The following is a 240,854-nucleotide window of genomic DNA, read 5'->3' on the forward strand; positions in this document are numbered from 1 at the left end:
CCCTCTGTTTATTCTCTATAGTTATGACTCTGTTTTGTGGCTTGTCTCTTTTTAAATGTATTTGCTTATTTTTTTCTTAAATTTAACATATGACTGAAATTATATCGTATTTGTCTTTCTCTGACTTACTCCACTTAGCATTTTACCCTCTAGATCTATCCATATTGTCGCAAATGGCAGGATTTCATTCTTTTTTATGACTGAATAATATTCCATTGTATATATATATATATATATATATATATATATATATATATATATATATATATACATGACATCTTTATCCATTCATCTGTCGATGGACACTTGGGCTGCTTCCATAGTTTGCCTATTGTAAATAATGCAGTAAACATAGGGGTACCTCTATCTTTTCAATTTGGTGTATCCATATTCTTTGAGTAAATACCTAGTAGGGGAATCACTGGATCGTTTGGTAACTCTATTTTTTTCTTTCTTTTTTCTTTTTCGTTTTCTCTTTCTCTTTCTCTTTCTCCTTCTCTTTCTTTCTCTTTCGGAACCCTCTCCACACTGTCTTCCACAGTGGCTGGAGCATTTTACATTCCTACTAACACTAGACAGGGATTCCTTTTTCTCCACATCCTTACCAACACTTGTTTCTTATGTATTTTATTTAGCCATTCTGACAGGTGCGAGGTGATAACTCATTGTGGTTTTGATTTGCATTTCTCTGATAATGAGTACTGTTGAGTATCTTCTCATGTGTCTGTTGGCCATCTGGATGTTTTCTTTGGAAAAATGTCTATTCATGTCATCTGCCAATTTTTTAAGGTTTTATTTATTTGAGAGAGAGACAGAGAGAATGAGCAGGGAGAGGCAGAGGGAGAGGGAGAAGCAGGCTTCCTGCTAAGCATGGAGCTGGATGTGGGCCTGGATCCCAGGACCCTAGGATCATGACCTGAGCCACCCCAGTGCCCCTCTTTTGCCCATTTTTAGCTGGATTATTTTTTTAGTATTGAAATGTATCAGTTCTTTATATATTTTGAATGTTAACCCTTTGTTGGCTGTGTCATTGACAGATAACCTTTTGCCATTCAGTAGTTTGTCATTTTGCTTTATTCTTTCCTTTGCTGTGCAGAAGCTTTTTATTTTATTGTAGCACTAATAGTTTATTTTTGCTTTTATTTTTCTTGCCTCAAGAGCTATATCTAGAAAGAAGTTGCTATGGCCAATGTTGGAGAAATTACTGCCTATGCTATCTTCTAGGAATCTTATGGTTTCAGGTCTCACATTTAAATATTTAATACATTTTGAGTTTATTTCTGTGTATGATGTAAGAAAGTGATCTGGTTTCATTCTCTGCATGTAGCTATCCAGATTTCCCAACACCATTTACTGAAGGGACTATTTTTTTCCCATTGTGTATTCTTTTCTTTTTTAAAGAGAGAGAACACCCATGAGCAAGGAGGAGGGGCAGGAGAGAAGAGGGAGAGAGAATCTCAAGCAGACTCCCTGCTGAACGTGGAGCAGGACATGGGGCTCAATACCATGACCCTGAAATCATGACCTGAGTTCAAATCAAGAGCTGGATGCTTAACTCACTGAGTCACCCAGGCATCCTCCCCTCATTGTATATTCTTGCCTTTTTGTTGAAGATTTATTGACCATATAATTAAGGGCTGTCTATTCTGTTCTATTGATCCACAGGTCTGTTTTTGTGCCAGTACCATACTGTTTTGATTACTACAACTTTGTAGTCTATCTTGAAATCTAGGGTTGTGATAGCTCCAGTTTTGTTCTTCTTTTTCAAGATTGCTTTGGCCATTCAGAGTCTTTTGTGGTTCCATACAAATTTTAGAATTATTCTAGTTCTGTGAAAAATGCCATTGGTATTTTGATCAGGATTGCATTAAGCCTACAAATTGCTTTGGGCAGTATAGACATTTTAACAGTGTTCTTCCAATCCATGACCATGGAACATCTTTTCATTTGTTTGTGTCATGTTCAGTTTCTTTCATCAGTGTTTTATAGTTTTCACAGTACAGGTCTTTCACCTCCTTAGTTAAGTTTGTTCATAGCTATTTTGTTATTTTGGTGCAGTTGTGAACAGCATTTTTTCCCTCTCTATTACTTCATTATTAATGTGTAGAAATGCAACAGATTTCTGTATGTTGATTTTATATCCTGTGAACTTACTGAATTCATTTATCAAGTGCTGGTAGTTTTTTGGTGGAGCCTTCAGAGTTTTCTACATATAGTGTCACATCATCTAAAATAGTAAAAATTTTACTTTTTCCTTACAATTTGGATGACTTTTCTTTCTTTATGTTGTCTAATTGCTGTGGTTTGGACTTCCAGAACTATGTTGAATAAAAGTGGTGAGAAGCGGACATTCTAATCTTTTAGAGGAAAAGCTCTCAATTTTTCCCCATTGAATATGATATTAGCTGTGGGGTTTTCATATATGGCCTTTATTATGTTGAGGCATAGTCCCTCTTTTTTTTTTTTTTTAAAGATTTTATTTATTTATTCATGAGAGACAGAGAGGCAGAGACACAGGCAGAGGGAGAACCAGGCTCCATGCAGGGAGCCTGATGTGGGACCCGATCCCAGGACTCCAGGATCATGCCCTGAGCCAAAGGCAGATGTTCAACCCATGAGCCCCCAGGCGTCCCAAGGCATGTTCCCTCTAACCTACTTTGTTGAGGGTTTTTTCATGAATGGATGTTGTACTCTGTCAAGTGGTTCTTCTGCATCTATTGAAATGATCATATGGTTTTAATCCTTTCTCTTGGTGAAGTATCACATTGATTTGCAAATATTGAACCACCCTTGCATCCAGGAATAAATCCCATTTGATCATGGTGAATGATTTTTGTAATGTATTGTTGGATTTGGTTTGCTAATATTTGATTGAGGATTTTTGCATCCATGTTCATCAGAGATATTGGGGTGTAGTTCTCTTTCTGTAGTATTTATCTGGTTCTGGTATCAGAATAATGCTGGCCTCATAGAGTGAATTTGAGAAACGTTCCTTCCCCTTCTATTTTTTGAAATAGTTTGAGAAAAATAGATATCAACTTTTCTCTAAATGTTTGGTAAAATTCACCTTTGAAACCATCTGGTCCTGGACTTTTGTTTGTTTGGAGTTTTTTGAGTACTGATTCATTTTCATTGCTGGTAATTGGTCCATTTGAATTTTCTATTTCTTCCCGACTGTTAGGGATGTTGTTTCTAGGAATTTATCCATTTCTTCTAGGTTGTCTAATTTTTTGGCATTTAATTTTTCACAATACTCTCTTATAATCCTATCCTTTGTATTTCTGTGGTGTTGTAATTTCTCCTCTTTCATTTCTGATTTTGTTTATTTAGGTCCTTTTTCTTTGTTGAGTCTGGCTAGAGATTTATCAATTTTTTTTTTTATTTTTGTTTGTGCTCTAATCTTTATTTCTTTCTTCTACTGGTTTGGGGCTTTGTTTATTCTTTTTCTAGCTCTTTTATATGTAAAGTTAGGCTGTTTATTTCAGATTTTTCTTGCTTTCTGAGGTAGGCCTGAACTGTTAAAACTTCCCTCTTAGCACAGCTGCATTCCAAAGATTTTGAATCATTGTGTTTTCATTTTTGCTTGTCCTCATGTATTCTTTTATTTCCTCTTCAATTTCTTAGCCGACCCATTCATTGTTTAGTAACATGCTATCTAACCTCCATGTTTTTGTGTTATTCCAGATTTTTTTTCTTGTGGCTGATTTCTAGTTTCATGGCATTGTGGTCAGAGAAGATGCATGGTATGACTTCAGTCTTTTTTAATTTGTTGAAACTTGTTTTGTGATCTATTCTGGAGAATATGCCATGTGTGCTTGAAAAAGATTGTGTATTCTCTTTTAGGATGGAATATTCTGAACATATCTGTTAGATCCATCTGGTCCAATATGTCATTCAAAGCCACTATTTCCTTGTGGATTTTCTTTTTGGATGATCTATCCACTGGTGTCAGCGGAGTGTAAATGGGATGGTAATGTCCTCTATGATTATTTTATTTCTATCAATTACTTCTTTTATGTTTGTTATTAGATGCCTTACATATTTGGGTGCTCTCATGTTCATTGTATAAATATTTACAATTGTTATATCTTCTTGTTGGTTCTTTTGTGTTCTCTTGTTATAGTCTATTTTTTCTGATATAAATATTACTTCCCCAGCCTTCTTTTCACTTCCATTTGTATGATAAATGCTTTTCCATCCCTTCACTTTAATCTGCATGTGTTTTTAGGTCTGAATTGAGACCCTTGTAAGCAGCATATAGATGGGTCTTATTTTTATATCTAGTCTGTCACCTTATGTCTTTTGTTTGGAGCATTTGGTCCATTTACATTCATAGTAATTATTGATCAGTGTGTATTTACTGCCATTTTGTTACTTGTTTTATGGTTGTTTTTGTAGTTCTTCTCTGCTCCTTTCTTCCCTTGTTCTCATTTACAATTCATTGGTTTTCTTTAGTATTATACTTGGATTCCTTTCTATTATTTTTTTTTGTGTGTATCTATTAGCAGTTTTTTCATTAGTGGCTACCATTAGGCTCATATTTAACATTTTCTGCATATAGCAGTCTATATTAAGTTGATGGTCACTTAAGTTTGAACCTATTCTAAAAACACTAAATTTTTACTCCTCTACTCCTCTCCCCCAATTTAGGTATATGGTGTCATACTTTACATCCTTTTATTTTGTGAATACCTTAACTGATTTTTATAGATATACTTAAACTGCTTTTGTGCCTTCCTTACTCTTACTTATGGTCTTTCCTTTCCATTCCAAGGGCCTCCTTTAACATTTTGTGTAAGGATAATTTAGTGGTGATGAATCCCTTCAACCTTTGGGAAATTTTATCTCTCCTATTCTGAATGGTAGCCTGCCAGATAGAGTATTCTTGGTTGCAGGGTGTTTTTGTTTTTGTTTTTCTTTCCTTCAGCACTTTGACTATATCTTGCCACTCTCTTCTGACTTGCATAGTTTCTGCTGAAAAATCCACTATTACTCTTATGGGGTTTCCCTTGTACAGAACTGTTTCTCTTGCTGCTGAAAAATTCTCTCTCTATTACTACTTTTTGCTATGTGTTTTGGTATGGACCTCCTTGTTGGATATTATTGGGACCCCTCCATGCTTCATGGGTCTGGATTTCTGTTTCTTTCCCCAGGATTGGGTAGTTTTCAGCTATTATTTCTTCAAATGAATTCTCTGTTCCCATTCTCTCTCTTTTTCTTGCTGGATCCCTATAATGTGAATCCTATTATGCTTGATGGTGTCACTGAGTTCCCTAAGTCTATTTTCATTTTGTATTATTTTTTTCTCTCTCCCATTCAGTTTGCTTTCCATCACTCTGTCCTCCAGGTTGTTGGCCCATTTTTTTGCTTCCTCTAGTCTATTTATTCCATTGAGTGTGTTTTTAATTTCAGTGTTGTTGAATTCTTCATATGTGATTGGTTCTTTTTTATGTTTTCTATCTCTTTGTTTGGGTCTCACTCCACTCTTTTATCAACTCTAATGAGTATCTTTATGACCATTCCTTTAAATTCTCTATCAGCCATATTGCTTATGTCCATTTTGTTTAGCTCTCTTCCTGTGATTTTTGTCTCTTTCTTTCACTGGAACATCCTTGTCTGTCTCCTCATTTTGTCTAACTCTCTGTGTCTGTTTGTGTGTGTTAGGAAAGTCATGAATGTCTTCCACTCTGTGTTGTTAGTGAGCCTCTCTTGGGCCACCTTGGACGATTTGAGTCAGACCAGGCATTTGCCAGAGTTGGCGTGGTAGCACCAAGCTGCAGGCACTATCCCTGTGTTGTCTCCAGAGAAGCTTTCATTGGTGGGATTGGGTCTGCAGTCAGACCACATATCTGTCCCAAACCCACTGCTGGGGCTGCAATCAGACTGATGTGTGTAATTATCTTTCCCTTTTTGGGGTAGGAGTCACTTTGGGATGGTGCTGGCCCCTGATGGGGCTGTTTGCACAGTGGCAGGCTTGTGGCACTGCTTTGGATGGACTGGCAAGGTGTGTTAGAGTGAGTATGTCTGCAAGAAAATGCTGGGGTGGTGGGGTTTGCTAGTCCACTGTGGGAGTGGAACTGTAGCCACCCCAGAAAACACCTGCCCAGGCCAGTAAGGAGGAGGGGTGGGTCCATAGGAGAGCACAGGGGTGGTGCATACTATTAGCAGGCTAGGTGGAGAATGTTTACTCTGAGCTGGTTCTCACAGGTATCCATGTATCTAGGCTGGAGGATGGAGGAAGAAAATGGTGCTCTTTTGTTCTTGGAGAAGTCTCCCAAAGATCCCTGCCTCTCCAGCACGTACTCTGAGATTAGTAAATAAATCTCCTTCCCATATACCCCAGACATTTTTCAAACTGCTACTTCTATGCCGTATCTCAGCAGGGTTATTTGTTGTGCTATGTTTTAAGGGAAGGGACGCCATTTCCTATCACCCTCTCAGCTCCTCCAGAGCCAAGCTTGCTGATTTTTAAAGTTCTAGGTGTTAAGCCCCACTGATTGTAAGAACTTGTAAGTTAGGCCCCTCTGCTTTTGAAAGCCAAGTGTTACAGGATTTGTCTTCCTAGTGTGGGTCCCCTGTGCCTGGGGTAACTGATGGGGGTCTGTTCCTCTCCCCTTTCCATACCTGTGATTCTCTCCCTTCTATGGGCAGTTCCATGGGTCAGTTTGGCTCCAGACCATCTTCTTAGATGTGACCTCTTCTCTGCATTAGCTGTGAGATCTAGTCTTCCAGTCTGCATGTTGTTTTCTGGGTTATTTACACTGGTGTGGATGTTATCTAGGTGTATCTACAGGACAAGGTGAGCCTTGGATCTTCCTATTCTGCCATCTTTCCCGAAGTCCAGCACTTGCCACTGTTTTAAATAAACTATTATTGACATACAGCATATATGCAGATAAAAACATACAAATCATTACTGTACATCTTGAAGAATAATCACAAAATTAACGCACCCATGACCATCATCCGGATAAAAAAAAATAGAACATTACCAGCATCCCAGAAGTCTCATCATGCCCCTTTCTAGTCACTACCCTTCCTAATCAATGGGAATCACTGTCCTGATTCCTAATATCATAGATTTGTTTTGCCTGTTTTTGAAGCTTATATGATTAAAAAGATTCACCCATCTCTCTTTCTGAGCAAACTGAACAACTAGATGCACTGCGTATACTAGATGGTCTCAGTGAGATGTCATTCAGGGCCAACATAAAGGCAGCTATAATGCTACAGCCGTCCACTTTAGGCTAATGACGTTTTATGTATATAACCTGTAAACTATGCTTTTTCTTCCTCAACTAACTGGTGAGAGGGCAGTGTTGAAAGAGAGTTGACAATTCATCCAGAAGTAGGTGTCACTCCCAGCTGCCCAAGTTAAACATGGAAAACAGTATCTCTGTATTTTTACCCTTATCAACAAATTCCCACCTAGTTAATGCTCTTATAATTCATTCTCAGACTTCATTCATATGAATTGGCAAAATCTCACAATCTTTTTGGTATATAAGTTCTCTTCCTTTTTTTTTTTTTAAGATTTTGTTTATTTACTCATAGAGACAGACACAGAGAGAGAGAGAGAGAGAGAGAGAGAGAGGCAGAGACACAGACAGAGGGAGAAGCAGGCTCTATGCAGGGAGCCTGACATGGGACTTGATCCCAGGTCTCCAGGATCACACCCTTGGCTGCAGGCAGCACTAAACCACTGCACCACCAGGGCTGCCCATAAGTTCTCTTCTTAAATTTGTGCTTGTACCTATCCCTGTAGGACAGGGATTAGCAAATTCTGGTTTGTGAGCTACTTGTTTTTTAAATAAAGTTTTATCATAATACAGTCATGCCTTTTTTTTTTTCTTTTTTACAGATTGCTTATGTCTGCTTTTGCCCAACAATAGTAGTGTTGAATAGTGGTGACAAAAACTACGTGGCCTGTAAGCCTAAAATATTTACTTTGTGGCTTTTTAAGGAAAAAATGCCAGCCCCTGCCCTAGATTGTAATGGGCTATGACTCTAGTTATATGTCTAGATGCAATGAGAGATTGTGGAGGTACATCTGAGGAGAATCAGGATCTATTTTAAGTGAGAAAATTATATGATCTTGAATCCTGTGAGGCTAACCTCAGGTGGGAAGATGGGCTAATTTCACCGGAAAGGAAGAATACAGATTTTCACAGGTCTCAGTCCTGAAGTTTATATAAATGTCATTTCAGTATTCAAGGTTCCACTTTTTTTTCAATTAACACCTAAAGTTTTACTTAAGAGAATTGACAAGGCTGTAACCACTATCTAGACTGTGATTCTGCAATTTTTAATATCACAATTTAAATCTGGTTTTGTTTTTATTTTTAGGTCTCTCAAAACCCTTGAGATTACAAGGGATAGGAGACTTTTTCAAGGGATCCCTAGAAGTTCTCTTGCTCTCTAACAATGCTTTGACCCAATATTTTAAATAAATGACCTTGTTGTTTTACTTCTTTGGGATCTCCAGTATGCTCTGAAGCAGCTAGCCCAACCTGTGCAGTTATTGTAGTCCTCATTTCCACCTTAAGATTCTATTGCTTCAACTAGGGATAATGATTTTTAATATTGTTCTTTTTCACTGAATTCCATGGATTACTAGTGTTATTTTCTACTAAGAAGGTCATCTCTGATTACATATGTAACCAGGAAAGAAAATCAATTCTTAATGATGTTCAGTTCTTAAGGATCTCTTTCTTGGAACCCAATCTGACCTCAAACTCTTTATTAGTTAGGATTCAGATGGGAAATCAGGAAAACTGTATTTGACAAGAAGAGATTTAATATATGTATTTAGATCCCTCCAAGTTACAAGAAGACCGGGAAGGAGTGAAGTTTAGGGAGAATGGCTGTGAACTTACAGAAAAGTAAAGACTCTAGAATCAAAAGATGTTGTCATAGATGATATCAGGTACCTACCATACTAAAACAGGAAGTTCACAAAAGGGCTTCCTGGAAACTACTGCAAACCTTATGTCTACCCTCTGTCCACAAGCCTACCTGCAAATGCTGGTGAATAATGCTTCCTCATCTCTTCTATTCTTTACATGTCATACAAGTGCCTCACATTGGCCAATTCGAAACCCCACCCTAGAAAGAGATTCTTGGGAATGTAATGAATATGCCTCCAAATGTTGCAGGAAAAGTGATGATTCCTCCATCAATAAAACACAGCGAACTGCTAGGAATATTAGAGACAAGAATAAGAGGAAAGCTTCTAAAACATGCTCATAGGCCTTTCAGCTGACAGCATGAAAAGATGAAGAATATAGTCTTCAGTTGACAGTAGACAATCCAGCACATTGCATAAATAGTTCCCAAAATATTCCACGGGATGCTGATGCTATGATGTGATTTGTCAATAAAGAATTTTACAGCCAAATACATTTGAGAAAATTCTAAAACTCTAACTCATTCTTATAGGGTGACAGTATGTATAGTTATATTAGAGTCTGAGAAAACCTGCAATAAAGAAACCATTCTTCTTCCTAATCTAGTATTCCTCAACATTGTTAACTACTCCGATTTCCCCTCAGGTATCTGAAGAACATTCTGAAAAACACACTCAGGGAAAGGCCAACAATGAACCATTTTCTTTGGTTTTGTGGGCTTGTGTTAGATCACCATTGACTAAGAATGTTAGAAAGAGTGAAATGGGAAATTGCAAATATAGAAACCCCAAGCCACCATATTTGAAATAGACTAAAGCAATATTGAAAACATCTAGTGGAAAGACATTATTCATATTGAAACTATTTGTATGCATGAAGTAACCTAGTGGAGTATGCCTGTCTGCAAACAAAAGTTGAAGGAGCTCTACATTCTCTGAGGCATAAGAAACACTATTGCACATGGCATCAGCATTTTATACACAAAGCATGTTGTATAATGTATAAAACAATGGGAATATCTGAAAAGTGTCCCTCCTGGTTAAGAGATGGGTCCTAGTTCAAGTGTGTTTGATTACTTGCTACCAAAAAGAAATAGCTAATATAAAATCAATACTTGAGATGGGCCATATAATATAGAACTGAATCTGAAAGAACCCAGATGCAAGAGGTCACATATTGTAGATTTCATTTACATAAAATATAAAAATAAACCTTGTATAAAATTTAGAAAATAGGTAAGTCCACAGAGACAAACCAGATGAGCAATTGCCAGGGCTACAAGATGGAGAATATGGGGAGTTACCCTAGGTAGTATGAGGTCTTTTAGGGTAATGGGAATATTTTGGAACCAGATAAAAGTAATGGTTGCACAACATTGTGAATGTACTAAATGTCACTGAACTGGACATTTACAATGGCTAATCTTATTTGAATTTTATGATATTTTTTTAAGGAAAAGAGGAATGCCTAGGTGGCTCAATGGTTGAGCGTCTGAATTTGGCTCGGGGCATGATCGTGGGGTACTGGGATCAAGTCCCACATCGGGCTCCCTTGCGAGGAGCCTGCTTCTCCCTCTGCCTATGTCTCTGCCTCTCTCTCTCTCTCTATGTCTTTCATGAATAAATACATAAAATCTTTAAAAAAAAGAAAAAAAACTGATCAAGTCAAAGTGGGATGAGAGGAATGCAAGGAAGAACCCTCCATCCAAGGTGGGAAAGCTAGAAGAGCTTCTTAAATGCCAACAAGTTATTTAAAACATTGTTTTCTTTTCTTGGTGGTTCTAGACAGTGTGTCCCCCAAGTTGGAGCACTTGGTGGTATGATAGTAAAATAATATGGTGCTATAATGCTAGTTCTTTCTGTCAGACTATAGTAAAAACTTAAGAGAGAGACAGAGAAGAGAGACATTGAGAAAGTTGCATAAGCATAAAGTCAATAGCGATACAAGTATGATTTCAATAAGACATTTCTGCTCATAGTGATTGATCTGAAGTTGCTGGCTGAGAGTCAGGAAAACAAGTATCTTATTTAATTTCAGCAAATTGTGACATCCTAAAATTAGTATGCTGATTAAACCATGGGATATTAGTAAACTGGAAAATGGGCATTCATGTGTGTTAATGATCTGTTGCTGCTGTGTACCTACAGCCCCTGAACCACCCTGCCCACTGCACCCAGCCCCCACCCATCATTCGCTGAATTATTCATTGCTCTGCAGCTGTTACAGGACTTTCTGCATTCTTTTAAATGAATTGAGTGTTTTTTAGAACTTTACCTTCTCTAGCTTATGCCTGTTTGAGGTAATTTTTAGTGGTGTTTTAAAGATTGCAGTATACATCTGTAACTTATCACAGCTTATTTTTAAATAGTATTATACTATTTTGTAAGCAATATAAGAACCTTACAACAGTATGATTTTATTTATCGGCATTTTCACACATTGCATTCTGTTGTATATTTTACTTCTTACATGTGCCACAAATACCATAAAATGCTATTATTGTGCTTTATGTAGTCCATAGTCTTATTTTTTATTTCTGAATTTTAATTTCAGTATAGTTAATGTTATACTAGTTTCAGGTGTACAATATAGTGATTCAACAATTCCATGTATTACTCAATGTTCAATAAGATAAATGTACTCTTGGGGCACTGGGTGGCTCAGTTGGTTAAGTGTCCAACTCTTGGTTTCTGCCCAGGTCATGATCTCAGGCTTGTGAGGTAGAGCCCCATGTGGGCCTCAGCGAGGAGTCTGCTCCCCTTCACCTATTTCACCCATCCCCCTACCACCTACCTCCCCTCTGGTAGCCACGTTTATTCTCTATAGTTATGAGTCTGTTTGTTGGTTAGTCCTTTTTTTCACCTTTGTTCATTTGTTTTGTTTCTAAAATTCCACATATGAGATAAATCATATGGCATTTATCTTTCTCTGACGTATTTGCTTAGCATTATACTCCCTAACTCCATCCATGTTGTTCCAAAAGGCAAGATTTCATTCTTTTTATGGCTGAATAATATTCCATTGTACATATATATACACCACATCTTCTTTATCCATTCTTCAGTTGATGGACACTTGGGCTACTTTCATAGTTTGGCCATTGTAAATAATACTGCAATAAACATAAGGGTGCATGTATCCTTTTGAATTAATATTTTAGTTCTTTGGGTAAATACCCAGTAGTGGAATTACTAGATCATATGGTAATTCTATCTTTAATTATTTGAGGAACCTCCATACTGTTTTCCACAGCAGCTTCATCAGTTTACATTCCCACCAACAGTGCATGAGGGTTCTCTTTGCTCCACATCCTCGTCAATATTTGTTTCTTGTGTTTTTTATTTTAGCCATTTAGCAGCTGTGAGGTGATATCTCATTGTCCTTTTGGATTGTATTTCCCTGATGATGAGTGATGTTGAGCATCTTTTCATGTGTCTGTTGGCCATCTAGATGTCTTCTTTGGAGAAATGACTGTTCATGTCTTCTGCCCATCTTTTAATTGAATTATTTTTGGTGTTGAATTGTTCTTTATGTATTTGGATACTAACCCTTTATCTGATACGTCATTGGCCAACATCTTCTCCTGTTCAGTAGGCTCTCTTTTTGTTTGTTGTTGTTTCCTTTGCTGTACAGAAGCTTTTTTATTTTGATATAGTCTCAATAGTTTATTTTTGCTTTTGTTTTCCTTGCCTCAGCAAGCATATAGAGAAAAACGTTGCTATGACCAATGTCACAGAAATTACCTGTGCTCTCTTCTAGGATTTTTATGATTTCAGGACTCACATTTAGGTCTTCAATCTATTTTGAGTTTATTTTTGTGTGTGATGTAAGAAAGTGACCAGTTTAATTTTGTTGTGTGCTGCTGTCCAGTTTTCCCAACACCATTTGTGGAAAAGACTGTCTTTTTTCCACTGCACATTCTTGCCTCCTTGGTCAAAGATTAATTAACCATATAATCATGGGCTTATTTCTGGGCTTTCTATTCTGTTCTATTGATCTATGTGTCTGTTTTGTGCCAGTTCCATACTGTTTTGATTGTTACAGTTTTGTAGTATATCTTGAAATCTAGAGTTGTGATACCTCCAGCCTTTTTCTTTCTTTTTCATGATTGCTTTGGTTATTTGGGTTCTTTTGTGGTTCCATATACATTTTAGGATTATATATTCTGATTCTGTGAAAAATGCTGTTGGTATTTTGATAGGAATTGCATTAAGTCTGTAGATTGCTTTGGGTAGTATAGACATTTTAATAATATTTGTTCTCCCAATTTATGAGTGTGGAACATCTTCCCATTTGTTTTTGTTGTCTTCAGTTTCTTTCGTCAGTGTTTTATGGTTTTCAGGGTATAGGTTTTTCACCTTCTTGGTTAAGTTTATTCCAGGGTATTTTATTATTTTGTTGCAGTTGTAAATGGGATTGTTTTCTTAATTTCTCTTTCTGCTGGTTCATTATTACTGTATGGAAATGCAACAGTTGATGTATTTTGATTTTGTATCCTGTGATCTTATTGAATTCATTTATCAGTTCTAAGTAGTTTTTTTGGTGGAGTCTTACAGGGTTTTACAGTATCATGTGTTCCACAAATAATGAAAACTACTTCTTCCTTAACAATGTGGATGCTTGATTTCTTTCTCTTTTGGTCTGATTACTGTGGCTAGGGCTTTCAGTACTATTTTGAATGAAAGTGACAAGAGTGGACATCCTTTTCTTGTTCTTGACCTATTGCAATGGTCATATGGTTCTTATCCTTTTTCTTATTGATGTGATGTATCATGCTGATTGATTTGCAAATAGTAAATCACCTATACATCCTGGGAATAAATCACACTTGATCATGGCATATGATTTTTGTATTATATTGTTGGATTTGGTTTTCTAGTATTTTGTTGAGGATTTTTGCATCCATGTACATTAGAGATATTGGCTCATAGTTTTCTTTTTCTGTGGTGTCTTTATCTAGTTTTGCTATCAGGGTGATACCAGCCTCATAGAGAGGAAGAAGAATAGGTATTGACTTTAGAATTGAGAAGAATAGGTATTGACTTTTCTCTAAATGTTTGGTAGAACTTACCTATGAAGCCATCTGGTTCTGGAGTTTTGTTTGTTGGGAGTTTTTCAATTACTGATTCACTTTCATTCCTGGTAATTAGTCTGTTCAAATTTCCTATTTCTTTGTAATTCAATTTTGGGAGGTCATATATTTCTAGGAATTTATCCATCTCTTATAGGTTGTCCAACTTGTTGGCATATAATTTTTCATAATCTCTTAAAATCATTTGTATTCTGTGATATTGGTTGTTATTTTTCCTCTTTCACTTCTGATTTTGTTTATTTGAGCCCCCCCCCCTTTTTTTTGATGAGTCTAGCTAGAGGCTTATCAATTTTGTTGATCTTTTCAAAGATCCTGCTGGTTTCATTTATTCTACTGGTTTTTTAGTTTCTATTTTGTTAATGTCTGGTTTAACCTCTATTATTGCCTTCCTTCTACTGGTTTCAGGCTTTGTTCTTTTTCTAGCTCCTTTAGGTGTAAAGTTATATTGTTAGATTTTTCTTGCTTCTTGAGGTAAGCCTGTACTGCTAAAACTTCCCTCTTAGAACAGCTTTTGCTGCATCCCAAAACTTTGGACTATTATGTTTTCATTTTCGTTTGTCTCCATGTATTATTTGATTTGTGGTTACCATTTAGCATGTATATAAAAATCTTCTACATATAGCAGTCTACATTAAGTCAATTGTCACTTAAGTTTGAACTCATTCTTTACTTCTCCTCCTGCCAGTGTTTTAGGCATATGATGTCATACCTGACATCCTTTCATTTTTGAGTTCTCTGAGTTTTTAGATATGCTTATTTTTACTGCTTTTGTGCCTTCCTTACTCTTACTTATGGTCTTTCCACTTCAAGAGTCTCCTTTAACATTTTTTTGTAGGGCTAGCTTATTGGTCATGAATTCCTTTAACTTTCATTTGCCTGGGAAACTGCTTATTCCTCCTTCTATTCTGAGTGATAGATAGCCTTGCTGGATAGAATATTCTTGGTTGCAGATCTTTTCCTTTCAGCATTTTGAATATATTATGCCAATCCCTTCTGGCTTGAAAAGTTTCTGCTGGAAACTCAGATGAAAGCCGTAAGGAGTTTCCCTGGTATGTAACTGCTGTTGTTTTTTTTTTTTCTATTCCTAATTAAAAACTACCTTTATCATTACTTTTTGCCATTTTAAGTACTATATTTCTTACTGTGGACCTCCCTGGATTGATTTTGTTGGAGGCACTCTGTTCCTACTGGATCTGGATTTCTGTTTCCTTCCCCAGATTTGGGAAGTTTTCAGCTATTATTTCTTCAAATAAATTTTCTGCCCCATCTTCTTTCTCTTCTCCTTTTCAGATCCCTATAACACAAATGGTATTATGCTTGATGGTGTCACTGAGTTCTTTAAGGCTATTTTTGCTTTTGAAGACACCACAAAAAAAGAAAACTATGAGTCAATGTCATCTCTCTCTCTCTCTCTCTATATATATATATATATATATATATATACATATATATATACATATATATATATATATATATATGATTCTATTTCTTTGAGAGAGAGAATATGTGAGTGGGGGAAGGAGCAAAGAGAGAGGGACAAGCAGACTCTGCAGAGCCCAATGAGGGGCTCAATCTCATGACCCTGAGATCATGACCTGAGCCGAGATCAAGAGTCAGATGCCTAACCAACTGAGCCACCCAGGCACCCTTCCACTTCACGTATTTTTAATTTCAATTATTGAGCTCTTCATCTTTGATTGGTTCTTTTTTATATTTTCTATCTCTTTTTAAGGTCTCACTCTTTTCTCATATCTGGTGAGTATCTTCATGATCATTACTTTAAATTCTCTATCAAGCATATTCTGTATCTCCATTTGACTTCAGACTCTTGCTGTGATTTTGTCCTGGTCTTTCATTTGCGACATATTCCCGTCTCCTCATTTTGTCTCTCTCTCTTTCTGTGTCACAGAAAAGTCTGCTATGACTCCAGAACCTAGTTCTTTAGGGCTATCTCCTGTGTGTGTTGTGTGCACTCTGCTCTCGTGGGTTGGCCACTTTGTCCTTCAATCTACTCATCTGTAATGGCTCTCTTTTCCTGTTGTGTGCAGTGTTTGGTCTCTGTGGTATTAGTGGGCCAGTCTAGGGCTGCCTTAGGCTTAAGTTGAGTCAGACCAGGCATTTGCCAGAGATGTAGTAGTACCAAGGGATAACAGAAGGAAAGTACACTTGTGCTGTCCCTTGGGAAGCTTTCATTGGTGCATGGGGCCTGCAATCAGACTAGATATCTACCCCCAACCCATTGCTGAGGCCACAGTCTAACTTTTGTGTGTGGTTATTTTCTCCTCTTTCTAGGGAAGGAGTAACTTTGAAGTGGTGCCAGATCCTGTTGGGGCTGCTTGCACACTTCCAGGCCTATGGCACCACCCTGGATGGGCTCCAGGCAGACAGTATTGGAGGGCCTGCATTTGCCTTGTGAGCAGGGTAGTAATGTGGCAGTGCGGTGGTGTTAGCAAGGTTTGTGTGTTTTCTGTCCTCTGTGGGAAGGGCACTTGCAGGACTGGGCCTGAGGCAGGACTGGCTGGAGGGGCAGATCCACCAAAGGGCAGGGGCAGTACACGTGGTGTTAGCATATTAGACAGTGAGTATAGACACTGCACTGGTTCCCACAGGTGGCCATGTGTTTATGCGGGCAAAGTGGGTGGGGGGGAATGATGCCTTCTGGCTCCTTTGTTCCAGGAGGAATCTGTCTCTCTGGGGACATGCTCTGAAATTAGTAAATAATCTTCCTGTATGTCCCAGGTATTTTTGAAACTTCTCCATAGGGACGTTTGTTGTGTTGTCTCTTTAACAGTGGAGACTCAGTTTCCTATCCATTCTCACAGTTCTCCCAGAGCCAAACCCACTGATTTTTAAAATTCCATGGTTTAGGTGATGGGTAATAGGGAGAGCACTTGTTATAATGAACACTGGGTGTTGTATGTAAGTGATAAATCACTAATTCTATTCATGAAACCAATATTATACTTTATGTTAACTAATTAGAATTTAAATAAAAATTTGGAAAGAAAAAATTTCAGTATTTAAGTCCTGTTTATAAGAATGCATCCCCTCTTATTTTCAAAGCCAGATATTATAGGGATTCATTTTCCTTGTGTGGGCTTCCCTGTGCAAGGGTCTGTTTCTATCCTCTCTGCCTGCGGGTTCTCCCCTCCCACAGACAGTCCTGCTTAACTCTCCACTGTACCTGTGCCCTTCCTGCCTTCTTCCATGTGGTCTCTTCCCTATCTTTAGTTGTGAAGTTTGTCCTGCCAATCTTTGGATCATTTTCAGCGTTATTACACTGATGTAAGTGTTGATCTGTTTGTATCTGCAGGAGGAGGTAAGCTTTGGGTCCTCATACTCTGTCCTCTTCCCTAGAAGTCTACTCCATAGTCTTTTAAAGAAATGTAGCTATAAATGTAATAATTCTCTCTTTAAAAATATTAAGTGTGTCTTTTTTACTTACATAATTTTCTTGTGTTCTTCATTCCTTTCTTCAGCTCTGAGCTTCCATCTGGTATCATTTCCCTGTAGTCTGAATTACTCTTCTGGTATTTATTGCAATACAGCTCTTCTGGAGATAAAATCTCTTCACTTTTGTCTGTCTTAAAATGTATTTTTCATTTGTTTTTGGATGATATATTTTGCTATATATAGAATTCTAGGTTATCTTTTTTTTCCTTCAAGCATTTAAAAATTGTCTTTCCGTTGTCTCCTGGACCACCTGGTTTCCAGTGAGAAGTCAGCAGTAATTCTCACTGTTGTCTCCCTATATGTAATATACGTGGCTGCTTTTAAATTTTATCTTGGTTTTCAGCAGTCTGAGACTGATGTGCCTCCACTTATCTTGCTTGGAGTTTGCTAATTAACGTCTTTCAACAATTTTGGAAAACTCTCAGCCATTGTCTCTTCAACAATGTGTTCTGTCCCATTCTCTCTCCTTTTTCCTGGTACTCCAATTACATATATGTGTCTCATAGATCTCAGATACTTCATTGCATTTTCTGTCTAATTTTTGTGTTTTGGCTTATATAACTTTACTCTCTTTAAGTTATAGATCATTTTCTTCTTCTGTGTCCAGGCTGCTTCTGATCCTATTGAATGAATTCTTCACTTAGGATACTATATTTTCCATTTCTAGCACTTCCACTTGATCATTTTTATCATTTCAGTCTCTCTGCTGACATTCCCCATATGTTTGTGAATGTTGCTAGCTTTCCTATTAGATCCTTTCACATTTTCGTGGTTATTTTAAAATCCCTGTCTCATAATGCTAATGGCTGATCCATCTCTTGGTCTGCTTCTTTCCTCTCATGGTCGTGAGTTGCATCTTCTTCTTTGTACGTCTCATAGTTACAGTGTATAAAAGAATAGTTGAGTTTAAAGGAAATAGTATTTTCCCCAGAAAATTACTCAGCCCTTCTTCTATCAGAATGCCTAGAATCCCTAGCCCTGCAGAGGCACCAAATAAGTACCAGTAAGACCTCAGAAATTTCTTTATAGACTAGACGCCAGCTTTTTTTTTTTTTTAAGATTTTATTTATTCATGAGAGACAGAGAGAGAGAGAGGCAGACACAGGCAGAGGGAAAAGCAGGCTCCATTCAGGGAGCCCGATGTGGGGCTCGATCCCAGGACTCAGGGATCATGCCCTGGGCCAAAGGCAGGCGCTCAACCACTAAGCCACCCAGGCATCCCAGGACACCAGCGTTTTGAACCATGAGAAATTTTACTCTGCTTCACAACCTATATTCTAGCTTTTTGAGTCACTAGAAATTTTTTTGCTCTTCAGTTCCATCTCTATATACCCAAGGAGAGCTCTGTCTGTTTTACTATTTTGCTTTCATTCTTTGGCAGTTGCTGCTTTGCACCCAAAGTCCAGAGTGCCTGAGAGAGATTTTTCTCCTCTTTTTGCCTTGCTCTTACACTTCACTGAGCATTACTTGGGAAAGATCTGAGCACTTTATATGGGATCTCTCTAAGCTCTTCTGTTCTTCTCTTAGCCTTTAGTGTATTACCCGTGTGCCCTCTGTGAGGGTCTATGGTAAATAGCAGGCAGCTGCACATTGTGGTTGGGGCTCCTTGGGATTCTAGTTCATCATGCTAGGTCACATGCAGTCATTAAAAATTCATTAAAATGTGGCTGGTTTCTCATTATCACCTGGTATGATTCTCTCATCTTTTAACTTCTCTACTTCTATTTTGGGTGAAAACAGCTATAGGTCTCACTCTTAAAGGAAGGACCCTTTACTTTTTAGAGCTTAATTTAGTTAGATTTATTTTCTGTCCCCAGGTTTCTGTCAGGTTTAAAAACTATGGTTTCGTAGCTTATCCAGTTTGTAATAATCAGGGTGCACCAACAGTCTTGTGACTTGAAGTTGGAAGGGCTGGAGTTTGCATTTTAATGGCCTGTAATAGACAGGAGGCAAAGTCTGGATCCAAAGAAGGGTAGGAAGTAGAATCCAGGATTCTAGTATAAGCCAGAACTCTAAAAAAGGTTGATGTAGAAACTAACCATTCAACGGGAAACCATATCAAAGGGAAACATGTTTAGGCTGGCTCTAGAATGAGTAGGAAGAGAAAGAAAGAATCTATTGGGAATTTTGAGTCATGCTATTTTGGGGACAAAATTCATGCTACCTATGTGAATACTGAATACTAGCAAGCCAGATTTCATTTTAAAGTAGCCATAGGTTAGTATTGTCCCTCTATGCCTGGCAGGAGCAAAGCAAATCCTCCCTATATGATTGATGCATGGATTTCAGCTTTCTGCACCTAGAAGTCATGGCTTATGATCCTGAAGCATGTAGCAGCCCCAAAGCATTAGATAGTAAATATACTAAATGAATGTTTTTGTCTTTTGTGCGTTCACTGGGCCCTCCCATTATTTTACTAAAGAACAGACTCAGGTGTGTTCTGAGAAGAGAGAAAGTAGATCTGAATGCAGTAGTTCCTTAAGATTGATGGCAGGCTGCATACTGATAGAGGATACCCTACCAGTTTTATGAATGTCTTCAACACTGATGAGCATGGCGAGGATTTATCTAATCTATGACCCAGGGTACATTCCACTGTTGATTAAATCACACCTGAGGAGGCCAAGTATAAGTTCTGTGATGAGATAAAGATCTTTGTGGGCACTACCCAGGTTGACAATCCTCTAGATTGATTTGGAGCTTGACCAAATAAGTTAGGCAGTCCATCAAGTTCTGCTAGTCTGTGTATGTTGGCTGAATGTGCTAATGTGAAACACCAACAGAGAGGGGTGGGGGCAAGCTGTTCTTGATGTGGCATATGTAAAAGATGGCAATAGCTTTGCCACTGGGCTTTCTAAAATATTCATCTTTGGGGAAGATGACAAACCATGGATTTCCCTGCCCCAAAGAAAGAGTAATTGCCCCACCATTGCTGAAGACAGACAGAGATTATCATCCAGACAGAGCAATAGATGAAATGATTTCCAGATAAGAGAAATGGAGAGCTCCTTGCAGGTAATGAAGGATATATTAGCATGAAGGAGGGAACAAAACATTATTTTGAGAGAACTGCCACCTAGGAAACATGCGTTTACAATTTTTTCGTAATTACTAAAGCACATCAAGAAACAAGCCCAAGTAAATGAAAGTCAGTAGGAAAAGAAAAAAAAAAAAAAAACCTGAAGGGTCAGACTCCAAGATTGGTATTGTAATTATTAGTTACAGATTACATATCAACAATTTTTAATCTGTCTAAATTTTGTCTGTATAATGAAAATGAGAATCTTAAAAACCATAGTATTGAATGAAAAATATCAAGTATAAATCAGTAACACAGATAAATGAATTTTAGTCTATTCATAAGCACCATATCATAGAGCAGTTTGAAAAAATGCCCAAGAGCTATACATACGACATGGATGAGTTTCAGAAATAGAATGAAGAGTGAGAGAAGAGTGAGAGAGAAAATACATATAATAGTTCTTTGTTTAAAAAGATTTTATTTAGGGCAGCCCTGATGGCGCAGCGGTTTAGCACTGCCTGCAGCCTGGGGTGTGATCCTGGAGACCCGGGATCAAGTCCCACATCGGGCTCCCTGCATGGAGCCTGCTTCTCCCTCTGCCTGTGTCTCTGCCTCTCTCTCTCTCTCTTTCTGAATAAATAAATAAAAAATCTTTAAAAAAAAAACAAAAAGATTTTATTTATTCATGAAAGAGAGGCTGAGACATCGGTAGAGGGAGAAGAAGCAGGCTCCCTATGGGGAGCCCGATGTGGGACTTGATCCCAGGACTCCAGGATCACACCCTGAGCCGAAGGCAGACAGTCAACCACTGAGCCACCCAGGCTCAATAGCTCAATAGTTTTTTTATATTAATTTCAAAATTTAGAAAAATTAAACATTTTGTTTGGTGATACATCATATATTGTAAAACTAATTTTTTAAAAGTGTCTGCTAATTTATAATTCAGAATTTTGGCCTCATATGGATGGGAAGGAAAGTGAGAAGATCAGAGAGGGAGTACAGTTAGCTAAAAAGATGTATTGTGTTGTGTTTCATTTCTTAAGCCAGGAGATTTAACACACAGTGTTTGTTTCTATTAACGTTATTTAAGTAGATTTAAGTATGTGAGTATATTTTATTCATTATTTTGTATGAACAGTTTAGTTTTTAAAAACACTGGGTGTTTTTCTGTATGTTGGTAAATTGAACACCAATAAAAATTAATTAAAAAAAAATAAAAAAAAATAAAAATAAAAATTCAAATCTTATTTTAAGATCAGTGATCTAGGGATCTCTGGGTGGCGCAGCGGTTTGGCGCATGCCTTTGGCCCAGGGTGCGATCCTGGAGACCGGGGATTGAATCCCACATCGGGATCCCGGTGCATGGAGCCTGCTTCTCCCTCTGCCTGTATCTCTACCTCTCTCTCTCTCTCTCTCTCTATCTCTCTCTCTGACTATCATAAATAAATAAAAATTTAAAAAAAATATCAGTGATCTAAATCCTTATTAGGAAGCCCGCACTGAGTATAAAGCGGTTTTTTCTCTGAAGACAAAATATCAAACAGGTCCATCTAGTGGTGGATTACGGAATCTCAAACAGGGATACTCCAACTAAAGGAATACATTGAGGATGTGAGACTTTTGCTCAAATATAGTCCCTTCAACAAATAATCTGGTTAGAAAAATGGGCAGAAGACACAAATAGACATTTCTCCAAAGAGGATATCCGGATGACTAACAGACACAGGAAAGATGCTCAACATCACTCATCATCTGGGAAATACGAATCAAAACTACAATGAGATACCACCTCACACCTGTCAGGATGGCCAACATTAACAACACAGTAGACAGCAGGTGTTGGTGAGGATGCAGAGAACAGGGAACTCTCTTACACTGTTGGTGGGAATGCAGACTGGTACAGCCACTCTGGAAAACAGTATGGAGGTTCCTCAAAAAGTTAAAAATAGAGCTACCCTACAACCCAGCAATTGCACTACTAGGTATTTACCCAAAGGATACAAAAATACTGATTCAAAGGGGCAACTGCACACTAATGTTTATAGCAGCACTTTCAACAATAGGCAAATTATAGAAAGAGCCCAATGTGCATCAACTGATATATGGATAAAGAAGATATAGTGTATGTATACAATGGAATATTACTCATGCATAAAAAAGAATGAAATCTTGCCGTTTGCCGTGGATGGAGCTAGAGAGTACTATGCCAAGTGAGACAGGTGGGAGAAAAACATCATATGATTTCACTCATATGTGGAATTTAAGAAACAAAACAGATGAGCATGGGGGAGGGGTTAGTGTAGAGAGAGGCAAACCAGAAAACAGACTCTTAACTCTAGGCAACAACCTGAGGTTTACTGGAGGGGAGATGGGCATTAAGAAGGGCACTTGTGATGAGCACTGGGTGTTGTATGGAAGTGATGAATCATTAGACTCTACACCTGAACCTAATATTACACTGTATGTTAACTAACTGGAATTTAAATAAAAACTTGAAAAAATAGTCATAAATATAAATAGAAAAAAAGTCATTAATCAAGTGACAAACTGTGCTTTCAGAAGCATGAGAGACACTTTCAGTAGCTTCCTATCTGCATCACTTTTACCCCTCGTTGACAGATTCCCCCCCTTACTTCCAGCACTGTGGCACTTTCCTTAAGACCTTCTATCCTTTATTGCATCTTCCTGCCTGAGCATTGGAGAACTCCTTCCCACCCCATTGCTTGCTAAGCTCAAATTCTGTCCCCACCACTGCTATAAGGTCAGGAGATCTATTAAAACAGCTATGCAAAATTCAGATCACTCCAGACATGTGAATAAATTCTCAAAAATGCACAGAGGACAGAACTGTTTGCCACATATGTTCCCATTTGTTTTTTTTTTTTTTAAGATTTCTTTATTTGTTCATTAGAGAGAGAGAAAGCACATGTGCACAAGCAGGGAGAGGGGCAGAGGAAGAGGGAGAAGCAAACTCCTCACTGTCCAGGGAGCCCAATGTGGGGCTTGATCCCAGGATCATGACCTGAGCCAACGGCAGATGCTTAACCAGCTGAGCCATCGAGGCACCCCTCCCCAATTGTATTTTTTAAAAGGTTAGAGATGTATTTACATATATAGAAACTATCTGGGGAAGGACACATAAGAACCTGATAACCTAGGCCTTTGGGATAGTGGGAGGGGAGGTCTCTGGGGAAATTGAGAAAGAGACTTTATTTTTTTTTACTGTTTATTGATCCTGATTGAGTTTTTTCTGCAATATATTATTTCCTCAAACAAATTTTAAAGCAAGAAAATGCTATGTAGATGTAGATCCATATAGATGTTATCACTGATAAGCTTCCTACAGATAAAATACATTGATACTTCTAATGGATTTTATATCTTCTGCACTGGGTATTTTTTTAAAAGATTTTATTTATTCATGAGAGACACACAGAGAGGTAGAGATATAGGCAGAGGAAAAAGCAGGCTCCCTGTGGGGAGCTCAATGCAGGACCCGATCCCAGGACCCCTGAGGATCACGACCTGAGCCAAAGGCAGACGCTCAACTTCTGAGCCACTCAGGTGCCCCTGCACTGGGTATAAACATGTGTATGTTTATGCACTGCTAGCTGTAGTATAAGACAAGTTTGGATTGTGAGGTAAATGGTCTTGCTTGGATTGAAAGGCCCTCTCTTGTGTAACTTTGGACATATTCATTGCCCTTCATATTTAGCTGTGACTTTTAGCTTAAAATGATTTATGTTACAATTGACTTTTTTTTTTCAATTGGATCGAAAAAAATCAGTTTACATTTTTTATTTACATTTGAGTCTTGATGCTTTGTCAACTGTGAAATCTAACAGCAATCTCAGACTGGCACATAACCTTTCTAAGATCTATTTCAGACACTAACTGGAAGACATACCATAATTCCTTTTATCTTAGCAAACTCTAAAACGAATGTACAATCAAGTATCACTAGTAAAAACACAAGTGTTTCCTGAGCAAATATTTCTGTAGTGGATGGAGTGCTTTATTCTTCAGCATTCACTCCCCCCTTCCTGTTGTATGGCAGCAGTAAGCTTTGAGGAACTGCCTTGAGCTCCACTGATGGGCCCTGGCTAGGAAGCCAGTGACTGTTTCTCAAGGACCTAGCCCTACCATTGTTGGGGGAAATGGAAATTGGCCCCCAAAGACTGAAGATAAAGACTTCCTTTTGGTGGCTTAGGGAGAGGCAATGTCTCTCACCTGCTGAATATAAACAAAGGAATAAGCAGGCTTGATTGTAACTGGCAGCTGGCCTACAGCCTGGAGGGGACACCAGGCATGGATTGATAAAGATCCTGTGGATACAGAGCAAAGAGGGAAAGATGCTATATTCTTGATGACACGAGTCACTCAACCAACCAACCCTGGAGCCTACCCCATCTCTGGACTTCATAGGAAAGCCAGCTGGTCAGTTTTTTATTGTTGGAGTCAAATTGCCTTGATTGGCTTTCCTGTTACTTCCCACTGAAAGCAGGTTGATGCATATTTCAGTAGAACAGTAAGAAAAATCCTCAATAAGTAAATGACACAGTATCAAGGCTAGACCTTGAGTTCCCTCCTCTTGTTGAATTACTTAACTATTTTACCTATAAAAGTACACATGTATTTCAGAGCATGGATATTTACATGAAGGATTGGATTGTACATTGTCATACTAGCATGGTGGAGTGTCTGTTCAGACTGCTCTTGGACTTCAGAATACCAGAATACCATGGATTGGGTGGCTTCAACTGCAGGCATTTATTTCTCATGGTTCTGGAGACTGGAGGGTGGAGATCTGGGTGCCAGCAGGGTCAAGTTCTTGGTGAGGACCTCTTCCTGGTTTACAATGGCCACCTTTTTTGTTGCATCCTCACATGGCAGAGAGATGATTTCTTTCATGGCTCTTTTTAGAAGAGCACTAATCTCATTCATGATGAGGGCTCCACTCTCATGACCTTATGATTTCCCAAGGTCCTACCTCCCAATATCGGTACATTTGGGATTAGGGCTTCGACATATGAATTTTGGGTAGTCATAGACTTTCAGTGCATAGCATGGAGTATAACATGGATAGTATTAAACGTTAATCCTGGTATTCTATTGTGAGAGATAACTTCAGACTAACCATTTAAGCAAAATCAGCACATGCTTAGGTGTTATAACAAAACACCCATAATGTAATACCATATTATTACACTATAAAAAACCCATAAACCGGACGGCTTCTAAACAACAAATATTCATTTCTGACAGTTCTGGAAGTGACGAAGTCCAAGATCAAGGTGCTGGCAGATTTAGTGTCTGATGAGTGCCCTCTTCCTGGTTCTTAGTTGGCCATGGTTTTGTTTATTTTTCCTTAGGTTCTCCTATTGGAGAAAGAGGTAAGGGATCTGAGGCCTCTTTAATAAGGGCAAGAATTCCATTCATAGGAGCTCCACCCTCAAGACCTAATCACCTCCCAAAGGCCCCTCCTCTTCATATCATTACCATTAGGTTCAGCAAATAAATTTTGGGAGGATATATTCAGTCTGTAGCAGTAGGACACCAGAGAAAGAAGGACATCACAGAGCTTTTTCAAATTATAGTAAAATCAGTTATGGTCAGGTTTTAGGAATTCAGTGTGTGCTGAGGCTTAATCTAGAAATCAGCCCTGTGATTCAGAAACCTCATATAAGTTGGCTGTTTTTTTCACCCATATATCTGGCCACTCTAGTGATTGTAGATTGTAAATTCCTAATTCGGCCTCTTTCATGGTTTTAGATACATTGAAGTTTTGTTTTCCTTTGAGTTAGCTTTAACCAACACCATTTGTATTTGTAGGAAATTGTCCATTTGTCTACATTTTCTAATTTAATGGCAGAAAATTGTTCACAATGTTCTCTTATTTTTAAAATCCCAATAGCATGTGTTATGTCCCCTTTTCTATTCCAACAATTTTTAATTTTTTTTCTTTTTCTTTACCAGTCATGCAAGGGGTTTATTTTCTCCCATTTTATTAGTCTTTCTAAGCAACCATCTTAATGGTGTTAGATAATCTTTTTTTTTTAAAGTAAAAGGAATAAAGAAAAAGGAATATTTCTTCCACACATTAGAATGCATTTTTAAAAAAATATTTGAGAGAGAGCCAGTGAGAGAGAGAGTAAGAGTGGGGGAGGGGCAGTGGAAGAGAGAGAAGCAGACTCCCCACTGACCAGGGAGCCCCATGTGGGGATGTGGGACTTTCCTGGGACTTGATCCTGGGATGTTGGGTTCATGACCTGAGCCGAAGGCAGATACCTAACCGACTAACTCACCCAGACACCCCTAGAACACATTTTAAATCTAGGACTGATACAAAAATAGAAACTTCAAAGAGTAGGACAAAGTGGAAAATCTATTAATATATGAAATTACACATAAAATTTAATATGAGTGTTATCAGGGAGATTATACACATATTTTGTAAATCATCGATAAAGTACATGAGCAGTTCACGCAGAAAGAGTATCAACTCATTTTAAAATCTAATATTGTTAATCCTAACAACACAAATCCACGTGGTAATAAACCATATCTAATAAGAGAAAAAGTTATACTTAATTTACTTAAGAGAAAAGTAAATACTTAATTTAGATATGTCTTCAAGATAATTGGTTAACTCACCATTTGTAAGAATGATTCCTTAATTCATTTTGGATCCCTATTTGACAATATGCATTAGAACCTGTAGACATAATATCCACACCCATTGTTCTAATGAAGCACACAGTAAGGATTTATCTTAAAATAATTCAAAAGAGGAGACTATATTCATTATTATTTTTTTCATTATGATGTTTAATGCAGCATTAGTCATAAAATTGAAAATGGGGAGGAAACTTTCAATGTTCAACAATAGAGGGAGTGGTTAGGAAAAGCATCGTCTATAAACTGGATTACACATTACATGCTTCTTAAAACCTAAACATAGAGGTTTTTTTTAAAGGATTTTATTCGTGAGACACACACACACACACACACACACACACACACACACAGAGGCAGAAACACAGGAGAAGCAGGCTCCATGCAGGGAGCCCGATGTGGGACTTGATCCCGGAACTCCAGGATCACACCCTGGGCTGAAGGCAGGTGCTAAACCCCTGAGCCACCCAGGGATCCCAACATATAGAGCTTGATATGTGTGTATCACCGTTTATTGATCACTTGCTATGAAGCAGATAGTTGATATATATTGTCTCTAAGTCTCACAATCACTCTGCAAATTAAATATTTTTTATTCTCAGTGTAAAGGTTCTAGGTCTGGTGCCCTCTGAGATTAAGTTACTTGTTCAGTGGTGGAGCTGGGTCTTGATCCCATGCCAGTGCAGTGCCTGCCACATCCATGGCCCAGGGAAGGGGGAGAGGCCCTGCTCACAATCCCTACTCTGTGATTTCTGCACCTATACCCCAACCACCCTTCCTCCTGCCATCAGGGTGGGGTCTTGCCCAAGGGCCAATCCAAGGTCAGGCTAGTTTCTTGTGTTAGTCTGTCATGAAATGCTCTGCTAGAGACGAGAGCATGATCTCCATTCTTGCTCTTTGTTTACTTTTAGGAATAATGAGCAAATCAGGCAGTTGTTGGGAACTGAAACTGGGAGAATGTGAGACCAGCTTAGAGGGCATTTGATAAGTTAGCAGTGCTCTTGGGAGTACTGAGTGCAACAGAACTACTCTGCTAGATCACCCATGCCAGAAAGACTCGGTGGGTCCAAATCAGGCAGAAAAAAAATAATCAAAATATGAAGTAAAGGGAAATGGTTGTCAGCCACACCAAATTCTGCAAAGAGTACCTACATCTATAAAATCATGCTCATTACGTAGTCTAGTCCCTTCATGATCTTGTCACTTCTCCAGGGTCATCTCTTAACTCCAGCTAGGTCAGATGACTCGTGTGTCTATAAGCACAGGGTGCCAGTTATCAGGGTATCAGTTTATCAGGTTAATCTCAGCTCCAGATTCACCCTCAGCTTGAATTAATAACTCCACGGTGCAGTCCTCTCCCTAGAATGCATTTTTGTCTGCCTACCTTATTCCTTTGCATCTTCTGAGACTTGGTTCAAGAGAAACTTCCTCTAAAAAGCTTTCCAGGATCTTCTCCATCCCACTGAATCCACCTGAGCACAGCTCCGTGGAGACCCTCTTGGCTAGAACTGCTTTATATCAGGAGAAGCTTGTTTGAGTAATGATCAGATGTGAAATAAGCAGAAAACAGAAGAAAGGATTAAGTGGCAGCTGTTAGAAGGACTAACTCAGAAAGAACATAATACCAACTCCTTAAAGTGCTTCCTCAAGAGAGGGCAGCAGATACATGAGTTACAATAGCTCACAATCCTTATTTTACCTCCTGAGTTCAAGTAGATATTTAGTATATATCAATGTATGTGTGTATATACATATATAATATTAATTATTATACTTCAATATATATGTATATATAACTGAAAGCCTGAAATGGATGGACTTTTATCCATTTAGAACTGGGGCAAAACTGATCTGGCTCTAAATTAATGCGAATGACATACTATAATAGCAATTTGTGTAACAAACTGTTCTTGAGGCAACCATCTGTACTACACAAATAAATTTGCCTCTGAAACTGCAAGGCAACATTTTCCCAGAGTCCTACAGAGAATCCAGATGCAAATTTGCCTGGCTCGCTGCCTTTGCTATATCTCTTTGGCTTACCAGTTTGTGAGCAAATTTATATAGAAAATTTAAAAAGCTGGCTCAGGATTCTAGTGTGAGGCAGAAACATAATAACAGCAATTTGTATTTATGTAAGTGGAATATTTGTCCTAAACGATCAGATCATTCCAAAATATGCTCTCATTCATTTACACCACATTATCAAAAGCTGAGAAAGTTTAAATAAATATTTTAAAGTGATTTGAAGTAAGGATTAGTTTGAACCAGACATGGGTGTTGTAATTTGTATGTACCTTAGGGAATGTTCCTATGGAATAGTTCTTTCAATCCAGAAATTTTGTTTCTCACCAACTGATTGTTTGAAGTCCCATAAGGTTTTATTTCTTCATCTATTATGCCTAAGATCTACCAAACGGTGAGCTCAGAACTAGAAACAAATGAAATCATAAGACCCAAACTTTGGAACGCATAAAACTTAACAGCTTAATTATTCTTTTCTTCCCCCAGCTTTATTGAGATATAATTACATATAACATATTTAAGTTTAAAGTATACAGTTGTGATGATTTGGTATGCATATCTATTGCAAAATGTTTACCACAGAAAGGGTGGTTAACACATTCTTTACCTCACATAATCACCGTAGTTGTTAACTGAAGAACATTCCAAATCTATTCTTACGGCACCTTTGAATATACAGTATGGTATTGTTAACCATGGTCACTATGCTGTGCATTAGATTCCTGGAACTTATTCCCTTTATAACTTGGAGGTTGGCACTCCTTGACCAACATCTCCTCATTCCCCACCTCCAGTATTGGTCTGTTCAGATTTTCTATTTCTTCCTGACTCAGTCTGGTAGGTTGTATGTTCCTAGGAATTTATTTATTTCTTCTAAATTGTCCAGTTTGTTGGCATAATTGTTCATAATTGTCTCTTATGATCCTCTGCATTTCTGTGCATCAGTTGTAATGTCACCTCTTTCATTTATTGTATTATTTGAGTCCTCCTTTTTTCTTGGTAAGTCTAGCCAAAGGTTTGTCAATTTTACTATTTCATAACACCAATTCCTAATTTTGCTGACCTTTTCTATTTTTCTCTTCTTTATTTCTGCCCAGATCTTTGTTATTTCCTTCTTTCTGTTAATTTCGGATTCTGGGCTTAGCGTGTTCTTTTTCTGGTTCCTTGATGTGTAAGGTTAGGTTGTTTGAGATCTTTCTCTTTTCTTAATTTAGGCATTTATCACTATAAACTTTCCTCTTAGAACTGTTTTTTTGCTACATCTCATCAGTTTTGTTTCATTGTTTCCTTTTTTGTTTGGAGATTTTTTTTTTTATATTTCCCTTTTGATTTCTTCTTTGACCCCACTGGTTGTTCAGAAGTGTTGTTTAACTTCCACATGTTTGTGAATTTCCTAGGTTTCCTTTTTATTTTTTTGCTTTCTAGGTTCACACCATTGTGGTTAGAAAAATTACTTGGTATGATTGCAATATTTTTTAAATTGCTAAGACTTGTTTTGTGATCTAGCAAATGATCCATCCTGGAGAATGTTCCTTGTGCATTTGAGAAGAATGTGTATTCTGCCGCTGTTGGATGGGAAGTTTGGTACATTTCTTTTAGATCCGTATGGTCTAAAACAGTGTTCCATGATTAATTTTCCATCTGGATGCTCTTTCCATTGTTAAAAATGGGGGTATTGAAGTTCCCTACCATAACTGTATTGTTTTCTATTTCTCCCTTTATATCTATTAGCATATAACATAATACATTTATATATAAGTTTATGTAAATAGATTTATACATTTACTATATTCCTTTGGTGGTGGCATGTTTCCTTGATTCTTCACATCCCTCTAACCTTGTATAGATGTCTGCACATTTGAAGACACAAACACCTCTTCCAGACGTATGGACTGATTGTTAGCTATGGACTGATTCTCCCCTGTGGGTGGCGACATGCCAGAGCATGTTGGAACCCTGGATCTAGCGGTATAGAGCACTATCCAGCTCAGGCTGCTGGGGTCCATGACATAAACAGCTACATGGTTCCAGACAAGGACTACAGAAGGGTTGCAGTAGCTGCAAGGCCTATTGGAGTCCTCAGTGGCACCTTCAAGTCTAGTGCCTAGGGACCAGAATGAACAGAGCTGGGGGCGGGGGAGGGGGACCAGCTATAAATGCCTGGTGGCAAGTGTTTGGTGACCAGGGCCAGCAGCATGCTACCACAGCCAACTGTGGGTGCACCAGCAGCTTAGGGGGTCAACATTCACTCTGTAGCTGCAGACTCACCCTACAGGCACAGTATAGCAATATAAGCCAATGATGGGAGTTAGTTTGGGGGCATGCTCATGCATAGTTGGAGGGGCTAACTGCAGGTGAGCCCAGTGGTGCGGGTCAGTGCCAGGAGATGGGACTGGATCCAGGCCTATAAGCATCTGTAAGTCTCTTGACTTTTTGCCATTCACTGCTGTGGCTGCAGGATATCTCCATGGGTGTGCATGTGCTCATGGAGGCTAGCAACAGAAATCAGGCCAGGGGCATGTAGGTGCACAGCTGGAGGAGCTAGTTAGCCCCAAATGTGCACACAGTGCTAAGGTGTCAGTCACCAGCATCTAGTCTGGCAACTTGTACTCACAGCCCCAGAGGCCAGGACTGGCTGCCAGCAGAGATAACTAGTTCTGGTGGTGGGGGGTTGGGGGGTGGGGACGGGTGGGCAGGACTGGGGGCAGAGCAAGGAAGGCATCAGGTAGCTGTGATTTCTCAATCTGTGATTGAGAAAACCTTTGGGGGAAACCCTCAGTGATGAAATCCACTGTGTTGGTCATGGGTTTCCTCAGTGGCACAAGCTACCGCTGTCCTCTGCAGAGCAGTTCACTGGGAACCACAGGCACTCCTGCTGTGTGGCTGCTACTGGCGCCCTGCTCTTCTTCCTCATTCCTAACTACCTCTATATGTCACAGCCTTTCAGTCTCTGGATGGGATGACAGCAGGGTTGGTCTCTTGTGCAGTGCCCCAGAAGGTGCAGGGAGCTGGTCACTCTCCTCACTCTCCCTTTGCCAGTGCAGGGACTCTTGGTGCTTAGTATGCAGTATTGGCCGGTGGGGTGGGATGATGCAGGCAAAACAATACTGTTCTTCCTTCTTCTTTTATGTGGTGGTTCTCAGGTTTTTTTTGTTCCATTGCGTTGCTTGATGAAGCTTAAGTGGACCTTGAACTCTATCAGAGCTATTTTTGTTGGTGGATAGCTGATCTTATCGGTGGATGGAGGGTGGGGTCTCCTACTCTGTCACAGTGATGACACTCAGCTTAATTATTCTCACCAATAACTTGGTACCTCTTCTAAAAATAGGATGCTTTCTAGCATGCTTTTAAAAGAATCTTACTAGAGATTTAATAAGACTATAAAAAAATTTGAAAATATAAAAAAGCGAAAGGAAGAAATGAAGCCATCTGCAATTTTAACATTTAGGAATAGCTACTGTTAAACATTTGGCACATTTTTGGGACATCTGGGTGGCTCAGTCAGTTAAGCATCTGCCTTCAGCTTGGGTCATGATCTTGGAGTCCTGGGATGGAGCCCCAAGTCGGGCTGTTTAGTGGGAAATCTGCTTGTTTTCCGCTCCCTCTCCCCTCCCCCTGCTCTCACTCTTTCTCTTTGTCTCTAAAATAATTTTTAAAAATCAATACATTTTATAGTCTTTTTTAAAGTGCTCATATTAAAATATAAATTTAGGTAGTTAATACAGATCTTATTTTCCAAATGAGACATAATGTGAATTTTCAAAAGTGGCAAAATACCTTTCACAAACTTTATTTTAATGACTGCATGGTTATTTACACACCATTAAATATTTTTAAAGAGATTTTACTTATTTGAGAGGGAAAGTGAGAGAGAGAGAGAGAGCGAGAGAGAGAGAGAGAGAGAGAGAGAATGCAAGTACAGTGGGAGAGGGAGAAGCAGACTCCCCACTGAGCAGAGAGCCTGCTGCAGGGCTCAATCCCAGAACCCTGAGATCATAACCCTGAGTGGAAGGCAGATGCGTAACCTACTGAGACGCCCAGGTGCCCCTAAATATTTTTTTTTTACACATCTTATGATGTCAGTTCCTCATTGCTTGAAGGTTTAAGTACAAACTTGGCATGGCCTCCAAAACTATTCTTAAACTTTGCCTCATGTTTTCCTCCTTCACATTCTAGACCTCAGCTATACTCAGTTTCTGTATATCATATTCTCACTCATGCTTTCTATTTTCGTCATTCTTAGACATTTTTATTCTTTTTCCTCTACTTCTTTCACTCCTTTTTTCTAATAATACCTATCAATCTTTGATGGAGGGAGAGTGCATAGATGGAAAAATAGGAGGCCTAAGACTAAGTCCTTGATATCTCATTTATAAAAGCAGAGACCCCAGAGAAGGATCCAGAAAAGAAGAATGAGAACTGGCCAAAGAGGAAAACCAGAAGAATACAGCATCACAGAAAGCAAGGAAAAGAAATGTCAAAATTTATAGACCAAAAGAACAGAATAGAGTCAATAAGTAGACCCATGCATATATTGTCAATTGATTTTGTAAAAAAGAAATAAGGTAACTAAATGAGGGGGGGAAATAATTTTTTCAACAAAGGAGCTGGAGTGACCAGATATCTGTATAAGAAAAGAAGAACTGTAAGCTTTACCTCACACCATATAAAAAAACTAACTCAAATCATGGACCAAAATGTAAGCATTAAACTACAGAACTTCTAGATGAAAACATAAAATGTAATCTTTGAGATTTGGGAGTAGGCAAATATTCTTAGGACACAAAAGCATGAATCATAAGAGAAAAAATTTCATGGAATGAACTTCATCAAAATTAAAATATTTTTAAACACCATTTAGAAAATGAAAAGACAAGCCACGAAGTGGGGAAAAAAATGTATGATACGTATATCTGAGCCAGGATTTATTTAGAACATAGAGAATGCTTACATCTCAATAAGACAAACAGCCCATTAAAAAAATAACCAAAAGATATGAACACTTTATAAAAAAGATATGCAAATAGTTAATAAGCACACTAGATGTTCAGCGTCATTAATCATCAGGGAAATGTAGGTTATAAACATCTATTGTACTAAAATTTTAAAAACTGACGATGACAAGGTTGGTGAAGTGAGGAGCAACTAGAACTCTCCTCATTGCTACTGAGAATGTAAAATGGTACAACCACTTTGGAAACAGCTTGGTATTTCTTATACATTTAAACATATTTTATTACTCAAGAATTCCAGCCTAAGCATCCCAGTGAAATGAAAATATATGTCCACACAGAGACTGATACATGAATGTTCACCGCAGCTTTATTTGTAAAAGCCCCAGACCAGAAACATCCCAAATGTCTATCAACAGGTGGATGGATAAAGGAATTTTGGCTTGTCTATACAAGGAATAAAAAGGAATGAACCACGGATACATGCAGTAACAGAGGCATCTCAAAAACATACTGAGCAAAATAAGTAAAAAAAAAAAAAATACATCGTATATAATTCCATTAATATGAAACTAAGAAAAATCTAAAATACAGTAACAGCATTATCATTTGTTGTTTAGGTCAGGATGATCGTGGGCATGGGCTGGAAGGGGAATAAGGGTAACTTTGGGGGTGATGGAAACGTTCTATATCTTGTAGTGGTTGGTACAGAGCTGCATATATTTGTCAAAATCCATCAAATCGTCCAGTTAGTGTGTGTACCTTTTATTGGAAATTACACATCGATAAACTTGATTTTTAAAAATTATTTTTTTTTTAATTTTTATTTATTTATGATAGTCACAGAGAGAGAGAGAGAGAGAGAGAGAGAGAGAGGCAGGCAGAGACACAGGCAGAGGGAGAAGCAGGCTCCATGCACCGGAGCCTGACGTGGGATTCGATCCCGGGTCTCCAGGATCGCGCCCTGGGCCAAAGGCAGGCGCTAAACCACTGCGCCACCCAGGGATCCCTTAAAAATTATTTTGATTGCTATTGAGACTTTAGGTAAATCGAGGATGGAGAAGGGATTTTGGAAATGGCAGCATTAGAAGTCAGGAGTGGCTTCATTAAGAATACTTTCAATGGGGATCCCTGGGTGGCGCAGAGGTTTGGCGCCTGCCTTTGGCCCAGGGCGCGATCCTGGAGACCTGGGATCGAGTCCCACATCGGGCTCCCGGTGCATGGAGCCTGCTTCTTCCTCTGCCTGTGTCTCTGCCTCTCTCTCTCTCTCTCTGTGACTATCATAAATAAATAAAAATTTAAAAAAAAAAGAATACTTTCAATGAAGAGGAGTGAAGACCAAAACCTGATTGAAATGGGTTTGTTTTGTTTAATATTGTTGTTTAATTTCAGTATAGTTAACATACAGTGTCATAGTAGTTTCAGGTGTACAAGATATTCATTCAATTCCATATATTTCTCAGGGCTTATCATAAAAAATGTACTATTTAATCCCATACATATTTCACCTATCCTCCACCCACCTCCCATCTGGTGACCATGTTTATTCTCTAGTGTTAAAAGTCTGTTTTTTGATTTGTCACAGTTTTTCTCCTTCGCTAATTTGTTTCTTAAGTTCCATATATATATATATATATATATATATATATATATATATATAATTTCCATATATATATATAATTATATGGTATTTGTCTTTACTGGCTTAGCACTATTCTAATTCCATCCATGTTGTTGCAAATGGAAAGTATTTATTGTTTCATGACTGGATAATATTTTTCTTTTTTACGGCTGAATATTATTTTATTGTGTATAGATATATATACCACTTCTTTATTCATTCATCTTTTGATGTACATTTGGGCTTCTTCCATAATTTAGCTATTGTAAATAATACTGAAATATACATAGGGGTCCATGTATCCCTTTGAAGTCTTTGTAGTCTTTGGATAAATCCCAGTATTGTGATTACTGGATCATAAGCTAGTTCTATTTTTAACTGTTGGCGGAACGTCCAAACTGTTTTTCCAGAGTGGCTGCACCAGGTTGCATTTCCACCAACAGTGCAAGAGGATACCTTTTTCTCCACATCCTTGCCAACACCTGTTTCTTGTGTTGTTGACTTTAGCTATTCTGACAAGTGTGACGTGATAGTTCATTGTACTTTTGATCCATATTTCCCTGATGATGAGTGATGTTGAACATCTTTTCATGTGTCTGTTGGCCATCTGGATGTCATCTTTGGAAAAAGATCTGTTCATGTCTTCTGCCCATTTTTTAACTGGATTATTGGGGTTTTGAATTCTATCAGTTCTTTATATTTTTTGAATTACTAACCCTTTATTGGATATGTCATTTCCAAATATCTTCTGCCTTTCGGTTAGGTGGCCTTTTAGTTTTGTTGTTTCCTTCACTATGTAGAAACTTTTTATTTTGATGTAGTCCCAGTAGTTTATTTTTACTTTTATTTTTCTTGCCTTAGGAGACATCTAGAAAAATACTTTGACTGATGGCAGAGAAATTATTGCCTGTGCTCTCTTCCAGGATTTTTATAGTTGCAGATCTCACATTGAAGTCCTCAATTGATTTTGAGGGTTTTTGTGTGTATGGTGTGAGGAAATGATCCAGTTCCATTCCTTTCCATGTAGCTGTCCATTTATCCCAGCACCATTTGTTGAAGAGGCTTTTTCCCATTGCATATATTCTTGCCTTCTTTGTTGTAGATTAATCGATCATATAATTGTGGGTTTATTTTTGGGCTCTATTCTGTTCTATTGATTCAAGGGTCTATTTTTGTGCCAGTACCATACTATTTCCATTACTACTGCTTTGTAATATAACTTGAAATCTTAGATTGTGATACCTCCAGTTTTTTCAAGATTGTTTTGGCTATTCAGGGTCTTTTGTGGTTCCATACAAGTTTTTAGGATTGTTTGTTCTACTTCTGTGAAAAATGCCTTTGGTATTTTGATAGGAATTGCATTAAGTCTGTAGATTGCTTTGGGTAACATGGACAATTTAACAATATTTTTTCTCTCAGTCTATGAGCATGGAATATCTTTCCATATGTTGTCTTCAGTTTCTTTCATCAGTGTTTTGTAGTTTTCAGGCCACAGGTTTTTCACCTCTTTGGTTAAGTTTATTCCTATGTATCTTACTGTTTTGGGAGCAATTGCAAATGGGATTTTTTTTAAAGATTTTATTTATTCATGAGAGATACACACACACACACACACACAGAGAGAGAGAGAGAGAGAGAGAGGCAGAGACCCAGGCAGAGGGAGAAGCAGGCTCCATGCAGGGAGCCCGATATGGGACTCAATCCCGGGTCTCCAGGATCACACCCTGGGCTGTAGGCTGTGCCAAACTGCTGAGCCACCAGGGCTGCCCGGGATTGTTTTCTTAATTCCACTTTCTGCTGCTCCATTATTAGTGTACAGGAATGCAACAGATTTCTGTACATTGATTTTTGTATCCTGCAACTTTATTGAATTCACATATCAGTTCTAGTAGTTTTTTTTTTTTGGTGGAATCTTTAGGGTTTTCTATATATAGTATCATGTCCTCTACAAATAGTGAAAGTTTTGTTTCTTCCTTACCAATTTAGATGACTTTTCTTTTTGTTATCTGATTGCTGTGGCTAGGACTTCAGGTAATATGTTGAATAAAAGTATTGAGAGTGGACCTCCTGGGTCTTGTTCCTGTCCTTAGAGGAAAGGCTCTTAGTTTTTCTCCTTATTAGCTGTGAGTTTTCATATAAGGCCTTTAATCAGACCTGCTTTGTTGAGGCATTGTATCATGAATGGATGTTGTATTTTGTCAAATGCCTTTACTACATCTACTGAAAGGATCAGGTGCTGATTGACTTGTGAATATTGAATTATTCTTGCAGGCCAAGAATCCCATTTGATTGTGGTGAGTTTTTTTAATGTATTGTTGGATTTGATTTGCTAGTATTTTGTTGAGAATTTTTACATCTATGTTCATCAAAAATATTGGCCTATAGTTCCTTTTTTGTGGTGTCTCTATCTGGTTTTGGTATCAGGGTATTACTGGCCTAATAGAATTAATTTGGAAGTGTTCCTTCCTCTTCTATCTTTTGGAATAGTTTGAGAATGGATATTAAGTCTTCTTTAACCATTTGGTGGAATTGGCTTGTGAAGCCACCTGGTCCTGGACTTTTGTTTGTAGGGAGTTTTTTGCTTACTGATTCAATTTCACTGCTGGTTATCAGTCTGTTCAAATTTTCTTTTTCATCCTGTTTGAGTTTTAGTAGGTTATATGTATATTTCTTCTAGGTTGTCCAATTTATTGGCATATAGTTTTTCATGATATTCTCTTATAATCCTTTGTTATGGTGCTGGTTATTTTTCCTCTCTCATGGTTTTATTGGGTCTTTTTTCTTTTGATGGGTTTGGCTATAGGTTTGTCAGTTTTGTTGATCTTTTCAAAGAAAAACTCCTGGTTTCATTGATCTGTTATATTGGCTTTGTTTCTGTATCATTTATTTCTGCTCTAATCTTAATTATCTCCTTCCTTCTACTGGTTTTGGGCGTTGTTGGTTCTTTTTTTTTTTTTTTTTTTTTTTTTTTTTTACCTCCTTTAGGTTTAAGGTTGTTTGAGATTTTTCTTCTTGAGGTAAACCTCTATGATTATAAAATTCCTCTTAGAACAGCTGTTTTTGCATCCTAAAGATTTTGGAATATTGTATTTTCTTTTATTCCTCTTTGAGATCTTGGTTGACCCATTCATTGTTTAGTAGCATGTTATTTCATATTCATGTATTTGTTCTCTTCCCAGATTTTTTCTTGTGGTTGATTCCTACTTTTATACCATTGTCATCAGAAAAGATCCATAGTAGGACTTCGGCCTTTGGATTTGTTGAGACTTATTTTGTGGTCTAACCTGTGATCTCTTCTGGAAAATGTTTTATGTGCGCTTGAAAAGAATGTGTATTCCATTTTCAGATGGAATGTTCTGAATAGATCTGTTAGATCCATCTGGTCCAATGTGTCATTCAAAGCTATTGTTTCTTTCCTTGTTGATTTTGTTTGAATGATGTATCCACTGATATATGTGGAGTGTTACAGTCCTTTGCTTTATTCTATCAATTATTTTGGTATTAACTCTTTATGGATTTGGTTGGTCTTAGATTGCATGAATATTTACAATTGATAGATCTTGTTCTAGCACTCCCTTTGATTATGCAGGGTCCTTCCTTATCTTGTTAGTCTTTTTCTTAAGTCTTTTGTCTGATATATTTCCATGCTGGCTACTCAATTCTATTTGCTTGATAAATGCTTCTCCATCCCTTCACTTTTAATCTGCATGTATCTTTAGGTCTAAAATTATAGACAGGTCTTGCTTTTTAATCCATTCCATCCTATATTTTTTTATTGGAACATTCAGTCCATTTATAGAAAAAAAATGGGCATTTTAAATAACATAATAGCCATTCTGGAAAGCAGATTCTCCACACTCTTGGGATTTGTTGTTGCTACGTGTCTAGGGTTTTCTGAATTACATAGTCTAATCTTTGTGTGGCTGAATTCTCTGATTAGCTAAGTGGCGAGCCAATCGTTGGGCACATAATTCCTTAGAGGTCTAGGGCCATTGTTTTCTAGTCTTTGCTAAAGTGCTCTATGTGTGTATGTTTTCAACACTCAACTAGGTGGTTTACAATTCTGTTTTAGCCTTTACTTTCTGTTTGAGTGGAGCCTCAGGTTACCCAGAATTGAGGTCCAAGGATCTTCTCAGCTTTTTGCTGAACATATGCATGGTGCAGGCCTTGCTTCCCCTTCTAGAGCATTTTTCTTTTATCCCCGAGATTTTTGGTCATCCTATTGTATTTTAGACAAACAGCTCCTTTCTCCTATCTCCAGTAGTTGCCAGGCTGCTGGTTTTAGCTGTGATTGTAGGCTACTGGTTTTTAATGGCTACCACTGAGTTAGTTGGAAGAAGGGGGAAGAGGATGGGAATAAGGCAAGTTAAAATGCCACAAGCCTCCTTGTTCTTACCAAGATTTTTTCTTTTTTTTTTTTCTATCTTGAAGTTTTCCAATTGCTTAAATCTTTGATTGGTTTCTGGAGTACTAAAAATTTGACAGTTTTTGCCAGTGTTCTCCTTGCTATTATAGAGAATTTTTAGAGGTCCTTACTCATTTTTACTAATAGCATCTGTATTTTCTTAATTTAAGCTGAAAATATATTGTCAAATATATTTTAAATACTAGGAGGTCGGGGATCCCTGGGTGGCGCAGCGGTTTGGCGCCTGCCTTTGGCCCAGGGCGCGATCCTGGAGACCCGGGATCGAATCCCACGTCGGGCTCTCGGTGCATGGAGCCTGCTTCTCCCTCTGCCTGTGTCTCTGCCTCTCTCTCTCAATCTGTGACTATCATAAATAAATAAAAATTAAAAAAATAAATAAATACTAGGAGGTCTACTTATATTGTAAAAAACATTGATGTAGATCTTTGAATAGTCAAATGTTTTATTGTGGAAAGATGTTGGAAAAAAAGGATGGAAAATCCATCATTCCCTTGTTGCCTGATTCTGTAAGTGATCTGGCTAGGAGGTGCATGTACATATCAGGTTGGAGGGAGGGTTATGTATTAAATGAAGTAGAAATAACCATATTTCTCAAGATTCATTAATAAAATATTGGGAATGTTATTAGGAATAGAGGTAGTGACCTCTGGCTATATTAAACATGGAGGAATATTTTGCTCTGAAAAATTCAACCTCCCTAAGCACTTGAAAAAAAAAAATAGAGGGGAATCCCTTTTATTTTCCAACAAATCACAAGTTAGAACAAAACCTCATATGAAGTCTCTTTTTAAGACTCTAAGCATTCACACATTTAATCTTAAAAGGGTATACTGGGTCACACTATCATCTGGCTAGTAGACAAACAGTACTGCAATGTCTACCCTCTAATGCAACAATTAGGTCTGAGCCTTTTGCTGCCATCACATGTTTGATAAATGATTCTCTTATGTGAGAAACAGTCATATTTTGATAAACATCTCCCAAATTTGAAGTCATGCACTGTGATAATTTGTGATCTATTGCAGAAATTCACTTGGACTGTAGGGCAGGACAATTCTCAGCATTCTGGCTATAAGGACATTCTCTTGTGTCCCAGAAATCATAGATATGTATATAATTTCAGCACCCTGGGCTCCGAGGACCTCAAGAAGAGGACACCTACTCAACACAATCTTGCCTAGAAGACAATCAAATATTTGGTATGTTTTAGATTATCTTGAAATGAGAGTTAACCCCAAGCAACTACAGTCTTATCATTGAGTCCAAAATTCAGTTCTGCCTTTTTGTTTTTACTGTTCAAGAGCTAAGAATTTTCTGGTAAAGCATGACCCTTTGTATAAGCAGATATGGAAAGGGGAATTCTTGTTTCCCATGCTTGAGCAGCAAGAACAGTAATAGAAGTTCCTGTAAATGGTTTTCATTTCTGTTCCTTTTAAAGTGTAATTAGAATGACTGGTCTATCATGTAGGTTATAATATTTGCCGGTAAACAACGTATTCATATGTTTCTCCTGAAATGATAAGAGTGATTAAAATGCATGAGACTGTTTTCCGGAATGAGTCATTCAAACATCATTTCTGATAGTGGGAACTGAATTGGAAAAGGGAGAGCTTATACAACTTCTATACTTAAGGATCTTCATATGGTATTTTTCATGTAAGAGAATTTTCCCCCCACCTCAAACATTTGCTAACACCAATAATTTGTTTTATATAACATCCCTTTTGAAGAATTAGCTATTGAAAAATAAAAGCCATTTCTTGACCACTGTCTCATAGTACCCTTGGCTTTCTCCTACCTTTTCCTAATTTTTAATTTGGGTGGAAAAAAGAATGGAGGGTGAAGGATTTGGGAACTTTGCAGGAGGGAATTATAATAGCTTGTGTGTACTGAGAATATATGCTATAAAACTTAGCTCAAATTGTGTGAAAAGTGATAATTCCCTTTCTGCTTGGCAATGCAACAGAGCCCAGCTGACCTCCAAGTGTCTACCATAAAACATTTATTCTGCAGAGAGAAAAAAAAAAACACTTTTACAGAGCAAAGAAGATAGTCTAGTCATTCTTTGGTATAGATCAATGTTTTTAATACCAAGGCCTCATAATATGAAAATCTTCTCAGATTGCAGTGATTCTCAAGGGGAATACACCATTCCATCCTTTGCAAATTTCCATCAGACAAGATGTCAATCTTTTTTCTTTTATAATATAGCCTATACAGATTTGGAAAATTATTCTATAAACATTGCCCCTTCCTCAAAATGACATTATGTCCCCATTGGGAATGATGTCCTATTATTACCATCCATGGATGAGAATTACTGGCTACAGAGGAGAGGTCCCCAAACTCACTGAGGATAGAAATGTTAAACTTGTATTAATATTTTTAGCTAACAAGGGAAACAAATTAGGCTTTGTTAATGATGAAAGGTACTGATAATCTCAGGTGTTTGGTAAATGGACGCATGTGACAGATTGAACCTGAGTATCCTGAGGATAGAAAGGGAACTTGAGTATGGGAGGTATAACAATGGTATACTTCATTTGCCACTTTTTACCATATTGTGACTGAGGCAATTACTAATGTAAGTAGAATTTATAAGCTTTAGTACAACACAATAATTAGGTTAAAATAAGCATGTTTAATGTGAAAATACCTATACCATTGAGTTTCAGAGTCAATAAATATTGCAGCATATATTAAATGAGTAATGAAAAAAATTGTAGGATCAAGCTAAATCAGTTCTTAAAAATTATAGCCTTAAATGCTTAGGTTAAGAAAAAACTTATACAAAATCAGCTAAGCCTACACTGAGGAGTTTTAGGAAAAATAAAATTCACTCGAAGAATGTAAGAAGAGTGAGCCAAAGCTAATAAGACAGAACAATTAGAAAAGAATTGGAAACAATTGATAAATTTGCCAAGATAGATTTTTAAAAATAATAAATCTTAGGAATGAAAGAAGATTGCTTTACATGTTGCAGACACTTAAAAATAGAATCAACTTAATGCCAATATTTAAAATTTAAATACAATGAAAAAATCTCTAGGAAAAAGTAATTGCTAAAAGGCAGTTCTATTAGAAGTAAAAAGAATCAAAATGGTAAGAACTATTAAGGGGGTTGAAACAATGGTTAAAAATTCTTCCACAAAGAAAACTCTGGGGCTATATGGTCTATAAATCAAAGGAAAAATTCTAATCTTCTAAAAATAGAGAACTTTTTAAAACAGGAAATATTCTGAAACTCATGAAGATAACAATTTTGGTATAAAATACCAAGGAGGACAGTGTAGGAAAATAGAGGCCATTATTAACTCTTAGCAATACAACAGTGTTCAAGAAGGTTAATATTTCACAAGTTTTATGTATCCAAGGAATGCAAAATGGACGTAAAATTAGAAAATTCACATTAAAAAGAGAAAAACCATATAGAACCATGTAGATAAGAAAGCATTTGAGAAAACTCAGCATCCATCGGATGTAAAAAAAAAAGGGGGGGGGGTACCTTCCATAAATTGAAAAAGAACATTCATAGAGTTTGGAAGCAAATTTCATATTTAATGGAGACGTATTGAGAGTTTTCATTTGTATCAGGAACAAGACAAAAGCACCTGCCATCACTGCTCTTGAAGAGTGTTCTTAATATTGTATCCAACATAAGACAAAAATAAAAAGGATTGGGATGGAAAAGGCAATTGTATTTCAACATAGCACCAATTAGAAGATGTATTTAGAAACAAATACTACTTACATTGAAAAAAGAAAATTCCTAAGTAGTTTGTTGTTAAAGATATGAAACTTCAGAGGCACCTGGGTGGCTCAGTCAGTTAAGTCAGTCATCTACCTTTAGCTTGGGTCACAATCCCAGGTCCTGGGATTGAACTCCACATGGGGCTCTCTGCGCAATGGGGTGGGAGCCTGCTTCCCCATTTCCCTGTGCCTACTTGTGTTCTGTATGTCAAATAAATAAAATCTTAAAAATAAAATAAAACTTCAGGAGGGAAAAAACCCTGCATTATTTGGAAAGATTTAAAACCTAAATAGAAAATACTATGTTCATGGGTAGGAAATCTCATTATAAAGATGTCAGTTTTCAAACAGATCTTTGGATTCTATGCAATTCCAGTTGAGACCCCAACAGAAATTTCTCAAAACACCACAACAAACCTAAGCTTTGTTTGTTTGAATGCATATGGAAGAGCAAATTATATATGTCACAATTAATATGAAACAGCAAATGCCAAAGAATGGCCAAGACACTCTTGATAGAAACCAGCAGGGAACCAAAGGTCCTTTCCCCTTCAAGAGTCTAGTTGGAATAAGAATCAAAATTGACATGAAACAGATTAACAGGAGAAAATTTAATAGTGTACATGAGAAGCCCACCCAGACATGGAAAGTCCAGAGACTGAGGTATATAGGTCATTCTAACTAAGGAGTAAAGAGTAGGGGTCTGGGATTTCAGAGGAAAGGATTGTACTTCACAGGGTGATGAGAGAAGTTGTTTGGTAATTAGATGTTTACCCATACAGATGGCTCACTCTGATAAATTTTATCTCTGCTAGTAACTCTTGTTATTGGGAAGACTACCAACTTAGACTTATGTGGTTAAGGAAGGAACATAAATTTCTCTTGAGGCTGTAGGGTTTTGATTGCCTTTAGCTCAGAATAACTTTTATGCCAAAGTGGTTCATCTTGGGGCAGCCTGCCCTGGGCCCCCACAGTTACCTCCTTTGAAACTTCCCTGAAAGATAGAACATAAAAGTTGAGCTGATAGCAGATGCACCAAAGTAGCAGCCACATCAGTAGGACTCAAAATCATAGAGGCCACATTGAAAATGGTAAGAAGGGTGGAGATGCAGTCAGGTACCAAATTAATCTTTGAGACCCCCACCAATAGGAGAGACACAACAAGCATGGAGCAGGAAGAAGAACAGACCCCACAACCAGGCACCCCTGGTTGTGACAAAAATCAGAGGAGGAGACAAACCATAAGAGACTCAATCATGGGAAACCATAAGAGACTCAATCATGGGAAACAAACTGAGGGTCACTGGAGGGAAGGAGGGTGGGGGAGGAGACAATAACTGGGTGATAGACATTAAGGGGGTCATGTGATGTGATGAGCACGGTGTTATATTAGACTGATGAATCACTGAACTCTACCTCTGAAACCAATAATACATTATGTGTTAATAATTGAATTCAAATAAAATTTTTTAAAAAGACAGAGGGGCTTAACTTCATGAGTGTTTAACAATAATAGGGCTTAACATCAGTAAGTTTAAAAATTAGTGGGTAAAACTCAGAGCTGGAGAGCAATAGGGAATGGAGTCCCCACCCTTAAAGAGACAGGCTAACAAAACAATCCCACCCAGATACAGCATAGAAGCAGCAGTTTGAAAAGAGCCTGGAGCCTATGGGAAGGAGTTCTATTCACTAATCTTAGAACTGAAGGGGCAGGGATCTTTGAGGAGACTTCTCAAAAGACCAAAGAGCTGATGGGGTCTCTTCTCTCCCTTGGCCCCCAACCTAAATACACAGACACCTGAAAGAACCATTGTGCAACACTCACCACTTAGCTTTTGCTAACAGCATGCCTTGCCCCCGAGATCCAACCTGCATCACTCCAAAGGCCTCCCTCCAGACTGACTCCATGAGGGCCTCATTGCACAGGAAGCCTCAACAGAAGGTCAGCACCACTCCAAAGTGACTGTTGCACTGGGGAGAGGAGAAGGTAACTACACACATAGCAGTTCAGTGGCAGCCCCAGCAGGGGGCTTCAGGCAGACATCTGATCTGACTGCCTGCCCCATCCACCTACAGAAACCTTACAGGAGGTCACCACAAAGAGCCTAGTAGTTCAGGGTCACTGCTATCCAAACAGAAGATTGGGGGCAGACATTGGCTCTGACTCCTAACCTTGCCCACCAATGAAAGCTACAGGGAGAGCACCCTGTAATTCAGTGCAATTACAGTTCCAGCAAGTGGGCTGAAGACAATCATCTAACTCAAGCCCAGGGTGGCCCTACACTGGCATCTTAACAGCACAGGGACCAAACCCTGATGACAACAGGCAAAGAGGGCCATTCATTCCAACTGGACTAAAGGCAAATGTGGCTCAGCCACAATAGTAGAGCATATGCAACATACATAGGAGACACCCCTGAAACTCCAGGTTCTAGTGAAGAGGGGACATTGTATTGCAGGGCACTTCAGGATCTCTTCATAAGGCCACTCCTTTCAGGATCAGGAGTCATCGTTGACTTTAATACATTGAAGCAGAATTGGATAAAATGAGGACATAGGAATTATTTCCCAAAGGAAACAACAGTACAAAAAAAAAAAGAAAGAATTCATTGTAATGGTCATAAAGATACTCACTGGATTTAAGATTGAAAGATCTCCATGCAACCTTCAACAAAGACAGAAAAATATAAAAAAGAACGAATCAGAGTTGAAGAGTCCTGAAATTAAAAAATACATTAGAGTAAATAAGTAGTAGACTGGAAGAAGGAGAACACAGATAAGTGAGCTAGAAGACAATAATGGAGAACAACCAAGCTGAACAGGGGGAAAAAAAAATAGGAGAACTCAACATCACCAAATGTAATAATATTCACATTCTATGGATTCCAGAAGAAGAGAGAAAAGAGTACAAAAGTTTTAAGTATCTGATAACTTTCCTAACCTGGAGAAGGAAACAAATCTAGATCTAGGAGGCCCAGAGAGCCACAAAACAAAAAAAACCCAAGGATGTCCACAACAAGATGCATAATTAAAATGGCAAAAAGTAGTAAGAGAATTTTAAAAGCAGTCAGAGGAAAACACAATTACATATGTACAAGGGAGACTCCATAAAGCAGTCAGATTTTTCAGCAAAAACTTTGTAGGCCAGAAGGGAATGGGATGATATGTACAAGTGCTGAAAGAAAAAAAAAAGCCTACAGCCAAGAATACTCTATCCAGCAGGACTATCATTCAGAATAGAAGGAGAAATAAGAGCAAAGGGAGATCATAACCACTAAACCACCCAACAAGAAATGCTAAAGGGAGTTCTTTGAGTGGTAAAAGGCAGGCCATAATCAGGTATAAGAAAGTTAGGGAAGGAAAAACTTTCTTAGGCACATGTAAACATAATAAAAATAGATTAACTGCTTATAAAAGTAGTACAGAAGTTAAAGCACAAAAGCAGTAAATCAATTAGACCCATAAAAAAAGTCCAGGGATTCACAAAATTAGAAGTATGAAATCATTTACATAAACATGGGGGGGAGGAATAGAAGTGTTGTCCTTTTAGAATGAGTTCGAACTTCACTATCAACCTAAGTAGGATGTTATATATAAACCTAATAATAACAATAATTCAAAAACCTGTAATATATATGCTTGGAGATCACTAAATAAAGGCACCAAACCACCACCAGAAAGCAAGAGAAGAAAGGAACAGAAGTGCAAAACCATAAAAACAATAAAACAAGTAGCAAAATGGCAGAAGTGCATACCTATCAAGAATAACTTTGAATATAAATGGACTAAATACTCCAATCAAGGGGATAAGGTGATTGAATGGATAAAATAAAACCACCTATATGCTACTTATGAGAGATTCATTTCAGTGAAATGAAAGTGAAGGGATGGGAAGGAATTTATCATGCAAATGGATGTGAAATAAAGCTGGTGTAGGAATACTTAGACAAAATAGACTAAGACAAAGTCTGTTACAAGAGATGAAGAAGGACACTATATAATAAGGACCATCCAACAAGAAAATATAGCAATTATAAATATTTGTGCACCCAACATGAGAGCACACAAATACATGAAGCAACTATTAACAGACATAAAGGAAGAGATTAGTTGCAATAATATTACGAACTTTACCATCACACATCAATGGCTAGATCATCTAGGCAGAAAAAAAAAAAATCAAGGAAGAAGTAGTTTTTAAAGATTTGACAGAAAGAGAAAATGAACAAGCAGGGGGAGTGGGAGGGAGAAAGAGCAGGAGAAGCAGGCTCCCTGCTGAACAGAGGACTCGATGAGGGGCTTGATTCCAGGACTTGAGCCAAAGGCAGAGGCTTAACCAACTGAATTAACCTGGTGCTCCAAGGAATCAGTTTTTAATGACACATTGGATTAGATGGATCTAACAGATAAATTCAGACTATTCCATCCTAACACAGCAGAATACACATTCAAATGCACATGGAATATTATTCAGAATAGATCACGTTAGGGCACAAGCCTCCAAAATTAAAAAGATTAGAGTCATACCGTGTATCTTTTCCAACCACAATAGTATGAAACTAGAAAATCACAAGAGAAAACATGAGAAAAGACACAAATACATGGAAGTTAAATAACATGCTACTCAACATTAAAAAATGAGTGGGAAATATCAGAGACAGAACGTGAGAGACTCCTAACTCTGGGAAGCGAATAAGGGGTGGTAGAAAGGGAGGTGGGCGGGGGTGACGGGCACTGAGGGGGGACTTGATACGATGAACACTGGCTGTTATGCTATATGTTGGCAAATTGAACCTCAATTAAAAATAAATAAATTTAAAAAAAAACATGCTACTCAACATTGAATGGGTCAACCAATAAATCAAAGAGGAAATTTAAAAATGCATGGAGACAAATGAAAATGAAAACAACAGTCCAAAATCTTTGGGATGAAGCAGAAGTTGTTTTAAGAGGGAAGATTATAGCAATTCAGGCCTACCTCAAGTAAAAATAGCTCAAACAACCTAACCTTACACCTAAAGGATCTAGAAAAAGAAAGTCCAAAGCCAGGAGAAGGGAGGAAATAAAGATTAGAGCAAAAGTGAAGTAGATTTTAAAAATAGAGCAAATCAATGAAACCAGGAGCTTTTTCTTTGAAAAGATCATCAGAATTGGCAAATCTTTAGCCAGACTCATTAGACAACCACAAAAAAACCCTCAGGATCAGAAATGAAATAACCAACACTACAGAAATACAGAGGATTATAAGAGCATATTATGAAAATGTCTATGCCAAACTGTTCCCCTCCCCACCAAAAAAAAAAAAAAAAAAAAATTGAAGAGGAAGGATAACTTCCAAATTCATCTAGAAGGCCAGCATTATTCTGATACCAAAACTGGATAAAGACACCAAAGAAATAACTATAGGCCAATATCTCTGATGAGCATAAATACAAAAAAACCCCAACAAAATATTAGTAAACCAAATTCAGGAATGCATAAGTGTTTTTTTTTTTTTTTTTAACCATGGTCAAGTAGGATTTATTCCAGGGATGGAAGGTGGTTCGTTATTTACAAATCAATGTGACACATCACATCAACAAGGGAGGATAAAGACCATAAGACTATTTCAATAGGAGACTAATATAACATTCATGAAAAGACTCTAGAGGGTTTAAAGGGAATATACTTCAACGTAATAAAGACCATTTATGGAAAAACCCACAGCTAATATCCTATTCAATGGTGACAAAGCTTTCCTTCTAAGAAAGAGGGATGTCCACTATCACTGCTTTTATTCAACATAGTACGGGAAGTCCTAGGCACAGCAATCAGACAAGAAAATAAAAGGAATTCAAATTAGTATGGAAGAAGTAAAACTTTCACTATTTGCAGATAAGACAGTATATGTAGAAAATCCTGAAGAATTTACCAATGTAGGGGATCCCTGGGTGGCTCAGCAGTTTAGTGCCTGCCCTTGGCCCAGGGTGCGATCCTGGAGTCCTAGGATCGAGTCCCGCGTCGGGCTCCCAACATGAAGCCTGCTTCTCCCTCTGCCTGTGTCTCTGCCTGTCTCTCTATCATGAATAAATAAAATCTTTTTTAAAAATTTACCAATGTACTATTAGAACTATAAATGAATTCAATCAGGTTACAGGATTAAAAAAAAAACATACAGAAATCTGTTGCATTTCTATACTAATAATTAAGCAGAAGAGAAATTAAGAAAATGATCCTATTTACAATTACACCAAAAATAGAATACATAATAAACTCAACCAAAAAAGGTGAAAGACCTGTAGTCTGAAAACTACCAAACATTGATGAAAGAAATTGAACACAAACAAATGGAAAGGTAATTCCATGCTCATGAATTGGGAGAACAAATATTGTTTAAATGTCTATGTTACCCATAGCAATCTACAGATTTAATGCAATCCCTATCAAAATACCAACAGTATTTTTCACAGAACTAGACCAAACAATCCTAAAATTTGTATGGGACCACAAAGACCCTGAATAGCCAAAGCAATCTTGAAAAAGAAAAACAAAACTGAAAATATCACGATTCCAGATTTCAAGACATACTACAAAGCTGTAGTAATCAAAACAGTATGGTACAGACACAAAAATAGACCCATAGATCAATGGAACAGAATACAGAGCCCAAAAATAAACCCACAATTACATGGTAAATTAATCTACAACAAAGCAGGTAAGCATATACATTGGGACAATTCTCTTCAACAAATGTTGTTGGGAAAACTGGAGGCTATATACAAAAGAATGAAACTGGACCACTTATTTAATCCATATTGAGTTTTTGTGTGTGGTATAAGAATCTAAATGTGAGACCTGAAACAAAAATCCTAGAAAAGTGCATAGGCAGTAATTTCTCTGCCATCGACCATAACAACATCTTTTTAGATTTGTCTCCAGAGGCAAGAAAAATAAAACTTTGGAGCTACATCAAAAACAAAACAAAAAACCCACTTCTGCACAGCAAAAGAAACAAATCAACAAAACTAAAAGTCAAAGTCAACCTACCTAATGGGAAGACAGATTTGCATTTGCAAATGACGTGTCCAAAAAAGGATTAGTATTCAAAATATATAAAGAACTGATGCAACTCCACACCGAAACAACAACTAATCCAATTTAAAAATGGGTGGAGGGGCAGCCCTGGTGGCTCAGAGGTTTAGCGCAGCCTTCAGTACAGGGCCTGATCCTGGAGACCCAGGACTGAGTGCCAAGCCAGGCCCCCGTATGGAGCCTGCTTCTCCCTCTGCCTGGGTCTCTGTCTCACACACACTCTCTCTCAAATAAAAATCTTTAAATAAAAACGGGTAGAAACATTTCTCCAAAGACAACATATAGATGGTCAACAGACACATGAAGAGATGCTCAACATGCTCATCATCAGGGAAGTGAGATTAAAAGTATAATGAACCATCACCTCACACCTGTCAGAATGGCTAAAGTCAACGACACAAGAAACAAATAGAGAAAGGGCAATCCTCACACTGTTGGTGGGAATGCAAACTGGTACAGCCACTGTGGGAAATAGTATGGAGTTTCCTCAAGAAGTTAAAAATAGGGCAACCCTGGTGGTTCAGTGGTTTAGTGCCGCCTTCAGTCCAGGGCCTGATCCTGGAGACCTGGGATCAAGTCCCACATCGGGCTTCCTGCATGGAGCCTGCTTCTCCCTCTGCCTGTGTCTCTGCGCCTCTCTCCTTCTCTCTCATGAATAAATAAAATCTAAAAAAAAAAAAAAAAAAGTTAAAAATAGAACTACTATAAGTTCCAATAATTACACCACTGGGTATTTACCCACAGAAAATGAAAACACTAAAATAAAAAAGATACATGCATCCCTATGTTTATTGCAGCATTATTTACAGTAGCCAAGATATGGAAGCAGCTCAAGTGTCCATCCATAGATGAATGGATAAAGATGTGGTACATAGAATGGAATATTACTCTGCCATAAAAAGAATGAAACTTTGCTATTTGCAACACAGAATTATACCCTCTAGATCCATCTAAGTGAAATAAGTCAGAGAAAGACATATCCTTTGATTTTATTTCACTCATATATTGGATGTCAGAAACTCTTAACTAAAGAGAAACGTACTCTTAACTGTAGAGAACAAACTGATGGACACCAAAGGGGAAGTGGGTAAATATATGGGTGAGATAGGTGATGGGGATTAAGAGTACACGTACCATGGTGAACAGTGAGTAATGTATAGAATTTTTGAATCATTGTATTATATACTTGAAATATTTATTTGGATAAAAATAAAAAGTTAAGATAATTTTCTTTGAAAATCGAGCTGGGAGATAGTTTCAGCTCATTGAATTAGTCTCTTGGTCATCCTGACAATAAGTCAAGTTTTGTTGAACCCATATTAGGGGGCAGTAAATCAGGTGTATTCTGGTTCAGGCAATCCAGTATTAAATAGGAGGCATTTCTACTGCTATACATGAACTGTTATGATTTCTCTGAAGGTCGTTTATACTTAGTTTACAGGGCTTCAAGGAAAAGGGCAGTTTTAATTATCAGATGATTCAAGGTAAGAGAAAAATCAAAATGTTAGTTTGGAGAGTTGTAGCCAGACATTGCAGGATACTAGAACAAAAAGATATCTAGTCTAGTTTATAATGAAGAGTATTAAAATCTCATATCTACAAAGATGTAATCATCTGCATTCGTAAAATGAAGTAGACAAATTAACACTAGTTTGTTTGCAAAGTTAGTTTAAAAACAAACTTGGCATGAATATTTATGTAAGTGGAGCAAGAATACTAGTTGACCGTATAGACTTTTTAAACCCTGCTTTTCTGAACTTTTCACAAGGAATCTTTAGAGTGAACTTCTAACAGCATCTCATGGCTTGAAACCAAGCTGAATACTTGCCATTGGACTTAGCCTACAATACCTATGGATTTGGAGTTTCTCTCTTTGAGGTCCCCCAAATATCTTGAGGTTTCTGCACCTGCCAGGAATGGGCCTTCTTCACTCACATGGTAAGGCTGCTGGGAACTCTGTAATGAAATATACCAGGCTGAGATTTTCAGGGGGAATTCATTGGCTCCATAAAGTCAGTCTTTTTTTTTTTTTAAGCTGTCTGGTCATAACTGAATCTCTGCATGTCTCACAAATGTAACATTCCAGTCAAAGCCATATTTCCAATTGTGTCCTGTCATAAGGAAGACATACTCTTCTTGAACTTACACAAATATATTGCCACAGAAATCTAAGAATACTTTGCCGAGAGTCTGACTTCTCAAGGGTTCAGGTAGGGAGTAAGGATCACTGTTTCAATTTGTTCAAAGGTATATTTCATCAAATTGCTATAAGCCAGTTACCTTAAAAGAAAAAGTTTACTTCAATCTGGAGAGAAAGATTGCCACGAAAATGGCCGAGTGGGAGGACTCTAAGCTCACCTTGTGTCATGGACAAAACTATGTAACACTCACATTAGGAAAAATAACACAGAAAATGACAAGAGTGGGAGGATGAACTCCACAACTAAATAGAAGCCACATTAAAGAAGGCACACACACACACACACACACACACACACACACACACACACACAAAAGGTATGAAGGGTGGAGTCATGGTAGAGAGCTAAAGGGACCATGGGCCATCTATGGGATGAGGGGACCCGTAGGCACAGATAAGGGAGAGAAACAGTATCACACTGGGGGAACCCACATGGGGAAAATCAATCACCATAACATTTGGCTTTGTAAACCAGAGGGCTGAATCTTGTGAGTTCTTACTGCCAGCATGACTAAAGATAAATGAACAGGCTCAGTTCTGGGAGGATCTAGATGGTGGGAGGAAGCTGAGTCCCCACCCTTAAAGAGATAATACAATAAACATCCCTGGGAGATACAGCACAGAAGCAGCAGTTTTGAAAATGCCTGGGATATTTGGGAGGGAGTATACTCATTTTGGAGCATGTCCCAGAGGACCAGAGATGACTGAGAATTCTCCAGGAACAAAGGATTTGACAGGTGTCACCACTCTTCCCCAATCCCTGCCCCGCATAAACATGCTGACACCTGTGGGAACCACAGCAGGGTCAACATTTACTACCTAACTTGTTAACACTAAGCCCTGCCCCCCACCCCCTGTACTTTGGCAGATCTGCCCTCTTCAGTCATGTTTGCCTCATTCCCAGCACTGTGGGTCCCCATCCCCAGGACACTGGTGTAATTCCTACCAACACCCCATGCATTCTATGGGGCCTCAGTCTTGGCAGCTGGCCCAGCAGAAACTGGAGATACACCACACCCACACATGCTTTGCAGGATCTGCCCAGGCTGGCCCTGGCCCCAACTGTGGCAGGTCTTATTTTGCAAGCAGGACCAGCACACATCTTGTTAGAATTGCACAGCACACCCCAGCTCAGTACCAAACACAGCCTACAATAGTCAAAGAGTACGTATGTGGATGGGGAGACTGAAGGAAAAAATGGCCAGGACACAACAGTAGGGTACACGCAGTACAAATAGCAGACAATCCCTGAAGTGCCAGGCTCTGAGTAACAGGGTACACAGCATTGCTGGGCACCACAGGACCTCTTCTTCTTAAGGCATTGCTTTCAAGAACAGGAAACATAGCTGACTTTTCTAACACACAGACACAGGGAGTTAGACAAGAGGAAGAGACAGAAGACAAGATCCTAAATGAAAGATAAAGCCACAGCAAGAGACCTAAGCAAAGTGAGATAGAACTAATAGGCCTGAGATTTTAAGATTTTATTTATTTATTCATCAGAGAGACACAGAGACGACAGGCACAGAGACGACAGGCACAGAGACGACAGGCACAGAGACGACAGGCACAGAGACGACAGGCACAGAGACAGACGAGAAGCAGGCTTCCCACAGGGACCCTGATGTGGAACTCTGTCCCAGGACCCCAGGATCATGACCTGAGCCAGAGGCAGACATTCAGCCACTGAACCACCCAGGTACCCTGATGCCTGAAAATGTAAAGTCATGATCATAAAGATACACACTGGACATGAGAGTACAAGCCATCATGGAGACCCTTAAAAGAGATAAAAAAAAAAAAAAAAAAAAAAAGAACCAGTCAGGGATGAAGAATGCAGTAAATGAAATTAAAAACACACTAGATGGAAGGGTGCCTGGGTGGTTCAGTTGGTTAAGTGTCCAACTCAGTCTCTCCTCAGATCTTAATCTTGGGTCCTGAGTTCAAGCCCAGTGTTGGGCTCCATGCCAGGCAGGGAGCCTACTTAAAAAAACAAATAGCAACAACAACAACAACAACAAAAACCTCCACACTAGATAGAATAAATAGCAGGCTAGAGGAAGCAGAGGAACCAATTAGTGCCCTGGAAGAAAGAGTGCTGGAAAGTAATAATGCTGAGCAGGTATGAGAAAAAGAATTAAGAAAATGAGGATAGACTTAAGGAACTCAGCAATTCCATTAAGTATTACAATATTTGCATTATAGGTATCCCAGAAGGAGAAGGAAGAAAGGGGAGCAGAAAATTTGAATAGCTAAAAACTTCCTTAACCTGGGAAAGGAAACCTATCAGGCAGCACAAAGATTCCTCAACAAACAAAACAAAACAAAACAAAACAAAAATCAACCCAAGGAGGTCTATATCAAGATGCATAGTAATTTAAATGGCAAAAAGTAGTAATAAAGAGAATTTTAAAAGCGACAAGAGAAAAGATCCTTACATACAAGGAGAACCTCATCGCTTCAACTCCCACCCAAGGTTCTGAGATTTTTCAGCAGAAACTGCAGGCCAGAAGGGAATGTGATGATATATTCAAATTGTCGGGGGGAGGGGGGAACACCTCAAACTGCAGCCAAGAATGCTCTATCCAGCAATGCTAGCATTTAGAATGGAAGAGAGAGTTACTCAGACAAAGAGGTACAGGAGTTCATGACCACTAAACCAGCCCTACAAGAAATGTTAAAGGGGACTCTTGGAGTAGAAACATCGCAGGAAAGAGTAGGAAAAGTAGGAAACACAAAAGCAGTATAAATCTATGTCGATTAAAATCACTCAAGGGACTCACAAAAAAAAAAAAAAAAGGAAATACAGTATAGATAGTACCATATACTGAAAATGTGGTGTTTGGAGGTAGGGATTAAAGAATGGGTTCAAACTTAAAGAACCATCAACTTAATATAGACTGCTCTATGCTTAAGAGGTTTTATACAAATCTAATGGTGATCCGCAAATCAAGAACCAGGAATAGAGGTGCCAAAATAAAAAGGATTCTAAGTATATAGAGTAGATCACTCGATAGCCAGCAAGTCATGAAAGGAGAGCAAGAAAAGGGTCAGAAAAACTATAAAACCCATCACAAAACAAGAAACAAAATGCTGATACATATGTATCAATAATTACTTAAATGGGCCAAATGCTTCAATAAAAAGACATCCAGTGATGGCACAGATTAAAAAACAAGTCCCGTCTATATTCTGCCTTCAAGAGACTCCTTTCAGACCAAAAGACATGCAGATTGAAAGCGAGAAGATAGAGAAACATTGTGCAGATGGATGCCAAGAGAAAGCCAGGGTAGTAATACTTCTATTGAACAAAATACACTTTAAAATAAAGACTAAGAAGGCAAGGACACTGTGTAATAATAATAAAGGGGACAATCCAACAAGAAGATATTACCATTGTAAATATTTAAGCACTCAAACCTGGGAGCACCAAAATACATAAAATAGTTAACAACATAAAGGGACTAATCAATAGTAATGCAATAATAGTAGGGAACTTGAACACCCCATGTCCATCTATGGACAGGTCATCCAAACAAAATCAACAAGGAAACGGTGGTTTTGAAGGACACCTGGATCAGATGGATTTAACGATGTATTCAAAACATTCCATCCTAAAACAGTGGAATACACATTGGTCAAGAACACATGAAACAGTCTCCAGAATAGATCCCATATAAAAGGCCGCAAAACAAGTTTCAACAAATTAAGGAGGACTAAAGTCATACCATGCATCTTCTCTGACCACAGTACTATGAAACTAGAAATCAGCCACAGGAAAAAATCTGGAATAACACAAATACATGGAGGTTAAATAACATGCTACTAAACAATGAATGGGTCAACTATGAAATCAAAGAAGGAATCAAAAATTACATGGGAAATGAAAACCGTCTAAAATCTTTGGGATGCAGCAAAAGCATTTCTATGAAGGACATTTATAGCAATGCAGGCCTAATAAAGCAGCAAGAAAAAAAATCTCAAACCACCTAACTTTATATCTAAAGGAGCTAGAAAAAGAACTAAACCCAAGATCAGCAGAAGGAAGAAAATAAAGATTAGAGCAGAAGTGAATGAGAGGAAAAACAACAACAGATCAATGAAACCAGGACTACCACCACAGAAATACAATTATCAGAATATCATGATAAAGTATATGCCAAAAATTGGACAACCTAGAAAAAAAAAAAGGGATAAATTCCTAGAAACAAACTCCAAAACTGAATCAGTAAGAAATAGAAGATTTGAAGGCTGATTACCAGCAATGAAATTGAATGAGTAATCAAAAAGTTCCCAATAAACAGAAAGAAGTCCAGGACCAGATGGATTCATAGATGAATCCAGCCAAACATTTAAAGAGTTAATACCTATTCTTCTCAAACTATTAAAAAAAAAAATCACACCACAATCAAGTTGGATTTATTCCTAGCATGGGTATTTACCCAAAGAATACAAAAACACTAATTCAAAAGATTAGTGCATTACATGCACTCTTCTATTTATTGTAACTTTATAATAGCAAATTACGGAAGCAGCTCAAGATTCCACTGCTAGATAAATTGATAAAGAAGATGTGGAATATATATACAACTGTAATTCTACATTGAAATCTTAATCTCACTTTGGTTAAAAGGCAAATACAGAAAGTTATGTATTTGTGAGCAAAATTTAGCTATTTTATGCTGAACACTGTTTTCTTTAGTCAAAGATCTGAAATATAGTAAATTATAATGGGAACATAGAATCATTGTTTTTTAGGTAGATAACTTAGAGGCAAAGAAAAACTCATTTACAGTTTCTTGTGAAGAATAGACCAATAGTTCGAGAAAACTGAAGATTTGAGAGAGCACGCATACATGCACAAGAAAGCAGGGTGGGGGGGGCAGAGAAAGAGGGAGAAAATCCTCAAGTGGACTCCCCACTAAGCATGGAGCCCAATTTAGGGCTCTATCTCACCACCCTAAGGTCATGATCTGAGCTGAAGTCAAGAGTTGGACGCTTAACCAAGCCACCCCGGCACCCCAAGAAAACTTTGTTTTAACAAAGAGAAAACAAAAACTTTGCATCAGTGTCCTTCTGATATTAAAGCTCACTTAGATTTATCCTGATCTTAACCAGTACTGACCACACCAACATTTCTTTCCAAAGATTCTATATAAACCTTTTAATGACTTTTTTTTGACAAATTTTTTCTTAAATTTTTACCCTTTCAAAATTGGTCAGGGCAAAGTTTTCTCTTCCCAATATTTAGTTTTTTTTTTTCAAAATTTTATTTATTTATGATAGTCACACGCAGAGAGAGAGCGAGAGAGGCAGAGACACAGGCAGAGGGAGAAGCAGGCTCCATGCACTGGGAGCCCGACGTGGGATTCGATCCCGGGTCTCCAGGATCGCGCCCTGGGCCAAAGGCAGGCGCCAAACCGCTGCGCCACCCAGGGATCCCCCCAATATTTAGTTTTATTCCTCAGTTTTTCTCTCAAAAAACAAAAAGCCATGTCTTACTTTCCAGAGTTGTTTCCATTATTTCCAGTAATCTTACTTACATTTATTAGAATTCTCAATGCTTAGAAGCCTTAATTTCCAGTGAAAACTAAGTAAGCAACTGTGAACCGTTTACATAAGAACTCTTTACATTGGCAAATTTATGAATATATTTCAATTTTTAAATTCAGTTAGTCAACATATAGTACGTCATTTGTTTCAAATATAGTGTTCAATACTTTATCAGTTGGGTCTAATACCCAGCGCTCATCACATCACGTGCCCTCTTTAATGCACAATTTTTAGAAACATTTTTTCATAGTGTAGTCTTGATGTGGGAAGCAAAGGCAAAAATAATTAAATTTCCTACTGCCTACAGCCCACTGATAGGTCCTTGAAACAGAACTGAGTGACCTTCCTCTAGGAACTCAACTGCCTTGATGTTAATACTTTGCTAACAAAAGGCAATCTTCACCTGACCCCCAGGATCCTATGAGTGGGTCTACTTTACCATATAAATATTCCCTTGAAAACTTCCTTTGTCTCTAAGTCCCCCAAGATATAGGTTAACAGTCAGCCCCCAAGCATATGGCCCACTGATGTACGTACAAAAGGATCTTATGACTAGGGTTTTATCAGACAGTGATAAATGACCTTTTCCCAATAGCAGCTAGCCCCCTTAAGGTCCTGAACACCTTGCTTCCAAAATTCCTTAGAGACTTACACTCTCCCTAACTAACTCCCTTCCAACTTGAAAGTCTATAATGGGCCACTCTTCATGACCCCAGTGCAGCTCTTTCTGCCCCCTGGGCCCTGTCCTCGTGCTTTAATAAAACCACCTTTTTGCACCAAAAGACGTCTCAAGAATTCTTTCTTGGCCGTCGGCTCCAAACTCTCACATTTTTCTTGCGTTACTCTTTCAGTAAAGCATAGGTTTAGTAACAATCCCAAACCTACCTTTAGATTCTCTATAGCAAGACAAAAGTAGATAACATTAAGTACTGAACATGGTTTATCTTATTTAGAAATGACCTAGATGATCGATGAACTCTTTTACTTAGCACAACTTTAAAATCTTAGGTTACCAAAGGCTAAAAGTTTATATAAAAAGTCTATTTACAGCTAATTCACGTGTTCTTAACAATTATGCTCAGACTACCCACAAAGCTTCAGGATGCATTAGACAAAGTCAACCATTATTCTCACTTTTTCCGACAAATTTTGCAAGAGATACTATGAGCTTTGACTTTTAGTAAACAAGCAGAATACAAGCTTTATATTTAATGCTGATAACTCTCAAATTCATGTCTAATTAAACGAACCACCTTAAAGTAGCTTTAATACCAAATATTTTCCCAAATCACATTAAATTGAGAAACATTTGGGTTAGTTTCTATCCTTCTGAGTTTTGGAATGCCCCCATCCTTACATGTGCTTGCCTTCAAACCAACTAAATAAAGCTTTTTTATGAATTAACTTTAGGAGTACCAGTGGGAAGTAGAGAAAAATTTCCTATTTACAACATACATGGGCATACAAAAAAAATACAGACAAGATGCAAACAAAAGCTTAATTTTGTTTCTACTAATATTTATGGAGAGGCCATTACAGGTGCAATTTTTAAGTATTTCCCTCTTTTTCTTTAGTCTCAGGAGACTGCAGGCTCTGTTTACATTCCAAAGACCTAAGATTTATCATTTCAATGGACACAGAACATAAAAAAAAGAATTTTGGGGAGTTTCAGGGTTATTATCTAAAATTATCTACAGGACTATTTTATTCCAATATCTTGATCTTGTATAACATTTATAAGCATTTTGAGAGGTTGGTAGAGATAGATGGGCTTTTAACTGGTTTCTAGCATTCTGGTTTTGTCAGGATTCGTAAAATAAAGACAGCTGTTCCTAATTCCCCAACGACCTGGATTACAGCCTGAATATCAAAAGGATTGGCTCATCTTTTTAACTAAATTTGCCTGTCTATATCAGGAAGAATTTTAACTAAAATGGGAACCAGAAGATTTATGCCTCTATGAAGACTGTATAAAGCATTTTAACAAAAGCCTTTTCTTCTGGGTACATAATAATCTTGGCTTCTATTAGCCCCTGAATATTGGCCTTTTGCACATCTATAGGAGGGTTTAGGAGGAATTTCGGTCATTTGTTTCTTCTGCAAGGGGAAGGTTGTAAATACAGTCAATTTTTCTAGTTACTCTCTAAATTTGGTAGGATCCTTTGAAAGTAGCCGTAAAGGGCTTTATAATTTAAAAGCTCTGCTGCTGTCTAGGGAATGCGATTTTTTATTTTTTATTTATTTATTTATTTTGCACGCAGTGAGGAGGCAGTGGGCAGGAGACGCTAGGATGTATCCATAAGAGACATTGTGTAGGAATGCCTGAGACTCCACAGAGCCCCAATTACAGAACCCTAAAAGGTAGGAGCAAAGCGAGCCTCATTGCCAGTCTCAGGCACTTTGGTTAAATTCATTTTCTGGCTCTCCAGCATTTACATGTGTAACCTATTACTTTGAACCTAGAGATTTGTGTCAGAGTGATCTGTCAATCTTGTAGGGAAACAAGGTAAAACAGGCAGAGGAGGGCAGATTTTAAGAGGAGGACTTTACATTGAATGGGAACATTTCCTTCTGTCTTAGGTCTAATTTGTTCTTCTAGCTGGTCAAGGGAGTCCCCAAGGCTAGCTGTTATGCTAAAGATAATGGAGAACTTTTTATTTTCAATATAGCCAATTTAAAGGATTCATCATCTGGCCGTTGAGAGTAAGGTCTATTAATAGCAATTCACACCAATAAGCCTTTTAATGGCTTATGCAAAGGAGCAGGAGGCATCCAGAGAGGACATGGGGGATGCAGACCCATGATCCAGGAGTTTACTCCTGAAGTTAGTCTAAGAAACCAAAGATCCCTGTTACACAGGCTATAAGGATAATGTAGTGAAAATTGTGTCTCCGGTCTTCCATGACAATGTGAGCTACCCCTAGTCACAGATCCACTAATCTGTGACATGAGCGGATGCTTGACAAGGGTTCCTATGGGCTGAAACCTCTCATGACGAACGCCCTTAAGAGATGGCACAGCCAGGCAGAAGCAGACTCAGATCCCCGATCTATTCAACTGATCCCCATGGTACACCCCAGTTAATACACCCTCCAGATGGTGGAGACCAAAGAGGATATTCTTATTGGTCAAAAACCAAGCTCTCAGGGATCCCTGGGTGGCGCAGCGGTTTAGCGCCTGCCTTTGGCCCAGGGCGTGATCCTGGAGACCCGGGATCGAATCCCATGTCAGGCTCCTTGTGCATGGAGCCTGCTTCTCCCTCTGCCTGTGTCTCTGCCCCTCTCTCTCTCTCTGTGACTATCATAAATAAATAAAAATTAAAAAAAAAAAAAACCAAGCTCTCAGGACATAGAACAAGAACAAAGAAAATAAAATGTAACTGCTTTATCTAAACCTTGGATTTCTTGGAGCCACACTAATCCCTGGAAGGGATGTACGACAGGGCTGGGGACTGGGTGTTGTTTTACAACATACCCCATCACAAGCATGTTTTCTTGATGTTGGCGGATGACCTAGAGTCAATCCAACCCATCCTGAGACCAACTTACTCTGTCACTGGGAGGTCTTCTTGAGGTGGTGAGGACTCTTACAGCTTTTTTAGTGCTCAACCCATGCCCACCAATTTTGCAGCTTTGGTTTGCCAAGATGTCCTCTCAGCAACAGATGACAAACAACGTACAACAGATAAAGGAAATCAAGGACCATCTCTGGGAGGAAATGGATCAGTAATCAAAGATTCATGCTGTCAACTTTAACCAAAGAAAGAAACTAGTTTCACAAATATTTTCTCCTGCTAATCTAAATTTAGAAAGAATAAAAGGACTCTCATCCCTCTTGCTCCATCGGACTATGCAGACAGATATTCTAGAAGGCTAATGTGGTATAAAAGCTTACCTTCTAACTGTAGGTCAGATTTCCCAAGGACCTCTCAGCTGCAGCAGTGTTTGGGGCAAGTGGTATCCAGGGAGTTAAAGTGTTCTGACTATGCCAACTGTCAGGAAGTAAGGATGCCTGTGACCTCAAAGGTCCTTCTAGCTGGGCTAGGAAACGACAGGAGACAGATTAACGGGGAAGAAAAAAAACCCACCTAAATTTAATAGCATACATATGGGGAATCCACACAGACATGAAAATTTCAAAGACAGTCAAGCAAAATGAAGCATATAGGTCATCCTGAACTAAGGAGAAGTGGGTAGGGGTCTGGGACCCTGGAGGTAAGGAATCCAATTCACAGGGTGTGAAGAGCAGCAGTTGCCCTGCCATACAGAGGAGTCACTCAGATAAAATTTATCTCCACTACTAGTGCTTTTCAGGGAAAACCCACCAATTTAGATTTCCTATGTTGTTATGGGCAAAAGTTGCTCTTAAGCCTGTGAGGACTCAATTGCCTTCAGCCCAGAATCACTTTTCATGCCAAATGGTTCATCTTGGGGCAGCCTGCCTTCAGCCCTTACAAAGTAGAATGGGTGGGGGGTACTTCTAGGTATCAAGATTATAAAGCCATAGTAATTAAGACAATGTGGCTTTAGGGCAGGGATAAAGAAATAGGCCCATGGGTAAAATGGTGCTCAGAAATAACTCACGCATCCATTGCCAAACAATGGGTCAGGGAGGTATCCTCCAACTTGAGAATTCACCTTAAGACAAACAACAACAATAACAAAATCAAAAACACAAAGCGAGTTACTCCAGACCATTCACAGAGTTTTATTCAGGGTAACTTCCTGACAGGGAGCATTGGGCAGACAGACAATCCAGGTGGTACCCAGCCATTCTCTGCCCCATCCAGACCTTAATCCCCAGCTTTTATGGAGCAGGGGGTGTCTGTGCACCAGTCAGCTCTACCATTTACCAAAAGTGAAGCCTTCTGTGTGCCACCTTAGGAAGATCAGAACGAGCCTTCCCTCATTCTGATCAGGACACACGTTAACCCCCATGGGGCCCAGAACACATAACCCTGAGGGAAGTCATCTCATTGGCATAAACAAGATGGAAGGCTAAAGATGGAATCTGCGTTGTCAGCCCTCCTAGACTCCCCCCTTGACATCCTTATGGCCTGTATGATCTTTTACATACCATCTTCCATGATGACCCTAGAGCCAGGTAGCGGGAGGGGGACCTGCAGCCCTATGGAACAGCAGCAATAGAAACAGCAACAGGAGACTAACCGGTCCCACCCCATGGCTTTTCACCATTCCTCATTCTTGAAAGAGGAGCAATGATCACTCAAGCTACTTCCTGCTGAAAAGGGGCGTGGATCAGGATTTGAGGATTGAAACTGCCTTGCATCCTGTTGCAGATTTTCCCTAGTATGAAGCTGAGCTGCCATCCTTAGTTGGAACCATTATTTTGGTGCTCTCGTGTATAATCTTGGCATCTTCTTTCACATTTCATAACGAGGTCCATTGGGTCTCTTCATTTAAACAGCGGCCTCATTTCAGGAGGTGGCCCAGCTGGTGGGCTTTCAAACTCAGACCTGCCGTGTGTAATAAATCAGGTCAAAAATTACCAGCTTTGCAAGGAAACCAGAATTCAGGATCCAGCCTGGTTTTATAGGTAAGCAAATATACAAGGATAATTAATCAGAACTAGAATCTAACAACAACTATAAAGGTATGTTGACTGAAATAATTCTGCTCCCCCCTCAATTCACCCTCATTTCCAGTTGTTTGTAAAACAAGTCTGGTTTTGCCCAACTTGGCCTATTTACATAAGTGCAGCAAGAATAGCACCTGGCCATTTAGGTTCTTTTAAATCTCATAAGGAGTTTCAAATCTAGCCTCTAACAGCCTTTCAAAGCCAAGAGCCAAGCCAGACACCTACTGTCAGACTTGCCTTCAAGACCTATAGATTTGAGTTACTTCCTCTCTTCTTAAAGTCCCTGAAATATCCTGAGGTTCCTGAGCCTGCCAGGACGTGACCTTCCTACTCACATAATAATGCTCCTAGGAACTCTGTAAGCAAGGTACCAGAGTGATATTTTTCCCCAAGGGGCTTTGTTGGCTCCATTTAAAAAAAGAAAAACCACCTTAGTTACTTAAGACCACCTGGTCATCTCTGAACCTATGCATGTCTCTCTCAAATAGGACATTCCAGTCAAAGCCTGGGTAACATAACCAGTGTTTCCAATGGTGTCCTGTTGGAGAAACTCTTACTGAACTTATGCAAATAACCGCAATTTTTTCCCATTTAGTCGTTATCACAAGCCCCAGCCAAACCTTCCTGGATATGAACTCACATCCAATTCAGAACCCACATCCAATTCAGAACCCACATCCAATTCAGAACCCACATCCAATTCAGAACCCACATCCAATTCAGAACCCACATCTGGCATAACACCCCCAGGGCCTATGCTTGATTTACTACCATTTTCACCTTTAAGAGAGCCTCTGTTGGTTAGTACCCCAATCCCGTTGGCTTCCTTTCTTAATCAAGGTTTATAAAGGTCTCGCTATCTGCACTAGATAGTGTATAAAAGGTCTCCAGTAACCCAATACACCAACAAAGGCCTGTAATTCCTTTACCATTTTAGGGATTGGGAAGGCTTGTGTTTTATCAGTGACCACCCCCAGCATCATTTCTGTCTTACATGCCCAGATGATATCCAAGATCTTTACTGACTGACCTAACCCTTGGATCCTGTTGGTATTTACCTCCCAACCTCATAGTTAAGTACACCCATAATGACAGCTGCCGGAGACAGGAAGGATAAATCACAAGTTAACATCATCTATATGATGATAAAGCACCATCTCCACTGGCAACATTTTTCCAGATCTCTGGCCACCATCCTGTGACAACTTGTGGGACTCTAGAGATACCGTGGGGGGGCGGGGGGCAGTGCCTGGAAGGTCCATTGTCTCCCATTCCACAGAAAGGTGAATTGGTCTTGGGATTCAAGTCCTAATGGAATGCTGAGAAAGATAGTACACAGGCCTGGTACAACATGATAGGTCTTAATGAATGCCATGGGTTTTTTTCTAGCAATAAGGCTATATTAGGTGGCATGGACAGGTGGAGTAAATTTGTCAGTTTCCTGTAATCTGTTGTCATTCACCAGATCCCATTAGATTTCTTTATAAGCCAAACTGGACTACTGAATGGACTTTGAGCAGGTCTGATTACCCCCATCCTTTGTAATTCTCTCATGGTGGTAATCTCATTACCTGTGCCAATCTGTAGGTAGAGACTAGTTGGCCTGACCTTGATAGTTTGTCTCCCATAACCATCAATAGCATTTATTTCTCCCCGAAATTGAGGCCTCTCCATAGGTAAGTGTACATTCAGTTCCAGTGTCTGCTAGATTCTATTACACCTGTTAGTGTGAGACCAGTAAATGGTTCATTTCACATGGGGCCCCCTACTGCATTAGAGGGCAAAGTTGGCCTAACCCCTAGCCTTTAGGGGTAGTGGGTATCCAACTCTGAAATTCCTCTGTTAGCAGAGGGTCACTCAGGGACACCCCAGGCTTTTCTGAGCCTTCTTTCAAGGCAATGAACTGCCTTCCTTCAGGCAAACCTTTCCCACAGTCTTAGCAAAACTGAACTGGGTTATTTGCATTTTCTCTCGGAGTCCCAGAGGATATTAGATCTTACTACAACTGCTTAAAAGACACCTTGATGGGCCCCCTTTCTGCCATTTTATTGTTGGCAGAATGCTCCGTTTTTACATTTTTTTCAACCCTTCATCCCCTTATGGTGGTTTCCTTCAATTCTACTTAAATCAGCCACCATAGTGGCCACTGTAAGGGCAGGCCAATTAGCCACAGGGGCAAGGACAGATTCTCAAGTCCCAAGCCAGGCCCCCAGGGCTGAGTCTGAGATTCTGTCTTTCCTACCAGAGGATAACAATTCTTTGTCTGAGCTCCTAAAATGCTGGGCAAAAATGGCATGTTTCATCCCCAGTTCATACGCAATTTCACGTAGTTCTTCCATAGTGGCTCAGCGTAACAATGAAGGGAAGGTGCCTTCCCTTTTCTCGGGCCAACTTCTCTTAATGCAAGTGTTTATCCAATTAATCAAATTAGCTAAGTGCCCATGGTTCTCACCCATGTCTGCACATGTGATCTCCACTACAAGGCAGATAGAACAGTGAACAAGCCATCCTCAACATCCAGGCCCATCCGACACAATCCCACCTCCCCCAGTACCCCTCAGTCTCAACAACCAAGCTGCCACCCCTTCCTGGCTCCTCACCCCCACTATAAGCAGCCAGTTAGCTCTACCAACTCAGTAGCAGGACATTCCCTGTCTAAAGCCAACACCTCTCTCATCTGTGCCAGTGCTCTCCTTACAACTTCCTCCTCCGCAGGGACTCATGACGCACACATCAATGGCCAGGCTACACCCGCAAGAGTTTGTTCATTTCCCTTCTCCCCAACATTTAGGATAAAGTATTTAATAATCCTTTGATCTTCTCCGGGTGTCCTCTACTCACATGCTGGTCCCAAATGCTCCAGAGACCTGGCCATCTTCCCAGGTGGCAATGGCTGGCCAGCATGGGACTCCACTCAACAGTGGCCTCTACCCTGCTTGTTCCCTTTTCGCTCTCCTGCCTGGCCTTCCAACTATTAGAAAGTGGAGGAGGGCTAGTAAAGTATCTTCTAGCCTGAGAAGTCACCATAAGACTGAAAAATGAAGCCAGCCCTTCCATACCACTTCCACAGCATTATGCAGGGTAACTTACTGACCAGGACCCAGGAGAGTGAGGACCCCGTCCGTAGGCAGCCATTCTCTGCAACCCTTTTCCCTGTCTGGACCTTAATCCCCAGTTTTATGGAGCAGGGGCAGGTGGTGAGGTCATGCGGTACTTATCAAAATGGGCACCATCTGTGGGCCAGAGGGTCCATACTCATTACCTAAAATAGAGCCTTCTGTGTGCCACCATCTCTACTAGTTACCTAAAGTGGGACCTTCTGTGTACTACTTTAGAGAAGATTAGAACAAGCCTTCCACCTCCCCAGTGAGGGTATACATTAACCTCCAAGGGAGGTGATCTCAGGGGCATGAACACTATAGAAGACCAAAGATGGAATCAGTGTTGTCAGCACTTCTACTGATGGAGAAAGTACAATTCTATAAATGGTGCTTGGGCTATTTGTTACCAAATGGAAAGAAAAAGTCAACTTATCCTAATTTCACACAAAAATAAAACCTAGTATTTTTTTAATAATAAATTTATTTTTTATTGGTGTACAATTTGCCAACATACAGAATAACACCCAGTGCTCATCCCATCAAGTGCCCACCTCAATGTCCGCCACCCAGTCACCCCAACCCCCGCCCTCCTCCCCTTCCACCACCCTTAGTTCATTTCCCAGAGTTAGGAGTCTTCCATGTTCTGTCTCCTTTCTGATATTTCCCACTTATTTTTTCTCAAAGGCAAACTTCAAAACTTTTGGAAGAGTTTTATGAACTTGAGGTAAGGAAGGATTTCTTAAAATACACATAGATGCCACTAACCATTGATTGATAAATCAATATATTAAAATTAAGATTGTATATTCCTTGCAAAAAAAAAAACATAGAAGGAGCATTAAAAAAGTTCACAAATTGGGAGATTTTTTTCTTTTAAGTAGGTACCACACCCATGTGGAACCCAACATGGGGTTTGAACTTCCAGCCCTGAGATCAAGACTTGACCTGAGATCAAAAGTCAGATGTTTAACAATTAGGCCACCCAGGCGCCCCAGAAGATGTTTCCAACACACGTAATCATAAAAATTACAGTCCAGAATATAAAATAAGTCTATGAATCAATAAAAATGACCATTTATTAGAAAAATGAGCAAAAGACAGCAACAGATGGCACAGAAAAAGAAACAAAACTGAGTTATAAATTTATGTAAAGATACTTAACCTTAACAGTAATCAAGAAAATTTAAGTTAAAAACACAAGATACTGTTTCACACTTGACAGATTGGCAAAAAAAATTTTTTTTAAAGCTTTACAAAACCAGGTGTGGGTGAGGAGTCCAATCGATGGCAACTCTCACGCATTGTCCTTAAGGGAACAGTTGGATACAAGCACTTTGGAAAGTTGTTGGCAGCACGTTGTAGAGTTGAACGTCCCCTCTGAGCCAGCAAATCCACTCCTGGAGATATACCTGGAGAAACAAAAATGTGCATGGAGCACTGTTTGTAATAGTGATAATAATAGAAACCTGGATCCAATGAAAATGTCTTTTTTTAACAGAATGGTACATCAGCTGTGGGTCATTCCATCGATGAAATGTGGTACAGAAGTAAGAATGAATGAACTAGAACCACACACATTAGCCTGTGTGTTGAGTGACAGTGTTGAGTGAAAAAAGCAAGTCCGTAAACACATACAGTATGATCCATTTTGTATGTAGTTTGAACAAAGGATAAAGGAAGTATTACAATGTTTGGGGATGCATACGTAGTGGCAAAAATATAGGGAAGAAAGAGTGAATGATAAAAAGATAATGGGCATGTGTGGAGGAGGAGGGTTAGGTGCATAGGTTTGACTGGGAAGAGCCAGGCGAGGAGGTTTCAAGGTACTAGCAATATTCTATTTTGTGATTCGGATGGTTGGTACATGAGCCTTCGGTTTATTATAGTTCTTTATCGTTACTCATTCTTGTATACAGATGACATATTTCACAACAAAAAATTAATTAAATGTTTACAATTCTGCAAAGTGCATATTTGGACACTTTCTTTGATTATTTACCAACATGTATCTCAAAGCTTTTTAATAAATTAGAAGTCACATTCATAAGCAAAAATAACATTAACAGCAGAAAATCATTAATTTGCTGGTATTCGCCTGATGATTACCAAATTCCTGGCTAAGTAGCTAAAATTTTCAAAACTAATGAGGCCTATTTTATCACTTTGCTTCTACTCAGATATTACTATATAGTAATTATTTAAAACACCCTCCTTTAAAAATTTGCATATACTTTATAATATACATAATGGTACACTAGCACTGAGATCTAACTTGTTCACAGAAACACAAACACTAAATGGAGGAGGCCCACCCAAAAAATGTCTTACTACGTAGACAATGAAAACATTTGGAGACCCGTGCTCAAGGTAGCGTTTCTCCAACTGCAGGTGCTCACGTGTCTCCTGAGCACCTGTTTGAGTGTTTATTTTTATTCTTTTTAAGATTTTATTTATTTATTTAAGAGAGAGACAGAGAGTGTAAGGGAGAGCGAACCTAAGAGGGGGAAAGGGCAGAGGGAGAAGCAAGCTTCCAGCTGAGCAGAGAGCCTGAGGTGGGGCTCGATCCCAGGACCCTGGGATCATGACCTGAGCCAAAAGCAGACATTCAACTGACTGAGCCATCCAGGTGTCTCTCCTGAGCACCTGTTTAAAATGCTGTCTCTTAAAAACAATTTAAAAAAATAAATAAAAATAAAATGCTGTCTCCTGGACATAACCTCCAGGACTCTGATTACGTCAGTGTGGAGAGGGAGCCTGGATCATGTATTTTTAATACACACACCCTGGGCGATTCTGATGCTAGTGGCTCACCTGCACCAATTTTGCTGTAAGTTTAAACAACAGTTAAGCCGCATGTTTACAGAGCTACGTCCCCAGATTGTGCAGAATTGCTTTTACTGAATGGAACTTTGGCGTGATGCCCCGGACTTGCACTGAGAGGCTCTGTAAGAACGAAATGGCCCTTTTAAATTCATGCCAGCACCTAGAATGAAGATGTAATTGATGATATAATGTATGTAGAGGGCAGATCGCGGGGCCTAGTACAGAGTGTGTTTTCAATAAATGGTGGCTTCTCATTGTTATAATTCTGTTTTATGTATTAATTCTTCTTAGGAGAGCACTTAAGAGCAAGTTTTTCTCTTAATCCAGGGAAGAATTATGCTGTTCTTTATAACACAGCAATTTGACAGTCTGGTTCTTAGTTCAATTTATTTTGATACTTGGTTTAAATGGCTGTCATAGCTGACAAAATGTGCCTCCCACGGATATGTAGATCTTAACAGAAGAAGTGACTCATTGGTTGGACTTATTAAATGATTATACCTATGTTTTCTACCTCACCAGTTATTCTAAGCAGTTTGTGTGTGTGTGTGTGTGTGTGTGTGTGTGTGTGTGTGTTTACAATAGATAACTCTACTGAGTGACTTTTGCATCATTTTCTAGAGAGCTTGGAACCAAATTAGCAACTCTTAGCACCTAGGTAGAATTTTATGACACACCAAAAAAAATCTAATTTTTCATACTGTTTTATATTCTTAGTCTTCTCACCTACTTCTAAATAATGCTATTTTGGGGTTATTCCCATATTCCTCTTATTGCCCTAAAGAGATGTTGGAAAGAGAGCGTGGTGAGGAGGAACATGGCTGAGAACAGGCATGAGTAGCAGGCAGGACCAAAGTGTGTTGGTCAGCTAGGGTTCCTACTTTGCCCTGGTGCAATAATCAGAAATCGGGGTCAGTTATCCAACCCACATCACAGCCTTTTGTGGCTATTTCGCTTCCTTTCTCATGGATATGTGTCCACCAATTCTATATTCATCGGGTAGACACTACCAAATTAAGAAGCTCTTGTGTGAGAATTATGTGTGATTCTTGCTTAGAAAGTGATCTCCACTGCGTCCTGAAAGGTTTGAGATGCATCTTTTTAACTGATGGGGGAAAATGTCCAAGTGTTCAGTTTAGACAATGACAGAGGAGCGATCCTTCACCCATTTCTTTTGGATTCTTTTCGTGAACCTCAAGAATTTATGTTAACTAGTGTTTATGTTTCCTTCGATTGATTTTTCATAGGCTAAACTAATTTCTACCATTCCAACTAGTCTTCATAGAACTTTGTGAGGATCACAGTTTTGAAAAGAAGTTTCTATTTTTAAGTGCTAGTTTGGAGCAGATTTTCATCTTATATTTTTACCTGCTGGTAACATTTAGAAAAAAAAAACCCAAGTGCAATAATAATGGGTCTGAAATGGTGTGTTTACATAATTTTTAATAAATGAAAGCTACTCATTTTCTTTTCATCAACGCTTCACTGTTTTTAATGGCTTTTAATTTCTCATGCCTTTTTAGAAAGCCTGCATGCTTGATGATTTTCCTTTTTTAAATAGTACTCAGCATTCAGCAACACCAGCGAGCTTTGGAGAGAATATTCCCATAAGAGATATCTGTCTGAACACTTTTACTGTAAGCAGGCTAGGATTTTTAAGATGTTAATAACTTTGCTGATTGGTCCCTCCTCAGTTTGTAGTTAAAATTAATGGGGGGGAAAACCCCAAACACTCATCCACTTTACAGGACAACCAAATAGTCTTAAGGAATGGTGGACAAGTAAAACAGGTTTTGGAGTGATAATGATAGGCTCTCTCCCTGACAATGAAAAGTAAAGCTTTACAGGAAGAAATTTATTCTTATACCTTTTTTTTTTTTAATTTTTTTTTTAATTTTTTTTATTTATTTATGATAGTCACAGAGAGAGAGAGAGAGGCAGAGACACAGGCGGAGGGAGAAGCAGGCTCCATGCACCGGGAGCCCGATGTGGGATTCGATCCCGGGTCTCCAGGATCGCGCCCTGGGCCAAAGGCAGGCGCCAAACCGCTGCGCCACCCAGGGATCCCTATTCTTATACCTTTTAAATAAGTGATGATGTCACTAAGGAAAGAGGACTTGTAAAATGCCAGTTTTATTGGCGTTCTTATAAACACAATTCTCTGCTAGCTTCTCTTGGGCACATCTACTGTACAAGGATAATTGATGGCACTGAGATAACAAAGATTGGGAAAACCCTACTATACACTTATTCTAAACAAAGCCCCATGTTACGTGGCTTAGATTTGTCACTTCACTAAACACTCTGAACAACCACACAGGGGATGATGGTTCATAGAATTTCTGGGTTCTCAGAAAGATTAAAAAACTTGCCTAAGATCTATTTGTACTCAACGTAGTTGGCCACTCTGTTCTGCTTGAAATACCTTCTTTCTTGGATATAGTCACGCTTCCTCTTGGGCTTTCCTTGGCTTTTTCTGGCCATTCCTCAGTTACCCTTCGGTGATGTCTCCCTCTCTTCCTAACCTCTAAATGTTGATCCTGTAGATTCCCGGGCCCCTTGAGATCAAGGCTCCATCTATTCTCTTTGTCTCAATTCTGTCTTAAACGTAAAATGCCATCTAGATATATAGGATTCCTATATATGGTTCATCACCATCCCAGACTAGTCTGATGAGTTCCTGTCATATATCTTACTGCCTACTTGACACCTCTGCTTGGATCTCTTACAGACATCTCATGCTCAACATGTACAAAACTGAACACTTGATTTCTCCCTGGAACTATTTCTCACTAAGTCTCTCCATCTCGGTAAAATGACATCATCATCCACCCAATTATACAAATCCAAAGAATTTCTTATTTCTATCTTTCTCCTATGATACATGACCTAGTCCCATGGCTGGTTCCTCCAAAATAGAGCTCAAAGCCATCCATCTCTTCTCATATCCATTCTCCATATAGAACTTGGAATTATTTTTAAAATGTAAATGGGGGGGGAGGATAAATTGGCGGAGCACAGAAGGTTTTTAGGATTAGAGGATTTTCTATATGATATTCTAGTGGTGGGGACATGTCATTCTCATGCTTCAAATCTGCACCTTGTCAAAACTCATTAGATGTACAACACCAAGAGTGAACTCTAACATAAACTATGAGATCTGAGTGATGATATGTCACTGTGGGGTCAGTGACTATAAAAAAAAATATACCACTATGGTGGGGGAATATTGACAGTGGGCAGGCTATGCAGGTGTGTGGGCAGGGGTTGTTTGGGAAATCTGTTATTTTCTGCTCAGTATTGCTGTTGAACTTAAAACTGCTCTACAAATAGAAACTTTTTTTTTTTTAGGTTTTATTCATTTATTTTAGAGAGAGAGCACGTGAAAGCAGGAGGAGAGGCAGAGGGAGAAATAGAATCTCAAGCGTACTCCCTGCTGAGTGCAAAATTGGATGCAGAGCTTGATCTCACAACCCCAAGATATGACCTGAGCCAAAAATCAAGAATTGGAAGCTCACCTGACTAAGCCACTCAGGTACCCCCCAAATAAAGTATTTTTTTAACAAGTAAATCAGATGGTATCACTTTCCTGCTTACCATCTTCTAGTGGCTTACAATTTGCCTTTGAAATAAAACCCAAGTGCCTTTTCATGGCTGACAAAACTCCTGCCTATCTCTGCAGCCCCAACTATGCCAGTCGAGAACTTTCCACCCACACTGGCTCCTTCTCATCTCCGCAAACATGCCACTCAAGTCTCCCGGCCCATCCTTTGCTCCTACTTCTGTCTGAATTGCCTCCTTGGATGTCCCCTCCTTCATCCTTGTTTGTTTCCTTCTTTTTTGTCTCCAATCTCAGCTGAAGCAACACCTTCTCCAAGCGCCTGCCTGACTGTCATATCTAAAAGGCAGCTCCACCCCCATTTCTTCCCAAAACGTCCTATTTGTTTTCTTCACAGGACTTTTGGATGAACCATTGGAAATTATATCTTTACTAGTTTGCTTGTCTATTATTGCTTCATCCCACTAAACTCTAAATTCCCTTAAGGGCAAGGATGATATCCATTTTCATTTACCACTATAGACCTGACATCTGGTACAAAGCAGGCAATCAGTAAATATTTGATGAATGAATGAAGTGCATCTGGCTGGTAAATGGTGAAAGTAGGATTCAAACTCAAAATCTGTATGACTCTAGAATCTGTGTTCTGTACCATTAGGCTGTGAAGTAAAACTAATTCATCTTTGATGGCATTGTAGGGTGAAATTAATTCTATTATAAAAATCTAAAATTCTTTTGAAGTGTGACAATCCATATGATAACCCTTAAGTGACAATAGAGTGCTGGATTGGCCTCTATCCTCCAAACAGTGCTGCTGGAAAACGTACAGTAGCATGCCATCTTTGGCATTCTGTTTACTGAGATGCTCAGACAAGGCTCCCTGCAATGGTTCTTTCAACCCCATCAAACATTCTGTGAAATCAGATAAAATGACTCTGAGAAAGTTACTTACCTCTTCAGACCACTGGTTCTTCATCTATAAAATAGGGAAACAACTACTTCATGGGATCACTTAGGAGCATATAGGAAATCATAGATGAAACGTCCTCACCATGGAGTCAGTCTAAGGCAAGTAAATAATAACTGTGGTTCTTAAAAAAAAAAAAAAAAGTCTAATTCTTCAGTTGACTGAAAAACTCTAATCTTTAGGGCTAACTAACCAGGGTTCCTTTTAAAAACTATTTCTAAGTGCTGACATGGTTCATATGTGCTGGACTGACATGCCAAGTCATCAAAGACTAATGATACAGGGAGAAGATAGGCAGGGGCGCTCACCTGCAGGGGACCTTGGAAATCTGCAGGAAGGCTCTAAATCCAGATGAACCAGATTCTCAGTCTCCACCAAGTTCACCCTTTATTCCACAGGCAGCGACAGCTCCAGCTTGAAGTAGGTACCATTCCTGCAATTTGTGTTTGGCTCCTCCATTTACATTCCCCACCAAGGCGCAGCTTTGAGGAATGCCTCATAGGACACTGCTGTTCAGGATTTGCCAAATGCCCCACTTCCTGCATTTAATGGAAGTCTTGGGTCCCATTTCTCTAGAGATCAGTTGGAAAGGGATCATATTTCTTTCTTAGGAAAAGAATGTCAGAATTTCTTTTCTCTCTCTCCGGTTTAGGATGTTATCATGACAAAACCAAACAAGCTGGCGGAAGAAGCCACAGAGTTTTTAGAGAATCTGGAAATGTAAAAAATGTAACCAAATGGATTTAAAATTTTTAAATTTATAATTGAAGTATAGCTGACATATAATATTAAATTAGTTGCAGGTGTACAACATGTTAATCCAACAATTCTATCTATATCTTCTGAAATGCTTCACTACCATTAGTGTGTTAAGATATTATTGACTATACTCCCTTTGGGGCACTTTTCATCTCATGACTTATTTACTTTATAATTGGAAGTTTCTACCTCTTTTCCCCTTCACCCACTGTGCCCATCCCCCCACACCCTCCCCTTTGGCATCCGCCTGTTTGTTCTGTGAAGTTATGAGTCTGTTCCTCTCTTTGTTGTCATTGTTGCTGTTTATTCCTTTGTTTTGTTTTTTGGATTCCACATAGAAGGGAAATCAGATGATATTTGTCTTTTTCTATCTGGCTTAGCAGACACTTAGTATAGGTCCATCCACATCATTGCAAAGGGCTTTTCATGGCTGAGTAATATTCCTACTGTACATACACCACATCTCCTTTATCCATTCATCTATGAATGGACAGTTGGGATGCTTCCGTATTTTGGGTATTGTAAATAATGCTGCAATAAACACAGGGGTGCAATATATATCTTTCCAAATTGGTGTTTTCATTTTTTTCAGGTAAATATCTAGAAGTGAAATTACTGGCTCGCGTAGTTTTTTGAGGAGACTTTATACTGATTCCCATAGTGGCACAATAGATTGCTAGTGCCTTCCAACTCCAGAAAAATTAAGTAGACCTTTTTGCTAAATATTTACTTGTTTTGGAGAAGAAGAACTTAGAGGTAAGTACTACAAATTTTAAGATTTATCATAATGATATTAATTCCTTACAACTCACCCTAAGGCCTTATTACATTGCTGGACACACACAGAGAGAAACTGTAAAAAAAATGTTTTTAAAGATTTTTATTTATTTATTTGACAGAAAGAGAGAGAGAGAGAGCAAGCACAAGCAGAGGGAGGGGCAGAGGGAGAGGAAGAAGCAGACTCCCCACTGAGCAGGGAGCCCCACATGGGACTTGATCCCAGGACCCTGAGATCATGACCTGAGCAGAAAGCGGATGCTTGACCCACTGAGCCACCCAGGTGCCCCCAGAAGCTGTAGAATTAATGGAACCTTAGCAGCCCTTAATGACTGGAACTTGGGCCAAAGGGGATGGCCAAGGAAATACTTCAACAACATCCTAGGAGAAAATTATTGATGTTTCTGATGTCTCTTACGGATTAGCTTTAATATTTATTTACTTATTGTTCAAGGTAATCAGCTTAATATTTTCATTTATAGCACATCAGTGAGGTTTATTCCAAAGATAATTGTATCAAGACACTTTGTTCTTTCCTCCACATTAGGTTAGTGTCTGCAAGGAATATTTTATTAAATTCAAACTCTCTTCCTCAGGGTAATCCTGTCTTTACATTTAATTTCTCAGTTCTGGGCTCCATTCGATTTTTACTCACAGAATTAAATCTGAGGGAGTCATTGTTCGACTTCGTATAGTATTTCCAAATATCTCAGATAGACAATTAAGATCATTTTCTCCTACCTTTTAATAAAGTCTACTTAGGGGTTTTATAGTCAAAGTGAATTTTCCTTTTTTGGCATTTTTGGAAAGGAAAGATACTTTGGATGCCATCTGCTCAGTCTGGCTTCCTCCAGTTCCCATGGGAAGTCAGGACCAGCCCTGCCCCCCTGCGTGCTCACTACCATCCTCAGCTGTGCTTTGCTGTACACTGGAATGAAATGTTTCTTGGCCCCCCTTTACAAAACTGAAAAGTTATGCCAGTCTCATTTTTTCCAACCAATGTGCACTTACACCCTTCTGGTGAGAGGGAAAAATCCAGAATGGGATTGGAACAGAAATGTGGAAATTGTTGGAAATGCTTACGTTTACAATTGTTTACATCAGTAAAACCATAGCCATAGGAAGACTTTGCCAGTGATCATTGACTCGAGTTCGTGTTTTGGGGTGGCATATAGAGAGCCCACTTCGAAGAGTAGTCTCAAAGAGAAGGAATTTTGTTGTTTTTGTTGTCGTTTCTGTAACAGAGCACCTTGGAATGATGCTTCTTGGTAGAAGACATCTTAGGACATTTTGAGATTTAAAGATCACCACCCAGTTTTAAGTTCTATGGTTTCATCCTCCCATCACAGTATAGAATACTCTTTTTTTTTTTTTTTTTTTTTTTTTTAGTATAGAATACTCTTAAGCAGAGGAAATAGAAATAGTTCACACTGATGTAGCTGTGAGGCCCTGTGGTTTCTATGAGTCACGGGTGCCTCTTTGGTGGCCTACCAGGAAACTTGATTTGTGATGAATGTGTGTTTCTAGAGTATAACACCTAGAAATACCATGAGGTCCTCATGTGTTGTGACTGTTGGAAACCGCTTTTCCTAAAATAAAACATATTTGGATCTGTACGATGATGTGTTTCCCCATGATTTCAGCAGCCTGGGCTTTCAGGGCGATCTGCCTAAACAGCACACATTTAAACCAATTGCAGTCATTGAGTATATTATTCACTGTAGTCCAGGGGTAAGATTTCTTTCTCTCTGTTGACTCAGTTTTTGGATTCCACTTAAAGTTAAGTAATGAAAGTAGTTGTTTATGAAAAGGATCAGGATAAAAGTACAATTCAAGGATGCTAACACACAGGAAATGGGAATGAAGTCTACAGTGGCCGGAATAAAGTCTACATCTCTAGGCTCTGCTAATCTTGAATTAATATTCAGAATACTCTTCACAGCTCTTCTTCGCTTCATTTTATGCCTTGAATGTTCCAATACAACACCTAGACGTTTTCACATTATGTGTTCAATCATATTCCCCTTGTCGAATTAGTTTGCCAAATTGCTTTCTGATCAGGATTCTTGAGGAGAGTAGGCTCCCTCTTTTGTGTGGACATAGATATTCCTTACAGCATTCTGCAGCCATGGACACAGAGGCTCATGGAGAGCTTGATTGAATATACACGTGTATCTCTTTGATTTGAATGGTCTGCGTAGGGATGAAGAATACATTTAAGGACCAGAACAGCCTGGTTGCATGAAGAACGTTTATGGCAGGTCAGAGAAACACTGGGAACCATGTGTTTTCTGCCTTTGGTTAACATCTAATTAGTAACATATTTCTATGTGAATATAATCTTTAGAGCAAAAACTTCCATGAGTTCTGGATAGATCTAATGCAAAGATTTTCAGGACCTAAAGAAATGAAATATGTTCTCCCTTTTGATAGATTTGCGCCCAACTAGAAGACAGTATTGAAATCTGTGCATTTTTGTACCCTAAACCATCCCAGGAAGAAATTCAAGAGTAAGGGGGGAAATTTTCAAGACTTCTGTCTCTAGGTTTTTTGTTCCTAAAAAGCTTAAAAGACTTAAAAGGCTACTATCATCCTAATTGTCCCATTACCAGTTGGAAATTATGAGCTAAACCTACAGTCATGATCGCACCTATATATATGGGTGATTGGGGCTTTTTTCTTCACTTTTGTACTTTATGCCAATATATGTGCACTACAACTTTTAGTTAACACTCTTCTTCTAATTTCTCTGTCAAAATGCAGCATGACTTAGGATTGCACACTATTAAATATAGGTAGAAAAGCATTGAAAGTTATGAAAGATGCTACATGAGCATAAGGTACTGTGATTTCATCTAATGAGAGAATATCTTAGTTTCGAGACTATTTTGCAATCAGTGTTTTACACTAACAGATAAAACAGTAGCTAACCCAGAGGCTACATGCAAACAAACAACAAAATGTACAGTGAACGTTCTCCCTTCATTTGTTTCCTTAGCAAATAGAATTTGATTGCCGAGTTCTTCACGGAACGATGAGTCTTTTTGTGTTTTATTTCTATCTATAGACACAGAGATCTGTCCCTCTGCCATGGAGATGTTGTCTTATATGAGAATCGTATTTCAGCAAACATAATTAAACCATCACAAACAGAGCCTTCCATTAGTCAGACCAGAGTTATTGCTGTTGTGCTTTAGATGCATATGAAAGTATTTCACATTCTGCTGGGGGAAAAGAAAGACCGCTAAATATTTCATGGGCTTTTCTTGATCACATTGTTTATTTCTCAGCGTTTTAAAGAGATACTTAATTTTTCCCGACAGCTATTTTTGTCAACACGTTAGAGAAATAGATATTAAGGGCAAAATTTGCATGGGATGCCAAAAGCTGGTATTTTCCTGGAATGATGCGCACTGTGTGCATTAAAATAAATCTCACACTGTTCCCCAGAAAATGTCCTTGGCATTTGATGTGTTCTCTAAAGCTATATTCTGGTAACGTTCTGCATCTAAGGTTTCGAGAGGAGGGGGAGAAATCATATTTTGATTGAGGCGGTTCAATAGACATTTGGGTTTTATGCAAAAAAAAAAATACAAAGAGGACACTAGAGGGCGCTGTTTGATTTTTCTTTTTCCCTCTGTTGTGCTGCAGGAACCGTGCATGGGGCCCTGAAAAAATGCCATCCTGTTCTCCTAACCACGGCCAAATTGCAATGAAATACAAGGTATAGAAATCCCCTGAGTTCCAGGAGAGAGGCTGGAAGCTTCAGAATAGGGTAGATGCTAGATTAATTCAGAAATAGTCAACAAGTAATTCTTTATTACCTTAAACCTGCATGATTGTCATCTTTTGATAATTACTTAATTCCTTTGGTTGAAAGAAATTTTATTAGATCTCAAGCTCTCACTAAATGTCAAATGGTACTAAAAATAGCTAGACTATTAGACAATGTAAAACAATTAGTGCTCTCAAGTTTTGCCATCAGGATTTTGAGTAGCGGGCATAGCTACTACTGGTTAAGAAACTAATTATAGAAATCCCAATTGTCAGAAATGCCAGACCCCAAGATGTTGTTTCTTTTGATATCAGACAAATACCAAGTTAATAAGATTCCCAATTAACTTCCTTTATAACCTTTGCTAAGCAAGTGCCCTTTTTTCTCCCCTTCCTTGAGGCAAATCTTTTTGAGTGGCAGGAAAAGGCACTGTTCTGGAGTTAATCTAAATATGTACGGTGTATGATTTACATTTGTATAGTGTCATTTTTTTTAGCATAAGAATATTTAGAAAGACACTTAATATTCTCCTTTTACAGAAGGCAAGTTAAGGTATCATGCTGTGGAGTGATTTGTTCCAAGCAGAGAATTAGTAGTAGAAGGGTCAGGATCATCTTCTAGTTCTGCCTTCCTGATAGTCAGCTAAGGGGCCTGTTTGGTTTTCATTCTGTAAAAATCTTTCTCTTTAATACAGATGGGAATGATTGACTCAAAGATAACATGACAGCTGTCACCATGATTTCCAGTTCTTCTGCCCTCCAGGCTCGCCGGAAGCTCCTACTTCCCGACTCTCAGTCTCAGCCATGCAACTTGCTTTGGACAACGACGTGGGAATAGAAGTGATACAGCGTGCCTTCCAGGATGTGATTCTCCGCCTTCTCTCCCTTTTCCCTAGGTGAACCCCAAAGCGTCGTGTTGAACTAGCAGCATCACAAGATAATGAAGTCTCAAGAGATACTAAGTGTTGGGGGGGGGGAGGATGTGGAGTAAAAGGAACCCCAGGGCACCACTGGTGGGAATGTAGATTGGTGCCACCACTGTGGGAAGCAGTATGGAGGTTCCTCAAAAAATGAAACCTAGAACTAGCATTCAATCCAGCAGTTCCACTTCTGGGTATTTATGCAAAGGAAATGAAAACATGAACTTGGAAAGATATCTGCACGCCAGGTTCACTGCAGGGTTACGTGCAATAGCCAACCCACCGAAACAACTCGAGTCCAGCGATGGACAAATGGATAAAGGATTGGTGGTACATGCGTGCGTGCACACACACACACACACACACACACACACGTAATTATTCAGCCACAAAATAAAGTGCCATTTGTGACAACATGGATGGCTCTAGAGGACATTATGCTAAGTGAAATAAGTCAGAGAAAGAGAAATCCTGCATAATCCCACTTAGACACAGATTCTTAAAAAAAAAGAGAGAGAAAGGAGTAAGAGTTCACACTAAGGTTTCTTTCTTGCCTATGCCAGTAGGCTCTGGTCCTGGGAAATGATCATCACGGTAAGTCTAGTTAACATCTGTCACCTTTCATAGTTACAAATATTTTTTTCTTGCGATGAGAACTTTAAAGATCTCTTACTTTTTTTTTTTTAAAGATTTTATTTATTTATTCATGAGAGACACAGAGGGAGGCAGAGACATAGGAAAAGGGAGAAGCAGGCTCCATGCAGGGATCTCAATGTGGGACTCGATCCTGGGACTCCAGGATCACGCCCTGAGCCAAAGGCAGACGCTCAACCACTGAACCACCCAGGCGTCCCTCTTACTGACTTTCAAATAAGCAATACAGTATTATTAAGTATAGCCACCGTGCTGTCCATTATATCCTCGAGATTTATTTGATAACTGGAAATTTGTACATTTTGATCCCCTTCACTCATTTTGCCCACTGCACCCCTCCCCCTAACTCTGGCAAGTCTCCGTATCTATGAACTCATTTCCTGGGGTGTTCTGTTATGGCACAACAACCTCGCTTCTCCTAATGACAGACGCACTAAGGATGTCAACCAAGTGGCAAAACCAAGGGCCAAGAATAAAAGTGTGGCAAGAATAGGTTTAATTAAAAGAACTTAAAAAAAAAAAAAAAGGAAACCAAAACCAACAAACTATAATCTTTCATTTAGAGATTTCTAATGACTTTGATAAGAAAGTCAATAAAGGGAAGTTATTAAATATTAGAACACTTCCTCCTTATGTATTTTTAATTAAGATTCACCTCAGGAAATCAAGTAAAAGAAGAAATGAGACATCCTTGTGTTCAACTCAGAATCGGTCTGATCGTGAACACCTAAACCTTCAACTGTGTCAATGAGATGGTTTTTCATGTGAAAATAGGACACGCACGAACATTGGTTTCTCTCTGGGTGAGGAAGCAGCCTTGTGTCTCACTTGCCATCGGCATTGGGTTCCTTAACCCATCTCAATGCTCAGCATTTTCCTAGATCTCAAGATGTCCCAGTTGAAGGAGACACATCTTTTTCTCCAGCAATACCAGCTGTCCTCTTAGCCACACGGCATGTGTAACCGGCAAGACCATTTAGAATTTGTTGACCCTCGCAGAGGACCGGGAGGTCAAAGCACCTCAGCACAGATTGCTTCTCCATCCCAACTTCTTCAGTCCAGTGCCAGTGCGATGTGGTGCCCGTTACATGCAAGACACCAGCAATCATATCCACGCCCACGGTCAAGGACGTGAGGATTTATGCTCAGCTTTTCACAGAGTTCCCAGAAAAATGCAAAAATACCATGAGCTTAAATCCAAAACAACTTCAAAATAAGCTTGAAGTGGGTTTTAGTTTGTTTTTAACCTTAAAGAGAGAGGCAGTCCAGGGATTATATTTAGCAGGCCCCGCTTTGCAGTTAATTACAGCAAATGTGTGTTTATGTTCTGTATACAAAAGAGCACGCAGCCTGCTTCTCTTGTACGCCGCACGTTGACGGCCTGCTAATGCTCTGTAAGTACACACGAACAGCCGTACACCAAAATACCTTAAAGCTCTGGCCGCCGGGGTCGACCTCATCCAACCGTTGCTCCTTTTTTTTTTTTTTTTCAAACAGAGCATGCTCTTTAATGCAAAGCTTAATATCAGTCAGTAAGAATGATTCCAGTCACCAAGTCCTGAGAGTACTTGAACACAAAGTTTATTTAAGCATAAAACACATGAAAAATGATTTGGTTGATTTGTCAAAGAGAAGGGTCTGGGTCTGGGATGGGAGGTGGGGTTTCTCAGGTCTGCAGACAACATCCCGAGTGGCCAAGCTGCCATGGCAAGGTTGAGGGATGTGAGGAGAGGGAAGGAACGCATCATAAACAGAAGTGAGAACACATGCATATCAGAGATCAGACACTTCCAAACATCAGAAAGACTCCTTAGACAGAGTCGAACCTTCCAGGCATCGCTTCTCAATATTGTTCCGACAGGCCCTTTCTCTGGAAAAACTATGATCCAGAAACAGCACTGGTTTGACAGATTTCGCTGGTTAGACTTCTGGTCAGACCTCTCTAACCAGAATTTTTTTCTTTTCCTTTACTGGTTTTTCATGGGAACCAAAGTTTCTAGTGACAACTGTTTAGAGATTTTAGGCAAGATACCTGCTTTCCACAACTGGCTTTTGGAAGCCCCATTGGGTCCTCTGAAAGAGGAGCTGGGAGTTTCATGCATTACTGGGACTCTGACTGTTTGAGGCAGATGGTATCACTTTGAGATGCTGGACACTTTCAAATAAGCTTTGACTTAAGGGCACACACCTTTTATCCTACCGGGAGTTGAAGTAAGTAAATTACAGTACTTTATATAGCAACCTTGAGTTAATTATGAGGTCGTGCCTGATTTATAGACAAAATGCCATAGTGAAATCTGGGTCATGATGAGAAGCAGCGTCCAAACTTGAAGTTCAATGGAAGAATTAGAGGCTGCGAACAGAGAGGAACACAGTAAGTCCTATGATGAAAGATAGCTGTTTGGAATCAGAACTCTTTGTGGTACTCAGCGAAATGAATGAACCCACTTTCTTCATTGCCAAGAACTCACTTTATCCAAATGGTGCTGACTGAGGCAGGAAAGCAGCAGAATTAACTCAACCTTTAGCAGAGTCCTGCTAACCTCAGGGAAACCATGTGCTAAGGCTACTGCAAGAAATGTCCTTTGTTGGATCAAATATCCTAGTGCCAACCACACCCCAGGTAGACTCGGTGACCAGATTTAAGGCCAATATTTGATCCTTAAATAGGTGGGTAACTTACTTAAAAAAAAAAAAAGTCTCCTTCATCTTTTAGATAGAACAGGGCCCCAAAGGTTAAACATATATATAGCTCCAAGATGGTGCTAGAATGCCTCAGCACTTCCCTCATCTTCCCATCTTAATTTCTGGAATTTTCATAGGTCACTTGCTGACTGAGTGGGCCACGCATATGGGCTTCCCATATGCGTGTCTCCCTGCACCCCCAGCTGCCTGCCCGGAATGGGAGGTGCATCTACCTCTGCAGCTCTTGCCGTCTTCCTGCAGGGTCCCCGTCACACAGCTACACAGAGGCCCATCGACCCGGCTCGTGCAAATCTGCTCACACCCTCCATTGTCCTCACACCAGTCCAGCCCTGAAAGAGAGCAGCTGGTCAGATCAACCGCAGACAGGCCAAATCTTCAACGCGTATCTCCCGGCAAAGCTTCAAACAGAGGAGAGGAAGAAGAAAAGCCCAGGGCTGCTGTGGCTTTTTTGGGTCCATGAAAAGCTTTCATTATGGTGCCCTCCACTTCCTATTCACCAGATTCACATCGTAGTTGAAACACACCCAAAAGTTAGTCCAAGCCTTCAAATGCCATTGTTTTAATTAATACTTTATGATGTGTTTTGGGGGAACATACATACTTTTTCTCCTAATAGGTCCCACTGAAATGATCTGTTCTTTAGGTTCTTTGGTATAATCTGTGGCAATCCTGGAATTTTGTGGGCAAGTCTGAAAGACAGAACACCAGAGGGAAAACTCACACAATTAAGCTGATCACTTATTCTTCGCCACGTTTCCAACCTCCAAAAGAGGCAGTGGTTCCAGCCTCAAGCACTATCGCTGCTCAGATTAATTAGAACCAATGCATTCTTGATCATGGAGCCCCACTGGGACTCTGGGCTTTATGTTGAACAGAATTAAATATATTCTCCACATTAAGAATTGGATTCAAAGAGGCTCCCTTCCCTTCCCAGGAATGAGGACTGTTACACCGCGTCAGGCAACAGGGTGGGCAGTGGTGTCTGTAAGTGGTTCTGCCCATAATTCGCAGCTTGATTCTGCAAGTGTTGGGGAAGCATAAAGCTGGAGCATTAAAGACTAGGGGGCAGATACCAGGGCAGTAAAATCTTAGGGACACAGCCGTATGTGGTGAAGACGTAAGCCTGGCATGGAAGAGAGGACAGATTTGTCACCTCTTTCCAGCAGCCCCCCCACCCCACCGCCACCCCCAGAGCTTCAGGCCCTGGCGTGGATCTGGATGAGCTGTAGGAAAGTGAGGCTGTCTAAAGAACACCTGGATAAAGTATCCTGAAGCCAGGAGTTTGCTTCGGGAGTGTGGTGGACCTTGTCCCCACTGTTCCCTTCAGATTCAGGTGGCCAGGCTCCTTGAGATTCTGGTGCTGGGGCAGTGGTCCTCCCTCCCCCAGGGGATATTTGGCAATGCAGAGGGTAGAGGCATTTTTGGGTGTGGTAACTGGAGAGGAGGTACTCTGTGTCTAGTGGGTAGAGGCCAGGGATGCTGCTCAACATCCTACGATGCACCGAACAGTCCCTCTGACAAAGAACGATTTGGTCCAAAAGGCCAACGGTACCGAGGTTTGAGAAGCCCTGATCTAGTGCTCTGCCCATGACAGACTGACATTTCAGAGACAAAGAGGAGTAAATGGACATCATTCTACCGCATTCTCTCTGCTACTGTCTCACCAAAGATGACTTCCACCCTTATAAGCATCTGGGTTGGAATCACCCAACTTAGCCACTTCCTAGTGCCGCGTGACTGCCACAGAACTCTCAGGGGACACCCAGATCCTGGCCTCCGTTATCTCCATGTTGGGAAAACTGGGACAGTGAGAAACAGGGCCAGGCATCCCATTTTCACGCCCTCACTTACTATTTTACAGGAGTACTTCTCTGAATCACACAGTGATACTGCGCAGTGAAGGTGAACCTCGTCATAATCCCCAATGAACTTGAAGACGGTGACGTGAAAGCGACAGGTAAGGGAGACACCGTTCTCCTCGATGCCAATGGTGTTATCTTTAATGTTCTGACACCTATTCAGGAAAAAATGGGATCTTTGCTTCACACATTGGCTTTGTTTCACACAAAAAAAACAAAAACAAACAAACAAAAAACCATTACAATAGGGTCTGGATGTCTTTGCATTTGAGATGACCTCTGGGCTCTGTGGGCTTCTCATTTGCTACCAGTCCTATATATCTTCATAGTTTGTTTGAAAAGCATCAAATAACACCTCAAATTAGTATCCCAACTACAACCAAAAGTGAAACGACGGCCCCCAACTCCCCTGCAGCTTCACCTTCTCATGGTGCCCTCACCACCCTGAGCTTTATTGATACAACTCAACACACATGATGATCAGTCCCCACCTCAGCTGTACTTCCTCCGGCTAATTTTCAGGGTGGGGAGGGTCCCTTGCTTCAACCCCTATTGGGCCACTTTTGCACATGTTCAAAGAGGTGGGAGCTGGAGGATGAGGAGGAACTGTCTGGGATGAGCTGAGACTCCTTATGCTGTAGGTGGCCACCTCTTCTCCAGCTCCCCCACCGCACCCCCACCCCCTTGTGGTACTGAGCCAGTGGCCAGTGACGGCCACACACAGAGTTCCCCAAATGCATCACAGCCTCTTATGCCCCACTGCCTTTTCCATATGAAGTTTCCCCAATCTAGAATTCTTCCCATGCAGGCAATTCTCCTGCTGTTTCCCCAACACCAGTCTGTGGCACCCCCTTCTCTACAAATACCGCCTAGCACCACCCTGACCAGGCAGGAACAGGTGGCCTTCCCTGGATTCCCAGAGCGCAAGAATCAGGTTGTAATCCCCACTGCGTCTCGAACACACTGTAGGGCACGCAGGATGGATCTAACCATCTTTGTGGATGAATGAATGAGGGAACAAATGCATGGTGCCACCATGGCCAAGGTTGGCCAGTACAGGCCAAGAAGTTATCTAAAAATGATGAAGATAAAAAGAGTGACTTCTTCTTCTTTTTTTAATCTTTCCTTCCCTGAGCCCACAGAATTAAATAGCTTAGTGATAAGGAAAATTAAAACCTGAGGTTATCCCTCCAGCATCCCCACACCTATTAGGTTTTGTAATCAGTCTTCAAGGCAATTGTCTCTTCAATGTTTCAAAATTAAAACCTACTTGCCATACTTTTCACTGTCACTATTATTCATTTGAATGATCTAAATTGGTTCGAAGTTTCAAAAATGTTGGCAGCCCTCCAATCTTCACATGGGCCTTCCCTCTTAACTGGACCACCCCCTCCCAGAGAGGGGACTTGATCTTGGGGTACCAGAAACACATGGGGCAGAAGCATGGAGCCTGGGGAAGTGGGGACACACTAAGTGGATGTGTGCCTTGGTGTGAGCACACAAGCCAAGCACCCGAACCCTTTGTCCACCATCAGAGGAACAACTGTCCTTTCTTCTGTCCAGGTGTGTGAAGAGGAGGGAGAAGTGACGGCATGTTGGGACTTCTGAGTCACTGGGAGGTGCCACTGCTGCCCTCAACGGAGCTGGAGAGGAACAGCTGACCACCCTACCCCCACAAAATTCTGACGCAAACCTATTTTGCTGCTCACGCTTTCATCACTGTGCATTCGTTTTCCCACCAGACAAGTTCACCAGGTAAATAATGATCATGTCCCTCCAGAAAAAGGTCAGAGGGACTCATGAATTAAAATACCTCCATATGACGAAAGCAAACAAGAGTTTCACCTAAAGGTTTTTGTTTAGGTCCTGGGGGAGGCTGAGATTTATGAACACGCTCGCTCGCTCTCCTCTCTGGGTCAAGTCTATTAAACGCTGTTTAAAAACTGCTAAATGCCACTGTGTCCTCCAAAGGAGACAGAGGCCTGATAACTGGGCTCACATCTGCACAGGGGCTTAGATCTGAGATCTTTCACTTTAGGAAAGGACTTCGATGGGAAGGAGAGGCATCCAGGCTGTGAGTCACCAAGGTGTCACCAAGTCCTTCCCTTTGCCTCTGAAGAGCCTAAGAATCAGCTCAGGAAGTCAAAAGCCCCAGCACTCCGTGCCACAAGTCCTGGCCAGCCAGCTGGGAGGTGGTGTGCCTTAATACTTGAAAGGATCTCTCTTCTGCCCCTGGCCAGCTGAGTGGCCGCGGGTGAACTGTGTACCTAACTTCTCTGCAAAGATAGTTGGATATTTACTGTTTGCCCAGAACCACACCTTCTTTTGAGAAACTATTTCTTTTCAACCTTAAAGCGAATTATAGTATCCACAGTCCTCCCTGACCACCTCAGGGCAGGTGTGTTGACTCAAGCTAGTGATAGGGGTCAGGACCAGCTACCCCTTAAACCCCTAATCTGGCACCTTAGCATTCTGAGTATTTTTTTCCTAAGGATTTTATTTATTTATTCATGAGAGACACACAGAGAGAGGCAGAGACACAGGCAGAGGGAGAAGCAGGCTCCCTGCGGGGAGTCTGATGTGGGACTTGATGCCAGGACCCCAGGGTCTTCCTGAGACAAAGAGGCTTAACCACCGAGCCACCCAGGTGCCCTGGCATACTGAGCATCTTAAGGTGAAGGAGTTTGAGAAAACAGTAGAAGTAAAAAGGTCACCCTGAACTCCCCCTGACTCCTGTCCCCTGAGACAGGTCAGAAAGCCCTCATGTGTGAGGTGCCCTCCCTCCTGAAGGAAGGGAGCATCCTTCTCTCCAAAGACAGAGGACACCACGAAGAAGCCTAAGAGGCTTTTCCAGCTTTCTCCTGTTAGTCTGTCTTTAATTGTCACAGCTGGCCAGAATTACTGTCACTTGACATAACCAGCATGTTTTTATTTTTTTAATAAAAGAGATTGCTTTTATTTAAATAAAATAGAAAAGACACTACCTTCATAGAACCAGCATGCTTTTAAAAAATAAAAATAATTCTCATTTTTGTTGGGTGGTCTAGAGTCCTTTCTCCTGATTCATTCCTTCGGTAAATTATGTTACATAAGCTCTGTGCTTCCAGAAACAGTAGGTGCCAGGCATTTAGCGGTGAATAAGAAGAAGCTCCTGATTTTATAGGCGACTATAGTTTATTCTATTTATGCTCTTATTCTATTCTGTTATTCCAGTTCTTTTCAGATTTTGACAGGTGTCCTGTTCACCAACCATCAGTTATTCTCATGACATGCTTTCATTTGCAGGTGATCCACATTTCTCTCAAGCTGAAATGCCAAGTAGGCAGAGAAGAGTCCCCTCCTGGATCACACGGAAAATATTTTGTAGCTAATCCCACAGGGACTCAGGGACCTACTACTAAGTTGCTGTTGACTTTAAGCAACTTGCTTTGGTCTCACGAAGCCTCAGCCTGCTCATCTAAAGCAAGGCTTACAACGTCTACCTCACAGGCTGTGAAGAGAATTCTAGTTCATGGATGCAAAATACAAACACTAGCTGCCATTCGCTTCTCCAAAGACTGGTGTTGACCAAGATTCATACTAAAGGCTCTGAAACTGTCCTCTGATAAGAGGCCACTCACCCTCCTTCAATGATGAAGTATCGGAGTTTGTCATTGCTGTCACGGGAGGGGGTGGCATAGCATTTGTTCAGCGTCAGGATCAAATGTGTGGAGTCAGCTCCAACCACAAAGACCCCTACATACAGCACATCTCGCGTCGTCAACACCACTTCACCCTGGCGGTAAGGATGTTTGTAGGAGGCATTTTTGTAGAGAGCCATCTTGGTGGTGAAGCTGCCTTCTTGGGTTGGAACTGTGAGGTTAATGACACTAAAAGGGAAACAATCATGAGGTGAGGAACCCCAGACCCCAAGTTATATTTATTCAATCACTACTACTTTCAAGCTAAAAATGCAGAGGGAAGGCAAACAGAGGAGAGTAAAGTCTAAGTCCAAAATGGTACCCACAAGCCACATGTGGCAATTAGAATTAAATTTAATTAAAAAATCAATTCCTCAGCACCCCTAATCACATTTCAATTGCTCTGTTTCCATATACAGCTATTGTATTGGATAGCAATACAGTACGTTTCCATCATTGTACAAAGTTCTATTGAGCAGTGCTGGTCCAAGGCGTTTAGGTGCAGAAAATATGAACTATTTCTTCTCCAGTGTTTCAAAGACAAATGCTAGCAAGCAATTTTGATTATGCTAACCTTGACTGTCAAGGAAAAGACAAAGCAATGCACACAGCCCATGAGATTCTTTACCTTAGCATAGGCTTCACAACAGAATCTAAAGAGATCTTGATATCCAGCTCATACGCGCACGAAAATTCCACATTGATCGTCCGGTCCCTAGTGATGATGTTGCCGGTGTTGTTGGCACTTTCGATCCAGATTGTGTTTTTATACATAATATGAGTGCCATTGGACTGCAGAGCAAAGGAAGGTCAGAAATCATTAAATGTGGGAGTATGTGGCTTGCATTTCAAATCCTCAGCCCTGAAAATAGAGAAATGGCTTCATTCCACACATAACCCAGAGACTGGTGTAAGTCAGGATGGAGCCAGCTTCGGCATTTCCTAACAATAATAATGAAAGGACTGCAACAGATGTCAACAGCACCCTTCAGTCTGACAACCTTGAGTGTCCACGGAGGCTGGATTCACGTACCCTGAATTCTACCGACGACCAGCCCCAGTCACCTGTGGACACCCAAGCTGGAGACATCCCGAAGCATTGCCATCCTGGGGTAATATAAACCTTCCTTTTCACTTCCTAATCTAAAATCTCTCCCCCACCAATCTTCTACCAAGCCTTCCCACAGGTACCACGATGAACAAATGCAGGTTGCACTGCTCACTCCTCCACCCCTTGATAAAGCATTAATGCACACGTGGAGGAGGAGGTGGAGGAGGAGGAGGAGGAAGAGGTGGAGGAGGAGGAGGAGGAGGAAGCGAAGAAGAAGAAGAGGAGGAGGAGGAGGAGGAAGAGGACGACTGGAGGAGGAGAAGATGACAACGATGACAGCAGAAAGGAACAGGGGGATAAGAAGCAAGAAGCTTTGCCAATCTATAAATTGGATAATCTGACATAAAAAGTTGGGACCTTGATGTATTTCTGCAGCCAACTGTTAAATGGTGTCTGGGACACCCTTACCCCCCCAAAAAACAGCTGAACCCAGCCATCTGTACCTGGAAGAACAAGAGAAGCATGAACAAAGTAACAAAAATTTGTCAATACGCAGGGCAGAGGATGCCAGCAGACAGCGTAAACTGAGGACAGGAACCTGCCACTTACCATGAGCTCTCAGTTCAATTAACCACTCAGCACCAGACGTCTCTTCTCCTTGATGTCTTGCATTTTGTATATGCCTTGTGCTGTTTTCCACGGAGGATATTTCTAAGCAGACCACCCTGAAGTTGGCTTTAAAGACACTCAACGGGCAAACACCCGGCGCTGTCACTACCTCGGCCAGATGTTCTTTCCGGCCCCAGGTTCTCACCTGCACAATGTTGCCACAGTTCCCTTTGGTGTTGTTGATCTGAAAGGAGATGAAATCCTCCCCCTCGATGTGGGAGCACCGCCTGTCATTGATCCTCACGCCCTCCCTCTCAAAGCCAAGCTGGAAGAGTTTGCACTTAGATATGGAAACTTCCATCTGGGCCGCCTTGCAGGTCACCTCGGCATCAATAATGTCATGGGAGTCTGTGGGGAACAGTTATAACGGGAAGGCTAGTCAGAGGGAGCTGGTGGTGCTGCAGGGGTGGGGGTGAGGCATCCTGTTACCAGGGGCTAATGATCTTCATGCAGTGGCTGGCATTTCTTTCCTTCCTTCTTTCTTTCTTTCTTTCTTTCTTTCTTTCTTTCTTTCTTTCTTTCTTTTTTGGCTGGGCATTTCTAATTAAGCTTTGATCCAACCAAATGAGTATATGAATTCATTCAAGACAATAACTGGGACACCGTTAAGCTTTTTTTTTTTTAAGATGAAAATGCTAATAAAATGTTTTGTCTTTTCTTCACAGACCCAGGACCTCATCCTACTTTGATGGGAGTGACTTCCCCATAAGCTGCACGCCGCATCTGGCTTATCCCAGAGTGGCTGAAGGACGTGCCCTTGGGTGACAGCAGCATTGGGCAGGCCACTCCTAAGGCCCCCACGGACCCCCAGGCACGCTAGGAGCGCTTGCTTTTTGACATGATTGCGCCAATTGACATTTTCCAGGAGCACATAAACAGAGGGCTAATGAGCCCTGTAGAAACAGAGAGAAGCATTTCATCTGCTCAGGTGAAACCCTTGAACAGCACCCCTCCTAGGAAGCCTTTTGGTTCATTATGATGTTACAATTTAGCACTCCTCTTCTGAGTTATTTGGTTCAGGCAAGGGCGCCGAACTGGGGGGTCAATGCAGCCCCCCTTCAGGCCAACATCACTGGTGTGCCCCACAAGGCTATTCCTAGCTTAGGGGGGCTGCCCTTAGGGGTTAGGACTGGGACGTGGGGTCCGAGTTGTTTACTGTTTGCTTCAAACACTGCAGTTGTTTCTTCACCAATTAATGGCTTTCAGCGAGCCTGAAAGCACCTGGCACCCTGCTCCGAGGCCTCTGTGTTTGCTGCCCACTGCCTGACCTCCCTGTGAGCCTAAGAGATCAACTGGGATCTCTCAGATGTTAAATACGGCCCCAGATGGAACTGGCTGATTCTATCCGCACACATTTAGGTGTTATGATTTATTGAAGAAAAGGATGTCGCTATGAGGAGACGAGCATTAGCCTACTTTGAAGACATCAGGCTGCTTCCTGGTTCTGCCCCAAGGCTCCCAAGGGCTTCGCACCTCGGGTCTCTAACTAGCGGGGCCGCAGGGGCTCCACCCTTAGAGCCCTTCGGGCCACCAGGCGGGGAGGTGGCAGGTGTCACTCACTGTTGTTGTAAGGCGGCGGCTCCACGCAGCCACACAGCTCTCCTCCGTTTTCCAGCTCACAGGTCCGGTTGGGACAGTCCGCCCCCACACAGGGATCCTCAACCACTCCTGCTAAAAAGGAAAACAAACAGAAACACGCGCGATTTGATTTTCACACCCACGCTTGGCAGCCGGTGGCTGCACCATGGACTTGCCACTGTCGTGGAACTGGCGGCAGTGAGATGGCAGCTGCAAATGAACAGACCACTTTTCCAGAAAGTGATGACAGCACTAGTGATCGGGTCCCTGCTCCAGGCCCCGCACCCAGCTTCATGCTTGGGGCCGCGGTGTCTCCCCTAACCCTCACCATCATTCAGGGACCTCATTTCCTAGCCCAAGGTCCACACAGTGGAAGGTAGGGGGTGAGGATGGAACGCAGAGTCACCCTGAACCACCAACATCTACCACGATTACTGTTCTTAAGACACTGTTCTACGCATGACATGCATTTGTATCTTTATACTTGTACAGAGTAGGGGCCAACCCTTTATCTCCATACTCCCTGCACCCAGCCTCCTCAAAGCTGCTGCTCAATAAATATTTGTCAAGAATGAAAATTTCAGGGCCAGTTAAGTCCCAGAGAGGTCCTTCGAATAGGACTTGCTGGTCTGCTTTGATTCATAGCCTAGTTTTCCCCCATAAACTTCTATGTACTTAATTTTATAAAAATAGACAAACCAAAGTCTACACTCGGCTCGCCAGCACTGACTTAGATTAATTGTACTGTTTTGCCAACAAGGGTAAAACTGTAAGTAAAAAAGCAAATGTATGTGGCGTGCCACCATCTTCATATTATAAACAATTATTTCTGTAGCAGATGAGTCCACAGACCACCTGCAAGATGGTCAACTCCCCGGTTTAAGGAACACTAATTGAGAGCATTTTCTTTTAGAAACTTGTTTCCTTATTTAAAGAATCTCTCTCCCGATCAGATATAATAATCCTCCTATTCATCATGGCATGGGATGGTGAGTGCTAAAGAAACAACAACTGTTCCATCCCAGCATGAGCCAAGTTAGCTTTAAGAATTTAAAAACAAAGCAAAACCCCATGCTGCCTCAGATGGGTCTCCTGACTCAGCTGCCATGCCCCTCTGCTAAGTATCTCATTGTAATATGTGGGAGGTCAGGGGTGGCTTAGCCTCACCCTGTCTTAATTCCCAGAAATTCAACTAAAGGAGAGCCATCAGCAGAATGGAAATACATTTATTTTTAAAGGCTTCCTTTTTTAAAGATCCTTTCACTTGACCAGTGTGTCCAGTACCTACACGGTGCTAAATACCCAGCAGCCACTCAACGGAACATTACGGTTGATTAACACAGCATGAAAACAACCCAGAGATTAACAAAAGTGTGGAGGTTACAGTCCACAGAAGGAAAAAACACCTCACTTGGAAATATGTTGGTCCTTATGCCAGTTAGCAGATAAGACATGCCCTTCTATAGAGGGAAAATTTTAAGGTTTCAAAACAGTTAATTTTAAACTTACTTTAAGTACTGCTTATTAGCACAACAGGGTAAAATATTAAAGTTATCAACAAATTATATTGATTTCCAGCAGAGACTAGTAATTTGCTTATTAAGAGTTTCTGAAATCACTGGATACATATTTTAATCAACGACATTGTTTTTAGTTCTGAATTAAGTGCATCCCTACCCTTGATCAGGGTTAGTCTGCAAATTTATTGAAATGCACGCAGTCTTGCAAGGTGCCAGTTTTCATGGTGGTACCTGGTTGCACATCGGGTTGGTGGTGCATACACATTCTGTTGGCCACAATATCACACTGCGTTAATGAGACAGGTGACCATTTATGTATATGGACACATATATGTATATGACAGGTTAATATGCTTATATACATATTTGCTCCATCTATTTGATTAACTTAGTAAGAAAATGAACAAATAGTATAATGGATTTACACATCAAAATAATTTTCTTACTACAGAAGAAATATAAGAATCGATAGCTCTACTGGGTGATGGGCATTAAGGAGGGCATGTGATGTGATGAGCACTGGGTGTTATGTGCAACTGATGAATTACTGAACTCTACATCTGAAACTAATGATGTACTGTATGTTGGCTAATTGAATTTAAATTTAATAAGAACAATCTATAGATCTTTATTTTATCAGCTAATTGAATATATGTACAATCCCTTTACAAATCCAATCACAGCGTCCTTTCAAGCCAGGCAGATAGAGTCAGCTCGGCTCCAACTCAACTTGCCGCCTGCCACATGCCTTTTGTTTCTGAGCTGGGCTCTGACCCCTGGTAAAGGAGGCGGGAAAGAGCTGGATTTGAGATCTGATATCAATCAGGATGCCATCCTCTCTCCCTCTACCTCGTAAGTCTCTAAATTGGTGTTCCTCCAACCCAGAGACCCTCATCTGCCCAAGGTGGTATCCCAAATTCCATAGCTGGAGAGGAACCACAGGTGAGTGAGGCTCCCCTGAAAGGCCCCCCACGGAATCTCTGCTATAGCTCTCAACTCTTTGACCCCAGGGACAGATGTACAGCTAGAGGCCGGCCAGCCAGCCAGGCCTAGACCAAGTCGTGTTGCCAGCAAAGCTGCTCTTTTAACTTAGGAAAGAACCCATGGAAATAAAATAATTCTCTTACAGCAATTCTCCTTCTCAATCCACTCGGTGCTGAGGATCCCGAAGGAGCGACAGGACTCCCCGTAGGCAGCCAGGGAGCCGCACAGCTGGAACTTCTTGTTGTTGTAGCAGCCATCCAGGTAGCAGGACTCGTAGAAGGGGAGGGGGTCGAGAAGCCCGTAGCAGGGCTGGAAGAAGCCCTTCATGTCCGTGAGCTTGAGGCAGTAGCCGTCACCCTGCATCTTCTGGATGTGCACGTTATCGCACATGGCTGCGTACTGTGAGAACTGCAGCTCGTTGCAGCTGGGGGCGAGAAGTCTGGTCAGGCAAAGTGAGGCCAAGACAGCCCGAGACCCCCGGTGGGAGAGGAGACCCCATCTGCTACCTCTTCTGCTAGCCCAGGAGTCAGGGAAGTATGATGATCCCAACACTACCTGGCTATATAATCTTAGGTGAATCAGGTACTACTGGCCTCGATCTATCCACCTAAGAAAGTGATGCAGTAATTCCTATTGTGCTATCACTGGAGAAGTGAGGGTCAACTAAAATAATAGGTCGGTGTCCAAAGTGTCAGATGAAAGGCAGATATTGATATGATAACCGTGAACCTTTGATATAACTGATACAGTAACCATGAACAGGCATTGATATAATAACCAATAAGAACCATAATAATAATGAGTTATTATTATTAGTTAATAATAATGGTAGTTGGTAGAGTAGTGTCCAGGAGCCTTCTAAACCACTTCCCATATAGCTATCAGAGACCAAAAGCAAAAACCTTCACAAAAAAATTGATAGCCAGCTGAAATAGTTTATAAAGGAGGAAAAGGAAGGAAGGAAGGAAAGAAGGAAGGAAGTCAGGGAGAAACTCAAACAGAATCATACTTCCTCAGGAGGAGATTCTGGACTTTGCCACTTACAGGGCCCCTCAAGTAACTTATTCTGGTCTAGATTCCATTTCACCTAGAACAGAAAGAGCTCAGACTAGATAGTGCCTGAGGTTTTTTTCCAGCTCTGGGGCCCATAATTCAGAATAGTCTAATTTATAAGATAGTATTTGGTTTACATCTGCATCATTTCCCCATCTGGGTATTTAGCTGATGCTAAAGTACTAGGGATGGAGCCATTATACAAGCAAAGAAATACCATGAGAGAGAAGCACATCTATAGATCCAGAAATGTTTAAACAAAATTCAGTAGCTTAGAGGTAACCTGCATTAAGTACCTTTGGGATAACTTGTTTAACTCCTTCTACCTCAGGTGGTCCAAGAGGGGTCTCATAATAACTTCGATGATTTCCATTTTTCAAAGGCTTTTCTGATCTCCACCACCCTCAACCTGCACAACCACAACCACGCCTTCCAGTGAGAGTCACGGGTACACAATTAGACCCACCCCCGGGGAGCAAGGGATAGCCCTGCTCCCAAGCTGCAGGTGGGCAGCTGGCCAAGACCTCAGTGTTTAATCCTGGGCACCCTCTTCTGCTGGGCCAAGGGCTAGATGACATGAAAACTCAGAATCATCTCCTCTAAGCCCAATTCCTCCCTCCGCCACTCCAGAAATAGCTGAGACCCCCGTTATGCCTATTTGCCTCCTGAAAACTCCAAAGACCTGGGGCTCAGCTCTTTGCAGAGGCAGAGCGGTGATGCTACAGAGAGTGCATTCCTCATTAACACCTGTCATGGACATGGGGGGGGGATTTGGGACACTGAGTCTAGGAGCTAGGACTCTCACCTCTTCTGCATGCCATTGGTTTTCCAGCTCTGGGCCAGTACCACGCTGCTCACCACTGGCTTCCCCCGCAAGGTCACATAGTCATCGGTCATGTCCCCATTGAAGTTGCCACAGAGGCCACACACTTTGTTCTGCAGCCTCTCACTGATGCTTATCTTTATGACATTGAAACCATTGTAGTAGATCTGGATGTCGGGGCTGGTGTCAATCACCAGGAACCCCTCACTGCTGTAGATTTTGGTTGCCAGCCCGGTTATAAATGGAACATTCACCTGTGTGCCATTGACCTATTGTGGGGGAAAGAAAGTAAATTACCGCAAAGCAAAGGTTGACAAACTGTTACTGTAAAGGGGCCACTGTAGATGTTTTAGGCTTTGTGGGTTATACGATCTCTGTTGCCACTCAGCTCTGCCCTCGGGGCATGAAAACAGTCATAGACAATATGTAAGTAAGTTAGTGAGGCTGCATTCCAATAAAGCTTTAATTTTTTAAAAAAAGGGCAGCAAATGGATTTGGTCAAGTTCTATAGCTTGCTGACCCCCGCCCTACAGTTTAAGGGCATTTACTCATTATACTGTCCAGAGTTCCCTCAAAAGAAGCAAAACATGTAGGCAGAAAGATAAGAAAACATTACAAAAGTACAATCCACTACAAATGGCTGGGATTTTTGTATAAAACTTTCCCCAGCATAAGCCAATTACTGAAATGAAATCCCAGTCCTGTGCTAAGGAGTATCTAACACACGATTAAAATGAATCTGGGGATCACTGCCATGTTTATTGTTTTCTTGTATAAAATGTCCACACTGGAGGGCCCCCCATATACACCCCAAAGGTCCTATAGGCGCAGTATTTTCTGCATTCGTCATTCTCCTACTTTCTAACAGTTCTTTTCTTAGCCCTCAGCACAGAACATAACGTGCTTTTCCTGTACTTACCAAATAAATTGAGTTTTTTCCCCCCAGGTTATTAGTAACTTTTATTTCTTTTTTAAAAAAAAGCCGAAGCCCTTTTAGAAAATATGATTCTTTACCATTTTGGCCAGCTTGGAGTATTTTATTCAGTAATAATGTCAGTTTTGCTCTCTCGGGCGGTCATTTTGACTTTCTAGCTCCCGTATTTGGGAGCAATGCAGTTGTGTCTAGGTGGGCCAATTTGCAAGAGGAATTGGAGTGTCAAAAACAGTAGCAGCTTTCATTGAAGTTAAAAAAAAAAAAAACATTAAAAACCAGACTCTTCCTTTTAAGCTTGCAAAATACTGCCAGTCTTTTGCCTAACGCTGGACCCTAAGCTATCTGATGATTCTTCAAATAAGGATACGCTCCATGCATGATTATCTGAGCCAGTGGGAGAGAGAAGAATATACACAATGACCCTTAATTCTGGAAAATGTTAAGTGTGTGTCCTGGCTCTCTCCCTGACCCTCCCCAGCTGGAATTGCAGTATGGAGACTGGCTCCGTCTTTCAGGTCTGCCAGCTTGTGCGCAGTGTTGTTTAGCTGAGAGGCTGGAGGTCGCTTTCAGTAGATTATATCTTACATGGAAGGGGTGGGAGGAATTCAAGTTGGGAAGCCATATCAGTTATGGGGGTGGGTTGGAGAGTCACATTTATTTATATGCAAGCCCAATAACCAGAGACCAGCCAACCAGGCTAAGGAAGGGGGCCATCCTAGGAGAAATCCACCATATTCAGCTTCCTATTGTTTTTCACTTGCTATGTCATCACGGAGCCCTCTGATAGTGGGGGATGCTCTCATCAGGTTTTTAGCAAGGTAGCTATTTTTGTAGGCAAATGCTTGCCTTTTCCCCCCTTTTTAGAAAGGATGGCAGCGATGAAAGAGCTGGTCTCGGTACAGCTGAGCTGAGCCGAGAATACTTTTAAAGGTTCTGAAAAACAAACAACATGCTTTTTGGAAATTAATCCAGAGTCAAAGTTGGCCAACAAAGTGGCCACCCTACCTGTGCCACCCAGAGGATTATCTACCATTTTATCACCCGGGACTCTTATCAGCACCCACATTGTCACTGCTGGCCTGGGAATTCTGGTCAGCGAGGGACAGAACAGGGCCCGTCCTTCTGCCTGCAGGGTCTGTAGCTTTCCTTCCTTGCAATCTGGCCCTCTGTGTAGGGCGCACGTGGAGCAACAAGCTATTATCCCCACCCCCGGTCATCAGGGGGGGAAAAAACCCCACAAGGTCCCCCCTTAGCCCAGCGCTGGCTCCGGGCCACGCTTCTCAAGGATCAAGGGCAGGCTTGTCACCTTGACAGTATTTCGGTCGTTGATGAGAATCTGCTCTTCGTTAATGTAGAAGTAGACGGGCGAGATGATGGTGAGGTTGGGCGCCGACCACTTGTCGAAGTTGATGATGAGCTGGAAGGAGATGTCGGGCAGCTTCTGGCAGATGGTGGAGAGCACGAAGGCGCAGTTGGCGGGGAAGCGCAGGAAGGCGCCGTCGAAGGTGCGGAAGACGCCGCCGCCCGCCGCCAGGCAGTAGGAGGTCCGGGTGCTGAAGCAGCCGCGCACCCCGTTGCGCAGCGCGCACTCCTCGTCCGACTTGCACTGGCGCGGGTCGCACTGGATCAGGTTGCGGCGGAAGCAGCGGCAGCGCCGGGTGCAGTCGCTGTTCCAGAAGAGCTGCTTGGGCTGCAAGAGACGCGGCTGTGAGGCTGCGGACCCGCGCCCCGCCGCCCCCCGCCGCCCCGGGCGCCCGCCTCTGGATGGGGCTGGAGGGCGCCCCCCGGGCAGGACCGCGCTGACCTCAGGGCCGCGCCCCTGGACGCCAGACACTATGCAAGTCGGTCTTTATTGGTTTCCATCAAGAACTTGGGAATCGGGCATCCCGGGTGGCTCAGGGGTCTAGCGTGACCTTGGCATGACCCTGGAGGCCCGGGATCGAGTCCCGCATCGGGCTCCCTGCATGGAGCCTGCTTCTCCCTCTGCCTGTGTCTCTGCCTCTCTCTCTCTCTCTCTCTCTAATGAATAAATAAATCTTAAAAAAAGAAAGAAAAACTTGGGAATCTGTACAGCTGGATCGTGGAACGAAGCACAGCCAACCTGTGAATGGCTAGCCATTAGAGGAAGCAGGTGAAGACGGGGGGAAAAAATTTCTTGGGAGAAAATTATTCCGGCAAGGACTGTCTCCACTTTGACGATGCAATTCCAACTCGCTCCAGAATGATCAAACTGGCCCTTTTCGTATCTTAAATAGGTTAAAAGAAAGCTGTAGTCGATTCTGATTCCTATTTCAACAGTTCACCGTACTCCAGCACTCGACACTTTGTCCTTACACCTAGCTATTTGGAATTTAGTCCCGTAGCAAGGACTGCCATTCGTTTGTGTTCTGAAGTGAGGCATCTGGAGAACATGGAGGTTCTGGGTTTCAGGCCCAGGCCTGCCACCCTACCTGTGCCACCCCGAGGAGCACTAACAGCCCCCCAGAGCCTTGGTTTGCTCAGCTTTATTTTAAGATTTTATTTATTCATGAGAGACACAGGCAGAGGGAGAAGCGGGCTCCATTCAGGGAGCCCGATGCAGGACTCAATCCCGGGTCTCCAGGATCAGGCCCTGGGCTGAAGGCAGCACTAAACCGCTGAGCCACCAGGGCTGCCCTTGCTCAGCTTTAAATTAGAGGTGATAACACAGTCTTGCAGGGCAGCTGTGAAGATTAAATTAAATATAAGGCATGTTTCCTGGCATAGAGTAGGTACTCAATAAATCGTAGCTGCTGTTCTTACTGAAGAAAAGCTACTCACCCTTCTTGAAAAGGTGAGGGATTATACCATTATCTAAAATACCCATAGCAGAGTATATCCCCCATGGTGGCAGCCTATTTCCTATTCTTCCCCACACAAGCAACAATCTGTAGACACAGTCGTACTTGGTGGAGTTTGTGTTCTTGAACTTGCAATGGTTCTAGACGGAGAACTTCCGGGGAACTGTCAGAAATTGGTCATGATTGTCCGGGTGGGGTGTGGTCTCAACAAGTAGACGGTGTGGTACAGATGTAGGCACTAATTCAATTTACCAGAATGGTGCTATCCAGAGAAGAGGTTTTAACGAGGCACAAGAAGGCCTCTGCTTCAGTCTGGTCACCATTTTCTGCTTTGTCTATGGGTTTATCAAAATCCCAGCTATCTCATACAGATATGACCCAGATTCAAAGGTAAATAGATAGAGAACGAGATCTCCCAGGACAGGTTTCCTCAGGGCAGTGCACTTCAAGATGCCACTGTTGTTTCTTTCATCCTCAAAGTGAGCTAGTTCCTGGAACCAAGTCTTCCCTCCTTCCAGATCTGTAAAATAGTCTGGGTGCCAGCAGCCTCGCAAATTGACTTCATTTCTCTTATCAGATTTGCAGAATAATTGAGTGGATGGTCTGGCCTCTCTCTGATAAGAAGTCAGACATTACATGGGCAGAAAGAGAAAAATAACCTGGCATATGTGGATATGATAAAGAGTAAATAACTTATCCCACAGGAGAACTTGATCATGAAGGTAGCTTCACAGTGAAGTCACTGGGCCCAGCGCGGCTTTCTTTACCTTAATTAGACCTGGCAATGACAGCTGGGTGATTACCCTACATGCTAATGGCTAGATGTGTTCTCCCTTTATTTCCAAGGAAATTTGTTGTATAAACAAGCCCCCAAGCTTGTTTGAATGGTGGCAAGGAGATGTGCGTTATTTGTTCTGAGTTTGCTACTTCCTAGATAGAAGCCGTTGTCAAAACCCACTGACTGTCTGATGAAAATCAGATAATAATGTTTATAGTGCTAATAGTCGCTGAGAGCTGTACCTGCATTTCCTGAGAGTTCCAAGGGCTTTTATATGCATCATTTCATTAACACGCCTGGATTTTTTTATTGACAAAATGCTACGCAAGGGAATAAAAACAACAAACACAATAGCATCTACCAATTACTGAACTGCTAGGTGCCAGGCACTAGGCGAGGCACCTGGCGTAGATTATTTATACAACCACCGGATGGAATTGGTATTAGGAGCCACATTTCATAGACAGGGCACCGGAGGCTCAGGGAAATGACACAGTTCGCTCAGTGTCACATCACCAGTGGTGTGGTTCAGCTAGGATCAAATCCGGCTCCCATTTCATTATGCCACAGCCACTCAGCATCCCTGTTGAGGGGTGCGTGACACCCCTGATGGATGCAGACACTTCAGTAAGTCTCTGGACCCGGGAGCAGAGATTGCAAGAGTGCTTTTTCAGCTTTGAGCCTGGTTAACCTCTCCTCCAAGACTATGAGAAAGATGAACATATTGTTCTTTCTTTTCTCACATGACCTGCCTCTTCCTTTCAAATAAGCAGTATTTCTAAGAGCTAAACCCACCTCTTCCTGGAAGTCTGCCTTAATTAGTTCTAATCTTCTGCTCCACTTCCGTCTTCCCAAACTGAAGCAGATTTCCCACCGAACATGAAACTAAAGCAACTCCCCACATTCCCCGGCTTTTATGTACTCTCAGAACAAAGCTGAGTCGGTTGTTCTTGAACAAGGCAATGCATTTTTACAAAAAGGAGACATTCTTTATTTTTTTTTTTTGCCTAATTTATTTCCAATTCAGACATTTCAATTGGATTTTTTTTTTTTTTAGTGCTGCTATTCTTTTTCATTTAAAGTGGATTAGTTCTGTAGGGTATTATTTTTCACTTGTTAATATGTTATTTTGTAATTGTTCTCTTGTTCTTTAAAGTGCATGTTTTTCTCTCCTGAATAGGCTTATTTCAAGATCCTCAAGGCAGGGGACGTGCTTTATCATCCCCAGCAGCACGTCCAGCACAAGGATCTGCAGGTAACAGATACTCGATACTTGCAGTTATTACCTGTCTACTCGCCAATATAGGATGTGCATGTCATTTCAACAGAGCCTGGGCTTGAGGCAGAACCACAGACTAAATGCTTTCTCCAGGCAAGACTTTTTCTAGCTTCGTATTAAGGCCCATAAAGAAAGATTTCAAAGTACAAAAAGTAAATGATTCAGCGAGCTGTTACATAATGCCTTACTGAGTGACATCTACAAAGGGCACCTTCATCAGCTCCATGCCGAAGTGCCCATAGAGAGGGAAGCAGAGGGCAGAAAGTGGGGGGCACAGCATTAAGTAGTCGGTTGGAGGGCTCTGGGGACGGTGCCCGAGTGACAAATGGCACACGAGGAGATGGTGGCCTTCACACACTTTCATGGAGCTTCAATCGCCCGAAGAAGGAAGGCCATTCCTCTTGGCCTCGAGCACCATATTTTCCAGTTAAAAATGTCCTTAGCTAAGACAGCTACAAATGTCAGATTCACAGCCACCATATTTCCCAGCTATAGCCACATCAGAAGCTTTCAAACTAAGATTTACAGGTGAGGAAATCAGAAGGGCCTAGAGGGAGGCATGGCGGAGAGAGACACATGCTAGTGGAGCTCAAGTGCAGGAGGCCTTGCCAGAGCCAAGGACAGTGAGGAGGGCAGTGAGGCCCCAACTCCTTTCCTCATCGGTTCTCAGGGAGCAAGGGCCTCACCCAGCCTCTCCTTAACCTCTCTGCCCTGCCTCAGCTCCCTGCAGACCAGCACCATCTTTTCATAGGGAAGAGGGAAGAGCGGTCAACTGTGACCAAGCTCTTGGAGTTGAGGAGAAATCTGGCAGCCGGCGGGAGGGCCGGGCAAGGCTGGGCTGCCTACCTCGTAGTATTTGCCGTCGGCGTAGCAGCCACAGCTGTGGGGCAGGATGCAGCTCTTGCCGTTGAGGACGTAGCCAGCATCGCACTGGCAGCCCTCCACGCAGTAGTGGTTGCACTCACTCTTGAGGCGGATGGCGGCGCAGCGCGGTTGGCAGACACTCACGCAGCTCTCGTAGTGGCTGTTGGGAGGGCAGGTGACGGCTGGAACACAAGACACATGTCAGGCCTCGGGCGCTCACGAGGACTATACACGGTTCCCTCCTCAACTCGGGGAGACAGAGGCCTGGCGGGGAGTGAGCTGCGCCACCTCTTCTCACTACTTCTCCCTCTGCCTCTGGAAAGCCTCCATCTGACTCATTACTTCTTAAATGATGGACCACAGAGCTGATGAAGCTACTGGAGTTCCCTCACAGAATCTCTGTCCTCTGCTCTGCCTTGTGTTTTGAGGTCCATGCTAACCTGCTACCTTCACCCCACCTCCCGACATGCATCTCGACTTCAGCCGGGCACCCCTCATGGCCTTCGGGGGCCTTCACACTCATGCCTGCTTTTAGACCCTCACTCATATTGATCTCCCTTATTAATACCCTCCTCACCCTCTAGGCCTACCCAAATTCCTCACTCCTCTAGCCCTAGGGGGAGCCCCCTCTTATTGGCAAAGCTCACCCCCACTGCCTTACACCAATGGCAACTCGCCTTCTCCCGAGAACTTCCACAGAATCTTTTCTGAACCAGGAATGCATAAACAGTAGGCCCCTGAGCTCCCGGATTTCTGAGGAGGCAAGTGTGTGCCATGTGTGTGTGCGTGTATGTGTGTGTGTGTGTGTGTACTATTTTATAATGTTTTCAAATCCGTGCGGATGATCTCATGGAAGGCAATTAGGGTCCTGGTGCAGGACCTACAACTCCGGAGCCAGGTGCAGGAGCCCGGAGCCAGTCACTTAGCCTCTCTGGGCCCCAGCTCCATCTCTGTAAGATGCAGACACTCACAGCACCTACTTCATGGTGTGAGGGGAGGACTTCTGTGAGTCTGTGTGCCTAGAGCAGCGCTTAGCACATACATATTCAGGGTCACCCAATCATTAAAGACAGGTCTGCTTGAAAGTTCAATAGAGGCTATTATTTTAATCAGCTTACATGAAAAGCATGAGTACTATTATGTTGGAACTTCTCTCTCTCTCTTTTTTTTTAAGATTTTACTTATTTATTCATGAGAGACACAGAGAGAAAGAGAGGCAGAGGGATAAGCAGGCTCCATGCAGGGAGCCTGATGTGGGACTCAATCCCAGGTCTCCAGGATCACACCCTGGGCCAAAGACAGGCACTAAACCACTGAGCCACCCAGGGATCCCCTTGGAACTTCTCTATACATATACAGGATACATTTGGGGCATATTCTATTTTTTTATATTATCTAATAGCAAAGATGGACTTTTTGGGTGCACAGTTCTATGGATTTTACATGTATAGGTTCGTGTAACCAATACCACGATCTACTATATTTTTTTGGCATTTAACTTAAAAAGTAATACCCGCATGTGGGAGACAATGCAAGCAAGCAATGCAAGTAAAAGTGCAACAGAAAATCACCTCTGGTAACAGATTAGAGTCGAATCTTCCAGAAATCTTCTATGCATATATAAGTATCCAGGTGTGTGTGTGCATGTGTGCATGTGTGTGCAACTGGGCACATGCATGTGTACATGCCATCCCCAGTTTTTCACATGCATGAGAGCATAATATACATATTTTCCTGCTCATTGCTTTTTCATAACTGTATTCCTTCCATTACCCTTGAATTACTGTTTTTGAACTGCTACATGGTGTGTGTGTCTCCTGTGTTTATGATGATGCTGCAGTGAAAATCCGTAGACATATATCTTTGACCTCATGAGTAAATGAATCTGCACAATAAAGTCCTGGAAGCAGAATTACTGGGTCAAAGGGTATGTACATTTAAATTTTTGAGAGATGCAACTGAATTGCCCTTTAAAGAGGCTGTGCCAGTTCATCCTCCTTCCAGGGCTACATAAGGAGGTTTATTTTCCCACATCCTCGCTGACTGTTTAGCATCTCACTGACTATTTAGCAACCTTCTGGTCCTTGGAAATATGAAAGATTAAATGTCATATGCAAATATGATATATATGTATCTCCATCCTGTTTAAGAATGGGATTTTTACCCAGAATATATAGAGAAGTCGTAAAACTCAACACAACAACAACAAAAACTCATTAAAAAATGGCCAAAGAACTTGAATAGACATTTCGCCAAAGACGATGATATATGAATGGCTGGTAAGCACATGGAAATGTGCTCAACATCACTAATCATCAGGGAAATAAATATCAAAACTAGAATGAAATACCAGCTCATACTCTGTAGGATGGCTACTATTTAAAAAACCGAGAAAACCCAGAGCTGGCAAAGATGTGGAGAAATTGGAACCCTCATGCACTTTGGAATCAAAAATGGCGCAGCTGCTGCAGGAAACAAGATGGTAGGCCCTCAAAAAATTAAAAAATAGAATTATCATGTGATCCAACAATTCCACTTCTGGGGATATATGCTCAAAAAAAATGGAAAGAAGCTTCTCAAAGAGACATTTATATGTCTCTGTTCATAGCAGCATTTTTCACAATAGCTAAAACATGAAAGCAATCCAAGCATCCCTGGACGGATGAATTGGCAAGCCAATGTGGTCTACATACACAATGGAATATTAGTCAGCCTTCAAGAGGAAGGAAATCCTGCAATATACCACAACATGAATGAACCTGGAGGATATTATGCTAAGTGAAATAAGCCACCCACAAAAAGACAGATGCTGTGTGATTCTACTTATAGGAAATATCCAAAGTCTTCAAGTTCATAGCGACAAAAAACAGAATAGTCGGCTGCCGGGGTGGGTGGGGAATGAGGAGTTAGTGTTTAATGGGTATAGAGTTTCAGTTTTGCGAGATAAAAAGAGTTCCGGAGAGGGATGGTGGTGGTAGCTGCACAACAATGTGAGTACTTAATGCCACTGAACTGTATGCCTAAAAATGGTTAAGACAGTAAATTTTATGTTCTGTATATTTTACCACAATAGAAAAAAATGGAAAAAATTACTATATCCTTAGTTTGAGTTCTTTGTGGGACTGATCATCTTTTCACTTGTTTATGATCCATTGATATGTCTTCTTCTGTGAACTGCCTGTGTCCTCTGCACATTTTGTGTTGTTGAATTTTTTTTTATTACACTGTAAAAGCTTTTTAACAATTAAAAATAGACTTGTGTCTATCATGTGTTACAAAATATTTATCGCTTGGCTTTTAAATTGCTGCTTCTTTTATTTTTTTGCAGGGGAGGGGGATCTGTGTTCGATTATGCTTTTGCCATGTAGGAATTTAAATTTTTAAAGTTGTCGAATTTATCAGGTTTTTCTTATGGCTTCGGGCGTTTTGCTTAGAAAGGCCCTGTCTACTTCAAGATTACCAAAAACAAAAACAAAACTGCTTTTGTCTTCTCCTAGTACTTTTATAACTTACATTTTTACGTTTGATCTGGGTTCTGTCTGGATTTTATTTTTGGGTGAGGAGTGAAGAGGGATTTAGTAATTTCCCCCTTTCTATTTTGTCCTTTGTCCCTTTCCTATTTATTGAAGAACACGTTTTTTTTCCCCCCAGTAATTTGAAACACCAGCTTTACGGAATACTAATTTCTCTTTAGTGTTTAGGCCTATTTCTGGATTTTCTCATCTTCCCACTGGTTGATCTTTCTGTTTATGTGCCAGTGTTAACTTGGTTTTGTTACAGAAGCTCGACAATACATTTTAATATCCGAGAAGATACACTACTACCTATTTAGAGATGCGCATTGTTGTTCCAAGTTTCCACTAGACTATAAACTATTTTATACTTCCAATTCTTCTGTGACACCCAAACAGTCCTGAGAACAGGGCAGGTAGGGTTAATAAACATTTGATTCTTGAGAACAAGCTTTAAAATTCCTAATACTGAGTTTCTCCACCCAAATGAAGTACCGAGAGAGTCGTGGGGGGGATGATGGTTCTACCCCTGGATTTCCACTGTGGTCCCATACACTGATTTATTTAGCCTTTGTGTCTTGAGGGGGACGTGGATACATGGATCCCCCTGAAAAGTGATGTAGAACAATGCAATGGACAATGGACTGGTTTGAGCCTTAGCTCTGCCACTAATTAGCGGTGCCACCTGGGCAGGTTACCTACTGTCTCTAAGCCTATTTCCTCTTCTGTAAAATGCAGGTGATGTCTCCCTCACCAAGTAGTTGTTAAGGTAAAATGAGGTGTGTTTTGCAAAGTTCCTAGTCCACTGCCTGATACCTCAATGACAGCTTCTGCTATTAATAGTGGGAACAGTTGTCGTCGGGGAAGAATTTATTCAACAAGAATTTATTGGATCTGCAGAGAAATCTGTAAGAGAAGCCCTAATTACCAGACATTGGATCCAGGACTCTGAATGGAAGGGAAAATGAAAATGATACCCAGCTCTGACTGAGCACTCACCAGGTGTCAACCGTGGGGTGGGACAGACTACGAGACACCAGCCCACTTCATTCTCACGGTGGCCCAGTAAAGTTGGAAGACACCCCCCCCGACTTGGTCCTGTACAGAGGGTCCTGCACACCCCCTGCAGCATCAGGGTGGGGGTCCCCAGTCCCTAGAGCCCCTGGCCCACTCAGGGTCAGAGAGGCAGCACTGCCCAGTGGAAAGAGCCCTGCCTGTAGCCACTTTCCTTGGCAAAGTTCCTACATTTCTCTGAGCTTCACTTTCCTCCTCTAGAAAATGGGACTATTCATAGCACCTGCTTCACAGGGTGGCTGGTAGGAGAATATGAGTGGGGATTCGTATCGCACTTAGAATAGTGCCTGGCACGAAGTCAGAGCCTAGTCACTGTTAGGCGTTTGTGCTTTTCCTCTCCTACGACTTACTGTCCTCTCACCATCTACTAATTTAAGTCCCCCATTAGGAGGCTGAAGGAATGACACTTACCTGAATGAATCGAAGGAGGGGTTAGTAATGAAGAAGACTGACCTCCCTCACCCCCTCTAAACCTGTTCGGTTGACTCGGGTGAAGTTTTCCAATGCATTTATAAATAGGCAATTGAGTAAGAAATCATCAATTTCTTAATCAATAATTGGTAATAATTATCAATTTCTTAATAATAATGATCAATTATCCCATTGATAGAACAGCCAATGCCATTGAAAAACAACAGAACTTTGCCTTGTCACCAATAAGGGGTAAGTGTAACAGGCTGTTCTGGATTACCCCTTTTGTTCCTGAAAATGCCATTTCTTGTATGTTGACATGTGAGCGTTGGATTGGACTAATTCTTGGGGGCAGGGGGCTGTGAACCCTGCCCTCACTTCTCAGAGGTTCACGTCCCACCCTGCCAAAGAACACAGCTTTCCGGGTTCACCAGTCTCTCAGACGGAATGAGGAATGACTGAGTTAGGACTCAGTCTCCTACAGCTTTTCTCTGCTTCTGAAATTCAAAATGGAAAACTCAGCTGCTCCAACTGTGCCCGCCCCCCCATCCCCACCCACATACCTTCTTTAAAGTATAATTTTTTCTCTTATTTTAGCATTTATTTTTTTTTTTCAGTCACTACCAGCATCTCTCTCCTCAGGAGCTCTCTTTCAGATCTTTGCCCCCGTCCTGACAGGCTGAGGTGGGGGCAAGTCTAACTGGAGCTCAGGCAGCCCAGCCTCAGCCCTGCTGGTGGGCAGCTGGTCTAGGCCGGGATGGGGCCCAAGGCCAATGGCGAGGTAGGACAGACTCTACTCTGAGTGCCTTGGCTAGAGCTCCCCATTACTATACATAACGGAGGCAACCCGTGTCTGTGCAGAAGTCTGAGGAGGGGAGAGGGAAGGGTTGTTGGTGGAAAAGCAGAAGAACAAGAAAAAATGGTCTTTATATCCTGAAGAGTCTTTGCAAAACTGTTTGCCCATCCTGCATTATTTTTAGCCCTACGGGTCCAAGCATGATAGAGGTAGGGGCACTTTCTTCCTCCCAGGTAGGGAAGAAGCTTCCCAACACAATTCCTTTTCCTTTCCACAAGTGACAAAAATTGAGACCTGTAACTTAAAGTGAGGCTTCCTGACATTAGCCCCTTCTAAAAACAGCTCTTGTCCATGAGTTCCCCATGCACTGCAGCTAGAAGCAGTGGTTTTTGGCATCCACTCTGCCCTGACCTGCATCACAGCCCCCCAGGGAATGGTTTAGCCACCGTGGCCCGACTACAGGAACAGAGGGAAATGCCCTACAGTAAGTCTCAAGAGGAAGCAGGCGGTCTCTTTCCCAACAGACTTTCCCTGCCTGTACCCCCAGGTCCTGGGGTCCAAAGCGTGGTTTTCTGATTTAGGTGAAGGCAAGCTCTCCGGCTCTCTGGTCACCACGCTGACCCCCAGTGAATCCAGAGGTACTCTGGGGACTTCTCCAGACCCTGACTTGTTTATAGGCATATTTATTTCACTGAAGTCACCAAAGGCCCATTAGTCTGGACAGTCACTCCTGCTGGCATCATCCCCACCACCTCCCACTCAGGGACTGAGCCTGGCTAACAAGGTCCTGGCATCCATCCCTCCCTCTCCTTACTTCAGCCCATCCTTCCCCCACAATCTACACAATTCCAATTATGTAGAATGTAAACCAGCCACGGGAACCTTAAACTACAATAGCGGTTCTGGGTTTTCATCAAAATCCCCTCTTTTTCAGGATGGAAAGGGAGCTTATTCTCTGGGACCCCCCACTGGATCACGTATTTAGGGTTCTGTGCACTCAGCATCCATCTGTGGCCTTTTCATACAGTTGGGCCTAGGAGAAATTTGCTATAGCTAATGAGATCAAGATGGGAAAATGGACCAAGGCAGGCTGGCCAAAGACCACTGGTGGTTTCTCCGCTCAGTCCTTTCCTATTAGGATATGCTCAATGCAGGCAGATTATTCTAGTACAGAGCACACCAATACATTGTATATGGGTTGACAGCATGAGCTTTGGGGTTAGAAGGTCGAATCCTGACTTTGCCACTGAGATTGTAGGACCTTAGGCAAGTTATTCAACTCCTCGGAGTCTTTGTTTCTCCCTGACTAATTGGGTTCCTGAGGAGAATAAACGAGATAATGTTGATAAAGTGTTTAGCACCCGACTTGGCTCAGAGCAAGCCATTAATATAACAACAACACCACTTGGCATGCATACAGTGTGTTATGCTTTCAATTACCTAATTTGATCCTCTGGATGTTTCTGTGGCATGAAGGGTGTAGGCAGCAGCATTATCACAGCATTATCAGGGGGAAGTTAATTGCTCCAAGGTCACACCGACCCTTAAGGACAGAGCAAGGCTAGAATCCAGGGGCTCTAATTCTTTTTCTAACGCTTTTAACGTTCCACTATGTTTCTAACACTAAGACTGATGACATGTATGAATCAAACAGAATAGCACACTTCTAAAAGCATGGAAATTACTGGCATGGTGATGGGCCTGTGAGGTTCTAGAACAAACCAACCGCCTAACTAACGTTTCCTCCCTTAGCCCTTTCTTAAAATTGTGTTGTGCCCTGAGCTGAGTCCAAATGCTGTACATGATGCTCTGGTGCTTTATGTACGTGATCTTATTTCATCTTTAGAGCAACACGTGAAATAGGTGCCATTATCCCCATCTTATGGATTAGGAAATGGAGGCTCTGAGAGGTTACATATCCTGTTGTGGATGTCAAACTCCATTCCAGGTGCGTGTCCTTAGCCGGCTCTGCTCAGTGGACTCCCACGGAGCTGGAAGCTGGCCCCCCCACAGCCACCAACCGAGGCAGGAGGAGAGAGAGGGAGGGGAAGGGACTCACAGCAGGACGTGTAATTCCTCCAGCCGGTCACAGAGATCCCCTGAGTCTGGCAGGTGCTGGCGTAGTTCTGCAGCCAGCTGCAGGCGGTCTGCACCGCGCCCCCATCGATGCATGAGTCAAACAGGCAGTTCTTGTAGAAGAAGGTGGGGTTGACTTTGCTGTGACACTTGGTGAAGCCTGCGTTCTGGTTGGGGATCAGGCCACACAGCTGCTGCACTTTGGAGAAGCCTTCTACCTTGGTGCAGGACGGGCAGCGGTCCCCACAGCCAACCTGGCAGAAGGTGTCCCTCTTCACCCAGCTCTGCCCAAACTCGCTGACGCTGGACGCCAGCAGACCCATGGGCATCTCCAGATCGTCGTCGGGGTTGCTGTTGTAGCGGCCACACAGGCCGGACGTGCCATTCTGCATGCTCCGAGGGACCGTGACGGACAGGAAGGTCTTCCAGTCATACACCACCTTCAGGCCAAACTCTGTCTCCACCACCACGTGGAAGCCGAAGGAAAAGATATTTATTTTCCCTTGGCCCAGCTTCAGAGGCAGATACAAGCGTTCGTTGTTGACCTACGGGGGAGACAGGGTGGCAGGAGAGAAATCAGGTTGGCCCAGAGAACACCCGCCGCTCCTGCCCATCCGTCTCTAGAGCGGCGGCCCCAGAGGCAGGTCTGGCTGGAATCTCGGCGTGTAGGTCGTTCATGTCAGTCAACTCTTATTATTAGGATTTGAACAGACTTAAATGACTATCCTTTGTACACTAATACACCTATTTATTTCAGTGCCTTCTGTTTACATCGCATTCTTCCCCCCAGGAGTTCAAACTGTTTTCTCCAAGGTAATGAGAGGGTAATAAGAATTCAATTAAAGTTTAGACGAAAACACCAAAATCTAGAACTCCAGTGTTTCTATTTCCAGCTGTCTTGCGGATTTGTTTTCAGTAAGCCCCAGTTGATTCATTCCTTTGGGATTTTTTGTTTTTTTCTCCTGAAGAATGACTTGACTTTGCTGGTCCTTCGACCTGGGATGCCATTCTTCACCTGCCAACCTCCCTCTCTCCCCCCAGACCCTGCTCAGATGTCGCCTCTTCTATAAAGCAAGACTGTTTGAGCCTGTGGTGAGAATTAATCGCTCCCTCATCTGGGCAACCAGAATGTTATTTATGCTTGTGTTCTTCTTCACCTTTGGCCGGGATCAAGCACGTGTACACCGCTGTTGACGCCGGCATCACGATCTGCCTTATATTATGGTTAGTTGTCTACATTTCTGTCTCACCTACAAGATCAAGAGCAACTTGAGCGGAGGAACCACACTTTATTGATCTCTATATCCATCTTCCCCTCACTTCCGGCCGGATGCCCAGTGCAATGCCTCATGCTGAGAGGGCCCTTGACACGTGTTTCCTCCCATATATTTTTAATTCATAATACAAAGAAATCCCTTAACACACAACTCCAGAAATGCACTGCCCTTGTGCTATTTTGATTCAGACGAGCCAAATCCTATAGTCCTTGGCTGGGTGGGTGCATGATGGAAAATAAGACTACTGGGAGGGTCGGGAGAGCTGATCTTCTTTTCTCAAGAGGCAGGTGGCTGCGCCTCTGGGGGTGTTCTAAGATTGCTCCCTGACCAGAAACACCTTCTGTTCTGACCTTAATCTCTCCCCTGGCTGACACTCTCCCACCCCCACTGCTACTGCTTTGGTTCACACCCCCACCACCTTCACCTTGACTACTGAATACTCTCCTAACTGGTCTCTCTGCTCTATATTGCCCCTCATTCACTCACTATGCCACTCTAACAGCTTTTAATGCAATCGAAAGCCATAATCCAATACTTCACACCCTCTCCAACGCTTGAGTAAGATGTTTAATACACTCAGCATATCACAAGGGGCCCTCCAGGAGCTGCCCCTGTGTCTCTCAGACCCAACTCACTTACTTCCCCTACCCCAGCAATACCCAACACGTTGCAGTTCCCCAAATGGACCAAGTTGTGCCATTACTTTGCTGTGTGGTGGTGCTTTCTGGGTCCTGCCTGGGTCCCTCATCCTCAGATCCTCAGCCACTGTGACTGTGGGGTAACTATAACTCACAGCTGGTCTTGGCCGAATGGAAGCCCAGAAGGTCACAACCCCTCTCCATCACCTCCCCCCCAGGGTAGCCCTTGATCAATGACAAACCAGCCCAGGGGACCAGGGGACCAACTCTGTGTGCAGGTCATGTGCCAGAGCTCCTGGTGGCCGGGGCTGAAGCTGGTCTCTAGCTCAACCAGGTTCTTGTTGAGCGCTCTTCCCCTGGTACTTCCCTTACTTCCCTGAGAATCTCCATCTCAGACTCTGCCTCTAGGGAACCTGACCTACCCTAGCAATGATGCCCTTCCCCTTGTCTTCCCTCTCTATAGGGCAATGACCACCCTTCCCACTGTAACTCAACTATTTCCTCTTCTGTGAATATTTGTTTAGGCAGCATTTATCTAGTTATTTGGTACCACTATGTGCCAGGCACTGTGCTAAATGTTGGAATAAAGCACAGGCAGTGGCAGAGATAAATACATAAATCGATACTAATAATACCATCTGATAAAAGCAATGATAAAGATAAATAGATGCAGAGGCACCAGACTCAGCGGGGGTGACAAGATGCAAAAGATGATGTGCACACACGTGGTCCTAAAAGATGAGTAGTGTTGGCCAGTCAAGAAGGAATGAGAGGAAGAACAGAGAATTCCAAGAAAATGGCACAGCCCAAGCACAGGTCAACTGGAGAGAAAAAGTCTGATAAATAGGAAGAACCACAGCAAGTTAGTGCTGTTAGAGCATAAAATGTGGCCATGGGAATGGTAGGACATGAAGATGGGGAGGTGGAGAGGTCCTGGATCATGGAAGGTCTTGCATGCAATGTCACACATGACAGAGGCCGTGAGAACATGTCTGACAAAGACTCATTCATTTTGCAGAAAAAAAGTCACTGGTGACTTTAATAAGAGAACAGGAGTAGAACAAGGAGACAAGAAGTCAGATGACACAATTTAACAGCAAATTGGAGATATGGAAGCAGAAGTGGTTCTCTCCAGGGAACTGGAAAAGAAGGGGAGGAGAAGGACTGAGTAGAAGCTAGTGGTGAATTGGGGGCAAGGTTTGCTTTAGAACAAACATGTTTATGGGGACCTAATAGAGGAGGGAGAGGAGATGAAAGGCAAGATCCCTAAGAGGGAAAAACACATGGACAGGTGGAGAGTCGCCGCGGAGGGGAGGGGATGCCTCATTCTCCACGCCCGGAAGAGAGGAGGTAAAGAGGATGGCGTGACATTTCAGGAGTGCAGGAGAACAGAGCAGGAGGGAGATTGTGCCTGGGGAGCACAGCTTTCTCAACCAGGAGGCCCAGAGGAGTCCCTATGGGCCCTGTGTAGACATAGAACACAGATGTGGGAGGTCAGGGAGGGAAGCAGAGGCTGAGGAGATTCCCACCTGCCTTGCACACCCATACTAGCAACTAAAATCTGTGCATCCAAAGGCTCATGTGTGCCAGCCTGCTTTTCCTCCTGAGTCTCCTTGCATTCTGTATTCTCAGCTACAGGATGCCAAGCAGGAGGCCATACTTTGAGGGCCAGCAAAATGACCAGATTCAAGCCAAAAGGCTTGCAAATTCTTCACTGCGTAGGAGCACCCTGAAAAAAAGGAATCCCCTCCACCTCGGATGGGCAGGCATGGCTTCTCTGCCTCTGAAGCCCCATGAATGCCACCACCATCCAACTTCACTGTCCTGTCTCTCTCTGTGAGTGACAAATGGAGGGAAAGAGGACGGACCTAGAGGGAGAGGAGGCACAGAAATGGAGAGGTTGGTACAGAAGCAGAGCCTGATGGACGGAGCAGGAAAACACAGAGGAGAACGAGAACAAGGCCTGGGGATGAGCGTCAGGAAACATATTTCAAACATTTAAGCGTTAGGGATAAGACCACACACCAGACCTTTAGCAGAGAGATTTCCTTCACACAATTGGCCCTGATCTGCTTCTGTAGCCTCTTTAGCTGTCCTGAGAGGTCCCCTCACCCTCCACACTTTGCTGTCCCTCTGGATCTTCATGGATGTTTTCTTTTGCTAGAATGCTTTTATCTCATTCTCAGCCTGGCTGACAACCTCTGTCAAGGCTCAGATCTGGGTTATCTCTTCTAGAAAGCTTTCTCTGAAACCACCCCCCCCCGCCCTTCTGGCTGGCCTAGGCAACCTGTACGCTCATGACCCTCCACATGGCAGATTTTTGGACCACTTATTACATCAACATAACCTGCTAACATGTCTGTCTCTCCTACTAGACTCTGAGTTTTCTTGAGACAGAAGTCATGTTTGATTCATTTTTCTCCCCCCAGAATTTGGCATGGAATAAGCATTCATATAAGCCCATCAAACTAAACTGAGCCAGGGTAATGCTCAAAACATTACTCTTCTCTGGTGGCCACAGGATTGCCAGTAAGTGAATAAAGACACTGGATGTGAGGGTCCTCCGGCCTTCCCCTCGCCTGGAACAAGAAGCACCTGGCTGTGCTGAAGCCCAGGGGCCATGGCAGGGGGGACAACCCATCTCTGTGGAGCTCTGGCTGTGGGTGGCTGAGACGTGGGCTGCTGCAGTACCCTCAGGAGTGGCTCACCTACCGCTGCTCACCCTGTAACCCTACCTGGGAAATAGCATGCTCATTTCTAGCATCCCTTGCCTTAGTGGATTTCCCTATATTCCTTTAGGACTGCTTAATGCAAGGAAAGGTCAGAATTATGAGGGACCCTGTGTCCCAAGGAATCACTTCCATGGCACTTCTACTTCTGGCAGCGCCAGCAGTGACCCTGGGGGTCCATGCTGTGTTTCACCCAACACTTCATTGCACACTGTCATTGTGATGGTCATTATTCTTGTCTCAGGGAGAGATGGTGACTAATAATAACATCACGGGAAAAACAAATGCAAATCATTGAACAAGCAGATCCTGTAATGCATATTAATAATTCAAAGTAAATGCTAAATCTATCCCCCAAGCCCCCAAATAAAAGAACCTTCAAGCATCCTGAACTTGATCTTCATGTCAGAGATTTGCAAGCTACACACTCTGTTTACAGCTTGGGCACTTAGGACATCTGGATGACTTAGAGAGACGGACCCTATGGGCTCCTTGGGTGGCCCAGTTAAATGTCTGACTTTGGCTCAGGTCATGATCTTGGAGTCCTGGGATTGAGCTCCTCATAGGACTCCCTGCTCAGCGGGCAGTCTGCTTGTCCCTCTCCATCTGCCCCTGCCCCTTGCTCGTGCTCTCTCTCTCAAATAAATAAATAAAATATAAAAAAAAAAAAAGGAAAGAAAGACATGCCCTAGCTATGATTCTCCCCTCCATCCCTTTAATCAATTCCTCCTTGATGCCCATTACTCACTAATTACTCCCCTGTTATGGGTTGAGCTATGTCCTCTGCCAAAAAAATAGGCTGAAGTCTTAACTCCTTCTCCCCCTGTACCTGCAAAGGTCACCTTATTTGGAAATAGGGCCTTTGCAGGTACAATCACGTTAAGCTGAGCTTGTACTGGATCACAGTGGGTTCTCTTTCAAAGACTGGCATCTTTAAAGGGGGAGAGCAACTTAGCACAGGAAACAGAAGGCGCAGAGGGAAGAAGGCCACATGCAGACGAGGCGGGGACCGCAGTTACGCTGCCACAGGCCAAGGATCGCCTACGACCGCCAGAAGCTAGGAGCTGATTTTGGATTCTTAGCCTCCAGAACTATAAGAGCATAACTTTCTCTTGCTTGAAAACACCTAGTCTGTGATACATTGTGATGGCAGCCCCAGGAAATGGATACTCCTTCCATCTCTATCACTTAATGGGGGAAGAAGCCAGCTGTGTGGTTCCCATGGCTCTTGCCTTTACCATGAATGCATCCCATGAGACCAGGGTAGGACACGTACCTGGAAGGTGACCTGACCCCTTAGGGCCTTGGCCCGACAGCAGAAACCAAGAGGAGACACCACTCAGGGAGAGTGAGGAATCGGCCACCACAAAAGAGAGTAAGTGTTCAGGAGGCTCCAGTGGTGGGAAAATAACTTGGTCAGGAAACAGCATGCAAGTCTCAGAGGTCCATATGCCTAAATGCTGAAGAGTGTGTAACATGAGGCAGAAAACACAATTTCATAACACACTGCATGGGACAGGACCTATGAGCAAATTTTATTTTTAAAAGAAGAAAAGAAAACCCTATAAGGTAGAATGGTGGAAGGGTGTTGAATGCCAAGGAGACAAGGAACTGCATGAAAATGTATAAATCTAAGGGTAGAAATATATCAGAGGAGGAGAAAAAAGACAATACGATGCAAGCCACATGGACAACATGACTGATGTATTTGTTTTAACACATACGATGACAAAATGAAGTCGAGGACCGTTATTGCAATGGACAGCCTCAGCTATCCAGACATCTGTTGAAAGCCTCATGTGGCTAAAAGCAAGGCATCTTGTCTATTCCTATCTTGCCTCCGTGGCAATTTAATCTCACAGATTGATGAAGAAGTGGCCAGCAGCAAAATGAAAGTCCTAGGAACCATAGGAGAAAGGGGCTATTATGTCATCTCATTCATTCACTTGACAAATGTGTTGAATGTCGTGACATGCAGGGTGCTGTATGTTCATTTACCACAAAGATGAATTAGGTAGAGCTCCTGCCCTCAAGAAGCCCACAACTAGTATGAGCGAATTAGACATAAGCATCCCCCTAGAATTACAATATGATTAATGCAGCCATGGGTAGAGGCACCAACTGTTCTGGGAAGCACAGAGGAAAGCAGTCAGGGTTTGGGTATAATATCCAAGGAAGGGAAGAAGAATGGGTACAGCGAGACCCCTACCTTAGATGCCAAGAAGGCAGATTCTTAGATAAACGTGAAAGGGAAGGCAGTTAGGAAGCTCCGAAGCCTCTCTTTGTCAGAGAAGGAGGGTAAGGCATTTCTGAGGATGGAAAGAGATCTGGAGAGTTGCTCAGGGAACTCCCCAGTAACAGCTCAGCATTTTTCAGAGAACGTATACAAAATAAAAAGGAGTCCCCTTAGAGATGAATTACACCACAGATAGTGAGGAGAGTGGCAAGAGGCCCACGCCCTGTATCAGCTCTTCCAGAAATGCTAAAGCGGAGCTGGTTTGTCAGTGTTCCCAGTTCCGCTCAGAGCAAGATCTGGGAGGAGGAGTGGCCGAGTGTGTGGTGGAGGCTGACGTCCTTAGGCCCCATGATGCGCTCACAGAGCTCCTCAACCCCTACCTGCCGTCCCTTCATCAAGGGAGAAGAGGGTAGGAAGAGGGGGTCTGAGGCCCAAGTAGGAGATTGTAGGAGAGCTACTGAGGGCTCCAGATGCGTGCAAGACTCCTAACTTCCCAGATCCCATGGGGGCCAATGGAGGAGCCAGGAAGAGGTAAGAAGAAGGCCAGAGCAGGAAAATGTCATCTTGGTCTCCACAAAGGGCAGGAGATGGACTGAGCAGTAGTACCACTTATAGGCATCTAAGCCGTGCTAGACGTGTGTTCTCTTTTACAGATGGAGTGATCTTGGAGTCCTGGGATTGAGGCCCTCCTAGGACTCCCTGCTAAGGGGACACATTGCAATAGCCCAGCTGGGATTCGCATCTAGGTGGCATCTAGGAGAGTATGTGCTCTGCCCAACATACTCTGCTACGTTAGGAAAGATACCAGTTCTGTTCCTAATTTGGTGCCTTGGGTAGAACATTTTTCTCTCTGAGGCTCAGTGTCCTTATCTGTAAGATAAAGCAACAGAAACTCTCCAGGGCCCCTCTCTGCTCCAACCTCCTAGGCTTTTCCTTGGATTCTAGACCAACCCTCTTCAGCTGCAGCCTGGCCAACCAACCCAGGACCCCCATCCTCACATCCCCACAACGCCTTTCCTGGTGTCTGGCCTGGACTACTCACCAGCACAGTGTGCTTGTAGGCCCTGTGAATCACAATGCTGTAACCAAACACAGTCACATCCACCTGCTTGACCCACAGGGCCAACGACGGGTCCCGGTCCTCGTTCTTGGCTGTGACAATGAACTTGGGGAAAGCATCTGAGCTTGGCCTGCTTCCTGTGGTGCACAGGATGAGTGGGCAGCTGGTCTGGAAGTCAAAGGCGAAGCCATCAAAGGTCAGATAGTGGCCATAGCCTGAGACGATGCAGGAAGCGTCGGTGCGGGGCTGGCAGTAGTACAGGCCTCCTTCCTCCATGCAGTACTCATCCCCTTTGCACGGGATGCTCTCACAGTGGACACTGTTATCTGTGCCGTTGCAATAGCAGAAGATCTGACAATCCAAATCCACCCAGAAGGTCTCATTGGTGGCGAGCTGGTGCCCCTCAAAGTTGCAGCCGCACTCACTCTGAGGCACACACTGGCTGCCTAGCAGGGCATAGCCCTCGTCGCACTGACACCCCTCCGAGCAGGTGTCCACACAGATGGGGCCCAGGGCCAGCGTCTCACAGGTCTCCATGCATGTCACACACTCCTCGAAATGGCTGTTCTCCGGGCATTCCAGAGCTGGGGGTGGCCAAGGAGAAGACAAACTTGAGAATGGGACAGAGGTCAGAGACAGAGTGTGCCTGCGTGCACTCGCTGGATGCATGTGGTGGGTATGTGTGCATGCTGCTGAATGTACGTTGTGCTCAGCACTACTGTCATCCTCATTTGGGGGTGACCAGAGGCTCAGTGACCCCCTCATGGGCTCATGTGTTCCTGGTGTACTTTGCTCTTCAGGTAGAAGATTCCTGCGTGAGCACCCGCTTGCTAAGTGCTGGGCATCGTTGTAGACAGTTTGGTGTAACTTTGCTCAACCACTGGGAGGTAAGCAAAGTCTTAATATCATCTCTGTCTTACAGATGAGAAACTGAAATTGAGGAATGAAATCCAGCCCATAAGTACCAGAGAGATTTGAATCCGGATCTCTCAATGTGAAGTCCCCTGACTCGACACTGGAGAGAGAGTGTCCTGGAAAGAATCAGTGCTTTGGGGCCATCTCTATGGATACCATCACTTGTGGATACCTCACTGAGCTCAGTTTCTTCTTTTCTTAAATAAAGATGATACTAACCCAGCACAGTCACTCTGAGGATTGATGACCTGACATATTAAGTCTACGGTAGAGTCTCAGTAAATAGAAAACCTCTCCCCTATTATCACTTCCTTCTATTAGGATATACTTTTATGAAGGCGTTTTTACTCTACAGATTGGCTTTCTCTTTGCCTTTCATTTCTCTGTTCCTGGTGCCCTCAGATCTTTTCTACCTCCTCACCCATGGTCACCCCCACCTTCTTTGCTCACATTCTTTCCCCCACCTGGAAGGACCTCCCAAAGCCAAATCCCACACATCTGTCAGGACTCATTTCATATTGCACTTCTGCCTGGAAGTCTTCCTTGGTAGATCACGTCTCTGAGTCACCAAGTACAGCACATCATATGATAACAGTATGCGCTACTCACTCTGGAGCTCCGGGTCATCTTCCCATTTCTCTTTGATATTTTAGTCTGCCAAAATTTGACCTGGGCAGGGCATGGATGAAACCAGGAGCCAGAAGAAATCTACCTACAAGTCTGTGTACTCTAAAGATCTGCAAAGATCCCCACTATCCCCAGGGACGATAGGTACCTATTCTTTAAAACATTCTTTAGCTTTTATGCATACCATCACTCCTTAATAGTGTTTTACAATCCAAGGACAGAGAGGACACTACAGAGAAATAAATTGCATGGCAATAATAGCTCTGCCCACAAGTACCAACTCAACAGTTCTGCACTACGTACTGAAAGCCAATCCTTTTTCCTCTGGGCTAAAGGACTATCTCCACTCCCGTTGACTACAATACCATACGGCTTTGGAGTTGAAGGCTAGTTCAGCACTGATTAAAAATGTCCGTATAGAGGGATTTTCACATTTGTCTCTAAATTATGAATGTTATAACATTGACTGCAGGTTTATGGTGATAGCAAATAACATGACTTATTTAAATGGCTCTCACTTTATGACTTATTGTGTTGTCTGAATTTGTCTGAAAGTCTGGAACATACAGACGTGAAGTAATAAAACTTTCCCTGGCCCCTGAAATGCCTCTGTGAAATTATTTAATTGAGCAGCTTGGCTCTGCCAACAGGAGGGCTGGTTAAAAAAAATCTCTGAACACAGAAGCAGTAGTTGTCTCTCACTAGGCTCAAAGAAGATTGTGTTTCTGATTTGCAGCTGTTACTCAGCCCCATCCTTGCTCTGCAAGACCCTGACCAGATTAACCCCTGAGTACTCAAGTCTTTCTTGATCAAATATGTACCCTCTGGTCCCTCTGGTCAGACCCATGTGCATAAGGTTTGGCTGAGACATGCTGGGGGATGCCTCAAACTTGAGCCCTGACCCTCCACCTGAGGAAAGCATGTTCTCCATGGCTGCTTTTGTCCACATGCCTCTCTCTTAAAAAGGCACTTAAAAGAATTTCCTCCAGCTCTGCAAAGGAGGAGTGGTGAGAAGCTAGCTATTCCCAGCAGCCATCACACCAGGAAAAGAGGGATTTACCCCCATTTCACCACATTTTGTACCCACAATGCCACCAAATTGTGCTCTGTGTAGTACAAAAGCAATCCAGAAACACTTCCCGCTGGGTAGAGTTCATAGTCTGAGAGGACAGCAAACATGGCCAGGCAACAAAATGGATTTGGCAGGGGGCAGACTCAGTAACCCTGTACTGTGAATGAACTCCAACGAGAAAACTGATAGCAGGAGCAGGGACAGAGATCATAGTAGATAAGCTGCAGAAAAGACCAGAGAGGACATGGAGGTAGATTTAAAAGGTTTGGGAACATATTGCAAGGTCCCACTAGATGTGGTGGTCAGGAGAAACAGTGGAGATTTTCTTCCTGTAGGTGACGTATGAATGCTCTCAGAATTCCAGCTTTATAATTCACAACATCTGCTATTAATTCCTCCTTGGTGTGGTTAAGGGTCACCAAGAATGTCACTACCTTCTCTGAGATGACAGCCACCAAACCATCCACATGCTCTTTGGGATCCTAAAGCTCAGAAACCAGAGATTTAAAAAGAGAAGCCTGTATATGTGTATGCAATGTGTGTGTGTGTGTGTGTGTGTGTGAGAGAGAGAGAGAGAGAGAGAGAGAGAGTTAATTCTTAGCTCTAAGATGTTTCTGTTAAAAGGGCTTAGTAGCAAAGCAAGAATACTTCCATAGCAATGGATAAGCCTTACCCAGATCTTGGTTTCTAGGAACATTCCCCACTGAGCAGAATTAGAGCTTCTTGGAGCAATGGCTGATTCTAGTCTGGGGCAGGGAAGGTTACAGAAATGAATGTAGAGAATCTTGTTTCCCAGAAAGTAAGAAGGTGACCAAGGCACACCAAAAGGACATAGAAGGCAGCCTGAAGGGCTCCCACAGGCCAAGTCGGGGAAAATTTTAACACCAAAATCATGAACAAATGTAATATGAAATATAAATAATTGAAAAAATAGGAATTTGGATGTCCATATTGATAAGATCTATGATTGACACTTAGGTTGCTATGTGTCCATCCATAGCCAATGGATAAAGACGTGGTATATATACATACAATGGAATATTACTCAGCTATTGAGAAAGAATGAAATCTTGCTATTTGCAATGATGTGATTGGAGCTAGAGTGTACTATGCTAAGTGAAATAAGTCAGTCAGAGAAAGACAAATACCATATGATTTCACTCCTACGTGGAGTTTAAGAAACAAAAGAGATGAACAAACAAAGAAAAAAGAGACAAACAGAAAAAATGGACTCCTGAATACAGAGAACAAGCAGGTGGTTGCCAGAGGGGGACGGGAGGAGTGGTGAAATAGATAAAGGGGGTTAGAAGTATACTTATTATAGTGATGAGCACTGAGAAATATATGGAATTGTTGAATCATATTATATAGCTGAAACTCATATAACAAGGTATATTAATCATACTTTGATAAAAAGATGATTGAGATAAGATGGACAGATGGATGGATGGATGGATGGATGGATGGGTAATAGATGGATAAACAGGCAGACACACAGAAGAGAAGGGACGTCTCTTGCTTATAGCAGAATGATATCTATGGTTTGCTAAAAGTGGACAGAGTGCTGGAGCTGGAAACCATCAGCTTGTAATGATCATGCTAAAGAGCAATACAAGCAAAGATCATCAATGGACACTAAATTGAGGTGGGGGATTTCGATATCAGCCTATAGTTAGCATTTTGCCCCACTTGCTTTACCATCCTCTCTCACAGTCTCTGCAAGATACTTGCATGTTCTTAAAGTATCTCCCACAGAGTGGAGACATTTGACAACATCTGACCAGGGGGCCAGCCTGCCCATCACCACTGAGAGGTTGGACAGAGCACGCATTACATGTGATGGGATACCACGAGAAAACACACATCATCTATGCAGGAGTCTGAGAGGGCATGCACAGCAGAACCTAATCATGAGGAAACACCAAACCTAAATGGAGGGCCATTCTATTTTTAAAAGGTAGAAAGTTGTATTCTTTAAAAATGACAATAAAAGAGAAAAGAGAAAGAAAGCTAAGGGGTTTTTCTAGATTAAAGAAGACTACAGAGATGTGATAACTGTAAACACAACATGTGGTCCTGGACTAGATCTGTATTGAGAGGTGGGTGTGGGGGGCATAAAGGACTTAATGAGTCAATTGACAAAATTGAAATATGGATATTAAATGATGGTATCAGTGTTAAATTTCCTAAGGTCAGTAACTATATTGTGGTTCTGTAAATGAGTGTCATTATCCAAAGGAAATACACACTGAAGTATTTAGGGGCAAAGGGTATATGAAGTACCCAATTTACTTTCAAATGCAGAGAGAGAGCTCAAGAGAGAATGATAAAGCAAATGGGGCAAAATGTTAACTGTGGGTTAATCTGGGTAATGGGTATGCAGATAGCCTTGCAACATTTCCATAACTTTGCAGTTATTTCAAAATAAAAAGTTCTGAGAAATAAACCGACTTAGATAATAAAAGGAGATATTGTGGAAGAGAGATGAACAGATGTAGATGATGGAATCCTAATGGTGCCATAGGTTTTGGTTTTGGTTTTGGTTTGGGGGGCTGATCTTTTTGGTGAGAAAGGGATGGGGTGTGGCAGCTCTTGCTCCAGGCATGGGTCCTGCCCTCTCCACCACTCCTCCTGCTTCCTCCTGGTCTCCCCCATCACCAAAGGGTGTTGTATGCCGGCCTTCTCAGCAATTATTCTAATTACTACTAGCCCTGCCACCGCCCTGCTGAGAGGGGTCAGATCCCCTGGGGACAAAATGAAAAAACAGCAACGTGGGACTCTCTTCGTAGCCATTGTGGGGCTTGCCCCCAGGGAAAGTGCTAATCTCCACTCGGTGAAAGGCACTCTGATGGATCGCATTCTGTTGAAAGAAGGAAGCCGTTCTTTGCCAAGAAAGGAGGCACCAATGGAGCCATCACAAAGGCTTCCAGTCTTTGATATGACATGGATCCTCCACGAGCTAAAACCAAGAGTCAATAGGATGGCTAATCCTTCCACAATGAAGAGACACCGTGTTATGAGAAACAGAAATGAAGGTGAGAAACAGTTCTGGTTTGGGGTGAGGGGCCACCCAAAGGACCCAGGCGACTAGGAAGGTACCCACAAGAATCAGACTGCCCTTGAGTTCAATTCCGCCCCCTCCCAGGTGTCCTCCCGCATCCCGGAGCCCCGAACTTACGGCAGAAGTCATAGGTCCGCCAGGGGCCCACCTCCACATCGGCGTTCTTGCAAGCGCTTGCATACCGGGCCACCGAGTCGCAGAGCTCCGACTCGTTGCCTCCGCTCTGGCAGAGGCGGAAGAGGCAGGTGCGGTAGTAGGCCGTGACGTTGACCACCCCGTGGCACTCGAGGAAGGAGCTGTTGGAGGGGTCGTTGATGATGCCACACCTGGAGCGGCTCCGGTAGAATTTGAGCAGCTCCGAGTCGTTGTTGCAGGCCTTCAGCAGATCCCCGCACTCCCCGTTGCAGATCTCCTCGAAGGTCGTCCAGCTTTCCAGGAACACCGCCAGGTTGTCCGTGCACTTGCCGTTGGGGAGGCAAAACTCATCGCTGGCGTTGGCATTAAAGAAGCCACACAACCCGCCGGTGCAGTTGAAGTAAGTGGTGGAGAGCCGGATGTACAGCAGGCCGATGTCCGAGTACTGGACGGTCACTATGCCCCGGGACTCTACTGTCGTGCTGTTTTTGTTTCGATAGATTTCCAGCTTCCCCGAAGGATGGAAAAAAGGTAATTCCACTTCCTGCCCGTTCAGCTGAAAAATCAAATCACTGTCATCAATTCCAGATGCGCACAGGGTACCCACAATTTCCTAGGCTATGAAATGAAGACGTGGTTCTGCCCGGGGACTCGCCCTTTGAGAAATGTCACGAAGCTGGCGGGCTATGGAAACCACACTGACATACACAGACTGCTTCTTCGCGGCCATCTCCATTTCTTTCTTTCTCGACTCCTCGGATTCAACATATTTGCATACTATTTGCATATGCGTAAGACCCTAAGCAAGCCCAAAACAAAAGTGAAATGTGAGCAAACATTGTCTTGACGTATATGTGGCTCCTTCCATCTGCCTGACAGCTCCACGGATGGTACCCTTCCTTCCCCATCTTTCTGGCCCCTTCCTTTCCTTCCAATCTGACTGTTCCTGTGTCCCAGCCCCTTGGGGACATTTATATCTAATTATCTAGCGTCCACCCATCTATCTAGCTTCCACTGTTTACTATTCTTTTAATAAATTGATCTCAGACAGTGTGTCGTGGGAATGAAAGCAGCCTCTTCGGTTTGTGGATGTGTGTTTTCCAATCTCCTGGCACAGGACTGCGTGGACTTCTGTTTTCTAAATTAGATCTCCTGGGCACCTGGGTGGCTCAGTGGTTGAGCATCTGGCTTTGGCTCAGGGCGTGATCCCGGGGTCCTGGGATCGAGTCCCGCATCGGGCTCCCCACAGGGAGCCTGCTTCTCCTTCTGCCTACCTCTCTCTTTATATCTCTCATGAACAGATAAATAAAATCGTTAAAATAAATAAATAAATAAATAAATAAATTCTGTGATTTTACAAAAATCCATGCTGGCCTGGGAGCAGGGAGATCCACCTGCCATCATACCAGCTCCACCCCCACTTAGCTGTGAGGTCCTTGTCCCTCACTTAGCCCTTTGGGACCTTCATATGCAAACAAATAGTGGCACTAGGTGACCCCTAATGATCCTTCTAGAACAAATGATCTGGATGCCTAATGATGAATATTTTAGACCAGGTCAGAGGGACAGGAGGTGCTCCTGCAGGAGCCGTCTACATTACCCCGCATAGGTTCCCATCTACAGGTAGGAGAGTCTGTATAGTACAGAGTCAAGAGTACAGACTTTGAAGCCAGCCTGCCGGGGCTCAAATGCCATTTGATGGCTGTGTGCCCCCGAGGAAGTTACTCGACCTCTCTGTGTCTCACTCTTCTCACAGGTAAAATGTCAATGAGGATGAAAATATATCCCTCATGGGATTAGGTGTGATACTGCTTAGAATAGTGCTTGGCACGTAGTAAGCGTCTGATAAGCATCGGCTGTTATGCAGAGCTAGTCCTGCTGTAGTTATGTCTAATTTGAGAGATTCCAGCCTCACTTTGTTTCACATCCCCCCTCACTACCCCCCACCCCAGCCCGAGAAACTGATTTGGTGCTGAATGTTAGAAAATGTGATTTTACAAAGTCCATGCTGGCCTGGGAACAGGGAGATCCACCTGCCATCATGCCAGCTCCACCACCACTTAGCTGTAAGGTCCCTGTCCCCCACTTAGCCCTTTGGGATCTTCATATGCAAACAAATAGTGGCACTAGGTGACCTCTAATGATCCTTCTAGAACAAATGATCTGGATGCCTAATGATGAATATTTTAGACCCATTCGGAGCCATTGCCTTCCTGGAATCCACTCGTGGTCGGAGGCAGAGAGGCACGCCTGCAGAACACAGCTCCTTCACTTGGCCAGACTCCTCAGAAGAGCCTCCAGGGCATCAAGAGTCTTACCTTGACTTCCGAAGCGCCGACGCCTCCTATCTTGACCTCCTGGTCGGCCACCAGGATGCGGACACCTCGCAGCCAAGCAGGCCCCGCGTCGGGCTTCTTCTTATTAATGTCGATTTCTACGTACTCGGGCCGCTCGGGGCAGGTCTTGAGGAGGGTGTAGGAGAACTCGGCGGGGAAGGCGTAGGCGGCGCCGTCGAAGGTGTGCAGCACCTGGTGCTGGCTGAGCAGACACACGGTCTCGCGCTTGGGGAAGCAGCCCTGGTAGCCGTCCTCCACGGCGCACACCTCCCCGCTGCGGCAGGTCTTGTTGAAGCAATAGACGTCGCCGCCCTCCTCGCACAGGCACTGCACCGTGCAGTTGGCCGTGGCCCAGAAGAACTCCCCCATGGTGTAGTAGTGGCCGTCGAAGTCACAGCCACACTTGTGTAGCGGGACACACTGGCTGGTGCTGAGCACAAAGCCTTCGTTACACTCGCAGCCCTCCGTGCATGGCGTGGCGCAGTTCTGGGAGGCCGTCAGGTCGGAGCAGGTGTCGGGGCAGCTGCTGGTGCACACGGAGTAGTGGCTGAAGCTCGGGCACTGCAGCGTGGACACTGACGTGGGGGAGAGGAGAGAACGTGACAGCAGGTGAATGCCCCAGGTGCCAACCACGGGGATCCAGCACGCACAGGGGCTGCAGGAAGGGCGCTCCTTCTGGACCATTTAGCTCCTAGAATGAGGGCCCAGCGGCCACTCATCAGGAAAGAGACTTGAGGTGGTGTCTGTAGAAACAAGCTCCAATGCTTTGTGATCACCACTGGGAAACGTGATTGAACTGTGAACTTGACTCTCATTGGATCATCTTGACTGAATTAAACCAGGTTGCTGACCTGACTAGACTGATTGGTCAACTCTGATTAATGAATGGATGACCTACAACCATCAGGATGCCTTAAGATCTTCGACTGATGGACCTAGAGGTTGATCTGATCTTAAACAGCCCGGCCCATTCTTAGGAGAAAAAAACAGATCCAACTTGCAGGACAAATGAAAAATGTAACTGTGGGAGCAGCCGCTTGAAAACATGAAATTTCTAACAGGGAGGACACTCGAAAATACCTCGTTGGGCAGAGAAGGCTGTGAAAATGAATACTCTGCGGTCTTAAAAATAAGAAAGAACCTTGGTTATCTGAGGATTATGTGCGCACCTGCTCCTCCAGACTAGGTTGGAAATAGATGCCTTCTCAAGGCCCTTTTTGCCTCAGAAATGTCGGTTCTTATTTTAAGTCCATCTGAGTCTACATAAATATTTGAGTCGGGTTGACTGCAAGAGGCAGGGGCTCAAGGGACTGGTAAACTAGCTGTCTGGATCAACTAGAATTCATCCCACTAACATGAGAGAGGTGGGGGGAATGTGGAAGGTAGGAAAGTAGTACCACTAGGGGAAGAAAATAGCCATTATGGGCAATTTAGTTAGGCATTGTGGATGCTCTTAGATTATACAAGGGTCTTAGATTATACCAAAAAAAAAAAAAAGCCAAAATCTCAAGTTGAGTCAGGATTTGGATGATCCAGGCATCATAGAGGCTAGTCAATCACACAACGAAGCAACAAGAAAACACTGTCTCTTAGAGTTTTGATCAACTCTCTAAGAATTGAAGCTGATACATGATGATTTTGTGAATCCAATAGACAGTGATAGGGGAAAAAAAAAAAAAAAAACAACCTCCCTTTAGCCTTGGAACCGAACGAAACTTTGAAAACTTCTCATCTGCATGGGAATCTAAAATGAATGGATATAATGTTCTGTGTGCTCACGTGGAAAAAACCAAAGGCCAGGAAAAGAACAGAATTCTGAGAAGCTGTTCTTTTGTTGGCTTATGTTAAGAATTTACATAACCAGGAAAAGAGAGGTTTACTTGGGACAGAAGGGGAGAACAAGACGACTAAATGGTACAAAACACTTAATGGAAAAGGTAGGTCTAAAGAAACTCAACTTTCCCACACTGTTGGGGCTTTCCCTAACTGCTTAGCGTTTCCGAAAAAGGGTTTCCTTTCCCGATATTCTATGCTCCCTGGCTGCAGCCCTTTTCCCACCGACACCAGTGGGTCAGAGGAAAGCTGCAGAGCCAGAGACACAGAAGCTAGAGGAATGGAAGGTGGAGAAGAAAGAGCCACAGAACAAATGCTGTTGGTTCCATTTGGGAGGTGAATGATTTCCCCCAAAGCTGGTGGGGATTACTCAGACCAGCGTCTGTGTTTACCCAGTGGCCACAAAGGTAAATGCTTCCACCTCTGAAAACCCCACTGCCTGGCTGAACTCTGGGAGAGCCGTCCCTTCCTCCAGCCAAGCATTTCCTGCCACGCATTCTGTGTCCCTGGACCATTTATGCCCATCGGCAGTTTCTTGTTTTCTGGCTATGCTGTTGGGTGGGGGAGGAAAGTAGAGATCTTTGACCCTTCATTCTTCACGATATATGGCTATTTTAACGTCACTCTCACTCTTGGGCATTTGGCTCAACAAGGAGATTTCTGGTGGAGCCCGGACAGCCTCTCCCCAGCCCCCTGCACAGGCACGGCCTTGCGTGGGGACAGGATGCCAGCTTACCGCACCCGGTCTGGACCCGCCAGTCTCCGATGGGGATGCCGAGGCCTTGGCACACGAGCGCGTAGGCCTGGATGGCTTGACAGAGGAGCGTCCCGTTGTCCCTCACGCTGCACAGGTCGTACACGCAGCTGTGCACGAAGGCCGTGGGGTCCACGGCGGTGCCGCACTCCCACAGGGGCCCGTCCGTCTTGTTGAGGAAGCCACAGTAGTCGGGCCCGAAGAAGAGCGCTTCGGTGGCCGCATCACACACGGTGCAGTTGTCCACGCAGCCCGAGTCGCACTTCCAGTCGGCGTGGTACACCCGCCAGCTCTCCCCGAGGTCCAGCACGGACGTGGCCGGCCTGCCGTCGGGGCGCAGGAAGTCGTCCAGCGGGTTTTTATTGTAGTTCCCACAGAGCCCGCACGTGGAGTTGATATAGGAGCCTGGGATGGAAATGGAGGCGTAGTGCTGGCCGTCAAACGTCACTAAGAGCCCAAAATCCGTTTCCACGGCCGTAGACATGCCACTCTGGTAGATTTTCACCGCCCCCAAGTCTAACGTGACCGGCAAGGAAGTCACTAGGTCATTAACCTGCCAACAACAGTAATGGTAAAAGGCAGGTGAGCAGGTGCCAGGGCAGTGGGTCCGGCTGAGGTCGGGAAAGGGAGGCAAAGCGACTCAGTGCTCCAGAGAGAATGCCCCCCCCCCAAAACCAGGGCTCCAGGAAGCTTGCCTTCCATCAAGACAGAGGCCTGGGGCAACCCACAAAAGCAGGGTGGCGTGGGTCAGCCGAGCACTGTGTGCATTTGAGCCATGACAGATGTGCGTGGCCACCATCATTCTAGACTTCTCTGGGGACCAGGTGGCTGTCAATCCTTCCTGGCTGGCTCTATGGCTAGCTTCAGATCTTTTCGGTAAAGACAGGTCACCGTGCCTTTCCTTTTTTACTCTTCCAAATTCATTCCTTTAAGTCTCAGCTGGAGTCACATATTTTGCCTGACCTCGTCACTAGGGCCTATAGCAGTCCCTGACCCCTCCTCCCAGCTGAAATGTGTACCATAAGCTGGTCCCCACAATTTAGCTTTGACGCTGCCCTGGTATTATTCTCTGAGTGTTTCACTCTGTTACCTCTGTTACAGGACTGTATCGTGTAATCACTCAGCAACAGCCAACAAATTTAAATGCTTACTGGGTACCAAGCACTATGTTAGGTGCTGAGAAATAAAGAACAAAGAAAATAACTATTATTCAGCCATCAAAAAAGATGAACTCTTGCTATTTGCAACGACATGGATGGAACTAGAGGATATTATGCTAAGTGAAATAAGTCAATCAGAGAAAGACAATTATCTTATGATCTCACTCATATGTGGAATTTAAGAAACAAAACAGGATCATAGGGTAAGAGAGGAAAAAATAAAACAAGATGAAATCTGAGAGGGAGACAAAACATACGAGACTCTTAAATATGGGAAACACACTGAGGGTCACTGGAGGGGGAGGCAGGTGGGGGATGGGCATAAGGAGGGCATAAGGAGGCATAAGGAGGCAGGTGGGGGATGGGCATAAGGAGGACACATGATGGAATGAGCACTGGGTGCTGTATAACACTTTTGAATCTCTGAACTCTACTTCTGAAACCAATAATGCATTACATGTTAATTAATTAAATTTAAATTTAAAAAATTTTTAAAGAAAATACTTGCCCCTGCCCCTCACGGAGGTCTCACTCTACTGAGGAAGAGAAACACAAATAGATATCTATAACACACTGTTTTAAATCTGCATTAATGGATCATGCAATGAGAGAACAGTAAATGAACACTATATCCAGCCTGGGGGAGTCAGACAAGACTTTTTGGAGACAGTTAAGTCTGCCCGGGGTCTTTAAAGATGAACAGAAGTGGCCAAAGAAAGAGTGGGGGCAGGGAATTGCAGGACAAGAGAATAAAGGCAGCATGGTTAGAAACAGCTGCGCGAGTGTGGGGACATTCATCCGGTGTTACTGGACTGCAGAGGGGAAGGGGTGGCTGGAGACGAAGGGGTGGCTGGAGACACAGGCAAGGTCCATGGTCCATTCACACTCAACAGATGGTGATTTAGGCCTTTCTGTGTGTCAAACACTCTCCTAGGAGTTGGGGATTAGCAATGAGTGAAACAGGACGCACATCTCTGCCCCAAGGAACTTATATTTTAGTTGAGGAGACCAACAACAAACAAAATAAATAAATAAAATATATGCCTGGTATGCTTGGTAAGTGTTATGCAGAAGAACAGAGCAAGGAAATGTGGATCAAAGTGCTAGGGAAGAGGGTTCTTAACTTGAAATAGGATGGCCAGGGAAGGGGACATTTGAGATGAGGAAGGAAGCCATGCTGTTATCTGGGGTGAGAGTGGATCACACAGAGGTGACAGCCAGGCCCTAAGGTAGAGTGTGCCTGGATGCTCCCAGGACCTCAAGGGGCTGGCGTGGCTGGAGCAGGGACAGTAGGGAGAGGGCAGTGGTAGATGATGCCAGAGAGGTAAAAGCAGTCAGAACAGGTAGACCTTTGTCGGCCATTGTAAAGACTTTGGCCTTGACTCTGAGCAAGATGGAGAGCCAAGAGCAAAAGATTGACACAATCTGACTTCCGTTTTAAGAGAATTTCTCTGGCCTCCCTAGTGGGAATAGACCTTGGAGGGCACTTTAAGCCATGTGTCAAAACAAAACAAACTCCACAAAAACAAAAACAAATAAGACAACTTGGATTTCTATTCTGCAGTGAAGGCCCCAAAAGGTTTTAAGTAAGGGAATGACCTAGTTAGATTTGCATTTCAGAAAGCCCACTCTGGCCAGCATGTCAAGATTAGAAGCAGAGAAACCAGACAGGGAACTGATGTACAAGTCCAGGGGAATGGGGCATCAAGGCCCAAACTACATAAGACACGCGAGGGTGGGATGAGCTCATGGAGTCCACTCAGTCCTCATGGTTTTTTGCAGTGGGGAGTGAGAAGTGGGGGAACAGTCAAGAGTGAGTCCCAAGTGTCTGACTCATGTAAGTAGGTGGCTTGAGAAGCCTCCAACAAAGAGAGTTCACTTTCTTCTTTTTTTTAGATTTAACATGCCTAGCACCTGTAGACATCATGTTTGTGGTTTGGCATGGGATGGTTAGCCTAGCTCAGTCCTAGGTGGGGCAGCCTGTAAATGCATAGTCAAGGCACTGGACCCATACCAATTTCAGGTATGCAGGGAAGACAAGGGTCTTCATGGCCACCATAGTTGCTACTTCCCGAGTTTTCTAGGATGTGAGGTAGTAGCTTGTCCCAGCATCACTCGAAGATTTACCAAGGTAAATGCCATGTGCAATTGCCTGTCTCTAGAGATTAGTAGGACAAAATCAGGGAGGGGACAAAAAAATAGGCTTGGGAAATAAGCCATCCCACAGAGAGCTACAAGTAGAAAGAAAACCCTGAGAATTGATTGATCCATCCTTATCTCCTAGGTAGCAGGTTAGCCAATAAGGGTGAGAAAAACCATACTATAAGGAAGGTCAGCTAGCAAGGGCACAGGATGACTTTTATGTGCTGTCCATGCTGAGATAGAAATGAAACCTTCCCCAAGGTTGGTATAATTTTAAGTGCCAAACATGCCAGTTGCTGAGCACCCTCCTCCACTCTCAAACTCCTGCTAACAAAGGGCAGTATTCTGTGTCTTGAAGCAGGAGCCATGGGGTGGGCCATCTCTGAATATTGCAACAGTTGCCGCCCCTCTCCCCCACTCTCATTTCTCTGCACTGGATCTTGTCACACTTAGACTGACTTAAGTCCTGGGCTGACCACAGGCACCACACTGGCCTGGTTTATACCTTCCTTCCTGATGTAAGTGTTCATTGCACTCCCGTTCACTCCCACATGAAACGTGTCTCTGTTTAAACCACAAATTAGAGAGTCACTGTGTTTGTCTCCCACAGTGCTCCAAGGAGGAGCTCCTGGATGATTTCTTATTTCATTCCTCCAGTCCCAGGCCTCAATTCTCAACTAGCCAGCAGGAGATGAACCTCACCTCTTCCCTTCCCTTCTCTCTATATTCTAATAATTCCTCTCTGACAGGATGTGGGTAGGGGGGAGGTTAGGAGAGGGAAGTAGAATTGTAGAAGCATAGGTCTTAGAATGAAAAGAGATTTCAGTGGCAATGGCAATGTGGGAACTGCCATGTATAAGGTGCTTACTGGGTGTCAAGCTTTATACTAGATATTGCTCATGTGGCTGTTGTATTTCATCCTCATGACAAACATAGAAGGACCTTATCATCTTCTCCTTTTGCTGATGAGGAAATTGAGGTTCAGGGCTTGCATGATTGGTAGGTGATGGGGCTGGGCTCCAAAGCCACTGCTCTCTGCTACCTCTGTCCCAGTGCTGAGTAGGGGTAGCTAAGTCCAAATACAGCCCTAGAGCCCTGTCTCTATTAGCATATACAATCCTGAATGGTTTGTTCTGTTATTTGAGGACAATCCAAAGGGGGGAAATTAATATATAGAAACCAGTCCCCAGGGACGCCTGGGTGGCTCAGTGGTGCATAGGCTTGGGAAATAAGCTAAGTGGTTGAGCATCTGCCTTAGGCTCAGGGCATGAGCCCTGGTCCAGGGATTGAGTCCCATTCCGGGCTCCTGAATGGAGCCTACTTCTCCCTCTGCCTGTGTCTCTGTGTCTCTCTGTGTGTCTCTCATGAATAAATAAATAAAATATTTTGAAAGAAAGGTGATCTGTACTTTGCAAGAACAGATCTTACTGGCCATTCCCGGCCAGGGCGAGTGTGTCTGGAGAAGTCAGCTGCCCCCCAGACATTTCCTTCGTGCTTCCCATCCCTCTCCCTGCCTGTCCCCACTTCACCCTGGGTGGGGGCTCCGCCGGCCAAGGAGCCACCCTCTCAGCAGAGCAGGTGTATCCAGAGACACTTGGAAGCCATTTGGCAAAAGGAAAAGGAAGCCATTGTTAGCTGACAGTTGGAGTCGCATAACCTTTTCTTTCTGAAACATTTACATTCATATCCACAACTCCCTGTCGCTACAGAAAATTGAGGAATCCATGCCCTACGCTTGGACGATGGAAAAGACCCATACAAAATTAGCAGAGCCGCTGGGCCTGAAAGAAATGACAGTGCCCCTTTCCTTCTGACAAAAAGTCTGACTGTGAGTGAAAAAGAATTTTAATCAAAATGGAAAATAGAAATAAAGCTTAAAGCTTTCTTCCTCACCTACAGATATCATACATATCATCCCCAGAATACAGGCGAGCAGGGGAAGGCTGGGGAACGTTTTTCTAGCTTGCAATAGTAGCATCTATCTACAATGCTTCACATTCACATTTACAAGGAGAAGTATCGTGCTCAACAGCATGATAGAAATTTAAAAGGGAAAAACTCTGAACTTCTGTACCTGAACTCTTACCTTGATGCGATATGCAGAACTGTCCCTAGAGAGACTAACCAAATAATAAGCAAATTGGCATTTCAGCCACAGTAAAAACTCACTTTCCTAATTATGACCGTGATAAGCTGTACAGACCTAGGACACACAGAGCTAGAGAAAGTGAAATTAGTTCCTTGGCCCTGCCTTTTGTTGGACATGCTGTGTCAATTAAAACTACAACACATATTTAAAAAACAAAAAAAAAAGAAGAAGAAGAAGAAGGAAAGAAATCCCCTCATTGGCATCCTTTCTGGTTTATAATCTCTGTAATGACCTCCAAGCATGGGGATTAAGGATTGCACGGGGTGACAGCAATCAACCCCTTGTGGTCTCGGCTGTTATTGCTTGAATAAATACGTGGTTGCGACAAGGTTGGCATTAACATGTGAAAATTAGGGCCTCCACAAATTGAGTAATTGCTAGTGGCTTTTTGCTCCCCCGCCTTTATGGATGCCCGGCTTGAAATCCAGGTGGACGGTGACAGGAATCATTTGCATATGCTAAACAGACCGGCAGAGGCCCGCCTTCCTCTCTCTCATTCCAGGTAGGAGTAGGGATCCTATTAAAGGGTGTTTGGACAAAGCTTTCACAGAACCTGCCCCCTGCCCCACCCCTCACCCCCCAAGAGCTCACCAAGCCTAGTCCAGGTGTCCACACAAGTAGTGCCTCTGGAAACACTGAACAATTTGGAGCTTTCTCTAACAATAAAGCAGTAGCTCGTAGGCAAACAGGATGGTGGATGGGTGAGGACGGTTAATGACAGGCTGTACTGAGTCATGAGTGTGTACCCTGCGTTTGCACCATCTCCAGGACATGACCATGTGGCTACCACTGTTGCAAGCCAGGTCCGTGAGAAATTGAGCTTACCTCTCTTCCCAGTAACTTCAGAAGTAGCTTGGACATGTGTGCACATATGTGTGTCTGTGTGTGTGAGAGCCTGTGTGTCTGTGTATATCCGTGTATATGAGGTAACTAGGAATGTAAATGTACTTGAAGTCCTATAGCAGACAGGCATATCAAGGAGAGAGCTGGGGTGGGCTCTTGTACAAATAACATTTAGCGTCATAAAAATTTTTTACAAGATATTTGCAAGAAGAGCCACGCATCTCTTTGGTACGGACATCACACAGCAGAACCGGCAGCTCTGAGAAAGTCTTCCCCGGACTGAAGAACCTCCAGCTTCTCCATCTTCCCAGGAGGGATGGAGAGGGTCTCACCTTGACTTTTCCGTAGCTTCCCTTGGGGATGAGAATCTTGTAGCCATTCAACTCCACAGAGAGCTCCTTCACCCAGGAGACGGCAGAGCCCCCACGGTGTTCGTTCTTGGCCTCCACGCTGAAGAAGGGGAGGCTGGAAGTCTGCAAACACTGTCGGGCCAACAGGTAGGCACAGGAGCCTTGGAAGTGGAAGAGGAAGCCATCAAAAGTGTGGTAGTGTGGCTCCCCGAACACCACGCACGTGCTGGTCTCCACGGGGCTGCAGTAGTAGAATTTGCCTTTGGGTTCACACACTTCATAGGGGCTGCAGGAGGCGTCCTGGCAGTAGATCTCGTTGTTGAAGTCCAGGCAGCGGCACTTGATGGTACAGTTCAGGTCATCCCAAAACACTTCCCCTCGCCGAAGGAACTGTCCTGCGGAAGAATGACACGAGAGCCAACATTTATTGAGCACTTACCCTCTGTGCCAGGCAGGTGGCTGATGCGCTCCCTGCATTATACCCTGTAATCCACACAAGAACCCTACTTGGCAGGTGTTATCCACCTCACTTGACAGAAGAGGAAACTGAGGCTTCGGAGCGCTCAGCCACTCAGGGGTAAGGCCAGGTTCCAGGCCCAGGCTGTGGGTGTCCCAGGCTACCTCTTGGCATCATTGTCTCCACACCTGAGAAGCACACTCTCATTCAAGGGAGGACATATCATCTTAATCCACAGCAAAGGCTATGACCCACAGGAATCACATCCTTCCCATCAGGAATAAGAAGAAGGGTGTTCTGGAAACAGGTCCAGTTTATCCTCGTAACTAAGCAATACAGTTGCTTCACATGCTAATTTGTGGACTCGTTCACTCACTCATTCATTCAGCAAACATTTGTTGGGGGCCCTGTAGGTGCCAGAAGAGATCAATAAGCATGACTCAGGAGTCAGACACACAAGTTTAAACCCCAAACTCCCTGGGAGGATTCTGGAAGGGCTGAACTCTGACTTCAAGGGCTCATAAATCCTGCAGGCACTGCTTACACAGAACCTGCATTATACAAGTTGTCTTCTCTCCACCCCAGGCCCTGCCCAAATCTAGTGCTTCTCATCTTTATCCATGGAGCAGAACTTCTCAACAGAATCCAGGTCAGGAGGAGAAGCGAGTGTGTGTGTGTGTGTGTGTGTGTGTGTGTGTGCTAATTTAAAAAATATTTACTACTATTTATTTGGTAGACAATCAGTCCTTAAAACCATTTGCCCAAATACATGATCTCTCCCCCACCCCACTGGCCACCAAATCTTCCAACTTTGCCAGCTGTTAATATCAACCCTCAATTAAAATAGAAGCATCTTGGGTAGGGGCCTGTGATCTTGTCCTTCCTCAGTTGGGTGTCAGAGCCAAGAGACCTGGAAAGTGGTCACAGCTCTGCCATCAGCTTCCAAGACTACTGGCTTACTTCCCTCTGCCTCAGGCTTCTGACCTGTAAAATGTGGGCAGTGTTATTGCCTCATCACAAGGGGAACAACGAGGCTCTAACAAGTCGGCACATATTGATAGAGGTGGAGGCATTTGTAAATTGAGAATGTCTGAAAAGGAAAGCATCAAAGATACAACATTAAGAAATGTAAATAATGGGGGCACTTGGGTGGTTCAGTTGGTTAAGCGTCTGCCTTTGGCTCAGGTCATGATTCCAGGAACCTGGGATGGAGCCCTCATCGGGCTCCCTGCTCAGTGGGGAGCCTGCTTCTCCCTTCCTTCCCCGCCTGTGCTCTCTGCCCCTATCTCTGTCTCTCTCTCAAATAAATAAATAAAATCTTAAAAAAAAAAGTGAAAGAAAAGATTACAAAAAAAGAAGCAAAGTAAATAATGTCATACACCAGGAGTTCACCATAGCTTAAAACTGTAGTTTGGAAAGATTGCTCAGGGTTTTTTGTAACACTGAATACTTAGTGAAGAGCATAGGCTGCAAGATTGACCCAAACAGCAGGCATGGGTGCCTCAGGACCAGTCCTCTCTGTATCTGTGCAACAGGAACAATGATGTCTCCCAAGGCAATTACGTTTCGTACCTGTTGAGAACAGAGCCCAAATATGGGATAATGGATTTATTCACATTCCCAGCAGGTCATATGCATCAGTCCTGAAGACAGGTCCTGAACCTCAATGCTCTTTGGCACCGGCCCAGGCTGCATACAGTTTAACAGCCTCCACTAAGTATGATTTCCAGTCTCTGCTTTTTCAGGCTTCCAATAAATGAGAGGAAAATGCCTTTGAATAGAGGAGGTTTGGACCAAAAGGTAGACTCTCGGAGATAATTTTGTTTGCAAAATGATGATATAATAAACCAGCACTATGCAAATTTCCCCCTGCTATCACCCAGGGCAAACCCAATTCTCATTAGATTGATATATGTCCAGTGGCACATCAAAATGCACGGCAGTCTGTAGAAGGATATTGGATTTGTCCTGTATGTAAAACCCAAACCCATAACTCAGGGCGAGAAGAATGAAGTCAAAGTGGAGACTTTATACACGGCTGGCATCTGACCAGCTCTATGGGTCTGCAAGCCAATGTTTTCCATTATCACAGCATTTCATTCCCAGGACTCAGGCGAGAGGCTGTCCCTGGGCACTTAGGTTGCACAGCCACAGGGGCCGAGGCATTGGGTAGGTCCCTAGTCCAGGCCATAAAGAGGAGAGAGATAAGGTGGTATTGGCTGGTATCTCTCGCAGACCTTAAGTGAAGCTGTCTTTACACTCTGTAAGGGAGGAGGGCACCATCTCTGAAAGACAGGGGAGCTTTACAGCTAGGTTCTTTGCCATCTAGTTTCATACCGGCTCAGCTCCAAAAACATTGATTTACTATTTGGAACATGGAGGACTTTACAGAGTCCACAGAGACAAGGATGCCCAGGCAGGCCATCTGTACAGATGACCTTTCTGTTAGAGCAAAGTCAGGAGGTTTGATCAAGCCTGACCACAGTGCAGGGAATGGGGCAGAGAGCGTGGCCATTTCAGGCCAGGTGAACTAGGTTTTGCTGCATATTACATAAGCTGAAGCTGAGTCAAAAGAGGAATCTGAGGCCTCCCAGAGCTGCTGAGACATGCAGGTCCCCAGACCACGCTTTCTATCCAAGGGGGCAAGAGACCTCCTGAAATCTGCATCATAACCCAAAACTTTTCTTAAACATCTACAAACACTTTCCCCAGGGTCTTCCTCTGTGCTTCCACAGCCGCCTACCCTCTTGTCCATCACAGTATGTCTTATATTGTGTCATCATTGTTCTGGTGGCTGTCTTTCTTTCCACAGCAGCATCATGGGAACCAGAGCTTCATCTCCCAACACCTAGTGGAGACGCCAATACCTGGCTGGGGCTTTGAAATGTTCTTTGGAAAGAAGCAATGGCTGGCGGGCTAAGTGGATGGATGAGTAGACGGTTGGGTGAACAGACAGCTGAATGGATGATTTCCTACTTCTAGTTGCTCTAACCTCCACTCCAGAAGCAGAAATACTAACAGAAATACGGTTTTCTGAATATTTTTAGGCATGTGAGAAGCAGGAATCTACAATCCAGGATGTTCTTGGGCGAGTCCTGAGCTGTTTTGCACATTCAAAGAGGTTTTGGTGGTTCAGAGAAGGCCCCAAACTTTGGATGTCAATGTAAAGAAAATTCGGAGAGGTTCTACTACCGCTTGTTCACACAGACCTAAAACCAGCTTTGACACCCCCCCCCCCAAAAAAAGAATTCCTGTGTGTTTTGCTGCTGCAGCGAGGAGTTTAGGAGAAGCCACCCTGAAGACGATGATGATGCTCTCTCCCCTTTCTTTCTAATCATCCTGGGAAGCTCTGGTTTACTCTCGTGGAGACTTGGCAACGCTCCGAGCTCGCCCACTCCTGTGGATCGACAAAGTGCAGATGGCAGAGCAGGAGTAAAGAGGAGAAGAAAAATGGAAAGGCAGGGAATGGCAACAACAACAATAACGACAAAAATAACGTTAAACGGGAGGGCTCCCTTCTGTCCCTCTGGCTGAGTGATCGCTCCAGAGCCATGTCCACTTTGGAGTCATTTCGAAGTGGCAGCTGTGTTCGTACCCGAGACAAGGACTACGGAAACTGCTGTGGAGCAAATGCAGGGTTTCAGCTCCTGGTGTGATGAATGTGCATGCTAAAATTACCTTGATCTCCATTACCCAGCTGAGACATGTCAAAAGAGGAAGGCATCAGGAACAAGCCCGCCCCCGTGGCTTAAAAGCCTGCCTGTCAATCTACACTAAGCAAACCCCACTTTGCCATGGAGAAGAGGAAAAGCCTTTACCTCTGGAGGTGCAGCCATTGGCTGGGTCAATTTCCTTCCCGTCAACTTTAAATGCCCAACGGCCTGGAACATTGACGTTCGTGGTCTCTTGGATATTCACAATATCAGGGGTTCTTGACCCCGGGAGGCTGAAGAAATTGGTGAGGTTTCCACCATTAAATCCTGCCTAGAGCACAAAAGGAAGATGAGACTTGAACACAAACACCACCCTTGTGGGTTAACCGACCCCAGCACATTATTTGCAGAACCCAGCACACAGAAATCAGGAGGCCCCTTTTCCTGGTGTCCCCCAGGGCCACTATTCCAGGTGAGAAAGGCTCACCCAGGTCATGCCACACCGAGATGAAGATATCAAGGATGGGCAACATTAGCCTCATTAGTCCACCTGCCCAATCAGACACACTTCTCTAGGTAAAAGCTAGAGGAGCTTGGCAGGATTCCCTCCAGGATGCTGAGCAGCATCAACAGAGAGCCATGCTTCAGAAACATGATGGAGATGAAATGGAGAGCCACCTACCTGTGCCATCACTCCGCCAAGGCCGGTCAGGGGGTCACCGCCGCTCGCCGTCCCAGTGGTCCAGTTGATCTCATAATAATTGAAGAGCGTAAACGTGTAGGATCCGTCGGACACCAGAACAGCCTGGAAGGTGTTCACCTACGGGATGGATGGGAATGGACGGTCTCATGACTTCCCTCCCTAGAAGCTCCTCTCCCCTGCACCCTCCCCACCCCCAAGCAGCTCAGAGCAGCTCCAAAGCCAACTCTCAGGCTCTGCCTCCCCTCTGAAGTTGTTCTCGCCCCCGCTGGGAAAAGCAAGATATGTGGGAGCATGCACCTGAAAAAGAGATTGCCTGAGAAGAACCCAGAGGCTGACTCAGCGCCCCTTTTACAGCTCTGATTTGAACCAGACAGGGAAGTCAGAGGCCTGGCTCAGCTTGTGATAATGCGTGAGCACCTATAGATGGCAGCATGAGAATAAACTATAGGAAGTGGTCCAGGCAGGGAAGAGCTGCGCAAGCACCTGTTCCCAGGGGCTGGGGGTGGTGTGGGGAGTGTGTGTGTGTGGGGGTGGAGGCAGTGGGGGAGCCACCAAATGCCTGTCCGTGTGATTAAGGCCAAGATCTGCACTGTGTTCTCTTGCTTCCTAGAAGACACCAGTAATTCCGGTGAGATGTCTCTCCTTTTTTAAAATGGAAGCTGGGAAACGATTTCTTAAAAAGCACTTTGTGGGGAGAAATTTTTCTTCTAATTGAGCATTTAGGCATCATCTTGTATCTGCAAGATTCTCAACACCCATCTGTACCTCCGACCAATGCTAAGGTGGGCAATTGGGTGGCCCTTTCCTATCTGGTAGCTTAAAAACTGAGGGCTAAGGGAAATGAATTGCTGGCAATTTCTCAAGGACTCGGCCACAGAAAACGGGATTTGAGCTGGAACTCCCAGTTCATCTCTTCATGTGCGCTCATTGTGTGCTGTCTTAATTTTAACCTTCTTAGGCTTAGAGATGTTATACAAATTCAAACAAGCCTCACCAACAGTTTCCAGAAACAAGCTGTAGCAAACTCTGTCCTTTACTATTTCCCTTTGTCAATCCCTACCCGTTGACACAGGTTTTCAGGAAATGTAAATAAAAGCAGAGTTAAAGGAGAGGCTGCTTTGACCTTTTACATTCAAGCCTTGCACTTTTCCTAGCTGCCTGATACCATCCTGGTTAACATTCCGTCAGACACAGAGGAAGACCCAAATCCTTATCCTGTGTAATCAGACTGGGGTAAAGGATCTTGGAAGCCCCAGATCTCCTAGACAGTCCCGGGGATGGAGACAAGGTGCAAGGAAAGAAAAGCCCTTTTTATAAACGAGAACTCTTTCCCCAAGCTCTGCGCTGGCTGAGGCCGATGGCGTTTATGATAGGGTCCTGCAGGTATATGCCTCCATTCTTTGGCCCAGCTCAACAAAAGAGTTAAGTGGGGCACAGAGATGCGTGAGCAGTCAGCTCAGGATTGCTATAAGATCACTGCAGGGTCAGGTTCTAGAATCAGGCATGAAGTCAAGGTCACACAAGGTCTAAAGTGCAACCCTCCTCCGGACCAGGATTCTCCTTCAGGAAGTAAATCCCTTCACCTAAAATAAAGTTGGAAATATCTTTGGTCCAAGAGGGTCTTGAGAACAGCCCAGAAGTCACCTCAAAACCAACCGACTCTCCTAACAATACTGCAAGGGCTGCCTCGCCCTCACGCACGGTCTGGCTTGCTCTCACAAACCCTACACATACTATCTCTTCAACACTTGCTCTGAGACTCTCCAGATCTGGGCTTATGAAATTGTGTCTTCAATTCTTGAAAAGCCTCTTTCTACTTGAGAGGACTTTCGGTGATGCCTGGAGGAGCCACTTCAGGAATTGGAGTTAGTTTGAACCTTGCTTGGCCTCCTGTGAGGTTCAAATCTCTTTGCTTGCCACCTGGGCAAGTCACTTAACTTCTTGGGCCTCTTCCCTCACCTTTCAGGTGGAGCAAGTTCTGTTTATTACACAACATCCTTGTGGGCGCTAAATGGTACCCATAAATAGTCTCCCAAAAGCCCTCAATAAATATTAGTTTTCCTTCCTTAAAATAAGCATGTCCCCTTCCCTCTCCCTTGCTATTGGGCTTCCATGGCACCTTCCATGTCTAGGAGACTTCTCACGCCAAGTACTCAGTTAGACTGATGACGTGTGTTCCTACAGAGGAGGGAAGACCTGGGGTCATGGGAGAGGACTCAATTTCAAAGATAGGGATGGATGGGCACGTACCATCTTTTCTCCAAGGAGCCCAAAGCACTTAGATGCTACCTCATTCATCCTCATTGAAAGAGATCTTACCTAGCCCAGAAATTTACTCCAAAGTACAAAGCAGAAAGTATCTAAATTATCTTGCCATTTTTATGGCCAAAGGAAGTTTTTCTGAAAAAATGGTGGTCAGCATTTGATGGGCATTTCTTCCCTTTTTTTCCCCCACTGACACTAAAATTTATCGATCTCTGGCATCCTGCATTTTAACGCTGTAAGGTATGAGGTTTAAAGGACATAAAACATCACCCGAGGAGTTGTTAGCAATCCATAACATGACAGAGGGAAATGTATGCTTCTTGAGAGGTTATTTCTAGCCAATGCATCCACCATTTAAACCTGTGTCTTTCTATTCTCCAGAACCTCTTAGCAATGAAGTGCACCTTCATGCTCTGGTCAGAAGGAGCTGACACACGATGTGCTCAGCACGGGGCAGCTGTGGATGGCTAGTCCGGCTTTTGTCCACCTTTGCATCTAACTCAGTAGTTTCTGTTCCATCCCTAAACAACTGACTCATTGCCAAGGAAATTGGGAAACAGATGGAATTAGAAATAATGCTAAGAAAGCAGAGGGCAGATTTTTTAGTGTCTTTGCTTACTGGAAATTATACAGTTGGAGATGCGTCTGCTACTTCAAAAATCTCCACTGCCAAAGTCACCCAAACGAGCCGCAGGCTTTCGTGAAAACTGTGTTCTGTCCCTTTATGTGGAAAGTTGATTATCTCTACGATAATGCCAGTGATAATCTTTCTTATTTGACTTTTATTTGACTGCTCATTTGGGATTTCAGAGCAGATGTTGAAACTTTATTCATGAAACGTTTTAACTGCCCACTTCAATTAGCATCAAATATGAATAATTCCAGACCTGGTCACAGTTAAAAAAAAAAAAAAAAAAAGGTCATAACATAATAAAATGAGCCAGGTCATTTGTACCCAAATCCAGCCCCTACTTTCCTCTTCCTATCAGGCTTTGTGAAAAAAGAAGAAGAAGAAGAAAAAAAAAAAAAAAGGCAGGGAAGGGAGAGAGGGAAAGAAATTAGCTGATGGAGAGAAACATTTGTGCCTTTGGCAAGAAGAAAGGATCTTTGGGTTCCTGATGGGTCCCCGATCATGTGACCTAGATGAGGTCACAGGGCCTCAGTCACTCTCTTACAAAATAGAAATGCTACCTACTGCAGGAAAATTGTGCAGAGGCTCTTTGTAGACATTCGTAATGATTAGTGATAGGGATGACATGTCTGAGATATCACTGCTGACTGGCCTGGTTAGGTATGATATCTCCTTCTGTTTCTTGGAAAATGGGTGGCAAGACTCATTAGTTTAACTCAAGAAACTGACATTCCTCAGCTCTAACAATTAGACTCCGTCACAGTAGTAAAGATGGACAAGAATGAGATGTCAGGATATGAAGTGGAAAACAGAATATGTGAATTATTACAGGTGTGGTGCTGCTCCCTCCATAAAATGTGACTTCCTCCCATGTCACGATGAAAACCCAAGTGGCAGAGAAGGTTGCCATGTCTTTGAAGTACTTCCTGATGTCCTTGGTGGCTCTTTTCAAGATGACAGGGTCCATGGTCTCTCTGTAGTAGATCTCGCCTCGAATTCCATTGTGAACATCTGCCCAAAAGGGAGCAATGAAGGCCCTCCCATCTGTCAGGGGAAAGGACTCCGGTGTGAACTGACTTACTAGCACATTGAAGGAAACTACTCCGTTGTTATTAACCTGTGAAAAGAAGACAGGTTTGGCACAGTGCATCTGAAAATGTGACCCCCCTCAGAGTCACAAACCAAGACAGACATTTGCCTAATCATATGAATGAAAACAACGTTTAAACTATTGAATTAGAAACCCCCAAACACCAGCTTCCATTGCTCAGCTAGGAGGTTCGTTTACTTCCAGACAAACTCATTGGTTTTCTTTCACTTTCAATTTGTGGTTGGCTTCATTTCTTATTAATAATCAGTCTCCTTTTCACATTCTTTATCCTATATTTACATTTACCAAATGTACATGTGCGTGTGTGCGCATGCGTGTGTGCGTGCACCCATGTGTGTTGGGCCAGGCAGGGACCATAAAAAAAGATCCAGCATCACAGATGCAAAATAGATAGAAAAACAGAACAAACAAACAAACAAAAACCATGGAAGCAAAACGCTAAATCAAAAAAACTGTTGAGCTGTATATTAGACCTTGATCCCTAGTATATGACAAGAGTGTCAGTAAAAGATAAATCAATTACTCCATTATCAAACTCAGATCTCAAGACCAACCATATCCTGCTCTGGATGAGGCTTTTAAAGGACTTCTATTGATTTGATTGACTTCACAACCACCCTGTACCCAGAACAAGGACGAGGTTACAACCTACAGATGCCCAATTCCATGAAACCTCTTTTAGTCTGATGGCTTCTTTGTATAACCTCTGCATGACAGTGGAGACATGAAATCTTTACATTGTATATATAAATGACTATTCTATGGTGATTTCTTCATGATTTACAAAAGGCTTAGTAAGCTTATTAAGTTACTAAACCTATTGCAAATCACAGTCAATACGTACACTCCATTGACGCAGGACCTGTACACAATTCAGCCTCTGCCTGTGTCTGCAGCTCCATGAGATTGATTTAACCCTGTGGTTTGTGTGGCTTCAACAGCAGAAATGTCTGGGATGGGAATACTTGCAATTCCTAGACACAGAAAACCTGGAGTTCACTTTCCTATACATTTTAATTGTTTGTTATGTTCCTATTAACCAGTAATATAACACACACTAACGGTGACCCAGATCCCAGAGCGAAGTGATCAGCACCTGGGTCAAAGGTACATCAACCTGTTTTGGAAGCAAGAGTGTGGAGTTTGGAAAGGAAGCCAGAGACCCAGCTATAAGGACGTGAAGAATCTATTGTCTGCTAGAGAATACCGAACAACTCAGGGGCTTGAAAAAGATTACACTACTCAAAGTACTGGAAACCCAGGGGAAAATTTGCCCTTAAATAAGTCTGTCCCAAATTAAGGACCCTCCTTTTGCAAGGGCAGGAATTGTTCAGACTCCATGGTACAACAGAGGAGAAAAAGGAGCTCAGGGAAATATATATCTTCTTCTAGAGGTCTGGGAAACTAAGGCTTCCTTCCAGAATGGAGGTCCTGTACACCTCCCCCATCTCCAAAATCAACTCAACAGATTCTGAAATGTAGAATCCACTATGCTAGATTAAGGAGGCTCTGCTGTAAGTGGAAACCAAAAGGCATTTCAGGATGCCACAGCAATGTGTATGCTAGGGAGTAACAGCTGTCGTTAAAACACACAGACTAGCAGAGGGAGACGGTATTGACTCAGATGTATTTTGATTATCCTCTGTAGTTAAGATCAGGGGTTCTTAAACTTTTGTAGGCATCAGAATCACCTGGAGGGCTCGTTAAAACCCAGATTACTGGGCTCCTTTCCCAGTTTCTGATTCAGCAGGTGGCAGGTAGGCCCTGAGAAGCAGCATTTCTAACAAGCACCAAGGCGATGTGGTTCAGGGACCACTGGTTAGGTAATGGATGAGGGAACTATTTTTTTAAAGGAGTCAGTCCTGAGCTATAAATCAAAGTTTGAGGAATGTAGAGAACCCAGATATAGACATGGCCAGAGACAGAGGTGTGGGACTTCCAGCTCTTTCTCCAAGGCAAGACACAGAATAGGATAGGATGTGATAGAATTGACATAGGCCTCACCGCATGCTTTAAGGCCAAAGATAAAGACAGGCTCAGTTGCTCTGAATGTTTTCAACGTGCAACAGTCTCACTAGCAACAAACTCAAAGATCCAAACAAAACAAAACAAAACAAAAAAACCAAAAAGCCCTGAGAACACAGGTGCCCAGGAGGGCTCTGATAGCAAATGGTACCATTTCTTCATGCAGGTCTGACAATGGGACCCCATGGCATATCTCAGACCCAACAAGGACAGCCAACTCTGCAAACAACTTATATATAATACTTGATTACCCCTCTACTATGCTCTGGCTCTGTTCCAAATTGATAGGAAGCCTAAGAACAGCAGATGCCTCAACTTTTCACACCCCCAGAAGGGAAAGAAAAATGATATTGCTCCTATTGTGGTTCATTGTATCTTTTTATCTTGTCGAGTAGCAGAAATAATGTTCATGGCATTGGGGCCTCTGCTTCACTTCTGTGTTTAATCACCCACAAAAGCAATTTATTGCCCTGTATACTCCTCTACTATGAACATTAGCCATTAAATATACCTTTGACTTTCTTAATCATAAAACCTATCAGCTCATGAAATCTCAGAACTTGTCGTCCTGGCTGCCAATAAATCTTCCATTCCCGGAGCCCTGGATGAAGGTATTTAAAATGTTTTCCTTAATGACAAACAAAGGGGAGAGCCACAGAGCAACAGCTGGGCTGCTCTTCCACTTACATAGACGGTGCGGTATGGAACGCCGAAGAAGAAGATGGGAGTGGCCAACTTAATCTCAGATGAGCTTCCATCATCTACTTTAGGGGTTTTGGTGTCATTCTGCCAGAATGGATACATGAGCTCCCTGGGCTGAGCTGTCGAGAGAGACGGTGGTTAGATAGATGGCAGAGCCGGCTTCCACTTGGCAAGTTACTTCCCTCCCACCCACTAAAGCCAGCTTCTTTCAGTAAGTCTTACAAACTAAATGCAAGTCAGACTGCCTTTTCATTTATCCTAAACCTAAGCCATACACAATGCATTATCTTCTGCCTCTGGAAAGGGGAGAATGGGAGCGATGCCATTTCTCCTTAGGAGAAATCGCTTCACGCTTCATTGCTACGCTTCCATACATTCTGGAGAAAGCAATGGTTAAAACTGGCTGGAAGGTTGTGAAATCACCCCTGCCTGGAGCTCTCAGAGCACTGAGCGGGGGGCCTCTGCGTCTGGCAAGGTGGAGGACAGCTTCATCCTTGATCACCAGGCAAGTCGAGAGAAGGTGGCCTGTGGCTATGACCCTCCCTTCTGGCTCGAAAATTCTACTATCAAGTCTTTTCCTGAAAGGAGTCCCCTCCCTCCTGCTGCCCAGTAGGAGAAGATACCAGATCCCAGAAGGAAATAAACAACAGTTGGAACCAGGACAGAAGTGGGAGGAGAGGGTTTGTAGTAACTGGCCCGTGAATGACCTCCATTGAGCCCTGGCCCTGTGAGAGGGCTCTCTGCCCAGCTCCTGTTTACAAAAGACAGACACGGGAGCCTCTGGAACAAGGGAGGCTGGGCCCTGAGAACTCTTTGGAGAGGATGCATGGGGCTCTTACTCATCACCCTGGTCAAAGGTGAGAGTCATCGCACAAAAACACACAGCTCCCCTCCGGTAAACCACATCACCACTCCTCCTGCACCCTGGCTTATTCCTCAGAAGTAGCTTGTCCAAAGCCTTGCAAAGTGGCCTCGTTCTGTGAGAGAAATTATACAATTTTCCCAGGGACCACACTACTCATGATCAGGTCCAATGGCATCTATGAAATAATCAACATTTGGGGCATATCTTTTCTCTGCCACTGTCCTTTCCTCTCTTGAATAAAAATAGAACAATAGAACATCATCTTTCCTTCATTTTTTAAAAAAATTATTTGCGGGTTTTCAGGGACAGTGGCAAATCCACTATGGGCTTCGGGACATATCTCTTGAGGTACCTGCTTGCTGTAATCCAGATGCTAACACCCCCATTCTCCGGTCAGTGCCTCTCCTTGGGAGAGTCCCTGCTCTTTGCTGATGAAGCTGAGAGGCTGCTGAGCACCTGGCCAAGAACCGTCCAGCTCTTTTGGGAATTTTTAGCAAGGATACAACGGCTCACGTAAAGGAGAACGTAGTGACCAGAAAGCGGTACAGCAGTGCCTGGCCAAGTGCCAGCTTCTCTCCTTCTGGAGCAGGGAATGAGAGATCTGCCCAGTTGGAGAACTAATCTGTTTCCAGTGGCTAACATCAGAGGAAAGCAGGGAAACTAGCCCAGTCATTAGTGCATAAGCATTGTTCCCCAAGCCCCGGAAGTCTCCGGGAAGCCAACCAAATTTGAACCGTAAGGAGTGCTGTAGCTAGTGTAATCAGAGGAGCACTCAATCAACATTCTTTATTTAATGCCACAATCAGTAGGCCAAAAGGGCTCTTCAAAATTTGTATTTACAGAGAAGCAACAAATTCCAAATTCCTAGAAGGTAAGATTTTTTTTTTTTAAATCTCTTTATAATCCCTATCACAGCATTACATGTAGGTACTTGTTAAATTTGAAGGGTGATGTACTTTCTCAAATTAATAATAACAAATCAAATCATGTCATGGATTTATCCTTCATGGGGAACATTTCAGGAGTCATGCCCAAGCGTGAATAAGAACTGAAATTCACACTGAATTGTAATCATATTAATGAAAAGATTAAGTCATATTTTGGGAAGTGTTGGCCAATCTGCCTAGGAAAAGGAAAATCCATACCTCTCATGGAAGAGACAAGACAGTATGGTCCATGGAGGTTATCCCTAACTTCTTTCTCTGCTCCAAAGGTGAGGCAGATTTGCAAGATTCTTCTTTTCATGAATGATCCTAACTAGTTCATGATTTTAAAGCGGAATGAATGGATTGCCCAACTTTTTCCATTTTAATAATACAAATAGTAAAGATACCCAATATTGTAAATACTCGATAAATACATTGAATGAGAAAGGTGCTTTAGAAACTACTTCCACCTTCAAAGTCACTACTATTATTAAAACACAACTTGTAAACAGCATACCCTATCATTAGCATCAGAGTTAATAAAAGAAAGACTATCCTTACCCACGCTGGCTTTAGGCTGAGAATTTCACAATAAATGTAACCATGTTGCCAGAACTTCTTTTCCCCACCAAATAAAACATGATTTTCTTAGAGCAGGAGTGGGAGGCTAAGGTCTGTGGGACTCTCATTACTATGGGTTTTCACACTGTGGTTTATGTGCTATCACTGTTTGAATTTATCCAACCCTAGAAAAATGTTAGGGCCACACACATCTTACAGAGTTGTAATCATGTGCCAGCTGATCTCAACAAGCCAAACAAAGAAGGCGCCTTAGAATTTTAGTTGTAAAAGTTTCAAATCTATATAGACCTTCCCATCTTTCTTGTCTAAAATACAAAAACAGTAGAAAGAAATGTATGTGGACTCTCGTCTACCCCGGGGCAATGCTACACAGAAAAGAAGGAATCATTGAGGGGAAGAATTTCCTTTATTTCACTTGCAGTTTTAGATTTTTTGCCATTGCAAAAGGCCACTGAGTCACAAATTAAAGACATTAATGCCATTGGGACTTCCTGATTTGAGCTCAAACAAATGTATTTTTAAAATACACTTTAAAACTTGTACCACAAGTTAAATGGCCTCATTGGAATCAATAATCAGACCTGGGGTGCACACATTACCTATGCCGTATATGTTTAATGAAAATTATTTGCATTATTTTAAAAGACCTAGTCCATTAACATGGGGGCAACCTGGCATATACAAATTGTATTAGAAGTTAAATAAGAAAAATTAAGAATACCAGTGAACATCATTCAAAGTTAATGTATTTTGCCCTTGACGACAGAATTTGATTTACATTTTTCTAGTTGTATCTGTAGACACATGTACATCTGCCCTGACAATTACAGTTCCAACAAAAGTATCTCTTTATAAATTCAAGAACATGATAATCAAGAGCTTTATGGAATTCTGTAGTACTCACCTTGGTGCCGTACAAGTGCGAAGATGAAAGAGACCCAAATTCTAAGTAATGATGAATAATTCATCCTGGAATTTTAAAAAGAAAAAGAAAAAAAATCCCCAGCTTGCCAAAGTAAATAGAACACCAGGTGTGTTTGGTGGCAAATCCCAAGACACATCACAACCATCATAGAACAAATTCACATAACATCAACAGTTCTGCGTCAGGCTGAAATTCCCCGAATGCTGGCAGGTCCTCCTAAGTTCAATGCTTCATGAACAAATTAGACTCCCCCATGAGAAGTCAGTTTGGAAATATAACAAGATCATCCAAATTGTCAGGAAATTATATAGAATCAATGAGGGTGGCAATGAGTAAAGGAAATGCATCTATCCTGCAGCTACTAAGCACTAGAAATAGGACCAGACTAAAGATGCAGGTCCTGTGTTGTGTCTCTCACATTCATCCTCTACAAGACCTAGCTCTTCTAATTTTTAAAACAGCTTTCAATCAGGATCAAATAAAAGTCGATTAAAGCACAATGTGTTTCTGCAGGTAGGATTTAGAGTTTTGCCATCACCTTCTCTATCGTACAGAGCCAATCCATCATTTTGAAGTCCTGACCAGATTCACAGGTAATATAAGACTGTCCATTGACTTTCCATAGTGAAATGAAGGATAGACACATTGGTAATAAAAAGGAGCCATGCCAGGGATTGCTCCTTGGAGTTACAGTAAAAACAGAAGCCAGGACACAGCGAGTAATTAGCTCCAGCAAATTAATTAAAGAAGGGAGAACACAAAAGTGAACTTGTTTTCATCTTAGTTACAATCAGTTGAACTGGCAGCTCTCTACCCTCCATTAGGTGCATGGATGATCTGTGCTTGCTCCACAAAGCTGAGATGCAAACACACACGCGAGCTCCAAGTTATGCGTATACCTGCACGAGAACCAAATGCATGGGGAGACCGTGGAGTTTGCTCCCGACAGAATTCTCAAAAATAAAAACCCTCCTCTTATTGTTGGAAGCTATTGCAATTCTTCAGACAAATTTTCATGGAAAATCAGTGAATTTACCCTATGAGAGTTTTATCGTAAATCTTCAATGTCAGGCACACACACTAAGTCTCAAGCACACAATAAATATTAGTCCTTTTGCTGCAAATGGTAGTAAGACCAGCAGAGATCACACGCAGGTTTAGCAGAGTGAGATGCCGTGCAAGTTGAAGACTTGAACCCTTAGGGAAACAGTTCAGAGAGCAGTAAGGAGGATTCATTTAAGTATTTGTATTTACGAAAAATGTCACTAACCTGTTCTGTAGAGACTGGAGGAACTGTCAGAAATATTAAGCCAAATCTTGGTAAACCAGGCAAAAATTAGGTAAAACAAGAATTCATGTCAGTTCTCCCCTACTTGCTGCCAATTATTTCTGATTCCTGAAAGGATGTCTGAATCCCCTCCTCGTAAAACCAAAAATTCAGTTAGTCCTGCGCTAGAGTCAGATAAGTGTTGGGTTGCAATCAAGTTTTTTTCTATTGATTAAGGAAAAGAAAATCTAAAGATCAGTTTCAGGATTGCGTAGAGAGGTTCTTTTCCTGAAAAACTAGACCTTTCTTTCCACCTCTTAAAAAAAAAAAAGTAGATTCAGATGGAAATGTCAGGTACTTGGAGCTGAAACCTTGGTCTTTTCTGATCAGAATCACTTTGCACTGAAAAACACAAAAGAAAACCCCCCTTCTACCTTTGTACCCAAAAAAAAAAAAGGCAACTGTATAATGTTACAGAATTAGCATCCACCAGCATGGGATTAAAACTCCAAACAAAGCTGCTGCCTCTAACATTTAAATGAAGTTGGTTTTCTACTAACGTCTTTTTTTGTTTCTCTGGTTTTGAACAGTTGCCATAGATAGGCTCTCCTCTGTTTTTTTCACAGGTATGCATGAAGTATTTAAAGGAACTTTCTCAAACTTTTTTAGTCAGTCAAACTTTTTCAGTCCCTCACTTTTCTCTCTGATACGCCGCTGTGCAGCATGATAGGCCAGGGCACTTTCCCATAAAACAGAAGGAGGTAACCAGTGCAAGGTATGCTCTTTCATCAGGGAAAAACCAAACCGTGTCCTGAAAACCTCCAGTCATGCCCGGTGAGGGTCCTCGGAGAGAGAAGAGGGAGAGACCCCTCCTGATGAAAACTTGCAGTAAGTAAATAATTTAAAAGGCATTGTGAGCAAGGTAAAGACATGTTATCTTTGATGCAGAATGAGGAAAACTGCCTAAGGCATAAACTCAGTAAAAAAAACGTTTAAAAATTACTCCAAATTTTTTTCTGATCAGACATGTACAAAGAACCATAATTCCTGTTTTAAGCAAGTTATCTTAAAATGATCAAGAGTGCTTGGGGAACAAATTTTTTAGTCTACCTTATTGAATATTTTCCCCCAAACCTGTGATAATTTAATAAGTTTTGCACATTAAGCCTACTCTATCACTACTGTCATGAATCCTCCACATAGATTCACTTACAGATGCCGAAGGACTATCTGCATCAAAAGGCACATGTGTATATAATAGAAAATCTAACTTTTGGGGTGCCAATTTAAAATAAAATTAAATGCAAATCCAAGACCTCCTAGAAAAGCATTCTCCTTGCCCAATCTTTAATAAGACTTTTCTCCTATGGTCAACCTAAATGTCTTGAAGCAAAACGGTTGGCCCTGTTTGAAAAACTGCTAGTGGCATAATAATTGCTTTGGTTTTCTTCCTTCATGCACTCAAGGATATTCATATCTTGGCCCTTTTGCCCCTATTAAATGCATCCTTCTTGAGGCAGGACTGGGATGAATGCCATCTGGGCATGCCCAAATACACAAGATGGCTGTGTAAATGAGTCCAACTGACTTTGAGAATCTGGGTGTGAGCTAGTGCCAGGTGCCTAAGGAGAAACTGGCCTGGCTTATCACCGGTTGGGCCGGGAAGCCCATTAGTGAATGTGTGTGTTCTGGGTTTCGGCTCATTGGTCACACACAGATGGGGGAATGACAAAAATCTTTTATGCCATTGTTGGCAGGAGGGCTTCTTTTGTTGAAGGTGCAAAGTGAGCAAAGATTTTTGACAAGATGTAGACCAAAGGTGGTGGTTGAGGGGGGTAAAGCTAGTAACCCAAGACGTGTGTGCTTTGGAAAGATGGCAAAGATCGATGCTGCTTTTCAGGCAGGAGGAAAGGTGCCCCAAGCAAAACCAAAAAATGAAATTCCTTTAAAACAAGTGGAATGATTGTTTTTTTGTTTTGTTTTGTCTTCCTAGGTTTCCTGTACCTTTTTGGTGAAAGAGATTCCCAGATTTGAGCTAGTGGGAATTGACAGAGAATTGTGGTTGGCCATCACCCTCCAGCTGTTAACTCATTCAGACTCAGCCTCGGTGTAGAAGTCAAGGGCACACTTTCCTTTGGGTGGTACCCAGCCAGTGATTGGGCAAGTGATGGGACAATAGTCTAGCATTTTCCACCCAAAGCAAGCCCTCTCTAATAGGGAGTTTTGCTCTGGAGAGCCTGGCTAAGCTGACAAAAACTACACCAAGTGCTCAATGGAGGCAGCTCTATTATGCCAAGATCATGACCTAATTGGAAAAAGCTTGTATATTTAATGTATCCATATATAATTACATATACAGAATTTATTCTATATATGTACATGTACATATGTGCGTGTGTGTGCAATGGCATTATCTGGGTAGATAACCCCAAAGATTTTGAGTCTCAGATTTCTCAAATTTTCCAAGCCTTTAGACACATCCCGCTCGACTTCATTAAGAGCTAACATTTCTCCCAGCACAAGGAAGACAAGAGAGGATTCACTCCCCTTTAGAAGCTTCTCCCATAGCCTCTCCTAACACATCCCCCTCCAAAGCCGGCAGGAATATGCTAGTGAGAGAAGCCAAAGCATCACTAAGAAACTCAGTGGTGGCTCTTCTCTGTAGGCCAGGGCTGATGGCAGGAAAGGTGATCTTAGAACTTGGCTACCTGACAGCAGTAGAGAAGATGGGACCCTGAAATGATAGAGACCAGGTAGCAGCACTTTACTGGCTGAAGCCAAGAGGGTCATAATCTTTTTAATGACCAAGCAGATCAGAGTGGTAGCCAAGGAGGACTGATCCATAGAGAGTTAAGGAGATGACTAATAGAGCATGACATCCCAGGACAAAGTAGATGAGCAACTGACAAGGGGATTGCTTACTATGTATAATTAAAAAGAGCAAAAATTGTTGATCAAGAGACTGAAGGCAGTTGACCCCTCACCCCCAAAATTCTTGATGCTTTGGTTGGTTGTGGTTCTGAGTCAATTTTCAAACCTGGATCCTGTAGACTAAAAAGGTAACCAGATCCCCAAAGAAAAGAATGCTGCAACACCATGACAAGTAAGTATGGTAATGATTCTCCCATTCCTGCCTCCAAAGACCTATGGCCATGTACTCTAGGGACTATAAAAAGAGGTAAGGAGAATGCCTACATAGTTTGAGGACTGTTGGACAAGGGGTTTGTGTTAACATTGATACCCAAAGACCCCGGTAGAGTGGGAACCCCTAGGACCCAGGAGATAAAGGTGGTTCTGGCCAAGTCCAGCTTAGAGTGAGTCCACAGGGGCTACAGATCCACCTAGATGTTATTTTCCAAGTCCCAATATGTAATTGGGATTGATGTACTTGGCCCATTAGGCCTTTTGTCTTCTGTGTAACAGCTATCATAGCAAAGAAGAAAGTAGATCCCCCCAAATCCAGCTAATGTAGCAGACATATGAGTACTGCATCTGGGGCCAGAGGAGGATGGTAAACATCAGCTCAGTCTTACAGAGGAGGGGTGGTAGAGTTTATAATATTTCCATTTAGCTGGCCAGAATGGATCCTGAAGAATGACTGTGACTACTGTAAGTTCAACCAAGTGGTGGTGTCATTTTATAGTTGCTGTGCTATCATAGTATCTTTGCTAGAGCTGATTAACATGGATTCAGGTACATGGTATGTGGCCATTCATTTGGCAAATCTATGTATTTTTTTCCTATCTGAATCAGGAACAAGAATGAGAAGTAGTTCACATTCAAATAGGACAGATAGCAATATACATTTATAGTTTTGCCCTGGGGCTGTGATATGGACCATTTGCATCCTACAGAACATCATCTTGATTCATTATTGTGATGACATCAGGCTGATTGGGCATGATGAGCAAGAGGAGGCTACAGCCAAGAGGCCTTGGGAAGACACATGTGCTCCAAAAGATGGGAGATAAATTTCTGAAAGATGCGGGCTAGTATCCCAGTAAAATTTTTAGGAATCCATCCAGTAGTCAGGGACATGCTGGGACCTCCCCTCCAAAGTAAAAGACAAATGACTGCAACTTGCAACCTCTTTACAAAGAGATTCTTCCTATTTTGTTGTTTTCTTTGGGTTCTGGAGGCTACAGATTCCATGCCTAGGGAGACTGCTCCAGCCTCCATTCCAGGTGATATGGAATTCAGCCAAGTTGGCTGTGGGCTGAGAGCAGAAAGAGCTTTGTAGTAGCTCCAGGCCGAAATGCAAGTAACCTTAGAACTTGGGTCATATGTTCAGTAGACCCTTTTTTGGAGGTGTCAGTGGTGGAAAAAAAGATCAAATAGGAAGTTTATTGCAAACCCTAGTGAGAGAACCACAATGTCAGCACCTGGAGTCTTAGAGCAAGTCATGCCATCTACAGTAAGAATAACATCTCCTGAAAACCAGCTCCTGGAATGCAACTGGGCCCTGTGATGGAACATTTGAACAAGAGACGCAACATTTGAACGGTGGCGCAGTGGTTTAGCGCCGCCTGCAGCCCAGGGAGTGATCCTGGAGACCCTGGATCGAGTCCCTGCATGGAGCCTGCTTCTTCCTCTGCCTGTGTCTCTGCCTCTCATTCTCTCTCTGTGTCCCTATGAATAAATAAAATCTTAAAAAAAAAGAGAGAGACCAGTGACTATGAGTCCAGACTTCCCATCATGACCTGGTCCTATTGGACCCACCTAGTCATAAAGCCAGGTGGATTCAGGATGTCAAATCGGAGATGAGGGGCAGGAAGCACAAAGTCCCCCAGTTGGACATCCTGGTCCCCAAGAGGGCACCCTCTCATCAGGGGACACAGAGAGAGTCCCACTTAACTATAAACTATGGCTGTGATGTTGCTTGGGCACCAGGGCTCCGTGTTCAGAGACTAGAAGAAAAGAAGATGAGCTACTGTCCTGTTAGGAGTCATTGACCCCAATGATCAGGAGGAGGTGAGGCTGCTGTTACATGGTGGGATTAAGGGATAATCTGTGTGGAGCTCAGGTGACCCATTTTGGTGGCTCTGGGTCCTCCCTTGCCCAACTGTGACTGTGATGGGCCAAGTGCAGCAACCCAAGTTGAAGCAGCATGCGGTTACCAGGGTCTTAGACTACTTAGGATCTAGGGTTTGGGAGAAACCAAGAAACCACTAGGTAAACACTGAGACCAGCAGAGGTGACAGTTAAGGTGATGAGATGGACAGTGGAAGAGGGAGACAATGGGTACAAGTTGTGACCCTGAAATCAACTGCAGTGACAGGAGCTTTGTTCATTCCCCTAACCACCCTTTTCTAAGGTTCTGCTCAGGAAGAGAGGGCCACCAGAGCCCGAGAGGAGCCCGCCCTCATCGTGAAGAATTGGATCTATACATTGCATGGAGCGATCTGTGGTAGATACCAGGGTGCACCACTCAGATCCACCTTCAAGAAAGGAATGTTTTCTTGCTACAGGGAGTGTGGTTAGCTGACAGCTTCTAGTTGTTGGCTCCTTCAGTATTTACATCACTGTTCAAACTGAAGTTATGTTCTTGTTGTGTTCCCCAACTGGTGATTGAAAAAAAAATTAGTCAAAGGTCCCAGGCAGAGCTCTTCTTTGCTCCAGACCATCTTACTGGGCTGGCAGATGATCAGGTCTACAGCATGGTCTGTGGCCCCTCGTGCCCAATCCTTCTCTCCTCCATTCCTCCATCACTTTTCTTTCTTACTTTTCTTTCTTTCTTTCTTTCTTTCTTTCTTTCTTTCTTTCTTTCTTTCTTTCTTTCTTTCTTTCTTTCTTCTTCTTTCTTTCTTCTTTCTCTTTCCTCCCTCCCACCCTCCCTCCCCTCCTCCCTCCCTCCCTTCCTTCCTTTTCTTTTTTAAATAAGATTTGTTTTTAAACATTTTACCCATTTATTGGTCAGAGAGAAAGAGAGTGTGCACCACAAGCAGGGGGAGAAGCAGGCTCTGCTGAGCAAGGAGCCTGACATGGGACTCAATCCCAGGACCCTGGGATCATGATCTGAGCTGAAGGCAGATGCTCAATCAACTGAGCCACTCAAATGTCCCTCTTCCATCACCTTCACAGGGGTTATTCCTCAATAAGCCTTTTGCACTTCTAACTCTACCTTAGTGTCTGCTTCCCAGAGAACTGAATCTGGGACACTAGTGTCTTAAATAAATTTACAAGCCCTCTACAATGGAATGTTTTGCTTTGTTGTAATCTGCCATGGAGGTTCCAGATATTTCTGTAGTGGAGTTGTTTCTACCACTTAACCAGTGATTCAATGATGTTCGACCTCCTTGACCTAGTTCAATAAGATGATTACATCTAAGGCTATACTTACATTCTCCCTGAAAAATGGTAGTTATCCACAGCAGAATCCTTGAAACAGATGGGGTGATATAGAAGCAGTTATGCTCCTGAAGATTTCTCCTAAACAGTAAAGACATTTAGAATGAAATTATTCTGAAGGGCATCACATCGAGATGTTTGTTTCTCTTTCTGCTGTGGAGTCCTGAGTCTTACACATCTAGATTAGCTTTCATAAAATGAAAGTGTATATAGTCTAAATGTGTATATAGTCTGTTGGATTATTGTTTTTTTCTTAGAAAGATTTTAAATTTAATTGAAATATAGTTAACATATAATATTAAATTAGTTTCAGGTGTACAACATTGTAATTTAACTATTACATACATTATAAAATGCTCACCACGTCGAGAGTATGTCAATATGCTTGACTATATTCCCTAGGTTGTACTTTCAATCTCTGTGACTTGTTTATTTTATAGTTGAATGTGTGTACATCACCTTCGCCTATTTCATCTACTCCTCTCCCCTTTGGCAACCACCAGTTTGTTCTCTATTTATTTTATTTTAGAGATCTTATTTATTTGAGACAGAGAGACACAGAGAGAGAGAGAGAGAGAGAGAGAGAGAGCACAAGCAGGGGAGAGGTGCATAAGGAGAGGGAGAAGCAGACTCCTCATGGAGCAGAAAGCCTGATGTAGGACTCAATCCCAGGAGAATCCTGAGAACATGACCTGAAGGCAGGCGCTTTTTTTTTTGTAAGATTTTATTTATTTATTTATTCATGAGAGACACAGAGAGAGAGAGACAGAGAGAGGCAGAGACACAGGCAGAGGGAGAAGCAGGCTCCATGCAGGGAGCCCGACATGGGACTTGATCCCAGGTCTCCAGGGGCAGGCCCTGGACTGAAGGCGGCGCTAAACCACTGAGCCACCAGGCTGCCCAAGGCAGGTGCTTAACTGAAATCAGTTGAACAATTGAGAAATCAACTGAGTTGATTTTTCTCTGTTGTTGTTGCTCGTTTGTTTCTTTAGATTCCATATACAAGTGAAATCATATGTATTTGTCTTACTGTCTTATTTCACTTAGCGTAACACCCTCTAAGTCCATCCACGCTGTCATGAATGGCAAGCTTTCCCTTTTTTGTGGTTGAATAATATTCCATGGTGTATAGATACCACATCTTCTTTATCCATTCATCTAGCAATGGGCATTTAATTAGCTCCCATATCTTGGCTATTGTAAATAATGCTGCAATAAACACATATCTTTTCAAATTAGTGTTTTTTTTTCTCTTTGGGTAAATACCCAGAAGTGGAATTACTGGATCCTATGGTACTTTTTGGTTTTCTGAGGAACCTCCATAATTTTTCCACTGGCTGCATCAATTGACGTTCCCATCAACAGTGCACCAGTGCACAAGGGTTCCCTCTTCTTCACATCCTCACCAACACTTATTTCTTGTCTTTTTGATACATGTCATTCAGTAGTTTTGTTTATTTTTTTTAAAGATTTTATTTATTTATTTATTCATGAGAGACACAGAGAGAGAGGCAGAGACATAGACAGAGGGAGAAGCAGGCTCCATGCAGGGAGCCTGATGTGGGACTTGATCCTGGGACTCCAGGATCACACCCTGGGCTGAAGGCAGGCACTCAACTGCTGAGTCACCCAGGTATCCCCAGTAGTTTTGTTTCTTAAAAGCAAGTAAAGGAAAAAACCTGACGTAGAAATTATTTCTAATTTTTTTCATCTATATTAGTATCATGGTAATAATCACTTAACTGCAAGCTGAAAATATCAGGAGTTCAGATTGTAGCACAATTATCTGGAACCTGTATTTTAAAGAATTCATATTATTTGCCTTTAAGTAATATTTCTGTGCTGGCCTTACTCGTTCTAGACACTGAGCTTGGACTAAGCTAATAAATGTGGCTTAATTATGAGAGAAGTGGCATTGGCTCTTTGAAAACCACATTGAATGTCACTAATGTTTATGAACTAATCAGCGAGATTTTCTAATCTAAGATCTAATAAAAGACATTCATCTCTGAAATTTAAATAAGCACTTAAAGATGTATCTGAAAGCAACTTTAGTATCTGTATCTAGCCAGGGAGTTTGAGTGGTAAATTCTAAGGAGACCTGTATAACCAAAAAGGTTTATAATTGGCATTATTCTAACATTCTTGCCAGCACATTAGCAATAAAGCTTGAAAGAGGATGGCGGGCAGAAACACTATATTCTCTATACACCACATAGTACCAAGTAGTTCTTCTAGAAGAATTTCACTGATCTGTAAGAAGCAGCTCTGATCAAAGCTTCCCATAGACAATAAGCAGAGGGTTTCAGGGCTATTAATCCATCACTTTTCAAGAGCACTCAGCTGAAACAAATGCTCATACATTGTTAAGGATAAATAATACATATACCTTCTCCTACAGAGGTGAAATCTCACCAATGATTAAAAATTAGATTCCAGAGGAAAGATGGCTCAGAAGATAGACGATATGCGTGGCTCATGAAAATCTGTAATGTGTTGAATTTAAGTGCCTAGCTTTGCATGCCTAATTGGGAAGAACCCTATCTTAGCTGCACAAACCAGGAATCACATATCAAGAACAAGACCAGTAAAGTCTTTAACTTTGCAGGGATGCGACAAATAAAGTCAGGAGAAAATGTTCTTTTGATGTATCTGTCACGCAGAACAATTTGGCAATATCTACCAAAATTACAAACCCTTTGACCTTTTGATCCAGCGATCCCACTTTGAAAAATGTATTCTACAGACTCATTTCAAATATGTAAAGGAACATATGCTGTTTACTGCAGCAAATTGAAAATAGTAAATAAAAGAGAGGGGGATTGGGATGGAGGGAGAGAGAGAAATGGAGGGAGAAGAAAAACTCGAATGTCTATCAGTAAGGTTCAAGCAAAATTATAAATTATGTCTATAAATGGAATATTATATATTGTACTGCAAACCAAGGACAGCGTGATTCCCTATGTACTGCTATAGAGAGATCTCCAAGACATATTTTACATGAAAAAAAGCAAGGTGCATGTTAGCGTATAATATGCTAACTTTGCTGTATAGAAGTGGAACAATATATATTATTTGCTATTATTTATGTATACTCTGGAAAGACGCTTAAGAAACTAATAAAAGATGAAGTACAGGGACTTAGGGTAGGGTTTTGCAATGTATAACATCTTTACATTGTTTGATTTTTGAACCATGTGAATGTTTTCTATGCAGAAAATAAATGGTTTTTGAAGAGACTTCTTTTTGCAAACAAATTGAAATTCAAGCCAAATGAAATTTTAACACAACCAAAGCAATTCATAACATCCTGTCTCCCCTCTTTAATAGCGGAGTAAAGCTTACATCTGCCCTCAACTATATCAGATATTTCGGTAAACATTTTTTCCCTCTTAAGTCTCTATTTTTTGATGTCTGCCTCTTCTTATTCCCACTTACTTAACACCTTAATTGTATTACTTACAGTGACTACAAAGCATTCAGGGATGGAGAGTCTGTGTGAGACTTGACAAACTGAAATTGCATTGTAATTTTTTGGCAGATCTAGATCTTGCAGACCATAATAGATAGCCTGTCTTCTCTATTTTGTCGGCAATATTTATATTATTCACAAGGTTCTCACTTACATTTTAAGGAGGAACAATGAGCAGTGACAGCCTCATGCCTTCTCATAACGAAACCCTTGCAACAGGTTGCAGTCAGTTATAAAACCGTTTTCCCTCTATAAACACCCATTTTAAATCCACTTAAACACTGTTGCCTCTTTGATAGAAGTCTGAGTCCAAACTGAGTGACCTCTCACCTTTTGACTGTTTTACTGAAACAAAGTTTTAAGACTGTGGAATGTCCTCAGGTTAAAAACCAAATTCTCAGTTTTCTTGCATCATATTATTGGCTCATGTATTTTTGTCAAAAGCACCCATCACAAGTGTCCAAGTGGCACTTCAGAGGAGCAGTGAGGACAACAGGTACATATCAACTATAATCTCACAATCCTGGGAGTGGCATGAGGATAAATTCCAATTTGGATTTAGAGCCATCAGCCACATCGGTGATTTTGTTATAGAGCAAATCAATTTAGCAAATGGATAGAGGAACATCTCGTTTTAATGAAACATAAAGACTGACAATAAACGGGTATGTGTGTGAGCATGTGTGGAGGGTTATGGAGAACTTTAGCAGCAAATATTACATACTAGCTGTTGTAAATGCATGGACTCCACAGCCAAATTCCTTGGGTTTGAATCCTGGCTCTGTTAACCAACTGTGTGACTTTTGGCAAGTTACTTAAGCTCTCTGTATCTCAGTCTCTTCACTAGGAAGAAGATTGGGATAGCAAGTGCTAACCTCATAGGGACGTCATGAAGACCAAATGGGTTTAATATAAGGTAGAGCATTTAGAATGGGTCCTGGTTGAAAATAAATGCTCATTATTAGTGTTTAGAAGAAACGTGAGAAACAAACATTGTAAGCTCGGACCCCTGGCAATGAGTCATACAACCAGCACCTCTATCCACTTATGGCTCTCCTTCCCCCTGGGTTATGAGTTTGTTGCTCTCCCTTTAATATGCGTGCCTTCAAATAGAGTGCAAGCAAACTATTCCGGTGCTGAAACTGCCTTGAAGAAAAGTGGTAAGACAAAACATTAAACAGTTATTAGAAATTCTTATTTTAAGAACTGATTTCCTGGGGTGCTTGGTGGCTCAGCCGGTTGGGCATCTGCCTTCAGCTCAGGTCATGATTCCAGGGTCCTGGGATAGAGCCCCACATCAGGTTCCCTGCTCAGCAGGGAGCCTGCTCCCCCTGCTTGTGGTGTCAAATAAATTAAAATAAAATCTTCAAACAAACAAACAAACAAACAAACAAACAAACAAACCAACCTGATTTCTTCAGGTTGATCTGTAGGGATCAATTACTATTTAGGTCAGCATTTCAGTGTTTTGAAATATAGTTGTAAAAATGCCACTGACTCAGCAGAATAATGCTAAACTATATTAGTAAAAAAACCCAGTTGTGTTGTTCTCTTTAGTTCAGAGTAAGGTGGGAAGCCAGCACAAGAACCTCCCATGTGTAGTATATTCATATATTCATATATACATGCAAATATACATATTTCAATATTTTAATGTTTGTTAAAATAAAGCTCAAGATTTCCAATGTTAGTCTAAAATTTTTGAAGGAATAAAAAATTATTATCTTAAGGAGTTACAGTATGATATGCTATTTTTTTCCATGGATTAACTCCATTCCTAAACCCTGGTGACATTAGAAAGTTAAAAGTAGATGGGGACACCTGGGTGGCTCAAAACGTTAAGCATCTGCCTTCAGCTCAGATCATGATCTCAGGGTCCTGGGATCGGGTCCCGCCTTGTTTGGGTTCCCTGCTTGGCAAAGAGCCCGCTTCTCTCTCTGATGAATAAATTTAAAAATCTTAAAAAAAAAGTTGTAAGTAGATGAAACAACCTATATGGATTTTAAAAGTTATATGACTAAATTTAAGCTCTGAATTTCTAAGTTGAAGATAACTTCCTTCCCAGGGGAGAGTTGGAAAGAAACATGTGACTTCATTTCTTGAAAGGTAACCTTCTTCATTTACATGCATTCTAGTAACCAGTGGGAATCATAGTATCTTCCAGCCCAATGGATACTGGATGTCTTGACATAGGTCTACCTTGCAAATATCCTGAGAGAAGGTCATAATAAATACTAACTAAACAGCATTTGGCGTAGAATTTAAAAGTATACCCTGAAATTTGAGTAAGGGGAAGAAATATTTAAACAGATCATGATACATCCTTCTGGAACACTGAGAGAGAAGTTAATAGATTCGGTCTTCTAATTACAGAAATAAAGTACAGTTCTTGGAACTTCATTCTTGATATAAGGTTAACTCATTACATCTTACCAAGAAATTATTGATAAGTGGGTAGGATTCAAGTGTCCCAAACTCCAATTCTTACAGAAAATTATTTTCAAAAGGCAAAAAAGTGTCACTTGAAAAAAATGTAAATTTTTAGTACATCAAATTGAGGTTTTCATCCTTACTCAAAAAAGAGGATGCCAAGTACCTCAAAGGGAGGTCTTTATCCTTAAGAGGATAAAAAGGGAGTATGAAGAACATGTTAGAAGTATAAAAATTTGCTAACACAAAAGCAATGACATGTTTCCTATGAATCTTTTTGCAGTTTTCATTTCTAACTGGCAAAATTCCAATGAAATTGTGTGAAATGGTCAAATTCTTCTCAGCTTCAGCCAACTCCCCAGAGGACTCAACCACAGCAGTGATGTCAACCTTTGGCTATATAAGAATAAATCACAGATCTTGACCCCAGACCTCCAGAAAAAAAATCAGAACACAAAGAGAAAGTGGACTTGGATTTTTAATTTTTTTTAAAGATTATCTATATATATATATATGTATTAATAAAAAGTGCAAAGAATAGACCTTCATGTTTAAATTATATTCTAAAATAAAATATATATTTCCATTAGCTGCAGGAGACAACTGGCAAGTAAAGAGCCTGAGAGATCCCAGTCCCTCTCCATCACTACAATGGACATATATTAAGGAAGCACCTATGAAAAATAGAGTGTTCACAACACATCTGGTAACACAGATAGCTTCTGGGTGTACTTGAAAGCAGTTTGTTTGCGTTTTCAATCTAACATGAAATGAAGGGAAAAATCAAATTCATAAACAGAAATGACATTGCTTAGAACAATCTATTATTTTGTATTCCTGTTTTGTATGCCCTAGAGCCTAGCATTCGCCATGGAGCAAGTCACGCTCACGCATGCACTAGTAAGAGCCATCACCGGTGTGCCTGGAATGGGGGTCAGTGCTCTGTGGTAGGGACACCGCTGCTCTTAGCAACATAGATGAAAGGTTGGGCGAGAACTGAACTCGCATTTCTCTAAGTGAACAAAATTTAAAACAGATCATCATAACATGTGGCTCTCTTACACGTAGCTCCTGTTTTGGGCTTATTTTCACCAAAAGGTCTTAGAGAAACAAGGTGTAGAATATCCACTGCTTTCTTATGTATTCATGGTCATGGTGGCAATAGGTTGCAGAAACAAGAGAAACTTTTAATAATAACAACAACAAAAGAAGACACAGGACTCTGAACTTTTTTTTTTTTTCTCCTGTAAAGCAATCTGAGCTATTTCAACAATTCAACTTCAAAAATTGATTTCTGTCGTGGCTTCAGTAGCCACATGCGGGAATGGAGGATCCCTTGGTTTTGAACTGGCTTTCTTCTATTACTCCTTTCCTTTTTTTCTCAACTGAAAGAATTTCTATTTTAGAAAAGATATGTTCTATACACTGTGCCTGCAGCAACATATCCGTAATACTGGCTCTGACAGCATTTTGCCTCATAAATGCCGGTAATAGGCTCTTGCTGCATGTGAATAAAGTCAATATTAAAATATAGAGAAGCTGCTGCTGCCACCGATTAGGCATAACTTTTAGACTCAAAAGGTCCATGGTCTCTTGTCTCCTTCTTTTTGGCCTGTTATAAAAATAATTTGGGTTACAAGTGTCTACACAGCACCAATTTTATTTCAAAAGCAGCATCTTTACCCAGCCGCCCAAATAAATCTACAAGTACGCATGCTCAAATAGCTTTTCTCTTTTACTTCTGTTCTGTAGCTCTAAAAGACCGGTAATTGCATTAGATTTTGTCTCAATCAAAAATTGTTCGGCAATTATTAAAACCATCAATTACAATGCCCTAAAAATACCCACATCCACTGAATTAGATGAGAAGTTCCCCTGACATGCAACTGTATAATAGAGGAATTATGCCTGCAGTTGATGGACACTGTATTCTGTCGAACAGAAGGAACAGGTCTCTAATAGTAAAAAAAGCATTTCATAAAACTTTGTCATATATAAAATATCTTATTGTGACCATTCCACTTATGATTAAAGCACAACGTAAGTGTTTGCTCTGCCTTCTGCTGTGGGACAGTCAGGGGTCATACAACCTCGAAAAATAAGAGTGCATCTGTTTCCCAGGCTGACAAAAGCGGCGGGCTCAATTACACTGTTTCTCTCTCAAACTCGTCTGCACTCATGCACACATACACAAAGCACCCACGGTTTTTATCTTCATGACACTGTTGCCACGCTTTTTTTTTTCCCACTTCCAAAAATCTGTCAGGAGGATGTGATTGCAAAATAATTATTCTTGTCTATACCCAGACTGGATCACCATTGCTCATTCTTGTGATTTTGAAAGATAAAGTCTGCGACAGAAGGAGAATGGGCTTCATTCATCTTTCTCAAACCCTTTGGTTTCTACCTTTAATGTTACGGTGAATGTTGACTTGACTCAGGAGGCCTGGGTCAAAGGCTTTATAGATACTGAACCTGAAGTGCATTAAGAGAATAAACATCTGCTGTTATGGCATAGGAGAAATTTTAAAAAGTAGCGATAATAATCACAACTCTGCAGATGTGAAGAATTTATGAGTCATCTAAAAATTTCATAAGAAATTAAAGACTTTTGTAGGAGCGGTGGAATCACATAACAAAGGTCAAAAGGCCAAATGTAATCCGATAATGATTACATTCTCTGAAAATACTTCACGTGCACATCGTCTGCCCTTAGTGATGCCGTCTTCCCCGAGTCTCCCATCTGCAAACACAGTGGACCAAGAGAAACGTCTACCAAACAAAGGGGTCACCCTGATTAACAAAGGACTAAAAAGAACAAACGTAAAGATTCCAGGGCAGGTGGGGAACTAGTGCTTTAAATATGCGTCTGCAGAAAGTATGACTTGGAGGCAATTCTGAAGTTTTGACACTTAGACTTTACTCATAGATTAGGCAGCGTTGTTCTTCTGTGAGGGCAGCTAAGTTGAAATGTGAAACAAAAAGAACCGCCCAATTACGACATCACAGAATTCCAGGGAGGAACTGGGAATCAAAACTCTCTTTGATTAAAATTTCCCACTTTTAATGCAAAGTGCAAGAGCCAGGGCTTCAAGTGACGACACAGGCAGGAAAGTCCCGACACTCCTCTCCTGGATGGCCTGACTTTTCTCTCTCTTGACCCCCCTCACACACACCATGGAAAGCCTGTTAGCTAATTCCCAACTCTCCCAGCACGTTTATCCATCTCTACTGGATTCTTCATAAAGTCAGGCCTCTATTCCCAATGGTTTAAGGTGATGAGAGATAGCTAGATATGAGGAAATATCATCAATTAGCAAAAATAAAAAGAACTGTGGAATGTGACACATTTCATATTATGGAAGTAAGGGTGGGCGTCATGTGTGCGCAACACTGAAATGGACACCATGACTTCCAAAGGGACCAGGCTGCTCTGCCTTGGGCTGCCAGAACAGCAGCGAGGTTTCCTGGAGTTCTAACTCTCCATCCGCTCCTCTTCAAGATCCTAACAGAGTTACAGGTTCTAACTGAACACCTGAGTTCAGAATCAGGTCGAAAAATGCTTAAAACATTAAATTATTTCAAAAGGGAGAAATGAAAAAAACTGCCCACACTGAGAAAGGAGAAGTTACTTATGGACAGAATAAAACTGTTAGGTAAACGTGCCAACACAAGTCAACATGAAAAACTGAACCAACACAGGAAAGGAGGGAGAGAGGGAGGGGAAATGGAAAAACTGGCCCTTCCCGTAAAGATCCCTGCTCCTGATTGAACTCCTACAAGTTACCCTTCTGAGGGGGGACACACTGTTCATGCTTTCTTCACAAGTAAACCTAAATGGTCACGATAACCAAGCGGTAGACACATCCCAGTGAACACAGTACGAAATCGGTGATTTCTTGGTCATCTTTCATGAGGGAGGGCACGTGGACTGGAGATGTGGCCAATTCTGCTGGCTGAGCTAAAGAACTCTGTGGTAGAAAATGCCAAAAACAGCCCCCTACCCATCCTAGGGGGAAAAATATACAAAACCCCCCGAAACCCAAACAAAACAAAACAAAACAAAACAAAAACCACCTTCTCCCTCCTAAAGAAAACCACGTTGGAAACAAATGCCCTGCAAGAAGTCCTTATGTAGGTGTTTTTACAAGGCTGGTAGAGGTTATTTTGTTTTGGATTCCACATAAATTTTATCTCCATCCCTAATGCCAAAAGAATGCAGTGCCCGAGAGCTGTACTTCATTTCCTCTGGGCCAAAGGGTGCTTCATGGTCAAAATAGTAGAGAAGCATGTTGCTTGTGGGTAACTGCACTAGAGTTTTTAATTGTTTCTTTAGTTCTGCAACTGTTTGGTCCAGACGAATGCTCATTTCTTCCACCTGGTCATTAAAGTGGACTTCTACTTTTGCACTGCTCTGGGGTCTGAGGTCCACTTCTGCCAAAGGCTCCAATTTCCCGTATTTTGTAATCAGTTCATGATACCTAGAAGGATAAGAAAACAGTGTCAGCTTAAGCCACTAGCACATGAACTACAAGAAAACTAGATTGCTACAACCCTGTTCTAATATCATCTCCATCTATCCATCTACCTGGTGAACTATTTGTGTAATCTGTGATTTGCTACAGTTGCCCTTCTGAGGCCACAGTAAAACCACATCCTTGTGGATAGGAGAATTTGCCCTAAAGACGGTCACCATGCCTGTTATTCATCATTATAGAAGAATAGACTTGGGGAGGAAAGGAGAACCTAGAAAAGTAGACACTACAAGGATTATAGAGAGAAGTAAAATCACAAGAACTTGCTTTCTTGGGTGTCACCATCAAGAAGAGCATATATCTAAGCATGTGTTGCTTGGTAACAGATGAGAAGATGGAAGGAGGCCAGTTTCTGACCACCAGAGAAGACAACTTACAAATGACAACAAAAAATCTAGTTGTATGCGAGCTGTTAATCCAGCCTTTTCACTGATGCTTTGTTTGAATGTTCCAGGGTCGTCTCATTGGCTGTCATACAAGGACTTTGTAGAAGAGTCAAGAATACACTCTTGTGTGGTGCCTGGGTGGCTCAGTTGGCTGAGCATCTGACTCTAGATTTTGGCCCAGGTCATGATCGCAGGTCATGGTCTCAGGGCTGTGAGACTGAACTCTGTGTTGGGCTCCATGATTAGTGGGGAGTCTGCTTGAGACTCTCTGTCTCCCTCTGCCCCCTTCCCCTGTGCTCTCCCCTGCCCCCACTCTCTCTAAAATAAATACATAAATGTTAAAAAAAAACACATTTTTGTGAAAAAGTAGAAAGTGGCAAATGAGGAATAAAGTTCCTTGATTGAGGCAGGAATAAAGAGAAAAGTGAGTTTTAGAGGTGAAACTAGGGCCCACAAGGTGAAATTTCCCCTGCGGTAAATCCTGTCTCCAATGCCAGCCTTGCAGAATCTAGGTCTGATTTTACTGAGGAAGTGGAACAGTTTTCTACAAATCAGAGAAAGAAAAAAACGATGAAGATCTGATATCAGCTTTACTATACCCAAAACCTACTGATCAGGATCAGAATGCAATGGTCATGTAAGACTATTCCCCCACTCTACTTTTAGCTTTAGCTCAGTTAAATCAATGTTATGAGGTTGGTAGGTATTAAAGACATGGTAAGATGTGTGAAGGTAAGGATGGCGGTAATAATTTTCATCAAAGGGGGTAACAGGATATGGTAAAACAGTACTGGCTTTGGAGTCAGGAGATCTGACTTCAGCGTCTTCACTCCATCTTATAATTAGCTGTGTGACTTTTCAGCTCAATCCCTTTGTACCTCAGTTTCCTTATTAGTAAACCTGGGATTAAAAAGTCTGCCCTTTCTACCTTATAAAACAGTCAAGAGAATTATAGAAAACAATAGATGAATAAGTACTTTGTAAAAACTAAGTTCCGATACAAATAAAGAATATCAGCATTACATTCCTATTCTGAAATTCACATTATTAAAACAGACATATTCCTCTAGAAAATAATTTATTGAAATCTATTTAGAACTTCGTGGAAAAGATGGTGGCATGATGAAACAGACTACGAATCTTCTCCCAGAACTTGTGTCAAGAACCAGGGTAGTTTTTAAAAGGATAAAAATATCACCAGCAATGATTAACATAAGAAGGGAGGGAATAACCTTACTGCGATAGGCTTTTATAAAAGGAACCAGCTGTGTACTATATGGTTCTGCTACGCAAAGATCCTAATCCAACCACCAGCATCCATTATGGGAAAAGAAGCTAAAGAGTACACTCCTGAGTGTACTAACGCCTCCGAGTTTGGGAAAATTGGGCTAATGGTTAAGGAGCAAGCCAGAAGGAAGGCTGAGGAAACACTTGGGAGACTAGAAGCCTCTCTGTCCCACGGCCTGGATGTCAGGATCTCAGCAAAGGCCAGCAAATCAAACCAAACCAAAATAAGCCCAAAGAAACAAAAAACAAAAATACCAGCACTTGAAATTTTCCAAGGCTCCAAATTAAAAAAGTGAAATGATTCAAACTCTAAAGGTATCTTTCCCTACCCCTATCTCCTAGTATATGCCTTCAAACAAGTGAAACTAGGCTCTGATAATTTAACAAAATCTCAGAAAAAACAGCAGAACACACAGGGTCAGATAAAAGCTGAACCCAACTCCAGAGATGGTTTCTCTTCAGACTACAGAAAATTAGAACTGTAACACCCCCACTCTCAAACTCTGCCTAGGAGAGACAAAAGAAACAATGGTGAAGGGGGTCAAGGAGAGTTTACTTATACTGCATTTCAGTAAAGACATGGCCTGGAGAGAGGTCCCCACTTTTAAGCATAAGCAAGAAGACACAAAATGGCAACAAGGCATACACCACAGCAAAAGGAGTAAAAGAAACACAGAGTAGGTAAAAGGCAAAAACAGACTCAAACTGAAAGAAAACACAATTGGAAGCAAGAGATTTAGAACTCTTAAGTGCATGAATAATAATAAAACAAGAGCTCAATGACAAATAATATACAGAATGAGATAAAAAGAAAGATCGCAGAGACAGTGAAACAAATTGAGGAGCAAAACAATGTCATTGCTGACCAAAAAACAAGTTGGAGGGCATGACCCAGGAGTCACCTTACACCCTGCCAAGTTTAGGTTCAGAAATAAATTTAAAAGGTAACTATTCTCAAACAGGAAGAACTTAGGAAATAGGGCCCCCATGTGTCCTTCTAAAAAAGAAAAACACTGATCAACAGTGATATTAAAGAAGTAGTGGTAAACCCTAAATCTATTTAAATATAAAAAAAATTTACAATAATAATTATATAATCCTAGACTTATTTATACTTGACACTATGGCCAACGAAATTAATCTCAACTGTAAACGTATTTGTACACAAAATTATGACCCATGGGCAGAAATTAGCCTTCTGGCTACAACTGGCTAAGTCCATCTACAAATTAAATGACCTATAAATTAAGTGACCTAAAATTAGGACACTAAGATCCAACAGTTTTCTAAAGATCAACACATCTTGAAATAATTCATTGTCTCTTGTCAATCATCTTTTCTTCCGGTCTTTCTTATGTCAGTAAATGGCACCACAAACTACCTACTCATCCCAGCTGGTAACTGGACAGTCATCCTGATTCCTTCCTACCCCTTTACCATTCAATCAACTGCCATGTCCTAACAATTTGATTCCTAAATACTTCCTGAATCTATGTGCACTTGTCTTGCCCACTTGTCTCATAAATTCAAGTCATGTTGATGTAAGGATGAGTTAGGGGTGGGTGGGGCTAGGCAAGGAAAGATAAGGGAAATACCCAGTCAGGCGTCCAGGAATCTGTGGGCTCCCATAAACCCGAAGGACACCAAAAGACCCCAGATTCAGGCTCCTACCCATCCCAAGGAAACAGAGCTAAGACAGTAAAAACAGAAATAAACCTGGCTCCCTAGCTCCAAATTGTTAGGGAGTATTCCCCTTAAATGGCTACTGGGTTCACAGACACCCCAGATGTAGAGAAATATTATGGAGGAGATATTAACCAGAGAGAAGGGAACACCTTTGTTTGTGCTCATGATATTTACAAACATCTTGTTTGTCACAAGTCCACCATGTTTGTTCTAACTATAGACCTGAAAATTACAAACACCCTGATACTGACAAGAAATTAACCAAGTTCCCTTGTCTGTTTCCTATAAAAGACAGACTATAAAAGCCCTCAGTGGCAACCCTGTGGGGGCCCTGCTTGCTTTTAAGAGCTTTCTATCTCTGCTTAAGAAAACCTCTAACAGGGGATCCCTGGGTGGCGCAGAGGTTTAGCGCCTGCCTTTGACCCAGGGCGCGATCCTGGAGACCCGGAATCGAATCCCACGTCGGGCTCCTGGTGCATGGAGCCTGCTTCTCCCTCTGCCTATGTCTCTGCCTCTCTCTCTCTCTCTCTCTGTGTGTGTGACTATCATAAATAAATAAAAATTAAAAAAGAAAGAAAGAAAACCTCTAACACTTTGCAACTTTGCTCACTCTGTTGTCAACGAGATTCGAGACAAGAACCAAGCTCTCTTGTATCAGTATCATTAAGAACCTGAAGTGCTAGAACGTTCTGTGGATGAGCCACTTCAGCATCTATTCCAGCCTCCTCTGGAATGCCTTCTTCCTGAACTTCTAAGACTGGGAAAGTGTAGACATTCAGCAGCCCTGGGGACAAATATAATGGATCTAGTAGATGGTGTGGGCCCAGTTTGGGTACAGGCTCCCTCATTACCAAATTTGCAGTTCAAACACTGTGTTCCTGGAGTCAACAGCCCTGGCAGCAGTTTACTGAACACCCCAGGGTGTGATCCAGCACCAGAGACAGCAGCTTCTTGAGTTTCTCCTCTGATTCCACCAGAGGCAGCAGTACCATTGGTGGGCCAGTTCTGTGGTACCATCCTAAAGGCCATCCTAGAGACACAGCCCTTCCAAAAATTTCTGTAAGCACCTATTCTCCATAAGAAATCCCTTTCTTCTCAATATAGCGAGCCTGTCAGAATAAAGCCTGAACTCTATCATGGCTGTGGAAGGCAGAATTTTTCCCCCACAATATTTATCCCCTGGTGCTAGTCTCAAGGTCATATTGTTATTCTGCACTGTTTACCTTAAGACAGGAGAATTCACTGAATGGGCCTCATCTAATCCTATGAATTGCTAAAAGCAGAGAAGTTCCTTTAGGCAGCAGCAGAGGAGGATATCCGAGAGATTCCAAGCATGAGGGAACTTGATACGTCGTTGCTGGCTTGAAGATGAAGGTGGCCACATGGAAAGCCTGAGAAGGAATAGAATTCTCCCACCATCCTGAGTGAGCCTGCAAGTTCATTCTTCACCAGAGCCTCCAGGAACAGACACATCCTTGCTATAAACCCTTGATTTTGGCCTTGTGAGAACCTAAGCAGAGAACCCAGGTAAGCCACATTGTGCCCTCACTTCTGACCCACAGAAACTGTGACATAACAAGTAGCTATTGTTTTAAATCACTAAGTTTAGGGTAATTCGTTACAGCAATATAGAAAACTAAGTGACTAAAAAAGGCCCTTCATTATTTGGTTCCTTCATAACTTTGCATCCTTATTTTGTATCTTATACATTATCACTTCTGCACCTGCCTTTCCACTTGTTTAAATCTTAAAATCAATGTTTGTTTTTAACTTGCAGGTAAAGCCACTTATCTTTTGTATATGGATAAAGGTTTTGGATTTTTCTCTAATTTATTCTATAAAAATGAAGGAAAACACCAAATACGCTCCCCTAAAAGTTACATAAGTAAAAAGTATGATTTCTTTTTAAGAGGGTGGGGAGGAGCAGAAGGACAGGAGGAGAGAGAGAATCTTAAGTAGATTCTCATGGGGGGCACCCAATCTCATGACCCCAAGATCATGATCTCAGTTGAAATCAAGAGTCAGACATTTAAACTACTAAGCCACCCAGGTCCCCCTAAAACATATGAAAGTATGATTTGAAGATAATATGTTTAATCCCCATTTTCTTATTTTGGGTTGTTTTTAAGCAGGGCAAATCAGTAAATATAAGAAATCATGATTCTACTACATTGTTCAGTATATTTCAGAAACCAATTTCTTCCTAGTGTTCCAATTTGGGTATTTTATTCATTATTCAACAGTCTATCCAAACTGAACTATCACTGCAAACTTGGTGTTATCTGAGCTTTTATCATCACCCCCAAAGCTATAGTCTTAAGTGGTAAATGGTTTCTGATGACTAAGCATTCTTTAAGACAATCTCAATTTATATTAGTATTCTTCATCATTACTTCTATCTGATTATTATATAATTACTATCGTATGGAAGTACTGATTGAGTATAGAAGTACTGACTGAGGATATTAACACTGTTCCACCATAATCTTATAACAGAAAATGACCAATCACAAGAGGAACCAAATTTACTACATACGGCATAAAGATCAACATGACCACATAAGCAACTGAGAAATTAAAAAAAAAAAGATTTTATTTATTTATTCATGAGAAACACAGAGAGAAACAGAGGCAGAGACACAGGCAGAGGGAGAAGCAGGCTCCATGCTGGAAGCCTGACATGGGACTCGATCCTGTGTCTCCAGGAGCACACCCTGGGCTGATGGTGGCACTAAACCGCTGAGCCACCTGGGCTGCCTGCAACTAAGAATGTTAAGTGGAAACAGAATGCTAAGTGGAACCTTGTGAAAACATTACCATAGGCAAACTGGCATTGTGTTTTTTTTCTTCCTATTAAAGAAAAACTCCTCTTGACAGAAGAGCTTCTTCTAATTTTAGGGGTCTATGTATCACAAGTAGTTAGAAAGCAGGCTACTGGTAAAATGAACACAGGCAAGCCTTCATACATGAGGTGCTGTGGCATACCTGCCTAATATGATAGACATAGGAGCAGATTTCAGTAGCATGACAGACTGAGAGAGGTATGCCCTTCTTCCTACAGCCCATTTTCATTCTTGATTCCTAAGATACCTGAGAGCATTTCCTCACTCACAATTCAGTCACAGGTCTATGACTCTAGAATAAATGAAGACTTGACATACTACTTAGACTGCAGTTTCCTACCATAAATCTTAGTCTGAGAGTGAATTTAGAATAAAACCTAAAACTCAAAGATGGATGGAGACAAAGGCTAATTCATTCTCAGCTCTGAGTAGTCTTATAAACTAAATAATATAAACAGTAAACAAAAATATTTAAGAAACTGGAAAACTAAAATAAGCTTAGACCAGGAGCTTTTTATGTATCAGAAAGCTTCCACATTTGGACTTCATGTTTCCATTTCCATAAAAGGTATAGTTAGAATCTCAAGGAACATCCTAGAGCAAAATGATGGGATTTACATTGTGTGCATGTGCATATACTGCAATGGGATGATCAGTATCTAGCCCTTACAACTTCCTAGGGGTATACTCAAACGTGGCCTATGCAGTACTTTTAAGGTAACAATTCTGTTAATCTATTGTTCCTCAAATGCAGACTCATATTGAATTAACTGGAGTCTTTATTTTAAAATAAGGCTATCTTACTCCAAAATAAATCCCTAATATCTACATCTCTCTCTTTAAGGAATGTGACCAATAAAACATGAAATATCTCTGATGGTAAAGTATGAAAAACATTCATTTCCCAAGGTATTACGAAGCATTCAAAATATTTTCCAAACATCTAATTGCTGTTGTTTAACCTCTCAGGCTATGGTATGCTTCCTCTTATTTTGACATGGCATACCAAAGAAATCTCCTTAACATTCTACAAGTGGGTTTTCATATACTACTGAAACAGTTTTCTCAACGTCACCAATACCCTATTATCAAAATACATAAACATCACTTCTTAGACACAGAAAGGACCTTAGAGATCACCTATTACATATTTTACAGAAATAGTAATTGGGACTGATTTGTTAACCCAAAAATCTAATAGCTAATGAGTAGAAGGTGGAAGTTAGAATTCAGGTCTTGTTCTCAGACCATCATTCTGTCTTAGTTCTCATCACTTTAATGGTTTGCTAGAGTAATGAACACTGTTCTAGAAATTCTCTTCTCCTTTCTACATTTCAAATGTCCCGTTTCAATATATCCTTACAGGTTCTAATTCCTCTTTTGACCATCTACCCTTGTACACTTGGATAGTTCTCAAGATTCCTTCCTGGATTCTCTTCCCTTTTCTCTTTATGATCTTCTATCACAGATCTCATTGTCTTATTTAGCTTAAGCCATAGATGTTTCCCCAGTTGTCTTCTTCAAGCTTCCGTATTTCATCTACTTCCAAAATATTTATTCTCACCTTTCATACATAGCAAAGTATCTTGAGCTGAACTTAGTATTTTTCATACTATTTTTCATCAAAGCTTAAGTCATAGAATTTGTTTGAACTCATTATTTCTTAAATTCAAGTGCTGTCAAAATTACCTAGTGAATGGATAAACAGAATGTGACCTATTCGTGTAATAAAATACTACACTGAAGTTAAAAGAATTATTCGGATCTACATTTATCAGTATGATTAGGACTTTGATCAAAATGACTCCATAAATTCACAGTTTAATATACTTCTGCTCCAAACATAGAGTAAAATGGATAAAATATGAAAGGCCGAATTCCAAGAAGACATAGCCCAGGCTCAAAAATAATATTCTACATTTCTACAGATCAGACACAGAAAAGAAATACAAAGCATACAACTAAAACCACAGAACCACTGGACTCCAAATCCAAAATAGGTAGTGGCAGTCAGGAGCTAAAGTCCGGTTTAGGAAAGGAGATTAAAAGTACTCCATGGAGAGAGTCAGGTTCACTGCATGAAGCAGGGGTAGGGTTGAAGGGCTGTGAGGCTGGACATAAGATAATGCAAAAAACTGCTGTAGATCCACTGCCTAGGGCTACCTCTTTAGAGCAAAGAGTCTAGATAAAAGAAGGAAAAAGATAGCTCTACCACCAGGAATTGCATCAAATCACTTGCTGCCTAAGTGACTAGATATGTACTAACTGCAATTACTGTGGGACAAGAGTCTAGAGAGCTACTTAGAGACAACTGCAAAACTATTATACAGGGAAAGCTAAAATTGAACAGGAAGACATAACAATCTTCAGTGTGTAGCAAGATAATGAAGCAAATACCAATAGAACTGAAAGTAAAAATAAACAAGTTCACAATTACAGCTGGAAAACACAACACTCCTTTCTCAATAACTGATAGACCAACAAAACAAAATACTGTTAACAATATAAAACATCTGAATACTAATAACTTGAACTAGTGTTTATAAAACTTCTATATATATACTTCTCAACAACATTAGAACACACATTTTTTTCTAGTATGTATAGAGTATTGACCAAAATAGACCATATTCTAGGCCAAAAACATATCTCAATAGGTTTAAAAGAATTAAAGTAATACAAAGTATGTTATCTTACTATGACGAGAAATTAAACTGGAAAATCTCCAAGTATTTGAGAAATACACAACACACTTTAAATAACTGTAGTAGTAGGTCAAAGAGAAAGTTACAAGGGAAATTAGAAAATATTCTGAATTCAATAAAAATGAAAATGGAATATACAAAAAAGATATAATGTAACTAATGCAGTGCTCAGAAGGAAATCTATATAATTAAATGTTTATAAGAGAAAGAAGAAAGGTCTTAAATCAATGATCTAAGCTCCTACCTTAAGGTGCCAGAAAAAGATGATAAAATTAAACCCAAAGCGAGAAATGATATAATAAAAATATGAGCAGAAATCAGTGAAATAAAATGCAGGAAAAAAAGAAAAAGAAAACCAATGAGACCCAAATCTGAATTTTTAAGAAAAGATTTTAGGTACTTATTTAGAGAGAGAGAGTGAGAGCGAGAGCGAGAGTGCACATGTGCATTCATCTAAGCAATGGGGAGGAGCAGAGGGAGAGAATCCCCAGCAGACTCTGCATGGAGCCCAACCCAGGCTTGATCCCATGACCCTGAGATCATGATATGAGCTGAAATCAAGAGCTGGATGCTTAATTGACTGAGACACCTAGGCATCCCCCAAATCTGGATCTTAAGATAAGCAAATCTGATAAACCTGTCACCAAACTTATCAAGAAAAGAAGATACAATATCAGGATTGAATCAAAGAACATCACTACAGACCATATAGACTTTAAAGGTTTATAGTAAGTGAATATTATGAATATGCCTGTAAATTCAATAACTGAGATGAAATGGATGAATTCCTGTAAAGACACAAACTACCAAAGCTTATTCAAAAGGAACAGATAACTTAAATTCTTGTACCTATGAAATCAATTTAATCATAGTTAAAACTTCCAGCAAAGAAAACACCAGGCACAGATGGCTTCACTGACAAAATTCTACAAAATATTTAAGAAAGAATATTAACACTATACAAACATTTTTAGAAAAGAGAAACAAAAACTCACAAACTCATTTTATGAGGCTAGTGCTATCCCAGTATTAAAATGAGAAAGACACTGCAAGAAAATTATAAATCAATATCCCACATGAACAGATGCAAAAATCATCAACAAAATATTAGCAAATGAAATCCACCAATGTACAAAGAAGATAATACATTATAACCAAGTGAGATTTATCCCGGAAATTTAAGGCTGGTTAAACATTAAAAAACAAAAAAACAGCAAATATAATGGACACACTAAATGAGAAAAATCACATAAATTTTCCAACAGATGCAGAAAAAGAATGAGAAAGGAAAAAAAGAAAAATTAAAAAGTAATATAGACTGGAAGAGAATACATATGGGGTGCCTGGTGGCTCAGTTGGTTAAGTGTCTGCTTTTAGTTCAGGTCATGACCCAGGATCCTGGGATCGAGCCCCACATCAGGCTCCCTGCTCAGGGTCTGCTTCTCCCTTTCTCCCTCTGCCTCTCCCCTGTGCCCCACCCTGCTCATGTTCCCTCTCTCTCAAATAAATAAAATCTTAAAAAAAAAAAAAGGAAGAGAAAATATACACTGTGTCTCAAGACAACATGATTGTCTTTAATCTACAAAAGAACTACTAGAAGTAATAAGTTGATTAGCAAGTTTGCAGAATATAGGTCAATATATCAAAATCCCATGTACTTCTTCTGTATCTAGCAATGAACAACTGAAAATTGAAAAAAAAATTAAAGTACTATTTATAACAGGACTGAGATACGTGAAATCCTTAAGTACAAATGTAACAAAAATTTGAGCAGGATTTACACGTAGAAAAATACAAAACACCAACTTCCGAAAGAAATCAAATAAGACTTAAATAAATGAGATATACTGGTTCATGAATAGAAAGACTCAATATTATTAAGATGTCAATCCTATTCAAATGGTCCTACACATTTCACATGACAATCAAAATACCAGCAGAATTTTTTTTCTATAGTTCAACAAGCTTACCCTAATATTTATATAAAAAGGCAAAGAAACTACAATAGCCAAAATAACTGAAAAGATCAATGTTGGAGGACCCACACAACCTGATTTTCAAGACTTCCTGTAAAGTGACAGGAATCAAGACAATATGATACTGAGAAAGGACAGACACATAAATCAATGGAAAAGAACACAGAATCCAGAAGTAGAGTCTGCCTATATGATTAACTCATTTTCCACAAAAGTGTAAAACCAATTCAACAGAGAAAGGATAGTCTTATCAATAAATGCTGCTAGAACAATTGAGACTCATATGCCAAAGTTAAAACAAAAGAAATTCATACCTTACATTATATACAAAAGTTAGCTCAAATGAATCAAAAGCTTAAACAGAAAACAAACCTATAAAATGTCTAGAAAAAAACATACATGAAAATCTCTGTGATCTTGGATTAGTCAAAAATTTCTTAGATATCACACTAAAAGCATGATCCATAAAGGAAAGAAAACCAGTAAAGTCAATGTTACCAAAATTTAAAACTTCTACTTTTGAAAAACTGTTGAAAGAATGAAATGACAATCCAGACTGAGAAAAAAATTTACAAAACACATATCTGGTAAGAGATATATACCTGGAGTATTATAATGAACTCTCAAAATCCAATATAAGAAAATAAAAAACCTACTACAAAAATGGGCAAAAGATTTTAACAGATACTTCACCAAAAAAGGTATTTGAATGGCCAAAAAGGCTCTTAAGAGTATGTTCAACATTATTAGTCATTAGGGAAGTGCAAATTAAAACCACAATGAGATACCCACTATACATTTATTAAAATGGCTAAAATTAAAGAAATGAAACAAAAATTTAAAAAAAAAAACAGCAAAAGCAAAAAACCTAAAAATACCAAGTAATGATTAGGATGTGGAGTAACAGGAACTTTCACATGTTGCTGGTGGGAAAGCAAAATGGTGTACGACTTTGGAAAACAGCTTGGTAAGTTAAATATACACTTTCCATGTGACTTAGCAATTTCACTTCTTGGTATTTACCCAAGAGAAATAAGAACTAATATTCACACAGAAATCTGTGACTATTTATCACAGTTTCTTAATAAATTGCCAAAAATAGAAAAAATGGAAACACTCCAAATGTACTTTCAGCTGATGAATGTAACTATATTACATCTATATAAAAGAATACTAGTGGTGCCTATAGGTAGCTTAATAAGTAAAGCATGTGGTTCTTAATCTCAGGATTGTGAATTCAAGCCCTATGTTGGGCTTGGAGCCTACTTAAAAAAATAAAATTAAGAAAAAGAATATTCTTGAGCAGTTAAAAGAATCTCACTAGTGATACATACAAGATAGATGAATATCATACATCACGCTAAGCAAAAGAAAGCAGACTCAAAAGGCTGCCTATATCTCTTTTTCAGGAAATGACAGACCTATTAGATACAAAACAATCAACAGTATATAATTGACATATAAGGCATTCTATATCCAACAACAACAGAATACATTTTTTTAACATAATCACCAAGATAAGCCATAAGATTAACAAATTTAAAAGAATTGCTGTTACCCAGAGTATGACCATATGGAACCAAGGTAGAAATCAGTAACAAAAAGATAACAATTTAGGAAAATTCCTAAATACTTGGAAATTAAACTTCTAAATAATCTGTAAGTCAAAGAGGAAGATTCACATGAAATACTTTTTTAAGAGCAATGAACTGAATGAAAATTGAAATAGAACATATCAAAACATGTGGGATGCCAACAGTGCTGTGAATGAAATTTAAAGCACTAAGTGTTTATTAGGAAAGATCTCAAATCAACAATCTACATTGCTACCTTAAAAACTAGAAAAAGAAGAGAAAGTCAAGCAAAAGGAAGGAAATAATAAAGATAGTGGAAATCAAAATGGCATATTTTAAAAAGGAAAATACCACTGAAAACTACAAAACATTGCTGAAAGAAATTAAACACAAATAAATGAAAATAGATTCCATGTTCATGGATTAAAATACTTAATATTATCAAGAAGTTATACTATTCAAAGTAATATACAGATTCAATGCAATTATTATCAAAATTTCAACAGCATTTTTTTTGCAGAAAAACAAAAAATCATTCTCAAATTCGAATGAAAGGTCAAAGGACCCTGAATAGCCAAAAAATTTTGAAAAGGAAGAATGAAGTTGGAAGACTCACTCCCTTACTTCAAAACATGTTACAAAGCTACAGTAATCAAAATAGTTTGGTGCTGGCATTAAATATAGACATATAGACCAATGCAACACAGCAGGCCAGAAATAAAACCACATGTACATGGTCAAATGATCTTCAATAAAGGTGCCAAGACCACTCAATAGAAAAAGGACAGTTTCTTTAACAGTGCCGGAAATTTGATACCCACATGCAATAAAGTGAAAGTGTATACTTATCTTAACCCTATACAAAAATTAAGTAAAAATACATTAAAGACTTACATGTACAATCCAAAACTATAAAATTGCTAGAATGAGAAAAGTTTCATTGACATTGGCTTTGCCAATTATTTCTTGGATATTATACCAAAAGCACAGGCAACAAAAGCAAGACAAATGCGACTATATCAAACTTAAACATTTGTGCACATCAAAGGCTATGATGAACAGAGAAAAAGAACCTACATAATATTGGGAGAAAATATTTGCAAGTCATATATCTGAGTTAATATGCAAAATATATAAGCAATCCCTTCAGCTCTGTGTCAAAAATTAAAAAAGATTGATTTAAAAATAGGCAAATGATTTGAATAGACATTTTTTCCAAAGATGGCATACAAATGGCCGACAAACATATGAAAAGATGTTTAACATCACTGCTCATCAAAGAAATACAAATCAAAACAACAATGAAATACGTCACATCCATTAGGATGGTTACATCAAAAAATAAATACCCTCCCCCCGCCACACACACACACACACAAAATAAGTGTTGGCTGGTGGAGAAGTTGGAATTGCTGGTGTGACTAAAATGATACAACCACTATGGACATAAACAGTAGAGTGATTCTTCAAAAATTAAAAAGAAAATTACCATAGGATCCAGCAATCCCATTTCTAGGATTCAAAGAATTGAAAAGCTGGATCTTGAAGTAGTATCTGCATACCCATATTCACAGCAGAATTATTTGTAATAGCCATGAAGTAGAAACAACCCAAATGTCTGTTGATGGATGAATGGTTAAAAAAAAAAAAAAGTGGTCTATACATACAAAATATCCAACTTTTTTAAAAAAGTAAATCCTGTCACATGTTACAATATGGATGAGCTAGGAGGACATTATGCTAAGTGAAATAGTCACAAAACACAAATATTGTATGATTTTACTTATATAAGGTCTCTAGAATAGTCAAATTCACAGAGACAGAAAGTAGAATAATTGAAAAGTGATCCCATGGGGTTGGAGGGAGTGGGTAATGGGGAGGTGATATTTAATGGGTATGGAGTTTCAGTTTTATAAAATGAAAAATGTTGGAGATTTGCTGTACAACAATGTAATGTATATTTTAACATTACCAAACTGCACTTTAAGATGATTAAGATAGTAGATTTAAAAAAAAAGATAGATTTTACATTATGTACATTTTATCACAATTTTTTAAAAAGGTTAAGATGGTAAATTATGTTATGTGTATTTTACTACAATGAAAATTTAAAAGAATTTTTTAAGTGACCAAAAAGAATTAATACTAATTATACACAATCTTTACCAGAAAACAGAAGAGGAGGGAACACTTACCAACTTATTTTAGGAAGCCAGTGTTACCCTGATACTAAAAGCACATAAAATACAGGTTGTTTTTCTTTTCTTTTTTTTTTTTTTTAAAGAATACTACATTCTAATTTCTCTCATAACCTAAAACACAAAAATCCTCAACAAAATATTAGCAAACCAAATCCAACAATGTATAAAAAGAAATATACACCATGATAAAGAGTAATTTATTCTACATATGTAATGCCAGCTCAATGTTTGAAAATCAATATAGCTCCATATCAATAAGTTAACAAAAAGAAATCATACTGACACAGAAAAAGCATTTGGAAAAAATCTGACATCCATTTATGATAAAAAATCCTCAGCATGTTAGAAATAGAGAGGAACTGCTTCAACTGATAAAAGGCATCTATGAAAAATCCACAGCTAACATTATACTTAGTGGTAAAAGACTGAATGCTTTTCCCTAAGATTGGGAGGAAAGCAAGGATGTCCACTCTTACCACTCGTATGCAACACAGTACTGGAAGTTCTAGCCACTGCAATAAGGTAAGAAAAAGAAAAAGGTCATATAGATTGGAAAGGCATAAATAAAATTTCTGTATTTGCAAATGACATGAAATATTCAGGTGTAAATCTAATGAAAGATTTATAAGACTTGTATGTTGAAAATTACAAAATGCCGATGGAAGAAATTAAAAAGGCCTAAATAAATGAGGAGACATACTGTGTTCATGCATTGGAAGATCCAATATAGTAAATACGTCAATCTTCCCCAAACTGATCTATAGGTTTAATGAAATTCCTATCAAAATCTCAGTAAGATTTTTTGTAGACAGAGACAAGCTTAGTCTAAAATATATATAGAAGGGCAAAGGTACTAGGATAACTCAAATATTCTTGAAGAATAAAGTTGAAAGAATCATTCCATAGGATACGAAAGCTTATTATATAGGTATAAAACAATGTGTACTTGTGAGACTGCAGACACATAAGTCACTGATATAGAATAGAAAACCCAGATATATATCCACACAAATATACTCCAAATTTTGTTAAAAGGTACAAAGCAATGGAATGAGGCAAGACAGGTTTTTCAACAAATACTGCTGTAAAACTAGACAACTGAAGGTCAAAAAAATGAACTTTAGCTTAAACTTTTCATCTGGCACAAAAATTACCTCTAAATGGATTACAGATTTAAATGTACAATGCAAAACTACAAAAATTTTAGAAAAAAATACTAGAAAATCTTCTGTATCTAGGCAAAGAGTTCTTGACACTTAAAGTACAATTCATAAAAGGAAAAATTGGTAAACAGATCCCATCAAAATTAAAATTTTTTGTTCTATATGAAATCATATGAAAAAACAAAAAGACAAGCCTCATACTAACAGAAAATATTTGCAAACCATATATCCAACAAAGAACTAGTATCTAGAATATATAAAGAGCTTTAAAACTCAATAGTAAGGAAACAATCCACTCAAAACCATGGGCAAAAACCACAGAGATATTTCACTAGAGGTTTTACAGATACAAATAAGCACTTGAAAACATATTCAAGATCTTTAACCATCAGGGAAATGAAAATTAAAATCATGAGATATTATAAACCTATTAGAATGGCTAAAACATAAAAATATACCAAATGCCAAATGCTAGCAAGAGAATGCTGTAGAAAAACTGGATCACCCATTTATTGCTCATGGGAATGTAAAATGGTATGGCCATTTTAAAAAAGAGTATGGTAGTTTCTTATAAAACTAAATATGCAATTACCATACTGCTCAGCTATTTGTACTCCTGGGTATTTATCCCAGGGGAATGAAAACTTCTATCCAAAAAAAAATCTATACAAGAATATTCATATGTATGTCATTTGTAATAACCCAAACTAGAATCGATCCAGATGTTCCTCAAGAAGTGAATGGTTAAGTAAACTGTGATACATATATAGCACATAAGCAATAAAAAGGCTTATTTGCTAATAAGCAATAAAAAGGCACAAACTACTGAAACATGTAACAATTTAGGTCACTCTCCACGAATTATGCTAAGTGGAAAAGGAACAATCCCAAAAGGTTATATGCTGTATGATTCCATTTACATAACATTTAATAATAAATTTATTTTTTATTGGTGTTCAATTTGCCAACATACAGAATAACACCCAGTGCTCATCCTGTCAAGTGCCCACCACCCAGTCACCCCCACCCCCCGCCCTCCTCCCCTTCCACCACCCCTAGTTTGTTTCCCAGAGTTAGGAGTCTCTCATGTTCTGTCTCCCTTTCTGATATTTCCCACTTATTTTTTCTACATAACTTTTTTGAGATGGCAAAATTTTATAAATGATAAGATTAAGGGTAGCTAGGGGATAGAGATGGGAGTAGGGGAGCTGGCAGCGAGCTGAGTGTGGTGATAAAGGGCAATCTAAGAGATCCTTGGTGATAGAACTGTTCACTGTTTTGACCACAGTAGTGGATACGTAAACCTCCACATGCAATAAAATGTAGAGAACTAAATTATACACACACACACACACACATGCACACATGTGTACAAGTAAAGCTGGAGAAGTCTGAATAATCCTGATTGTGATGCTGTACTAGAGTTCTGTAAAATTTTACTATTGCAGGAAAATGGGTAAAGTGTACATGGGATCTGGCTGTATTATTTCTTACAACTTCATGTAAATCTGTAATTATCTCAATAAAATCTTCAATTAAAACAAAAGGTTATACTATATGATTCCACTTATATGAGATTCTGGAAAAGTGAAAACTATAAGGGCAGAAAACAGATTAGTGGTTGCCAGACAATGGAGTCAGGGAAAGAGTTTTTTTGGGTGATAGAACTGCTGTATATTCTGATTGTGTCAGTACTTACAGAATTGTAGTTTTGTTAAAACTCAGAAATGTATACTTAAAATTGGTAAAAACTTACTCTATGTCAATTTATACCTCAATAACCCTGACTTTAAATAAAGAATACTACTAAAAAGATAATCATTTTTTTAAAGCAGGACCAATCAAAAAAATAAAAAAGAGAGTGAGAAAGAGAGAAAGGCAGAAGTAAACATTATTAGGAATGAAAAAGGAGATGACTATTGATACAGCACTTTTCTTTGATCAAAAAAATCAAATATATATATATAGAGAGAAAGAGAGAACAGAGAGACATATATAGAGATAGATATGAAGGTAAAAATATAATGAGGGCATTACAGAATGTTACTGAACATCTGTTAAGTAAAAAAAGCAAGATGTATATTGTTTTGTGACCGTGTACAGAAATTATGCACTGAATAGCAATGGTACCCTATAACAAGATATTAGTGTCAGTAGTTGCCTAGGGACCGAATATCTGAATAGGTCCTAAGGATAAAAATAGGAAGAAGATTTGGTTTACTATCTAAATCATTTCAAAAATTTTCAGTTGGGTTCCATATGGAAGTATTACCTCGTCCAAATGAAAATTAAATAGGATAAAATAATTGAAAAACTTAAACAGCTACTCCCAAATCATAAGAATATTATGAATGACTATAAAATTTTAAAACTAAATGAAACAGTTACTTTAATAGAAAAATATAAAACTACCAATCCAATTCATTTTATGGAGCTAATTAACCTTCAATAACAAAACTAGAAAGAACGGTAGAAAAGAAAATTACAAAGCAACGAACTGTTTAAATATGAAACACTTTGGGATGGAAACATCCCAAAGACATAACATTAAATTCTGCAGTGTTGAAAAAGACACGTAATATTTTACAACCAAGCTGAATATTCCAGGAATGCAAAGATGGTTCACTATCTGAAAAGTGTATCCCTCAAATTCAGATTAACATGTCAAAACAGCATGTTCATCTCAATACAGAAAGAACATTCTATAGGAGATCAATACTTGGTCATAATTTTCTTAGAAAAACAGAGGTAGTAACTACTTTAACCTGATATGAAGGACAACTATGAAAAATTGACAGCAAAAGTCACGTTTCACATCACAACACTTCAAACTGAAACTTGGAAGTAGTCCCTTTAAAGTGAGAAACAAGATAAAGATGTCCTCTTTTACTGTTCACCTGTAATATTACAGGTGAGGAGGACTGTCTACATAAAAACTCAAAAGAAAGTAAAGATTAACTGCTTTATACATAGGCAAGACTGATGGATATGCGATCAACATGCAAAACTACACAGCATTCTTATACATCAACAAGAATTAGAAAGCAGTGACAGAAAAAAATGATTTCATTTAAAATAGCAACAAAATGTGTAAGATGCCTAGAAACAAAATTTAACAAATATGTGTAAGGCCTTTGAGAGACAATTACTAACACTGGTGAAGGACATATAAAATACGCTGAATTAAATGGGACGATATCCTATGTTCACAGATAAAGAAGACGAAATAGCATCAAGCCGTCAGTTCTCCCAAATTAGTTAGTGAATTCAGTGCAATCAGAATCCAAATTACAGGGCAGCTCTGGTGGCTCAGCGGTTTAGCGCCACCTTCAGCCCAGGGCATGATCCTGGAGACCTGGGATCAAGTCCCACATCAGGCTCCCTGCATGGAGCCTGCTTCTCCCTCTGCCTGCGTCTCTGCCTCTCTCTCTGTGTCTGTCATAAATAAATAAATAAAATCTTAAAAAAAAAAAAAAAGAATCCAAGTTACAGCAGGATTTTTTTTGTGGTTCTTGGTAAGTCAACCCTAAAATCCACAGGGAAAAGGGCTACGATCTCTACAGTAACCTGAAAAATAATTAGGTGTAGAAACTTACCCTTATTGGGAATTCAGACTTACTGCAATTTAGCAATGTTATTTCTCAATTTTGTAATGGTACAGGAAGGGACACATATACCAATGGAACAGAAAAGGGGAGGCAGAACCACACATGCATATAAAAAACGAGGCAAATGACACAGGTGGTATTAAAGATCAGTGGAGAACACCAATCATACCTTAGATCTCTATTCGACACCATACACAAAGATAGACTCCAGGCAGATCAAAGACACAAATGTGAAAACACATTTAGAAAAAAATCCAGATTATTTTAAGTGATCTTTGGAAAGGAAGAGATTTTGTTAAATAAGATGGAATAAGAATAAACCATAGAGTTGATATATTTAATATACATAATATACATAGATTGGTACATTTAACATTAAAATTTTGAAACTTCTTTTCAACAAAATACAAAGTGAAAACTCAAACTGAAAATCAGCTACAGACTGAGAAGAAACTGCAATGCATATTGACAAAGAATCATAAAATCCCACTTTATATTTTAATGGACATATAAAATATAGTAAGTAGTAAAGATACATATCAAATTCTTGCCAGGAGTCACTTTGTGGCATATATAGGACTGAGAACAGGGGAAAAAAAACTAATCCAACTTTATCTGCAATGTTATTTCTTTTAATAAATAAATGAAGTAAATAGCAAAATATTAGTCATCAGTTCTGAATAATGTGGAAATAAGTATCTATTTTATTATTCTCAGTATTTTTTCTAAGCCTAAAGAATCAAACAAAAACAAAAAAAGATAAAACTGGCCCCTGCCCTGGCCAAAACAAAAGTTGAGACAGCGAAGATAATTTCCCCCAAGACCATGATGTGGGAGGGCTGGTTCTTTTTCTTTCCTTTGCAGGTATATGCAAATTCTCATATATAACTCCAATCAAGATTAGGAAGGTAGCCTATCTTCTCCTGGGCTGGGAAAGTGGCAAGAAGTCAAAATAAAGTCCAAGGTAATTGGAATGACAAAGGTTGTAAGCGACAGGGAAAGCTAACATTTCAGGGGCTCTCCGGTGCGCCAAGGAGAAAGCCCCTTTTGTTTCTCATGAGACTGGAAGCTGAATGTGAGGAGTGCTGTGTCACGGCCCTTGTCAGAGGATGATGGAGCCTGGCAATATGGAGAACCCCAGGAGACTCATGTCCAATGTAGGAATGTTCCTTCACAACAGCAGGTCCTCTGTCTAGAAGGAATATGAGGTAACAGACACAGTACACTAGGATTTCTCCAGCATCCAAGACAAAGTAAGCCTTCATTGAGGTGGTGTCTGAATACAAGCCACTGCCCTGCTCTCATAATAATGTGAAGATACAATCAGCAGTATTTAGAAAAGCTATTAGTCTTAAGGAGGAAAAAAACGTACTCTCCATATTTTAAAAAGCCTACCATTAATGACAATCCAATAAGCATCTGAGGAATGCCTAATATTATCCTTGACATCACAAATAAGGATTTCCCAGGGCATAGTTTAGGGCCTCCTTGGGACAAATAGAAAGTGAGGTACAGAAGGAGAGTTTAAAAGTAAAGGAAAGGCTTTAAAAAAAAAAAAACTATTTCTGGCTTTGCCTCTCCATCTCTGACAACAGTGTTTCCTCCCAGCAAACAATTATTCTCTGGAGCAATGCCTCTTCTCTTCTAAGTCTTTATGAAAAACAAAATTTTAAAGTCTGAAAAAAAGAGACACCCCAAATCAGTGAATATACTTCCTCCCTAGTACTATCAAAAACAAAAAGAAACATCTTCCACAAATGGTGTTGGGAAAATTGGGCAGCTAATATGCAAAAGAATGAAACTGGACCAATTTCTTGCACCATACACAAAAATAAATTCAAAATGGATTAAAGACGTAAATGTGAGATATGAAACCATAAAACTCCCAGAAGAGAGCACAGGCAGTAATGTCTCTGACATCGGCCATAGATTGGCCCCCTAAGGCAAGGGAAATAAAAGCAAAAATAAACTACTGGAACTACATCAAAATAAAAAAGCTTCTGCACAGCAAAGGAAACAATCAACAAAACCAAAAGGCAACTATGGAATGGGAGAAGATACTTGCAAATGACTTATCTGATAAAAAGTTAGTATCCAAAATATGTAAAGAACCCATAAAATGCAATACCCCAAAAGCACATAATCCAATTAAAAAATGGGCAGAAGACATGGACAGACATATCTCCAAAGAAGACATCCAGATGGCCAACAGACATGAAAAGATGCTCAACATCACTCATCATCAGGGAAATGCAAATCAAAACTACAATGAGATATCACTTCACACCTGTCAGAATGGCTGAAGTCAAAAACACAAGAGACAACAGGTGTTGGTGAGAATGTGGAGATAAAGGAACACTCAGGCACTGTTGGTGGAAATGCAAACTGGTGCAGCTACTCTGGAACATGTAGGGAGATTCTTCAAAAAGTTAAAAGTAGGACTACCCTAAGATCCAGCAATGATGCTACTGGGTACTTACCCAAAGAATACAAAAATACTAATTCAAAGGGGATACACGCACCCCAATGTTCATAGCAGCATTATCAACAATAGCCAAATTACATAAATACCCCAAGTATCCATTGACTGATGAATGGATAAAGATGTGGTATGTATACCCAATGGAATATTATTCGGTCATAAAAAAGAACGAAATCTTGCCATTTGCAACAACATGGATAGAGCCAGAGAGGATAATGCTAAGTGAAATAAGTCAGAGAAAGATCCATGATTTCACTCATATGTGGAGGTTAAGAAACAAAACGAAGGAGAAAAGGGGAAAAATAGTGAGAAAAACCAAGAAACAGACTTAATTATAGAGAACAATCTGATGATTACCAGAGGGGAGGTGAGTGGTAGGATGGGTGAAATAGGTGATGGGGATTAAAAGAGTGCACGCCTAAAACAAAGGGTTGTGGAAGGGGAGGTGGGCAGGGGATGGGGTGACTGGGTGACGGGCACTGAGGAGGGCACTTGATGGGATGAGCACTGGGTGTCATACTATATGTTGGCAAGTTGGATTTAAATTTGAAAATGTAAAAATAAACAAAAAATAAAAATTTTTTTTAAAAAGTGCATGCCTAGTGAGGAGCATCAGGTGATTAAATACTTAAAAAAAAAGAAACAGCTAAATCTCAAAAGATACATGGTATGTTGATTTCTAAAGGAAAAGTTACATGGCTTTTCTTTTTCTCTGTCTTTAAAACTTAATGGAGGAAGACTGGTATTAGTTCAGTACTAAATAAGCAAATTAATTCACTCTCAGAGGAAATTAGGAGATAAACCAAATACAACATAAAGGAAAAACTGATAAACATAGGCAACATGGACAGACATTTGATAAATGGCAAGGTAAAAATGATAGATTTATAATCGTGGAGGTTTCTTTCTCTCTAAAAATGATACTCTTCTATCCCTAGAGAAATCAGGGCTACTAATATCAGAAAATTGAGAACTTCAGTGTGTTTTCTAGGGGCTATTTCAAATTCTAAGGAAATTCAGCCCTAATGTGTGTACCTGTGTAAAAGGACACAGACTGCCTCCAACACATACTTCCTTTACACCAAAGTATCTGTAATTAAGGAGGGCTCTCTCAGATTCTCCCTCTAAATATAACCCAAAATCTGGCTGAGGAACTTCCCTACTTGAAGCCTTTCGATGATTCCTCATTGTATACAAGAAAAAGTCCTCTTCTCCTGGCAGGGCATATGAGGGTCTCTAAGGGCCTGCCCTGGCTTCCACCCCCCCGCCTACCCTCCAAGCACTATCTGCTACTACTTCCTTCCCACGTACTACATTTCACGAAGTCCTATTAAACTGCTGCAGTTCACTACACATAAAGAATTCTTTCCTACCACTATGCCTTTACTTCCCATGTATTCCCTTCTGTCTGGAATATTCTCCCCTCACTTTCATCATCAGGTTGACTCAATCATTCTCTAGGAAGTACCACCTCTTCCAGGAGAGCTCAGTAACCCTGCTTCGTGCTCCATGACCATAATGTGAAGGTTCAGGCATTTTATTGAACACCTGCTATTTTGTCAGGCACCACTCTAGGCATTGAGGGTACAGCGAAGTATAAAACAGAAGTCTCTGCTTTTACAGAGTTTGCAGTATGGCAGGGGGAAGCCAAGAGTATATAAGCAAGGCCAGGTAGGTATTGCTAAATAAGAAACATACAGGTACGTTAAGAGAACTTGTAGGAGGCCGAGCTATGCTGTTTGAGATAGGCTGGTTCTCCAATCAGGCATCCCCAAAGGAGAGAACTGTGCAGCTAACCTGGTATGTTCCAAAGAGGGAAAACAGTACAGAGGCCTGAGGTGGGAGCGTGCTTGATGTGTTTCAGGAACAGCACAGAGGTTTTTGTGTTTTAAATAAACCTGAGTTATTTTTTTAAAGATTTTATTTGTTTATTCATGACACAGAGAGAGAGGCAGAGACACAGGCAAAGAGAGAAGCAGGCTCCATGCAGGGAGCCCAACGTGGGACTCGATCCCAGGTCTCCAGGATCACACCCTGGATCGAAGACGGTGCTATAAACCGCTGAGCCATTGAGGGATCTCCTAAACTTGAGTTCTTATAAATTGGCTGCTATGTGGAGAATAAACTAGGGAGCAAGAGTAAATTCAGGGAGAACATACAGGAGGGAGACATGATGAAGACTTCAACTGAAGTAAATGGTATAAGAAATAGCCATTACAAATTCTCTCTGTATTTTTGAAGCAGTACTGAAAGAAAACAAAACAAAACATAACAAAACAAAACGAATGGACTAGATGTGGCTTGTGGGAGAAAGAAGTCAGGGATGACTCTGAGGTTTCTGTTCCTAGCACCTGGAAAAATGGACTGATGGAAAATCCACAGAGGAGAAGGAGTGGCAGTAGAGGAGGGGCCAGGGGAAGGTAGGAGAGGCTATCAGGAGTTCGGTTTCAAACACATCAGGTTTAAACACCCAGGTGGAGATGTCAAGGAGGCTTTTGGAAATACAAGGCTGGAATGGAGGGGCAGATCAGAGGTCTAGGTATAAATCTGGCAGTGATTAGAACAGAAGGCATGTAGAGCCACAGGACTGGATAAAAGTATGCAAGGGATGCGTACAGAAGAGAAGAGATCCAAGGACCAAATCCTGGGGTAACTTTATTGTTAGAGGTTGGGAACATGAAGAAAGTCCAGCAAAGGAAATACATCTCAGGCTAAGCCCAGACAGCAAGCTTCTTGAGAGCAGACACTACCTTTTTGTCTTTTTTGTCTCCAGCTTCTGGCCCAGTGTTTTTTGGTTCATAGGAAGTATTCAGTAAATAAAGTAAACTGTCCTTTGAAACCCAGCTAGAATCCAGAGTTATTTCCTAGAAGTTCCTTCCATACAATATGAGGGCCCAGCAACTGAAATATAACCAGCCCAGTGAGGACATCTTTTCACCTACTTGCAGCACACACTGAACTTACTTTGAAATCGCACACCACTGCTACACAAGCCACAAACAGACAAGGCACAGATGAAGCCTTTAAAAGAGAGAGTCCATTGATTGGAAAAGTAAACATGATGATGTTTAAAGGCCAAGAATCAGGAACAGAGATTTTTCACCTTCTGTTATTTCACAAAGTAAATAAACATGAAACACATAAGAGATTGCTCAGTTTTTTGTGTCAGTCCATTATTACCATACACATCTACAGTAGAGAGGCCAGACTTTCAGCTCTGTCAGTAGGAAACAATAAAAGGATAATTGAGCACCTGTAAGAAATTATAAAACTCTTAATTAAGTACATCTCCCTTTTGCCCTCTAAACACTTTATTCTGTTCATCATAAAAAAATTGAAATGATTCAGGTAACTGAAACCTATATTTTATTCTGAGGTAGAAAAACAATATGTAAATTTCTAAATCACCTTTAAAAAGTCTTCTGTTGCTAAAACGCCTAATCACATGGAAACAGATGTGTGTGAGTAATCCAACTGACTCACAAAATAACTTTGCTACCATAAAGGACATTCAGCTGATCATAACGGCTTTTTATTCATGTCCTCAAAAGACATACCGGTTAACTTTTCTTATGTCTAAGTTGAGTAGAGGTATTATGTGTTTAATGTCACAAGACAAGAAAATGGAAGGGAAGGAAAAGCTCAGGGAACCTAACAACCGGAAAAGGATGTTGTGGAAGTTAGAGTTCACAGGAAAATCAAGTTAAGCACTGATTTAAAAAAAAATCCATGGTCAAATGAAGAGGAATGTTTCCTCTAAAGTAAGTGGATACCTCCATCCTACCTGGAAACTAAAGCTCTCAAATGAGGTTCTGTATGAATCACTGAATTATCCAGAGTCAAATTTTTACCTTTTACGTTTAACTATGCACTGCTCATTGGTATTTTAGGAAGAGATTATGCAGGTAATTTGGAAGACAATATAGTAAACACTCTGTTTATATATCAATATTCGTAATTCATAGTAAATTCATTTTAATACAAATACCTCTAAGCTTATTCACCATTCCATCTTGATACCAGCATGAATGCTATTATAGTTCTTGTTTAAGTGCCTAACAGTTTCTGGAATCTCACAATGGCTCAAAAAGTATTTAATACATACACTGATAATTCTACCAGAGGATTTACTAGGGAAAAAAGGGGGAGGGCACGTTGGTGACTCAGGTGGTAAAGTGTCCACTCTTGATTTCGTCTCAGGTCATGATCTCAAGGTCGTGAGATAGAACCCTTCACCCCCCACCCCCGCAGTCAGGCTCTACACTCAGTGGAGAGTCTGCTTGAGATTCTCTCTTCCTCTGCCCCTCTCCTCACTTGCACATGCTTGCTCTCTCTAAATAAATAAATACAATCTTAAAAAAATAAATTTAAAACAAACAAACAAAAAACTACTGGGGACAGGTATTATAGTGGATATATGTTAACTCTGCTGTCCAGCATCTGAATGCCCTTCGAACTGAGAGAAACCCAAGACAGACGAGAAGTGGGAACTACTTTCCACTATAGAAGCTAAAGAGAAGTAAATGTTCTCTTTCTTCTTTCCCTAAAAGCCATGTTCTGGAAAGGCAACAAACATACCTAACCATAACTAGAACTGCAAAGACACAAGGTCTATCAGAGATTAGGCACAGCAGATATAGCAGAATCAAAAACTCAAAGCACGGCTGTAAATGTTGGAGAGCAATAGAGTCTAACAGTGTGTGATGACTGGCATCAGAAGCAACCTGTCTGCAGAGTAAGACACAGAAATCTTGGCTGTGCCTAGCTTTCCATCAATCCCTCCCAAGCCTAATTCTCTAATCTTGTCAATTCTGTGAGCCACACAGTACTCATTATTCTTTTACTAACTTCCTACCTTACTTAATAGTTTGGCCAGAGTTAGTTTTTGCTGGGTGCACTAAGAAATCGGCACCAGGGAGATCACCAGCACCAATCCCTCAGGTTATTATGGGCAATTTGAAATTGGTCTGGCCTAGCAGGGCCCAGTGAGTGTCATATTAGTGTTCATGGAAGGGATTTTGCAAAGGCTTTGACATGGAGCAGTGACATAACTAATGACCACGTGTGGTCCCATGGAAAGCTCTAGGTGATTGAGAGAGTGCTGCCAAAAACAAAACAATGTGAAGGGCAGGAAGAATGCAAGACTATGAGGTAGAGCATCTGCTATTCTAAAGTCATAAGACAGCCCAAATCAAGAGAATACTAAGGCTGAACGAGGCTCAAAGCATAGACTGAAACCCAGGTACTTTTAAGAAAAGGCCTTTTTCTCTCTTACAACAATAAAGCTGAGGTAGCTATAAAAGCAATGCACAGTTTGATGCTCCAGATTGCTGAATTACAGGTCAGTTAAATCTGTATCCATACTGGGACTATTATATGAAAGTTGAAGCCCTGACTGGAAAGGTAGGGGAAGGATGTGGAGAATCAACTGGGTGGAGGTTTACCTAAGGGCAGACTCTGAGGGATGGGAACATTCTGAATCCCTAATCCTCACTTAGGCCCCCTTGCGAGCTGTTCTAAAGGAGACTTCCTCTCTTGCTTGAGAAGGCAGTAAAACCCCCCTAAGGGAATTATCTTACAAGTATAAATGCATTGCCACCTGCCTCATCCTTCCATACATACACGCTGCTCCCCTACCAACATATCACAGCATGCTCTGTGGGGTTGACCACAAAAACAAGAGAATTACAAGCATTTGGCCATTTATATGTACAAAAATATAGAAAATTAGTACAGGAATAGATTATGAGGGTGCAGACCAAGGAAGGAGAAGCAATGTTAGATCTCGCTGATTTTATTGATATAAGTACATTACCAGAAATTCTGAACTCAAAAAGCTAGACTCAGTGACTGGGAGTGGTTTTAAATTTTTATCTAAAAAAAAAAAAAAAAAAATTTATCTAGTTAGATGATTAGAAATTGGACTCATGGTGGTCTATAGCAAAAGCAAGCTGAAATGCCACATATTTGGGGGAGAAGATAAAACACTTCAGGACACAGGAATCATGGAAATTATTGTCACTCATTATCTCTTCACCCATTTGCCATCCACAACTCTAGAAGGACCCTGAAGACACTTCCTTTTCTAAGGCTTTGAAAAATATATTAGTGGGCAGAACACTCACATCTTTAAAAAATATTTTATAGGACAGTCAGATATTATAATCAGTTTGCCCATTTTAATTTCAAGAAGAATGGAAGAGACTAAGCAGTGACATTTAACCACTAGTGAATGGTAAAGTAGGCATAATTACACACATGGGCAGCAAGGCCACTATTAAAATAGTTTGAATCTTTTACAGTAGCTAATTGGTCACAGTCTTTAGGATTAGAATAAATAGATTATCTCATTTCAGGGGAAAGAAATGTGTTTTCATTTGTAAAAAGACTACATGAGGATAGATGAGAATAATTTTTTTACATATACAACTATGGGGAAAAGGTATATGCATAGATGTTGGATAGTCAAAATGGCAGACCAGAATAGATGCTCTTTTTGCTGAATTGTTCCTATTTGGGGAAACATCCCAAGATCAAGGGAAGCAAAAGTCTACCTCTCACTCTAGAAGCCAAAGTGGAACAGATAATCACTCTCCCTATCTCTCTGAAAACAAATATGAGCACACACCCTAAACATAGCCAATCAATTGGTCAGACACAGATTTCTGACTCTTGGGAAATGAGGCAAAAGTGGGTGAAAGATTATTTTATTTCCAGCACAGCCCATGGCACAGCTGCAAAAGTCCAATGGTGAAGTCTGATATTATGGTGTTTAGTGAGGACAGTGCCAGCAGAGACACATGAGGCCAACTCTAAGGTGAAACTTTGGCTGTCCTTGCTGCCCCTGGTTCCTATCTATACTTGGTTCCTCAGCTTGCCTAATAATTCTTATAGTTTCTCAATATCCTTCCAATAAATTCATCCTATGATTGAAGATGATTTCTGTGACCTGCATTCAAGAATACAGACTATTGCAGACGCCTGGATGCACATTGGGATGATTATGCTACAAGATAGAAAACAATGTACTGCATATGTGTGTGTATATATATATATATATACACACACACATACACATACACACACACATACACACACACTACTTTCCATTGCAGACTGGAGATTAAATAAACTATGATGCACTTACATTTAAGTATATTTAATATTTACTTCTCCCATTAACAAGTTAGATTGCATCAAAGGAAACTATGATTAGTTTCTTTAGCTAACTTTAAGAAGGCAATCTTCAAAATTCTTAATTTGTCTAATATATTTTAAATAGGCTTTAAAATACTAACAAAACCAAAAAATCTTTTTATATAGTACTGGTTAAGGGATCCCTGAGTGGCTCAGCAGTTTGGCGACTGCCTTCGGTCCAGGGCATGATCCTGGAGACCCAGGATCGAGTCCCACATCAAGCTCCCTGCATGGAGCCTGCTTCTCCCTTTGCCTATGTCTCTGCCTCTCTCTCTCTCTCTCTCTCTCTTTATCCCTCATGAATAAATAAAATCTTAAAAAAAAAAAAAAGTACTGGTTAAGCCTTACGGAATGTTAATCCCCTCAAAGCCTATAAATAATAGAAAACTCTGGGGGAAAATTAGGTAGGTTTAGTAAGAATGAATTAGAATTGCAGAAATTTTTAACCAGGAGGACCACCTGATTTCACTCACATATAGTCCTAACTTGCATCCTACTTGTGTAATGTGATTTCATATTTGTTAAAGTCATCAAGGAAAGCATATGCATTTTTGGTAAGTGGCCTAGTTACCAACACCTAGAAACCAGTTTTGGGGGATATTTTTCTTCTTGTATATTTACCTACAGCATACCTATTACATTTCCTTTTACATTTACAGAGTATTAAATGTAACTCTTTCCCAACCCTCATGCACTGTTGGTGGGAAGGTAAATTGGTGCAGCCTCTGAGGGAAATGAAGAATAGAACTACCATATAATCCAGCTATTCCACTTTTGGATATTTATCCAAAAAATACAAAAACATTCAAAAATATATATGTACCCCTATGCTTACTGCAGCATTATTTACAATAGCCAAGATACGGAAGCAACTCATAGATGAATGGATAAAGATGCACATGTACATATGCGTGTGCATGCACGCGTGCGCACACACACACACACACACACAGGAATATTACTCGGCCATAAAAAAAGATGAGATCTTGCCATTTGCAACAACATGGATGGACCTAGAGGATAATATACTAAGTGAAGTAAATAAGATAAAGACAGATGCCATATGATTTCATTTACAAGTGGCATCTAAAAACCAAAACAAACAAGCAAAAAGCAGAATCAGAGAACTAGTGGTTGTGGAGGGAAGGGAGCTGGGAGATGAGCAAAATGGGTGAAGGGGAATGGGAGATACAAGCTTCAAGTGGTGGCATGAATAAAAGGTACAGCACAGGGAATACAATGAATGGTATTCTAATAGTGTTATGTGGTTAACTACACTTGTAGTGAACATAGCACAATATAAGAAACTTGTTGAATCACCATGTTGTACACATGAAAGTAATGTGACATTGTGTGCCAACTATACTCAAATAAAAGAATAAATGAATATAAAATATAGTAGTTCCTCCTCAAACCATGTATATTAACTCTTTATATACTTAAAGGTAATTACTAGTTCAGGCCTCAGCATTTCTCTTCACTCGACCATCCTAATTCCTTTAGCATCTTTCTCAAGAGTCTGTTTTCCAGTTCTTTCCTCATATTCTCTGAACCTAAGGCATATTTGCCAAATCTTCCAAACTGCAGAACTTAGTATATCCTGAAAGCAGATCAATGTGAAAGAAGAGACCAGCTTTTGAGGTAGGTGAAGATGTGCCCCTGGAGAAGAGGATTGAACAGGAATCAATGGTATGGAGTATGGAGTGGAAGCAGTCAAATACTTACCCAACCATTCTTAATACAAGTGCAAGGCTAGAAGAAATACACTGTGGAAAATGAGATAAAATGGGTTTGCTTTGTGTTTCTTCCCTTTTTTTTTTTTTAATCCTACCACCAAAGTCCTCTAAGAGGGTCCAGTAGCAAATTATTAGATTTGCTCTAAAACAATAGCTCTTAAATTGCCTCAATACTTGCTAAAATGTTGTTAAACTGATCAGGGGTTTTTACCTGAATGGCACTTCTTCTTGTGGAACATCCACATAGTAACGGATAAAAAATCTCTCAGAATCTTCTCGTTCACCATCGGTAACAACACTGCCATTAAGTTTGGAAACTGATGGCAATCTGTTAAGTAAAAACCAAAATAAAGACATCTTAAGACAGAACATTTAGCTTTAGAAATAAAACCATTGATTTGAGGCCCCATCTTACCCTCTTGAGAGGACACGTTTGATGTAACTCTGCTGATATATAACTACTTACATGAACTAAAGTGGTATAGAGTAAAAGGCCCAAAAATATCTACAGTTTCATTTTTAGACGTGCCACTGACCTTTTATAATTATACGTTACCTTCCAAAATAAGATTCTAGCCAGCTAGCACTGTCCAACTTAAATATAATGTAAGCCACATATATAATTTTAAACTCTCTAGTAACCATATTTAAAAAAAATAAAAACAGGCAAGACCAGTTTTATTAATATATTTTATTTAACCCAGTATTTCCAGGATTTAATCATTTCAACCTGCAATCAATACTAAAAAATAACTAACAGGATACTTTATATTCTTTTTTCTTCCATATATTCAAAATCCAGTGTAAATTTTACACTTAAAGCACATTTCAATTCAGACTAATCATAATTCAAGTGCTCAAAAGTTGCACAGGGCTACTGACACCATATTGGACAGCACAGGCCTACAAGCAGTCAGTACAAATGGGTTCTATTGTTCACAAATTAATGTTTCATATTTACAAAAGAATTATGTAAAGAAAATAAAGTCTAAGTGAGGCCTACTATGAGCCCTAATTCTTTTTAGAAGAAAAGCATGCCAAGATGTATTTGTTCATTGGGATATCAGTGTGTATGCCCACACCTGGAAAGCAGTAAGGATCTGCTAGGTGTTGGTTGGGCAGAGAGATTAATACTGTGTTTGAAGAACCATTTTTCTTTAGGGAACCGTAAGGCCCCTTTCAAAACTACTATGTATAGTACACAAAGAAAACAAACGAAAGCCCCATCGCCCTCCACATCTTAGCCAGAATCCTACTGTTGCTGGAGGCTCATACAAAAATAAACACTCATTTCAGTGGACTTGGGGAGGCAGAGTCAGAGACACAAACGGCAGGGGCGTCAGAGAAAGAACATAACATGGTAGTCATGTTTGAGTCAAAATATATTCAAGAAGGAAACATAGATGATGGTGCTTTCTTAAGTTTCACACTAACGTAACAGCCCAATGTTTAGGTATTTACACTTTTGACCACTTTGTTAACAGAGAAAATAAAGACAACTAAAATAGAATTCATTTCCTATTATACCTAATTTTTCTTTATAATCCAAAACAGGACCTCAAATACTGTTAAGTATTAAAAAGCATAAAAATAGATTTGTGAGGGAATGTTTCAAGTGGTCTTGGCAGGCCAATTACCTTTCACATTTTTCTCATCATATTGTGTTCCTTTCTTCTAGGATTTGAAGCTACAGAAGGAGCTCCTTCGAGCACTGTCTGTTCAAGAGACAGATAAACTTACAGTGTACTCCCCGCCCCCCAATAGTGCATTATCCCTTTAATGAAACCAGGCCCCCAGAGAAGAAAGCAGAGTAGTCAGGACAACAGACCTGGCTATTACCAATTTCCTCCGTTCCTCAGTGGTATATGGCTGCAGAAGAGGAATTCCTAACAATCTCACTTCTTCAAGTTTGGGGAATGAATTTAGTTTGTCAATGTCTTCCCAGGACTGCAAACCTAATTTAAGAAATATATTGTTTAAGTAAATCCAAAAAAGCATACAAATAAGAAGATGAACACAGAAAAGAATTACTTCAATTAATTTCTGAAATATTAAAAATGCTTATAAACTAGAGATCCTGAAAATTTTCTTCATCCAGGAAAGAACAGAATACAGTTAAACAGCATAAAAGCTTCCCTATAGCCTCTCCTATTCCTGTGGTCTCAGCGGTCAAGGAGAGAGAACTTTATTCTCCAACACCCCACTAATGTACAGACTCTCCTCCCAAGTGACCTGTCAAGAGGGTCTCCGGTGGTCTCAATAAATAAGATGTATGCCATAATTATATAAAAAAGGCGATGTGGTCAATTCTTTCACCAAATAAAGATTCACAGGACAGAACTACTGATCAGAGTTGATACTGTCAGACTCAAACTTTTACCTAACAAATTCTAAAATGAGGCAAGGTGAGTAGAACCAGAAGCTTAACATTATTTTTCTTACATACCTATCCTCATTTTGGAGACAGGGAAAACAGATTTTAAAAATAAAACAAACAAAAACAGAATCTGAATCACTGGGTAAGAACAACATGCAAACTTAAATTAAGACTGTTTAAGACAAAACAAAAAATAAGACCGTTTAAGACTTAAGAAAATTAAGACTGTTTCATGCTTAAAAAAAAAAATTCTTCCTATGGTTGTGAGCAAATATATCATCCAAGTCAGTGTTTGGCACTGCTAGGAAAAATATGCGTGTAATAATGAAGCTGGTCAATTTATAGCACATTAAATCTATTTCAGAGAATATAGTTCATTCCTATTTCTATCAACCTCCAGCAAGGGTTAAAGCAGAGGAGCAATATACAAGGGCTCTGATGCATAACTAACCCAAGTCACAACTGCTCTCTTCTCTTCAGAATGGTATTTCCATCTAGGAGGAAGAACAGAATTAGCTCAAGGGGTGTCAAGTTGTGCAATAACCAGCTTCCTTATGCAAAATACTGGCTTTTAAAACCTAATTCCTACCCTATGACTTGTATGGCAAATTAAACTGTGTATATTTTTTCAATTGTAGATCAGAGTTATTTTTAGTTATGTAGTTATTTTAAGAAATAGGCTGAAAGACAATGTCAAGAGATTAAGAAGAAAAGCCACACACTGGAAGAATATATTTGCTTAAAGACATATCTGATAAAGGATGACTCTCCAAAATTTACAAAGAACTCTTAAAACTATATAACAATGTCATCTGTCATTGGAGAACTGCAAATTACAACAAGGTTCCACTACACACCTATGAAAATGGCCAAAATCCTGAACACTCACAGCACCAAATGCTGATGAAGACATGCAGCAACAGAAACTTTCATTCATTGCTAGTGGGAATGTAAAATGGTGAAGCCACTTTGGAGCACAGCTGGCAGTATCTTATAAAACTAAACATATTCTTACCATATGAGCTAGCAATTGTACTCTTTGGTATTTACCCAAATAAACTAAAAACTTATGTCCACACAAAACCCTGCACACGGAGGTTTACAGCAGCTTTATTAGTAAACATCAAAACTTCGAAGCAACCAAGATGTCCCTTCAGTTTGCGTGGATAAATATACTGTGGTACATCCAAACAATGAAACATTAGTGCTAAAAAGAAATCAGCTATCGAGCTATGAAAAGATTTGGAGGAAACTTAAATGCACATTACTAAGTGAAAGAAGCTAATCTGAAAAGGCTACATAATGAATGATTCCAGCTATATGGCACTCTGGAAAAGGCAAAATTATGGAGACAGTAAAAGGACCAGTGGTTGCCAGGGGTGGAGGGGTACCGAGACACAAACAGAACACAGAAGGCCGCTAGGACAGTGAAACTACTATGAATGATACTATACATGTCATACATTTGTCCAAACCCACAGAATGTATAACATCAAGAGTGAGTCCTCGTGTAGACTATGGACTTTGGGTGATGTGAAAATGTAGGGTCGATTATAAGAGTTGTATCAGTTTGGTGCTGGAACGCTGACAGTGGGAAGGCTGGACATATGTGAGAGCAGAGAGGATGTGGGAACACTGCACTTCCTGATCAATTCTGCTGTGAATTTAAAACTGTACTAAAAAATGAAGTTTATTAGTTAAAAAAAAAAGGCTAAAAATTTCCATTCCCTGAGACGCAAAATCATACGGCAGCAAACTGGCAATTAATCATCTATAAATACTAGAAAGAAAAGTGAGCATTTACAAGGGATAGTAGGCTGAAATTCCCTAACCTACATCCAGACAAAACAGTCTAGTTTGTAATTCTTCGTACTCCTCTTAACTCTGCCTTTTACTGCCCAATTCATCAATTTCATCTCACTCCTTTCATAGCAGGACCTCTTTAATAAATAAAATATAGCTAATAGGATGCTCTGCCACTTGATATTTATCAGAACATTTATGAAAATGAATGCCTTAAATTTAGCTGATCGATCGGCATCTGCATGTAACTCTTGAAAATGCATCCTATAAGAAGGCAGAGCCACGACCAAAACAAATAGGCTTTCATCTGTTTCATGCACAAGCTCAGACTGATTTGCACGTACAGCGAGAACAAGCCTGTAGCTCACCTGACTTGTGGAGGCTGATGGACCGCAGATTAGGGAATAATCTGGCCAGTGAATCATCAGGCTCCTCAATGGCATTCAAATGATTGTTAGCCAGGACGAGAGTATCCAGGGAGGGAAACATAACTCCTAACTTGCGTATTTCAGTCCAGTCTTGGAGGTTATTGTCTGTTATATGTAGTAGTTTAAGAGAATGACAGCAAATAGAAGGACAAGACACTGTTTCATAATCATTAAGGCACAGGAAGAGCTCCTCCAAACTGCAGAGAAAAAAAATGAAACATTTCATTGTTTAAAGCAGTTAATTTTCTACTTTGCACCTACTTTCATTCATTCAGTAAATAAATAAGTGCCTACTATGTGGGAGACTCTGGTAGGGGTTGTGGAGAAAATATAAAGACATCTTCCTAAAGCTTAAATATAGTTGGGAAGACAAAAACCTACAACACATAAAACAGCAGAGATGACATAACCCAGGACTAAATTAATTTTGTGCTTAAGTAACTAAGTGCTAAATAAAGCAGTACTAACTCCAAGCACAACAGCAGTTCATATGGGAATGGAACTGAAATTACAGTGAGAATAATCAAGAAAGAATGCATGGCCTAACAAGAAAGGTACACTTGGGTTGAGAGGACATAGAGGAAAATCCCAGAAACAACATGAACAAAATGTTTAGAAACAAAAAATAATAACTATCATTTACTGAATTTCTACCCTGAGTCAGGCCTTGCTCCAAGGGCTTTATAGACTGTACTGCCATTCTGCAAGGTAGGTACAATTATGCCCATTTTACGGATGAGGACATGGAGCTTAGCAAGGTTAATCACTTTATCTAAAGTCATATGGTCAGTAAGTGGAACTGGGATTTAAAAGCTCATTCCATGCCATGCTAGAAGCTACATTTTGGTGAGGAAACCCATCTCATTAGGGGGATAGTGAGAAACTCGGGTGGAATAAACGGGGAGAGACCAGATTCAAAAGTCCTTGATCATTTCCATATTTAAACAAAGAAACTACTTCTTTTTTATATTTCTTTAAACTACTTCCTTTGAACACTTGTGAATATTCAAAGCTAGATACAAAGAAGTCTTAAGAAAGTATTTCTAAACTGACAAACAAAAGCATAATTTCTTATTTAAATTATCGAAAAGAGTTCCATTTTTCCATTAGGCCAGTGAGGTATTTAATCATCTGAGTGGGTAATATATTTAATAGATACTATGATTTTTTTTTTCATCCCAAAGAAAAGCACCGGGGCAAAATTCTGAAATCAGGTAATCAGAAGATTAAAATGGAGAAAGCGTGGGTTGATGTAGAAATGATAAGTGCTTCTCAGGGATATTTTTTAGCCCAAGGATGACAGATCCTATGTCTTGGTGCTACTCAACACTGAGCAAGTATCGCAATGAAAAACCTACTAAATGACCCTCACACCCTCATTTTAAATACTTGGCTCTTCTAACCTCACTCTCCATCCACTCTGCTGTTCTAGTGTTTCTGAGATGGGAGATCAGTGGTAATTCTGTGTACTAACAAAAATGGCGACATGGCCCCCTCTCCGTCATGCTCTGGGCTTACTCTGGTAACTCCTGCAGTATCGTGTGGACTGTCTCCCAAGAAGCTTTGCTGTTGTTGAGGACAAGTTTGCGAACCCCAGAGAAGGACCCAGCACATGTTCTTTCTAAAACCGACAAATTCAGAGGGTTGGAACTCAGGTTTAGAAACTCCAACTGGGGAACATTTGACACAATTTTACTGACCTAGGGAGAAAAAAAGAAATGCATATCAGGCAGTAATCAGAGTTTTTTTAAATAGCAATCATGCTCACAAAGCTTAAGTGAATGGGTCTCTAGGCAAGGGGCCATTCACATTAGGGAGTCCTGTGTTATGCTACCTACAGAGGGGCATAAGTAATTTCAACAAATCTTGGCAAATAATTTAATCTATGAAATAGTGACATAATTGAAAATTAATTGTACAAAAGACTTTCCACACTGCCTTGGGCAAGGTTTTTGATTCTGTTCTATATGATACTCTCTTTGATAAGTGAAGAAAAGACAGTTTAGAGGACGTTTTAGGCTGCAAGTTTCTAAAGAGCTGAGACTGGGTCATGTAAATCTCTTTGAATTTCTCCTTCCTTTTGTCCTCAGTGCAACATTAAGGCTAATTAAAGGTTTACTGAAGAACACACAGTAACAGCTCAAGTGTTCAAATTGACTACATAGCCAGGATCACTTAGAAACCGTTTAGGCTTGGTTCAAAGATGACCAAACTTCAAAATATACACACTCAGAAACCAAAACACATCCATAACTGTATAACAAATGAGAAAACATGATAATCAATTTAACCACTTAGCTAGCAAATTGGTAAGCAAGATTTTTTTTTTTTTTAAAGGCAACTGGCAGGCAGCCCCGGTGGCTCTGCAGTTTAGTGCCGCCTTTAGCCCGGGGTGTGATCCTGGAGACCCAGGATCGAGTCCCACATTGGGCTCCCTGCATGGAGCCTGCTTCTCCCTCTGCCTGTGTCTCTGCCTCTCTCTGTGTCTCTTATGAATAAATAAATAAAATCTTAAAAAAAAAAAAGGCAATTGGCATTATAGACCTTAACTACTTGCTCTGCAAAGTACTAGTCTCTGATATAGCTTATTTCACTCAATTCTCAAAACAACTTGCAAGCTTACTATTTTCATGTTAAAAAATGAGAAAAACTGAGGCTCAGAAATGTTAAATAATTTGACTAAGGCCTCAGCGTCACAAAAACCAAATCTAGGATTTAAAAATCGGAGCCACTGTTCTTCCAGCATATCACCACTAGGAAAGTTTGAATATACCCCCCCCCCAAAAAGAAGAATGATCTTAAACAAGTATGCAGTAAATGGAGTAAGCATCAAACAGCCAGTCAGTGTGGTAATAAAACTTCATGAGAAAAGGAATACAACAGAGTAGTTAGGATTGGTTTCACAGTCAAAAAACGTGGGTTCAAACCAGGTTCCAACAGTTCCTAGCTGTGCGGTGTGACAAGTTACTGACAAGTAACTCCCCACATCTTAGTGTCCTCATTTGTAATGGACAAAACAGGACCCACCTGTGTCACAGGCCTGTGGAGAGCATTAAAAGGGATACATGTGTAAAGCACTTTAGCACAGTGATTGGTACAACTTGTAGAAACTTCTATCCTTATCTATTCCCCAACAGGACGTAAGCTCCATGAAAGCAGGGATAGTACTTACCTAGTTCATTACTGCATTGCGGGTGCTTAATGTTTGCTAAATAAATTAATGGCACAAAATCATTCGGTAAATATAACTATTACTAACTTAGTAAGAAGAGTATGAACCAATATGTTAACCCTGGCTATATGTGTTATTTATTTATTTATTTATTTAGAAGATTTATTTATTTATTTAGAAGATTTATTTATTTATGATAGACGTAGAGAGAGAGAGAGAGAGAGAGAGAGGCAGAGACAAAGGAGGAGGGAGAAGCAGGCTCCATGCCAGGAGCCCGACGCGGGACTCGATCCCAGGACTACAGGATCGCGCCCTGGGCCAAAGGCAGGCGCTAAACCGCTGAGCCACCCAGGGATCCTTTATATTTATTTTTTATTTAAATGTCATATTTAAAATAATTACTACAATTTCAAAAATACACTAATTCCTAAGATCTACCATAAACTATTAAATCAGGAGCTTCAAAGATGAGATAAGCTTCATGGTTGGAACCTGGATTCTGTTTCTTGTCAGAGCACCATAGGTTATGCCAAAAAGGTATCCAGTGCTAAGAACTACAGGTGGAAAGAAAAAGTAATGTGTACTTCACCTCAGATTTATGTGTACTACACAGGTCAGGAGCTCCAAAATCACTGTGAAGTGGACTCATTCCAAGAAGGTTCAGAGAAGTATGTCAGAGGGCATAGCATAGATGAACTATGCTACACACTAACCTTTTCAACTGGTACCATGTTTAGCTTCGTTTTTTTAAAAAGATTTTATTTATTTATTCATGAGATACACACACACACACACACACACACAGAGAGAGAGAGAGAGAGAGAGAGAGAGAGAGAGAGAGAGGCAGGGACACAGGCAGAGGGAGAAGCAGGCTCCACGCAGGGAGCCCAATGTGGGACTCCATCCCGGGACTCCAGGATCATGCTCTGGGCTGAAGGCGGCGCTAAACCACTGAGCCACTCAGGCTGCCCTATCTTCATTTTACAAATGAAGAAATGAGCTATATTTAGAGAAAAACACACTAGGCTTCAGTTTAAAATGTATGTAATTTATACCAGTGTAAACATAGTCTCCTGCTTGATCCCTTTTGTGACCAAATTGTACCAAGCACTTTTGTGATATATGGCCAGGATTTGGAGTTTCGTCTGTGGCTACAACACAGCTAAATAATTTAGTCCACAGAGGGCTATAGAGGACCAGCCCTCTATAGCCCTCTACTGTCTGAAAACCAATACCATTGAAGGACTCCCATACAGATGATGATGACCAGCCTGGCTTCAACTCTTTTAAGGGCAAAAGAAAATGAAGAGGAATTACACTCCAAGCACAGTATGAAGAATAACTAATTATGATACAACCTCAGCTAAACAAAAGCAAAATATAAACCCCTTGCTAACCACCACCCCTCATATTTTATCTTTGTAAATAGCCCCCAAATGGATAATTTAAAAGTTTTGAAGGTATTCTCCCAGAAATTATGTGATATAATCTTCATTGTCTGCATCTATATGGCTGTCCCATGATAATAGAGATTTAGAATAATGATTCATTAGCCTTGGAATATCCTAAAAAAATTATAACTGGACTATAGTCTAATGATTCAAACAGAAAAAATAATGTAAGTTAGAATAAATGTACTCTTTAAAAGGCTGAAGTTAAAAGGATTTTTGGGTAATCTTACATGAATGATGAGATTTTAGAAAGTATATTAATTACATAAGTAAATTTACTTCTAAAAAAGTCCTAATAGCAAAAGCTGACAAACAAACATTCAGTAAGTTTCTAGGGCAGCACACTAACTTCACCTTTTCTAAATTCTAAAAAAAAAAAAAAAAAGACTCTTAGATACAGTTGGCCCCTGAACAATGCAGAGGTTAGGGGGTGCCAACACCCCACAAAGTTGAAAATCTGTGGGTAAGTTTTGACTCTCCAAAACTTAACCACTGACAGACTACTGTGGAGAGGAAGCCTTACAGATAACATAAACAGTCGATTAACATATTTTGTACGTTGTATGTATTATATACCATATTCTTACAATAAAGTGAGCTAGAGAAAATTTTTTTGTTTTGCTTTTGTTTTTAGTTAGCATGTGTTTTATTTTGTTTTCATATAGAGAAATAAAAAACTAAAAAATGTCCCAAATTCAACAGCCCACTATCCTTATTGACGTCAAAATAACAAAATGTTCATAGTTAAGAAATTCAAACAGAACAAATTGAAATTTTTCTTGTGATTCTTCCCAGAAAAAAAAATGTATGCAGCATATTCTATCATATAAACTTACATCTCTAGATATTTTAGAATTTTACACAAGAAACACTCTTAGGGCTCCTGGGTGGCTCAGTCCAGTTAAGCATCTGACTCTTGGTTTCGGCTCAGATCATGATCTTATGGTTGTAGGATTGAGTCCTGCTTTGAGCTCTGTGCTAGGCATGGGGCCCTGCTTGGGATTCTCTCTCTCCCTTTCCCTCTGCCCATCCCCCTCCCTAGAAAAAAAAAGAAATCTCTTTTATACTTTACATTTTTTTCCCTATGTTTCAAGCTTTTATTTAAATTCTAGTTAGTTAAGTATAGTGTAATATTGATTTCAGGAGTAGAATTTAGTGATTCATCACTTATAAATAGCACCTAGTGCTCATCACAAGCACCCTCCTTAATTCCCATCATCCATTTAGTCCATCCCCTGCCTATCTAGAAATAATATTAAGAAAACCATAAGGAAGATAAATTTTATTTACAGTACTGTCCTGTAAGAAGTCCACATGCAAACAGACTGTGCAGTTCAAACCTGTGTTGTTCATGTGCAGAAACATGGAGATGAACTTACATGACCTTCTAGGTCTCCACAATTCTATAATTTAATAGAGGACCTTCTACTCTGGCTTCTAAAAATGAAGAAACTAAAGTTTGAAGAAAAATGGGAAAAGGGTTGAAAGATAACAATCTGTAACTTATACCCAAGCTATTCTCTACCTCACCTGAGGGGCTAATTCCTCCATCCTTTCAACTACTTGGTTTAATTTCTTTTATAAAATGGTTTTGATAAGGAAGGGAGGAAAAAGGAGATGCCTTGGGAAAGGTGAGACAAAAATGTACTTAGCTAAAATTCAAGTCAAAAGCTAAAAAATGTCTTTTTTTTACACATGGATGCCCAATTTTAGAAGAATGGAGACAAATCTTTGCCTCCCCCCACAGTATGACACCTCACACTTATATTTATCTTTATCTCTGGATATCCATCAGCTACAAGTTTAAACTACAAAAGAAGTTGGTTGTAACATTAGTGACCATTCAAAATATCAAAAGAACATACTATATTATTTTGTCCCACATTGCTATATTGAATACAGGCCAAAATAAACTTACTTAATGGCCAAGGACAGATGATTTTTTTGGTAATCAGGTACACGGTTGTACTGGGATTGAAATGTAATGTCTTAAAACTGTGACCTATGAGGCATCTATAGCCTGGCAAAGAGTTTAATCGATCCTGAAGATCAACATGCTCTGCTGTCAGTACTTCCCCCACTATTCTGTGCTCTGATAGATATTCTAGAAGATTGAGATCAACTATAGTTATAGCAAAGAACAAAAATAAAGGAATGATGAAAACAAAAATAAATTGGAAGATGGAAACCCAAAGGACAGCAGCAATGAAAACTCATTTGAAAACCGTCTGGAAACAGAGTATAGAGCACAAGTAGGAATATACAAACTGAATGCAAAGCACAAATGAATATAATAGGACCCTCTATCCAAATATGTCAATGTGGCCTGGAAAATATTTAGTGTAGACCTCTAAGCAGAGAAAAGGCTGATGTGCCTAGTGTGAACCTTGTGTTCTAATCCATATTGACAGAGATTGTTCTTCTGAGGCGAGGCAGCAGCTATATCACTATTAAACTGTCCCTACATGGTCAGAGCACAAAGCACAAAACCTTTCTGAAATTTTACACTCCCAAAGAAACACATTTAAGGGACTCGGCCTGCAAACATAGGAGGTGAAAAGATTCAGAGGAAGATTTGGTCTGACTTTTCACTCATGCAGGTTAAAAACTCTCACCAGACGTTGAGCAGCAGACAACTGGGAATTAGGGAGAAGGAGAATTAACAAGGTCGTTCTTTTTGCATCTGTGCAGTGTGGACAGAGTATGCACATCACTGAAGCATCTCAAAGGACCAAGAAGGCATAGAATGTAATTTGTGGAACAGTGAGCTATAACAGTATTGAGATAAATGAATTAATAAATAGATGCATGTACAAACAGATTATTTCTTGGAACAGCCCAGTAACTCTGCATTTATTAACAAGTCACTTAAAAGTCAAACAACATGCATCTCAAAGAATTTGGTAAACACCTCAATAAAAATAGGAAATATAACCATAAGCACGGTTATCAGATTAGACTATGACATAGGTAAATATAAGAAAAGCTTAAGAAAATTAGGTTATGCACAGATTTTTCTTAAACAAAACAGCTGTCTTGGAATTTGAATAGCATTTAATACCTACAAAGCACCTCAATGATTAATTTTATCTGCAGCCCTGTCTTAGAGATGAGCGAAGTGAAGCACTAAGGGATTAAGTGAGTTTCTTAAGATCATAGGAAAAGTTGGAGCAAGTGGTCTTGATCAATCCTTAAGATACAATCATTTGTTCATTAAAGCATTCAACAAACATTGGAGTATCTGGTATGACACTTTGGGTGCTGATGGTAATAAAGACAAAAATCTCTACTTTGAATAAGCTCACAGTCTAATAGGAAAACTGTCAAGTAAGTATGTGATTGCACTAAGTTCTGATAAATCATCACATTTAACACAGCAGCGTGATATAGGTACTGGGATAATCTGACTCTGCCTGAGTGAGAGCTGAGGAAAGTTTCAGAGAGGAATAGCGACTTGGGCCAAGTCTTGAAAGATACATAGGAAGAGGTTGGGTAGACAAGGAAAAAGAGTAGTAGATTCAGAAGGAATAAAAGCAAGGAAGATTGTCATGTCAAGAGTTTATCATGAGCTGCAAGAAAAAGCATGTGGCTAAAGATGGAGATAAAGCTCTAAAAGTAACCAATGGCCATATGGTGAAAGGCTACATTTAGAGTTCAGACCTTAGTTTTTAGGCAGTGAAAAGCAACCAAAGGACTTTAAGCAAAAGTGTCATACTCTTATTTCATTTATTAAAAGGAGTCTTTGCCTAAGAAGATAGCTTATGGGAAGCAAAATAAAAGCAGAGGTAGGAAAATCCATCAGGAAGCTTTCTCAACAGTCCAAGCAAGAAAGAAGATCCTAAATTAAGGCAGGAGAATGAATCAAGGAGAAAGAACTATTTTTCCCTATTCTCAAGCACAGCATTTACAAGGTAATGTTATCATCAGGTAGGCAGTGCTATGTACAATAATAAAAGATAATGTTGTAATACCTTTGTGTATTTGGTGTGACTTACTCTGAGGTCAGAAGACATGTCAAACCACGTAAGGGACTTAATAAAACAAGGAAAAGTTCTAAAATATTTGAAGAAAATTTTAGCAATAAAAATAAATATTTTTATAATCTGAGTTTTGAGCTTAAGCAATTTTTATGTCGATTTAGAGCAATAAAGGTTGACGTAGTGGTACAGAATGAACATAGGATGTGTAAACTCACGTTACACATCAGCAGTAAAAAACCCAATGTATTGTTAGCAGTTTAAACCTCTGTGGTCTTATTAACCTCTCAATGCCTGGAATAAAGTAACAAACAGTAAAAAAAACCAATGTATTGTTAGCAGTTTAAACCTCTGTGGTCTTATTAACCTCTCAATGACTGGAATAAAGCTCCTAAGTGCTTTTCATACTAATGAAAACCAAATTAGCAGTAATGTTAATTGAAAAATCACCACAGAACAGCTGAAGCAGTTTATCTGAGACCCAGTCAAGACTCTCAACTAGAATTCAACAGAAATCACCAAAATGCAGTGATATAAAAGCTTTACCTCATGCCAGTCTTCGAGTTTGTTGTCAGAAAGATCTAGTTCCGACACATGAGCGCAGAAGGCAGCAATTTCTTTTTCATCTCCTGCACGTGTTATTCCACAGCTGTTTAACACCAGTACACTTGGGAGGTTGAGGCGATCTGAATCACAGGGGAAACACAACACTTTCTAAATCAGCCTAATTCTTGTCTACATACAGTCCCCAGGAATCAAAATCAAATAGTATGAAATTATAAGAGGACCTAGAAAAAAAACTTGAATACGATGGGGTCCAAGGGTACTGAACTCTAAGAGGAAACAGCCAAATATGGCCCAGGAGGAGATTAAAAGTACTGGACCAGTACCACCAAAAAGTCTTACAGGCTTTGCTGCTGGCAGGACTGTTGATCTCAACTACCAACAATACAGGTATCATCCTCGCTATCATCTTACCATCTGAACACTAGAACTTGCAATTGATCTGGACTTCCAGTCTTCTAATAGGTCCCAATACTTTCTTTTTAAAAATTTAGTTTAAAAGTATCATTCTGGATAGCTCTTTTTTGTCTGATGTATATTTCCACCTATTGCTGCCCTTGAAAATTATCTCAAACCATTAGTCTACCTGAGACCACTTCAATTCTTCAAATTCATATCATTGAAGAAATCTTCCTGCTTAAGTGGATTCATTTAAAAAACTACATCTCTCTCTCTCTCGTCTATCAATCATTTCCATTTTATATCCATGTAGAATGTGTCCCTTATGAAAATGAGATTTTTAAAAATACATAATTATAATGGAAGAAAGGGTTTCAGAGTCTTCAACTATATAATGAATTTGATCAAACTGAGGTAGTCAAACTATTGCCTTGGTTCAAAAATATAGGTGTCAATAAAACAACGCTTGCCCTAGTAAAAAAGGTAGACATGAGAATTCAACCACTCTTAACCTATTCAGCATAAAATAAGGACTCACAAAGGAAATATTTTATTTACAGAGGCCTCAAATTACATAATTTTTCAATTCAGTACTTTTCAGTATCAAATTTTTGAGAATGGGAATGGGTGCTGGAAAAAAGACCAAGTAAGAAATCCACCTCTTTCTGCCATTCCAGTTTACTTATTTATTTAATTTTAAAAATATATTATATTTATTCATGACAGAGAGAGAGAGAGAGAAAGAGAGAGAGAGAGGCAGAGACACAGGCAGAGGGAGAAGCAGGCTCCATGCAGGGAGCCCGACGTGGGACTCCATCCCGGGTCTCCAGGATCACACCCCAGGCTGAAGGCGGCACTAAACCGCTGAGCCACCAGTTTATATGGGGTAATAAGACAAGTTGAACTGAGGAACATAGGAACTAAAATACTGCTCAATACTGATTTCCCAACTCACACAGAACTACTTCCAAGAATTATTAAATGTAAATGAGGCTAAGATGTGAGAGACACACCTTGCACATTTCTCAATGTTTTAGATCTCTTGCTCACATCAAAACCCCTCTCCTAGAATGTCTTTATCTCCTCCTTAACTAAATTCTACATTCTTAAAGACTTAATTTAAGTCTCATGGCTTTGAATCCTTTCCTGATAATACTAATTTACTCTCTCCTCAATCTTTTTCCCAATCACTGTGCCAATCATTTGGTTCAATATAAACTGCCTTGTGTTATATGTTCATAGATGGGAGTGTCTTGTGATCCAGTTAAGTTTGTAAGGTCACTGAGGGCACAGGTCAGTCTTATACTTTCTCAGATCCTCTTAGTTCCTTGATAGAATATGTATTTGAAACATTACCACTCAAATATTGTTCGTACCTGATGAGTACAACTAAGGTGCCTTCTGGCCACTCTGGAGGAAGAGAAATCCTTCCAAATTTTCAAAAAAAACTGAAGTCATACTAAGGGAGAAAGACTATGTGACTCTACTAAAAAGAATAATCTGTAAACAAGACAACATTCTGGTTTAAGGCCCCAAGTACTAAGATCCAATAAATAAACGTTTTAGGTCGCATCTTTTTTACCTTTCATAGGAGAGCCCTGAGGTGTGGCTGGGACATGGACTCCCATCCCAGGACCACGACGGTAAGGGAAATTTTCAGGACTATATTTTTCACACAATACTTGCATAAAACTCCTTCCACTAGGTTGATCCATCTTCTTTTCCTAAAATGCTACAAGAAACCAAGAAATTGTCAAAGTTATTTATTTATCATGTAAGAAATTTTTATTGCAAACCCAATTATTTATAAGGCACCAGTCCAGGCATGGCAGACATATAAGACACGGTCACTGCCCGCAGGAATTTGCACTGTGGTGAGACTTCACGATTTAGGGAAGATATATATGCAGATGAATGACAGCAATGAAGTTCAGCATATTATAAATGCAATACAGATTAACAGTGCCACAAAATGTAGTCAAGGAGACAATCATTTCCAGTCAAGGTAACAGGAGGACTTTTGGCTGGTACATAGGGTTATGTGGTAAGTAAAAGGAAAAAGGACTTAGAAAGGTGTAGACTCAACATCAGACTAAAGAGTTTGGATGACTCCTTTGATATTTATCCCTCAAAATCCATTCTCCTTTTCTTCCATAGTAAGAGAATTTTTTTTTTTAAGTTGGGTTCCATACCCAGCATGGAATCCAATGTGGGGCTTGAACTTACAACCCTGAATTGGAGACCTGAGCTAAGATCAAGATTGGGACATTAACTCACTAAGCCACCCAGGCAGCTCAGTAAAAGAATTTTTAACTGTATATACAGCACTTAGGGATGAGTGTATGACTAAGCTCTAGCTGATAGGATAGAAATAGTCTATGGTAGCTTCTGGGAATCATCCTTAAAAGATAGCCAGTGTACCCTTTGCTTCCTTCTTTGTCTCTGGCTTAATTCTATTGCCTAGAAAACAAATGCCACTTGGCACTATAAGCCCAAGGAACACACCCTAAGAAAGGTGGAGCAAAGGACTGAAAGGAACTTGAGTCCCTGAGAACTTCATGGAACTGAGCTGCCACAGTGGTGGTGGACTCCAGATTTCTGGAAATTTCAGTGAAAGACAGATAACCCTCTGTTTTATTTAAGTCACTGTTCAATTTTTCAGTTACTGATGAATGGACCCAACCCTGACTAACACAGAACACCATTTCTTTTGTTTTGAGTTTGGGTAGAGTCATCACTGTCGAACTCCAGCTACGGGTCCAAACACACAGTAACCCCAACATCCTCTCAGCACTCACACACAGGTCAGAACAGGTAATATTAAAGACATGATAACTTCTGACAGCCTGCTAACCCCTTATCTTGAGGGGGTGGCCTATGATCTATATTAAATATAAATCAAAATACAGGCACTTGACCTCTGTAGTTCCAACTATCAGATGACAAGTTTTTTTTACTAAAACAATCAGAAAAAGAGAATAAAGAATACTCTAAAAAGAAGGGTTATCATGTAAAAAGGTTTAACAATGAGAATGTACATGGTCTAACAGAAAACAGCATTAGGAGTAACTAATCATGTGTGCTACATTAAAAGGCTGAAATTTATTCCACATAAAACAAGAAGAAATCAACAGGTTTTACGGAAGGGACTATAATAATCAAATTTTTTGGAAAACTCCTGGATATCAAATAGGTGATGAGGGCACCTGGGTGTCTCAATCAGTTAAGCATCTGCCTTCAGCTCCAGTCATAATCCCAGGGTCCTGGGATGGAGCCCTGGGTTAGGCTTCCTGGTCCGAGGGGAGTCTGCTTCTCCCTCTGCTCCTCCCACTACTCATTCTCTCTTTCTCCCTCAAATAAATAAATAAATAAATAAATAAATCTTAAAAAAAAAAAAAAAGATGATGAATATGAAGGAATACATACTGAAGTTGGGAGAAGAGTTAGAAGGATACTACAAAAACATAGGAGATCTAAGCAAGGAAAATAAAAGCAAAAATAGACTATCTGGGACTACATCAAAATAAAAAGCTTTGGCACAGCAAAAGAAACCACCAACAAAACAAAAAGGCAACCTACCAGATGGGAAAAGATATTTGCAAATGATATATCCAATAAGGGGTTAATAAACAACTTATACAACTCAACAGTAAAAAAACCCAAACAATCTGATAAAAAAATGGGCAGAGGACCCGAACACTCTTCCAAAGAAGATGTACAGACGGCCAACAAGCCCATGAAAAGATGCTCAGCATCACTCATCATGAGGGAAATGCAAATCAAAACCACGAGACACCACCTCACATCAGCCAGAATGGCTAGTATCAAAAAGACGAGAAATAAGTGTTGGAGGGGATGATGGAACTCTCATGCACTGTTGGTGGGAATGTAAATTGATGTAGCCACTGTGGAAAACAGTATTAGTAGTTCCTAATAATAGTAGTATACTATTAGTAATATAGTAGTATACTATTAGTAATATAGTAATATTAGTAGTTCCTAATAATAGTAGTATACTATTAGTAGTATAGTAGTTCCTTCAAAAATTAAAAATAGATAAACCATAGAATCTAGTATTTCTACTATTGAGTGTTCACCCAAAGAAAATGAAAACACTAATTTGAAAAGATATATGCACTCCTATGTTTATTGCAGCATTACTTACAATAGCCAAGATATGGAAGCAACCCAAGTGTCCATTAATAGAAAAATGGGTAAAGAAGATGTAGTGTATATGTGTGTATATACACACACACACATATATATATACAAACACATATACATACACACAATGGAATATTACTCAGCCATAAAAAAGAATGAGATCTTGCCATTTGAGAGAACATGGATGGAGCATTATGCTAAATGAAGTAAGTCAAAGGGAAAAAAACAAATACTACATGATCTTGCTTATATATGGAATTTAAAAAACAAAACAAACAAGAACCCAGAACTTTTTTCAAGATTTTTATTTATTTATTTGAGAGGGGGAGGAGGGGTCAAGGGAGAAGGAGAGAATCTCAATCAGACTCCCCACTGAGTATGGAGTCCAATGCGGGGTTCAATCTCACAACCCTCATATCATGACTTGAGCCGCAATCAAGAATCAGATGCTCAATAGATGCCACAAAGCTAGACTTTTAAATACAAAGAAAAACACTGGTGTTAACAGACAGGAGATAGGTGGGGAAATGGGCAAAATAGATAAAAAGCATTAAGAGATACAGACTTTCAGTTTTCAAAAAGTCATGGTGATAAAAAGTACAACATAAGGAATATAGTCAATAATATTTTAATAATGTTATATGGTGACAAATACTGACCACACTTATCATGGTGATTACTGAGTGATGTGCAAGACTGTTGTACATCTGAAACTAATATAACATTGTGTGTTAGCTACACTTCAATAGAAAAATTAAAGTACAATGCTCTAAAATGTTAAAAAAATAAATAAAACCATACAAAACAAAACAGGAGAGAGATAATGAGTGCCTGAAGTGACATGATGGTAGTACAAATAGAAAGCAGTGGCTGATTTAGGGTCAATTTAGAAAGCATGCTTTTCAGGTATTACAGAGGCTGAAGAGAAAGTAGAGTCAAGACTGACCCTCAGGTTTCTAGTACAGGTGACCAGGTGACTGATGGTATCATTAAGTAATGAAAATATGAAGAGATTGAGCTTTGCAAAAGAAAATGATGAACTCCACTGTATATACATTTAGTCTGAGGCGTCTGTGGACTACCCAAGGAAACAGTCTCTCCCCCTCAAATAAATAAATAAATAGTTAAAAAATAAAAAGTGGTCTTTAAACTTGGTTCATTCCCTAAATTACAACCAGGACCACGTCCACTGTACTTTGTGAAATCAATTCACAACTGCCTAGAACATAGAGTAAACATGCATTAAGTACATGTCCATCTACTGGACAAAAGTTTCATTTACCAAGGTCTAGACTATGAAGCACATTTCATAATTAGGATATCACAAGTCATCTTGAAAATTCAGGGCTGCCCTTTGTCAGGATCCTCATTTGTCAGCTTAAAGACAGAACCTGTTTTAGTACAAGACAGTTTGTTCCTTCTATCCACACAGAGTGATAAACGTCTGCTACTGTCCTCTATTCCAGCACTGGTTGTGTCAAAACTGAACTGTGGGTGTTTCTTCTAAGACTCCATGAACCTTCAGGTGGAAGGTTCTTTTACAATGTAAACTTATCACACCACACAGAGCAGGACCTAGGCCACTGCTGACAGCATAGTTCTCATTAAAGACCTGTCTAAGCAGAATGCCGGCAGGATTTTTAGATATGTTTAACAAATGTCAAAGAAATTACACTGCTACCTTCTATACAATTAGTAGTTCCAAAGAATAAAAAGTGTGTGGGGAAGGTGCTAACCTGTCACTGTCAAAATAATACTCACTGAGTTTAAACAGCATCTTTAAACTAGAGGCTTTAGAACCACTGAAACTCAAACCAATTCTTCAAGGGCAATAATCTTAATACACAATTTAAATACAGGCAAACTGAGGATGGCAACAATAGAGACATCTCAAACTAAAATAAGTGCGAGGAAGCCAGCAATCATGGGAACTTAGCAAGTTATTTCTCATGACCTCATGCTTTAGTAACTCTTCCAAACTGTCTGAGGTGTTTTGTTTTGTTTTGTTATTCTTTTTTCCTAAAGACTTAAAAGCAACGCCGGGCACCTTCACTGGTCATCTGGTCATTTTCCAGGATACTCTACTGGAATAGCTTTCCAGGACTATTGATAGCATACGCATTAATACATGAGTTTTGAATTAGAACATTAAGATTGCAAAATGGATCAGTAACATAAATCTACACAAAATCTGTTGGGGCAGTTTTAGGAAGAATAGTAGGTGGGAAAGGAAAGCTGAAAATCAAACAGACTGGAAAATGAGGAAATACAGGATGGAAAAAGATCTTTAACTAGAGCCTTTTAAAAGGTTTTTTTGGGGGAAGGGGACAATCTATGACTTTCTGGAAAGAACAGGTATCGAGTTACATCTGACTACCTCTACAGTTGGCAGAGTTCTGATATCTTTGTAAAAGTATTCTGTATTGGTTCTGAAAGCCAGGAGCCAGGAATCTTGGGTGATGTTGCTTGGTTCCATTCCCAAGTCATGGAGTGTGCCCGTGAAAATCTCAGCTGCTTTGTGTCTCAAATCCTAACTAGAATGAGCTCTTGTAAAGCACTTGGAGAAAGTCAGAATGGAGTGCAAATTGGAGGATAAGCTGCCAAACAGATTGGTATTTTTGCTTTTTTTTTTTTTTTTTTTTGCCAGATTGGTATCAAAACAGAATTTCTAGTCACCTAAAATTCCACATACTTGTCAAACTACTTGTACTTTATGTTCCCAAAGGGTCAGGTCAAAATCAGTATGAAACTGAACACAACTGAAAACAGAACATTTCTGACCACTAACACTGGAAGGCATAGAAGATATATCTTTATGCTAGTATGCAAGATCAATATTTCACAAAAAAAAAACCCTTATCGTAGAGTACCATACTTCATAAAGTGTGAATACTACCAGCCTCATTCATGACTTAAACCCTAAAATACCACCTTACAGACTCTAAAACTATATATTTTAAATCTTACCAAAAAATAGATCTGTTTATACATGCATAGGATAAAATGGAAATTTAAAAAATTAGTACCTATGGATGACTCCAGAGAGAGAAAAGGAAGAATAAGGGTGGAAAGGAGATTTGCTTTAAGTTCATCTGTTTGAACTACCTGAACTCACTGCAAACACACATCACCTTTTGTTTTCATATGTTACCATTTTGAAATATAAACATTTTGAAGTGATAAATCTGGGAATGACCTAATAGTTTGTCACATGGCTTTTTAATTACTCATTATTATCAACTGTCTATGAAAAAAATTCCAATTGGACTGTGTTAAACACATAATATTAATTTTAAAAGGAACTGGGGAGTGAGGAAGCAAAGAGTGCTTTGGTGGCCAAAATGGTGGCCAAAAGGGAAGAAATAGTTTAATAAAATAGCATGGGAAAGAAAGAGAAAGAATGAAACTCACCTGAGTGCCTGAACAAACTAAATTAAAATGAGAGGAGGGATTAGGATGACAGCCAGAGCACTGTATTCCCTGAGGGTTTCCATGGCCTGAAGAACAGTGAAGCACAAATCCACTATGACATGTACAGAAGGGTTGAAAGAATACTCTTCAGGCCTGCAGGGTCACTTCCTCTGCTAGCCAAGTTAAAGCTTTTAATAAAAGTTATAAACATGTCATACAAATTACCCAAATTAGGGATCCCTGGGTGGTGCAGCGGTTTGGCGCCTGCCTTTGGCCCAGGGCGCGATCCTGGAGACCCGGGATCGAATCCCACATCAGGCTCCCGGTGCATGGAGCCTGCTTCTCCCTCTGCCTGTGTCTCTGCCTCTCTCTCTCTCTCTCTCTCTCTGTGTGTGACTATCATAAATAAATAAAAAAAAGTTAAAAAAAAAAAAACAAGTTACCCAAATTATATCAAAACTCTTGAGACTTTGGAAGCACAAGAGCTCCAGCAGGCAGAGATTACACAGCCCTAAGCCTTGGGATGCCTTGAGAACTCCAGGCCCCGTCCTCTTCTCTTACAGTGGAAACTAACAAAAAGAGTGGAGCATCCAGCAGCAGGAACCTGACCAGGCAGGACTCACATCACTGCAATACTAAACAGTCAGGAACGAATTTACAGTTCTAAGGAGTAAACTGGAATACTTCAAAATATGCATTAATTTAGGATGAGTCAATCTATCAAGGAAGAGTTTTCATAGCATGAAATAACGGAGAGGGAAACAGTTCTGGGTAGTTTAAAATTATTTTTGTTCATCTGACATGGACTCATTTACATACAACTGACCCACCTTACCTGTTCATCAGAGAAAGAAAAACTACATTCTAAAAGCTACCTGCCAATATTTTGCTACCAAGTATTTGAAAACAGAACTTAAACATTGTGGCAAAGATTCGATAATGTCACTGTCAGAGTCCTTTGGTCAGATAACGCTTCATTCCAGTAGTTTCTCCACTTGGCTGCCTACTTCCTTCACAAGACAATCTGACACTAAGAATGTCTTTGTCACTCGTTTCATAAAAATGGAGAGACAACAGATGTGTTTAGTTTTCTCTGCTACCTCTTTCTTCGCACTCTATCAAGTGGTTCCCATCAAGCCTATTTGGCCATTCATTTATTCATAAAATGTGTGCCCTCACAAAGCTTACCTTCTCATTTAGTTTCATTCAACAAAGATGAACCTTAAAAAAAAAAAAAAAAAGATGAACCAGACACTGAATCCGTGCCAAATGCTGCACTACACACTAAAGACAAAGTACAATCCACACTCTGGCCTCAGGGCATCCACGCTCTGGAAGGAAACACATGAAAATAACACAATCTAAAATAAGCCACACAGAAAGAGTGAATTCAAACAGAAGAAGTGGTTCACTTTCAGAAGTATGATGGAAGAGGCCAAAGGTAAACCTTGAGCCATTTTGAAAGATGATGAAGACCAGGTTAATAGGGTGAAGGAGAGCATTCTCGGCCCCAGAGACAGGATCTACGGCGATGATGTGATACCGCTAAAACATAAAATACATGCGGGGAGGGCAGCTGAGGCTGGAGGTTTCACTGGAAGGTGGATGATGGTCAGCTCGTGACTGACCTTGCTCAGCTTCAACTTCCTCTTATAGAGATAAAAGAACATTTTTGACAGAGATCACTGTGAATACAGTATAAGGATGGGGGTCACCAATTTTTACTGAGAATATCAAGCAGTCAGAAGTGATGAATCTTTTTAATCCCAAAAGGCCTGGGCAGTTAGGTGCTTGTTCATCTTAAGGGAAGTACTTTCAGTGTTTAGACCGGCAATAGAAACCACAACATAAGGAAATAAGTGAAGAATGAGTATGTGAGAAGCTCAAATGTGCTAAAAGAAGAAAAGATACAACAATGATGAAGAAACACCAAGTGTTCAGAGAGAGAGTTTTATATTTCATTCTTTTTTAAAAAGGACAAAAGAGAAATGTAAAGACCGAATTTGGGAATGTGGGTGGGGGGAAGAGATCGACAAAACAAGTCGAAAGAGGAAACTCTCTTGAATAGCTTCAAAAAATTGCTTAGGATTATTAGCATTCTCAATTTTTGCCAAGTTTGTTTGCTTTTTAAAGCTCATTTAACTTTTGCTTTCAGAACTCCTAATATCATCACCAGGGAGCCTCCTTTTTAGAAAAATCCCTCCTACACCCAAACTCTGCCACATTCTTACACATTTTAGGTAGTTTGTTCTGTTTTCTAAATCTTCCTGATCTTCACCTAAGTGTATCCCAATAAGACATAATTACACTGGAAAAGTATGTAAGTGTGTTATCTATTTTTCCCTGTAGGAAAGATTAAATAAATGAATGGATAAAGGTCTATTAATAAGCTTCTTTCTAAATAATTGTTTTTAAAAATACAAGTAATAAACATTCTGAATTTTTTAAAGTTTCCAACTGAAAATTAGCAAAAAATCTATAACCCCATATAGTTTTCTTGTAGGTGTAGTTTCCCTTTTTATTAGGTAAGCTAGGCATGTAAGTATTACCAAAAGTTTTCCATATCTGAAGCATATCATATCATAGTCTGAGCCACAGCCATACCAGGAAGCTTTGGTCAACAGATTTAGCAAGTAGGTTAAACCTGAGGATGCACCTAATAGTGTATATTTTTTTCTAGGCCATTTCCCATGCTATGTAGATACATATTTTTTTAAACAAAATTAAATTACTTTTAGGTAGTTGTGTAACCTCCCTTTTTTGCTAAATAGCTCATGAAAAACTTTCTATATCAGTAAATATATATCTACATAATAATCATTTTTAAGGTTTGTCAAGTATTCCATTAACAAGCTTTTGCAGCTAAAGTCATGAATGGCAGCTATCTCACCCATAAAAACACTTCAGGGACATTGTCCAAGGCAATATAATTAAGCTAGACAGTGTTATCCTGCATGACTTCTAATTTCATTTATCATAAAGTACATATACCTGCAATTTTATCTCACTTAACCTCCCCTGACCATCATGTAATACACCTAAGTGGATGCCTTTTTGGAATGAAAAAATAAGAATAATAAACTATAAAGTTTCAGAATTAGCCTGTAGAATTATTATAGTTAAGCAATTCACAAATTTACTCTGGGCATTCCAAGTACCAAACTCAACTGTAGCTGATAAATCCATTATCAGAACACACCATACCACCACGACTTCACACCCTACTCTGAACTACCTATTTCTCAGTCTTCAGCTGTATACTAAACTACGTAACACCGTAAGAATGTGGCACATCAACTCTTCTTGGTAGAAAACTAAAAACAACAACAACAAACAACCCAATGCAACACTGCCAAATGAAACATGAATTCAGACTCCTGGTCCTATGCTTTTAATAGGACACAGCTACTCTCTTCACTTAGCACAGCACTTTGCTTCACCTTAAAAGCATGACAGACATTAAAATATCTAACCTAAATTCTTTACTTCATTATATTTGTGACACCAAAGATGTATAAAACTGGGACTCTATGTTACCAGTGAGTAGGACTTCAGAGCTATCTGTATCATCTACTAAAGAACTACATTGCATACAAGGCCCATCTGATGTTGGACAAAGAGTCTGTTTTCTTTTTCTTTTTTTTTAAGATTTTATTTATTTATTTATGAAAGGCAGAGAGAGAGTGAGAGAGGGAGAAGCAGACTCCATGCAGGAAGCCCAATGTGGGACTCAATGCTGGGACTCCAGGATCACGCCCTGGGCCCAATGCAGGTGCTAAACCACTGAGCCACCCAGGGATCCCCAAGAGTCTGTTTTTGTCATCTACAACTGCACATTAGCAAACATGATTGCCTCTCATGTGCAGGGTCTACTAGACATAAACACAGAACTTGAAATTTCTGACCTAAATGCACTAGCCCACGAACTTTAACATTTTGATGAAAAAGCATTTAAGAAGAAAAAAATTAAGACAATGATGCCATTTTAAAAAATAAAAATGCATACATACACACATTAAAAAGAAAATACTGCTATTTGGACTTCAGTACCTCTTTATGTGAAATTATATCTAAGCACTTCTTTGTTGATTTGCACAGCTTCTTTCTGTCCAGAAATGTTGGCTTATGTGAGTTGTCTATATCCTATGAAATCAGGCATTCTGAAATATATATATATATATATATATATATATATATATATATATATATATAAAGCACTTGTCATACACTTTCAACAATCATAAGAACAATGAAAAAAGTTTAACATTCACTATACCCCTTTTCAATATCTTCCAAGGAGAGTTCCACTCTTATTCCCCCTCTTGTCTCCTTCACAAACAAATCTGCACCCAGCCCTACCTTTCTATGTGGCCAGAATGCAATTTGACAAATCTCAAGGCTTTAATGTTGCACTCACTCAAAATTCAGGAGGTAGATATATCTATTCTTGAGTTGATGTTCCGCAGAAGGTAAGTGTCCCCACACTGAGATTCACAATCTTTTAAAGCATAGTAATTTCCATAACCACCTTCTGACCACCTTATCTCTGTTTACAGGACACCAAACTGAGGTGACTTGCTTGGGTTTCCACGGCCCAAGCAGCATGCTAAGTCATACTTTCTGTACCCCTAGTCTGTTGAGTCATGCTATCTTTACTAAAAACAGGAATAGTTATGTCAACAGTATATGGCATCATGCACAAATCACTGAAATAAAACTTATTAAAACAACTGAAAACCATTACACCCAAAATATCTCTTGTAACCACATCCGTATAACTGAACCAGAATACTACTAAGCAGCAGGACTCACTGGTCTAGTCCCCAGAGGGGCAATAATTATTATCAACTTCCCCTTCTCACCAAAAAACAATGGATATTAGTCTCTTGAACAGAGTCATTTTCATTAGAAGAAAATCATATATGCATGTTGTGGGTCAGCTGTGAATACACAAATTTAAGGTCATTACTCAGCTGTTTACAGAACAGATTACCCCTATTATCTCTCCTCCTGAACACCTACGTAAGCTATCAAGTTAAAACAAGGCCTCACTAGGAACTACTAGTTGTTCTTCACTCTGCATACAAGCTTTTAGAGTTGTTTACAAACCATTCTGGCTCTTGGCCAGGGATTGCCAGAATGTTAAACATCAGCCACACAGAGAAGTTGCAAAGTTTACAAGTCTTAAAAAAAAAAAAATTCACTAGTCCCTTCTACATTTAGTGTTATGGCGGTATTGTCCAGGGGTAACACATGCCATTCTGAAATCGAACTGCCTGGAGGTAAATGAGGACCAACTCCACTACTCTGTGTGGCTATGGGCAAATTACTTCGGTTCTCTCCGTCTCATCCTTTTATGGATGAGAGGTAAGAGATTATGAGGGGTAAGAGATTGCCCCTAACTCCTAGCTCATAGGGTTGCTAAAGAATGAATGGAGATAATATGGGTTCAGCACAGTGCCTAATACCTAGAAAGAACTTAATAAATACCCATTTACTATTGCTTCTACTGCTACCATCACTACCCAAGGAACATGCTAGCATTAATATATACCTGGGGTCCTCACAATTTTTTAAGAATAGATTTCATCTAATTTTTTGGGTCCCAGGACTATGCCAATTAGTGCCAATTAATGATTCAGGCACTAAAAATGTTTGACATTTACAAAATCAGTCCTCCTTAACTGGAAGTTCTTTCCCTCTCTTCTCCACCTAAATTTTATATTCTTCAACACTCCGCTCAGAATACAGTTCACAGGTAAAGCCTTTACAGATACCTCTTGCGGTAATGATCCGTTTCCTTTGAGCTGAGCTCAGGGATCTACTGCCTGAAATATTCAGGGGGCAATTAATCAATGACACGTTCGTGTGGCATAATTTTTGTCCCACATGCCATTATTATTTAACTTGTGCACAGTGATGTGATTTTCACATGTTTATGTCTTATGGCCTTAGACTATATAGCTCTTGAGGCTAAGGATTTCTGTCAATGGCTGGAATTTTGCATATAATTGGCACTCCATAACTGTGCTAATCAATGAGTTTTCTAATCACTTCTGAGTGTGCATATCAAATGCATTATACAAATAAAAAAGCTGGTTTATTAATAAACTCTGAGATCAGAGTACTTGTGAACAAAAATGCTTCATAGCTACCACTGAAATGCATAATTATGTGTACCTCTCCATGGAGATTCCAAAAATAAGAGATGAAATGATAGAGCAATGAATCAGGAGCAGTCAGAAATACTTCCTACCTATCACAAGTTAAATTCTTCTGCAAAAACTATAGCCACAACAAATTTAATACTGCTTATTTTAGTATCCATATAATACTTAACATTTCATATGCAAAAGCTAATAATTTATGCCATACTTCAAAACAACAGGCACTGTTTAAAGTTGAATATATGTGACTTTCTGGTGAGAATGTAAAATGATGTAGCTGCTGTAGAAAACAGTATGGCAGCTCCTGAACAAATTAAACCTATAATTATCATATGATCCAACAATCCTACTGTGGATATATTAAAAAAAGAACTGAAAGCTTGGACTTGAGAAGATGTACACCAATGCCCATAGCAGCATTATTCACAACAGCAAAAAGATGGACATGACCCCACTATACATGGATGCATGATTAGATAAGGAAAACGTGGTCTATACACACACTAGAATATTATTCAGCTTTGAAAAGGATGGAAATTAAGACACAGGAATGAACTCTGAAGACAATGTTAAAGGAAACCAGATACAAAAGGACAAATACCATATGGTTACACTTAAATGAAGTATCTGGCATAGCCAAATTCATAAAGACAGAAAGTGGAATGATGGTTGCCAGGGGTTGGGGAAGAGTGAGGAATGAGGAGTTCCTGATGAATGGGGACAGAGTTTCAATTTGGGAACATGGAAAAGTTCTGGAGACAAATGGTACTCATAGTGGTACAATAATGTAAACGTACTTCATGCCACTGAACTATATACTTAAAAACAGTTAAAATGGTGCATTTTATATTTTACCACAATAAAAATATTTCAAAGAATAAGATACATGCTGTGTGTATAAAAAAAAAAAAGATGAACATAGGTCAAGCCCAAAATTTCTGGTTATTACTCCCTCGGCACACTTACAAATTAACACCAACAGTTCACTTAAGAATCTTAAACAGTGAGTAAAGGATAAACTAAGCCAAGTCTTAATAAATGCATTTTCTGAGAAGTTTGATTTATGAAGTATACAATTTTCATTTATCTCTTTCTTGGACTCCTTTACTGATGTTCACGTGGAGAAATATCACTAACAGATGAGGAATTAATAGAATTGACATTTTAAAAGCCTCCAAAGGGCACTTGCCTTTACATAACTTACGCCTTAAGTTACTAAGAGTGTCTATGAGAAAATATGATCTTCACACGAGTCACAATAAGGGTTTAATAATTTACACTTATTTTCAACATTTTAAGGGTTGCAATACTTTCTTTAAATTCATTTATCTGTGCACTAAATAACAATATACTGTGATTACAAATAGAACCAAACATTCTCAGAAATAAGAAGTGCCTTTGAGATAATGGCAGCTGTCAATCAAAACTTAGTATCTGAGATCCGTTGCATTGTTATTCTCTTAAAATAAAATGTTATAAAGCTATCTGTAAGCAAAAGAAAGAAGTGCTAAAGGTAATGGTTTCCTGAAAAATGGCCTCTCTCACAAAATTTCATAGTAAAGCGTCATTATTATAGAATTCACTATCTGCAAAGTCACCTACTCAATAAGATTTATTTGTAACCCCAAAATCCATACTTGCAGCATGTTCCCAGTCACGTGCAGATACTAACTTGAGGTGCCTAATGTGCACGCTTCCAGTTAAGACAGAACAGGGCAGCACTCGGCCATTCTGTCTCAGCTCACACTGTAAATAAGACCCTTCTCATGATTTAGTGCCATGTTTTTCACATTTTTGTGGGGTTTTTTGGTTGGTGATTTCATTATTGAAAATGGCTCCAAGATGAACTGCGCTAGGGCTGCCTAGTGCTCCAACACACAAGAAGTCTGTGGTGTGCCTTATGGAGAAAATACGTGTTAGATAAGATTTACTGGGGCATGAACTATAGTGCTATCCACTCTGAATCTAAAGTTAATAAATCAACACTATATCTTGAATACAGTGTCTATAAACAGACACAGGTACAAAACAAAGTCATGTATTCATCAGTTGACAAAAATGTTACGACCAGAAACTGGCAGGACCTAACCCTATATCTCTCCTAGGAGCAATGATGCCATTTTCACTCATTCAGCGTTCATGGCAACTTTACATAAGTACCATAAATAACAAGAATCAAGAATCAACTGTACTTTGTTAAAGAAAACAACTGGGGTGGGGGGTGGGGATCAATGGACTAGAAAAGATAGTCCACAAATAGACCCATATGATTAAGGCAGGAAAGGGCAGAGACCAGTAGGAAAAACTTAAACTTCAGTAACTAGTCCTGGGACAAATGAACACCATTCCAGGAAAACGAGAGTGAATCCTCACCTCACAACACAGAAGAACTCAACTCCCAATAAGATACGCAAGTCAAACTTTATCACTATGAGAGGAAAATAGTTATTTTTTTCTAATAGAGGAAGAGGTTTAAGGTCTTGATTTAGGGAACTATTTCATAAACTAAACATAAAAAGAACCCATAAAGGAAAAAATCAACCAGTAGAATAAAAACCTTTTGATCATCAGAAGACACTAAATATGAAAAAATACAACTCAGAAACTGGAAAAAGATGCTGCCAACACATGTAACTAATAAGGAGAACTCATAAAAATAATTTTTTAAAAAAGCAAATAATCCAATAGAAAAATGACAAAACACATCAACAGTATTTAACAGAAAATAAAATTCAAATGACTAATAAATAAATGTAAAAGATGGTCAAGTTTAATAATAGTTAGAAGCGAAAATGAAAATCTCAGTGAAATATTAATATATCAGCCAAACTTAAAAACTCTGATTATACCAAAGCATCAGAGAAAATGTGGAAGAACAGAAACTCTTCCACTGCTAGTAGAGGTACAAACACCTTGGAAAAACACTTTATCATCATCTAGTGAAGTTGAAGATGCACATATGCTATGACACAGCAATTCTACTTCCCAGTGTAAACTCTATGGAAACTTGTGTATGTGCACCAGAAACACCACAGGAAATGTCCACAACAATACTGTGTGAAATTTTGAAAATCCTGGCTCAAAAAGGCCCTTATATCCAAGAACAGATGATGGGATAAATTACATTATATTATATTCATAAATGAAATATAACACAGCAATGGAAATTAACAATTGATAATTCTCTATGGCCTTCTCATCAACATGAATTACTTTTTTAACATACTCTTTTTTTTTTTTTTTTAGATTTATTTATTTATTCATGATAGACATAGGGAGAGAGGCAGAGACACAGGAGGAGGGAGGAGCAGGCTCCAAGCCGGGAGCCCGACATGGGACTCGATCCCGGGACTCCAGGATCTCGCCCTGGGACAAAGGCAGGCACTAAACCGCTGAGCCACCCAGGGATCCCCAACATGAATTACTTTTAAAATCAAGAAACTGAAGACACAAATACATGGAAACATATTCCATGCTCATGGACTAGAAGAATTAATATTGTTAAAATGTCCACACTCCCCAAAGTAATACAGATTCAATGCAATACTTGTCAAAATTCCAATGGCATACTTCACAGAACTAGAACACACTGTTCTAAAATTTGTATGGAAATAAATAAAATAAAATTTGTATGGAGCTATAAAAATCCTGGAACAGCCAAAGCAATCTTGAGAAAGAAGAAAGCTTGAAGTATCATGCTACCTGATTTCAAACTAGACTACAAAGCTACAACAATGAAAACAGTATGGTATAGAGAATATTGAAGAGGACCAAGAAATGTATACAATTATAGAATTGTTATATTGTACATTTGAAAGTATTCTAACACTGTACATTAATTATACTTCAATTTTTTAAAAAAAGTGTGCTGCTATAGATCAATGGGACAGAACTATGAGCCCGAAATAAACCCACATATATATGGACAATTAATCTACAACAAAGGAGTGTACAATGGAGGACAGTCTTCAATAAATGAGTGTTGGAAAAACTAAGCACCCATGTGCAAAAGAATAAAACTATATCACTATTTTATACCACACACAAAATTAACTCAAAATGGATTAAATGCTTGAATAATGTGAGACCTGGAACCATAAAATCCCTAAATGAAAACACAGATTGTAAGGTCCTTGATATCAGTCTGAGCAATGTCTTTGTGGATCTGACTCCAAAGGCAAGGGAAACAAAACCAAAAATAAACAAGGGGCTACATCAAACTAATATGCTTATGCACCGTGAAGGAAACCATCATCAAAACAAAAAAGCAATCCACTGAGTGAAAGAAGATATTTGCAAACCACATATCTGATAAGGGATTAATATCCAAAATATACAAAGAACTCATTCAACTTAACAAATCCAAACAACCTGATTTAAAAATGAGCAGAGGATCTAAATATTTCTCCAAAGAAGACATACATATGGCCAACAGGCACATGAATGCTCACCATCATTAGGGAAATGCAAATCAAAACCCCAGTGAGATATCATTTAACACCTGCTAGAATGGCCATTATCAAAAAGAAAAGAAACCAGTTTTGGCAAGGATGTGGGACCCTCATACAGTTGGTGGGATTGTAAACTGGTGCAGCCACTATGGAGATCGGTATGGAGATTCCTCAAAATATTAAGAATAGACCACCATATGATCCAGCTATCCCACTTTTGGGTATTTACACAAAGAATACAAAAACACCAATTTGAAAAGACACATGCACCCCTATGCTCACTGCAGCATTATATACAATAGCCAAGATAAGGAAACAACCTAAGTGTCCAACGATAGATAAATGCATAAAGATGTGGTATATTTATACAATGGAATAGTACTTAGCATAAAAAAGAATGACATCTTGCCATCTGCAACATGGATAGACCTTAAGGGTATTATGCTAAGTGAGATAAGTCAGATAAACACTGTATGATTTCACTCAAATGTGGAATCTAAAAAACAAATGAACAGACACAATAAAACAAAAATAAACTCAAATACGGAGGACAGACTGCTGGTTATCAGAGGGGAAGGGTGGCTGTGGGGAGTGAAACAGGTGAAGGAGGTCAACCGACTGGTGATGGATGGCCATACAGATTTATGGTAATGACCACTATGTAGTGTATGCAGATATGAAAGAATTATACAGTTGTATACTTGAAACTTGTATTTTTTAAAAAGACACTCTTGAAAAAATAAAATAATCTCAAGAATATACATATATATAGTACAATCCCACTTACACAAAATTCAAAAATGGAATATTAATCATAGTATTGTTTAGGGTCACATATATATGTAATAAAAACTATAAAGAAAGGTCAGAGAATAACAAACACAAAATTCAGGATTGTGGTAGCCTAGGAGGGTGGGGATGCATGATCAGGGAAAGGAACACAGGGGCAAAAACAGAACTCCTAATTCTCTCTCTTCAAACCTGCTCTTCCTCCACCAGTTCCCATCTTTGGAGCTATATTTGCTTTCTCTCTTCCTCTCCCACCCCCATGTAATTAATCAGCGAGGTTTATCATCAGTGCCTCTCAAACACCCCAATCCTTCCCAATTCTTTCTGTCTCCATTACTTTACTCTGGATTAGGCTTCCATCAGCCTCTCACTGGGACTGCTACAATTGCTCCCTTCCTGGTCTCTGGTGACTCCACAATTCATCTTCCACAAGGAAGCCAAGTGATCTTTTCAAAATATAAGTTGAATCATGTCCTCGAGGTTCTCCAAAGGCTTCCCTTCACACCAAGAATGAAACTCAATCTCTATCATGGTCTTCAGGGCTCCCTCTAGTCTGTTCTCTGCTCACCTCTCTGACCTCACCTCCTCCCACCCACTGGGTTTCAGCCAGCATGGCTTTCTACTTCTCAAAACTGCCAGGCTGATTCCCTCATAAGGCATTCACAGGAATGCCTTTTACCTGGCTCTTGGTGTCGCTGGCTTCATCTTAGCATCCAAGCCTTGAATTTAAATCCAAATGTTACCTTCTCCATGAAGCTGCCTCTGACCAACCCATCAAAAATAGCCCCACTGCTACCATCTATCACATCACTCCAGCCTCTCTCATTCTTTCTGGCACTTCCACTATATGTTAATTTAGGGCTTCAGCTCCTCTCAACCAGAACCTAAGTCCCAAAAAGGCAGGGATCTGTCAGTCCAGTTCAGTGTCACATGGAGGAACATCTGGCACAGGCAACCAGTATTTGCTGAATGAATGAAAAAGTGAATTTTACTTTGATTAAACATGATGTAATATCTTCTGGCAGTGAAAAGAAAATCCAGTATAACAATGACAAATATTACCGAATTGAGAGAGAATTTTGAAAATCATTGGAAAAGCATTAATCTCAGAAGAACTTTAAATTATCCTTAACAGTGCTGGTAATAGATCACATTCCTAAGAGCCCCTACTGAATTATGAGTAAAATTTTCATACAGCCTCAGTGTTGAGTTTTGGAAGTGTGTCATTTTGTTTAAATCTGTTTATAGAGATATGCAGATATGAATGATATAGAGGAGCACTGTGATTAAGAGCATGGGCCTTCAGTTCAGTCTGAGTTCAGTCACAGATCTGCACTGGAATTTGAACAAGTAACTTACCTCTTTATGCTTGCTCTCTCATTTGTAAAATAGAACTATTAATAGCGATTTCATAGTCATTAGAATCATTGTGAAGATTAAATGAAGCTTTTAAAGCATCTTGTTGTATCTGACATGCAGTAAGTAGTCAACAAATTCTTATCATTATTATGAGTGCTGAGAATAGAGAAGTCCAGACAAATGGGACAGCTCAAAAATTGTGTGTACCTACTGTAATACAAGGCATCATGCTAGGTAAGTAATTCTCAAATTTTACTGTACAGAAGACCCAGCTAGGCAAATTCCAAGATTCTTATTAAGTCAAAGGTGGAATTTTCCAAGACCTGCAATTTTCAGCATAAATTCAGTCAATTCGGATTCACTTGGTCCATGAACTCTGATAAACCCTGTGCCAGGTGTCCTAGAGATTAGCCGATATTTGAGTCCCCCGTCTTCTATGAAGTTATATAATCTACAAGGGGTAAAAACAAACAATACAAAGCAATGTAGGAAAAGTAGTGTAGACAATACAGGCAGGAAAGACTTCAAGAACGAAGGGTCATCTGTAATAACATGATGAGTAGGAATTCATGAAGAACACATTTCCCAGACTTTCAGGAACAATGGTGTTGTAAAACAAGTACAACAAGCAGACAGCTTGGCAGGAACAGAGGATCTGCAGTGAGGATGGAAAAACAGTGTCAGAAAAAAAAGTAGAGGCTCGAGAAAAACATCAGTGCCAACCTAAACAGTATGGGCTTTATTCAGTGCTGGCACTGGAAGCTAATGGTTTTTGAGGAGAGAAATGATAAATTAGGGTGCTGTTCTTTAGCAGAGTACTCTGATGAAGCTATGCAGGACCAAGTAGAATGAGAATAACAGACAATGGGAATAGTGAGTCTGAGAGCACTCACTCTAATCTCAAAGAAATGAAAGTCAGGAGAGGGCAGTGAAAAAGATTAAAAAGGAAGGAATGGCCACTCTTAATGACTCAGTGCCTATAGGGCAAAGGCAACAATCACAGCTGATTGTTTAATCCTTAAATCCAAATTGTATCACTATCAGCTTCATGTTACTTTTTAGAACTTTTTCTTATATACTAACTACACTAAGTATATAGAGTTCACTTACTTAAAACACAGCCCACAATTAAGAGGTCAGTAAATAGGCCTCTGGCCAAAATACATGTCACACGGTTCATACACTTAAAAAAGTATTTGTGTATATATAATAAACACACACATATATAATATTCAGAGCTGCACAATCTTATTTTACACAAAGTTCTAGCAAATGTAAGCATCTAATTTCCAAACCCACAGCAGTCTGGAAGCAGAAATTAGAAGAAAAGAGCCTGCTCTTTTAGGTAGACATATCTAAGAGTCTGAGGTTCAAGAGAAAAAAAAAATGAAAACTATAAAAAAGCACACGCAATCACTCAGGGTAAGTTCTCCACAACTGTTTATTGATCGGTACACATAATTCCCAGAAAAATGAAATTAATGAAACTCCTGCTTCGTGTTCCAAGCAACCACCACAGAAAGAAAACTTTTAAACATTCTTTAAAGCTAAAGATTCCCAAACAAATATTTACCTGATAAAAAGAATTTTTAAAGGATGGCTGATACATGCCAACATAGACACCCTCTCACCAGCACCCAAGATATAGTCGATAAATAAATAGTTTACAACACACAAAGTTTGAAGATGATTAAAAATGCTTTCATAAGGCATCCAATCAAAAATATGGTCCCAATGATGAAGCTTAATTTGGGCAATTCTTTCCTGATGGCTGTGACTTGGAATTCCATGATCCAAATAACATGAGGGCATCCACGATAAAAAATTAAACCAACAAAAGGGTCTTAAATACATACCCTATAAACTTACCTACTGAAATCAGGCAACATAATTTGGCACTCAACATCATTAACAGGCTGAACCACAACCAGTTTTTAAATAGCAGACAAGCACATCAGTGTATATTTACGACACCATAACATCAAAATTATCTTAAGCGTGTTGTAGGGGTAAAGCAACTAAATGGAATTAGGTCTGTCATTTTCTTTGACAGGGCAAAGGATAGCAAGAATTGAAGCACACACTTCAAAAATTTCATAAAATGGTCAGGCCACATTAAGGTATCAATGATTAAGCCCCCGAAAACGCCAAATATGCTACATTATAACCATATAAACAGGCGGAGGAGTCAGGGGCGCCCCCACCCAACCCCGTCTATCTCCTTGTGGTCATCCTGGCCCTCTAGAAGCATACAGGACCACACTAACCGAAGCCAAAGAACACGTGTCTCGGAGGCTGCGCGCTCTTCAGAGTGTAACCTGCGACCCACAAACCAATTTGGTGGATTTCAAATCAGCGTTTTCAGTGAGAGGGAATGGAACAGGGCACAAATGATCACAAGGCACCACATGTAACAAGGGTGAATAGTGCTGCTCTGTGAAACTTTTCATTCATATATATATACGTTATGTACTAGACCGTAATGTAAAAAGTATTTCTTAATACGGGGGAAGGGTTAAAAAAAAAAAAAAAAAGTCTTAAAGCTCTTAACCTTAGAGATGTAGTCTCTAATATAATACCTATATACCTATAATACCTGTGTAGTTGTTATATCTAAAAAAAAAAATTCTATTTTAAAATTCATACTCTAAATGCCTCAGGACCCCAAGGCTGAGTGTCTTCCTTAGTCCTCAGCACCTACATAGAATCTCTTTGCTCAAGGTGGCCTCCTGGAAACCAATCTGAGAGCTCCAGGCGGCATAAGGAGAGAGGGGACAAGTCCCAGCTAGGCCTGGGTCGGTGCCTAGAAGGATGGCTGACACCCCCCCCCCCCCCCCCCCCGAGAGCAGCCCGGGGCGGTGCCTCCAGGCTCCTAGCAACTCAGCAGCCCCGGGCTGCAGACCCCGCTTCCTCCACGGGCGGCCAACCAACAGTTCGGCTCTTCAACCAACTTCCCTTAACTCCACCCCCCACCCCCCCCACGTCGCCGCCTCCAGGGGAGGGCGTGTGGCCCCTTCTGGCTCCAGCAAACCCCCAGAGCGTCTTCCCGGGGTGGGGGGTGGGGTGGGGGGTGGGGTGGGGGGCTAGGACCCTGGAGTCCCCATCTCCGGCTGCACACACAGATCCTTGCGGTGGCTCCCCTCCCAGACCCCAGGCCAGGGTCCCCCCTGCCCTGCCCTGCCCTCCCCTCCGGGGCCCCATCTTACTCCAATTCCCTCACTTCTCAGCGTCTCCCAACTCGCAGGGCAAAAAGCGATTCTCCCAAAAGCCCGTCCCAGACTCCCGCCACCTGTCACCGTCCCCTGGAAGGGGCAGGCCTGGCGCCCCAGGAGCGTGGAAGTGCCCGCCGGCTCCGTTCCCCTCCGAGCCTCCCTGGGGACACGTCCTCCACTTTTGTTTTGTTTCGTCTTCTTCCCCTCGGGATGCAGGGGTTCCGAGACGAAGTTTCCGGTTCGCCAGCAGCCGGGGGCAGCCCATCCCCCACGGCCCTGGGGAGCGCGAGCAGCCTCCGGCCCAGGGCCCTGCCCGCCCGCCGCCAGCCCGGCCCGGCCGCCCCCGCCCCGCCCCGCCCCGAGGGTTCCCCGCGGCGCCCCCGCCCCGCCCCGCCCCGCCCCCACCCCGCGCCCGGGCAGGAACGGCCCTCCGCGCCTCGGCTCCGGAGGGGAGCGCCCGGGAGCCGGCGGGCCCGGGCTCCACTCACCCCTCAGCCCGGGAGGCGGGGGAGCTGCTGCGGCGGCTCCTCGGGCGGCGCCTTCCTCCCCCCTCCCGGCTCCGCCTCCGGCCTGCTCCCGGCCGGCCCCGGCCCCGCGCCGCTGCACCGCGTCCCCCGCTCCGGCCGCCGGGGCCCAGTGTCCTGCCTTGACCCGGAAGCAGCTCTCAGGGCCCCACAACAACACGTGACCCCGCCGCACGTGTCACGTCCGCTGCGTGCAGGGGAGGGGGGCGCCGGGGGAGCGCGGCCGCCGCCGTCGGACTCGGGTTGCCATGGCGACGGGGCGGGGCACCTGCCCCTGCCCTCGGCCTCGCGGAGGGGCGCCCTCGGCGCCAAGGGGGGGTGAACCGCCCCAGCAGGGTGAGGTAGGGGCGAGTGGCGCGGAGCCTGGGCGGCCGCGAGGCAGCTGCCTCCCTCTCGGAGCGTTGGCCCGACCCTCCGCGGGCTCACCTGCCTCACGAGGTGAGCCCCAGGCTGCCGGCTCCTAGAGTCCCAGGATGCTCTTGCCCGACGATGCGCTCACGCTCCGGCCTGTATCCGCCCCCCCCACCCCCACCCCGCAGGGCCTGGGGCGTCCTGAGCTCTCCGCGCCCCGGCACCCACCGAGTAGCACCGGCCTCCCCCTTCCAGGAGCACCTTCTAGGTACTAGGCCCTGTGCGTCGGCTCTTTCTAAGTTTCACAACTTGCAAGAGTGATGAGCATTTGGTAGACTTGAAAACGGAAGCTCACGGAGCTCCAGTGATCGGCCCCCAAGACCATGCAGTTGGTAGAAGGGAACAGGCCGAGATGTGAATCCAGGTTAGTCTGGCCCCAAACTGAAGGCCATGGATGCCCTAGCTCCGTATACACCGTATGTGACTGCCGGGCTGTGATTGCTTATGCGCTCACTTATTTGTCCGTTTCTTTTGCAGGAACGTTCATGGACTGGGGATGCTGTTGACTGATCCCCGAAGAGAATTCAGCCTCGTATGGATATGTCAGCTTGAAGGGCTAGGAATCGGAAAGGTCTATGTGCTACGCACATGAGGTGTATGTGTCAGGGAGCTGGTGAGGAATTGTGACACACATGGACGTGTATATATTGGTTCCTAGAGTGACAGAGACAAAGTTCTTTAAGGGGGACCCAATGGCAGCTTATCACCATCACTCCTAGGGAGGGACTGACTTCTCTCATTGTGTTTTATCTTACCACATCGGAAGAGCTTAGAGAAGTTAGAGGGAGAGCCGGAAAAGCCCCAGAGCTGTGTTTAAATAAATAAATAAAATAAATAAATAAATAAATAAATAAATAAATAAATAAATAAATAAATAAAAGATTTATTTATTTTAAAAAGAGAGGGTAGGGGGAGGGGCAAAGGGAAAGAAACTCCAGCAAACTCCCCTGCTGAGCACAGAGCCCAAAGCAGGGCTTGGTCCCAAGATCCTGA

The 240,854-nt window shown here is 40.8% G+C and overlaps 1 protein-coding gene across 5 annotated transcripts; it reads right to left on the reverse strand.

Annotated features, from left to right (window-relative positions):
• Positions 1–83,243: 83,243 nt before the first annotated feature.
• Positions 83,244–239,546, reverse strand: LOC112920310 (tubulin-specific chaperone cofactor E-like protein). 5 transcript variants are annotated; one of them, XM_072729513.1, is made up of 31 exons: positions 238,921–239,251; positions 226,999–227,108; positions 216,956–217,105; positions 214,957–215,096; positions 207,329–207,510; positions 205,751–206,007; positions 203,031–203,157; positions 201,414–201,530; positions 152,286–152,350; positions 148,994–149,127; positions 146,000–146,287; positions 142,254–142,391; positions 141,737–141,902; positions 137,444–137,856; positions 130,800–131,370; positions 128,213–128,805; positions 125,877–126,450; positions 120,067–120,668; positions 112,128–112,689; positions 104,258–104,457; positions 99,842–100,225; positions 97,584–97,870; positions 95,869–96,149; positions 93,204–93,314; positions 91,789–91,991; positions 90,552–90,715; positions 89,864–90,112; positions 86,236–86,398; positions 84,986–85,073; positions 84,597–84,713; positions 83,244–84,031 (listed from the first exon to the last, which is right to left on the reverse strand). In XM_072729513.1, exons 3-31 carry the CDS (start codon positions 217,086–217,088, stop codon positions 83,931–83,933), a joined length of 7,410 nt encoding a protein of 2,469 aa, XP_072585614.1. In that variant the 5' UTR covers positions 217,089–217,105; positions 226,999–227,108; positions 238,921–239,251; the 3' UTR covers positions 83,244–83,930. The 5 variants fall into 5 exon arrangements, with proteins under 5 accessions (XP_072585614.1, XP_025854825.1, XP_025854823.1 ...); XM_025999040.2 differs by lacking the exons at positions 83,244–84,031; positions 84,597–84,713; positions 84,986–85,073; ... (18 more) ...; positions 148,994–149,127; positions 152,286–152,350 and adding an exon at positions 166,284–170,304 and having other exon boundaries at positions 238,921–239,256; XM_025999038.2 differs by lacking the exons at positions 83,244–84,031; positions 84,597–84,713; positions 84,986–85,073; ... (19 more) ...; positions 152,286–152,350; positions 238,921–239,251 and adding exons at positions 167,468–170,304; positions 239,415–239,538.
• Positions 239,547–240,854: the final 1,308 nt, after the last annotated feature.

The sequence above is a fragment of the Vulpes vulpes genome, chromosome 12, assembly GCF_048418805.1.
Source record: "Vulpes vulpes isolate BD-2025 chromosome 12, VulVul3, whole genome shotgun sequence".
In the NCBI taxonomy this organism is placed as follows: Eukaryota; Metazoa; Chordata; class Mammalia; order Carnivora; family Canidae; genus Vulpes; species Vulpes vulpes.

Coding starts and splice junctions, on each gene's coding strand:
- LOC112920310 (XM_072729513.1), bottom strand. CDS start 217,088: ATGGATCAACCTAGTGGAAGGAGTTTTATGCAAGTATTGTGTGAAAAA. Junction 149,128..152,285: donor CGCACTTGTACGGCACCAAG/GTGAGTACTACA, acceptor CTCTCTCGACAG/CTCAGCCCAGGGAGCTCATG. Junction 97,871..99,841: donor ACGACCGAAATACTGTCAAG/GTGACAAGCCTG, acceptor CCCCCACAATAG/GTCAATGGCACACAGGTGAA.